The sequence below is a fragment of the Pinus tabuliformis genome, chromosome 3_2 (assembly GCF_031772625.1).
Source record: "Pinus tabuliformis cultivar Carrire ecotype Pingquan chromosome 3_2, CPIR1, whole genome shotgun sequence".
NCBI lineage: Eukaryota > Viridiplantae > Streptophyta > Pinopsida > Pinales > Pinaceae > Pinus > Pinus tabuliformis.
The window spans coordinates 457,988,423-458,276,780 of NC_142302.1; the positions used below are offsets into that span (position 1 = coordinate 457,988,423).

At 37.6% G+C, this 288,358-nt stretch overlaps 1 pseudogene; it reads left to right on the forward strand.

Annotated features, from left to right (window-relative positions):
- The first annotated feature begins 146,567 nt into the window (after nt 1-146,567).
- LOC149181272 (importin subunit beta-1 pseudogene) lies at nt 146,568-148,298 on the forward strand (annotated as a pseudogene).
- The last annotated feature ends 140,060 nt before the right edge of the window (nt 148,299-288,358 follow it).

Below are 288,358 nucleotides of genomic sequence, written 5' to 3' on the forward strand. Positions count from 1 at the left end.
ACAGGCAAAGAATCCCTTCGACCTGCTAAATCCTGCAACACAAATGTTGATGGGCCTATGACTTCTACAATCTGAAAAGGACCAAGCCACATCTTCTGAAATTTTGTATGTTTGCCCTTTTCTTCATGAGCCTTATCCCATTTCAAAACTAAATCTCCCATCTGAAAATTCTTTTTGGTCATTATGCTTGAGTCAAAAGAGGATTTTATCAGCGCTTGGTGATGAGCATGGGTTTTCTTAGCTTGTTCTCGTCGTTCTTCTAATTTAATTATTTCCATTTGTCTTAGTTGTATGAAGTAGATACCTCATCGATGTGTTGTACTAAAGACAAAGAGGGGATGACTAAGTGAGTTGGAAGAACCACTTCTTTCCCATAAACTAAATTAAAGGGAGAAGTGCCGATTGAAGCTTTCTTCGTTATTCTATCTGCCCATAAAGCATTTACCAACGCTTTGTGCCAATTTTTTTGGTTCTGGTCAACTATTCTTTTAATAATCCTGATCAGGTTTTTATTTGTCGATTCAGCCAATCCATTACCTTGCGGATAGTAGTTGGCCGAATATTTCAGCTTGAACCTTCTTTTAAGTGCAAACTCAGTCATTGTATTTCCAGAAAAGTATGAGGCATTATCAAACATTAAAGTCGTTGGCAATCCAAACCTAGTGATTATAAATTGATCTATGAATTCAATAATGTTTTCAGAATTAGCTGTCTTGAGAGGAACTGCTTCTACCCATTTAGTAAAATAATTTGTTGCTGTGAGGATGTACCTATGCTGCTTAGAAGAGTGAGGAACGATCTCACCTATTATGTCCAAGCCCCACTGACTGAATGGTTGCTCGATGTTTACTGGCTGTAGTGGCATGGACGGTTTCTTTTGTCTCCCTGCAGCAGTCTGGCAGACTTGGAATTTCCTCACGTAACTGTGTGAGTCTTTGAACAGCGTGGGCCAATAATTTCCTACACGTAAGATTTTATGTGCAGTAGCATCTCCAGCATAGTGTCCGCCTGCTGGTCCATCGTGGAGTTCCTGCAAAACCTTTTCGGCTTCAGTTTTCTCAAGACACCTAAGAAGCATAGAATCGTAATTCCTTTTAAACAGAACATCATTTATGAGCTGGTATTGTTTAGATTTCAGTCTCAGTGCTCTTTTCTTGGTGTGATCCAGGCGTGATGGAGCATACCCGTTCTTAAGATAATAAATGGTGTCAACATATAATGATTCTGCATCGTTTAGGCTTACCTCACACGTCTGTACCTCTTCAGATGAATTCTCAGGAATTTGCGATGCTCCAGCCAACATTTTGCAGAAGCCTTGACCTCTTACAATGCTTGCTAGTTTGATCTCAAGATCGTATTCTTGTAAAGCGGTGATCCAATTTGCTCTTTTTTCACCCACATCCTTCTGTATTAGAAGATTTCTTACCGCTGGAAACGGTACTATGACCTTAGTATGGGCTTTAAGTAAGAAAGGTCTGAAAAATTTGATTGCTTTGAAAACAACATATGCCTGTTTCTCCACATCTGAATAGTTGAGTTCAGCACCTTGTAAATTCGAGCTAAAAAATGAGATTGGAGCTTTCGCTTTCTCTTGATTTGCTTGAGTTAGAATCGCAGCATATGATTTCTCTGAGGCAAATGTGTATAAGATAAAAGATTCTGAAAAATTTGGGGTTGCTAAAGATGGAGCGTTAATGATAGCTTGTTTGATCAGGTTGAATGCTTCATGCTCATCTTGACCCCATTTAAAATTTGAACTCTTTTTAATCATGTTTTGCAAAGGAGAAACAATCCGTGAAAAATCTGGGACAAATCTCTTCACAAAATTGATTTGACCAAGGAAAGATTGCATGGCTTTTTTGTTATGAGGTATGGATATTTTAGAAATTTCTTTGATTCTATCAGGCTCAATGTGAATACCAGATTTTGACACTATGAATCCTAGAAGTTTTCCTTCACTTATGCGAAAAAATATTTCTTTGGGTTAAGTGAAATCCCATACCTTAAACATCGTTGAAAGATTTGTTTCAAGTCTTTGAGATGGTCGCTTCGCTTCTTGGAGTACACTGTTATATCATCCAGGTAAATCACTACAGATTTATTGACTAAACCCTTGAATGCGATGTCCATGGCTCTCTGAAATGTAGCGCTGGCATTGATCAAACCAAATGGCATCTTCCGATATGCGTATGTGCCCCATTTAGTTCGGAATGTGGTTTTTAACTGATCATCGGGATGTACCAGCACTTGATTGTATCCTGAAAATCCATCCAAAAAAGACATTAATTCTGAGCCTGCTACTGCCTGTAATATCTGCTCCATAGGTGGGAGGGGAAAATTGTCCTTTTGGCAGGCTTTGTTGAGATTCCGAAAATCGATACAGATTCTAATATCTCCGTTTTTCTTTCTAACGAGTACCATATTGGAGACCCATTTGGAATGTCTGACGGGGAAAATTATTCTGGCTCTTAATAACTTATTTAGCTCAGTTTTTATCTGATTTTCTAAATTGGGGTGGGATTTTCTGAGTTTCTGTTGGACAGGTTTTTCATTGTCAATCATAGGGATAGTATGTTGAATGATAGAAGTGTCGTATGTCTTCATCTCATCGTAATTCTAGGAAAAAACATTTTTGTATTGTCTCAAAAGATGGATATATGCTAATTTTTCTTCAGGGACTAGGCCGTGGCCTAGATTAACGTTTTGTGGTTTATCATCAGTTCCTAGGTTTACTAATTCGTAGTTCAGAGTTGAACTGTAGAGCTTAGAATTGGTAGACCTTTTAAACCGACTTTTCAAATCATATAAGTCTTCTAACTTAACCACCGATTTAGGTATAGCATTATTAGTGCTATTTTGTTGTATTTTTCGATCATGATGGTCTTCGTCAATTATTTGATTGGAGTAGGATCCTTCAGAAGTGAGGAAATTTACAATGTCAGGATCGTCATTGAATACTCTCCAGTTTGTAATGTTGTCAGGGATGGACGGTCTAAAGATTAATTCTATTGAGAATCTATCTGGACTAAAGCCTTCGGAGGGAATAAGTCTAGAGGCTACGTTAGCTAACAGGTCTGCGCTCGCATTTTGGAGTCTTGGGATTGACGAAATATTGAATGCTATGAAATGTGCAGTCAGATCTTGTACTAAAGATTGATAGTGTTTCAAATGACCTGATAGGCAATGTATGGTGTTACGTACCTGTTTGACGACAATCTCAGAGTCTCCGAAGACTTGAAGGTACTTAACGTTCAACCCGATTGCTTTGTATAGGCCTTGCACCAAGGCCTCGTATTCCGCTGTATTGTTTGTGCAATCGAATTCAAGTCTTCACGTAAGCATGGTCTTATTTCCTTTTGGGCTAATCAGAACACATCCTGCTCCTGATCCTTCATTAGATTTAGAGCCATCAAAATATAATTTCCAAAACAAAGATGTATTTACAGGTTTATATAAAAAATTAACACACTTTGAATTATCAGTTTGGGAAAAATTTTCGACTTGGGAAAAAATTGAATTTTCTAAGTAAGGTGAGGTATGAGCATTGAAATTGCCGAGGAAAGAATCTACTGAGTAATTGCCTATGATGTTGCTGTTGTATGCTATTGCTTCATTTTCTCACTCCAATTCCGTTACTATGTACTTCTGGTGTAACTCTCGTTCAACCTTTATTTGATTCGGTTTACCATTGTAGGGTAACCACATGTGCGACCAGTCGGTTGAGAAGTATCCATGGAGTTTTTCAGATCAATCGCTGCTAAGAATCAAGCCATAGAATTATGGGATATCAGCTACTAGAATGTCGATAACCTGACATACCTTCAGGTTAGACGACAATCTTATGGTCACTTGATTAAGTTCACCAATCACTTCGACTTGAGATCAATCAAGCTGAACTATGTGTACTGCGGATTTTTGTGGTTGAACATTCAACTTGGCACATATTGATCTGGGTAAAATATTCGTTGAAGCACCAGAATCTACCAAACAATTGTGCACATTTTTATTGAAAATTTCATAAGTGAGAAGAAAAGGGGGAGTGTGAGACCTTGATCTTCCTCCAATCAAGGCGATGTCATTTGGATCAACCTTATTGATCGTGTTGGTTGGAGGTCTTCCCATGTTGTGGGAAGCTACAGCTGTAGGCAAAGATATAGTAGGCATGGCATGTAATTCTTTCATCATTATCTTCTGTTGATGTTTCAATTTGCTCAATTCATAAAGAGTGATATTAGCCGTAGTATTTTTCATGTCATCAATAATATTGTACTCCATTTCATCCGACACAATCAGTGTTCTTGATGGAGGTGTTTGGTCTGATTGGACTGGGCTAGATTGAGTCGCTTTAGCGGTCGTTTTCTTTGTTGCGACTTTATCTTTTGCTGCAGGGCTTGCACCCTTCTGCTTAAGGGTAGTTTGGGGAGGATCAAGTTGATTTTTGCTTCGTGTGCTAACCGGAAATGATTCTTGATCTTCTTCTTGCGGGAGGATGAAATCCCACATTCCTTGTAGTTCCACAACTTCTTCTCATCGGTCTACCCCTCAGTGGTATTCTCTTCTTCTTCCTCTTCTTCGGATTCGACGTTTGAGATAGCGTTGGGTGGTTTCACATCCATTGAAGGACTTCTTTTAAAATCTCTGTAGTGCTTTTTTGAAGAAGTTTCTGCTACTTGTTTTTTTATGTCAATCATCTCATTGGACATGGTTTTTAACACTTTTTGTAATCCTTCCAAATCGAAAGGGTCTTTCGTTTGTTTCTTCTTGGGGTCTTCCTTGAAGGAGCCTTTCTTAGATTTGCGTTCCTCTATCGCAGATCTTTTTTCCAGGGCTACTACGCGTTTCTCTACTGCTATCGCCTTTGTCAAGTTTTCAACTAAGGTTGTCTTATTTGCCCTATCCATGAAGATTGCCAAGTTTGATGGTAAGGCCGTAATATACCATTCACATCTTACTTCTTCGCTGGGTTGGGAAGCAGCGGGAATTTTGTTGAGGATTTTATTGAACCGTAAATTGAAATCTTTGATGGGTTCTCTAGCCTCGGCTTTAATATTGGATAGGTCATTAATTAACGTCGCTGTTGATCTGTCATCACCAAACTTGGTAAGGAATTGACTTTGAAAAATGTCCCAACTTGTGATAAACCCGGAAGGTAATGAAAAGTACCATGACCTCGCTGTTCCTTGCATTGTATAGGGAAAAAGCCGGACAACAGCATCCTCGTTGGTAACTCTGTTGAGATTGATAGAAAGCATGAAATTATTAATATGCTCTTCAGCTAGCATGCCTGCTTCTGGATTGAATTTGGGTAGCCATTTCTCAGGATGGGTCGGTATTTGGCTCAGGGGTGGAGGCATTAAAACTGCCCCAGGATTGTTCCATGGAGACTGGGCCATCGTTGAGCTGCTAGTAAATGAAAGTGCAGAGGATGATCCCTGAGGCTGGGAAGATGAAGATATTATGATCTTTGATGATTGAAGAGGAGAGGTTGTGGAAGATGGATGAGTGGTTTGGAATGAAGATTTGGGTGGCTGACTTCGCAGTGAGGGAGTTGAAATGGACGATCTAGATGAAAGAGTCTCACTGTCAGACTCTGGTGATGTTTTCCTTGCTCTTTTCCTAGTGGGGAGAGGGAATTCAGTTGGCTGGATGCCAAATTTTTCACTCTTTAATCTGGTCAGGGGATGAGCAGGATTGTACTGCGAAGTCATGCTGTTTTGAGATTTATCAGACCTCTGTGTAAAAATAGAAAATCCCTGGAGTTTGCGAATCAGAGTTTGAACTTCAGGGGGTTCAATGGTAAATTGGTCTGAAATATTAGGGTATGTAGCAGCGGTTGATACTCGAGCGACTTCTAACTCTGGATTTAAATGTACTGGGGAAGTCGGGGGAGTTGATGAGGGCGATTTACTCTTAGAATGGTATTTAGATTTTGATTTAGGTGCCATTCATAGTTCGGTCCCTCCATCTAGCGCCAAATATGTTGAAGCCCCGAAAATCGGGTCGACAACAAGGGGGATACCCACCCGGTCCAGACCTTGGTTGGCAGCTCCTTATCCGTTTGGTATAGTGGGTCCGACTGGGGATAATGGGACCAGTTTCCCAATCTAAGGTGTGTGTGTGTGTGTAGAGTTGGATGATGCTGATCTAGGAGTACTTAAAGCTAATTTAATTCAAACTTCTAAACTAACTCTATGCTATTGTAATCTAATGAGAAACAACACATCTAATCTACGCTAACTCAGGGTGTATTTCTTCTATTATCGATCTAAAGAGATTTCGAACAATAACTGGTAATAAAGATCATTCAGCTATCATAATAATAGAAATCAATTAAGATAAACCACTTTGCATAAAAAGTTAAGCAAAACAGTTGTGAACAACATATCGCATAATAAGTTATTCATATATCAAACACAAATAAATGACTCCACCGTACAGAAGTGCCAAATGGTAACCCACACATTCATGCATTAACATATAAACAACTGAAAATTGTATATCACTTTAAGAATATAAGCAGAAATGGTCAAGAGATAAAAGTACCATTTATGACTGGTTCCACTCATAAGCTTCAAGCAACAACGATTTATCTCTACTTGTTCTAACATCTACTAAGAGTACAAAAGTGCAACATCAGTAGCAGATATCAAATGCAAACATTGATAAATCTCGATCCAAACATTCATCAAAAACCCCCTCCGAGGGTGCAAAAGTGCATGTTCTGAGGACAAGTTTTTTGACAAATTTCTGGACCCTTCTCCAAATGCCTGAGAAGGGTTTAAATACTGCTAACTAATTAATCTTAATTACATAAATTTAGGACACGGTTTTAAATGACCGCCCTTCTACTAAAGCAAAATTATTTCTAAAAATTGAATCTAATTCCTAACCGTTTCTGTATTTGCTCCTTAGTGCTGTAAGCATGCAACATTCGCTTGGGAAGAGTCGGTTGGTCGTCTTCTCCTTTCGTTTGAGCTACGAAAATAGAAATAAAAAGCGTTGGCACCACTTTCTAGTAAACTAGAAGATATTTTCGAAAATCTTCCTCTGGCTTGGTGTATTCACTGTGTGTATACTTGGTAATAACCCAAATTTCTCTCAAACTGATTCTGCTTTTGCTATTTCGGTTTCCAGCATTGTGAATGACTTAATAAGTTAGGGAATTTGCTCTCTGAACAATTTTCTGTATTGAAAATTGCCTCCGTTCTTTGTTCTGGGCTTTTCTGGTGTGTTTTCCCTCCTTAGCGCTTTTTTTCTTTTTGCTTTACCATGCATAAGCTTCAGGATCTTTTGCAAACATGCTGCTTTTGTGTGCCTTTGATTCTGAGTTTTGGATGGCCTATTGACATCAGTATCTGTTGAGTGATACTCTGGAATCTGTGGTCCTGTTGCATGCGGCATCCGTTTGTGAAGGCATCTCTTCTCTGTTCTCCGAGCATTGACGCTTTCCCCTTTTCCTTAGATGTTTCCTGCACATTGCTTTATGTTATTTGCTGTCTTACAGTTTACGCAAAGGAAAAGAGTAAATGATGAAAAGATTGACATGAAAGCTTTAAGCTATAATGAATGCATAATCATGACACCCATAATGAACTGACTCTTCGAAAAACACAACACAATCCTTCTTGGATACTTTGGCGTACAATCATTAATTTCTTTTAAGGCGCGCGCCCAATTTTGGTCTACAGACAGCTTTCCTTGAATACTGTGCCGAGGAAATCATGCGATGGGTGATTTCTGCAACTTGCATCGCAGTATCGAGGATCGCATCGTCAATATGTGTCATCGCAGGAATTGATGATCGCATTCATCGCAGATCACAACATCGCAGATCGCAATATCGCAGATCGCAATATCGCAGATCGCAAATCGCAAATCGCGCTTAGTCATCCAATTATTGTGTGCTGCTTATGCGATGTTGCGATATGCGACGTCGCATATCAGCCGTCGGAGATTCCTTAAGTTTTTTCATTTAAGAGTGCTTCATAATATATGCGATGCGATGAATTTCGCGTCGCTTCTTCGCAGCTTATTATGCGCATAGGAAAACGTTTCACTCTCTTCTCGCGATGCGATACAGCCTTAGGGAGTTAAAATACAAAAATTTTGATAAAATGTTTTTTGGATTTTTATTAAGGGTCCCCATTTGCTTGGTGTTATCGCTAATACCAAACAAACAGGGGGGTTGTTGGTGGCCACAACAGGTCTCTAACAGAACTGACATGCAACATTTATCCATGAGTGAATTCTCAGTTATCTAAAATAATAGTTGTCACATGCATGCAAGCATTAACAAACTATATTTTATTATTTTAACAACTTGTTAAAATAATCTAACTCAACTTGACTAAGTTAAACTAGGTCAATTGATTCTCTCATTATAGAACTCATACTTATTCCCTCAATCAGTGGAGGAAATTAAGGATAAATTCCTTAATCAGTGGGACAACTCATGTGCATGCTCACAAAGACTTCAAATTCGAATTTCCTTAACTAATTAACTCAAATGAATTAATTAATTAATATTTCCAACTGCTGTTAAGACCAAAATTAATTTTACTTCCTATAGATAGACTAGGGACTGCTATAAATAAGAAGGGACCCAGAAATGCTATTTTTAGAACTTTCTATTTTTAGCAGTTTCACCTCTCACCCAATGTGGCCAATGACCTCACTGGCCAAACTGCTATTTTTAGACATGTTATTTTTAGCAGGTCTATTTTTAGCACATTCTAAATTTAACATTTCTTGTTGCACATTTTTCAACACATTTTTCTTGACAACTAGATGACTGGAAACTAGGAGAGGGACTTCAATTCTCCTACCAATGGTAGGAAAACCACACTATTTTTCTTTCTTATAGTCAGCCACCCTTGAGCCAGATTCAAAGTTTGTGAAAATGGGAGTGGTCAAGGGCTTTCAAATCCATTCATATGCACATTCACATGGGAATCCATAGTCCATCATGCTTCTACGTAGTCTCTAAGCTTCTAAATCTCCACCCCACAATAGGTTCTAGGAATCCAAAGATCCAAACATCTCCATCCACTTGCACTTCAGGAATCCAGAACCATAGTGCCTCCACCCTCCTCTTGTAGGAATCCAAAGCACACAATGTGTTCCACCTGATAGCCTCCATGGGAATATAGAGATTTGGGTCTCCACTTTTTAACCTAAAACCAGGTGTCTAGAGGTCCAAGCCTCCACCTAATCAATAACATAGGGATCCAAAGTGCATCACTCCATGTTTTTTTCATCTCTTCTCAACATGTTATCTATTTTTTTCAGTTCTTTTCTTTGCCTATATATGTTCTCCTCATCATCTCTATGCCTCCATCCATAATGTGTGTCTTTTTTTCATCCTTGTTAACTCCCTCCTTGCTTCCTTTTACATGGGCACATCTCATCTTGCCATTAGAATGTTCCATGACATGTTGACCAAAGCAACCTCTTCCTTGGTAGTGGGATGGCTTGTCCTTTTCCTCAGCATCCATACACTATCTTAATTGGATGTAATTTCTATTTTGTCAACAAAAACCCATACATAGGCTCAAATTCCTATCTTGATGCTCTGTCACATTGATCGGGAATGTTGGTGTTCAATTTAAATGAAAGCTAGAAACTTATCCATTTGCCCAAGCTAGCTTCTTACAAAGTTTTCTTCCATAGGAGGCCCATTCTCCCAATTAAATTTATGCACATCAGTTCCACCTCACCAACAGGGAAAATATGTGAACAAATAAATGCAAGGGTTGGGTTTACAAGCAACTCCCCACACTTCCTCTCCACAACTCATGAATCCATGGCCCTCTCCATCCTACCATGGTTTTAATATTTATATTGGTTTACATTAGTTTAATGTACAAAGAAATATTTACAAGAGTGGGACAAAGGGGCTATTAAAATATGATTGGATTTGGTGGAGGTTAATAATGTTGATGTATTATCACATGGGCTGTAGTTAGTGGTTATTTGCTAATTTGTGGGTCATCTCTCATTCAACCAAGCTCATGTTTCCTGGTCAATATAACATGCATAAAAAAGGTTTTGAAAAATCATTTACTTTAATAGGTCCCCTTTGTCATTTCAAATCCATTTCATTGTTTTAAGTGAATTTAACAAATTTTTTATAGCCCATAAATATAACTCTCTTAATGAAATTATTCTAGTATTGGGTAAAAGGCACTCTAGTTTTAATATAAGTAATGTTTGGTTTCAATTTGCATCTAATCAATACACAAGTTTTCTCTATCATGTGTTGTGTTCATTAGATAGGTAGAAATGGATAGGGTGGATCCGAAGGAAGTTTGTGAGGTCCTAATAGATAGAAAGAGACAAACCATTCCAACAAAAAATATTAATGGACATTACAACTAAAGTAATATATCTAGAGAAAGTCAATGTAGCTCACAATGCAAATGTGATGAGTATATGAAAAAATATAATATTCTTAGGTAGAAAAATTTGATCTTGTAGACAAGACAATATCTCCCTAAACTTAATCACTGAATCTAGTAACAAGCAAACAAACTAGTAAATCTTTCTCTAGGTTCATCTTTATTGAATCATAAATAAGAGTAATGGAGTATAGAATCTATACCATTTAATCGAAATTCCAATTGAAGATCCTTGATATGGTTTGATAGAACCTTTTAATGCTCATAATCTAGACCTCCAAACACACTAACAAACAAAGGATCAAAGGAATATGATATATAAATGATCCAATACAAACTATACTAGTGATCCAGGAGACTAGTACCTAATATTATAACCAATGGAAAATGAAAGTAAGAATATAATATATCAGATCCAATGGAAAATATAGAGAGAAAGAAATACTCTTTTGCATTATTATCAAATGAAAAGGAAAGACACAACTCAACCTTGACATTGGCAAATATCCTTCCAATAGTCTCCAATCCTCTGTTAAGGGACAAGCTTCCAGCCTCAAATTGATAACATAATTTTACATCAAAAGTCAACCCCTTCCCCTTTGCTGTGTAGTGAATTTATAAGACAAGATGAGAGGGTTAGAGATCCTATTTATAAGGATCATATCCACAAATATGGGGATTAGGGTTCCTTAATGAGAGGGAGTAGATTCATGAACCATGGGATGAGGACCAAATAAATAGGGGATTGATTCCTTCTTGTTGGTATAATATTCCCTAATAAGGCTTCTATAAATTTCTTTTTATTTTTACTTACGCTAAAAGGTTGTCACACTTTTAATGGAAAACATAGCGACAAATTATGCAAGCTGCAATGATTGGAACTGCATTTGCACAAATAGTTTCTAAGAAAAGTGTGACATTGCTTGAAAATGGGGTTTTTAGCAATGTAATCTAGGATACTTTCTTCTTTTTCTTCTTCTCTCTTTTTATTTTTTATTTTATTTTATTTATTTATTATTTTATTTATTTATTTATTTTTATTTTTATTTTTTATTACAAATTATGCAAGCTACAATGATTGGAACTGCATTTGCACAAATAGTTTCTAAGAAAAGCGTGACATTGCTTGAAAATAGGGTTTTTAACAATGTAATCTAGGATACTTTCTTCTTCTTCTTCTTCTTCTTCTCTCTCTCTCTCTCTCTCTCTCTCTCTCTCTCTCTCTCTCTCTCTCTCTCTTTTAATTTTATTTATTGATTTATTTTTTAATTTTATTGATTTATTTTATTTTTATTTTTTTTAATTTTTATTTTTATTTTTTCAAAATGGCTTTACTTCCAACATTGTAAGGGATTACTTGAAAGAGTTCATTGGATAATGAGAGATCCATATTTGTGGGCATTTCCCTAATGGCGACAAAATGACATGTAATAGATTGCCCCCTAAAGTGCAAAGTTAGAAAGGGTGTTTGAGGACTTAAGCACTTTATCATGCAAAAGTTCAAATTAGAGACCAACTGGTTGGAGACCTAAAAAAAACAATCAATGATTACAATATAATATCTTCATATAATCATTACTAAAGTAGACATACCCATACTCACAACACAAGTATATCAAAGAACAAGTATGGAAATGTATGAATATCCATGTCAACAATAGACTGAGTATGGACACAACCATCAAATACAAATCTATATTTACAATCATGAATATTTAAAAACTCCATGCAACTTGAATGGATGAAACTAGATCTAGGGCCTTGGTCTTCATCTCTATTGATCCTTAGTATGAATCTAACCATGTGAGTGAATGTCTTGAAGTCGAACATGTTATAAACCACCTGATTACTAGTCAATGATGTGAGTCGTTAATAGGTGCGAGAGAAACCACCAATATTGACAATGGTTCTCAAGGTACTCGAGTACAATCTGTGATGTGTGAATAAATGTACTGGAGTTGAACACCCAGAAAATCGTTTGATCAAAGGTCAATAATGAAAATTTGTCATCGAAGGTGAGAAACCTTCCATTAAGGCATGCAATCTCTAAGGTACTAAAGGATGTTTCTAGATTATATTCCTAGATAATGAGTTGAAGTCAATATGAAGCGATCTATTACAGCAGGGCCTATGACAAAAAACTCATGTCAAGTTTTGAGGAACAAATTTGGAGTGATTCAAGACTGATTCGGGGATGGCCAACACAATTGAAGGATATGATTTGCAAGGTAATTTTGACTAAGGTTGGACTTATCTTGAACATATTGGTGACACAACATTTTGACTTGGAAACATTTGACTTAAAAAATAAGATCAAGAGCCATTATGAAGACGTTCGATGAGGTATGATAAACTGAGAGGTAAATGGATTTCCCAACCCAGACACAAAAGTGATGGAATTTCATGTTCAAGAGCGACATATTTCCTTTTCACAATATAAAAATAAATGATTTTTTCCCTTTTTCCCCTAGCATTACTGGAAAATACCTCTTTATTTTTACACAATCTTGAGGAGGATAACATATGCTTGTCATATAAGCTCATCTTTCGGATGAGTCCTTTGGAGTATTTTTTAACAAACCCTAGGAAGGAGTGGTTGGATATCATCATGATTGATGAGTCCTATATTGTTTAATTTTATGAGTTCAATATAGGGGTAGCTCGACTCTTCATATTTTAAGATTTCAAAAATAGGAAAAAAGAAAAATCATGCAACTCTTTCAATGTAAAGTTTTAACAAGGCTAGAGAAAGTGAAGCTCGATGTTTTTCATGTTTAGGTAGTTAGGAGAAAAACTTAAGTAAACTCAAAAATGTCCATTTTCATATATTTAGGCTCTCAAGCCCATGAAAGGGTGAAATAATGCAGAAGAGAACTCTTTTAGACATGGTTGACTAAATTATACCTTTTTCGTAACTAGTCTACTTGGTCCATAAAAGGGGTAAACTTATACCAGGTAGATATCCTTTCATTTACTTTTATGAGTTTGAAAGAAACAAGTGTACTCGAAAACCTTTTCATGTTTTTAGAGTCGGAAACGAGCTTAAATGGAACTCAAATATTTTACATTTTTGTAATCCTAAAGAGTCCATAAAAGTGACAAAAGTGTACTTCATAGCTTATTCTCATGTATTTATGAGCATAAGAAGGAACACAGACAAAGTGTGAGATAAGTTTCAATTTTTACACAAGCTTGAAACAAAGAAAAATTTGTGCTTGAGATAGATTTCATTTTTACACAAGCTTGAAACAGAGATAAATGTTCTTGATATATGTTTCATTTTTACAAAAGCTTGAAACAAATAAAAATTGTTCCTGAGATAGGTTTCATTTTTACACAACCTTGAAACAAAGAAAAACTATGCTTGAGATAGATTTCTTTTTACACAAACTTGAAACAGAGAAAAATTGTGCTTGAGATAGGTTTTAATGCTCCACAAGAATAACTTGAGGCACAAGCCCCCAAAGCTTCATTTGATCTTCCTAAGTAGACCAATGGTTACAAATAGGGAGATGAAATGAAGGTTCAGTTACGATAAGATGAAAGACATGACTCAACATTTACGAGATCTAGTCAAAGACTCAAATCGATTAGAGGGGGATCTGTTGCATTGTTTAATGAGCTTAAAAAAGGAAAAGAACTACTCTCATAGGTCTCATAGGTTGGTTTCATTTTTATGCGAGCTTGAAAAGAAAAAGGGCTATGCTTGGACCTTGTTTCATTTTTTGACGAGCTTAACACAAGAAAATAATTATGCTCATGGAACCTTGTCATGGATTCCATGCCAAGGAACATTCCTCAACCATGGGTTCTAATAGGTATTAATCAAATGGAATATCAATACTCTGGAAGGAATATATGTCAAGGGACTCAATAGGGGTAGGAAGATAAAGCTCCAAAGTCCCCATTGAAGGGTTCATCATGTCACTTACCAGATTTAAGTCAAAACAAGTGGAGCATACAACCAAAGGATCATTTTCATCGTTAAGTGAAGGCATGGGACAAATTTCCACATAATTAACCCGTGGTGTGGTGGATACCACTTGTGTATAGGGAACATTCAAGGATGTTGGATGGTTTGAATTCATATTAGGGAAACCAAATGAAAGTTGGTCAATAGTCACAATGTTTTCATTATGAGGGAAATACATCACATGGAAGAGTGTGGACACAATAGCTTTCATGGCACAGATGTAGTCTCACCCAAGGAGAAAATTGAAATCCAAGGGGCCTTGGACTACGATAACATCAATGTAGTTAATTTTCCCTTCCAAGGTAATGGGAGGCTAAGGAGGGATCCCTAAAGTTTCATCAGATCTTCTGTTAAAAGCCAACAAATTCTTAGTAATAGAAATAAGCTAAGGGGAACCCAAAGCTTGCCACGTAGTTGAGGATATAATGGTAATAGAAGCACCTTAATCTACAATATTATGATGCACGTTCTTATCAAAATATTTCATAATGATTTGGAAAGGGATGTGAGAAAGGAGATGAGGTTCTGTAAGTCTATTGCAGTAAAAGGAATTGACCTCAGTACTTGGAGGGGGTTCCATGGAAATAGGTGAAATTCCCCCTTGTTTGGTGGAATCTGAAGTAAGAAGAAGAACAGGAGTGGTATTAACTTCACTCTCCAAGGGGAGAGTCGCATCAACCGAGGATAGAATCAAGTTGACCTTTTCATCAACCAATGGTTCATCAACTTGCGTGATATGGGTTTCACTCTCCAAGGGAAGAGTGGGATTAACTAAACTTGAAATGGGATCAATCACTTCATCAACTGAAAATAGGTTGGACGAAATATTACAGTAACCAGTTGGAAGTTGCTGCTGATAAACAATAAGGTTTTTCAACAATTTAAAGGCTTCATCCACATGAGGGAAAAGGTGTGTTTGATGTCTCCCTTCGCATAACCTATAAGGAAACCTAACTTTACCCTTTTTCCCTGGAACCTTAGAATCACTAGTTGATGAATCAATTGTAAGTTGATAAGATTTTTTCAGACCATACATCCAAATCCTTAGGAATACCAACACAATTGATAAGGAAGTGGTCACCCTTAGAAAGCTTGCAAGGGTATTTGGGCTTGCGATGCATGTTAGAGGGTTCCTTAACATTATCAACTGTCACAACCATAGATGGTTGATTTACTTCTTTCTTATCTCACTTCTTCTTCTTCTTAGCCTCCTGGTTACTAGCATTAATACTTTCACGAAGTGAAGAAGAAGAAAGTGTAGAAGACATGATGGGCAAAGAAGGTAATGGGTCAAAACGAGGTAAAATATCTAGTTGAGGTTGAGTAGAAGTATCTCGTTGAGGTGAAGCAACTTGGGTATTTGAAGTCAACGAGGTTTAAAAAAACCATACTAGTAAACCTATCGTTAATCCAAGAAGAGACAACATAGCCATATAAGGAGGACCAACATTTCCAAAGGAAAATGACTAGAATCCCCATTAAGAAGGCTTCCTTGGTTGGTAAATTCTATAACTGTTGACTTTATATTCAAACCTAGGTCTACTAGAAGTAAATTTTAATTAAGAATTTTAATAATTTATGATAGTTAAATTCACATTTGGTATCAATGAAAAGAAACAAAAGCAGTAAAAATGAGATACTAGGTATAAAAGGTTACCAAGATGTTGTGAACTACAATATAACATTAAGTACATGCAGAAAATCTCCCCAAATGTTATGTTTGGTGTATCACAAATGACAAGGCGGTTGACTTAGTTACCTATGGAAGGTTTGCAACCTAGAGGGGGCCTTTCGATATACCTGAGAGTACGTGGAAGCTCAGTCTATGTTTGTGTTGTATAGTGCATCCTGTACGATAGGAAGCATTCTGATATACTTATTATACATGGAGTGCCATCTGATATATCCAAGGGTATATGGAGAACAATCCTATATACTTACATACATGGAATAATGACTACCCATAGAATGTAACCCAGACAATTAACGACAACTCCTATGTTTGTAGACACCAGAACAAATCTTCTAACCTAGATCCACTAAACATGATGTGATTAATTAACGCCTTGGTAAATTTTAATTGATTTTATTGCTTTTCTTTTTATTAAAGTAGCCAGATGTGTATGGTAACCAACTGATATAGTAACTGAACTTCAAATGCAACTAAGATGAAATGTAATCTTTTCACTTTGATGAATCCTATCTACGAAAGAAAAAATACTTCATTCACTTTTCAATAATGCAAGAATCAATGAATCATTTCCAAAATGAAAATCAAAGAGAATGCAAGATACACAATTCTCAGGATTTTTATTTTGAAAAATGTAACCTAAGTTCCTTAAAATCCAAGAAAACAACAAGCCAAACAAGCTCAAATTAATCTATCTTTTTGTGAAAATATTCCAAAATTATTTACTGTATAGACAATGAATTCTTCATCAGATCAATGAAAGAAGACATATTCATACAATCAATTTCCAGAAGTAAGAAATTGCCTTTTGATAGATCAAGGAAACTAATCAATTCCAAAATCTTAAATATGTAAAGATAAACAAATTTAAAAAAAAATACATTTAAACATGAAAATATAAGCTAAGGTTTACTTTTCTTAGGTGAACATAGACCCAAAAAATCATAACAAGCAAAATTTTCCATACCCAAATGGCAAAAACCCTATTTTTTTTCCAATTTTCTAAGTGTTTCACATATAAGCTTAACACAAATGTTGTTTCACTATGTTGCTAATAGTAAACTATGAAACTATCGCTCTACTGCTAAACAAAATAGTGCGACACTTGAGAAAAAAAATAAATAGAAAACAAAGCCACAAATCCAAAAAATTAACTTTTCAAGCATCTAAATAAAGTCAAACAAAGTAGTGGAAGACAATCAGAGAACACAATAAGGCATATAAAAGAAAAAAAAATATTCCACAGTATGGCCTCTAATTTGTTAGGTAGACAAATATCGTCTTGCGGACAAGACACGATCTCCCTAGTCTGAATGACTGAATCTAGTATCAAGAAAACAAACCAACAAATCTTTCTCTAGGTTCATCTTTATTAAATAATAAATAAGAGTAATTGAGTATAGAATCCATATCTTTTAATTAAAATTATTGTTGAATATCCTTGTTATGGTTTGACACAACCTTTCAATGCTCAGAATATAGACCTGCAAAAACGCTAACAAACAAAGGATCAAAATTCATATGCTATATAAATGATCCAATACAACCTATACTAGTGATCAAGGAGACTAGTACCTAATATCATAATCAATGGATAATGAAAGTAAGCATATAATATATCAGATCCAATGGACAATATAGTGAGAAAGAAATACTCAACTTTATTATTATTGAATTAAAAAGAGAGATACACCCTAGCCTTGATGTTGGAAAATCTCCTTCCAATAGTCTCAAATCCTCCCTTAAGTGACAAGCTTCCAGCTTGAAATTGATAACTTAAGTTTACATCAAAAGTCAACCCCTTCCCTTATGGTCTGTAGTGAATCTATAAGACAGGAGGAGAGGGTTAGAGATCCTCTTTCTAAGGATCAGATCCAAAAACATGGGGATTAGGGTTCCATAATGAGAGGGACTTGATTCATGAACCATGGGATGAGGCCCAAATAGATAGGGGCTCAATACCTTCTTGTTGGTATAATATTCCCCAACAAGGCTTATAGAACTTGCTTTTCATTTTTACTTATGCTAAAAGGTTGTCACACTTTTTAATGGAAAATAGAGCAACAGATTGCACAGACTACAATGATTGGAATTGTGTTTGCACAAATAGTTGCTTGGAAAAGTGTGATATTGCTTGAAAATACTTTTTTAGCAATGTAATCGAGTGTTCTTGTTGTTTTCATAATGGTTTTTCTTCCAACATTATAGGGGATTGCTTGCAAGAGTTCATTAGATAGCAAGAGACCCAAATTTTGTAGTGATTTGCCTAATGGTGACAAAATGACATGTAACAAATATGTAGTACCAAGCTTTGTGCGAATGAGATATATGTATTCGTCATCCTTCATGTCAATTTTATAATATTTAAGTAAAATTCGAAATGTTTTGAACTTAGACAAATAATTTTCAACGCAAGGGAATTCATTTGGACCTAAATATATTATCTAATTTTCAAGATGATGGGAATGAACAATGTTGTGTTTTTCAATATCTTATTCAACTAATCCTAAACTTTATCTAGACCATCAATTCCTTGAATATGAAACTATAAATCAAGGGAAATGGACATTATCATTAATCCACATGTTTCATCATTCTTAATATCCCATTGATTTTTTTTATCAGTATTAGTGGTTGCTTTTTATTTTCCTGAGGTAATCTAGTACAAACCTTTACTTCTTAGAACACCTTCCATATGGAATTTCCATGAGAAGTAGTTGATATTGGTAAACAAAAGATCACTTAGAGTAATCATATTAACATATTTAGGTAATATAATTCATAATCTAAAACTATCTTGATAGAAAGATCTCAAAAAAAATTAGATGCTTAAAAAAAAGTCACTAAAACTAACTTTGGATGTGAAAGTTATACCATTTTAAAAAAATGCATAAAAAGTGACAAAAACACCAAATGGTAAGTAGAAAATGGTCGACATAGTAATATATGTACAATGAACTTACTGAATTAAAAATATTCCCTTTCTCTATTAACTTTGTTAATAATCTCACTTTTACAAATAAGCTCCATATAAAATGGCACAATTATATTAAATATGGGAGAACTGTTTTACAATAAAGTTATTTTATAAAATAAAATTGCAATCAAAAAATAACTCAAACAAATATATATTAAAATTAATTTATAGTAATTCACTTCTGTAACTTAAATAAAATTATAGGAACTTTGATGCTGTTACATCCGATTGATGCTGTCTGACGCAGCTACATATGCGCCCTTCCAACGCCATTCTATATCAACACTGATGCACAGGGCTTTTTATATGAACACACTTTTCCTATGGCGGTTACAGTTTTGATCTCATCTGTTTATCCTCTCACTATACAGGTTTTCCTCATATGTATATGCCTTGAATATTTACACATGCTGCCGATCTTACATACAAAATTATGAATCATATCTTAGATGCTGATTATATCTGATTGATGCTGTCTGATGCATCTCCTCTTGCGTCCTCTCGACGCCATATATCCATATTTCCAGGACTGCGGTCTCAATGTAAACATGATATATTTCTCAATATATAATATGATGATTTTTTCCTACTGAAAAAAAAACTTAAATAAAATTATGAGACAACCCAATATTTGCATGCACTTTCTAGAAAAGTACCTTGAAAAAAAGGCTTGAAATGAAGACCACTTAAGAAACAAAATAGCTTCTAAGTCTCTTAGACCACTTAATAAACAAAATAGCTTCTCACCAAGAGAGTTAATGCAAAATATACGGAATGTTGTTTTATTTTTTAGTTTCTTCCAAATGTGTGCATGTCTTGAAAACCCTTCGTTTTGCCGTAAAAAAAAAATCAACACAAAAATAAATGAAATTTTGGAAAAAAATTCTTAGAATAAAAAAAAAAGGTGTTATATTGTAGTTAGCCTTTTTGGAAAATGTAAGTTCTTTTTTTTTTTCATTTATTATACGTCAAGATTGCATAGAAGGCAAAAACAAAGAGAATATGCTTAATGCTTTCTACTTTATTTCTGATTTGTCACATCACATAAAATGCAAAAACATATACATATAAAAAAATAGTAATTTAGGAATAAGTATAGAAAATTGAAATACTAATTCTATAAAATATATAAAAGTTCCTATTTAGAATTTATGCCTATAGAGAAAGTTAAGTATAAATTACTATAAATAGTAATTAAGTATAAATTAAAAGGAATGTTTTTATCTAGAATTTTTATATTAATTGTAAATGTAATTTTAATTAATTTATATTAAAAAAAATATTTTTATTTTCTTTTTGAGAGAAATGAAAGGTGTTTTAATTGAAAGTAGTGTTTCAAAGATAATGGAATATTTTTTCTAGTGTAAAATTGTATATAAACATTATAAATTAATTATTTTTTGTATGTGGTAATATAAGTTTAAGATTTTGATCTATAATAACAATAACTCTTCTAATACACTATGATATTAAGCTTGGGAAAACATAGTATGCCATATAGACAAATACCTTAAGTAATTGTTCACAAAAACAAGATCAAAGATAATAACACCAATGTTTTTATGTGGTTAAAACCATCTAAGAGGGAAGCAACCTATAACTTTATCCAATATGGTCACTTAATGCCAATGAAAATAAAAAATGTATATAAGAAAGATATTCACAGTTAATCGATAGAAAATTCTAGTCCATGCTCTTTAAATATAGACGATGCATTAACTAGATGTTAAACCATAAATTAATAGCCAATAGCATCAAAGAGAATATGAACTCTTAGATCAGTCTATGTCTAGAACATATCATGACTATGATATTATACAGTTACAAATACATACTAGAGAAACACAATAAGAATCACATTTTTACCTAAAGACACAATAGACCAAGCTAATGTTAACTAACTCGTATGTTTTTAAATATCCTTACAAAATTACACTTGTAACTTAATGCATTTATCAAAAGTTATCGATTTGTTTTTTGGGCTTGTTAAACATGAAAAAAAAATTGAACTTGAGCCTCATGAATGTTGTTTTGTGCTTTTATAGGTAACTTAAATATTGACAATATTATCATTCTTTATCACTACCTATTAGGCCTACTTATGCACTCTTATAATTTTGTGTTAGGCCAAATAAAATTTAGCCTTAAATGTAAAGATTGAACCAGAGTTCATCTCATGTTTTCTTACTTTTTAGGTAGTTACATCTTGCAATTTCTTTTGAACACTATAAAACAAAGGATCATGGAAGCTTGATTCAAAACATGTTGTTATCGAATTTTACTTTCTAGTTGAAAACCAACAATTAATTTTCTTACTCTAGCTCAAGTGCCAATATGACTTTTGTGTCTATGATACTGGAATGGTATTTTTGGGCCTATGAATCTATAATACAAACTAAACCGACCAATTAATATTCATACACAACAATTGATGATATTTCAAATGTATGTAAATTTTGTGTCCTCGCATTACCTTAAAATATTTGAGATTTCTTAGTTAAGATATTAGATTTATAATTGAATGTAAAACAATTAATATGGATCAATATCAATGTTGAAAACTACTGAATACCATGCACATGATGAGAGTATGGCCAATGGGGAGAATTTGGAGAGATATTCATGTCCATGTAAATGTTAAATTGTTGGAAAGTTGAAAAATGAATTATGATTTATCAATGTATGATATGATATGGACATTGTGGTATAAGCCCTTAGGTAGAAAAATAATTATCTAGATATGATAGAATTTCATAGCATGAGAGATGAAGAGGCACCAAATAGAGTATTAAATATGTGAAAAGGAATCAGACAGAGAAGAAGAGGAAATCATCTTAGATGAAGGTTTTGAAGTTGATATATTATTAGATAAACATCTCAATTATGACTAGAATAAGTTGATGGAGAATCCCATAGTATTGTATTATAAGGTTTGATAACTTAAGAATCCCATATTATTGTATTATAAGGTTCGATTTGGCTCTAGATGATGTGAATCCATTATAGATAAAAGTACTAAATGGTGAATTTGGATCATCTCAAAGAGAATAAATTCCACCAACCTATGATCTCATTAAATCTGGGGCTTTGTTTAAAATTTGGAAGAAAATAAATGACGATCTAGATTTAATCAAGTTCAAACCATCTATCTTTTCATGTGCATTGTTAGTTTTTAAGTTGTGCCAACATCTATATGAAAATTAATCTAGGTGTATAAGGTGGAATTAGATATGCACACCTAAACCAATTCTTTTAGTATTGGGGTTCTCCTTGCATTATGTATAGGGGTCCTCCTAATGACTCTTTAACATTTTCGTCCCAATATAGGAAACCCCAATGTTTTGATGGAGGACCAAAGAAATGTGTTGGCCAAGCTCTTTGAGAAAGAAGAGTGTGTCTCCATAGCTAGTCATTCATCCATCCTCTAAGGCCTTAATTCCAACTTTCTCAATTCCTCCCTTACTTTCTTAGAGTAGGAGAAGTTGTACAAGGATACTAGTCCAACTAATGATAGTTGGGTTCCCATAATCCTAGGATTTGGGCACACTTAATAGGTGATGGACACGTGTAAATCTAGTGGAGAAAATCTAGTTGATAGAAAATTTAGTGGATGGGGTGACATGGCACTAAATTACATAAGTTTCCCTATGTAAGCCTACAAAATTCCTTGTTACATAAACTACTAGAATCTATGAATTTGAACTTAGAGATAATATGAAATGATGGATTGTTGGGAAACAAATCAAATGTTGCTTCTTATTAATAGATGATGTGTTGCAATGTTGACCCTATAAATTAAGCAAATTGAAAAATTTCTAAGCACATTTGTGTTGATCAACCTTCCTAGAAACATTGTTTCTTCAATAAACATGCTTTGCAACTAAGATTTTACATTATGCCATAAATGTTGAGATGAGGTATAAATAATGAGCGTATTGATAACTTTGGAGGCCAGAATTTTCTATAAGGTCTGTAATCTAACATTTACCTAGGTGACTAGAATCTAAAACTACACCATTTATGCTAGTAAGCAAGCACATGTCTCATTCAATGTGTAATTTTCCTAGGCATAGGCATCAATAATTGAGTTCAATTGATTATTCATGATGGTTAGTGTGAATTGACAATAGGCCACCTTGGGGTGGTAGGTGAGGATAGGATCATCCATGATCTTAAAGGAATAAAAGTGGTTCAATTTTCTTTGGAACTAGACAAGATATCTAATAACCTTGTTGAAGCTTAATTGATCTAGTCCAATCCAAGATTGTTTGAGACTCGTTCTTGCTAGTTAAAGAATTAAATGAAAATTCCTCATAGTTGGTAACCATATTCATTCCTTGATTCAAAAAATTAGCCATCCCTCTACTCAAATTGAAAACATCACATATTTCCACATCAAAAGGGAGTAGAATATGGAGGACAATTATTGGGCTAAAGTTGTTGGCATCCTTGACCCTAAGGTTTTGATAAAAAATTAGGTTCTATGATCATATAAAACTCCTTAACATTAGTAAAAAAACACCAAATCAAACTTGAGGCCCAAGATGCATGCCACTCTAGAAAATATCTAGCCACATTATGTGAATAAATAAGGGGTATTGGTTTCTCACTCCCCTCACTCATTCCAAGTGGCTCCACGCATGGTTATTCAACATAGTGGAGGCAAATCACACAACCTATCTAGGATTATGGATGTTTTTGAATACATATGGATATGTGTAACACACCCTCCCACCCCCTTGGAGCTTCCAAGCTGAATGAGAGGTGTTAATTTGTCCTAACTCAACCTCGTGTATCTCATTATGGAGATGGGATTACAAAATTTCCTCTCTTTCCAAAATGATTAGAATTAAATTTGGACCACACCATCACATTCATATCGTTGAGATATTTCCAATAATATACAATTTATCGAAACTAAAACTACGAATAAAAAATTATGATCATTTAAAGTTCGTCCAATAAACCCTTGCCACATTATCATGTACTAACACAAGAAACTAGATTGGTATACGTGGGTTTCCACGTCACCCACAACCCCCACTATGGCCTCTACCACATTACCACACCCTTGACCTCCATGCCTTCAATTAAAACATTTTCATAGCAAGGGAACTCTGTTGGGGCACAAAAACCTTTCTCATGTCCACTATTGGGGGTATTCCTATCCCCCAACCTTTGTTACCTCGACCTCCTCCATAGAAAAACTTCTTAATCTTCCTGGGGTCCACAACGAGAAACAAAAACTTTCACATCAAGTGCCGAGGAGGTTTCGTGTCCCCAAATCCTTCAATCAAGACTCAACTTTGTAATGAACCTATTAATCCTCCTGATGTAACACCATAGGGAAATCCCCTTAAGGGTATGCAATGTGACTGGAATAACTATCTATTTCATTCCCTACCCCCTCTCATTGGAACATAAAAAGGGATAACACCCACAAGGGCTTGCGACTGTCGTCTCTCGGGGTTCCATTGAAGTGGAACACTTTGTAAAATTACGAGGCTAGAATACAAAATAATGTAGTTAAGTGATTGGAAGAGACTCTCTATCCACACCATTCGACACTTAGATAGTTTTGGGTCTACCCATCCTAAATATGGATAAAAAATAAGTTGCAAGCCCACTGTTGTAATACTTAGATACTACGACTTTGTGGCCTCCTGCTCACGAGATTTATACTCGACCTATACTATGAGGAACACTAATGGGATTTTCCCATGTTAACACAAGTCCTTTTCACCCTTGCACGGGTCGATTAAAAATTCATACCACTTATAAATAAAAATACATATATAACTAGCCTAATGGATTGTTCAACAATATTATGAGCATGATATTACATAGTCGATCATGAACATTGGTAAACAACCAGACAAGAGCATCTCAATTTAGAGGGCTTATCTTGCCCTCACAATTATGGTAAATATCCCACAATACATTGAATTATAACACATAGAAATGTGTGTTTCCTTTTGAAAGGCCAGTCGACCAATGCATAACATCACACATAGCTACCCAGTTCTCTCAATACACCAACACCTTAATATAACATAAGAACTATATATGTCACATGTATAAGCATAAAACTATGGATAAATCACTTATCTTGAGAACTAAATGACTAAAAATTGGAAGAGCGACTTTGAATCTTCTTCGAAACATAGGCCAACCTCACTACTATTATTTCTTGCAGTCGGTCACCCTCGAGCCAGATTCAAAGACTATGAAAGGGGGAGTGCTCAAGGGTTATCAAATCTAGTCATATGAATATTCACATGGAAATCCGGAATCCACCATGTCGACACCTAGTTTCCAAGGATCTAGAGTTAGAGTGTCTTCACCCAATACAATCATGTCAGGGAATCTAGAGCATCAAAACTTCCACCCCATAATAGGTTTAGGGAATCCATAGCTGCTGCAGCGCCACCCCACAACAAGTTTATGGAATCCATAACTTATAGTGCTCCACCCTAAACAAAACTACAATTCCAAACATCTCCACCCACTTGCACTTTAGGAATCTAGAACCACAATGCCTCCACTTGTCTCATGTACAAATAAAGAGCACACTATGTGTTCACCTGATAGTCTCCATGGAAATCCAAAGAGTTGGGTCTCCACCTATTAACCGAAAACCAAGACTCCATACAGCCAATCCTCCACCTAATCAAGAACACAAGTATTAGATCACATCACTCCACTTGTTGTTCATCTCTTCTCAACACCTCATCTCCCTTTTTCCAAGTTCTCTTCTATGCCTCTATCCTTGTCATCATCATGCCTCCATCCAAAATGTGTCTTTTTTCCTCCTCCTTAACTCTCTTCCGGCTACCTTTCACATGAATGCATCTCCTCTTGCCATCAGAGTGTTTCATGGCATGTTGACTATTAGTGTCAGTGTCTTCACACTTCCATCAGTGATCAAATTACTCTTTTGCACGCATATTAGATGTCTCATTCGATCAGCTACATTCCATTAGGTCATGGATCAACTGATGGTGGTGGTTTCATTTCAGTTTCCCTCATTTCATATACCTGTTGGTTCATTCAAAACCTATTTTCAGTCATTTATAGTCATTTCAGTTCATTTCATTTAGTTTTAGGGTTTAGTTTCACTAGGTCTAGGGTTTATCATCATGGTCATACAAAATTGAATAAAAAGGTTAGTAGGCACATGAGGAGGATAAATGAGTTCATAAAAATCATAAATTTACTTCTGATATTCTCAATAAATATTTTTTACCTCAAAACTCTTTATTGAGGTGAAAACAGAGTTTCTCTATTTTTTGTAAAAATTTCATGTAATTTAAGTGTTTCATAAGCTCAGCCGCTATTCCTGGTCACCTTGCCAACTCCTGCCACTACAAAAACAAAAGCACAAGGGCATCAATCCATCTAATTGTCAAGAAAAAGTCAAACTTCAAATGAAAAACATAGTTTTTGAGAAAAAGTGACTAAGACTTTATAAAAGTGGGTTTGCAATGAGGAAAAATTAAAGTGCATCATTTATAAAGTAAATTCATGCTAGCTATTCATTTCATTGTGCAAAACATCAAGTGGAGAGCCAAAATCGTGATTTGAAGGGAAATTGAGCAAAGGAGGAAGAAAACCTGAAATTTGTAGCAAGTTTGCCTGGCGCTGCGCATCAGAGGGTCGGCGCTACACATCAGATAGTTTTTGCTAGTGTTAAATTACATAGGCGCTGCACATCAGGTACGTGCTGCGCATTGGGCTCAGTGCACTACACATTGGCCAGGGAGGTTCCAAAATCACTCAAATTCATCCCAAATTCTCTCAAATGCTGCATTTCACTCCTACAAGTAAGTGCTCATCCATCTTGAGCTAAAATTAGTCTTCTTCATGTTTTGTTCATGAGTTTGGCTTCTTAAAATCAAAACCCTAGCTTGCCTTCATACACTTTCACCTCATTGCAAAATTTTCACTTCATTACAAAACCAACATCCTTTGTCCCTTTTCCCAAACTTCATTGCCCTAAAACTACCCATTAATTCCATTTTCCCTTTCCCTATTACCCTAAGAAACTAATTCCCTTCATTGAACCCTAAGTCCCTCATAAGTCAAACCCTAGTTTCCTAAATCTTTCCCTTCATTCCCCTACTCCACTTCACATCTACAAAATCTCTTCATACTCATCTTCTTTGTCCCCACCCATTATCATTGTTCAACATACCATCATCACATTACATCATTAAGACAAGCATGGAAAGAAGCAGCGAATCAAGTTTTGAAGAAGATACACTTAGTGATAGCTCAAGGGAAAGAAATGTGCAATCCAGGAAGCCTCACAAGGGTGGAGAAATCATTAGGGAGGAGCCTATTAGCATGAGTGAACTCCTTGCTTGCCCTCTAGCCACCACATGTTTCAGATATCAGTCCTATTTTGAGTTTTGTGAAATGGTTGGGAGGGTCAAATATCACCATGAGTTAGCAAGGTAGTTTGTGATAAACATGGATAATAATTTGGTGCATCTTGCTGGGGTCAATTTCATTCTTTCACCAAATATCATTGCAGAGGCCACAAGAATTCCAGATGTAGGGGAAAAGTGGAACAAAAGGCAAAATATTAGTAAGCAGCATTATGAACCTTATATCAAGGCCAAGTACCATGGTAAACTTAGTAGGGTGTTTCCTTTCAAATTCTTGGAGGACCAGTATGTTGCACTCATGAAGCTTATCATCAAATACTTTACATGTGAGGGTAGGTTCTCCAGACTTTATGCCTACCACATCAGATTGCTTATGCACTTCACCAGGGTCAGAATAATGAGCATCCGTTATTTCATATGCAAAAACATAGAGAGGATGGCAGTGATTGCAAAAATAAAACCATATCCACAGCAGCTCAATAGTATTTATCATTTTTCTATTATCAAAATTATTGTTTTGCATTAGCTCACTTAGTTGGGAGTGCCATGGGAAAATTTCATTGCCCATGAGTGCTTCAAGGGGCCTCAAATATTTTCAGATCCTCAAGAAGAAGGTGAAACTTCTGGGCAACAAAAGGAGCCTGAAAATAAAACAGAGGAGGTTCATGTTCCTGTGTTTGTCACTTATGAAAGAGGCACTAGGATGCTCTTTGCAGCTGCCAAGCGAGTACTATCTCCACTAGGGGTGGAAGGGGTCTCGTTCTCTTCACTGGACCACAGGAAAATGCTATCTTCACCAGGGGTGAAAGGGGCTTTGCCTTCTTCTCCAGCTAAACAGGTACAGGGTAGAGACAAAGGAAAGCAAAAGATGCATGAGGAGGGCCCTACTGAAGGGCAAGACAGGGATTTTGTTTTGATTGAGGAGGATGTCACTGATTTGGGCTCTCAAAGCTCAAGACTCAAGGAAATGATTATCAAAGAGAAGGAGGCTAAAATACAAGCCTTATCACTTAATCTTGAGAGGGAAAAATGGATCATTAATTTTCTTAAGCAGGAAAACAAGCAACTGGAAGATAAGCAAGATATTATGGAGCTGCAAATGATTAGACAAAATAGGCAAGCGACAAAGAAAAGAAAGATCAAGATGACCTCCCTTGAGCAAGAAATTGAGGCTGACCAAGAATCATGGTTGGAGAGGGCAAACATTCACCTTGAGAAGATGCTTGATAAAGCCAACAAAGGGAAGAAAATGTTGCACCTTATGGCCTATCACTACCTAACCCAGAACAAGATTTGCAAAACAAGGGTAAACAGGCTAAAAGCTAAGTTAAGAAGAGCATTGAGGGTCAAGAAAGAGCATGATAAACTCAAAATTTTGGTTGAAGCTTCATTAGCTCAGCAAAGCACTTAATATGGTTTCTTCTTGCTAAATTTGAAATTTTTTGGGAACTTTTTGTCATTTTGCAATTTTGTACATAAAAACATAGGAAATTTCAGCTGATGCGCAGCACCACCGGCACTGCACATTGCATTGGCTCACTCTTTTGCCAAATAGCTTGTAGTTTTGGATTCCTCATGAAAAAACAATGAAACCTAGAAAGTTTCATAAATTTTGGATATCTGGGTCACTTAAAGGGCAAAAAACTCCTAAAAAATGCCCTCTCTGCCACTTTTGGGACCCACAGGAAGCAGTCTTGGGAGAAATGATTTTTGAACTGGAAAATCAACTCCAAATCAGAAAATTCAAAGTGTTCCATAAACTAGATAGGAAGAGCTTTCCAACAAGAAATATTGGGCCTGAATTGGTGAAGAGTAGGGCCTCCAAAAATATTCATGAAGCAGCGCTACGCATCAGGCTCACGGCACTGTGCATCAAGCAAATTTTTGCCAATTTTGCCTAAAACTCAGAATTTCACCCAGTTTGACTACCAGTTGACTTTTCTCTTCTACTTGGTAAATTTGTGATGGTCAATGATGTAATATGATGTAAATTTGATGAAAAATGACTTGAGGGGGTAGATACATCAGTTAGAGGTGGTTTGAGGTTGAATGAATCAGTTTCCATGGTTTTAGAGGCAAGCCGTTCCATTGCCTATATTCCTATTCTTAGTTTAGATATGGTTGAAACCACCCCTCTTCTCATGGATTCGACCCCTGATGGCTAGCATAGGTGGTTTGATGACTATATTATGTACTTTCTTAGTCATTTGTAAAGGTTGGACTCTTGTGGATGCTTTGAGCTTCATTGTAAATCACTTTTGCAGTTTGGCAAGGAAATGAACCAGGGTTTTGCAGCATTTTGTGGGATTCTTGTGGTAATGTGTCTTGGCATTGTTTCTTCCTTTGTTATTAAATTTCTCTTATGTGTTTTTTTTTTCCGGGGAAAATAGAGTTCGTAATTTCTATTAAAAAGAAGATAATAGAGATTACATGTTGTAGATGCCAAAGCATATGCAGTAGTGTGGTAAAAAACCACTTACAATAACCAATACTTCTGGGAAGTATGCAGATACAGCCCTCAAACAGGGCCTCCAGAAACAGGGTATGTAAACCCGAACAGGAGTGTACACCGACCCTTACAAACTAAGAAAACAGGGTATGTATCCCCAACAGGAGTATACGCCTACCCAATATAGCTAATAAAAACAGTAAATAAACAAAAGCTCCGAAACTGGGTATGTACACCCCAACAGGAGTATACACCTACCCAAACAAGCTAATACAAAACAGTAAATAAACGATAGCTCCAGTGGGATGCGCAGAAATGATGCAGCCAGAGGGAAGAGGCACGAAATGGAGCCATACCCCCATCCCCTCAACTCTCCACCAATACCCCGCAGAAATCCACACATCTATCCAGTGAAGCCAGAAAAGAAACCAACCATAGGCAGCCATAGAAGAGCGGCACGAATCTATGCCAGATCCCTCGACATTCTCCAAAGCTGCAATGGTAGGCTAGCAGAGGACCCAAAAAATGAACCCAGCAACAACAATGGAGCCCGAACAGGTCCATTAAGAGCAGAGGCGGGTCGGAACGGGGGCAGAGGCGGCTAGGGCAGCCACCTCGCCCCCATGAAGGAAGTCAGGCCCGAAGCCCCAGTCCCCACACAGCAACGCAGCACAAAAGTTCAGAGGCCGAAACCCCCCGCGAGAACCGCCAAGTCGGAGGGCTGTTGAAGCGCAGAGAAGCTCAAAGAATCAGATGGAAAATGACGCCGCCGCCGCTCAACACCAAACCCGAGTCACCGTAGAGGAGGTCACCGCAGGTAGCAGGTCCACAAAACCTCGGATCCGCCGAAACCACCAGCTGCAGCAAACCCCGACGAAGATCAGGTGATGGTAGCCAGGAGGGCGACCAGATCCCCCACCCGCGGAAGGTCCTGCCGCCGCAGGCTCAGGTAGCAGCCAGAGCCAAGAGAAACCCTAGGTTCGCCGTGCTCCCGTCGCTCCGCCTCCGTTCTTCTCTTATGTGTTATATGTGCGAACATCTATTTCTTTCTTCATAACTAAATGAATCAAGATAGATAGGTGGAATCCATTGATATTCAGTGCTCTGCCTTGGGAATACATTTAGTTTTTAATGTTTTCTACTGTTTGAAGAGGACTCATGAACTTTTCATGCCCTCCCCAACTCCTCACTGGTCTTAGACTTACCATCACACTCAATTCAAAGTGCCAAAACACCTACCTACCTCGCCCCACAGAACATCCTGCAAATCTGAGTTGATTTCCCGGACCCAAAGCTGCCTTCTTCATTTGATCTAGCAACCAACCATCAAAATCAAACAAAATCCTTTGACCTAATATACCTAGCCTAAAATTAGCATTCATTTCAGTCATCTCAAGCCCTAGTTGCCAATATTCTAATTGAGATTGATAAGGAGAGAGCCCTTTCCTGACCTGGTAGGGCTAGCTACTAGGTTAAGCGTGGTTTGATGTTACCCTAGACCTGCCTTCCTTCAGCCTGAGGTAGATTTAGGTGCTAACATAGTGGTGAATCCATTGGGGAAGAACTGAAAAATATCACCCCAGTACTTTAAAAGTACATTCTAGCCTTTTTGGATGATATGGTTAGAGTTCATTAGGCTGAAAAGATTGTAATGTCCATTTGAATTTTGGGGAACAACTAAACACACTGGCTTCAAGAAGATACACCAGGGCCAATCCTGATCCTGATCCTCCTCCCGTTTTTGAAAATCCTAATCTCATTCCAAGAATACTCAGGCAAGAAAGTTCATTGAGTCCAAGACCGGTTTTTAGATCTCATTCATGCCCAGTCGAATTTCAATATCTTGGAGATCTCCCGTTTGATGAACACTTTGATCTATCTTTGTTTGAAACTAAATCTGAAAGTGCGATTGGTGATACTGCTTTAAATACATAATTTGTTCAAGACCTTGAAACTGAAAGAGCGAATAGATCAATTGATGCTTATATTTTGAATTCTCTTCAATCATCTATTATGGCTACCAATATTCCTGAGCTCCTAGAGTCAGCATCTGCTACTCTTGGTTCATCTGTTGTCTTGTCTAGTTCTGAAGTCCATTCTCAACCTCAGTTTATCCCCACCCTTCCCATGCAACCTAGCATACCTGATCAAAGATCTGTAATCTCTTCTCCTCCTTCAACACCCCAAACACCCATCACATCTTCTCCTCCTTCGACACCTCATACACCCATCACATCGACAGTCGTTGTTGTTATAAATCCTCCTGCTTCTCCAAGGCTAGTTTCCAATCCACCTCGAGTAATGGCTGCCAGATATGAACCTCTCATTTTTCCATAGAACTTGGATGCTATGCCTGCTAATTACAAAAGTAAGAGACCATTGTTTGATGCTACTCAAGGTATCACAGTGCAACATCATGTTGACAGGATGAAAAACTTCTTTGATCTTCATGAGATAGATGAAGAGAATGTGACCATGTGATTATTTGTGCAAATTTTTGGAGGCGAGGTTCGAAAGTGGTTCAGAGCACTACCTGTGGGGACTATCAATACATTTCCAGTTCTTCACAGACAATTTCTGGATCGTTGGGAGGTAAAGAAAAATCTACTCCAAATTCTTTACGAGTATGAAAATATAAAGAGGAATGCTGGTGAAAGTGTTCAGGATTACTGTGTAAGATTCAATACTATCTATAATGTTATTCTAGTTGATATCAAGCCACCGATGGGGCTTGCTTTGATAAAATTCCCCGATGGTTTTGACCCTGACATGGCATACCAGTTGAGAGAACAAGATCCTGCTACATTGGAGGATATGCAAAAAATTGCAGTGAGAGTGGAGGCAAATCTGCTAGCTAAGAGAGCTAGGACAAGGATTGAGAAGAAAGTGACCATAAAGGAAGAAGCTTCTTCCTTGGATCATTTGCTTCGTAAAATTGAGAAATTTTTTGATATATTCACAATTATAGAGAAGCCCAAGACACCAATCAAAAATTCAAATTTCCGTGGTCAGCAACAACCACAGTTCAGGATCAAATAGCAGGAGCAAAGAGCACAAGATCAATAAGCACAGCAACAAGTCAAAACACCTCTACAGCAGAATTATGTGCATGGCCCAGAGTCAGAGGATGATAAAAATCCAATAGGAGAGGGAAATCACTTTTTTACAGCAGATGGTTTGCCTATCTATATCACGGAGGATGTGGAATATTCAGAAAGCTCGGATGTACAGAAAGATGAGGATTTTATACTAGCTAATGAAACAACCTTCGAAGAAGAATCAGATGAATATTAGAGGGGATATATGAATGCACTGACATCACAACAAAGATAGTATTCACTCAGGAGCAGGGATGTACCAATCAATCCGATCCAAAAGCTAAAGGAAGCATCACAGCCTAGGAATGATTCTCCAAATGTTCATAAAAAAGGAAAGGAGCCAGCAGATACTACCTCCAGAAAAGTACAATCTGCAAATGAGAAGTCAAATCAACCAAGTACAACAAAGGAAAAGTCTGAAAAGAAGGATTCTCCAGTCAAAGAGGTAAATAAATTTACAGCCTTTAGCTTAGAGAATGAGATTGCTAAGTTAAAAGTGTGGATACCTCTGACTGAATTAATGAAGAATAACAGTTATAAGAGTCAAGTGTCAAAGATTTTGAATGTAGATCGCTTGTCTGATATGGTTATTGTGCAAGATGACCAACCCGAGCTTATTTTTGGTCCGACATTAGAAGGCCAATCTGAGGATAGTGAAGTAGCCCCGTTTTACATCAGCCTTAAATTTCATGAGTATGTCTTGCACAACGCCATGTTTGATTCACGAGCATCTCACAACCTGATGTCAAAGGCAATTATGGAAAAATTGGGTCTCGAATTCACTTGTAAATATCATGATCTTTATTCTTTTGATTCCAATCAGGTCAAATGTATTGGTCTCATTAAATATTTGGTTGTGACTCTAGATCAAATTCCAACAAAGAATGTTCTCATGGATGTAGTTGTGGCTGACATTCCCCCTAGATTTGGCATGATTTTATCTAGGTCGTGTGGTGTAAAACTGAAAGGAACATTGCAATTAGATTTCTCCTATGCCACTATTCCCGTGTTTGGTTAGCTGAGAAAATTATATGAGAGAAGAAGATGAAGCATATGATCACAAGCAAGGAGAAACCTTTGAATCATCCAATTAACTCTGTACATATAGATTTAGAATCTTTTGTTCTTTATTCAGATAGTGGTTTTAATGATGTAAATAGCCAGCTAGTTGAAGTGGAAGATGTTCCAGAGATAACAGAAAATTTCAGGGCAGTACTTGATCAAGAGAGACAAAAGCTTGCAAGTACTACTGAGCAGTCTATGTTCCGGCAACAACAGAAAATTGATGGGCAATAGCCAAAGGTAGAAGAGGAGGCAGAATTCCAGCACTTGGAAGAAGAAGTCGGTTTATGGAGTATGGATTTCAATGGAGCAGTAGGTAAGGATGGTGTAGGAATTGGGATTTGGATATGCAGCCCTATTTTCCTACCAAATAAAGTCCCAAGTAATGTAAGAATTTGTTCATATAAATTGGCTTTCGATTGTTCTAACAATGAAGCTAAGTATGAGGCATTGATTGCAGGGTTGAAGATACTCAAGAAGTTGAATGCAAGGAGGATTTCAGTTTATGGCGACTCAAAATTAGTAATCAAACAAGTCAAGGGTGAATTCCAAGCCAAACATCCGCGATTGAGGGCTTACTGTAATGCAGTTTTGGATATTTTGAGGTTGTTTCTAGATCATACTTTGACATGTGTCCCTCATACACAAAATGTCATTGCAGATTCTCTTGCTACAACTGCAAGTAATTTAAATATCCCAATGAATTCAAAGAATAAGTTTGAAATTCATGTGAAGCATCACCCAGCTGTCCCTGATAATCTAAGATATTGGTAGGTGTTTCAGGATGACAAAGAAATTAATGATTTTCTACAAAATGAAGGAAAATATAAAGACACTTCTATAGATGGTGAGCAAGATGATGGTGAACCAAAGATAGAGGTAAATCAGATGGAAGTCTTGCAGTTGAAAGATAACGTCATCCCTAAAGATCTTATACCTTTAGAGGAATTATTTGATCAAGATGATGTAGCCCAAAAGCCAAGCTTAGTGCTGACCGAGAAGGGTGTTGCAGATGTCAATATTGGAACAGCCAAGAATCCAAAGATGGTGAAGTTGTCAAAGGCATAACCTCCTCAAGTAAAAGCTAAATACATTAGTTTATTGTCTTCATTTTCTAATGTATTTTCTTGGGACTATACAAATTTAAAGGAGTATGATAAAATTATAATTCAGCATATAATTCCTATTAAGTCAAATCATAAGTCATTTCGCCAAAAGCTGAGAAGGATAAATCCAAAGTTGCTGCCATCAATAGAAAAAGAGGTAAATCAATTGTACAAGGCTGGTATAATCGTTCCGATCAGATTTTCAGATTGGATCTCCAATTTGGTTCCTGTGAGGAAGAAGACAGGTGAGATCAGATTGTGCATAGATTTCAAAAATTTGAATAAAGTGTCATTGAAAGATAACTACCCGCTGCCGAAAATGGACCACATTCTCTAGAGAGTAGTTGGAGCATCTCGTATGTCACTGCTCGATGGATATTCTGGCTACAATCAAATTTTGGTTCATGAAGATGATAGGGACAAGACATCATTCACCACTCCTTGGGGGACATTCCACTATGCCAAGATGTCGTTCGGTTTAAAGAATGCTGGAGAAACATTTCAGCGTGCCATGGACATTACCTTCGCAAATGAAAAAAATGTGTTTTTAGTAGTGTATCTTGATGATTTGACTGTCTTTTCAAATTCAGATGAAAAGCATCTTTACCATCTAAAAATTGTTTTTCAGCGTTGTAGAAAATATGGAATATCACTCAATCCCAAAAAGAGCTTGTTTGCTATGGATGAAGGGAAGCTTCTCGGTCACATAATATTAAAGGAAGGAATCTGCATCGATCCTGATAGGGTGGAAGCTATACAGAAGATAGATTTTCCTCATAATAAGAAAGAGATCCAAGCATTTAATGGTAAGATGAACTTCTTATGTCGTTTTGTGCCTAATCTAGCTGAACACTTGAGGGAAATTACTAATATGTTGAAGAAGGATAGTGTGGTCAAGTGAACTGAGGAAGCTATGAAGTCTTTCAACCTGGCAAAGTTAGATCTTTCTTCAGCCTCGATTTTGATCAGTCCAGATTATTCACAGGATTTCATATTATTTTCATTTGCTTCTGAACATACTATGGCAGCAGTTCTAATGCAGAAAAGAGATCAGCTAGAAAAACCAATTGCCTTTTTCAGTAGGACAATAAGAGATGCAGCCTTGAAATATAACATCATTGAGAAGCAAGCTCTTGCCTTAGTTAAAGCTTTGAAAGATTTCCAGGTATATATTCTACACTCTCATATCCTTGCTTACGTCCCTAACACAACAGTTAAAGATGTTTTGGTACAAACAGATCCGGAAGGTAGGCAAGGCAAATGGATCACAACATTTCTAGAATATGACTTGGAGATAAAGCCAACAAAGTTAATCAAGGGGCAGGGTCTAGCAAAGTTAATGGCCGAGTCCAATCTACATGCATTGGACATTAATCTGATTGCAGCCATGTCTGAGGAAGAAGAAGATAGTTTGCTGATTCAGGTATCTGAAATTTTTCTCCAATCTCCTTGGTATTAAGATATTGTGTACGTGCTTCAACACCTTTCACCACCATCGGGGATGGCTAAAAATAAAGGTAGAACTCTAAAACTTAAGGCTGCTAGATTTTGTATTCTGAACAATGCACTTTATTGGAAGGATCCCAGAGGCATTTTGCTGAATTGCTTAACTGAAGATGAAGCCCAATAGGTCATGAGTGATTTTCATAAGGGAGACTATGGAGGTCACTTATTTTGGAAGACGACGACTAAAAAAAATTTGAGAGCAGGGTACTATTGGCCTACCTTATTTGTTGATGTTTATAAAACTGTCACAAGCTGTCATGAATGCCAGATTTTTTAGGGAAGAAGAAAGTCGTAGCCTCTACCTCTCAAGCCAGTCGAAGTTAGTGCACCATTTCAACAATGGGGCCTATATTTTATTGTAGAGATTCATCCCACATCTTCAACTTAGCACAATTGGATCTTGACAGTGACAGATTATTTCAAAAAGTGGATTGAGGCAATCCCCACTTGGCAAACCACAAACTCGGTAATAATTCAGTTTCTTGAAACAAATATTTTGTCACGTTTTGGATGTCCTAACAAACTTATTACAGATAACGTAGCCACTTTCAAGTCCAAAAAGATGATTGATTTTTGCAGAAAATACAAAATTACCTTAGGACATTCTACTGCATATTAACCACAAGGTAACAGATTGGCGGAATCCTCAAACAAGTCATTGTTCAACATCATTAAGAAGCTGCTGGAAACCAATAAGAAGATATGGCATAAAAAATTGGTTAATGCACTATGGGCTAATAGAGTGAGCCAAAATAAGTCAATTGGAATGTATCTGTTCGAGATTGTATACGGTATTGACACGGTGTTCCCGACATCTCTTGTAGTCCCGATTGTTAAACTTCTGCAGGAAGCTGGTAGTGGGGAAGATCATTTTCTGATCCGATCGAATCCATAAAAAACTGTCAAGGAACCATGACTAAATCAGGTCGAACAAATCTCAAATGAAATCCAAAACAACAATCGAAAATGCCTTAAACCAGTGGCAATCGCCGCCAACGTAGAACGACGAGGACCTCGGTCAAAGCGCGCTGACCGAGGCCCATGGAGACAGCGCAGGAGGTCAAAAAAGCCCCTAGTGTCACTGGGCAAACAGGGTCGAAATGGAGGGGCCTTAAGCCCTCGGTCACATTGGGAGCCAGAGGACCGCGGGAAGAAAAAGGAAAAAAGGGCTAAAGTATGAAGGCAGGACCCCGCCCTGGAAACCAGCGGTTTTGATCGGGGTGCCCCTGAATGGTAAGAGGTTTTGGAGAAAGCAGAGTGATCACAGTCAGCGATCGACGTGTGGTAGTGGAGGTGAGAGAAAAAAAGCCGTGATCACACGTTATCAGTCGAGCAAGTCAACTGCGCTTGACATGCGTATGACGTTGGATCTGGAGGAGCCCAGATCGGACGACTAAGATTGCGCCCGATAGAAAGAGGTGGAATTGACACTGAATTAAAATGCGTTCTAAAGGGATTTGGAGTATGTTTGACCTCCACGGTGGAGAAAGAACGCATACCCGATGTAATGGAGGAAACGAATCGACGAAGCATGCTGGCACTAGTTATATGGAGACACGTGGCTACTTCTCGAGCGTTCATGCTGATGCCGAACAGGGAACTCCAAGCACGCAGGCGGTAGGTGAATCGACATAGGTGGGAGAGGAACCGAATAGTCATGGAGATCAAATGGCTAAAGCCATGAATAGAGACAGTCAAATGGGGATTCAGAGAGGAGGAATAGAGAGAAGTCCAAGCGACCAAGAAAGACAGTGAACAGTGAACCTTGAGAGGAGGACTGAACACGGAGAACAGTAAAGCCAAGCAGAGGAGATAGAGGGCCGAGCTGATCGCAGGCAGCATCGAGCACTAGAGAGCTTGAAGATTCAAGCCTTCCCACAGAGGGATCTATCCGGATTGAGCATCATAGTTGGCTCTTTCCACTGTAGACTGAGGGTCATAGAGTTGGTAGGAAGAAAAAGAGTCCATGAACTCTGAGTGGCATGGGGAATCCAAGAACCACCCTGCCAAGAAAACCTGCTCCAAGAGAACTCACATTGAGTCCCTGTATTTGTAAGTCTCTACTTAAAGACACAATAAAACAAGGCCACCACTGAAACTGGACTGGAGACGTAGCGCTGGAGAATAGGGTGAACTCCTTATTAAAAAATGTTTGTGTCTTTGTGTTGCTTACTGTGTTTCTCTGCTATTTTTCCACTTATTTTCTGTGTATTGGCAATCTGATCGATCGGTTTCTTAAATAACATAGAACACACACACCATCACATGAGTCTGTAATACCTTTTGTTTAATAAATCTTTAACTGAGGTCACTCATAGGGTGATTATCAGTTCAAGTGGTATCAGAGCTCTAGGCTGTAAGGTTAGACAAGCTTGTGTTGGTTTAGCTGTGAATTCTCACTAGATCAAAGCTCAAATTAGGAGAAGGAGAGTTGGTGGAAACTAATCCTGAAATTGGGAGAGTCTATTCTCGGAAGACAATGTGAGAAGAAGGTTCTATGGGGCCAGACCCTCAATTCATAAAAAGTTTCCTAGCTATAAAGTCTATGGTAGAAGAAATGTATAGGGACTTTAGAAAGCATAAGGGTGAAGATTCATTAGGCTCTAAGAAAGATAAAGAAGAAGATGAATCTCATTCCCATGACCACTCCAAAGGAAAGGGGAAAGATGAAAACTTTCTCACACCTCCTAATAGCCCTGTGCATAACAAGAAAGCATCTTTGAATAAACTAGATGTTAAATTTGATTTGCCTATATATGATGGAGAGCTAAATGCTGAAAAGTTGGACAATTGGATTAGACAAATTGATGTGTATTGCAGAGTACATAACATAGACGCAGACAAGAGTAAGATTCAGCTGGCAAGCCTATGCCTAGGAGGCACTGCCTTGGTTTGGTGGGAAGGGAAAACCCAAGCTGATATGAAGAAGCATAGTAAGACCATCTCTATCTGGAGTGACTTTGTTTCTGCAATCAAAAAGCAGTTCTATCCATTGGCCTACATGCAACAAGCCATGATGAGTTGGCAAACTCTTCGGCAGTTGAAAGGGCAAATTGTACAAGGGTATACTCAAGAATTCAGAAAGAGGGCATTGATGTTGGGTATCTCATTAGACTCACCAGAGACTCTTTTGAAGTACATTGGTCGTCTACATAGCTACATGAGGCATACCATCCTCATGTTTAATCCCACCAGTATAGATGAGGTATCTGTACAAGCTACTCATCTAGAAGCTAGAGGAAAGAATGGAAATCCAGAAGTTGGGGGACCATCCCAACCCACTGTAAGCAAGAGCAAGGAGAAAAGAAAATAGAAGTGGACAGCAAGGAAGGCTAACACTGCACAAAATGTCAAAGCTTCATGCACTCACTGTAAAAAGGAGGGGCATGATGATGAGCATTGTTGGATTCTGCATCCAGAGCTGAGACCTAAGAAGTCCAAGGGCAAGAAGAAGAATACTGCTGCAGCTATTCAGAAAGATTTGGGGCCAGACTCAAGAGATGAAACAATCATTGCAGCCACAGGTATAAAAGGTAAGAACTCTGAAGCATCTACTAGTAATTCTGCTCAATCTATTATTAATGAAGAACATGAGAGAAAAAGACATGAGCTTTTCCATATTCAAGTTATTTCCAAAAATCAAAAGATTGATACTCTATTTGATAGTGGCTCACAAGTAAATCTGATTTCTGAGGCAATTGTAAAGAAATTGGGATTAGCAACTACACCTCATAAGAATCCATACCCATTAGGATGGTTGAATGATAAAGCGCAACTACAAGTGACTAGACAGTGCAAACTCAAGTTTTCTTTTGGGTCAACATTTGTAGATGAGGTTGAGTTAGACGTAATTCCTTTAGATATATGTGGAATTGTTTTAGGAAGTCCCTACTTGTATGATAGAAAAGCTATTTTCTATAGAGCTGAGAACAAGTATCTACTTGTTAAAGAGGGAATCGAATACTTTGTAAGAGTTCATAAGCTCAAGAATAATTATACTCTCATAAACTCAGGACAGATGAAAAGAATGATAAATTCATGCAAACAGTTCTTACTAATGGTTGTAAAGGAAAGGAAAACTGATAAAACCAATGTATTTGAGGGCTGTAATTCTGATCAACAAGCTGATATAGAAAATATTGTTTCAGAGTATGATGTCTTGTTTCAAGAACCTAAAGGTCTGCCACTCAAAAAGGGAATAGTACATGATATTATTTTGCAGCAAGATGTTCCTTTGCCTAACATTGGGATGTATAGGTTTTCTGCTTTAGAGAATGCTGAAATCAAGAAGCAGGTGTAGGAGTTGCTCGAGAAAGGGTTCATCAGGCCTAGCACATCACCATGTGGGTCACCAATCATTCTGGTGAGAAAGAAAGATGGCTCGTGGAGAATGTGCATTGACTACTGAGCACTAAATAAGATAACAATAAAAAATCGTTATCCCCTTCCTCGCATAGATGATCTTTTAGATCAATTGAAGGAATTTGTTTATTTCACCAAGTTGGATTTGCACAGTGGATACCATTAGGTCAGAGTTGTAGAGTAAGATGCATGGAAGACTGCTTTCAAAACAAAGTAGGGATTGTATGAATGGCTGGTTATGCCTTTTGGCTTGACCAATGCCCTTGCTACTTTCATGAGATTAATGAATGATGTACTCAGACCTTTTCTTGATGATTTTGTTATTGTGTATCTGGATGACATTCTGGTTTTTAGTAAAACGTGGGAAGAACATTTAAAGCATGTTAAGCAGACATTAGATGTTTTGAAAGGAGAAAAACTTTATGTTAAACTCTCCAAATGTGAATTTGACAAAACCTCTCTAAATTATTTGGGTCATATAGTAGGGGGAGGTGAATTGAAAATAGATCCCTCTAAAGTGGCAGTCATCATAAACTGGCCTAAACCCAAGTCTACTATAGAAGTGAGAAGCTTCTTAGGAGTAGCACAGTATTGGAGGAAGTTCATTTCAAATTTTTCCTGAATTGCAGCTCCCTTACATGCTTTGACAGGATTGAACAAGGTGTTTCAGTGGGGAGGCAAACAGCAGAAAGCCTTCGACACCTTGAAACAAAAGATTAGTATAGCACCTGTACTAGCACTGCCAGATCTACAAAGACCATTTGAGATCCAAACTGATGCCAGTGACTATGCCATGGGAGTAGTGTTGACACAGCACATTAAACCCATATGTTATCATTATGAGACTTTTAATCCTGCTGTTGTTAACTATCCTACATATGATAAGGAATTGTATGCATTAGTTCAAAGTGTGAAAAAATGGAAACATTACTTAATGGGCAAAGAAACAGTAATACATACTGATCATTAGCCACTTCAATACCTAGACTCTCAAACTAAATTGCAGCAATGAAGACATTATATATGGATGGGTTTTCTACAACAGTTTCATCTAGTCATCAGATATAAAAAGGGCATACATAACAAGGTTGCAGACATGTTATCTAGACCCATTATAAATGCATCTACCATACTTAAGCATAATTATGTGCTGCATGAAAGCTACATAGAATAGTATGCTCAGGACATGGACTTTAAAGATGTATATGCAACTTTGAGTCAAGGCAAAAGAGTAGAAGAATTGGACTATCATGTGAAGGACCGACTCTTATATCATTGTGGGAAACTCTGCATTCCACAAACTGAGAGAGTAAAGATAATTAGGGAAGCCCACACTTCTCTGATATCAGGTCACTTTGGGGTAAGTAAAACAGTTGCACAGCTGCAAAGGTTCTGCTATTGGCCGAAAATGAATGAGACGGTTTCTAGATATGTAAAGGGGTGTGCTATGTGTGCTAAAAGAAAGCCCAACAACAAAAAACTAGGCTTATACACTCCATTACCTGTTCCTTCTCACCCTTGGGAAAGCATTTCCATGGATTTTTTTGGAGGACTGCCCAAATTTAGGAAAAGTCATGATTATCTGTATGTTGTTGTGGATAGGTTCAACAAAATGTGTATTTTGATACCCTGTAGTAAACAGATTACAGCTGAACAAACTGCAAAATTATTCTTTGAACATGTATGGGTTCATTTTGGATTACCCACTTCTATTATATTTGATCGAGACACCCGATTTGTGGGAAAGTTTTCGTCAAGTTTGTGGGAACTAATGGACACCAAATTAAAGAAAAGCACAGCTTTTCATTCACAAACAGATGGCTAGACAGAAGTAGTTAACAGGACGGTGATCCAGTTACTGAGAGGATATTGCAGCAAACATCCTAAGCTTTGGGATGAACACTTTTGTTATGTGCAGTATGCTTACAATAGAGCCAAACACTCTTCTACACAGAGATCTCCTTTTGAGACTTGTTTTGATTTCATACCAAGGTCTTCTTTGGATTTTGTCTTTAGTAAAGATACCATGGTTGATAGACATAGTGATGTGGACAAGGAAACTAGGTTCATTGAACAGATCCAGGAGATCCACCAGGCAGTACAGGAACAGCTGGAAAAGAGCCAGGCCAAGTACAAGGCTAGGCATGATAAGCATCAGATGGAGCATAGTTTTCAAGTTGGAGACCAAGTCTGGCTGTATATTAGCAAGGATAGGATGCAAGGTGAAGGTAAAAAGCTAAAACCTATCAGGTATGGACCCTTCAGGATACTTGAGAAGATTGGTGAAAATGCTTTTTGCCTTGATCTACCAGCTTACATGCACATCTACTCAGTCGTAAATGCAGACTGTTTGAGGTTGTTTGAACCTTCAATGATTGAGGACCCTGAAGAGCAGAGTCAATTACCTTCTGTTGATGACCTGCTACTTGAATATCTTAATGAGCTACAGGAAGACATAGTGCTGGACAGGAAGATAAGGACGATGCGCAGTGGACAAGTGGAGTACCTCAGGATTGGGCTTAAAGGTTCGAAGCCGAGCAGTGTGAAGTGGATTGAGATTGGATAAGTGAGACAACAGTTTCCTCACTTAGTTGATGCTTAAAGAAAACCAACTTTTGGTGGTCCAAAAGCTTTTTCAGTAGGGAGGCTGTGATCTGAATCGGATCCATAAACGACTGCAAAGAACCGTGACTAAATCAGGTCGAATAAATCTCGAATGAAATCCAAAATAGCAATCGAAAATGCCATGAACCAGTGGCAATGGCTACCAATGTAGAACGACGAGGACCTCAGTCAAAGCGCGCTGGCCGAGGCCCATGGAGACTGCGCAGGAGGTCAAAACAGCCCCTGGGAGCCCCGGATTGGGAAAAGGAGGCGATTTTGATGCGCGCATCGCTGGGAAAACAGGGTCGAAATGGAGGGGCCTTAAGCCCTTGGTCATGTTGGGAGCCAGAGGACCGCGGGCGGAAAAAGGAAAAAGGGCTAACGTATGAAAGTGGGACCCGCGCCCTGGAAACCGACGGTTTTGATCGGGGTGCCCCTGAACGGTAAGAGGTTTTGGAGAGAGCAGAGCGATCACACTTAGCGATCGACACGTGGCAGCGGAGGTGAGAGAAAAACCACCGTGATCGCGCGTTATCGCTCAAGAAATTCAACCGCGCTCGACGTGCATATGACGTTGGATCTGGAGGAGCCCAGATCGGACGACTGAGATTACTCTCGATAGAAAGAGGTGGAATTGACACAGAATTAAGCCACGTTCTAAAGGGATTTGGAGTTCGTTTGACCGCCACGATGGAGAAAGAACGCATACCTGGCGTAATGGAGGAAACGAATCGACGAAGTATGCTGGCACTAGTTAGATGGAGACATGTGGCTACTTCCCGAGAGTTCATGCTGACACCGAATAAGGAACTCCAAGCACGTAGGTGGTAGGCGAATTGACGTAGGTGGGAGAGGAACCGAACAGGCATGGAGATTGAATGGCTAAAGCCATGAACAAAGATAATCGAATGGGGATACAGAGAGGAGGAATAGAGAGGAGTCCAAGCAACCAAAAAAGACAGTGAACAGTGAACCCTGAGAGGAGGATTGAACATAGAGAACAGTAAAGCCAAGTAGAGGAGATAGAGGGCCGAGCTGACCACAGTGAAAATCGAGCACCAGAGAGCTTGAAGATTCAAGCCTTCCCACAGAGGAATCTATCCAGATTAAGCATCACAGTTGGCTCTTTCCACTGTAGACCGAGGGTCACAGAGCTGGTAGGAAGAAAAAGAGTTTGTGAACTCTGAGTGGCTTAGGGAATCCAAAAACCACCCTGCTAAGCAAACTTGCTTTAGGAGAACTCGCATTGAGTCCTTGTATTTGTAATTCTCTGCTTAAAGAGACAATAAAACAAGGCCACCACTGAAGCTGGACCAGAGACGTAGCCTTGGAGAATAGGGTGAACTCATTAAAAACTGCTTGTGTCTTTGTGTTGTTTACTGTGTTTCTCTGCTGTCTTTCCACTTATTTTTTGTGTATTGGCAATCTGATCGATCATTGCTTAAATAACACAGAACACACACATCATCACATGAGTCTGTAATACCTTTTGTTTAATAAATCTTTAACTGAGGTCACTCACAGGGTGATTATCAGATCATTTTCAATGGAGGATAAGTCAAATGATCCATTTATAGCAGACTAGAGAGGAAGTTTTTCAGAATACCTTCAGGCTGCAGGAGAAAATTAAAAAGATTTATGATCGGAAGGCAAAGGCGGACAAATTTCAGATTGAAGACATAGTGTTACGGTGGGATGATAGAAACGAGGATAAAGGCAACCACAACAAGTTTGAAAACCTATGGAGGGGACCATACAGAATTGCTGCATATAGAGGTCAAAATGATTTTCTACTCAAAGAAATGAACGACGAAGATTGTCCAGGAGGGCCAATAAATGGTTGGCTTCTGAAACGGTACTATCTCTAAGGAGTTTTCTGCTATCAAATTTTGTCATTGTACATACCATTTTATTTCTTTCATTGTAGAGTTTGCACTATCACCATTCATTTAGCTTGGGGCCCGAAGTGAAGGCTATAAAGCTGAATGTCTGGCTTCAGTTTTTTATTATTTAGTGTCAGTTGTTTGAGTCTTAGTTGAGTTGGTTTAGCTATGAGTCTTAAGTCAAGGTATTTGTTTTGGTGTTTTGAAGTTATTGACTCCATATTGCCCAATGGATGAAAGTACTAGTCTACTTTTCCAAAGATCTATGGTTCTTGGCACCTCCCAAGAGCTACCATACCCATTGGAGCCAATGTTAGTGTCAGTGTCTTCACACTTCCGTCAGTGATCAAATTTCTCTTTTGCACGCATATTAGGTGTCTCATTCGATCAGCTGCATTCCATTAGGTCATGGATCAACTGATGGTAGTGGTTTCATTTCAGTTTCCCTCATGTCATATACCTGCTGGCTCATTCAAAACCTATTTTTAGTCATTTATAGTCATTTCAGTTCATTTCATTCAGTTTTAGGGTTTAGTTTCACTAGGTCTCGGGTTTGTCATCATGGTCATCCAAAATTGAATAAAAAGGTCAGTAAGCACATGAGGAGGATAAATGATTACTTCTGATATGGTCAATAAATCTTTTTTACCTCAAAACTCTGTTTTGAGGTGAAAACAAAGTTTTTCTATTTTTTGTAAAAATTTCAAGTAATTTAAATGTTTCTATATGTAATAAGCTTAGCAGTTGTTCCTAGTTACCTTGCCAACTCCTGCCACTGCAAAAGCAAAAGCACTAGGGAATCAGTGCATCTAATTGTTAAGAAAATGTCAAACTTCAAATGAAAAACAAAGTTTTTGATAAAAAGTGACTAAGACTTTATAAAAGTGGGTTTGAAATGAGGAAAAATTAGATTGCATCATTTATAAAAAAAATTCATGCTAGCTATTCATTTCACTATGCAAAACATCAAGTGGAGAGCCAAAGTCACGATTTGAACGGAAATTGAGTAAAGGAGGAAGAAAAACCAAAATTTGCAGCAAGTTTGCTTGGCGTTGTGCATCAGAGGGTCGGCGTTGCACATTAGAGGAGCGTTGCGCATCAGACAGTTTTTTCCAGTGTTAAATTACACAGGCGCTGCGCATCAGGCCTGCACTGCACATTGGGCTGAATGCACTACACATTGGCCAGGGAGGTTCCAAATTTTCTCAAATGCTGCATTTCACTCCTACAAGTAAGTTTTCATCCATCTTGGGCTGAAATTAGTCTTCTTCATGTTTTGTTCATGAGTTTGGCTTCTTAAAATCAAAACCCTAGCTTGCCTTCATACAATTTCACCTCATTGCAAAATTTTCACTTCATTACAAAACCAACATCCTTTGTCCCTTTTCCCAAACTTCATTGCCCTAAAACTACCCATTAATTCCATTTTCCCTTTCCCTATTCCCCTAAGAAACTAATTCCCTTCATTGAACCCTAAGTCCTCATAAGTCAAAACCCTAGTTTCCTAAATCTTTCCCTTCATTCCCCTACTCCACTTCACATTTGCAAAATCTCTTCATACTCATCTTCTTTGTCCCCACCCATTATCATTGTGCACCATACCATCATCACATTACATCATTAAGGCAAGCATGGAAGGAAGCAATGAATCAAGTTTTGAAGACGATACACTTAGTGATAGCTCAAGGGAAAGAAATGTGTAGTCCAGGAAGCCTCACAAGGGTGGAAAAATCATTAGGGAGGAACGTATTAGCATGAGTGAACTCCTTGCTTTCCCTCTAGCCACCCCATGTTTCAGATATCAGTCCTGTTTTGAGTTTTGTGAAATGGTTGAGAGGGTCAAATATCACGATGAGTTAGCAAGGCAGTTTGTGATAAACATGGATAATAATATGGTGTAGATTGTTTGGGTCAATTTCACTCTTTCACCAACTATCATTGCAGAGGCCACAAGAATTCCAGATGTAGGGGAAAAGTGGAACAAAAGGAAAAATATTAGTAAGCAGCATTATGAGCCTTATATCAAGGCCAGGTACCATGGTAAACTTAGTAGGGTGTTTCCTTTCAAATTCTTAGAGGACCAGTATGTTCCACTCATGAAGCTTATCATCAAATACTTTACATGTGAGGGTAGGTTCTCCAGACTTTATGCCTACCACATCAGATTGCTTATGCACTTCACCAGGGTCAGAATGATGAGCATCGCTTATTTAATATGCAAAAACATAGAGAGGATGATAGTGATTGCAAAAAGAAAACCATATCCACAACAACTCAATAGTATTTATCATTTTTCTGTTATCAAAATTGTTGTTTTGCATCAGCTCACTTAGTTGGGAGTGCCATGGGAAAATTTCATTGCCCATGAGTGCTTCAAGGGGCCTCAAATATTTTCAGATCCTCAAGAAGAAGGTGAAACTTCTGGGCAACAAAAGGAGCCTGAATATAAAATAGAGGAGGTTCATGTTCCTGTGTTTTTAACTTATGAAAGAGGCACTAGGATTCTCTTTGCAGCTGCCAAGCGAGTACTATCTCCACTAGGGGTGGAAGGGGTCTTGTTCTCTTCACTAGACCACAGGAAAGTTCTATCTTCACCACAGGTGAAAGGGGCTTTGCCTTCTTCTCTAGCTAAACAGGTATAGGGTAGAGACAAAGGAAAGCAAAACATGCATGAGGAGGGCCCTACTGAAGGGAAAGATAGGGATTTTGTTTTCATTGAGGAGGATGTCACTGATTTGGGCTCTCAAAGCTCAAGACTCAGGGACATGATTATCAAAGAGGAGGAGGCTGAAATACAAGCCTTATCACCTAATCTTGAGAGGGCCAAATGGATCATCAACTTTTTTGAGAAGGAAAACAAGCAACTGGAAGATAAGCAAGCTATTATGGAGCTACAAATGATTAGAGAAAATAGGCAAGTGGTAAAGAAAAGAAAGATCAAGATGACCTCCCTTGAGCAAGAAATTGAGGCTGACTAAGAATCATGGTTGGAGAGGGAAAAAATTCACCTTGAGAAGATGCTTGAGAAAGCCAACAAAGAGAAGAAAATGTTGCACCATATGGCCTATCACTACCTAACCCGGAACAAGATTTGCAAAACAAGGGTAAAGAGGCTAAAAGCTAAGTTAGGGAAAGCCTTGAGGGTCAAGAGAGAGCATGTTAAACTCAAAATTTTGGTTGAAGCTTCATTAGCTCAGCAAAGCACTTAATATGATTGCTTCTTGCTAAATTTGAAAAAAATTTGGGAACTTTTTGTCATTTTTCAATTTTATACATAAAAACACAGGGAATTTCCGCTGATGCGCATCGCCACCAGCACTGCTCATTGCATTGGCTCACTCTTTTGCCAAATGGCTTGTAGTTTTGGATTCCTCATGAAAAAAAATGAAGCCCAAGAAGTTTCATAAATTTTGGAGGATATCTGGGTCACTTAAAGGGCAAAAAACACCTAAAAAATGCCCTCTTTGCCACTTTTTGGACCCACAGGAAGCAGTCTTGGGAGAAATGACTTTTGAAGGGGAAAATCAACTCCAAATCAGAAAATTCAAAGTGTTTCAGAAACTAGACAGGAAGATCTTTCTAACAAGCTATCTTGGGCCTGAATTGGTGAAGTGAAAGGCCTCCAAAAGTATTCATGAAGTTGTGTTATGCATCAGGCTCAAGGCGTTGCGCATCAGGCAAATTTTTGCCAATTTTACCTACAACTCAGAATTTCACCTAGTTTGACTACCAATTGACTTTTCTCTTCTCCTTGGTAAATTTGAGATGGTAAATGATGTAATATGATGTAAATTTGATGAAAAATGACTTGAGGGGGTAGATACATCAGTTAGAGGTGGTTTGAGGTTGAATGAATCAGTTTCCATGGTTTTAGAGGCAAGCTGTTCCACTACCTATATTCATGTTCTTAGTTTAGATATGGTTGAAACCACCCATCTTCTCATGGATTCGACCCCTGATGGCTAGCATAGGTGGTTTGATGCCAATATTATGTACTTTCTTAGTCATTTTTAAATGTTTGACTCTTGTGGATGCTTTGAGCTTCATTGTAAATCACTTCTGTAGTTTGGCAAGGAAATGAACCAGGGTTTTGCAGCATTTTGTGGGATTCTTGTGGTAATGTGTCTTGGAATTGTTTATTCCTTTGTTATTTAGTTTCTCTTATGTGTTATATGTGCCAACATATATATTTATTCATAACTAAATGAATCAAGATAGATAGGTGGAATCCATTGATATTCAGTGCTCTGCCCTCAGAATACATAGTTTTTAATGTTTTCGACCATTTGAAGAGGACTCATGAAATTTTCATGCCCTCCCCAACTCCTCACTGGTCTTAGACTTACCATCACACTTAATTCAAAGTGCCAAAACACCTACCTATCTCGCCACACAAAACATCCTACAAATCTGAGTTGATTTCCTGGACCCAAAGCTGCCTTCTTCATTTGATCCAGCAACCAACCATCAAAATCAAACAAAATCCTCTGACCTAATGTACCTAGCCTAAAATCAGCATTCATTTCAGTCATCTCAAGCCCTAGTTTCCAATAGTCTAATTGATATTGACAAGGAGAGAGCCCTCTCCTGACCTGGTAGGGCTAGCTACCAGGTTAAGCATGGTTTGATGTTACCCTAGACCTGCCTTCCTTCAGCCTGAGGTAGATTTAGGCGCTAAAATTGACTAGAGCCACATCTACCTTTTTTTTCTCAATTAGTCTACTCCTATATTGATACAAAATGATATTACAGAGAGGCCGAGGCCACAAAAGTTCTAGCCATGGAGTTGGCATTCTTACAAAAGACTCTTAACATGCCAAACAGAGAACCTACATAATGACTTGCATCAGGAATTGCTGTCTCGGAGAGCATGAGATTCCAGAACTTGACAATGACCTTACCAAAATTGATCCAGACTGCAACTAGAAACTGACCCATACAGTAACCAGGATAGACTTGCGCGCATCTAGTACTTGGACAAGTTCCACCATAAGCATAAACGTTAACAGACACCAGCATATAAGAAAAACACTGCCTCCTAGTAGAGACCAACAGGTAAAAATGACTGAGACCAGAATCAGCGAAATTACAAGCATCTTTCTTTGCCAACTGACCAAAAATAAGACCGTAGGTGCAGGCAAGATCAATCATCTTCCGAGGTTGATGGCTGTTCTTCAACAATTCTGCACCCAAAATGATCTGAATCTTTTGAATCAGAATGATGAGCAGCAGAGCTTGAAGGGTCACCTCCCGCGGGCGCGCTGGGGCCAGCATCTGCATTTATCTGCATAGTGTGCAAACCACCTGAGTCTTGGCACTGGTTGACGTCCTGATTAACCATTCTCTGCTGCAGGGGAGCCTCAGGATTAACCTCCCTCGAGCTGACCGCTGCCTCACACATTTCGACAGAGACTGAAACAATAAAAGATGAATTTCCCAGTGAGCAAGGAATGCGAAAACGGGCAGTGTGTGTATGAGAGTGATGCGAGCAAACTTCAGCTGTTGTTTGCCCCCTTCCTCTGCCTCTGCCGCTTCTGGTAGCCGGGTATCTGTAGCAACAGAACTCCGAAGCATCCGAGGAAGGTTCCGAGGTGGTCGAAGATGACTGGCGGGAGCCACGACCGTGATAACTGCCCCGTCTGCAACCCATTCTGGGTCGTTCCCTTGGCATTTTGCAATGAGCTGGACCGGAAAGCACAGAGGGAATGACAGGTGAGCGCTTGAGGAGCAAGCCCACCGCATAAGGTGGAGACTGAGCCCACTGATTCAGAGCTGACGGCCGGCGGAGGTGGGAGTTGGCGGAAGAGGTGCAGCAGGGAGCTGCAACCTTGCTAAGTCTGAAGACGCGCGGAGGAGATGCCTGGTGGGTGAATAACCCAAGTGCCATTGCAAATAACGTTAACTCTGGGAGGGGCAGCATTAACACTGCCATTAATTGGTATGTGCGAGACCATGTTGCCCACCTACTACCGTAACATTTGGCGCTTGTGGAAGGCCACGCGCCCACCCTCCACGCCGGATTCGTACCTCTGAGCCAGCTATTCACCCGCATCCGGGGGAGAATAGTCCTGTTGCGCCAAAGAAGTGCATTCATGTTGGAGTTGTGCATCATCTGAGTCGCTTAGAGGGCCTGAGAAGAATGGGAGTTGCTGGTCGACTCCCTGATTGGCTAGTCTGTCTGCTACTTTGTTGGCAGTGCGCCTTATATGCTTGAAGGTGATGCTCCAGGGGATCCTGAGCCATTCCTCAATTTGTTCCATTCTACTGAGCAGCCTCCAGCTTGAGGCAATCTTAGCTGCCGAGGTACCTGTTTGAATCTTTGTGACTGCTGATATTAGGATAAGAGAGTCCCCTTCTACCTCAAGAGGGAAAAAGTTGTTTTGTTCTGCTATACAAATACCTTTCCATAATCCTTCCAGTTCAGCAGCGTTGTTGGTGTCATTGCCAATTGTTCCATGATAAATGTGTAAAACTATGCCCATTTCATTCCTAAAGACACCGCCATAACCAGCCGGCCCAGGATTGCCTTTGGCTGCCCCATCAAAATTCAATTTATATGAGTTGGAGGCTGGAGGGGACCAGATGATGGGAGAGGCGGAATTCGATGGGGGTCTGGATTTGGCTAGAGCCATAAAGGTGAGGTCCAGGTTCCATGCGTTCATAATGAGGCGTTCCTGAGGGGAGTCTGGCAGGTCCGAGTCTTGCCATTGTCTAGTTGCCAGAGTTTCTTGGATATTTTGCTTGAGAAGAAGCCATAGAGCGTCTATTGGCCTGCTGATGTTGTTGAAAACTCTGTTATTTCTTTCCTTCCAAAGAATCCAATAGATAAAGCCCGGCGTGAGGTTCCACAGAGAGTTGAGGAGGGGACTTTGGAAAGGTTGCTTTGGCCATTTTCTGATGGTATCTGTGATATCTCCCGGTCGTTTGCCCGATCTTCTGTTGCATTGGTCAGTTCTTTCCCACAATTGAGTAGCTAAAGGACAGGTTTCCATGAGATGCAAGATGGATTCAGAGTTGCGATTACAGTTGGGGCATCTCGAGGGTCCAATGAATCCTCATTTTTGCAAGTTGTCCCAGGTCAGGATTCACCGTTTACTCAAGAGCCATAAAAAGGTGGACACCTTGGGCCAATTTCCTGGTTGCCAGACCTGGTCCCAGAGCTGATCCTTATCTGCTTGCGTGGGTGGATAGCGTAGTTGATATGCTTCCTTAGTGGTAAACATTCCTTTAGGCATGTGTCCCCATCGTAGCTTGTCCTGTTGAACCGAGTGTTTGATTCTTCTATGATTTAGCTCCTGATCGATCTCTGTGTAGGTTTCCCCTTGCCAGTTTGCCTGCCAGGTACTAGCTGATTTCCATTGTCGAAAACCTTGGGTTGTTTGCTGCTGCCAGAATTGATGGACATGGATAAGAGCATTTTGCTGCAAAGAAGTTTGCCAAATGGGCTTGTGAAAGAGTGAGGCTAGTTTTGGAAGTTGTTGCCAGGAGTCCTCCCAGAATCTAGCTGAGGTGCCTGAATGAATTTCCCAGAAATAGTGCTCTTGGATGAAGGTGCTATGTAGCTTGGCGGCATTCCATATCAAAGAGCCTGGAGTGGTGGTGCTGATTCTGATAAGGTCGTCCCATTGACTGCCTAGCGCATATTTTGCTTGCCATAGCCGAGCCCAAGGTATATGAGGTTTGGAGATCCAGTTCCACCAGATTCGGGCTCCCATAGTGTTGTTGCTTTGAAGGGGATCCCTTAAGCCTAACCCACCTGCAAATTTTGGCTGACAGACCTCTTTCCAGTTAACAAGAGCCCATTTCCTGTTAAGACCAGAGGATCCCCAAAGAAAATTTCTCTGAAGATTGCGAATGGTTTTGAGAACCCATTTGGGCACGGCCAGAATAGAAAAGAGATAAAGAGGCATAGCTTGAAGAACTGATTTGATCAGGATGAGCCTGCTAGCAATATTGAGTGAGCGGAAAGTCCAAGAGGAGAGTCTGGTTTCCAGTTTGTCTAGAAGGGTTCTCCAGGAAGCGTGTTTTAAAGCAGAGTCAATCAAAGGAGCTCCCAGGTATTTCGAGGGAAGCACAGCTATAGAGAACCCGAGAATCCTGGAAATGTTCCTTTGAGTGGAGGAGGGGGTGTTAAAAAAGAAAAGCTGGGATTTGGAGGCATTGATGGAGGTCCCGGAGGCTTCAGAGAAGAGAGAGAGCAGGGACTTAAAGGCAGTAGCTTCTTGAGTAGACGGGTGGCCAAAAAGCATAGTGTCGTCTACAAACTGCTGGTGGGATAAGGGCTGGAGACCATGGAGAGGGATGCCCTTTAGGGAGTGAGAAGAGATAGCCGAGTGAAGCAGACGACTGAGACCCTCAGCCATGAGAACAAAAAGGAAGGGGGAAAGGGGATCCCCTTGTCAGATACCTCGGGAAGGGCGGAAGGGCGCGGAGGGTGAACCATTGAGCAGGATCGAAAAACAGGGAGAGGAGATGAGATTCATGATCCACCTTGTCCAAGTTGCATTGAAACCAAAAGCCAATAACATCTGATGTATATAGGTCCAACTTAGTTTATCAAAAGCTTTGGAGAGATCTAGCTTAAGAATCATACCTGGCTTTTTGAGAAGCTTCAGTGAGTGGATTACCTCATTTGAAAGAATGATTCCGTCCATTATCTGGCGCCCTTCTACGTATCCAGTTTGCTCTGGCGAGATAAGAAGAGGGAGAAGAGGTTTGAGCCTGTTCGCCAGTATTTTGGATATGAGTTTGTAGATGACATTACACAATGCAATTGGCCTGTATTTGTCTGGCGTATTTGGCTCATCCCCTTTCGGAATAAGCGCTAGAAAAGTAGCGTTTAGGGATGGTAGAATCCAGTGCATAGATCTGGATTCCTCCACTAATTCCCAAACCTCTGTATTGATAAGCTCCCAGAACTCGTGAAAGAAGTTGGCGGTGAAACTATCGGGACCAGGTGCCTTGCCATCCTTGAGTTGGGCCATGGCCTCTTCCACTTCCTGCTTAGAGATGGGTTGGAGCAGCTTGTTGTTGTGGTCCTCCGTTATAATTTTTGGGATGTGCTGCGTAATTGATCGTATGGCTTGTTCTCTACTCCCTGGTGGTTCCCTGAGAATTTCCTGAAAGTGCTCTTTGAATTCCTTTTCCATATCTTCATGCGCTTCTAATCTTTCCCCTTGTCGATTATTGATGAAGGCTATATTATTGTGCATTCTTCTTTGGATGGTCGATCTGTGGAAAAATTTAGTATTTTTCTCCCCTTCCTTAAGCCACCGGATTCTGGACTTTTGTCTCCACAGGATTTCTTCTTGCCGCCTGCGTTCTTCAATGGCTATCAAGAGGGTCTGCTCCTGTTGTGCATGCTCGTCTGTCCTTCCCTCCAAGATTATGTTCTGTTGAAGTGAGCACATTTGCTGCTCCAGCTGTTTTCGATGCTCAAGGATGTTGCCAAACTGAGTCCGATTCCAGACTTTTAGAACTTGTTTGAGGTTCTTTAATTTTTGTTGAAACTGGAACATCTTTGCTCCCTCAGGTGGAATATAGGATTTCCAAGCCTCATTGACCACTGTTTTGAAGTTGGGATTTGAGAACCAAAAGGCTTCAAATCGAAAGGGTCTGTTACACTTTGTGCCTAGGCGCGTCCATTGTAACATGATGGGCCAGTGGTCGGATCCTGCTTGAGGCATGATGGACGCATGAAAGTCCCCACCCAGGTGTATGGCATTATCCGAGATGAGGAAGCGATCCAGCCTGGAGGCAATATGCTGAGGTCCTCTCCGTTTGTTTGTCCAAGTGTATATACCATTTGAGGTTTGCATGTCCATTAATTGGTTGCTTTGAATGAAATCTTTGAAACCAATACTGTCGCTTTCTAGCTTCGATCTGCCACCTATTTTCTCCTCCAAGGCTGTAATAATGTTGAAGTCGCCGCCGCCAATCCATAGGGGAAACTGCCTGTTAGAATTGAGAGCTGTGAGTGTATCCAGAAGATCCAATTTTTGTTGTATATTTTGCAGAAAATAAACATTGGAGAGATGACCATGAATGTTTGTCCCTATGAGATGGAAGGTAGCCTGAATGAGGAAATGAGAGGCATGGAAGTCCTGAAGGTTGAGTACTTGCGGGTTCCATAAAATTTCCAGCCCACCTGATGCATCTACTGAGACTGAACAACTTCCGAACCAGACTTTATTAAGAATCCTTTCTATAACAGTGCTATTACTTTTTGTTTCTTGAAGAAAAACTAGTGTGGGTTTTTCTTGCTGGATCAAGTTTTTTAGCATTCTATGCTTTGAGGGGCTATTTAGCCCTCTCACGTTCCATGAAATGAGCTTCATGAGGAACAGTGGGGTTTGGTTTTGTAGAACCTTGTCAGCTTGGGGAATCTCCCGGATTCCACAAGCATTTCTCCTAGAATAATGGTTCTTTGCAGATCCGTTTTGCGCCCTCTTTTCTTTGTTTCTTTCAAGATCTTCTTTCCATCCCATGGACTTCCGACTTGGATACCTAAACACTTATTATGTTGAGCCCTGGTTAGAACTCCTTCCAGTCTTTCAATTTCCCAGGGGGGATTGTATTGTATTCTTTTTGTTTGCATGTTGTTTCCAGTTTGAGGATGTCCAAGCCTTCCAAGCTTATGCTCTCTGGATCCTCATCCATCTTTGTCGAAGTGTTCTGGTCTTCTTCTATAGTGTTATCTTGCAAACTGAGGGCTAAAGCTGCATCCAGCTCCATTGCAGAAGATTGCTGGGCGATCTTTGGACTAGTTTTCCCCGATGATGTCGGGTTGGGAGATCTGGAGAGGGCATTAGATGAGGAAGGCAGAGAGGCATTTGGAATCAGGGAAGAAACGGAGGGAGGAGGGTTCTCTGGAGGATCAGCGTGGTTATCCTCTGTATTTTCTTGAGAAGAAAGAAGGATGAATCTGTTCTTGGTATCAGGAGTGTTAGAGCTTTCTAGGCCTGCTGGATTTTTCTTTGCATGCCTTCGATGGGTGGGGACTTTGGTAAATCCTTCAGAGTCTTTGCTGGGATCGGCGGCTGGGGTTTTGGGTTGAAGGTTTAAAGGACAGTCCCTGAACAGATGGCCATGTTCATGGCATTTTCGGCAACGAAAAGGAATGTGCTCATAATCTATTGTTTGGATCCATTCATAGTCATCATGAAAAAGACTTATCGAGTCTGCAAGAGCTTTGGTCAGGTGCATTTGAACACAGATCCTGGCGTATGAGGTGTATCTTCGATTTTTGGTTTCCTCAGCAACTTTGATGAAGGCTCCCAGACTGTTGCCTATGTCCATTAGCGTCTCCTCGTTCCAGTATTCCAGAGGCAGGGAGTACAAGCGTATCCATACCGGAGCCCAGCTGAAATCTTCTTTATCAGGGTTGAATCTTTCTTTCCATTCTCGAAGGTACAGACCTGAAGAGTTAAAGAAATACGGGCCTCCCTCAAATACGCGAGTTTTGTCCTCCAGACAGTTGAAAGTTGCAGTAAAGAAGCCTTTGGGGCCTAGCTGCAAAGTGACTTGTCCTTTAGGCTTCCATTTAGAAGCAATCCAACCATGCAAGGCCTTTTCCGTTGGCCAGAATCCGAGGAACTTGCCTATTAATGCATGATCCTTCATGAATTGGATCTCATTGTTGATTCTTTGACTAGGGAGGTCGATTTTGATTCTTTCTGCAGTTTTTGGAATGCAGGTTGCCGAAGACGCCTTTGGCTGTGACGTTGGGGACTTTTGATTTACGTTTTTGTCATTGGCAGTCGCATCACATGCCTCTGTGTTCCCATCTTCACCGTTATCAGGTCCTGAGCCCTGATCTTTCCCTGGGAGATCCTCTGATATGGACAGAGAATGTGCGGATTGAGTATTGTCAGAAGAAGTACCTGAGTGAGGAGGGGGGGCTGATCCCGCCCCTCCCAGGGGCGCATCCATGGTTGAGAGCTCAACACGAGTCCTGTAGTGAAGCAGTTGGAGATCGAAGGGAGGCAGGGGTTAGGGTTAGCACTTGCAGAGCAATGCAAGTCTCATTGCAGCGGAGTTCTCTCCACTTATTTGGTACTTTTGCAACTAACTCATTAGTATGCTTGTAGAATTTGTAATCGAGCCACCTCTACCTTGATATTGGGACAACTTGTCCTTTTCCTCAGTGCTCATACACTTTCTTAATTGGTTGTACTTGGTCTTTTGTAAACAACAGACCATACACAGTGTTACCGAGAAAAGTGTGTATTTAGAACTGCTCTATCCCACTAAGGTGTGACAGCTGCCTTAGAAACAAACAGAGAAAACTACTTTTGTATTTCCTTTATAAACTATAGACAGAGAGGAATAGAAAGAACCAACCTGTGTCTTGCGATAATCCTTTGATCCAATCCCTCTCTTCTTTGACAGCTTCCAGCTACTTGCTCTCTTACTTGCCCAACTTCACCAAGTACCTGTAAGATCACGGAAGAAGAAAACTATACAAAGACATGGATCTATATTCATAAATAACTTAGGATCAGATTTAAGTTAACCATACAAATGTAACAAGCATCAATGATACACAAGCATGGAGGAAAAACTCAAATAGTTTTTATTGATATAACAAGAAGATCCAGGAGGAGTTACAACCGATGGTTCTTGACCCAGCATCAACCTCCCAGCAAAGAAGCCCCTCTTCACCTCCAACAAAGCATAAATCACCCAATACTCTGATCTTTGTCTCAAAACCAACAACAATTCCTTACAATGTGCAAAACTCCAGCCTCTGGATCTCTGGGATGAGGGATCCATATATAGATGTATGCAAGGAGGATGAGTCAGCTTGTGATTTGACTAGTGTCTTCTCTCTGTCAGTTCTTGCTTCCACTTGGAGACTGAAAGCCTCTTACTCATCCTTGGTCGAATTCAGTGAGGCAAGTGTCATAGGAGAAGATTCTGGAAGCTTCCATTGTCTTTCCACCTCGCGGAATGGCACTGCCATTTGTCATTTCCCGCTCAACGCACCATCATAGTGCATTTAGGTGCGTTGCAACGCACCTAGCTAGTGTGTTTAGGTGCTATGCAATGCAGCTAGCCAGTGGAGCAGCTGAAATGATCCTGTTTTGACTTATTCTGAGCAGTTTTTGGTGGAGAACTTCTGGGAGAAGCTGTAATTTGTTGACCTTGTTCCTTTAGGGGTTAGAACAACACTTTTAGGGACTTAGGAGCCCTTGGTTTATGGAAATTTCATGCTTGGAGCTGCAAGGCACAAAAATGCCTATAACAGTTGCCCCCTAAAGTATGAGGCCGTTAATCAGGTGAAATGCTTTATTATGAGGATCCAAAGTTCTTTCAATGCTGGGAGGAGACCTGTAATAAGATACAATACAATACATTATCTTCATACTATTTTTCATGATCTAGCTGAGGCGAGCATTCCCATGCTCAGTTTTATAAATTCATTTTCATGTACATAGGACAGACAATCGTCTGATTGTAGACTGATGATTTTGATAGAGCCATCATCCTTTTGGTAGGATGATTATCTGTGCTGCAATGCTTTACATTTAATGTCTTTATTTCCCTGAATATATATCGCAGCTTGGATGGATGAAACTAGATCCAGGGTCTTCAATCTCGTCCGATCTTCAGTCGAATTACAAGTCGATCCATGTGAGAAATGTTTTGAAGTCGAACATGGAAAGACATCGCTTGATTACCTGTCAATGATGTAAATTGTTAACAAATGCGAGAGGAATCACCGATAATGATAATGATCCTCAAGGTACTACAGTACAATTCACGTGGTGTGAATAAAGGACTTGGCGTCGAACACCACCCAAAATCTTTTGGTCGAAGGCCATTGATGTAAACCTGTCGCCGGAAGTGAGAAACTCGCCATTGAGGCATGCAAGCTTCAAAGTACTGAATGGGGTGTTCCTAGACCAACTTCTTGGATAATGAGCTGATGTCGACAAGAAGTGATCTGTCACAGGAGGGCCTTAATGAATCCCACATCAATGACACGGAACGGAGCAAATGATTTTGATGGAGGTGAAAACAATCTGATGATATACGGTTCAGGGTGGCGGTCATGAAAGAATGGAGTATAATGTATGGTAGTGGGTGGGACATAGGTGACTTCTCTGGATGACTTCTCTTGAACATGTCGGCGACACTGATGTGATGGATTGGTAGCATTAACCCCAAATATGGATGGTATGATGTGACCATGGCGATGTGACCGGTGAATGAAACAACCCAACCCGACTCGGACACGGAGTGGAAGTGTCATGTTCAAGAGCGACTTGCTACCAATAAAGATTCTTTGAGTTTTCTTCCCAATTTTTCCCCAGTCATTGCTGACCAGTACCTCTTTATTTTTGTCAAGCTTGAGGAGGATAACATATGCTTGTTCTATAATTTGCCCTTCGGGCAAACCCATCGCTATGTTTTAACGAGCCTAGCGATAGTGAAACTCATTCTCGTCTAAAGACATGTTTGTCGCTATTAATCTTTTTAACGAGTTTAACGACAAAGATAACTCGGTCCTTTTCATTTTTACAGAGTCTGAAAAGGTACGTAAAGTTAACTCCAAAATTCCTTTTTTGCCATCTAATCCCTTAAGTCTGAAAAAGTATAAAACAATACAGAAGGGATGAATTTTTGATAGTTTTAACGAGCCGAACAAAACAAGCGCTCGATCTTTTTGTGCAATAATCCCTCAGGTCCAAAAAGATTAAAATCTAGATGAGGGATAGCACTTCCTGTCCCTTTAACGAGTTGGAGAGGCCAATGGCTCGGCAATCTTTTCATATTTTACGAGTCAATTGAAAAGAGCTTAAAGGAGACTCGTCTTTTGAGGAATGAGTGATAAAATGGGTAGCAGTTGATTCCAGGTAATGTTTGGAATTTTCCAATCACGGCAGTGTCACAAGGATGGCTAGTGAAATCACTCTTCGCAGTTGTTCCTCAAAATTGGTAAACAATCAAATGGAGGTGAATGATCGGCCAATGTAAAAGTGGAGGTGACGGTGCAAACACGACCAAGGCTTTAATGGCTGAAGTACTACATTCACGGTGGTTATTTACCGGGGAATAGTTCATTTTTTAACGAGCTTAAACGCAGGTGGAAACATTTGCTCGGTGCGGGTTTATTTTTTAACGAGCTTGAACCTTGCGGTAACACTGCTCGATTAATCCAGTCGTATGATGAGAATGTCTCATATAAAACGACAATTTTTAGAGTTTTGCCCCACATCCTTTCGTTATGCAAGTTAGGAAACGACTAATACAAAAAACAGATAAATAATCGCTCTTTTCTTGCACTCCAAAAGGTTTGCATGCCCCGAGGTATAAAATAGAATTTCAAGGTTACCCCTTCTTTAGTCTGTTAAAACATTTGTTTTACCGAGAGAGGCCTACCTCTTACAGGTTACCCAAAGATTGTTCTATTCGCGGCGCAAACAAAACACTTCTTCGGCGATGTCTACCGAGATAAACAAAGGTGAGTGGCGGTGCTTGCCAACTTACATAACTTTGACAAGAGAATCCTGTACTAGAATAACCCCCTCTTCCATTCACGGACGGGGGTACAGACTAGGCATATTCTCCTGCGGAAACCTACTCTATACCCGAAGTTTTCCTGCCGAAGCAGACCAGGATGCATACCCCCTGGGTTTCAGTCATATCCCTTCGAATTACTCGCGCTCATCGGGAGGACGGACTGGAGATTGAGACATTTCTTGTATGAAAAGACCATTCAGGGATGGTATATGACTATTTGCTTTGTATGATCCGGGAAATGAAAGCTGGTCCACGAGCTTGACCATTCTTCCTTCGTGTGGAAAACACATTACTCGAAAGAGTGAGGAGACAATGGCTCCCATGCAATAAATATAGTCTCGTCCAAGGAGTAGATTGTAATCTAGGGGTCCTTGAACTACCATTGCGTTCAGGTGAACGGTTTTCCCTCTCAATGCTATGGGCACATCGGGAAGGATCCCTAAAGGTCGACTGGTTCCTTTATTAAAGCCTGTCAGATTTATCATCTCAGGAAAAAGCGATGGCAAACCAAGCGCTTTCCAAGCAGTTGAGGAAAGGATACTCACAGAAGCTCCCTCATCTATGATGGTACCAGCCATAACCATTCTATATATTTGGACGATAATTTGGAATGGTATGCTTGCTGGTAAACGGGGTCTGCCTAGTTGATTCCAGTCAAAGGAGACAACTAGGTTGCTTGGAGGTGGGACCAAATAGACGGCCGGGTACGACTCTGATGAACTTCCTTCCTGCTGTAAAGGAACGGGTAAATTGCCCCCATGTTCGTTGGAGTCTGTGCTTATGAAAATAATTTGGACGGTGTCATCCTTGTTCTCTTCAGTGATTGTATCATCTGAAGATGAAACCTCTGGAGGCAAGACCGGGTCAACTGCCGTCTCGACCTTTTGACTTTTGTCTCGTATGGATCCAGATCTTCAATGATAGGTGCTTCAGCCGACCACCTGAGCGGGCCAGCCGAATTTTCAACTAGTGACGGACTCGGCAAGAGTTTTTTATATCCAGGAGGAAGTGGTAACGGTGAAACCGGACGATCATCCAAAACTTTTTTAGCTTCGTCTAAGAAGGGACAACGGTGGACGGCATGATCGCCTTCACACAGTTTACAAGGAAATCTATATTTTCCATTTTGTCCTGGGGCTTCACTTTCACTAGTCGACGGTGTACTTTCAACATGGTCATCAGAGGTTGACGACACCGGGTTGTGCAAACGAGGAGACCAGTCCCTTAATATCCGAGGGATGCAAGGACAATCTCTGTGAAAGTGGTCTCCTTTGAAAATGACACATGGTGATTTAGGCCTGGTCGGTGCAGTGTGTGGATTTTCGTTAGACGACGCTCGTTTTCCCCCATTCGCCTTTGGCTCCTTCTTCTTCTTCTCTTTCTTCTTCTTTTCCTTCTTCTCCTTAGGAACTTGACTTTTGGCTTTACCAGCCCCATCAAGCGAAGAGGAAGGAGGAAAAGAAGAATTAGAGGAAGTAGAAGGCTGGTGGGCAGCTCTGGACTCGTCTAATTGCTAATTCGATTGTTCAGGAATAGTGGTGTTCTGAACGACAGAGGTTGAGAAGAGCCATACAGGCAAACCAATTGTCAGTCCTGGAAGCGACAATGTGGCCATATGGGGTGCACCAACATCTCCCCAAGAGGAGAAGGGACTAGGATTTCCTCCAAGGGGAATTCCTTGGTTGGTAGACTCCATTTTCTCAACCCAAGATCAACGTAGGAAAGAGCCAATGAATATTCCGTTTAAAATAAATTTTAAGACGCTTTGACACAACTTGTTTTTTTTCAGTTTTTAAGGGTAGAGAAAAAACAAAAGATGACTCTAGTCGCCTTCGATTTTTAATGAGCCTGAAGTGACAAGTGCTCAGATGGACCTTTTCTGTTAAGGAGTCTGAAAAGGAATGAAAGGGACTGCTCTGGAGATCTAGGTAGAGGGAGTACCAAACCAATCGCAAAACTGCAGAATACTTTTTACGGTACGACATTCAATCTTCCCGAATGCTGTGTTCAGTGCATTGCGATCGATAGGGCGGCAGACACGGCTTCCTATGGATAAAGGATTTAAGCCTATAGGGGTCTCCCAAAATATACTCGACGGTACGTGGGAGCACAAGTCCGTACTGGCACTTATCGTCTCAAAGTGGAGGAATCGCCCAACCATCAATGAGGACAACAGTTACCAGGCTTTACGATGCCGGAATACGTCTCTAGCCTAGACCTCTAAATGTTGTGCATTAAGTTCCAAAGCGTTGTTAGATTCATTGAATTTATTTTAAGTTGATCTTTCTTATGAAGTTTGCCTTTTGGGTTCACCACGAGATGTAGATGTAATTCCTAAAATGCAATCTAAAGATGATAAACAAACTTTTATCTCTTTTGTGCAATGAAAATCCTAGCTACTAGAGGAAAAGAAAGACACAATCTTTTCACAAAGAGCAAAGAGCACACTGTAAATGCACTTTCCTAAATCAAGCCAAACAGACTGTCAATATGCAAATGCACATGCACGTATTTGTTTTCGACTTTCTTAATATTGATGATAAAAAGAAAGTTGATGTACAAATCTGAATTTGCTTTCTAGCGACAAACACAAACAAGCTTCTTTTCGAAATCAAAAGATAAAGATGATTACGACACTTTAAGATTTTGAAATAAATACTCGTTTTTGACACTAGAAAGTCACAAATTCAGACCAAAGGCAAAATTAAAGTATAATCGACTATCAACAGTAATCAAAATTTCTCCTATGATCGAAATCGACACTTGCGAGAGATCTAAATCAAAGGACGACAGTACGACTATTCTACTTTTGCAATGGAAAACTGCAAACGACTCAACAAACACACAAAAAACATCTACAATTCTTTTGTACAAAGGAGGCGGAATAACAGCAAGGAAAAGGGGTTTTTAAACAGACATATACTGATCACAGGCTGCAAAAGTCAAAGACAAAACTGGAAAGAATGAAGCACAAGAACCTCAGCTGCACAGGGCTAGTCTGATCAGCGCACCTGTAACACAGAGAAACTGGATTGCAGCGCAGGTTGCCCTTTTGGGAAGTGCGCTGAAATGCAGGATCTCTTAACAGTACCTGCGCTGGGCCAGAAATGAGAATTTGTTCGGGTTCTGGGTCACGGTTTGCAGTTCAGTCTTTGGTTTTTGGCCGAGTAAAAGCAATCAGTAATGCACAATCAGGGGGTAGATCTAAGGAGGGTCTAAGAGCTATCACAAAGGGCAATCAGATCGTTTGTGAATCAGCTGTTCAAATCACAAACAGATCCAATGAATGGATTGAAGCAGCAGATGTATACTTTGCATTTGTTATGGCAAATGCAGTTCGAATGCTACTTATAAGTTTATGAAACAAATAGCAAAAGGTACACAAACAAACTAATTAGACAATCGTCCCCAGAGGAGTCGCCATTTTGTTACCGGGAAAAGTGTCTATTTAGAACTGCTCTATCCCACTAAGGTGTGACAGCTGCCTTAGAAACAAACAGAGAAAACTACTTTTGTATTTCCTTTATAAACTATAGACAGAGAGGAATAGAAAGAACCAACCTGTGTCTTGCGCTAATCCTTTGATCCAATCCCTCTCTTCTTTAACAACTTCCAGCTACTTGCTCTCTTACTTTCCCAGCTTCACCAAGTACCTATAAAATCATGGAAGAAGAAAACTATACAAAGACATGGATCTATATTCATAAATAACTTAGGATCAGATTTAAGTTAACCATACAAATGTAACAAGCATCAATGATACACAAGCATGGAGGAAAAACTCAAATAGTTTTTATTGATATAACAAGAAGATCCAGGAGGAGTTACAACCGATGGTTCTTGACCCAGCATCAACCTCCCAGCAAAGAAGCCCCTCTTCACCTCCAACAAAGCATAAATCACCCAATACTCTGATCTTTGTCTCAAAACCAACAGCAATTCTTTACAATGTGCAAAATTCCAGCCTCTGGATCTCTGGGATGAGGGATCCATATATATATGTATGCAAGGAGGATGAGTCAGCTTGTGATTTGACTAGTGTCTTCTCTCTGTCAGTTCTTGCTTCCACTTGGAGACTGAAAGCCTCTTACTCATCCTTGGTCGAATTCAGTGAGGCAAGTGTCATAGGAGAATATTTTGGAAGCTTCCATTGTCCTTCCACCTCGCGGAATGGCACTGCCATTTGTCATTTCCCGCTCAACGCACCCTCATAGTGCATTTAGGTGCGTTGCAACGCACATAGCTAGTGTGTTTAGGTGCTATGCAACGCAGCTAGCTAGTGGAGCAGCTGAAATGATCCTGTTTTGACTTATTCTGAGCAGTTTCTGGTGGAGAAATTCTGGGAGAAGCTGTAATTTGTTGACCTTGTTCCTTTAGGGGTTAGAACAACAGTTTTAGGGACTTCGGAGCACTTGGTTTATGGACATTTCATGCTTGGAGCTGCAAGGCACAAAAATCTCTATAACACACAGGCTTAAATTCCTACCTCACTACTATGTTACATTGATTAGGAATGTTGGTGGCGAATTTAAATGTAGGATAGAAACTTAGGCATTCCCATAAGTAAGCTTCCAACAAATTTATCTTGCATATGGGGCCCATTATCACAATTAAATGTCCTCACATCAATGCCATTTCATCAACATGGAAACCAGGTGATGAAATAAATGTAAGGCTTGGGTTTACAAGCAACTCTGCACACTTACCCTCCACAACTCATGAATATGTGTCCCTCTCAATCCAATTATTCTTTTAATATTTATAAAGGTTTACATCAGCGTTATCACCCAAAAACTAATCACCTATCCATTTTCTACTAGGAGGATCAAAATACACCATGTAGTATGGGTTTTACAGATTAAAACCAACTTTCACCTTAGGAAAGAATTTAGAAAACCACTTTTCCTAAATTACTTCTTTTTAATTAATTTACCCACTTGAAAGTAACCAGAAATTTATATAATTAACTTCATGTTATTTCATATTTACCGATTTTGTGAAAATAATAAAAAGTATGTTCACCCATTCATATGAATGATTAAATAAACCATTATTTATTTATTATTCCTTAATCATTTCATTTTTCTCCCTTGAAATAATTATTTAATAATTATTTCTACCTAATTTTGACCATATCACCAATGAATAATGAAATAAATCATTTTTTATTTTAATATTTTTTTTTTGCTAATGCAAGAGCCGGACCTTCCAATTCATAATTAAAGAGTAAAGTACATAGAATACAAAAAGGAACTTTTAAGGACGATGATAGAGGGTAAAAACTAAGCAAAACCTTTCCTTGCATCTTGCCATTAAACTAAACCTTTCTCCAAAAAGAAAAATTAATGAGTTTGGGCATGGCAACTAAAAAACAAAGAGTGGTCGACACAAAAGAAAGTTACAAAAGCACGAGTTCTAAAACAATGTATGTCTCCTCGTGAAAGACTTTACCGCCACCCCTGACCAACCAAATTAATTTCAATCCATAGACCTTTCTTTATTAACCATGGGCTGCTGACCAAATCGTACTGATGCGCTACTATTCTGTACCACCCGGGACCACCAACTTGTGCGATTGATCTGAACCGTTGAGTCACAAAGAGCCATCCGACGGTGGATATTAATATCGGACCGGCCAACATTCATGGAGGATAACTCGCGATGGGGGCAGTTTTCCTCCCGACCCCACTGCCACGTGGAGCTCCGCGAATGTGATCACTCCCAAATAGGCAAAACCACATTCCACCTTTTGGAGCCGCGATCACCTGAAAACCACTCGGGTTGCGGTAAAGGGAGCAGAAGGGAAATAACATTGGTTTTGTGAGCGCTGGAAATCCTCAGCTCCCGACCATACACAGAATCAACCCTATTCTTCCCGATGCGCCAAGCCATCGCCACCCTCCTCTCTGTAGCCCCTGAACCTCTATCAATTTTAACAGTGCCACTGACATTTGCATTGAACCAGCAAATCTAGGGATCACCGGTAGATCTATCCAACCCTTTACCCAAAGACTCCATTGTGAAAATACCTCTGATCCGCCATCTGCTAAGAAACTGTACCCGCCTCCGTGGTTCACTTAAGGAACCAGTAAGGAAGAGGAGAACTCCCTTGAAGAAGGAAAAGAGATGACTATTAATCATTTCTTGCCCCTCGAGCCCAGTGATCATAAATTTCCTTGTCCTCTGCGGCTTGAGCATCACAAATAGCTTTTAGCCTACTTGGAGGCATCTCCTGCCATTTCATTTCTATTCTGCAATCAGAATTAATCACTCCTTGGTTGGCCAGTAGATCTGCCAGTTTATTGGCTTTCCGTCGAACATGATTGAAGCTAACCATTCGAAGGCCCTGTAGATGGTTTTGGATTCTTTGGTACACTTGAATGAGCCTCCAATGTTTTGAGACCCTTTCTGGCGTTGTACCATAGCTGATTTTCTTCACTGCATTTATAGAGATCTCTGAGTCTGCTTCGATGAGAACATTTGAGTTGTGATTGAGTTTAAGTAGCTCCAGACATAGTTCCAAAGCCATTACTACAACCATGTTATTGGTGGCCTTGCCTAGGTGGCAGTGGAAAGTGAATTTTTTTTTTCCTTCTTCATCTCTTAACACTCCTCCATAACCTGCAGTCCCCGAGTTGCTCTTTGAAGCCCCATCAATGTTGCATTTCAGATACCCTTTTGGTGGAGGATGCCAGAATTCCTTTTCCCTCTCCAACACTCTTTCTTTTTTACTAATACCTTTGAGGATGATTTCATGCATACCCAGCTGCTTGAGAGTTCTCAATTCAAGCGCAGTGGGAGGATTCAGGGGATAGCTGTGCACAGTGGTGGAAACAGTTTCCTTAATTTGCTTTAAGATTAATTCCATTAGGCCAAGGGGAGTAGTTTTTTTATCCTTGAAAATTCTTTTATTTCTTTCCTTCCAGACATTCCAGATAATGAAGCTTGGTGTCAAGGTCTAGGCCATATTAAGGATCTCATTCTCTGAAAAGTTTTCTCTCCACTTTTTAAGGGTATTAATGATGCTACCTTTGTCTCTGTCTATTTGTTGAAAAATGATGTTGAAAGCATCCCATAACAAGTTGCTGTAGGTACATTTGTTGAGAATATGCTCCATTGTCTCCTCTTGAGCCTCACATAATAGGAATTTCGAGGGCCCCATGACCCCCCTTTTTTGAATGTTTTCCCAAGTTAGTATTTTCTTGTGATGAACTAGCAACATAAACAGTTTGATCTTCATCCATCCTTGGTGGCTCCAAAGTTTTTGCCAAGACTTTGCCAAAACATAGGGTTCTAGATTAACGATGATTCTCTTTGCTTCTTGGATATTAAAGATGCCTTCTTTGTTTAGTCCCCATATTAACTGATCCTACCCATCTGCAACCAAGATCTTCCTTTGTTCTAAAATTTTCATGAGTTATTCTGTTTTTGCTTTTATGGGGCCGTCCCCTCTGCTTTCTATTTTCCTCCAGCTTCTCCATTTCGTAGTGTCCTAAGGAAGATTCCAGAAATATCTGACTCTAATTAGTCCTTGGGAATCAGTTTCCTGCTTGATGCTCATAAAGTCCTCCCTCAGCAACATCGGTTCTTGCTGCCATTTATCTTCCCAAAAAAGAGCTTGTTCTCTGTTACACAAAAATATTGTCGCCATGATTATTTGCAGTCAGTATGGGTCTATCATCACTTGTACTATCCTCCTAAGCAAGTCTCAGACCTCAGCTCTTCAAGTCAAGCTTTGAAAATGAGAGAAAGACATTGAAAATCAATGAAACTCTGGTTCCGCACTTTCTCTCACTATTACCTGCAGTCCCGCACCTTATGTTTACAAAAACTGCGGACTTTCCCGCTTTGTTCCTAAAGGTGTGGGTGCGGACCCCTGTGAAAGTCAAAAAGGCGGGAGTTTATTCTAAAAAACTCACTTTGGGTTAATTCTAGATGATTCTAGAAGGAATTTTGACGTGGATTTGACGTTCTTAGGTGGTTCATGCATCCCAAAAGAGAAGAAGCTAATCCCTTGATGAGAGGAGCTATCCCTTTGAAGGAGGGCTTTATCCCTTTGAAGGAGGACCTAGTAACTTCTCTCCATTGCACTATAAATTCAGGCATTGGGCTGGTTGCTAGGGAGGTTAGAAGCTGAACATTTTTGAGGGTAAATGTTGGTGAAATTAAGACTTCCTAGTTGAGCTTAAGAGGAGAGATCACATACCTTTTTGGCTTATTGGGTAGTGAGTGAAACTTGTCAAAGTAGAGGAGACTTCTTGCTGGACCCTGGGAGGAGCTTGTACAGCGTCAAGTCGCAGGTTGTAAAGTTCTTCTTCTTTTGAATTAATACAATTAAACTCATTTTCTCAACAAGTATCTCATGTTATTTGTTTCATGAACTCCTTGACTTTCATGTTAAATATGTTTTATGATATTGGCTTTTCAGGTGCTATTTAATTTGTTTGCTTGTTTGTGTTTGCAGATTCGCGACAAAGGAGCTCATTTGGATCGAAGGAGTGAGGGCATCCACAAACTTGCGTTGGACCTAAGGTAGGCCCTAAAAACACTTGTTTGCCTTTGTTTATTAAAGAATATTTAGAGAAAGATAGTGTCTGGTTGGTTTTCTTGTCATTAGGTCTTCTTTAGATTCTAGGAAGGTCTATCTTGTTTGCAAGATCGACTTATTCCGTGCGACAAAATGGCGACTCCGCTGGGGACTTGACTTTTTCCTTGTTTTTACTTTGACCTGAGAAACTGTGTTTTTGTTTTTATTTTTCGCTTGTTGTGTGTGGAATTGGGTAGACTTAGTAGATCCAGGGTTATTTTTTGTTTCTCATAACTTTGGGAGAGGACCACACCCTAGGCTTTTGACACAGTGCGGACCTATCCGCACTTTTGCTTTTAGCACAAAGTGGTATCGCACTTGTGTTAACTGTGGGCCTGCGGACCCTGTCAAAATTTTGAAAAACCTAAGATTTTCTCTGTTAGTTAGCTTAGTTTTTGTTTAGATGTTATTATCCCCTGCCCAGACCTGCGTATAACCTGTCAGAAGCTTTCCTTAGGTTAATTCCATTGGCATACCTATTTTAAGCTTTTATCAATTGGGTGTTTTGAGTCTCTTTTTTGAGAAATTCTTAATTTGATTTCCTTTGGTCATTACTTGGAGGTTTGTCTCAGTCTTTTCACAATTTTGCATCTTTTTGCTTTTGTTTTTGCAAAAAAAATTACCCCCTCATTCGCCGGGGGGGCTAAATTGTGTATGAGTGTTAATCACCTTTAAGTGTTTTATTTTTTGATCTTTGGAACTCTCACCCAATTTTATTGACTTGCACTTGATTGGTTCTTAGATTACATTAGAATCATCTTGTGTTTGAGAATTCTCTTGCATAGATCACATTTGCATAATTAGAATTCTCATTTTCAGAATATGAATGAAAAATGTGCATAGATTACATTTGCATACTTTTCAAGTGAATTATGCATAGATTCCAATTGCATAGTTTACATTCTGAAAAATCAATCGTAGATTTAGATCAGCTTTCTTTGATTTGAATTTACATACTTTTATTCTTGTTTTAAACACATAAAAAAAAAAAAAACTGTTTGGGAATTGATTTGCATTAATTTTTCTTGATGAAATTAGTGCATTAGAGAATTTGTTATATTTTCTCTTAGTGATCAATTTTTTGCATTGTTGGAAGTGAATGGAAACTCTCTCCTTACTTTAGTTAGGATTCATCGAATTGAAAGTATTACATTATCATATTCGATTGCATTCATTTTTGAGTTGGGTCATAACACCATTGGTTTCGTATCCATTTACCCCTTTGAGTAATAACAGCCTAAATAACACAACGCTTAATTAAAATTCATCTAGTAATTTTTACATTTTTAGGGCTCTTTCCACCAATCTAGCTTAGGCTAGTGTCTTGGAATAGGTTTTAGTTAACTCTCCAAGATAGTAAAACAAACAAGTAGTCGATCTTGCGGTAGGAAAGAAATTCCAATTGCTACATCTATGCTCTGGGAAAGCTCCTCTTAAAGGAGAAGAACGAGATCATATCTGAACCAGTGAGGTAATCAATCCTTCCTCATTGGGAACGATAGAAGATATTCACGTATTAAAAACGGTAAACCTCGGATTGACCATTGTCGAGGAGCCTGGGGTCACTTGTTGGTAAACCTTGGATTATGTCAAGGAGCCTTCAAGGGGATTGAGCTTGTTACTCTGCCCTTGCGTGCGTATCGGATCGTAGACTGTTCCCCCAGGTATATTTGTTTCAGTTGGTAACCTTAGTGGCCATAATCCATAGGATTCTTTCCTAAGGTGACGGTGGAGGGAAGATCCCACTGTACCTGGAGCAGACGTCGACTAGACTCACTTGGATTTTCTGGGGGGTTCTCTTCACTCGAGACGGTTTAGTGGAGAAACTTGTGCCAGTCTATTCATTAAGCAGGTTGTCGGGGTAACTGTTCCAACCGCTATTTCTGTATTGAATTCTGCGACGTTGGATTTCATCACCAACTAGTGTTTTCGGTACGGAAAGTTACTGTTTGTGTGTGGTTTGACTCCTAGATTTGATAGTGCATGTTAATTTGTTTGTTTTTACTTTTAGAGACCATAGGTGTGAATTGTGAATTTTAATTGTTAGGTGTGAATTGTGAATTGTTAATTTTAGTTTTAAATTCACTGAAGTTGAATATAATGGCAAGTGTTCCGAAATTTACCGACCAAGGAACCCCTCTTAACGAGAATCCTAGTACTTTTCCTTATTTTGGAAATGTTGGTCCTCCTTATATGGCTACTTTGTCATTGCCTGGATTTACAATAGGTTTACCAATATGGTTATTTTCAACTTCGTTGGCCCCAAATACTCCAATTGTTCCACCTCAACAAAGTTCACCATATCAACATCACCAACCTTCTGTTGACCCTTTACCTTCTTCACCTAATTTTTCTTCCTCCATTTCTTCCTCTTCGCTTGGTAAAAGCCTTGACACTGGTAACCAGGTGTCTAAGAAGAAGAAGCAAGGGAAGAAGAAGAAGAAGAAGAAGAAGAAGAAGCAATATAAGAAAGAAGTCAACCAACCAACCATGGCTGTAAGTGTTAGTTGTGTTGAGGAAACCTCCAACATGCATCATAAACCCAAATACCCTTGCAAGCTTTGTAAGGGTGACCACTTCCTTATCAATTGTCCTGGTATTCCAAAGGTCTTGGAAGTATGGTCAGAAAAATCTCATCAACTTTCCATTGATCCATCAACCAGTGATAGTCAGGTTCCTGCGAAAAAGGGTAAAGTTAGGTTTCCTTGTAAGTTATGCAAAGGGAGTCATCAAACTCACAATTGCCCTCACATGGATGAAGCCTCAAAATTGTTGGAAAACCTTACTGTTCCACAACAAGAATTTCCAACTGGTTACCGTAAACTTTCTCCCAACCTACCGTCAACTGACGGAGTGATTGATCTAATTCCAAGTACAGTCGATCACACTCTTCCATTGGAGAGTGAAACTCATGTCACTCAGGTTGATGATCCATTATTTGATCAAGTGGTTGATTCAATTTCACATTCAGTCGATCCCACTTTCCCTTTAGAGAGTGAACTTAATACGGCTCGGGTTCTTTTTATTACATCAGATTCTTCTACGTCGGGGGGCATTTCACCTATTTCTATGGAACCCCCTCCAAGTACTGAGGTCTTTTCCTTTGATTGGAATAGACTGACAGAACCTCGTCTTCCTTCCTCCATCCCTTTCCAAATCATTGTCAAGGTTGGTGGTAGGGACATGCACCGCACACAGGTAGATGAAGGTGCTTCTATTAGTATTTTATCCTCAACTGCTTGGAAAGCTTTGGGTTCCCCTCATCTTGCGCCTATTACGCAGAATCTGAAAGCTTTTAACATAACCATTAGTGAACCTTTAGGGATCCTTCCTAAGTTTTCTATTACCTTGGAAGGTAAAACTGTCTGTATTGATCTTATAGTAGTTCGAGGTCCCTTGGATTTCAATTTACTCCTTGGGCGAGACTCTGTTTATGCAATGAAAGCTGTCGTATCGACACTCTTTCGCGTGATGTCTTTCCCTCACAATGGAAATATTGTGACTGTAGACCAGCTTTCGTTCCCTAGTCTTGTTTCAACTACCAATAATATGACACCCCTAAATGTTCTTGATTCTAAAGTGGTATCTACCCCGCCACGGGTTAATTATGTGGCAACTAGTCCCATGTTTTCAGTTACCGATGCAAGTGAGCCTCTCACTGTTTGCTCATCTTCCTTTGATTTAGATCCAGTAATTGACATGGAAAACTCTATGGGATTATTTGAACACGATGTTCTTATCCCTTTGGAGTCCCTTGAAATGTGTTCCTTCCAGAGAACTATTCTTCCTTCTGATGAAGACCTCTTGGAAGCCATGATCAAGGTGTGTCCATTGACATGTCTTTCTTCCAGTTGGAAGCCATGATCAGTGAGTCGGGAGGATAGTTTTTTTCTTGTTTCAACCTCGTTAAAAAATGAAATAGGCTGCGAGGATAGTTTTTTCCTGTATCAACCTCGTTAAAAAATGAAACAAGTTGCCGTGAGGATAGTTCTTTTCCTGTGTCAACCTCGTTAAAAAATGAATCAGTTGGTCAGAGGATAGTTCCTGTTACTGAGTCAACCTCGTTAAAAAATGAATCAGGTATGAGGATAGTTCTTTTCTTGTGTCAACCTCCTTAAAAAATGAAACAACTCCCTTTTCAAGTTAAATCTTGAAAGTAAACCTTCATTCCATCCACCTGGTTGAATGCAATGAAGCTTGGGGGGCATGTACCTCGCTTTGCATCATTATGCTGGGGGCATGCGAACTTCTAGAGCATAGTTCCTTGTCTTGTGTCAAGCTCATTAAAAAATGAAACAAGGAGTCTTGAGCATAGTTCCTTGTCTTGTGTCAAGATCTTTAAAAAATTAAACAAGGGTAGGTTATATAAGTATATTGTAGAGAGTAGAAGCGAGGATAGTTTTGTTCCTGTGTCAACCTCGTTAAAAAATGATATAGGGTGTCAGAGGATAGTTCCTGTTACTGAGTCAACCTCATTAAAAAATGAATCAGGTAGATTGTAGATTATATAGGTAGATTGTAGAGAGTAGTTATGAGCATAGTTCCTTATCTTGTGTCAAGCTCGTTTAAAAAATGAAACAAGGGTTTTGAGGATAGTTCTTTTCCTGTGTCATCCTCACTAAAAAATGAAACAACTCCCATGAGTCTTTCCAAGATTTCGAAAGTAAACCTTCATTTCATCCACCTGGTTGAATGCAATGAAGCTTGGGGGGCATGTACCTTGATTTGCGTCATTATGTTGGGGGCATGTGAACTTATAACAAGCATAGTTTTTTGTTTCAAGCTTGTGCAAACATTAAACTGAATCCGAGCATAGTTCTTTTCCTGTGTCAAGCTCGTTTAAAAAATGAAACAAATCCTCCCCTAATTGAGTCGAGAGTTTGACTAGATCTCATAAATGTTAAGTTGTATATTTAGGTTAGTTATTTCAGTTTTTAGCATAATTTTCTTACAGTTTTAGGTCGAGTCTTTCAAATGATCTCGTAACTGAACCTTCATTCCATCCAATGTACTTAGTTGAATGAAATGAAGTTGGGGGGCATGCACTCTAGCAGTTATTCTTAGGGGGCATCAAGCACAGTTTTCTCTCTGTTTCAAGCTTGTGTAAAAATGAAACTACTTTGAAGCATAGTTTTTCTTTGTTTCAAGATTTTGTAAAAATGAAACCTATCTCGAGTCAATTTCAGTTATTTTCAAGACTCGTTAAACTCATGAAAATCCCGAGATTATTTTGCTATCTTTCATTCTCGTAAAACAAATGAAAATGCCAAGTTCTTTCCGTATTTTCCTGCTCGTAAATTAAATTGAAAGTCAGCCATATGAGTACATTTTTATCCCTTTTTCGAACTCATTAAAACTTACGAAAAAGTGAAAACCATGAGTACATTTTTATCATTTTTTTGAACTCGTTAAAATTTACGAAAAAGTGAAACCTTAGAGTCATCTTTAAGCTCTTTTCTGACTCCTGAAACATGAAAAGGTTGCCGAGTTTTTCTTTTAAACTCATTAAAACGGAACTAAAAGACGGTCCACTTACAGCTCTTTTCTGACCGTAAAAACATGAAAAGATTTCCGGATTTTTGTCGTTTCAAATTCGATATTGGTTATAAAACGACGTGTCGTTGATCGCTTTTTTTACTTTTTCGGATCAGGGACACTAATTACGAAAAGTAATCCTTGGTCATAAAAGGTCAAGCGGTTCTCTCAAGTATTATTTTATACTTTTTCGGGCTTGGGAGACACAAACTTATGAAAAAGGTCAACCCTGAGTTTTCTTAAGTTTTTTCACACTCTCTAAAATTGAAAAACGCCAAGTTTCTCCTATACTAGACTCGTTAAAATTTCACAGTAAAGGACCTGTTCAATTACAAACTAGGAACGAACCACTCCTTCTTAGGGTTCGAATTTAAACTAAGTTGGACTCATCCGAAGGATGAGCTTATAATCAAGCAAATGTTATCCTCCTCAAGCTTGTCAAAAATAAAGAGGTACTTGCCAGAAATGGTGGGGGAAAAGAGAAAAAAATGAGCCTATTTGTCATACTTTGTAACCGCTCTTGAACACAACACTTTTATTCACCTGGGTTGGGAAATCCTTTGCCTAACAGTTGATCAAACCACATTGAAAGTCTTCAGCCAGTTTCTGGGTATTAACTTTGGGTCAATTGTCACCAAACCATCTGTCGTGTCGTTATGTGTTCAAGAGGTCATTGCCAATAAGCCATTCATCTACAAAATATCTGTCATCCATCTTGACCATCCCTGAGTCAGTCCTTGCAACTAAATTTCTTCGACTTGATCTATGATTTCGTGTTGTGGGCTTGCGTATGATGGATCGCTTTCTATCGACTTCAGCTCATTATCTAGAAAGATGATCTAGAAATCGTCAGTACCTTGAGATCTGCATGCCTCAATGGCAGGTTTCTCGCCTTTGACGACAGGTTGCATCACTGACCTTCGATCAAAGGATTCCGTGACATGTTCGACATCAACACATTTATTCGCATCTCATGGATTGTACTGGGTACTTTGAGAGCCATTGACATCACTGGTGCTTTCTCTCACACTTGTTAACAGTTTACATCATTGACTGGTAATCAAGTGGTTTCTACCATGTTATACATCAACACATTCATTCGAATAGATAGAATCGTACTGTTTCGGGAAGTAGAAATGAAGACCTTGGATCTAGTTTCCACAATCCAGGCTGCGAGGAATTTTGTATTCATTATATAACGGACTATTCATAAACAGATGGCTCCATCCATACTGTGTCCACATGAGTCTATACTTGTGATGTTTTACAAGATCATTCCTGTATTAGAGCAGTAGTTAGTTTTCTAAGTCAGTTTTGATCTGAGTATGGGAATGCCTACCTCAGCGATGATATGATCTCATATATATATCTTGCATTGAATGTTTTTACAGGTTCCAACTGGGCTCTCCACAAGATGATACTCGAAATGATAAAGTACTTCACTCTTCCTAAATGATAAATGAAATCCTCATCTACTATAGACTTCGCACTTTAGGGGGCAATCTGTTACACAAAAATATCATCGCCATGATTATTTGCAGTCAGTATGAGTCTATCATCACTTGTACTGTCCTCCTAAGCAAGTCTCAGATCTCAGCTCTTCAAGTCAAGCTTTGAAAATGAGAGAAAGACATTGAAAATCAATGAAACTCTGGTTCCGCACTTTCTCTCACTGTTACCTGCGGTCCCGCACCTTCTGTTTACAAAAACTATGGACCTGCCCGCTCTGTCCCTAAAGATGTGGGTGCGGACCCCTGTGAAAGTAAAAAAGGCGCAAGTTTATTCTAAAAAACTCACTTTGGGTTAATTCTAGATGATTCTAGAAGGAATTTTGACATGGATTTGCCGCTCTTAGGTGGTTCATGCATCCCAAAAGAGAAGGAGCTAATCCCTTGATGAGAGGAGCTATCCCTTTGAAGGAGGGCTTTATTCCTTTGAAGGAGGACCTAGTAACTTCCCTCCATTGCACTATAAATTCAGGCATTGGGCTGGTTGCTAGGGAGGTTAGAAGCTGAACATTTTTGAGGGTAAATGCTGGTGAAATTAAGACTTCCTAGTTGAGCTTAAGAGGATAGATCACATACCTTTTTGGCTTCATTTGGGAGTGAGTGAAACTTGTCAAAGTAGAGGAGACTTCTTGCTAGACCCTGGGAGGAGCTTGTACAGTGTCAAGGCACAGGTTGTAAAGTTCTTCTTCTTTTGAATTAATACAATCAAACTAATTTTTCTCAACAAGTATCTCATGTTATTTGTTTCATGAACTCCTTGACTTTCATGTTAAATATGTTTTATGATATTGGATTTTCAGGTGCTATTTAATTTGTTTGCTTGTTTGTGTTTGCAGATTCGCGACAGAGGAGCTCATCTGGATCGAAGGAGCGAGGGCATCCACAAACTTGCGTTGGACCTAAGGTAGGCCCTAAAAACACTTGTTTTCCTTTGTTTATTAAAGCATATTTAGAGAAAGATAGTGTCTAGTTGGTTTGCTTGTCATTAGGTCTTCTTTAGATTCTAGGAAGGTCTATCTTATCCACAAGATCGACTTATTCCGTGTGACATTCTCCTTCTCTAATTTCCCAGGAGTTGTTGTTATGAACTAGGATTCTGTTGTCCCATGCTTTATTCCAGATGTGCGAGCCTTTTATGTTCCCAAAAATTCTGATGAGATCACTCGTTTTCAAGGAGCTTGCATACTTTTCCTTCCAGGTTTTAGCCCATTGCGCCCCTGGTTCTTTGACCCATCTCCGCCAGAGTTTAGCTCCTAAAACATTACTTAGAACCTCCTGATCGTCTAAGCCTAGGCCTCCATGACTTTTGGGTTTACATACTTTATCCCAAGACACAAGGGCCCATTTCTTTCTTTTTTCCTCCTTGCCCAAGAGAAAGTCTCTTTGAATGTTCCTGAGTTGCTGCAAGACCCGTTTGGGAGCTGGCAGGGCTGATAAAAAGAAAATAGGGATGGATTGAAGAACAACCTTCGTCAAAATCAATCTGCCAGCTAGGTTCAGTGCTCTAAAAGTCCAACTTTTGATCTTGTCTTGCATCTTCTTGAGTACCGGCTCCCAGATACTCTTGCGCATTGGCTTATCCGTGAGGGGGATACCCAAATACTTTGAAGGGAGGGCCTCCCTTTGGAAGCCCAGAATTCTGGAGATGTTTCTTTGAATAGCAATGTTAGTATTAAAGAAAAAAAAAATTGTTTTGGAGAGATTGACTTCCATACCTGAAGCCGAGGCAAAGTCATTTAAGATTTTTTTGTACGCTGTAGCTTCCTTGACCGTGGGGATCCCCTGCAACATGGTGTCATCCACAAATTTTTGATGAGTTAAGGCTTGGCCATTCTCTGATAATTGAAGGCCCTTGATCTCTCCTAAAACCTTAGCATTTTTTATGGTTCGGCCCAATCCTTCCATCACGAGGATGAAAAGAAAGGGAGAGAGTGGGTCTCCCTGCCTGAGGCCTCTGGAAGGAGTGAAGATCTCCAAGGGCGAGCCATTCACTAGAATTGAAAAGCTGGGTGAAGTAACCAAAGCCATAACCCATCTGATCCAATCATGGTCAAACCCAAAAGTGGCAAGGACCTTTTTGATGTAAATCCAGCTCACCTTATCATACGCTTTTGCTATGTCTAATTGCATGATCATACCTACCTACTTTTTTCTGGTGAGAGAGTGAACCACCTCGTGGGCCTGAATGATATTATCCAGGATTTACCTTCCTTCCACATAACCCGACTGTTCCCTAGAAATTAAAGAAGGCAGAAGGGGTTTGAGTCTGTTGGCCAAGATCTTAGAAATGATTTTGTAAACAACATTGCATAAAGAAATGGGTCTAAACTTATCCGGGGTTAGGGCAGAGTCCTGTTTGGGGATCAGGGATATGAAGGAGGTGTTGAGGGCTTTTAGAATGGATCTGCTTCTTCTGGAGTCCTCAACCACATCCAAAATATCATGTTTGACAATATTCTAGCAGGCTTTGAAAAAGTCCACATTAAAACCATCTGGACCTGGAGCTTTGCCATTCTGCATCTCTTTAATCACTGTATTAACCTCTGCTTCAGTTACTGGTTTGTTTAGGTTAAAGTTATCTTCTCTAGACACCATCATGGGGATATTATTTATTATTTCCTTGATGTAATGGTCTCTATCTAGGTTATTTTCATTGGTGATGCCTTTGAAATGATGTACCATCATAGCTTCGATGTTCTTGTGAGTGGTCTGAAGCTCCCCATCTTCATTCAATATAGAGGAGATTCTATTGTGCATTCTATTGGCTATGGTGGACCGGTGGAAAAACCTAGTATTCCGTTCCCCTTCTCTGAGCCATTGGATTCTGGACTTTTGTCTCCAAAAAATTTCCTCCTGATTGCATAAATTCTCCCAATCAAGGTTGAGTTTTTTTGCTTGCTCATTTTTGGATTTATCAAAACCTTCAATGATCATTGCTTGGTTTAGTTCCTACATTTTGATCTCGACAGATTTTTTATTAGCAAAAATGTTACCAAAATCCTTCTTGTTCCATTCTTTGAGTTTGTTTTTTATGTGCTTTAGCCTTTTGTGGAGGATAAACATTTTGGAGCCCTGCACCTGTAGATCTTCGGACCACCATTCTTCAATGTTGCTGATGAAGTCTGGGTGTGAGAGCCAGATATTTTCAAATATGAAGGGTCTGTTCTTGGGAGCATCAATTCCCTTGATTTCTAATTGAATCGGCCAGTGATCAGAGCCTCCAAATGGGAGAACACTTGCAGCTATTTCAGAATTTGTGAGCATCAGATTCTCAGAGATCAAAAATCTATCTAACTTGGAGGCAACCTAAGCATTACCTCCTCTTTTGTTGTTCCAAGTGAAAAGACCATTTTCCAGTTCTGATTCAACCATTTTCATGTCTTCTGTGAAAGAATGGAATCCTACTGAATCTTTATTGAGGATTCGGGTGCCTCCTTTTTTCTCCGAAAGAGATTTAATCATATTAAAGTCTCCTCCAAGGACCCAAGGGATCTCTTTGTGTCTGCTTCTGAGATCAACCAGGGAGTTCAGAAAACTAAGCTTCTCATCTATTCTCTGAGGACCATAGACATTCGTAACCAGGAAGGTCTCCGACATTCCAATAGGCTGAATTATAGCTGATAAGTAATTTCTCGTTCCCTTTGCATCTACGATAATGATTTTTTGGGGGTTCCAAAGAGTAAGAATGCCCCCCGCTGTGTTTTCTGCTTTCACTTCTAGAAACTCAAATTTACTGAGCCACTTGTTATGGATTTGTTTTATTTTCTGAATGGAGCATTTTGTTTCTTGAATGAAAATTATGTCCGACATTGCTATTTTCATTCTGTTGCTTAGCATTCTTTGTTTTCTTTTACTGCCTAGACCTCTGATATTCCATGAAACAAACTTCATAATTAAAGATTTGTAAAGGAGTAACTGGTTAGATCTTTCATCTTACCTGAATCTATCATTAGCTTTCCACACTCCATCAAGAGCTCATTTTTCTTTTTTTTGCCTCTCTTCTTTCCTGGATTTCTGGTGGCTAATCCTGGAATTAATTTCATTGTTTTCACTCCTCTGTGCTCCTATTTATGGATATTTTTACCGGTCTCCAGTCCTTGTTCCTGAGTTTTCCATAAAAACAACTGCTGTATTTGTCTTGAGGTAGAGATTCTATTCCTCCTTTGGTTCCTTGCATAAGAAATCCTTCCAGATCCAAATTTTCCTTGTCAAGGATTTCTTGTAGTTCTTGTTCTTCCAGATCTGTTTCACTTTGAATCATTTCCTAGTCCATTTCCATGTCGGTTTCACTTCTCGTGGCTTTTTTTGGAGAGTCAAAGTCTAGAGAGTGATTTATGTTCTCATTCTTTTCTTTTTCTTCAGCATCTTCCTCTTGATCTTGGTTTTCTCTTGTGATTTCTTCAGGCTCTTCTAGTACTTTAAACTTGTTCTGACTTCCCTTTTGCCCTTCAGTCTGTGGTTTTTTTGCTCCCTTTTCCCCCCTTCCTCTACTCACCACTCTCTGAAAGTTTTCGGTGTCCTTCATTGTATTGAGTTTTTCTTTGTGATCTTCTTTGTTGAGAGGGAAGTCTCTTAACAAATGCCCATGTTCATGGCATCTACAACATCTGAAGGGTATATGCTCGTAGTCTACCACCTGCACCCATTCCTCATCCAAAACTTCCAGGATAAATTCATCCGGAAGAGCTCCTGATAGATCCATTTCTACACAGATTCTAGCAAAGGAGGTATACTTTTTCCTTCTTGTGGCTTCATAAGCTTTGATATAGCGTCCTAGTTTATTTCCAATAGTAGCCAACGATTCAGTTTGCCAATAATCAAGAGGTAGAGAGTAGAGCCTTACCCACACAGGAACCGAAGAGAAAGTCTCCCTTTCTGGGACAAAGTTCATTTTCCAAGGTCTCATATAGAGGTCTGCTGCAGCAAAAAAATAGGGTCCTCCTTCGAATATTCTGTCTTTATCTTCGATGGTGGAGAACACTGCTGTGAAGAATCCTTTTGACCCAAGGTGTAGGTCAATGCTCCCTTTGGGCTTCCAATGATACTTGATCCATGTTTGTAAATCCTTTTCAGTGGGCCATAGTCCCATGAATTTACAGATAATGGCGTAGGTTCCCATATGTTCCCTATGCTCTTGTAGAGCAGGATCATTTAATATTACTCGAGGAGTGATTTTTTCTTTTGTTTTGCAGCGTCCTTTTTGTTTTTTGTCTCTTGGACCCAGACTTTTGTCTTCTTCCTCTTTGTCCTTTGTGTTGTTATTTTCTTTTGTTCTAGACCTGTCTGTTTCCTTTTCCTTGTCCCAGTTTCTGTAGTTCATATCATTTTTACTGTTTCCAGTTGGAGGTTTACTTTTTATAGCTATTGCATCTTTGTAGGAGGGAGCTGAGCTCCCTCCCTTGCCATTCTCCATTTGAATCGTCCTTTGTTCGCTGAGAAACCCTATCCGCTACGCAGCTCCTGCTATGCTCCATTTTTTATTTTAATCATTACACTTCTCTCCTATGAAATAATTATTAAATAACTATTTAGTAATTATTTCTAATTTATTTTGACCTCATCTCTTAGAAATAATTAATAAATCATTTTCATTTATTAAATATTTCACTTACTTTTCTTAATTAAGTCAATTAATCATTATTTTTTGAGTTAGTTAACTAAATAAATATTATTGACCATTTCTCTAATATTTTCTTCTCCCAAAAATAATAAAATACTCATAATGGTTAGATCTTGATCTTGTCAACCAAATATTTAATTATTTGACTAGATCTAGTCTAATCTAGAATTTTAGTATTAACAGAGAGGTTTTTTCCTCATCACACACACATGATCAATATCATCGTCATCATTATGATCTTGCCACATTCAAGCTCTCCACCTTGAATTCTACCATATTCTGACACTGCCCATTTGCAAACAAAGGATATAGAAGCAACAAATTACAACATAAGCACACAAAAGAACCCTCCAATAAAGGACTTTACAGACCCACGTCAGTAAATCATTATCCACATGTGTAATATTAATTAATAAAACTACAAATTTATTTTATTTCTATTGTGTTATACTTCTATAATTTTTAGCAGATATTTTCAGTTTCTTTGAGTTTTCAGTAGGTGTTCCACTAATATTGTATGCCTATTTGAAGATAATTATTCAAGACTGCATGGTTTGAAGTTTTTCTTTCTTTCTTTTTTCCTTTGGTTGTTGGGTTGTTTCATCAGTTGAAATAAAAGGGAGGTTTTGGTACACTCATCCAGAATACCCCCCTAACAATTAGTTTAATCTACAAAGTAATATTTATCAGAGGGTGACAAAGTGGTTGTTACAAACCCACCCCCTTAGAGGAACATTTTACTCGGTGTTATACATCCGAACACATAATTTACAACAAGCTTTATATATAACTAGCTCTATCAAAAATTACATTTACATTCATATTTACATTTGTTCAGCCAATAAACAAAAATTGGCAATACCCTTATCTACTCAGCCATATCCTATTTGGCTTCATTTAGTCCAAATGTCTCCACGACACCTTGACCTACCTGATTACTTGATTCTGGAGCATGATTTGCTATGGTATAAGATGCATAGAGGTTCTAGTTGGAACTATCCCTATGGTTCTACCTATAGCATAAACCAATCAATCACATTATTGGTATCTTGTACATATCTTTAAGAAACATGGAAAACATCATGAGCCTTTACTATAGGTGGTAAAGATAATCTATATGCCATTGGCCCCACTTTCTAGAACTTGAAATGACCACAAAATCTAAAAAGCTAGTATGGCACAAGAGCCAAATTTCAATGAGCTTTTCCTAGGTTTGATATGCAAATAAACATGTTTTCCACTTCAAATTCTTTATGCACTCTATGCTAGTTTGCATAACTCTTCTTCTTGTCTTAAGCTATATTTAAATTTTTTCCTGATGGTTTTCACTTCCTATTCCATCACTTTTAGCATATTAGGCACAAGATGAATCTTATTCACTAGATCACTCGAACTGGCATAAATGTTGCATTCTCTTCCATAAAGAGCCTCAAATGGACCCATTTTTAATGACTCTTGGTATCCATTGTTATAAGAAGACTCTACAAAAGGTAGATACTCTCCCACTTCCTTGGTTGGTGCATGACATACATTCTCAACATGTCCTCCAACACTCTATTTATTCTTTTCGTGTTCCCATCTATCTAAGGATAGTGTGTTGCACTAAAATCCAATTCTCTCCCCAGACCAACAAATAATTCCTTCAAAAGTTTAGAGGTAAACTTTGCATCTCTATCAGAGATAATTTTCTTAGGAATTTCATGTAACCTCATTATCTCCTTCATGAAAACTTGGGCAATATCTCTTTCTGTATGAGTAGACTTGAAAGCCACAAAGTATGTTGTCTTGCTCAAATTTTCCACCAAAACCATGATGGAATAATGTTTCCTAGTTTTATTTCGCAACCCCATAATAAAATATGTGGAAATAAATTCCCACTTCCACTCTAGAATGGGGATTGACTATTGTAATCCCATTGGGTGATTACATTACACCTTTAATTGATGGAATTCTAAGCACCTGGCTATGTATTATGCCACCTCCTTTTTCATGCTTGGTCAATAGTATGTCCTTTTTATAGTTGTTATAATCTTTTGATAATAGGGATGACCATAATATGGTATTTTGTGATTCTCATCCATAATGAACTTCTTCAAGTGGCCCATTCTAGGCATATACCATCTTCCTTTAAAATTTAACATTCCACCTTCTGTAATAGTGTAGTTCTTTCTCAATGTCCACTCAGGTTCTTGTTGTAAGGGCCACCCCTTTATGTGTCGATACTGATAATATTACTACTTAGCCTCTTTAACATTTTCTTGACTATTAAATTCACAAGAACGCATAGCGACTACATGAGCCAATTGTATCCTTCTATTGAGTGGATTTGCTACCTTATTCTCCTCACATTTGATGTACTTGATTTCAAAATAAAATTTTCTAATCAAGGCTAATGACCTAGCCTACTTGGCATTCAACTTAGGATGATCAAACAAGTACTTCAGTCCTTTGTAATTTGTCATCATTGTAAATTTTTTCCCAAGGAGGTAATACCTCCACATATTTTGTGCATGAAATATTGCTTCCAATTATAAATGATGAGTCACAGTTTGTTCATGCTCATTCAACCTCTTGTACTCATAGAAAACTACTTGTACCTCTTGCATGAGGACTTCACCTGGCCCTTTTTGCAAGTGTCTATGCACAACAAAAATTCCTTATCTGGGTAATAAATATTGGTACTGGCGCATGTGTAAGTAATTGTTTCAACTACTCAAAGCTCGCAATACATTCGACTATTCATTGAAACTTAACCCCTTTTCTTTGCAATGAAGTGATTTTATAACAAAACTTAGAGAAGTTTTAGATAAACCTTTGATAACAACTGACTAATCCCATGAAAGATCCTACTTTAGGTACATTTTGAGGAGTAGGCCACTCCATGATCGCATTAATATTTTCTAGGTCTGCTAAAACAAGCTCCTTTGAGACTATGTGCCCCAAGTACAAAATTTGGGACTAAAAGAGCTCACATTTGTTGAGTTTTGCATAGAACTTATCATCTCTTAGTAGTTGTAGCACTACCATTAAATTTTCTTCATGTTATTCATTGGTTTTAGGATAAACCATGATGTCATAAACAAACATAACATAAAATTATCCAAATATGGACTTAATACATTCTTCACCAAACACATGAAGTTAGCAGAAGCATTTGTGAGCACAAGTGGCACAAAGACGAATTCATGGTGCCCATACCTGGCTATAAATCATGTTTTGTGGATATCTTTGTCCTTGATTCATACTTAATGGTACCCATATCTCGGATCAATTTTTGAAAATATCGCTACTCCCTTTAACTGATCAAATAGGTTACCAATACGCAACAACAATATCTATTCTTAAGAATGAATTTATTGAGTTGTCTATAGTCCACACGTAGCCTCAACATCCCATATTTCTTTCTCACAAAGAAGACTGGCACACCCCATGGTGCCAAACTTAACCTAATGTGACCTTTTTCCAATATCTCTCTTAGTTATAACTTCAACTCTATCAGTTCCAACATTGAATCTCATTTGGTAAGGGGATTTAGATGTTAGTGCTTCTCTAGGTAACAACTCAATGGAGAAACCAACCTCTGTGTGAGGTGGCAATCCTAGAAAATCCCCGAGGAATAAATCCTTAAACTTTTTAAAAATTGGGTGTTCCCTCATATTGTCAATATTGTCTTCATATTTGCTGATGATGTGGATGGAAAATATCCTACAACATTTTTTACCATAATGCTTTAGGTGCATCATTATCACTAATCTGACTAATATCGGTGTCACCCTCCCCTGCAACATTCTCTTTTCCCCATTATCACTAAGGCACTCGATTTATTGCTATAATAGTCGACCTTGGTCCAATGCTTTGCTAACTACTCCATCCTAGTGAAGACATCATATGAACACAAGGGAAATAAATTTAGATCTACCATGGTAAGCATGCTACTTAGAGAGATTGGGAATGACTAGACCACAAGCTCCACTCGTTTATTGGTTCCAGTTTCCCAGTAGACCAACTAGGGATCCTTGTGCGTTGTTCATCATAAAGAATAATTCTTGGCAACCTTAGGGCTTGCATAACTAAAATTTGAACTTGTGTTTATTAAAATTGAAATAGTTTGATTATTAATCATACCTTCCATTTCAATTATGGAGGCCGGATAGTCATCCTTCTTGTTATCCATAGCTACATAGATGTATAGCATACTTCGAGCCATGTTGTTTTTAATTTCATCTTCCTACACATTGTATGCCCTTGGGCCATTCTACTGTCGTTGCAGGAAATTTCTTTATTGGTGGTTCTCTCCCCACAACAAACACTACATGGGTCCTTCTTTGAACCTCTTGGTCTCCACTCTAGTGGGCTTTTTGAACCAGTCTTTATTTGTAGGGATATACTTCTATTGATGTTCTCCCTTAGCATGCATAACCGACCTAGTGTTTCTTGTTGCAAGCTTATGTACCTTTCCCTTAAAGTTAATCTTGCCCTCATTAGAGGAAATTTTAGCCTAAAAGTGGCCTCCTAAGGGAAAATAATAAAATAAGACAATAAGAGTTATGAATTTTGAAGGGAAAATAAGAAAACTACTTTTCTTTATTTTATTTTTGGCTTATCTCCTTATAGGTTTACTCAAATTTCAAGTGTAGATACTCGTTGGATGTACAATTAAATTCCACATCCAATGACTGTTTACAATTGAAATTTGAGTAAACATATAATGAAATAAGACAAACATACAACTAAAGAAAGGTAGTTTTATTCTTTTCCCCCCAAAATATTTACATGTACCTCTTTTTAAATTTAAAGGATTTTGATTGGTTTATATATTATGACATGGAAATTACATTAAAATTTCATGGGAACTTTTAGGCTGAAATTTCCTCCAATGTTTCCTTCCAATCAGTTATGAACTCTAACTTCTGTTTTAATTGTTCATAATAGTGTTTCATTTTCTTGATGGCCTCTTCCAATATTTGGTTCAATTAACTCTATTCTGTCCCTAAACTCCTGAGGTAGTACACTAGCATATATCTGAATCTTTTCCTTATCCTCCTTGATCTAAGGTACGAATCTTAACAACTCCAAAATTTAGTAGTATATTCTTCATCTATCAATTGCTTGAGTTTGGTCTCATAGAACTCTTTGGCATTCTCATCATAATAATCACTGGAAAGATTCTTCTTCTTGAATTATCTCTCAAAGCTTTCCCAATACAACTCCTTGTCTCTAATGTCCTTCACGTTCCTTAAATATTCCTACCAAATATCAACTTTCCCTTCAAAATGAAGGTGGTCACTCTTTTCCTCATGTTCTCAGTGTAATTATGAACTCTAAAGTACTTATTCATCCCTAGCAGCCATTCCTTTGCTTCGTCATCCTTATTAACCTCTCCATCAAATGTAAGAGGCTTTACCTTCTTAAACTCTTATGGTGACGATTCCTTTCCCTCCCTTCTTTCCCAGTCATGCATTTTTATTTCATAACTAGATGGTTACTCATACCTATCCATCCACCTCTCTGGAGTACTTATAGGATTTCCACCCCTCACTATTTCTTTGCTTGCCTTCCTATGTATTTTCTAAAGCCTGTTTCCTTTTGTGCCATCAACCTTCAATTCCTGCCTTTCATGTTCTAATGAACTTTGCTTAAAATTTTAACTAGCTCCTAGCTCATGTTGTTTCTATCTCTGTAAATCTAGCAGGCTTTGTAGTAAAACTACATTCACTTCTTCTTGATTCCCTTGGGCCTTGAAAATCCTCTCATTTTCAGCCTTGTATCTTCTCAATTCATCTCTTATAATTCTAAGAGTATCCATCCAATCAAAGGAACCTTCTTCTCTTCCTCTATCTACTAACTCATCTTCATGAATGTGTTAGGATCTATTGGTGCTATACTGCACCATTATGTTTCTCATCCCTTGTTCTTTTCTATCCTTGGAATCTTCTTATGTGTTGTCATACACGCAAATTGTTAGACAATCCAATTTATGGATGCATATTCTTAATCATTACCTTGGATTACTATTATAAGTGTGCTGGTGCAAAGCTATTTGAAACATCACATTTCAAGTTATCATGTCTATTAGAAACAATAATCCTACTAAAATCAATACGCACATGATATATCTATATCTATCTATCTATCTATATATATATATATATATATATATATATATATATATATATATATCACAATAAAATGCTACAAGCATCGCATGTCATTAATCAATATGACTACCATACTTTGTAATAGGCCCTAACACTATATCACACTGTATTAGAGCCCCAACTTATCTCCATTGGTCCAATATTGAACCTAATCCTATGAAACCACTCTATAACACTCCCTCCCACCCTCTTGGAGCTTCCAAGCTGAATGGGATGTTTTACTTTGTCTTAACCCAACCTCCAAAGTTAGTATAATTAACTTTGGACCACACCATCACATTCAACTCATTGATAGCTTTCCGAAAATATAAAATTTATCAAAACCTCACTTACACATCAGAAGTTATGACCATTTAAAGTTCGACCAATAAAATCTTGCCACATTAGCATGTGTTCAAACAAGGGACTTTGACTCTCCTCCCAACTGTAGGTCAATCACACTATTATTATTTCTTACGGTCAACCACCCCTGAGCTAGATTTAGAGCCTATGGAAAGGGGAGTGATCAAGGGTTATCAACTTTAGTCATATGCACATTCACATGGGAATCTAGAGTCAATCATGTCTCCACCTGGTCTCTAGGGATAGTAGAGCACACTATTTCCACCCAATGGAATCAAGTTAAGGAATCCAGAGCATCTAAAGCTCCACCCGACAATAGGTTTAGGGAATCCTGAGTTTCTGTAGCTCCACCCGAAAATAGGTTTATGGAATCCAGAGTTTCTGTAGCTCCACCCCATAACCATTTCAGGGAATCCATAACTTATATTTCTCCACCCACAACAACACTATAGGAATCTAGATATACAAATATCTCCACCCACTTACACTTCAAGAATCTAGAACTATAATGGCTCCACCTATCTCCTGTAGGAATCTAAATCACATTATGTGTTCCACTTGATAGCCTCCATGATAATCTAGAGAGTTGGGTCTCTACCTGTTAACCAAAAACTAGGAGTCTAGAGGACCAAGCTTCCACCCGATCAAGAACATAGGGCTCTAGAGTGCACCACACCAAATGTTATTCGTCTCTTCTTAGCATGTTGTCTTCCTTTTTATAAGTTCTCTTCTCTTCCTTTATGTGTTCTCCTCATATTATTTATGCCTCAATCTATAATATGTGTGTTTTCTTTTTTTTTCTCCTTGTTAACTCTCTCCTTGTTGTTTTTCACATGTATGCATCTCCTCTTGCCATGAGAATGTTTCATCGTGTGTTGACTAAAGCCATCTCTTACTCAACAATGGGACAACTCATCCTTTTCCTTAACACCCATACATTGTCTTAATTATATGTACTTTCTCTTTTGTCAGCAACAACCCATACAAAGGCTTAAATTTATATCTCATTGCTCTGTTACGTTGATCAAGAATGTTGGTGGCCAATTTAAATGTAGGATAACAACTTCTCCATTCCCCCAAGCTAGCTTTCCACAAATTTTTCTTCCACAAGAGGCCCATTCTCCTGATTAAATGTCTACACATCAATTCCATTTCACCAACAAGGAAAACAGGTGATGAAATAGATGCAAGGATTGGGTTTACGAGAAATTCCCCACAGTTATCCTCCACAACTCATGAACCCATGTCCCTCTCATTACATTCATGCTTTTAATATTTATATTGGTTTAAATCAATTTAATGTAAAAAGAAATAATTACAAGTGTGACAAGAGGGTTGCTACAATATGTCTAGATTTGGTGGACGTCAAGGAGTGATGATGTATTATCCCATGGGATACAAGAAATGGTCATTTGTTAGTTTTTGGGGCATCTCTCCTCCAGCCAAGCTCATGGTTCCTGGCCGAGATAATACCCATACAAAAGGTTATGGAAAATCAGTTATATAGGCCCCCTTTTTCATTTCATGTCCCTTTCATGGTTTAGTGAATTGAATGATTTCGTTATATCCCATAAATATAACCCTCTTAATGAAATTATTCTAATCTTTGTTAAAAGAAACTCCAGTTTTAACATCAATAATGTTTGGTTTCAATATAGCTCTTATCACTACATTAGTTTTCTCTATCATGGATTATGTTCATTATACATGGTAGAAATGGATAGGGTTGATCTAAAGGAGGTTTGTAAGGTCCTGTATAGATAGAAACAGAGAAACTATTCAATCAAGAAAACTTTGATGGCCATTACTACTAAATTAATATAACGGGAGAAAGCCAGTGTAGCTCATAATGAAAATGTGATGGTATATGAAAAAATATAATATGTAGTACCAAGCTTTGCAATAATAAGATATATGGATTGGCCATCCTTCATATCAATTTTATAATATTTATGTAAAATTTGAAGTGTTTTGAACTTAGATAAATAATTGTCAATGCAAGGGAAATCATTTGGACATAAAAGTATTATCTAATTTTCAGGGTAATGGGAATGAATAATGTTGTGTTTTCTAATATCTTGTTCAATTAATCCTAAGCTTCATCTAGGCCATCAATTCGTTGAATATGAAACCGTAACTCAAGAGAAATGGATTATGTAACTAATCCTCATGCTTCATCATTTTTAATATACCATTGACTTTATTTTCAGTATCAATGATTTCTTTGTATTTTCTAGAGGTAACCAAGTACAAACCTTTACTTCTTAGTACATCTTCCACACAGAATTTTCATGAGAATTATTTGATATTGGTAAGCAAAATATCACTTGGAGTATTCATATTGAAATCCTTAGGTGATATAATTGAAAATCTAAAACTAAATGTTTAGATGGAAATCTCTCAAAAAAAATTGGTTGCTTAAAAAAAGGTTATTAAAAACAAACTTTGGATGTGAAAGTTATGCCCTTCTTAAAAATGCATAACAAATGACAAAAACAACACATGGTAGGTAGAAGATGATCCACATGGTAATGTATGCACATTGAGGTTGTCGAGTTCCTTTCCTTTTGTAACTTTGTTCATAATATCACTTTTACAAATAAGCTGCATATCAAGTGACACGATTATATTAAATAAGTGAGAACCATTTTTAGAGTAAAGTTATTTTATAAAATAAATTTGCATGCAAAATAACTTTAAATATATATATATTAAATTTAATTAATAGCGATTAACTTCTATAAATTAAATGAAATACACTTTATAATAAAGCTATGAGATAACTCAAAGTTGCATGCACCCTGTAAGAAAGTAACTTGAAAAAAGGCTTGAAATGAAGACATCTTAATAAATAAACTTATAACCAAGTGAGTTAATAAAAAATATAGAGAATCTTTGGTTAGGGAAGAGAGGGGGGGGGGGGGGGGGGATTCAAGGAAAATTTTAGGGGCTAATATTTGCAAGTGGGCTAATTTTCCATGATTTTTCCAAAGAAAAGATTCACGGATTTCTATTTTTTGTAAAAGTCATTCACTCAAATTTTATAGTATAAAATTAGTTTATCTTAATAATCACATAAATTTTATAAGACTATATATATATAATCTTTAAAATTTTGAATATTTTTATAAATATTTCATCAAACATTTTATCATTTTTATTTTTGTACTACTGAGATTTGCAAAGGTTTCTAAACATAAAAATAAATTTCCATCCTTAAAATTTGCCCTAGGGATTTTTTTTGTTCTTAATTTTTTCTTCAAAATGTGTGCATGCTCGAAAATCATTTTTCCTGAAGCAAAAATCAACACAAACACATACAAAAAAGAAATGAAATTTTGGAAAAAAATTCTTGAATATAAACAACAATGAGGTTATATTTCAATTAGCTTATTTGGAAAATGTTAAGTTTTTTCTCTATTTCTTATATGTAAATATTACATAGAAGGCACAACAAAGAGTATGCAAAAAATAAAACACTTTCCACTCTATTTCTAATTTGTCTAGATCAGATAAAGTGCACAACAAAGAGCATATACAAATAGGAAAATGTAGTAATCTAGGAACACATATAGAAAACTGAATTACTAACTCTATAAAATATCTAAAAGTGCATATTCATAATTTATGCCTTTAGATGTAACAAAAAGGGTTGTATCTTATCCAAACAACAACCTTTTTGGGTGAAATGAAAATTGTTTCTGTTGACAATGTTAATCCTCTCTGTAGACAGAGACGATCCCTCTAGCCCAATGAGTGGGTCTAGCAACTGAAGGGACAATCAACTAGACATATTCCTATATTATAATTGAAAAGTAGAATGAGAGGGATGACCTACCTCACTCTGATGCTATTCTGATTTCCTTTTTTGAGATCCTCGAATCTCTTGTGTCACAAACTTGTTCCCGCTTCTTTCAATGCTTATGTACATGCACAAGTGATCAAGAGAAAACAAAGCATGCCAAAACCAATAGAAAATCCAATAATAATCTACTTAGCAAATCAAGGAATTCCAAGCTAATACGTACATGAAAATATATATTTTGGGAAGATGAACCAACAATTGTATATTATTTAAAGAATAAATGGAAGCATACAACCATAGCCTTGATGTTGAAAGGATCTCCTTGGGTGGTAATCCAAGTCCAAGCCAAGAAACTCTCCAACACTCCTCCAAGTCTAATGAATAGCCTCTAAGCACAAGCTCAACATAGGGGTGGAAATGGACATAGATCAACCATTTGGGAATGGGAGAAGAGGAATTTATAGGTTGGGAGAGGGAGTTAAGACTCCTCCAAAGATAGGATTAGGCCCACATCTCAAGGAGGTAGCTCATACAGATAAGACAAAGAGGTCAAGTTAGAAGGATTTGACCTCATCTATATGAAACCACCTCCAGCTCAACGCTTTGGAAGCTTCTAGATCACGAAGCTTCTCATCCTCATTGGGAAAATTACCTTTTAGGGATCATCGTGGGTATGCAAGGGAACAGAGCGATGCCATCGCGAGTTAAACATGGTGCAATAGGTGACCATCACAATTTTTAGATTCATAAGAGCGATGACCCTCATTTTAGGGTTTTAAGAGCTATTTATTCAGGGAAAGCTCAAGACATTTTCTAAGCAAAGTTAAAGGAGGGATCTGAGCTGTATACATGGATGAGTATACTATATAATGGTCATGTTTCAGGCACTTCGGGGTATGTCATCGGGAAGTGTAGGAGTCGTGACAAAATAATGTGTAATAGATGCGCCCTAAAGCATGAAGGCAGAATGATGAGTGATGGCTGAGATGATTTACGAGCTTTTGGTAGGGACGAGGACACACACTATTAGGAGACAAACGAATCAAGGACACATATACATATACATATTTGAGATCAAGACATGAATCCACGACATGGATGCAACCATCTGGATGATGAAGACTATATGAAAATATCCATGGTATGGGCACAATGATCCAGATAACAAAGATCATATGTAATCTAAGATCCAAGGCATGGACATAGCCATTTGATTTAGAAGGATCATCATAAATGTAAAGTCCCACGGTATGGCCATAGTGACCCACCTAAAAGAAACATGTGTAAAATCATGAATAACATATAAATCCATGCAACCAGAGTCATATCGGATAAGACTCAGGGTCTTGTGCTCCACCCCAACCTGATCAAAGTACGAATTCTAACATGTGAATGAATCTGTCGCAGTCGAACATGCTAGAAAACAACCTGATTACCAGCCATTGATGTAGACTATTAACAGGCACAAGAGGAACCACCTATAATGAAAATGGCTCTCAAGGTACAATAGTACAATCCGTGAATGTGATAACGAAGCGGAAGTCGAACACTCATGGAATCATCCGATCAAAGGCCAATGATAATAACTTTTTGTCAGATGTGAAGAACTTGCCATTAGGGCATGCCAGCTCTAAGGTACTGAAAGGGAGTTTCTAGGTCATCTTCTTGGATAATGAGCTGAATTCGATAGGAAGCGACTTGTCGAAGGAGGGAAATGATGAATCCCCCATCATCGACACGAAATAAGGAATAAAGTGGAATAAGTTTCAAGACTATAACAATGACTCAAATGGTGTATAGGTAAATAACTGCAGATTGGATTTCTCTTGAACATATTGGTGGCACGACTTTGGAGTGTGGCAACATTAGACTCAACATAGGACCAAGGGTCATAATGATGAAGTGGAATAGTCAAATGAGAGGCAAAATGGATCACCCAAACCAGGAAAGACAAGTGACTAAGTGAAGATATCCCAAACCTGACATGAGATGTAAAAGAGTGTCATGTTCAAGAGCGACATGCTGTCTATACAAAGGATGTTTCATATTCATTCCCCCCTCTATTTCTAGCGAGTACCCCAATTATTTTTATCACAAACTTGAAGGGGATAGCATATGCTTGTCACGTAAGTTTATACTTCGAATGAATCCATCCTAGTAAGTTTTACGAGCCCTAGGAAGGAGAAGCTTAGTCTCATCATGGTGATGAGTCTTTCGTCATTCAAGTTTTATGAGTCTGATGGAAGAGTAACTCGGTGTCTTTTTCATATTTAGAGTGTTTGAAAAAGAGACAAAAAAGAAAACTCCATCAAGTCCCTTTTCGTAATTCGTTTCTCGAACCCAAAAAGGTAGAAAACAATATTCGAGAGAACCTCCTAGCCATGTTCAACTAAAGTGTTCCTTTTTTGTAAATAGTCAATCTCAACGCAAAAAATGGGTAAACGTACACTGAGATGACGTCAATTAATTTAATTTAACGATTTCGAAAATACAAGTACTCGACAATCTTTAATATATTCGAGAGTAAGAAAAGAGCTTATAGATGACTCCACTTGGAAGAACGAGTGGTATAGAAGGATAACAATTGGTTCCAGTTATGATGGAATTGCTAAAAAAATGTAAAGGTCAAGAGGTTGGCTAATAGAACCACTCATCACAGATGTTCCTTAGGCAAAGGTAAAACCACCAAATGAAAGCGTATGATAGGCCAAAGAGATGGTCATGATGGAAAAGGAAAAACCAAGGCTCATCTGGAAAAAAAACAGGCTGATAAAAAGGAAATAACAAGATGTAAAGTGGGAATGGTTTAATTTTTCACAAGCTTGAAATATGGGAAAAAACTATGCTTGGATTTGGTTTCATTTTTACTCAATCTTGAAACAAATATAAACTATACTTGAGATAAGTTTTGCATGCATCCAACATAATGAATCAATTCGAGTTACATGCCCCCCAAGCTTCATTTCATTCACCTAAGTGGATGGAAATAAGGTTCACTTACGAGATCAAGTGAAAGAATCGACTGAGATTTTATGAGATCTAATCAAAGACACGAATTGGAAGGGGGTTTGTTTCATTTTTAAATGAGCTTGACACAGGAAAAGAACCATGCTCATGACACCTTGTTTCATCTTTTAACAAGGTTGACACAGTAAAAGAACTATCCTCATGGTCCTTGTTTCATTTTTTAACGAGCTTGACACGAGACAAGGAACTCTGTTCCATGGTCCTTGTTTCATTTTTTAACAACTTTGACACGAGACGAGGAAATTTTCTCCATAGGAACCTATTTCATTTTTTAACGAGGTTGAAATAGTAAAAGAACTATCCTCATGGCACCTTGTTTCATTTTTAAAGGATCTTGGCACAAGTAAAGGAACCATGCTCATGAAGACTTAATTCATTTTTTAACGAGGTTGACATAGTAAATAACTATCCTCATGGGGATCTATTTCATTTTTTAACGAGGTTGACATAGTAAAAGAACTATCCTCATGATCCTTTGTTTCATTTTTAAATGAGCTTGACACAAGGCAAGGAACTCTGCTCCTATCCCTTGTTTCATTTTTTAAGGAGCTTGACACAAGACAAGGAACTCCACTCCAAAACCTTTCATCACAACCCAAAAGAGGCCATGGATTTCAAGAGGTTCTCATTAGGTAGGAGAACAAAACTCTGGAAGGGATACATGTCCAAGGATCCAAATGAAAAATCAGGTTCTAATGCCCCCAGTACATGGTGTACTATATCACCTACTAGATCATCAGTAGATATGGGCATGGAACAGGTGGCCACATAATTAACCTGTGGCGGGGGTGATACCGCTTGCACATAAGAACCATTTAGGGATGATGGTTGAGTGGGAGTTTATTAAGGACCAATGAATGTAAGTTGATCATTGATCATAAATTTCTTTCATGCGGGAAACACAACACTCAAAACATGGAAGAAAAAAGAGCTCCCATGATGTAAAGATAGTCATGGCCAAGGAGTAGATTAAAATCCAACGGGCCTTGGAAAACTAGCACATCTATATACACAATCTTTCCTCCCAATGTAATAGTCAACTTAGGAAGGATCCTTAACAGTTGATTGGTTCCTCTATTAAAAGCTAATAGATTCTGGGTGACAACGACAAGTTGAGGCGAACTTAGAGTTGGCTAAGCAGTGAGGACAGAATCCTAACAAATGCCCCTCATCTATGACTGTGCTAGGTACGACCATATGGTAAGCTTGTACTGTAATCTAGAAAGGCACATAAGACGAAGGGTGATATCTTGCCAGTCAACTCCAACCAAAAGAAGTGACTAAACTACTCAGAGGGAGTGTCGTAGCAACGTGAGAGATACCCTCTTGCTCGATGGGAACAAGAGAAATGCTCTCATGCACCTTGATAACAGGAGGATTTCCCTCCAGTTCATTTGAAACTGAATAAACTAGAAGAACCTGAGTAGTATGAGGTTCACTCCCTATCGGAAATGTATGGTTAACTAAAGGTGGGGTCAATTCTACCAGTTTCTCAATCAATGGTTGGTTGAGAACGGACTCATGAGACTCACTTTCAGAGAGAGCAGGGTTGACCAAAGATGGCTTTTGATCAATCACTTGATCAACTAGCAAAAGATGAGGGGAAAGCTTTCGATACCTAGTACGAATACGAGGTTGAGAAGCTGTAAGGTTTTCCAACTCTTTGGAAGCTTCATCCATTAAAGGACAAAGGTGAATGGGATGATTACCTTCGCACAACTTACAGGGAAATTTGACTTTTCCCTTTTTTCCTTGGGATTTATTAGTTGAAGTTTTATCACTAGCATGATCGCCAAAGGCTAATGACAAAGGTCGACGTGAACCTGTGGAACACACTTCTAAGACCTTGGGAATACCAGGACAATTCCAAAGAAGGTGGTTACCCTTACATAACATGTAAGGGAATTTTACTTTCTAGGGCTCGTTGGAAGATTTTTCTTCATTAGTTTCATCCATAACAATGGCTACTTAGTTTCCCCCTTTCTTATTTTACTTCTTCTTCTTTGTCCTCTTCTTCTTCTTCTTCTTAGCTTCCTGGTTACTAGAATCTAGAATTTCACTAGGCGAAGAGGAAGAATGAGGTGAATAAATAGGCGGAGAAGGCAAGGGGTCAACTTTAGGATCAACATGAGGTTGATGTTGTTTAAGTGGAGGAGAACTTGGTTGAAAATATGTTTGGACACTCGGAACCACATAGGTCGAAAATAACTAAATCGACAAACCAATGGTCAATCCAAGAAGGGACAGCGTTGCGATATAGGGAGCACTAGTATTTCCAAAAGAAGGAAAAGGAATAGGATTCCTATTAGAGGGGTTTTCTTGACTGGTAAACTCAGGAAATGTTGCCATTGGTATCAACCTAAGATCTACTAAGGAGTATTTCCACAGGAAGGATGTTGTTGTGTAGGAAGTTAATTTTAGAATTTGAAACAAAAAATTTGCCTTTTGATGTTTTAACAGTCGAGAAAAGGACGAAAAGGTGAATCTAGTTGCTTTCGATGGTTTAACGAGCTTGAAAGGAAAAGTTGCTTGATGATATTTTCAAATTTAATGAGTTAGAAAAGATCGAAATGACAACTCAGGTGACTCTAGGAAAAAGGAGTACTAAGTAACTGTGAACTACAATATACACCTCAACAAATAAATTTACCAAGGACTTGACATACATGCAGGCAATCTCCCTAAATGTTGGGTTCGGTGTATGGTGTTTATAGGGTGGTAGACTCGGCTTCCTATGGATGAAGGTTTGCAACTTATGAGGGTCTCCCTTTATATACTTGAGGGTATGGGGAGCACAAGTCCGTGCTAGCGTTGTCTATTATAAAAACAAACAACAGCCGCTAAGTTTTATAGACGTTGGAACACGTCTCTAGCCTAGACCACTAAGTATGAACATTAATGTTTCAAATGCTCGTTAGATTAATTGACCGATTAAAATTGATCTTGAAATTATGTTTTGATTTCAAGGCCTTAACAATGTTACCTAAACACCTATGATGCAGCTATATGAGAAAAAGAAAACTTTTTATTTCAATGAAAGCTAAACTAATCAAGGGAAGAAATTTCAATCAATAATGAACCATGCAAAATTCCTTCCACTAACTTTCACTTTTGTCTTCCAAATGCAATGCCAGAAGTAAAAAATGATTTCTAGTTTCCTCTATCCTAAATGCAACTTTTTCGAAAGAAAAATGATTTTGAGTTCACTAAGATGCATTTATATGAATTATTCTTTTCTTTTCTTTTTGAATGATTTGATGCACCTAATATAGTTTTTTAGCTTTCAATCATTGAAAAATGTGATCTATTTTCAATGATGAATCTCAAAAAATAACTTTTCAATGCAACTAATCTAATCTAATATAAAACAAATACAAAACGATGTTTTTAATGATTTCAACAGAAAACAACACTCAATCAATCAACAAAACAAACATCTCAATGACACCAACAAGCAGAAAACGATGACTAATTGACTAGAAACCCTAGAACGCAGTCAGATTTCACTTCGAAGCCAACGAGACAAATTTTGCAAATTAATCAAGGAAATCAATCAAAACATTGACAAATCCAAGCATACTGGACAGGAAAATACCTTAGGGGCCAAGACACATTGAATTCTTAGGAAGAAACCTAAAAAATTCTCATATTCAAGGATCATCGCTACTTTACATACCCATACCCGCGATTATCGCTACTTTACATAGGAAAACCTGTTAGAAAATTATATATTAAAGAGAAATGGGACACATAAAGTATATTGCAGAAATATAAACACAGAAAACACATAAAACAAGAGAGACATAGATAACGCTGTTCACACAATTTAGGCTACGTCCACGAAGAAATAGCTAGTCCTTCCTTTTATATTATCCAGTAAAATGAAGAGATACAACCTACAATAGATTCGATGTAATTCCCTCTTCTCTCTCACACAATCTCCTCTCTCTTTCTCACAAAGAATACAAATCTACATAGATGCAATACAATTCCCTCATATATAGTGAGGGGTTGCCTTCTAGGGCAAAAAACCCTAAATTAGACATAACTTCTACCGTCAGATCTCTGCCTAATGAACATCCCAGATTGACTATGAAATTACAACATTCTACAAGGAAATTATACATCTATTTTTAGCTTTGGGGGTGTTTCCCCCGATCCCTTGCCAGGGGGGGTTCCTAAAGATTGTTGTCACCCCCCCTGGACCCCCTTTGTAGCAAAAACATTACAAGCGGTGTTGCCGCCACATTACGAACTGTGGTATGAAGCGATTATACCTATGAATAAAGAAGATAATTAGGTTCCACATCCAAAAAAACCCATGATGGCCTCACCACTTTGTATAGCAAAAGTAGTGATGATTTCAGCACGACCAAAAAATGAAGATTTTTTTTCCATCATGACTGTAAAGGTAAAAATCATGATTTCGTCGCGCCTGTAAAGGGTAAACACACAATGGGCGAGGAATATGGGGAAAAATTAAAAATATTCCAAGAAACAATCTAGAATTAGCACTCTAAGGCAATAATCAGTGATGGTATACACCCAAATTGATGCAGACAAGCCGAAAAATTGACGGTTGGTCAAACTAGTCAAAAGATCAGGGTGAATGAATGGAAGGAAAGGGTCATAGGTTCCCCAATGGAGTCACCATTTTGTTGACACGGCTAATCCTCTCTGCAGACAGAAAAGATCCCTCTAGCCCAGTGAGTGGGTCTAGCAATTGAAGGGACAGTCGACGAGACATCTTCCTAAATTATAATTGAAAAGTAGAACGAGAGAGGTGACCTAACTCACTCTGATGCTATTCCGATTTCCTCTGTTGAGATTCTTGAACCACTTGTGTCATAGACTTTTTCCTGCTTCTTTAAAAATTTAATTTACCTGCATAAGTGATCAAGACAAAAAAAGCATCCAAAAACAATTAGAAAAACCAATAATAATCTACTTAGCTGATCAAGGAATGCCAAGCTAATACATACATGAACATATATATTTTGGGAAGATGAACCAGTAGTTGTATATTATTTAAAGAATAAAGGGAAGCTTACAACCATAGACTTGATGTTGAAAGGCTCTCTTTGAGTGGTAATCTAAGTCCAACCTAAGAAACTCTCCAACACTCCTTCTCCATGTCTAATGAATAGCCTCTAAGCACAAGCTCAACATAGGGGTGAAAATGGACATAGATCAACCATTTGGGAATGGGAGAAGAGGAATTTATAGGTTGGGAGAGGGATTTAAGACTCCTCTAAAGATAGGATTAGGCCCACATCTCAAGGAGGTAGCTCATATGGATAAGACAAAGAGGTCAATTTAGGAGGATTTGACCTCATCTATACGAAACCATCTCCAGCTCGTTGCCCTGGAAGCTTCTAGATCACGAATCTTCTCATCCTCTTTGGTAAAATTACCTTTTAGGGATCAGCGCAGGTATGCAAGGGAACAGAGGGATGCCATCATAGGTCAAACATGGTGCAATACGCGACCATCATGGTTTATAGCTTTATAAGAGTGATGACCCTCATTTTAGGGTTTAAGAGCTATTTCTTCAGGGAAAGCTCAAGACATTTTCCAAGAAAATTTAAAGGAGGGATCTGAGCTGTATACATGGATGAGTATACTATATAATGGTCATGTTTCAGACACTTTAGGGTATGTCACAGGGAGGTGCAGGAAGCGTGACAAAATACTGTGTAACAATTTCCAATTGAAAGTAGTGTTCCAAATGTAATGGAATGGTCCACTCAACTTAAAAATGCATAGAAACATTAGAAATTAAACATTTTTTTGCATGTGGAAACATAAGTTCAAGATCTCGATCCATAATAAGAGCAACTATTTAAATGGATTGTGATACCAATCTTACAAAAACATAGTATTCCACATAGGACAAACACCTTAAGTAATTGCTCACAAAAACAAGATAAAAGATAATAACACCAATGTTTTTATGTGGTTAAAATTATCTAAGAGGGAAGTAGATTATGACCTTAGCCAATGTGGTCACTTGATGCCAATGCAAAAGAAAAAATTGTATATAAGAAATATTTTCAAAATTAATCAATATCAAATATTTGTCCATGCTCTTTAAATAGAACCATGCATTTTTTTTTGTGTAAGTCAACTTGTTATATTAAAAAATAGGAAAATATAGTACAAAAAGTCTACACTTGCAGACAGAGGGCTGCCAGACTGCAGGCCTATCTTCATAATTGACCAAGAGAGATAACCACACTATCATGAGGACACCGCGCAAGGTGGCATAGTCATAGAGCTTAACAAAAAGACAAATAACTAAACATCTGCCTAACTGAGGTAGCAGAAAGTCTACAGAAGCAATGGACCAACTAACCAGCATAACATAAAGGAACATAAAAGACCAGCCGAAAGAACTCAGATACCAGCCGCGGTAGAAACAGCCCCTTTACATCTTGAGCACAACATAATTCCTGGATGTCTCCGGAGCTGGTTCAGACATTGAGATGCCTGCCTGCGCAGGCTTGGGATGATTGCCTTGATAATCTCCCGCCGGTTCTTCCTTTTGGTTTTCGGCCTGCCTAGTATCCTGTCCAATAGTTTGCCTTAAGAGTTTGATTAGCACCGTGAGCTTCTTTGTAATGATATCGACCTATTGTTCCAGCGCACTAACCTTGAACTCCAGGCTCTCTAAGATCGCTATGTGTTCCTCAGTCTTAGCCTCTGAGATGTGCTGGACCTTCCGCAATTGCTCCGCGTAATTGCCCTGCATGCTTAAGGCTTGAGCTAGTAGTGTTTTCATTCTCCAGCTTTCTGCTTGTGTCCTCACAAACTGGGTGGCCCGCGTGGTGACAGTTCCTGGATCCTGAAGCCAATCCACTTCCTCTTCTATTTCTTGCTCCGTCAGCTTCTTTTCTTCCTCAGTGACCATGGCTTCCAGGTCAATGATCTTTCGCTTATTCTTTTGTGAAGTGCGAGTTTCATACATTTCTCTAGCCACCTTGAGATCTTTGTTAGCAGAGGCGTTACGACTTCCTTCCCCTGCCATGATCGTGCTTACACTCATGGTATAGTTCTGGGTGCTTTCAGCAGAATAGATGGGTTCTGGCCTACTACACGATAAAACAATGCTTTTTCCCTTGCCTTTGGTGGATGTTAAATAGAGGTTGCCTGGGATGTTACCGGCTGAAGACCGCCTGTCTCTTTGCAACTTGCATGTCATATCATAATTACTTCTGCGTGATGGCGAATTGTTTGGGTAGTGGCTCATATTCTTTCCCTTACGGTCACCTTTTCTCTCCTGCTTCAGTACCTGCCAAGTGTCCCCCTCCTTGACCTGGCCTCGGCGGTGCATATCCTTATTCATCATATCTGATAATATATCATCTTTCTCCTGCTCGCGCCATAACTGCGCCGAACTCGCGTGTCCTTCTTTCCCCTGCCAATCTTTAATGGTGCCTGCAGTGCCAGCATGTCTCATCATAATATGACGTTGTTATAGCCTTCCCACCAATCAATCTCAATTTTCGTCACCCAGATCTTGCTTGCAGAGCTTGGTGCACTTTGCCTTTAATTCCGGGCAGTCTAAATTCTGCCAACAGTTGTCCCACGTAGTGTTTGAGTGCTTGATTCCATAGTTCACCATGTGATCTGCAACCATATTAGCTTTTCGTCGCACAACTTGAAAAATCAGACCTTTCATTTCTCCCAGCTTTCCTGCGATGTTGTTTGTAACCTTGGCAAGTCTCCAATGTTCAGTAACCTTACTTGCTTTCGCTCCCCCGTAGAGCTTCCTTGCCGCTATGATTGCCAACTCTGAGTCTCCCTCAACCACCACGGTGCCAACCTGTGCATCTCTGAGAATTTTGAGTCCTTGTTCCAAGGCAGCAAACTCCATCTCGTTATTAGTTCCTTCCCCCAAGGCTTTACTGTAGATGTGAAGAATTTCCCCTGCATTGTCCCTTATGATGTCTCCGATGCCCACCAAGCCTGGATTGCCTATGGAGGCTCCGTCGAAATTCAGCTTGAGGAAGCCTGCAGGAGGACGCCTCTAGCCAATTGACGCGGTACTTGGTTTCTGCTGGTAGTTCGTGGTGCCCATACTTCTGCCGTCATCAAATTTGAAGGCTTTTAGAATGTGTAAGTCTCTAACCGAAGCTTGGTTATCTGGTTCTGCTCTACACTTTACCAAGATTAATTGTCTTATATTTTGGGTAATTGTATCTAGCGAATGCTCTATGTCTCTATATTCATTCTGAAAGATTCTTCTATTCCGTTCCTTCCAGATGGTCCAGGTTATAAATCCTGGCAAGGTTTTCCATATGTTATTAATTCTTATATTATTTGAATACCTGCTCTACCAATTCATGATGGTGTCCTAGATAGAGTCCCTGGTTCTATCTGTCTTTTGCATAATATTTTCCGCCCAGTTCCACAGGTGACAAGCCCAGTCGCAAGTGCTGAAGAGATGGTTCATTGTTTCTTCAGCCAAATTGCACATGGGGCATCTAGATGGGCCATTAAACCCTTTCTTGCGAAGATTCTCCAAAGTGAGAGTTTTCCTTCACATCAGGAGCAAGAGGAAGGTTTTAATCTTAGGCCAAAATAGAGTATCCCAGACCTTATTGCTCCATTGAATCACCTCCATTTGCTCTGTATTTTCGAGATGCTCCCTGGCTTCCTTGAGCTTGAAATTACCACTCCCTTTCATGCCCCATCTTAACTGGCCTTTTTCTTTAGCTTTCCTTATCTTCCTTTTGTTTAGTTGGTTGAGAAGATCTCTTATATTGTTGTTTTCCTCATTCGATCTTTCTGTGTCGTTGAACAACCAATCTCTCCATTCCTGGTCCCTGCTGCTGTGATTCTAGTATTGATGGACAGTGTATCTTCCCCTTTCCTGACACTGTCTCTGAAGGCCTGCTAACTTTGGTCTTTCAAGCTTCGGGAGTTGCTGCCAAGAATCTTCCCAAAATAAAGCTGTTTCCCCATTTCGGATTTCCCAAAAGCTGTGATCCTACACAATGTCGTGATTCCTTCTTGCTAAATTCCAAATGGGAGACCCTTCAGGAACCTCCTGCAGTCTTATTAGTTCCTGAATGTTGCACTCTGGGGTATATTTTTCCTTCCAGTGTCTGGCCCATGGGAGATTGGGTTCCTTCAACCATCTCCACCAGAGCTTGGCTCCACAGGTCATGTTGATAGTGGAAGGATCCACTAGATTTAAGCCCCCTAATTCTTTCGATTTGCAAAGTTTGTTCCAGGCAACAAGTGCCCATTTTTTTTTCCGCATTGCCAGTCCAGACAAAGGATCTCTGGATTGCCCTTATCTGTTGTAGGACTCCTTTTGGGGCAGGGATAATAGAGAGCAGGTACTGCGGAATGGCTTGCAATACTGCTTTGGTGAGGACTAATCTTCCAGCGAAATTGAGGGTCCTATGGGTCCAGTGCTGACATCTCTTCTCCATTTTAGCCAGGATTTTCTCCCAATGTATCTTTTGCCAGGGTTTGTCCGTCAGAGGGGCCCCCAGATACTTAGAGGGTAGGCTACCTCTTCGAAAGCCTAGAATACTAGATAGATGCTTCTGAATAGCCAAATGAGTATTGAAGAAAAAAATAGTGGACTTTGAAAGATTAATTTCCATACCTGAGGCCTTACTGAAGAGATTTAGTATTTTTTTGAATGCCATGGCTTCTTTCACAGTTGGCGTCCCATGCAGCATTGTGTCATCCACAAATTGCTGGTGAGTTGTCGCTGGTATGGAATGAAGGGGCTGTAGTCCTTTGATTTTTCCTTCATTCTTTGCTTTGCGGATGAGTCTACTCAGACCTTCCATAAGGATTACAAAAAGGAAAGGAGACAGAGGGTCTCCTTGCCTGATGCCTCGGGAGGGGGAGAAAGGGTCAGAGAGGGAGCCGTTGACAAGGATAGAAAATTTAGTGGATTTAATCAGGGTGAGAATCCATTTAGTCCACTGTTTATCAAAGCCAAAAGCATTCAGTATGGCTTCAAGGTAGTTCCAGTTGACCTTATCATAGGCTTTAGAAAGATCTAGCTGCATCAACATTCCTGCTATTTTCCTAGTCTGAAGAGTATGAACCATTTCCTGGGCTAGTAGAATATTATCCAAAATTTGTCTTCCTTCAACATACCCCGACTGCTCTTCCGAGATGAGGCCAGGAAGAATGGGTTTCAATCTATTGGCTATAACTTTAGATATGATTTTATATATCACATTACATAAGGCTATAGGTCTAAATTTCTCTGGGGAGTTGGCCTCTTCTTCCTTTGGAATTAGAGCGAGGAAGGTAGAATTTAGCGATTTAAGGATAGAGCAGGAGCGTCTGGAATCTTCTACTACTTCCCATATTTCAGTCTTAACAAAGCTCCAGCAGGCTTTATAAAAATTGATGGTAAAACCATCAGGCCCAGGTGCCTTATCATTCGGCATGCTTCTAACCGCTTCTTCCACCTCATCCAATGAGATTTCCCTAATAAGAGCTAGGTTTTGCTCATTGGTAATAATTTTAGGAATGGCCTGAGTTAGTTCCTCAATTGCTTCAGTTCTGTCTACTTGCGGCTCCTGGGCTATATGATTAAAGTGCTTTGTGAGCAGTGTTGTTATTTCTTGGTGACTTTGTAGAGTTTCCCCTTTTTCATTGTTGAGACAAAGTATTTTATTTGCCCCTCTGTAATCTAGCGCAGACCTGTGGAAGAACTTGGTGTTCTGTTCCCCTTCCTTTAGCCATTGTATCCGGGATTTTTGTTTCCATAAGGTCTCTTCCTGTTGACAGCGTAGTTGCCACTGTTGCATCAGGACTTTTTCCTGTTCTGCTGAGTCCTCGTTGTTGTGCCCATTAGCCCATTCTTTGTGAATCTGTTCTAACTTTTCCTCTATGATGGTTTTCTCCTTGAATATGTTCCCAAACTCAGTTGCATTCCATTCTTTAATTTTGTTTTTGATGTTTCTTAATTTGCTTTGAAGTTTATACATTCTGGTTCCTCTGATGTCCATTGGTTCGTGCCACCATTTCTCCACCAGTTGAATGAAATTAGGGTGATTCAACCAAAACTTCTCAAATCTAAAAGGCTTGTTTCTGGGGGTTCCTTGGATGGCGGCTACCAAAGAGATTGGCCATTGATCCGATCCTCCACTAGGAAGGATGTCGGATTCCACTATTATTCCTTCAAGTAGTATGCTTTCAGAAATAAGAAATCTATCTAAACGAGAGGCTATCTGCTTCTCACCTCCTCTCCTATTATTCCATGTGAAAGTTCCACTTTTTGGCTGGATGTCCACTAGTTTGGCAGAATCAATGAATTCAGCGAAGAGCTCAACATCCTTATTGAGTTTTCTGATCCCTCCTTTCTTTTCCAAAAGAGAGGTTATCATATTAAAATCTCCACCCATGATGATTTTCGAGCTGGGATATCTGAGCTTTAGACTTAAAAGAGAGCGGAGAAAAGAGAATTTATCTTCTAGCTTTTGAGGTCCATAAACATTTGTGCATAAGTTTCAGAGTTACCTATCATTTGAGTTTCCATGGCTATGAACGATCTTGTAGCTTCTGTCGAGAGGATATTTATCACCCGGGAGTCCCAAAGAGTTACTAAACCTCCCTCCCAACCTTGACTGGCGACTTCCATAAATTCTATGTATTTACCAAGCCTTTTGCTGATATTCACCATGTTGTTGTTAGCACACTTGGTTTCCTGTATGAACATGATATCCGGTTTCTCTTTTTGGAATTTTCTCTTTAGGAGTCTTTGTTTCGCTTGGCTATTAAGCCCTCTTGCATTCCACGATATAACTTTCATTTTTAACTAGACAGATTATTGGTAAGAAGGGAAAGCATTCAGAGCCTTCATCTTACTAGAGTTTAACATTAAAATACCCAGTTCCTGCAATACTTCACTATTTTTTCTTTGGCCTCTCTTCCTTCTCTGTTTCGAGCTGGTTTAATTTCATAAAAGTCTCTTTGAATGGCTGCCTATTCCCTTCGCTATGCCTAATTTCCTATTTTTCCTGTCCAACTCCGCCTTCTGCCTTGCAATGAATATATCATTGATCTTTCTAATCTCTTCTTCCGGAATGTTTTCTATTCCTTGAGTTTTCCGGTTTTCTGCCATGATTGGTAAGTTCACTCCTTCCTGCTCTAGAACCTCATTTAGCTCCATCTCCTCACTACCACCATCGCTGGTTAGCATATCTACATCTTCATCTGGCTCTCCTATTGGCTCCTGCATTTGGACTACTTCTCTGAGGGGATGTTCCTCCCCTTCTTTGGTTTTATGGCCTGTCATTATTTGTTCCCTTCATTAGTATTTGATTCCTTATTTTGTTCTTCTGAATTCTTATCTGTCTCTAAGATTTCAAAGGCATTACTGGTGTTTCCTTGCGCTGCCCCTATTCTGTTCGTTCTTTTTCTGTTAGCCCTTTGTCTTGCTTTTGGCTTTATGAAGGCATCCCTGTTCTTTACTGCTTGCTCTTGGTTAGGTTCTTCCCCCGTTTTGTTTAATGGACATTCTCTTACTAAATGTCCATGTTCGTGACATTTTCTGCAGTGGAAGGGGATTTGCTCATAGTCAATGGCTTGAAAATAGTCTTCATCCCTATACTCCAGCCACAATCCTTAGTGTAAAGGTCCTGATACATCCATCTCCACACAAATTCTCGCACAGGAAGTGTATCTTCTTTGCATCGTTGCTTCCGAGGCTTTGATGAAAGTTCCTAGTCGATCCCCTATTTGCTTTAGAGCCGACAAGCCCCAGTAGTCTATTGGAAGGGAGAAAAGACGGATCCACACTGGGACCTGTGTGAAGGTCTCTCTTTCTAGCACGAAGTTGGGTTTCCAGGGTCTCATGTAGAGACCAGCTGAAGCGAAGAAGTAAGGACCCCCATCAAATACTCTATCCTTGTCCTCTAAATTCGTAAAAACAATAGTAAAAAAACCTTTCGCTCCTAGATGTAGTTTAACATCACCTTTGGGTTTCCATTGCTGCTTGATCCACTGACATAGCGCTCTTTCTGTTGGCCACAGTCCCATGAACTTGCAGATTACTGCATGTTCTGACATATGTTCTCTATAGGCTTGTATCTCCGGATCTGTGATCACCACTCTTAGGGCTTCTGCTTTTTTTGGTTTGCATGCTCCTCGTGCTGCTTTGTCATTGCTGGGGCTTGGTACGGTTTCTTTCTCCTCTTCATCTCTTGATTGATTCCCTTCCTCTCGTTCCCCCTCTCCCTCTGTTTGTTTATCTTTGTGGGCTATGTGTCTTTGCCCTGTATCTTCCTTCCTTCCGCTGTCCTCCTTTCCATTGCTCTCTTTTCCTTTCATTTTTGGGTTACTGGTTGTCTCTCTGTGCTCCCTTTGTTTCTTCTCCTTGCCTGTTCCGTTATCTTGCTGAAGCTTTCCATATCCTGTTATCTTTACTCCCTCCTGCGCTGCTTGTTTTTGCATGACTATTTGTTTGAAGGATGGGGTCCCAATGGACCCCCCGTTTACCATTTGTCGGGTCAATCCTTGTCCTCTTCTGAGCAGTTCCACTATTTTAACCCTGTGCGCGTCCAGATCCAATCCTGGTTCTGCAGGTTTGAAGCGCTAAACCCTAAACCTCAAGCCAGTAGCTGCTCTTGTTGCTCGCATCTTGATTCATAAATAGAACCATGCATTAATTGGACATTAAACTATAAATTAATAGTCATTAGCATCAAATAGAATATGAACTCTTAGATCACTCATGTCTAGGACATATCATGACTATGAGATTATATAGTTAAAAATGCATACTAAAGAAACACAATAAGAATTACATTTTTACTTAAATATGCAGTAGACCAAGCTTATCTTATCTAACTCTTATGTGTCTAATATCCTTATAAAATTACACTTGTGGCTTAATGCATTACCAAGTGTTTTCACTTTCCTTTTTGGGCTTTATTAAAAATGAACAAAATTTTGAGCTTGAACCTAATGAATGTTGTTTTTGTGCTTATAGAGGTGACTTAAATGCTGACAATATTATCATCTCTATCACCACCTCTTGGGCCTACATATGCACTCTTCTAATTTTGTGTTAAGCCAAACAATATTTTAACCTTAAATTTAAAGTTCATCTAGCGAGAGTTCATCTCATGTTTTCTTACTTTTTATTTAGTTACATCTTGCAATTACTTTTGAACACTATAAAAAAACGATCATGCCAGCTTGATTCAAAACATGTTCTTATTGAGTTTTACTTTCTAGTTGAAGACCAACAATTATTTTTCTTCCTCTAGCTCAAGTGCCAATGACTTTTGGGGCTATGATACTGGAATGGTGATTTTGGGCCTATCAATCTATAATTCAAACTAAACCAAACAACGAATATTCATACACATTAATTGGTGATATTTCAAATGTATTTATATTTTATGTCCTTGTACTACCTTAAATTATTTAATATTTTTTAATTAAAATATTATATTTATAATAGAATGTACAATATTGAAGACAAGCAAAATTTTAAGGATGAAAGTTTTATCTTACAGTTTAGACACCTTTGTGAATCTTACTAGTCCTTAATTGTAATGTTTGGCAATGTTTTTGTAAAAATATTTAGATTTCTAATGAATTTATATTAGTCTATATAAAATTTTGGATATTTTTCGGTAAAATAATTTTATACTATAAAATGTGGGCGAACCATTTTTAGAAAAAATGGAAACTGGTGAATCATTTTTTTTGGAATAAACATGGAAAATTAGCCCATCTGAAAATACTAGCCCCTAAAATTTTCCCTAATTGAAGATGAGTCAATATCAAATGTTGACAACTAATAAATACCGTGCATAGGATGAGAGAACAACCAATGGGAAAAGCTTCGAGAGATATTCATGTCCATGTAAATTTTGTATTGCTAGAAAGTTGAAAAAGGAAGTATGATTTATCAATGTATGATTAGATATGAGCACTGTGGTATAAGCCCTTGGGGAGAAAATAAGTATCTAGATATGGTAGAATTGCATAGCATGATATATCAAGAGGCACCAAGTAGAGTATTTAATATATATAAGGAGGAATCAAACATAGAAGAAAAGGAAACCATCATAGATGAAGGTTTTGAAATTGATATATTATTGAATAAGCATCTCAATTAAGAGTAAAACAAGTTGATGGAGAATGCTTTCAAACCCATGTGGATAATTGTGGAAAGTAGTTGAAGCAATTGAATTTTTAAAAGATGGTTATTTAATCAAAGAACTTCCTTGTTTACAATTCACAACCTTTTTGCATGTGAGGCATTGGATTGTGTCCATGTTCATTGAGTGCCTCATTGATTTTGTGACCAATCAAGTAATTTTTATAAATGTATTTATGATGGCATTCCTATCCTAAAAAAAAGTTATATTTCAGTAGTTAGAAAGAGAATCATAGAGCATCATCGCCCATAATAAGTCAATATGTTATTGAGAATGAAAAAATATAAATGTTGTAATTTATTGAAATAATGACAATTTGTGGTGTAAAATGACTATACATGCCCCAGACGTTACCATACTAGTCATTAGACATATTATTGACTTTATATATATTAATAAAAAAATAACTTATATTATTATATAATCTTTTTTTTTATATATATATTTAAATTAAATTAATTATTTTATATTTTATTTTAATGTAAAGGAAATTGAATTAATTATTTTATATTTTATTTGAATGTAAAGGAAATTGATGATTATATAAATAGTGTAATGCAAATAAATATGAATTCAATGAAGTTATTAATGTTGCACCTTTATACCAACCAACATTATTGAATAGGAATATAGATAAAGTAAGGACTTACATTATGAAATGTTTTAAACTATACCAAATCTCTATATATTTAAAGTGAGAAAATTTCTAAATAACAGAAACTCATTATATATTTGCTCATATGTTTGTGTGGTAAAATATACTAAAATATTTAAACACATGTAACAATTATGTAATGGTTTGATATGTGTTTGGAGGGTAAATTAGCAATGGCACCATATGTAGCAAAGGAAACACCCTGAGGCGGTAGCATAGGAAAGAGTAGTATAGAAGAAAGAAGTAAAATTTGTATGTAATTTTATTTTTGTACATGCATTTCTTTTTATCATATGTTATGTTTCTTTTTGAGCAATATTGACATAGTCCTTTCATGCAAAAATACCTTTTCAAGTTCTAAACGATGGTAGATGGGCATCTGCCAAAGCTAGGAACACATTTTCTCCCCTTCTTGTTTATCCTTTTATTGTGTTAGTAAATTCTCCCGATTTTATTAATTGATGGTACATTTTGAAATGATGAATCCATTTCGATTGTTGTGTGCAATGTATTGTGAAACTTTGTTTTGCATGAGTGAAAATTGCTCTTTTTATCAAATATTTTGGATTTTTATTAGTGTTGATTTGAATTTGATTGGAGAATTTTGAAATATTTTGGAATTTAATAACAATAATTAAGCTAATTATTCTATCTAAATTTAAAATATTCCTGAAACGTAATGCAAAAATAATGATAACCCTTTATTGCTGAAAATTTATGTTATTCAATTGCACTAGAGTACAATGAAAGTGAATAAGAAAACTGAATAATTGAAATATAATTGAACTTCAATTACAAAATTTCAAACCCAATAATTGAAATATAATTGGACTTCAATTACAATATTTTCCTCAAGGAAACATGATGTTAGAACTTAGTCTACAGAAATCTGCTACCTCCATTGTTTAAATTTGAATTGTACTCAAATGAGGTAGCCTCAAAACTCAGATATGCAACAAAGCATCCAAAATCATAATCAACCAAACAACAAACACAACCCAAAAAAATCTAATCTAATCTATAATCACTCATGTATGGTGGCAGGTGGCTTAATTTATACACAACTAAATCTTCTACTTGAAAACTTAGCATAAAGACTTGGTAATGTGCTCTTTGAACTTTTGTGGAAATTGGCCATCAAATGGGCACATTCCTTGAAAATTGAAAACAAACATAGGTAAGTAATAAAAATAGGTTTCCAAAGCCCTATTTCCAAAGAAATGCATCACCATATGAAATTAATTACTTGAGTTTCTCTTCATTATGACCTGAAATTGAATATTTTTGTTCCATTGTGCACACTTCTAGATGCCACATTGAGAGTAGTAGATTGTAGTAGCAACCAACTTAGATGGTGGAGACTTGAGCATCTCGTACTGAGCGAGGGATAATTGGCTTAAGAAGTATGCCAAATGTCTTATCTAATCAACCAATAGGTTTTAATTTAGCTATTTTCTCAAGGTTTTTCATAAGAAAAGTTCCACCTGATAAGAAATAAGAATAATAATATCAAGGTTTAATCAAATTCAATTAGAGACCAGAACATTAAGTGTGTGTATTATTACCAATTTTTCTACACCAGACACCTTTAGAAATAAATTTAGGAAATTAAATTGAGTTGGGAAACCAAAAGTATGTTGCAAAACATTTGTTTCTTCTTGCAATTGTTCAACCATCAGGTCAATAAAACTGAAATATAGATATAGCATTCCATAACCTAAGAAAATTAGTCCATACCATGGATATTATCTGATTTTCTTCATATCACTCCCCAATGAGAAGCATAAATTTTTCAACTTGATAGAGGTTAATTACTTTTGTTATCTAATGTTATTAATGATATTAGAAAAACTATTTGATACTATGTAATAAAATTATATCTGTATGTACTTACTGGTGGAAAGAACATTTCCTCATACTTTCCAACCATGAAGAGTGCACACAGAGCCACTAGCTTTAAATTGTGGCTCTGGATCAGTTCAAGTGTCAGATATATATCTATGGCATTAACAAAGAGAGACACAGTCTCTTGCATTAAATCATACTATTGATGTATCTTAAAACAAAACTGAGTTTAGTTCCTATCCATAAACAAAAACCATAAAAACCTTTATTTCTAGGCACATACCATTATTATCTAGTCCACAACATCTTGTCTCATTTTGACAGATATCAGTTCAAGTTGTACAATAGTTAAGTAAGATGGTTGTATGTACATTGAGAACTGCAGAAAATTTACAAGCATGGATTCAAAAGAACACAGAAAAACTCTTAACAACAAAAATATTAGAGGTTCCATCATCGGATATGCTTACTCCTCTTGTCAATGTTTCCCTCAATTTTATTCTTAATGCTATGAAGGATTAGAATAGTTATGTTGAGGACACAACTGCATGGAACCTTGGGAGATTATTTGAAGTTTTACATGGTTCAACTATGGAGACACCCATAATCACATAATACAATTTACAACATATCCTATCAATGCTACTTAAAAGCTTGAAGGATGCACCGAATATCGCTGAAAAAAGTTTTTGGTGCATTGTATTTCCTGGCCCAACGTTATGAAGATGCAGGGGGGAATTCCTCTCTACTATCTTTGTCTTTTAAGAACATTGTTGAGGCTCTTCTTGATGCAACACATAGGAAAGATGCAAGTAAATCTAGGTTGTGGATTGTAGCATGTGAGACTTTGAATGAGGTTTTTCAATGTTCAACTAAATACACAACTACTATTATTATGCAACTTGTTCCTGTCATCATGCTTAAGCTTAATGAAACTTTGGAGATGCAGAAACTATCATAAGAAGGCAAAGAAAAACAAAATTATTTGCAATCACTTCTATGTGGTTGCTTGCAAGTGATCATTAAAAAATTGTGTGCTTCTGAGTTAACTAAGTATGGTATTCTACAATATACCCTTACTAGGGTAGATTGTTGCACCACTGAAGTGACAAATTTATGTCCCGCACATGCCAGAGAGAGATGGAAGAAATAAAAGTATGAGATGAACAAGCTATCTATGAGAGAAGAGTTAAAAATTGTGAAGAAAATCAGATATTTAGAAAGAGATCTACTCTTCCTTGATGAAAAAGTCCAAGTTTAAATTGTGATGCCATAATTAAAAAAGGAGTAGTTTTCTCTACCTTACCACTGAGTTACCTAGAACCTTGCACTAAGGAGGAGTTTGATCTACTCTTCCTTGATGAAAAAGTCCCAAGTTTGAATTGTGATGCCATATTCCATAAGGCATTTAATATAAATAAACAAAAGTTATACTGGCTAAATAAATATTATCATGATATTCATTCAATTGACTCACTCCCTACCACAAGGATGCAACACATACAATTTCATGTTATCTAACTATTTTAGTGACTATAACCACCCTCCAAAATTTTTCCTTAGTTTCGTTTTGGAGCCTCCCTACCAACCTTTCACAACAGCATGTCTTTCCTTGTCAAGTACACAAGCTTCAATGATTTTCTTGCATAATGCCAGCCTGTGCATCAGAGCTTGTTGCATCCCCCTCACACATAGTTTCTTCGGACTTGGTCCAGCTGGAGGCTGAGCAGCTCCCTCAAGAAATTGCACAATTCTAGAGGGCAACCAACCTTCCCTCTAGAAATTGTGCAATTATGTTTAGCAGCCTACTGGGCTCCAGAATTGTGTAAATATGCCTGTCATTGTTCACAAAGAAAATTGCGCAATTCCTCCATTAGGGCTGCTCAACCCAGAAAATGCGCAATTCTAGGTAGTAGTCAGCTGCTTTGCCCAGAAATTGTGCAATCCCTTTGGGCAGCCAGCCCAACTCCCTCTCAGAAATGCACATTTTTTTGCCTCAACTGAGTAGACTATTGCATGTGTAGTTGGGGTAACCAGTTCCACCCAGGACCAAGAAAAATTTACTTGCATACATGAACTATTTTTTCCTGGAATAAGAAAAAGAAACATGCAAAAAGCATCCCTATATTTTAGGGAGCTATTTTTAGCAACTAGAGGTTACATGCAAAGATCATTTTAGCATCTTTCCTCCAAGTGTTGCTTTTTCCTAGATTTGTGGCATGTGCGTCATGAGTCTCGACTTATTTATTTAGCGGTTTAGAGCTCACTTATTCACATTGATCTTGGAAATCTGACATCCCACAATAAATCCAGGAGTCTTTGACACATCTAGCTCAGTTATTCATGGGTAAGTTGTCTTAACTTGTCTTTTGCAACATTTCTGTCACTTTTTGTGTTTTCGCTTGTGTGAGTGTTGTTTGCTGATTTCTGTGAATGATTTTTATTTTTTACATGCATACTAGCTTGTACTAGCACAGTTTCAGTTTTTGTTAGCATCTCACTGTTGTCGCATGCATGAAATTGTTTTCCATGAACGGTCGCCAATTCGGCGACTCGCTTTACCCACATGCATGTTGTTCCATTTTCTGAATATTTCATTCATTATTTGCATGCACAATCATTCACTCCTCCTTACATTAAGTATCATCATACCTTCACTTCCACATTTTCTTTCAGTTGTCTGTTGGCGGGTCTGGGGCAGCCTTTGCTCAGACACTACCTCATTAAGACAACATTGCAAAGTCCTGAGAGGGAAGGCTTTATCTTCCTCTCAGGAAATGCACATTTATGTCTAGTGACTATCCTCCAGTGTTGCATTGTGCAATTCTGAGGGATATTGGTTGCTGGCCCAACAAATTGTGCATTGCAATCACTGGGCCTGCAACCACTACTAGCTGAAATTGCACATTCCGTAGTTCGAGCAGCCAGTAGGCTAGACTGGATTGTGAATTGTGCAATTCCAGTAGCCAGCGAGCCTCCCCAGACAACCCAGACTTCCTTTTCCACAGTTTTGGTAGCGAGTCTGCCAGCCTCCTAGGAAAAATTACACAATACTTACCAGTCAATCCCCAGGTATGTCACATGTCGTTCCTAAAGTTTTCTTTGGTTTTTGCTGACAGATTTCTTACCATGCATGTTGCTTTGTCTCTAGATCTAGTGGGTGTCTGTCTGCTTCTTAGTAGTTCAGGATCAATGGCCTCCAAGAGAGAAAGATTAAATGACACTGATGGAAGTGCAACTTGAGCAACAGTTGAGCGAGTGTCTATAATTTTGCTGATCTATGAAGATAACAAGCTAATTGTAGACAAGGACATGAAGCTGAAATGGAAAGAGGTCAATGACGCATTTTCAGGCACATTTGGGGAAGACCTCGAAGACCACCAAGTCTAGTGAACATCCACAAGTCTGGCTTGTACCAGATTACATGTAGGTATCTCGTGCTCCCATGCGCGGACATGATACATTGGATCGTCTCGCACACTGATCTTGAGATGAAGACATTGAGTAGTGTCAGCAAGACAGAGATTGCTACCTTAAGGGCACATGATTATGATGAGATGTATCAGATGTTGAAGTCCATAGTCATCAGGGAGACTCCCTTCAACATACCTAACAACAATGCCAACTCCAGAGAAATTTTAAAGAACTGAGTGAAGGAGTCAGCCAAATTGAGGATGACACCCAACCAGGTCTACAAGATGAAAATACTGTAGGAGGCGTATCAATACTTGGTCATCATTGCACGTCGACTATATGGCCAAGAAATCACATAAAGCCTCCAATAGAGTTGGGTGATCATGTTGGACCAAATGGTCAAAGAAGGCAAAGAATGGAACTGGTTTGACATGTTGGTTCATCAGATGAAGGAATAGGAAACAAGGGCTCGATATCTGCCCAAAGGTATGAAAGAAGAAATATACATGTCTTCCTACATATTGGATGCAATCGGTGAGGGTGAGGAGTTCCTGTGCTTCAAGTGGGCATGGACACCGGCGGAGACTACTGTGAACACTTATTGTAAGATGTTGTCCAAATGCAGCTTCAAAGGAGTTATCACACAACTGTCCGATCATTTTATCACCCCAGTTTACAAGATGACATTCGAACAGGATCCACCCTGCATGTCGAAGGCAACAATGGAGGAACTGATTGACATAGCTAATTGGTATGCCTCACGATCTAGAACCTTGGCCTACTCTTCCATTGTGGATTGGGTTATACAAGATATGGAGTTTCAAGCATGCAGATGTCGAAGAAGAGTAGATGAAGAAGTATCCATTCGACCTCTAAAGTTACAATCCATATGACCCACATTGTTTTGTGAAATATCACTGACATGAAGTTGAAATGGAAAGAGGTTAATGACTCATTTTCGGGCACATTTGGGGAATACCTCGAAGATCGCCAAGTCTATGTGAACATCCACAAGTCTGGCTTGTACTAGATTACATGTAGGTATCTCGTGCTCCCATGCGTGGACATGATACATTGGATCATCTCACACACTGATCTTTAGATGACGACATTGAGCAGTGTCAGCGAGACATAGATTGATACCTTAAGGGCACATGATTATGATGAGATGTATCAGATGTCGAAGTCCACGATCATCATGGAGACTCCCTTCAGCATACTCAACAACAATGCCAACTCCAGAGACATTTTAAAGAACTGAGTGAAGGAGTCAGCCAAATTGAGGATGACACCCAACTAGGTCTACAAGATGAAGATACTATAGAAGGCGTATCAATACTTGGTCATCATTGCATGTCAACTATATGTCCAAGAAAGCACAGAAAGCCTCCAATAGAGTTGGGTGATCACGTTGGACCAACTAGTCAAAGAAGGAAAAGGATGGAAATGGTCCGACATGTTGGCTCATCAGATGAAGGAATAGGTAACAAGGGCTCGACATCTGCCCAAAGGTATGCAAGAAGAAATCTACATGTCTGCATACATATTGGATGCAATCGATGCCCGTGAGGAGTTCCTGGGCTTCAACTGGGCATGGACACCAACGAACACTGCTGTGAACACTTATTGTAAGATGTTGTCCGAATGGAGCTTCAAAGGAGTTATCACGCAACTATCTAATCATTTTATCACCCCGGTTTACAAGATGATATTCGAACAGGATCCTCCCTACATGTCGAAGGCAACAATGAAGGAACTGATTGACGTAGCTAATTGGTATGCCTCACCATTCGGAACCTTCATACAGATGTATATCGCAGAGAAGCCTCTGCATGTTTTATCAAAGTTTTCCTTGGGAAAGCTCGTCATGTAGGAAGTCTAATATCACATCTCAGTACGATTGACAGCTAGGATGCACTAGAAGAAGAATTAACCTTTGCTCGTTCTTGCATTGTGGGTCGGGTTATACGAGATATGGAGTTTCAAGCATGCAGATGTCAAAGAAGAGTAGATGAAGAAGTATCCATTCGACCTCTAAAGTTACAATCCATATGACCCGCATTGTCTTGTGAAATATCACTGCGTGAGAGTACAGTTCAACTGGATCCACGAGGCATGTCATTGGGCGGAGCAAAAACCATGGAGATATTGTTACAACTCCTCCAGACTCAATGAATCGGTCAGCCTCATTGTGGAATGGATAGCAAAGTAGCATCTTAGAGAGCACCAGAAGCAGCAGTAGTAGGAGAGGTGGACATACCAGTGTGCAACAAGGGAAATAGGAAGATTGTCGTCCGCATGGAGGAAGAGAAAAGCAACAAGTTCTGCGCAGACCCACTTGTGTAGAAACCAGATTTGGCCATAGAGGTGAAGAGGCAACAATTTGACAAGAGAAACACGCAAAGGTAGAGAGAGAAATGGAGAATGGAGGAAACAGAGAAGGAGTTGCATGAGTTGAAGGAGAAACTCCAGAAGGAACAGGAGTTGTGCACACAAGAGAAGGAAACATAGTAGGAACAGGTACAACAGGTTCCAAAACTTGTACATACAGATGAAACTATGCCTGTATAGGTAGTAGACTCATCAGGATAGCTACCATCAGGCAGACAGGGTGAACCATTATAGGAGGAGGACTTTGCTCGGGATATACAGCAAGCACTTGAATAGATAAATAAAAATATGGAGCAACAGGAGTTAGAACAAGACATCGACCTCATCCCTCATCACCAAGAGGTCGATCCATCAGGTTCACCGTGTCCAAAAGAGGAGCAAGTTCCAAGCAAGCAAGGAGACACAAAAATCCTTGGATAAAATTTAGAGGAGGAGATGCACAATATCTCATTCGACGAGTCTCAACATAGAGTTGTGAAATCTTGCAGAGTGTCGACTCCGCATGATCATACATCTCCTGTGCAGTTCAGGGAAGGATTGATCATGTTTGATGTGATAAAACATCCAGCTGAATTGGCCGATGCTACCAGAGCATATTCCGAAGCCACTAGCTTGAGTATTCGCTTCCTGATAGCTGAGAACGAGCAAACGGAAAAGGAGCTACAAACGGCCAAGAAGGGAGGAGAATTGGTTACATAATATACCCCAGTAGAACTGAAGAAGGCAATACTGGAGGAGGCATTGTCCCTTGAAATACTCATGTGGGCGTTTTATTCCAAGTTTGGTACTGTGCATAAGGTAGTCATCCATCTCAACGGATGGCAACAATAATGTGCTAAAAGAGCATTTATCTTATCGAACGTGTATGTTGTTGTTGATTACATGCAAAAATAAATGATGAGATATAAGGGAGCCCCGCTTCACTTTCCTAAGATGATGAAGTCCAGAGTGGTCGAGCTAAAGGCACGCATCCAGAGTCAGATTCAGAAATATGAAGAGCTCTCACAACTCATCACTAGTTTATAGGCTTCCCATGCATGTGTATTCAAGAGTATGGATGTTTTTGTGCACACACATGCGATCCCATCTATTGGGACAATCACCTAGGCAAAGACAAAGGCACAGGTTCGACTAGAGCTTGTCTCGTACTTTGATGACTCGATGTGCATATCCACCAACCCCAACTTTTCAATCAGTGCAGGCACCATGCACAAGTATGTTGCTGGTCTGACTGCACTCTAGACAATGATGCGTATGCTATCAAATGAGTTCGAAAGAGGAGCCCAAGCAATGTACTCAAATTATATGGAGGCAAGAGTCAGGTTGCAGAAAGATGCCACCTTAGAGTACACAGAAACCATTGCAGACTACCGATCTTGGCATCAATTCGCTACTGTCGACCACCGTGAGGATATCAAAGAACTAGTCTTCCGACAGTTTTCCGAGTAATAGTGACTTATTACATGGCTTGGTCAAGCCATTTTGTCTCACATGGGTACATGTGCATTGTAATGTAACGTCTTGTCAAGTGTAAGTTCAAGTGTCGATAGTTGGACGTAACAATCATAAAGTAGATGAAGAGTCATGAGGGTAGATGAACTATCACAAAGGGGAATGTCAAGGGCCACCCCACCCTTTGCTATAAATAATCCCTCATAACTCATTCTATAGGGTTTTGGTTAGCCAAGCTTCCGATAAGACTATCTTAGAGAGAGCTTGGAAGTATTGTAACATGCCTTGGCTTCTCTATTGCAAAGAGATAGTATATATCTTTGGAGGAGTAGGCGGTTGTGGTTGTAACATTCTGGTGTTGGAAAAAGTGGTTGAACATGGATGTATTGTATGAATGGAACTTACACTTCTTAATATAACAAAGCCAACATGTTTGATGCATATGTTTTATTGTATTCCAACTATCTTGAGTACTCTAAATGATATATGTATATGTTTGCATACACATGCATGTGTAGCTTTCTGTATATGTATGTATGTATCTTTATGAAATATACTGTTGGTTTAACCATCACTTTGGATTGATATCTAACTTTACTTCCATGTTGTGATGCATCATTGCTCGTGTGTTCCATTCTTAACTCCGTGCTATCACAGGTTTCCAAGGGGTGCACAAACCTCACCCTCCGTGTGTTAGAACTGATCATGCACCTTCCTTGACTCACTCCAACTATCACACCCTTGCTACCAACAGGGACATATTACTTGCCTTTGTGCAAAACCGTGGTCAAGGCATTACCGTATGACCCACTACTGGGAATCCTACACCAAACAGTCTAAGGTCTAATTGGGACTTCTTACCAGGGAGATCCTCTGACATGTTGGTGGGTCCAACACTGTCAACATTTCTGGTGCTAGAAGGAGGGCTAGATGACAAGCTGTGCCCTCTCATCCTATTTTGAACATTTTCATAACTATCGTGGAGTCTTGCACTCTCCTCCCTCCATGATGTTTTTTGCATGCCGAATCTGTCACCATCACGAGGGAGTTCTTTGATCTCTTGTGTACATTCACGTATGATGGTGAACGTGAAGTGGCCTAGCTTGACTTCTTACATCACTTTCTTGCCTTGCTTCACAAGGAGGATGGATGTTCTAACGAATAGGCCAGTCCGCTGCTTACATACATACTTCGCGAATCTCCACATCGGTGGATGTGCAACTTACCGGCTGACAACGTGCACTCACTTGAGCACCTCTGTGATATCATTAAAGACACTTTCTATCATTTTGATATAGAACATCTTGACCAAAAACTTTTACAACAATGGAAGGCTCCGCATGAATCACATATGGATTTTTGGCAACGCTTCCGTGATTTGCAGTTTCAAGCTTCAAAGGGCCAGATGAAATTTTTCTATCTTTGGGATGGATTTGAAAATTGTCTTAAGAAATCTGCCCATCCCAAGAAGAAGTTTGAACTCAAGCCTCGCTCAACATTATTTAGTGATGGAGCTATGCAATCACAAATGAATACGATTACTGTGATAAGCGACTGTCCATTTTACCCTCATCAAACAACTCCTCCACTGCAGAGTGATGTGGGAGATCATGCTCACACATCTATTCAGCTGTCACATCCTCCCAACATCACTCCGCTTAATTTTCGCACAGATTTGGTTGTGAATCCATTGAGCTGTCATATGAATTTTGTACCACAACCTCCATCTTCGTATTCAATTGTTCCTATGGATGATAATGTCTTGTGTTCTTCCATTCTGGACTCTACACTTGTTGTGAACAAGGATCAAGTCATCGACGGAGTTGGTGTTGCAAAACCAACATGCGATGTCATTCATGAAGAGTATGAATGGGATCTTGAGCATCAAAACTCGATGAAGGATGACTCCCTTCTATCCAAGCCCCCTCTGTTCTTTCCTGACACTTTTGTTTAACTTTCCATCCATGATTCCGCATGTGTATCTTTAGCTACAGATGCACCCATTGTTAATCACTCGAAGGACACACCAGATTTCATTCCATCATCTGACAATGGAGAAGATAAACTATTCATTGAAAATCCATTTGATCTTTCATCTACTTTTTCCAGAACACAGAGGATGATTCGTTCACTTCTCATCTACATCTCCGTTTGATTTATCAGATGATGAGGATGCCGATGAAATCATTGATTTTTTTGACTGTGGCTTTCGTGATCCATTTACTCCCATACTCGATCAAAATCATGATTTTGTCATAGTTTATCTTTCGAAGCCACCTTTTTATGATGACCTACCTAATGATGAAGTCGAAACACCCCAGACTATCAGGGAACTTCAGCCCGAGCTGATGGTTATGTTAGGCACTCGTTGTCCTGAGGTTGGTTTCACTTCTGATCAGGATATTGTTCAATCACTGGAGTCTCCTCATCACTCGTATGTATGCATTGAAGATCAACCTCACACAGAAATCATGCTTCCTCCACTCGAACTGCACGATCCCATCACTCATGCAATGGAGGAATCTTACATTTCAAGCACACGTGCATGACACAAGTTGTCTTTGTTTCTTTCATTTCCTTGCATGTCATAGTCAAGAGCATGCATATGCTTCAAAGCTACACACAGTGTCACACAACACTGTGACAAGTCCATGGACCACATGTCATGTACTTGCACTCACTTATGTCCTTCGGGCACTTTGAAACATGAAGTGTGTTTGTCTTCATTGTTATATCTTTCTTGTTTGCTGGTTTGCACAACCAGCTTGCTTGCAGACCAAGCCTTCACCAACATGGGTCAACCAATGCACTGGTGGCTGCTTTGGAAGTATCACTTTATGTGATCAGGCCCATGCACCGTTAGCTTAGGGGTAGGAGCAGTGTTTTCTTTTAGTTTTTTTTCTTGCACGCTTGTTTGCTTAGTTGCTTTGATTATTTGTTTGTTTGTTGCTTGTTTTCTTACTCGTTTTTCTTTTACTTCCACTTCTTCTTTTCTTTGTTATTTTTTTTCTTATTCTTTTCGTAGGTTAGTTTCGCATGAAATTGTGTGTGACTCTTGAAACAAGCTGGGTAAAGTACAAGAGGCCTTGTGCATATATCACTACTTGGTTATCTGTCATCCTACCTATGTATGAAGAACTTGTTACTTTTGGTCCATGATACATCGATGTAAAATACGTACCATTCGAAGTGAACCTTGGTGAAAACACAATGTTTGCGTGCTAACTAGTGTCGCCTACTCTAGTCAGTTGTTTTTGGGTTAACCCTTGGCAACTCATTCAAGTAGAGTAAGGTGAGGGGGAAAACCTTAACAAGCACGTCAGAAGTATATAATAAACTACTTCTCTGAAGGAACAACCTCTTCTTCTCTTAATAAGTTGGGATCCCTCTTCCGTCTCTGAAATGAATAAGTGCTATGCACAATTATGAAAAAATGAAAAAATGAAATGTGAAAAATTTCAAAAATGAAAAATAAATAAGGAAAAAGAAGAGAAAGCCTTCCTGCGCAGAGAGGTGATGCAAATAACTCCGCTGGGGTATTGTCCAATCTTGCTAGCAGTGGAGTGATGCTTGTATTCCTGCGTGACTCTATCGGGGTACTATCCAGGCCTGCTGGCAGCATAGCAACACCATAGATGAAACTAAGACTCTAATGACTATACTGCTTGTGCACCAATATACCCCAACCCCAATCGAAACAATTGTGCCTTGGCTTGGAATGTGTTATCACCTAGATTGGACCTCAGGCTGAAGGAAGGCAATGCCAAGGTAACCACAAACCACACTTAGCCAAGTAGCTAGCCCTACTAGGCTAGGAGAGGGCTCTTTTTGTAAGGATCTCAACCAAGATGACTGGATTAGGTAAATGATATTAGGCTAGGTATAGTATCTCAAAGTTTTGATTAGATTTTGAATGGCTTTTGCTGGATCAGGAGGAGCTGAATAGTTTAGGTCTAAGGAATTAGGTTAGAATTGCAGGGTGTTCAATGGGGCAAGGTAGGAATAGGCTTTAACACTCAAGGGCTTGATGGGGTGAGATGTTTTAGACTTGTGAGAAGCTAAGAAGAGCATGTGAAAACCATGGATCCTTCCTAGATTGCAGAAAGCATGAAATGGTGAATGGTTTCCCAAGGCAGAGCACTGATGTAATGAATTCTACCTATCAACTTGAAAACATTCAACTAGAATAAAAAAAATGATTAACGGAATACATAAAACACATTAACACTTGATCATAGAAGAATAAACTGTACTAAAACTCATACCACATGGATCCCATAAAAATAGCTGGAATTCTTATTAGTCTCCTACCAAACTGCTTAAAAAAGGTGTACAATCAAGGTCTAAGCATCTAGCTGAGTCCAATCCTTTACAATGAGAAAGAAGAAGAAGATATAGACATGAATTCAACCTCCTCCCATCCTCAGGGGTCAAATTCCTAAGATGAGGAGCTAATCTAACTAATAATGAACAAGAAACAGGGACGTAGGCATCTAAACAACTTGCTTATAAAAGTGAAAAACTGATTCATTTGAGCTCAAAATGACTTCTAAAGCAATGGATCTACCCCATGTTACTATTTATCTATCATAATAATATGCCAAGTCATCATTTACAAAGGTTAATCATCATCCATGAGAGAGAATCCAAGAACATTGTCAAAAACTAGAAAAATAGGCATCGTGAGCAAAATCTTCCGTACGCGTAGCGCCACTTTCAGGTCCCTTTTGGGGGCCTTCCCAACATCCAAATTGAACTCGTCATAGCTCATTTGAAAGGTCTGCAAGTATACTTTCCAAAACACATGGAATTTTTTCATTTTAAGCTCATTTGACCACTCAAAACGTGAGTCTCCCAAGACTACTTTTGTGTGTCCAAAAAGTGGCAGAAAGGTCATTTTTAGGGTGGTTTTTGACCTTTTGGTGGACCAATTCTACCCGAAAAACTTTTAAAATAGCTAGGGTTCATGTCCTCATTGATTGGAATCCAAAAATGTAAACCATTTCTTCATTGGGTGCGCCTAGGAAAAGCTGTGTAGAATTTCAAAAATTGGCAAATGAAAAAATTTCCTCCAAATTGGTGAGAAGCACCCTCATCAAGTGTCCTGATGAGCCAAGGAAGCTTCGGAAAGCATCCTAAGCCTATCCTCCTCCCTTTTTCCTTTCAAATCCTGCCTTAGCCTAGTTTTCATTTTCTTGACCCTCATGTTGCAAATCTTGTTTTGGGTCCTGTAATGATAGGCCATGTGTCTAATCCTATGATTGTCTCTATTGGCCTTTTGTAGCAGCCTCTAAAGGTGCAAGTTGACTCTCTCAAGCCAAGTATTCCTATCATCTTCAATCTCTTTCTCAATAGAAGTCAAAGTGACAGGTGCCTCTTTGCCACTTTGTCATTTTACCTTGAGCATTTCCAGCTCCATGAGGACTTGTTTGTCACTCAACTGCTTGTTTTCTTGCTCCAAATATGTGATAACATATTGGGCCCTCTCCAAACTGTCCCCTAAAGCTTGTACTTGAGCCTCTCTTTGTTGTATGATGATGTCTTTTATGGTTTCTTCGTCCTGAGCCTCTAAGTCAATGATTTCAACTCCATGATGAGTATAATGCTGCTCCAGCTCATCATGCTCAATCAAGTCAAAGTCCCTTTCCTCCTCATCATCAAGACTCTCCTCTGACATCTTTTCCTTCCCTTTGTGCAGCTACTACAACTGTACCTGCTGTGTCAATGAAGAAGGAAAAGCCCCTTCCACATCCTGTGGAGTTAGCATTTGCCTACGAGTTGATGAAGAAGGAAAAGTCCCTTCCACATCCTGTGGAGAAAACACTTGCCTATTGGTAGCAAACAATCTCCTTCTGCCCCTCTGATATGTCATGTAAATTGGCACCTCAGTAGTTCTAGTCTCCTTGGCTTCCTCATCTATTTTCACTTAGGCACTGCTAGAAGGTCCCCTTTCTTCTTGAGACACTGGTGGAGGAATTTGAGGACCCCTTAAGATGTCATGAGAAATAAAGGTCTCCCAAGAGATGTTGAGGAGACTGAGATGATGAAGCACAATCATCTTGATCAGGGAATAATGATAGAGGCTGCTCATCTGCTGAGGTTATGGCTTCTTCTGGACAAAATGAGCCATCTTCTCAATATTCCTAAACAAGAATTAAGGGAGGTTTAACATCCTCATCCTGGTAAAATGCATGAGGAGCCTGATGTGATAAGTGTATAACCTAGAAAACCTGCCCTCACAAGTGAAATACTTCATGATGATTTTCATCGTGGGGACATACTTGTCTTTGAGAAATATGAAAGGAAAAAGACTCTTCACCTCATTTCTGTACTGGGGTTCGATAAAAGGCTCATAATAGTGTTCATCCAGGTCTTGGGCCTTGTAGCACTTCTCCCCTACATTTGGAATCCTGGTGGCATCTGAAATGATGGAGTGTGAAACTGTGAAAGTTACCCCAGCAAGAGTCACCCTATTGTCCTGAAGATGAGCTACAAAAAGTTAGTGAACTCAGGGTGGTGTTGAACTCTCTCTACCTGCTCACAGAACTTATAGCAGCCAAGATATCTTAAACATGTGATAGCCAACTGAGAGGCCTATAATTCCCTAAGATTTGATGGCTCTTCTATGATAATCCCGCCTCCCTTGTGTGGTTTTCTCCGCTGCCTAGCTCTGTCTGTTGAGGTGTGACTTCCTGTGTTTTTCTCCTCCTCATAGTCTTGGTCCTCTCTGTCCATGTTTGCAAGGTTGAGGTTGTATGAATGGAATGAGTGAAAGTATTTTAGAAGTGAGGGGATGGGAAATGACTTTATGGGATAAAAATGAATGAGGGAGCAAAATGAGAGGGAGGGCTTGTTTTTTTGGAGAGATTTCCCTTGGGGAAGAGGGATAAAGGGATGGAAATGATATGGAATAGGGGTAAAGGGATAAATTTTAGAGTTGTAGTGATAGGATGAACAATGAGGGTTTAGGGTTTTAGGCACCACTAGGGAGATTTTTAGGGTTTTATATTTATAATGGAGAATGATGCTTATGATGTTGATATGCAAACCAAAACTACAGAAAAGGAGGTCAACTTACTTGTATGCAGGTGAGAGAGAGAAAATTTGATGTTTGTATGAATTTTTGAGGCTTTTCTAGCCTTCTTGCTCAATGCGCAGCGCTGGTGCACAGATGTGCAGCACTGCTCTAGAAGTGCAGTGCTAGTGTAAAATAACATTATGGAAATTTTCCAGATGCGTAGCGCCAACCTCAATGGGCAGCGCCAAGCTCTGAACGCGTAGCGCCAACTTGCCTGCCTCAAAAGCAGAGCGCCGCTCTACCAATGCGCAGTGCCACTCAACCACTGCTCTAGAAGAGTAGTGCCACTCTCCAGAAGTGCAGAGCCAACTTTCCTTTGCCAAAAAATGTTCAAGCTTGCCTCTTCTTCTCACTTTTTGACTCTTTGCTTTCCAAATGAGAACACTGAACTTGAAAATGAAATGTGGGAGCTTAAATAGGAGTAGATTTTGATTTTTCACTTGAAACCCACTTTCTAATGTTTCTCGTCCTTCTTCAAAACTCTGTTTTTAATGCCTTTTCTTCTTTGTCTCTTTCAAGTGGATAATGTTCGATTTGAACTGATTTTTGCAATGTTTCTTTGTCATGCAACAAGGATAGGTGCTCTGGTGCAGCTAGGATCATTTATTACATATAGTGACTTAAAATTACATAAGGAATACAATTAAATTGAAAATACTCTTTTTTCACCTCAAAAGCATGTTTTTGAGGTGAAAATGACATTAGGTTAAAAGATAATTATTTAGTGGCTATGACCTACAAGCCATCATGCTTGACTTATTTATCATCCTCCTACCCTTGCTAACCTTTATTTACACTTTAAAATCAGGCATCTTGACCTTGGAAATGAAACCCTAACACCTAATGAAACATGCCCTATGACCTAATGAAAGCATGATTGCAAATTGACCATGAAACCATAACTGAAGACAACCTGAAGAAGGTTCAGCAAGTATACTCTACGAGGGAAAAATTTGATTTTCTGAAGAGAAAACAACCATCAATGGATTAGTTTGGCATGACCTAATGAAATGATGCAAAATTATATCTACTTATTCTATATGATATCGGCATCAAGACGTTGAACTTGAACTCGTATAAGATCTAGCTGAGATAACTAAACTAGCTTATAGTATGGGACCCCTAAAATGAAAATGCAAAGAGAAAATTTTGATCGCTGATGGAAGTATGCAGATACTGACACTAACATTGACCTTATTGGGGTTGGCAGCTCCTTGGAGGTGTCAAGAACACCATAGACCAAGTGCCTCATCCATTGGGAAATACAGTCAAAACAAAAAAAAATGAAAAATGACTCAATACAAACTGAAAACTGACTCACAACCAAACCAACTCTAAACTTGATCATAAACCAAATCAACCAAACTTGACACTAATCATTCAAACTTTATAGCCTTCACTTCGGGCCCCAAGCTCATATGATAATTTACTTGAAACCTTGCAATGAAAATCAAAATGGTATATACAATGAAGGTGAAATAACTTCAAGGAACAACCTCAAAAGTAGTAGTGCTTCAGGGGTCTACCATTCACTGGCCCTCCTCAACAATCCTGACCATCCATTTCCTTCAAAAAAAATGCATTATGTCCCCGATAAGCTAAGGTTTTATATGGTCCTTTCCATAAATTGTCAAACTTACCATGCTTTCCCTTGTCCTCATTCCGAGCATCCCACCGCAACACTACATCTTCCAACTGAAACTTTTTTTATTTGGTTTTGCAGTCATAAATCTTCTTTATCTTCTCTTGCAACCAGAAGTGTTTTGGGAAACCTCTTCCCTTGTTTGCTGAAGGTGAATCATTTGATTAATTCTATGCTGAATGTCATCCTCTTCGCTACCAACTTCCTGTAATAATCTCATGACCAGGACTACAAGTGATGAAGGAAACACTGTATCAGTACCATAAACCAACTCAAAAGGTGACATACCAATGGATTTCTTGCTACTCACTCTGCTGGCCCACAAGGAATTAACAAGCTTTCAATGCCAATTCTTCTTGTTTGCCTCCAAAATTTTCTTGATAACGTTCACCAAGGATTTATTTGATGACTCAGCCAACCCATTACCTTGAGGGTAGTATGCCGTGGAATGACCCAATGTAATATTGTACTTGTTTCAAAACTCAACCATCTTCTTGGAATTAAATTCTTCTGAATTATTTGTTATAACCTTGTGAGGGAAATCAAAACGAGACAAGATATTAGATTCTAAAAATTGGATAATTACTGTGTCCGTGGCTTGCCTTGTTAGAATGGCCTCAATCCACTTGGTGAAGTAATCGGTAGTTGTCAAAATCCATTTGTGTTGTGTTGATGATGTAGGATGGATTTCCCCTATGAAATCAAGTCCCCACTGTTGGAAAGGTGCATTTACTTCAACTGGCTTCAAAGGAAGAAGAAGAAACTTCCTTTTTCCTTGAAAAACTTTGCATTCATGGCAGCCCATCACTGTCTTATATAAATCTGAAAACAAAGTCGGCCAATAATATCTTGCTCTCAACACTTTGTTAGCTGTTGTTTTCCAAAACAAATGACTGCCACAATCACCTCTATGAAAATAATTCATTACCTGTTGAGCTTCATCTTCAACCAAAAAATTAAGAAGAACTCCTCCCGGATCTTTCCAATAGAGAGAACTATTTAAAATGCAAAATTTTGCAAGCTTGAGTTTAAGTGATCTACCTTTACTTCTTGACATTCCAGGAGGTGGTGAAAGATGTTAAAGAACATAAACTATATCAGAATACCAAGGTGATTTGAGAAACATTTCTGATACTTGAATGAATGAGCCACCATCTTCATCCTCTAAGATTGCTGCAATAAGATTTATGTCTAGAGCATGCAGATTTGATTCAACCATTAGCTTTTCCAAGCCTTGTCCTTTGATTAGTTTGGTAGGCTTAATCTGAAGATCATATTCCAACATTGTTTCTATCCACTTGCCTCTTCTTCCCTCCGGATCAGTTTGCATCAGAACATCCTTGACTATTGCATTAGGAACATATGTTATAGTATGTGAATGCAAAATGTATACTCTAAAATCATTCAATGCTTTTATAAGAGTCAGCACTTGTTTTTCAATGATATTGTACCATAAGGCAACATCTCGAATAGTCCTACTGAAAAAAGAAATGGGTTTCTCCACTTGATCCCTCTTTTGCATCAACACCGCAACCATTGTGTGCTCGGATGCAAATGAAAATATAATAAAATCATGAGTATAATCAGGACTAATAAAGACTGGGTCTGTAGTCAAAGCAAACTTTACCAAGTTGAATGACTTCATGGCATCCTTGGTCCATTTCACATTGTTGTCCTTTTTCAACATATTAGTTATTTCACGTAAATGCTTAGCCAAATTTGGTATAAATCTACGTAAGAAATTCATCTTACCATTGAAAGCTTGAATCTCCTTTTTGTTGAGTGGGAAGTCTATATGCTGCATTTCCTCCACCCTTGAAGGATCAATGCGAATACCATCTTTAGAAATGATATGACCAAGGAGTTTACCCTCGTCCATGGCAAAAATACTTTTCTTCGAGTTTAGAGAAATCTCGAACTTCCTACATTTCTGAAAGACAATCCTCAAGTGGTGCAAATGCTCATCATCAGAACCAAAAAATACCTTCAAATCATCTAAATAAACAACCAAGAAAAAATCCTTCTCATTAACAAAATCTATGTCCATTGCCCACTGAAAAGTGGCTCCGACATTCTTCAATACAAATGGCGTTTTGGCATACTGAAAAGTTTCCCAATGTCTTGTGAATACAGTTTTGTGTTGGTCATTTTCATGCACCAAGATCTGATTATAGCCTGAGTAACCATCAAGTAGTGACATACATGATGCTCAAACTACTCTTTACAGAATATGGTCCATCTTAGGAAGTGGGTAATTATCCTTTAAGGACACTTTGTTGAGGTTCTGGAAATCTATGCACAACCTTATTTCTTCGGTCTTCTTTTGTACCGGGACCAAATTTGAAATCCAATCAGAAAATCTAATTGGAACAATGATGCCAACTTTAAACAATCTATTTACCTCTTTCTCGATGGATGGCAGTAGCTTTGGATTGATTCCTTTTAACTTCTTTCTAAAAGGTTTTTGATCTAGCTTGATAGGAATAGTATGCTGAATGATATCCTTGTCATACACCTTCAAATCTGAATAATCCCAAGCAAAAACATCAGAAAATTCAGAAATTAATCTAACATACTTAGCCTTTACTTCTAGATACAACTCTTTTGATAACTTTACAGGCTTGGGCTTGTCAGTTGTTCCAAGATTTACATCTTCAACTCCTTTGTCCGTAGGAACCAAGCTCGGTTTTCTTGCCACATCATCCTGATCGAAAAGCTCCTCTAAAGGTATGAGACCTCTAGGAATGATATTATCCTTCAACTGTAAAACCTCCATCTAATTTACCTCAATCTCTTGTTCATCAGAATCACAATCATCATCAATGGAAGCATTCTTAAACTTTCCTTCATTCTGAAAAAAGGCATTAATTTCATTATCACCCCAAAACACTTGCCAATACCTCCAATTATCAAGAACAGTAGGCCTATGTTTGACATGAATTTCAAATTTGTTGCTAGAATTCATTGGAATCTTTAAATTACTAGCCGCAATGGTGAGTAAATCTACAACGATGTTTTGAGTCGGGGTACTGCTGTCAAGGTATATTTAGGAAACATCCTCAAAATATCCAGAACTACATTTCTGTAGGTTCTCATCTGCGGATGCTTCGCTTGATATTCTCCTTTTACTTGTTTAATCACCAGCTTTGAATCACCATAAACAAAAATCCTTTTCGCATTGGGCTTCTTCAAGATTTTAAGACCTATAATCAAAGCCTCATACTCTGCTTCATTATTAGAGCAATCGAAAGCTAACTTGTAGGAACATACTCTAACATTACTTGGGACTTTGGCAGGCTAGAAAGTAGGGCTTCAAATCCAAATTCCAATACCAGCACCGTCCTTACCCACAACGCCATCGAAGTCCATGCTCCAAAGGTCGGCTTCATCTTCTAGATGCTGAAATTTTGTTTCCTTCTCTACCTTACCTTGGTTGATTACTTCATTTTTCTGCTCTTCACTGACCTTTTGCTGCTATGTAGGTTGCTCAGAAGAACTTGCTATTTTTCCTTTTTCTTGTTTGAGAACTGCTATAAAATTCTCAGAAATTTCTCGTACATCATCTACTTCTACAAGCTAAATATCTACATCATTCAATCCACTATCTGAGTACAAAACAAAGGACTCTAAATCAGTATGTACATCATTTCTTGGATGATTCACAAGATTCTCTTTACTAGTGATCATATACTTCATTTTCTTTTCGCGGTACAACTTCCTCACTTGACCGAAAACAAGGATGGTAGCATAAGAGAAGTCAAGTTGTAAAGTGCCTTTGAGCTTAGCACCCCACGATCTGGATAAAAGCATACCAAATCAAGGTGGTATATCAGCAACTACCACATCCATCAAGACATTTTTGGCTGTGATTTGATCTAAAGAAACCACCAAATCTTTGATGAGACCAATGCAACGAACTCTAACGGAGTCAAAGGAGTAAAAATCATGATATTTCCGAGTGATATCCAGGCCCAAATTTTCCATAATGGCTTTAGGAATCAAATTATGAGAAGCTCTGAAATCTAACATAGCATTATGGAGAATGTACTCATGCAATCTAAGGCTCAGATAAAAGGGAGGGACTTCACTATCTTCAGGCTGACCTTCTATGGCTGGATCAAAAATGAGTTTAGGATGATCATATTCGACATTCACCATGTCTGACAAAGGATCCATTTGCAATATTATAGTTACATGGTGTTTATAATTGCTATTCTTAACTAGCTCAATCAAAGGAATGGACACTTTTAATTTAGCAATTTCACTTTCTAAATTAAAGGATGAAACTTTTTCTACCTCTTTAACACCAATGTCTTTCCTATCTACTTGCTCTTTTGCTGCACTATCTTTTTTCTGATTGTTCTTCTCATTTGCAATGATACTTGTTGATGGTACCTTGCTGGGACTCAGATCAACAAGCTCTTTCCCTTTCTTCTGAGTGTCTGAGGAATCATTCTTGGATCGCACATGTTTTCTTTTCTGAAGGGGATTGATCGGTACATCTCTACTCCTTAAAGAATACTGCCTCTGCTGTGCAGTCAAATCATTCATATAACCACGCTGATAATCATCAGATTCAGCTTCCAAAACCACATCATTTGCTAATATGTAATCTTCATCCCTTTGAATGTCTAGAACTTCTGCATATTCTTCATCTTCAGTTATAAATATAGGCATACCATCAGCAGTGAAAAAGTGATTTGTTTCAATTACCCAATCTTCGTCATCTTCTTCTTCCATTCCTTGAACATAATTCTGCTGTAAGGGAGTTTTGATTTGCTGTTGTTGCGCTGGTTTCTCTGGTGCCTTTTGTTCTCTCTGCTTGATTTGGAATTGGGGCTATTGTTGTCCTCTAAAATTTGGATTATGAATTGGTGGTTCAGGTCTATTAGTGATGGTTAACTGGTCAACCATCCTTTCCACTGTTCGAATCAATGTATCCATCTTTACATCTAAGGTAGATGCTTCTTCTTTTATGGTCACTCTTTTCTCTGATCTCATTCTTTCTCTTTTGGCTAGCAAGTTTGCTTCTACACTCACAACATTCTTTTGCATATCTTCTAGTGTGGTAGGATCTCGTTCCCACAATTGATATGCCATATCAGCATCGAAACCGTCTAGAAAATTGAGCATAGCCAATCCTTCCGGTGGTTTAATGTTAGCAGGAATAACATTGTATACTACATTAAACCTCACACAATAGTCTTGCACCCTCTCACTGACATTTATTTTGATATTCTCATATTCGGACAAAATCTGAAGTGGATTCTTCTTCACCTCCCATCGATCCAGGAATTGCCTATGAAGGATTGGTAAGGTGGTGATAGAAGCTGCTAGTAAAGCTCTGAACCATTTTCGAACTTCACCTCCAAAGCTTTGTACAAACAATCTCATCGACACATCTTCAATTTCTACTTCATGGAGGTCAAAGAAATCATTCATCCTATCAACATGTTGCTGAGCTGTAATGGTTTGAGTGGCATCAAAGAAAGGTATCTTGGTTTGATAATTAGCGGGCATGGCACCAATACTCTGAGGTAAAACAAGGGGTGCATACCGGGCAACCATAACTCGTGGTGGATTTAAAACAAGGATTGGGCTACTAGGAGTTGATGGAGAACTGGGAGGAATAGGTAATTGATGGGGAATGGTAGGTTGATGGGGAAGTGCAGGTATGAATGGGGGTTGGGAATGAATTTCAGAGGTTGAAGGGAATAATGATGAACTAGGGTTAGTGGACACCGGTTCAGAAAGTTTTGGGATCTTAGTAGTAGTGAGGGATGATTGAGGGGAATTTAGGATATACTCCTCAATTGATCGATTTGCCTTTTGGACTTCGAGATATGTAATAAAATCTGGATCTAGAACTATATCATCAACTGCACTTTCAGACCTGGTTCTGAATAGGGAAAGGTCAAATGACAAATCAAAGGGGAGATCTTCTAAAAACAACCACTCATTAGGGCAAGAATCTACTTTTATTGAAGGTGTGGGACTGACTGAAGTTTCTTGTCTTTTGAGTCTTCTTGAAATAAAGTTAGGATTATCCACTATTGGGGCAGGACTTGGATCTAGATTGGCCCTAGTGTACTTTCTCGAAGCCAGTGTGCTCAAATTTTGAAGTTTTATATATTGCTTTACAAATTTCCAATTCAGCCTAGTAAATTCTAAAACTCATCATCCATAAGCTTAAGAATTCAAATGAAAGATATTACTAGGGTGATTAGTCTTTCATTCCCCAGTATGGTTGCCACTATGTTATCACCTGGATTGAACCTCAGGCTGAAGGAAGGCAATGCTAGGGTAACCACAAACCATGCTTAGCCAAGTACCTAGCCCTACTATGTCAGGAGACGTCTCTCTCCGTAAGGATCTCAGCCAAGATGACTGGATCAGGTAAAGGATATTAGGCTAGATATTGTCACTAAAAGTTTGGATTGGATTTTTAAGGGGTTTTTCCAGATTAGGAGGAGCTGGACAGTTTAGGTCTAGGGAATTAGGTCAAAATTACAAGGTGTTCAATGGGACAAGGTAGGCATAGGCTTTAACATGTAAGGGCTTGATGGGATGAGATGTTTTAGACTGGTGAGAATCTAAGAAGAGCATGTGAAAACCATGGATCCTTCCTAGACTACAGAAAACATGAAATGGTGAATGGTTTCCCAAGGCAGAGCACTGATGTAATGAATTCTACCTATCAACTTGAAAACATTCAACTAGAAGCAATGAAATGATTAACGGAATACATAAAACACATTAACACATGATCATAGAAGAAGAAACTATACTAAAACTCATACCACATGGATCCGATAAAAATAGCTGCAATTCTTATTAATCTCCTGCCAAACTGCTTACAAAAGGTGTATAATCAAGGTCTGAGCATCCAGCTAAGTCCAACCCTTTATAATGAGAAAGAAGAAGAAGATATAGAAATGAATTCAACCTCTTCCCATCCTCAGGGATTGAATCCGTAAGATGAGGACCTAATCTAACTAATACTAAACAAGAAACAGGAATATAGGCATCTCAACAACTTGCCTCTACAAGTGAAAAACTGATTCATTTGAGCTCAAACTGACTTCTAAAGCAATGAATATACCCCCTATTACTATTTATCTATCATAATTACATGAAACATTATCATTTACAAAAGGTGAATCCTCAGCCATGAGAGAGAATCCAAGAATATAGTCAAAAACTAGAAAAATAGGCATCTTGAGCAAAATTTGCCCTATGCGCAGTACCACTGGCCCAATGCACATCGCCAATTTCAAGTCCCTTTTGGAGGCCTTCTTGGAATCTAAATTGAGCCCATGATAGCTCATTGGAAAGGTCTTCAAGTCTAATTTCCAAAACATCTAGAATTTCTATATTTGAAGCTCATTTGACCTCTCAAAGCTTGATTCGCCCAAGACTACTTCTGTGTGTCCAAAAAGTGGCAGAAAGGTCATTTTTAGGGTGTTTTTTGACCTTTTGGTGGACTAGTTTTGCCCCAAAGACTTTGAAAATCGCTAGGGTACATGTCCTCATTTCTCTGAATCCAAAAATGTGAACCATTTATTCATTTGGCGTCCCTAGGAAAAGCGCAGCGCCACGTCTACGAAGTTTTCCTGTGTGCAGAATTTTGAAAATTGGCAAATGACAAAATTTCCTCCAAAGTTGCCCAAAATTGGTGAGAAGCACCCTCATCAAGTGTCCTGATGAGACAAGGAAGCTTCAGAAAGCATCCTTAGCCTATCCTCTTCCTTTTTTCCTTTCAAAGCCCGCCTTAGCCTAGTTTTCATTTTCTTGACCCTCATGTTGCAAATCTTGTTTCGGGTCCTTTAATGATAGGCCATGTGTCTGATCATCTGATTTTTTTCTATTGACCTTCTATAGTAGCTTCTCAAGGTGCAAGTTGACTCTCTCAAGCCAAGTCTCTCTATCATCTTCAATCTCTTTCTCAATAGGAGTCAAAGTGATAGGTGCCCCTTTGCCACTTTTTCGTTTTACCTTGAGCATTTCTAGCTCCATGAGGACCTATTTGTCACTCAACTACTTGTTTTCTTGCTCCAAATATGTGATAACATATTTGGCCCTCTGCAAATTTTCCACCAAATCTTGTACTTGAGCCTCCCTTTCTTGTATGATGATGTCTTTTATGGTTTCTTTGTCCTGAACCTCTAAGTTAATGATTTCAACTCCATGATGAGTATAATGCTACTCCAGCTCATCATGCTCAGTTAAGTCAAAGTCCATTTCCTCGTCATCATCAAGACTCTCCTCCAACATCTTTTCGTTCCCTTTGTGCAGCTGCTGCACCTGTACCTTTTGTGTCGATGAAGAAGGCAAAGCCCCTTCCACATCCTATGGAGTTAGCATTTGCCTATGAGCTAATGAAGAAGGCAAGGTCCCTTCCACATCCCATGGAAAAAACACTTGCCTATCGGTAGCAAACAATCTCCTTGTGCCCCTCTGATATGTCATGTAAATGGGCACCTCAGTAGTTCTAGTCTCCTTGGCTTCATCATTGTTTTCACTTGGGCAATGCTAGAAGGTTCCCCTGCTTCTTGAGACACTGGTGGAGGAATTTGAGGACCCCTTAAGCACAATCATGATGATCAGGGAATAATGATAGAGGTTGCTCATCTGCTAAGGGTATGGCTTCTTCTGGACAAAATGAGCCATCTTATTAATATTCCTGAACAAGAAGTAAGGGAGGTTTAACATCCTCACCCTGGTAAAATGCATGAGGAGCCTAATGTGATAAGTGTATAACCTAAAAAACCTGCCCTCACAAGTGAAATACTTCATGATTATTTTCATCATTTCGACATGCTTGTATTCAAGAATTATGAAAGGAAAAAGTCTGTTCACCTCATTTCTATACTGGGGTTTGATATAAGGCTCATAATAGTGTTCATCCAGGTCCTGGACCTTGTACCACTTTTCCCATACATTTGGAATCCTGGTGGAATCTGAAATGATGGAGGGTGAAACTATGAAAGTTATGCCAGCAAGAGTCACTCTGTTGTCCTGAATATGAGCTACAAAAAGTCTAGTGAGCTCATGGTGGTGTTGAAATCTCTCTATCTGCTCACAGAACTCATAGCAGCCAAGATAGTTGAAACATGTGACAACCAACTGAGAGGCCTGCAATTCCCTAAGGTTTGATGGCTCTTCTCTGATAATCCTACCTACTTTGTGTGGTTTTCTCTGCTGCCTAGCTCTATCTGCTAAGGTGTCACTGGCTGTGTTTTCCTCCTCCTCATAGTCCTAGTCCTCTCTGTCCATGTTTGCAAGTTTTAGTTTGTATGAAGGGAATGAGTGAAAGTGTTTTAGGAGTGAGGGGATGGGAAATGACTTTATGGGCTAAAAACGAATGAGGGAGAAAAATGAGAGGGAGGGCTTGTTTTGTTGGAGAGATTTCCCTTGGGGAAGAGGGATAAAGGGATGGAAATGATATGGAATAGGGGTAAAGGGATAACGGGATAGAGTATAGAGCTATAGGGACAGGTGATAGGATGAACAATGAGGGTTTAGGGTTTTAGGCATCACTATGGAGTTTTTTAGGGTTTTATATTTATCATGGAGAATGATGCTTATGATGTTCATATGCAAACCAAAGTTGCAGCAAAGGAGGTCAACTTACTTGTATGCAGGTGAGAGAGAGCAAATTTGAGGTTTGTATGAATTTTTGAGGCTTTTCTGGCCTTCCTACTCAACGTGCAGCGCCGGTGCACAGACGTGCAACGCCACCCTAGAAGCGCAACGTTGGTGTAAAATAACACTGCGGAAATTTTCTAGATGTGCATCGTCGGCCTCAACGCGTAGCGCCAAGCTCTTAACACGCACCACCAACCTTGCCTACCTTAGAATCATAACACCGCTCTGCCAACGCGCAACGCCACTCAACCACAGCTCCAGAAGCGTAGCGCCACTCTCCAGAAGTGCATCGCTAGCCTTCCTTTGGCCAAAACTCACTCAATCTTGCCTCTTCTTCTCACTTTTTAACTCTTTGCTTTCCAAATGAGAACAATGAACTTGAAAATGAAATGTGGGAGCTTAAATAGGAGTAGATTTTGATTTTTCACTTGAAAAATCCACTTTCTAATGTTTTTGTCCTTCTTCAAAACTCTATTTTTAATGCCTTTTCTTCTTTGTCTCTTTCAGGTGGATAATGCTCGATTTGAACTGATTTTTGCAGTGTTTCTTTGTCATGCAGCAAGGAGAGATGCTCTAGTGCAACTGGGATAATTATTACATATAGTGACTTAAAGTTACATAAAAAATACAAATAAACTCAAAATACTCTGTTTTCACCTCAAAAATATGTTTTTGAGGTGAAAATTACATTAGGTTAAAAGATAATTATTTAGTGGCTATGACCTACAAGCCATCATGTTTGACTTATTTATCATCCTCATACCCTTGCTGACCTTTATTTACACTTTAAAAGTAGGCATCTTGACCTTGGAAATGAAACCTTAAGACCTAATGAAACATGCCCTATGACCTAATGAAAGCATGATTGAAAATCGACCATGAAACCATAACTGAAGACAACCTAAAGAAGGGACAACAAGTATACTCTATGAGGGAAAATTTTGATTTTCTGAAGAGAAAACAACCATCAATGGATCAGTTTGGCATGACCTAATGAAATGATGCAAAATGTTCAGCATGGGACCCCTAAAATGAAAATGCAAAGAGCAAATTTTGATCCCTGATGGAAGTATGCAGATACTAACACTAACAGAATGTGTGTCAATCGACGAAGAGCTTGGCAGATGCTACATCTTACAATCAAGCTAGTGTGGAAACCAAGATGAATTGAGAATTGAACAATGGTTCCAGAGGTGTTATACTTTCATTTCACGAACAATGTTAATTTAGAGGCTGGATTTCTACTAGTGTGTCGCCAAGTGTTGTGGTGGCTACAACCACCGTCCAAAATTTTTCCTTAGCCTCAATTTGGAGCCTCCCTACCAACATTTCATAGCAGCATGTCTTGCCATGTCAAGTAAACAAGCTTCAGTGGTTTTCTTGTAGAATGCAAGCCTGTGCATTAGAGCATGTTGCATCCCCCTCATAGGTTATTTATCCAGACTTGGTCTAGCTGTCGGCTAAGTAGCCGCCCCAAGAAATTGCACAATTCTGGAGGAAACTAGCCTTCCCTCCAGAAATTGTGCAATTCTATCTGGTAGATTGTTGGGCTCCAGAATTGTGCAAATCTAGCTGTCACTATTCACTAAGAAAATTGCGCAATTCCTCACAGCAGGGCTGCTCAACCCAGAAGTTGTGAAATTCTGGGCAGCAGTCAGCTCCTCTACCTAGAAATTGCACAATCCCTCTGAGTAGCCAACCCAAATCCCTCCCAGAAATGCACATTTTTTCCCCTCAGTTGAGCAGACCCTTGCATGTGCAGAGTTGGGTTGACCGGTTCCACCTGGGACCAAGAAAAATTGACTTGCATGCATGAGTTGCTTTTTCCTGGAATAACAAAAAGAAACATGCAAAAAGCATCCTTAGATTTCAAGGAGCTATTTTTAGTAGCTGGGGGTTACATGCGAAGATCATTTTAGAATCTTCCCTCCAAGTGTCACTTTTTCCTAGATTTGTGGCATGCACATCATGAGCCTCAACTTATTTATTTGATGCTTCAGAGCTCACTTATTCACATCGATCTTGGAGCTCTGACATCCTAGTACACATCCATGAGTCTTCGACACATCCATCTCATCTGTTCACACGTAAGTTGTCTTAACTTGTCTTTTGCAGCATTTCTATCGCTTTTTGTGTTTTCTCTTGTGTGAGTGTTGTTTGCTTGATTTCTGTGAACACTTGTTTTCGTTTACATGCATACTAGCTTGTACTAGCACCATTTTGGTTTTTGTTACCATCTCACTGCTATCGCATGCATGAAATTGTTTTGCACGAATGGTCACCAATTCGGCGACTCGCTTCACCCACATGCATGTTGTTCCATTTTTTGAATCTTTCATTCATTGTTTGCATGCACAATCATTCACTCCTTCTTACACTAAGTATCGCCATGCATTCACTTCCACATTTGCTTTCAGTTTCCCGTTGGCGAGTGTGGGAAACCTTCGCCCAGACTCTGCCTCACCAAGACAACATTGCGCAGTCCTGAGTGGGAAGGCTCTGTGTTACTCTCAGGAAATGTGCATTTCTGCCCAGTGACTGTCCTATAGTCTTGCATTATGCAATTCTGAGGGACAGTGACCGTTGGCCTAGAAAATTGTGCAATGCAGTCACTAGGCCTGCAACCACTACCAATTGAAATTATGCATTGCAGAGTTCCAGTAGCTAGAAGACCATCTTGGATTTCTCATTGTGCAATTCTAGTAGCCAGCTAGCCTCCACAGACAACCCAGAATGCCTTTTGAATAGTTCTAGAGGCCAGTCTCCTAGCTTCCCAAGAAAAATTGCATAATCCTTGCCAGTCAATCCCCAGGTATGTCACATGTCGTTCCTCAATTTTTCTTTGGTTTTCGCTGACATATTTCTTGCCATGCATGTCACTTTGTCTCCATATCTATTAGGTGTCTGTTCTCCTCTTAGCAGCTCAGGATCAAAGAACATAGACGAGAGTGCAACATGAGAAGAAGTTGATCGAGTGTTTGCAAGTCTGCTGATCTATGAAGATACTAAGTTGATTGTAGACAAGCAGATCAAGATGAAATGGAAAGAGGTCAATGACGCATTTGCAGGCACATTTGGGGAATAACTAGAAGACCGCCAAGTCTATGTGAACATCCGCAAGTCCTGCTTGTACCAGATTGCATGCAAGTATCTCATGCTCCCATGCGCAGACATGATACATTGGATCATATTGCACACTGATCTTGAGACGATGACATTGAGTAGTGTCAGCGGGATGAATATTGCTACCTTTAGGGCACAGGATTATGATGAGATGTATCAGATGTCGAAGCCTGCAAACATCATGGAAACTCCCTTCAGCATATCCAGCAACAGTGCCAACTCCAGAGACATTTTGAAGAACTAGGTTAAGGAGCCAACTAAATTCCGGATGACACCCGACCAGGTCTACAAGACTAAGATACTGTGGAATGCGTAGCAATACTTGGTCATCTTTTCATGTCGACTATATGGCCAAGAAAGCATAGAAACCTTCCCATAGAGTTGGGTGATCACGTTGGAACAACTGGTCAGAGAAGGTAATGCATGCAACTGGTCCGACATGTTGGCTCGTCAGCTGAAGAAATAAGTAACAAGGGCTCGACAACCACCCAAAGGTATGCAAGTAGAAATCTACATGTTCGCCTACATGTTGTATGCAATCTGTGCTCATCGGGAGTTCCTGCGATTAAAGTGGGCATGAACACTAGTGGAGACTATTGTGAACACTTATTGTAAGATTTTGTTTGATTATAGCTTCAGAGGGGTTATCACACAGTTGTTCGATCATTTTGTCACTCTGGTTTAGAAGGTGATATTCGAACAGGATCCACCCTGCATGTCGAAGGCAATAATCGAGGCACTGATTGACATAGCTGAATGGTATGCCTCACCATACGGAACCTTCATACGGTTGTACAACATGGAGAAGCCTCCACATGTTCTACCAAAGTTTTCCTTCAACATGCTTATCATGCAGGAAGTAACATATCACATCTCGACAGGATTGACAGCTAGGCTGCACCAGAAGAAGAAGTCACCTTAGCCCTCTCTTCTATTGCAGATCAGGTTATATGAGATATGGAGTTCCAAGCATGCAGATATCAAAGCAGAGAAGATCAAGAAGTATCCATTTTCCCTCCAAAGTTACAATCTGTATGACCTGCATTGTCTTGTGAAAGATCAACGTGTGAGAGCACAATTCAACTAGATCCACAGGGCATGTCATTGGGCGGAGGAAGACCCATGCAGATATTGTTACAACTCCTCTAGACACAATGAACCAATTGGCCTCACTGTGGAATGGATAGGAAAGCAGTGTGAAGTAGTGTCTCAGAAAGCACCAGAAGCAGCAACAACAGCAGATGTGGACATACCAGTGTGCGACAAAGGAAAGAGGAAGATTGTCAACGTCATGGAGGAAGAGAAAAACAACAAGTTCTGAGTAGACCCACTTGTGTAGAAACCATATTTGGCCATAAAGGAGAAGAGGAAACAATGCGACAAGAGAAATGAGCAAAGGAAGAGAGAGAAACAGAGAATGGAGGAAACATAGAAGTAGTTTCATGAGTTCAAGGATCAACTCCGGAAGGAACATGAGCTACGTAGACAGGAGAAGGAAGCACATCAGGAACAAGTACAGTAGGTTCCAAAACTTGTACATATAGAAGAAACTACACCAGTACAGGTAGTAGACTCATTAGAACAACTGACATCAGGCAGATAGGGTGAACCATCGCAGGAGCAGGACTTTGCTCCGGAGATAAAGTAAGCAATTAAACAGATGGATACAGATATGGAGAAACAGGAGTTAGAACAAGACATCGACCTCATGCCTCATCACCAAGAGGTTGATCCACTAGCTTCACCATGTCTATAAGAGGAGCAAGTCCCAAGCGAACAAGGAGACACATAAATCCTTGGAGACAATCTAGAGGAGGAGATGCACAATATCTCATTCGATGAGTCTCAACATAGAGTTATGTAATCTTGCAGAGTGTCGACTCTAGATGATCATACATCTCCTGCACAGTTTGAGGAAGGAGTGATCATGTCTGATGTGAGAAACCATCCAACAGAATTTGCTGATGCTACCAGAGCATATGTCAAAGCCACTAGCTCAAGTGTTCACTTCCTGATAGTTGAGAACGAGCGAATGGCGAAGGAGCTACAGATGGCCAAGAAAGGAGGAAAATTGGTTACAGCATTCGCCTGAGTAGAATTGAGGAAGGAAATGCTGGATGAGGTATTGTCCCTTGACACAGTCATGCGGGCATTGTATTCCAAGTTTGGTACCGTGTATAAGGTAGTCATTCATCTCAATGGATAGCAGCAATGATGTGCTAGAAGAGTGTGTATCTTGTCGAACATGCATGCTACTGTTGATTACATGCAAACATGGATGATGAGATACAAGGGAGCCCCACTTCACTTGCCTAAGATGATGAAGCCCGGAGCGGTTGAGCTGAAGGCACACATTTGGAGTTAGATTCAGAACTATGAAGAGCTCCCGCAGCTCATCGCTAGTCTACAAGCTTCCCATGCATGTGTATTCAAGAGTATGGATGTTGTTGTGCGTGTACATGTGATCCCATATATTGGGACACTCACTCAGGTGAAGACAAAGGTATAGGTCCGACTAGAGCTTGACTCATACTTTGATGAGTTGATGCACATAGCCACCATCCCAAACTTGTCAATCAATGCAGACAACATGCACAAGTATGTTGCTGGTCCAGTCGCACTCAAGACAATGATGTGTATGCTATCAGATGAGTTGGACAGAGGAGCCCGAGCAGTGTACCCAGATGCTATGGAGGCAAGAGTTAGGTTCCAGAAAGATGTCACCTTAGAGTACATGGATCTTGGCATCAGTTCGCTACTGTCAACCACCATGAGGATGTCAAAGTGTTGGTCTTCCAACAGTTGTCTGAGTCATAGTGATGTCTTGCATGGCTTGCTCAAGCCATTTTGTTTCACATGGGTACATGTGCATTGTAATGTAACATATTTTCAAGTGTAAGTTCAAGTGTCGATAGTTGGATGTAACAGTCATAGAGTAGATAAAGAGTCTTGAGGGTAGATGAAATGTCACAAAGGGGAATGTGAAGGGCCACCCCACCCTTCACTATAAATAGTCCCTCATAACTAATTGTATAGGATTTTGGTCAGCGAAACTTCCAATAAGACTATCTTAGAGAGAGCTTGGATAGTATTGTAACACGCCTTGGCTTCTCCACTGTGCAGAGCTAGTATATCTCTCTGGAGGAGCAGGCGGTTGTGGATGTAACATTCCGCTCTTGGAACTAGTGGTTGGACATGGATGTATTGTATGACAGGAACTTACACTTCGTAATATAACAGAGCCAACACGTTTCATGCATGTGTTGTATTGTATTCCAACTATCTTGAGTACTCTGAATGATATATGTATCTATTTTCTTACGCATACATGTGTAGCTTTTTATATATGTATGTATGTATCTTTTTGAAATGTGTTGTTGGTTTAACCATAACTTTGGATTGCTAGCTAACTTGCCTTCCATGTTGTGATCCATCGTTGCTCATGCGTTCCCTTCTTAACTACATGTTATCACATGTTTCCAAGCGGCACACTCACCTGACCCTCCATGTGTTAGAACTCATCATGCACCTTCCTTGACTCACTATAACTATCACACCCTTGCTACCAACAGGGACATCTTAATTGCCTCTGTGCAAAACCACGGTCAAGGCATTACCGTATGACTCACTGTTGGGACTCCTACACCAAATGGTCTAAGGTCTAATTGGGACTTCTTACCGTGGATATCCCCTGACATGTTGGTAGGTCCAGCACCATCAACACTAACCAACACAATAATCAAAGTCTAATTTGTTGCTTAAATTATGTCACTTAAGAGTTGCACAAGATGTCCCATACAATAACATAAGAAAATTCAAACAAACTAATAACCATATAGTGTTCTATTACACATGAAAAAACATGGTTATGGATAAATATACAGACTTTCAATCTACCAAAACACATGGGTTAAAGAAAATTTGTAAACAACCAATTCAAAAAAATTCCATAGGTATCAAATTATCAATAGACAACATTTGTCTCTTCAGAAAAGCTAAACTCAATTGTATTTGAATAATCTTGCTGATAATTTATATTTATAGGGAATTTGCGTGTATAGGCTAGTCTTAGAGGGAATTCTTTTGTTCAAAACCCTCTTGAGGTAGAAGGATCAATGTCGAAATGTTAGACCAATCATTTTTTTCAGAAGAGCAATAAACTTGTAATTTTTCACTGTTAATATAAACTGTTATGAAAATCATTTCAGCTAAAAAGGGAGGTCTGCTAATTGACTAGCACCAAGGGATAAGAATACAAAGATTGTCAAACTCTCATGGAAATCATTTCAGCTAAAAGAGGAGGTCTGGTAATTGGCCTGCAGTGAGAGAAGTCTACAAAGTTTTGTCATGAAGCAATCTTTTTTGGGAAATACAGTATTGTAAAGCATACATGATTGAAACTTGTGAATAATAATAGGAAATCATGAAACAAAAGGTCTCAGCAAAAAAAATATATATATCAGAATCAAGAGAAGATTGTATGTCTTAACCAAGAACCATCCCTCGATACAACTAAACAAATTGTATGACTAAATCACCCTCACCATTTACATGATGAGCTTGCATAACTTGGCCATCATTCTTGTTTTGTCATTTGTAGAAAAAAACATACCAAATCTAGATTGGAGATGTCAAAGAGGCAACTACTTATGCCTTTGGATCAATTTTGGAGGGTCCATCACCTGATAATATTACTCATCTTGTCAATGTTGCTCTCAACTTTATTCTCAATGCTATGAACAATGAGAATAGTCATGTTAAGGACACAACTACATGGACCCTAGGGAGAATATTTGAATTTTTACATGGCTCAACAATGGAGACACCCATAATCACACAGTTAAATTTCCCACATATCCTATCAGTGCTACTTGAAAGCTTGAAGGATGCACTGAATGTTGCTGAAAATGTTTGTGGTGCATTGTATTTCCTGGCCCAAGGCTATGAAGATGCAGGGGAAAATCTTCTCCACTATCTCTGTTTTATAAGAACATTGTTGAGGCTCTCCTTGATGCAACACTTAGGGAGGCCACAAGTGAATATAGGTTGTGGATTGCATCATATGAGACATTGAATGAGGTTGTTCGATGTTCAACTAAATATGCAACAACTATTTTTATGCAAATTGTTCCTGTCATCATGCTTAAGCTTAATGAAACTTTGGATATGTGGAAACTATCATCAAGAGAAGAATAAAAACAAAATGATTTGCAAGCACTTCTATGTGGTCGCTAGCAAGTGTTCATTCAAAAATTGTGTGCTTCCGAGTCAACTAAGTATGGTATTCTAAAATATGTTCATTAAATGATGAATCTTTTCTTGAGGGTATTTTCCTATTGGAGTGCCACTATTCATGAGGAAGTAATGTTGGCAATAGGAGCTCTTGCATACACAATAGGTGTATAATTTAGAAAATACATTCCATAATTCTACTGCTATTTAGAGAAGCGTCTCCAAAAATTTGAAGAATACCAGGTTTGTGTTATTACTATTGGTGTGGTTAGTGATATATGTGGAGCATTGGATGACAATGTTCTACCTTTCTGTGATGGTATTATAACATAGATTCTTAAAGATCATTCAGTCAACCAGTTGCACCGATCCATTAAGCCTCCAATATTCTCATGCTTTAGAGGTATTGCATTGGTTCACGGACCCAAATTTGAGAAATTCTTAATATATGTGATGCATATGCTTCAGAGTGTAGTAGAGATGATGAAATAATTGAATACAATAATCAACTACATAATGGAATTCTAGAAGCTTATTCAGGGATTTTCCAAGGTTTCAAAAATTCACAGAAGGTTGAGTTGTTGATGCCTTATGCAGGTCACATTTTGCAATTCCTCAAGAGTATTTATCAAGAAAAAGACATGTAAGAATCAAGTTCTGTTTCAACTAGATGATTTTTGTATTTAGTAGTTTTTGATGAGCTGTCATTTTTGTAATTATCATTGGTTTAAGTTTTTTCAATATCTTAATTTGTATCAAAATTACAGATAAGGTCTTCAGTGCTAGTTATGTTTACCTAAGCTTCATTCTCATAATTTTGATAGACATTTATATTTTCATACATGTTAATGCAGGGATGAGCAAGTAACAAAGGCTGCAGTTAGGTTCCTAGGTGACTTGGCTGATACATTGGGTTCAAATTTTGCACCGTTGCTGCGACAGTATGCCTTTTACAATGATTTTATTGATGAATGCTTGTCATGTGATGATCAAATGATTAAGGAGACTACAAAATGGGTTTATATGACTGTGCATCAAGTTGTTTCAAGTTGATTGTGTCCAGAAAGTTTGGAAATGCATGTAGTTGTTTGGGTGCATCGAGTTAAAGGAGTTTGAGATTTCATACTTATCATTGTGTCAATGATGATTCCAGAATCCACAAGAAGCTTACCAACATATTTATAGGTCCTCAAGGATTTTAAGGTGCTACCTTGAGAGTTTGGGTTCTGGTTGAGAATATTCATGAATTTGATTCTTGCCTCTGTTAGCTTTTCATCTCTTCCATTTCTTGGTAGCAATATTATGAAAGTATTTCCCAAGTCCTGCTTGTTAGCAAGCCTCAAAGAGATCTTTAAATGCATTCATGGAAGTTATTTCAACTAAAAGAAGAGGTCTAGTAATTGGCCCGCACTGAGAGAATTCTACAATGTTTTTTCATGAAGAAATTTTTTTCTGGGCAATACAGTGTTGTAAAGCATACTTGATTGAAACTTGTCAATAATATAGGAAATCATGAAACAAAAGGTCTCAGCAAAAGAAAAGTATCAGAATTAAGAGAAGATTGTATGTCTTAACGAAGAAACATCCTTGGATACATCTAAATAAATTGTACGACTAAATCACCCTCACCATTTACGGGAACACGTACTTGGGAGATTGGGTTTCAAATCCACAGTCAACTGCACTACTGAAAATGAATTGTCTTGAACTCTAATACCCATAACTGCTCTCGAGTCTCTAACATTACCAATTACCAAGTCTTCTCCCTGCTCGATAATGTGAAAAAAGGTAATAAAATAGCCCACAAATATACTTCTTGGTTTTTTTAATTTATGTCCCGCTTCATGAAAGTTATTAAAGTAGCTCCACTACAAAATCAGTCAATTGAAGGATGCAACCACAAATCCTTATCCATCACTTTGAAGGCTTTCAGAAATGACATAATGAACATGAGACCCGAGCCCAAACCAGTCAGGGAAACTCAGTTTTGACCGGTAGGAAATAATAAGAAACGATTTAGATGGAACCTGGAACCCCATCCGCGCCATAAAATTGTAATATTTAGGAAAGCCAAATCCAAAGAGAACAATAAGGCAATCTAGCATCCATAACTGAAACCTGTTTAGATTTGTGTTTCTTAGAGTAAGGAAGGAAAACCCACTTAGAGGTTAAATAATTTTGAAACTCTTAAAATTACCTCTGCAGCTGCAAACTTGTATGTTGTTCTCCATTCATGCCTATTTAAACCCGCAAAAGAAAATAAGGGATTAGTGTTAAAGCACAAGGAAGGAAAAAAAGAAATAAACATATGTGGAAAAACAATAGGAAGTTACCTCTAGTTTTGGGAGCAAAAGATTGATAACAGAACGAGTATTCTTTGGAAGATTCTGCAACTGATAAAGCATTGCTATTTTCTGTCACACAATCCATTCTAAATTTTCTCGACCTCGACCTGCATAGAAATCAGAAATTGAGGAGAGTATCCAGAGCAACATTTTCTAGGTAAACTGTACTATGAAAAATATTTAACAGTCAAGGCATTTAATATTTTCAAATTGCATACACATGTTGGAGGAATTTATCTTTGTATCGACCAAAATCATTATGGTAATGTTTAAATGTAATAATATTCCCCTCATGGTTTTACTACAATCTTAAAAGGGATGTTTCAATGAGCCAAACTAGTCCTGACGAACTATATTTACTCTTAAGTTGGACCGACAACAAAATTTCTAGTTACTCCTTCAATATTATATAGTGAAGATTAAACCCACTATTCTATTATGTTTTCATCTGTGGCTTGGAAAGGCACAAATGGATATATAGGATAAACTTAATAATACATCATGTTTATAGAGATTGATTCTATTACTTTTACTGTATGAATACATGGAGATTGATTGGATCACTTTTACAGTATGAATAAGCTGTGTTGGTAGGTATAAGTTGTGGTGGAAGGTACAATATTTTTCATTGGTTATTCTTTAGGAGTATGCATTACTAGTTTTTGCTTTGGAAGAAGTACCTAGTTGTGAAAAAACTTTGATGGGCATGTATCTAATTCTACATCACCTGTAGGAATTTACAGGGTAAGTTCCTCAGAAAGAACACCAAAAGGACACTGCTCACAACCAGATCACAGATCAATACACCAGTATTTTTGACGTGGTTAAAACCCTCAAAGAGGGAAACAGTCCACGGCCTGCGCCAACGTGGCTACTACAGGCAATTTATTAATCAAAGAATGAAAATTTACATAAGCTTCTCTCATGCACGGATTACCCGAACAATGACCCTCCATGCGCTTTAAATAGAACTCATGGACCAATCGGGTGTCAAGCCATGGATCAAGTGTCGGTAATACCGAGGAGAGAGTGAACCGTCAGATCACAACATATCGTGACCGTCGGATTGTAAGTTACAAAATGTACAACGGTAAAGAAACACACTTTACCTAACTCTATACCTAACTCTACACTAGACCAAGTTGAACTTAACTATATCCTATGTGTCGGAATATCCTAACATCCCCCCTTAAGAAAAACTTGGGATAGGATTGAAGGATTTACAAATATGACACAATAGGAGAAGGAAGGAGGCACTAGAGCCTATCCCCCCTTAGTGACAACTTCCTGAACTCCAAGCATATATCGAAGTTTAGTGAACTTCGCCTCTGTGAGAGCCTTTGTGAAGATGTCTGCAACCTGATCATCTGTTGAACAATATTGCACTTCAAGAACATGGTCATGAATGAGCTTTCTGATGAAGTGCATGTGTAGTTCAATGTGTTTGCTGCACTGATGCTGGACTAGATCTTTGCATAGCTGAATGGCACTTTGATTATCACACCAAAGTGTGGTTGGATGCTGCTGCTCAAAGCCAAACTCTGATAGGATCTGATGAAGCCACAAGGCTTCCTTACTAGCTTCCACGGCACCACGATACTCTGCTTCTGCTGACGAAAGAGAAATGGAAGCCTGTTTCTTACAAGCCCATGTAATAGGTCCTGAACCAAGAGTGAAGACATAACCGGCAGTAGACTTCCGATCATCAGGGTCACCAGCCCAATCAGAATCAATGAAACCAACTAATAGAGGAGCTGCTTTGGCACTGTAATGAATCCCAAACTGTACTGTACCTCGAACATAACGAAGTATTCTTTTGGCTGCTTTCCAATGACTTTCACGGGGGTTTTGCATAAAACGAGCAACAAGGCCAACAACAAAGGAAAGATCAGGACGAGTATGGGTTAAATACAAGAGTTTTCCTACAAGTTGACGGTATAAGGTAGCATCAACTTCAGGAAAAGTACAAGAGACTGAAAGTTTGACTCCAGACTGAAAGGGAGAAGGGGCTGGCTTACAATCTTCCATGTGAAAATGACGAAGAATATCACAAGCATACTTGGACTGGGAAAGGGAAATACCCTCCTTGGATTGCAAGACTTGAAGACCGAGAAAATAGTGTAAGTGTCCTAAGTTTGTCATTTCAAATTTCTTTTAAAGGCTGGACTTCACATGGTTGATAAGGTTGGGATCACTACCAGTAAGAATAAGATCATCAACATAAAGAACAAGGATGATAAGAGAGTTGTCCACTTTCTTGGTGTAGACAGTATTGTCAGAATAACACCGAGAAAAGCCAGATTCTAAAAGAAAGCTATCCATTTTGGCATACCAAGCCCGAGGAGCTTGATTGAGACCATAGAGAGATTTCTTAAGTTGACATACAAGGCTGGAGTCTGTTTGGATGAAGCCAATGGGTTGTTCCATATAGATTTCTTCATGCAAGTCCCCATGCAAGAAGGCAGATTTAACATCCATCTGATGGACTTCCCATTTTAAAGAGGCAACAAGGGAAAGAACAAGGCGGATAGAGTTCATTTTGGCAACAGGGGAGAAGGTTTCAGTGTAGTCAATGCCTTCAACCTGTGAAAAACCCTTAGCAACAAGACGAGCTTTATGTTTGTCAACTTTCCCATCTGGTCCATACTTGGTTCTGTAAACCCATTTACATCTAACAAGTTTGCATCCCTTTGGTAGAGGAACAAGATCCCATGTATCATTTGTCAACAATGAATGCTATTCTTCATTCATAGCTGCTTCCCAATGTGGATGGCCTGAAGCTTCTGTAAAAGTGTCAGGATCATGATTTACTGGAGCTTGAGCCAGTAAAGAAGAGGCTCTTTCAAACTGAGAACGTGTACATCACTGATCTGTAGGATCACTGGCAAGATCACCTGCTGCATCCCGAGTAGCACGGACCCATCTTAGAAGTTGAGGATCCTGAGAAGGTGGGGGAGGATTATCATCCTCACTTTCATCATCTGAAGAAGAAATGCTTTCAAAAGTAGAAGAGATAGGAAGAGGTGGCACATCCGCCGGACTAGGCTCGCAGGCCGATTTATTTTCATCAAATTTTACATCTCTTCTAATGATAACATTTTTGGACTTAAATGGAATAAGTCTATAACCTTTTACATCTTCAGAATATCCAACAAAAGTACATTTCTCACTCTTAGGTTCTAAAGCTTTATGCTTTTCATCTGGAATATGGGCCCATGCTTCACTTCCAAAAACACGAAAGTGACTTACATCTGGTTTAATGGAACTCCAAGCTTCTTCTGGAGTGATATTCTTTAGAACCTTAATAGGAGTGCGATTGATTATATAATTTTCACAATTAATTGCTTCGGCCCAAAAACTAAGACTGATTCCTCTAGATTGCAGCATACAATTAGCCATTTCCTTTAAGGTGTGATTTTTCCTTTCAGCTACACCATTTTGTTGTGGAGTGTATGGAACAATATGTTGCATTTGAATTCCATTTTCGGTGCAAAAGTTGATGAAGGTGTTTTTAACATATTCTCCACCATTATCAGTTCTTAGCTTAAGAATTTGATGTCCAGATTGTTTTTCAACAAAGGCTTTGAAGGCCAAAAATGTGTTAAATACTTCGCTCTTGAGTTTTAAGAAGTATACCCAAGTGCGTCTGGAGAAATCATCAATGAAAGTTAAGAAACACTTGCAGCCAGAGAATGAAGCAATAGGAAGTGGACCACATAAATCACTGTGCACAAGCTGTAAGGGGGCTGAGGCGTGCCAAGAGGCACGTTTTTCAAAACTGTCCCGATGATGTTTTCCAAGTACACATCCGGAACAAACACCATCTCTACAAGATACCATAGGAAGACCTGTCACCATATTTTCTTTACATAGATGCTGAAGGGAGCGATAGTTTAAGTGACCAAATCGCTCATGCCAAAGTTTGCTCACTTCATCATTATGAGCAACAAATACTGAGGGAAGATTTGATGACCCAAAGTTGTGAAACTTATACAACCTTGTGGAATCATCAGCAATACCAGTAGCTAGAATCTGTTTAGGATCTCTCAGATCCTTGATTACAACATCATGAGGTGAAAATTCAACAATTTTACCTTCACCTGAATGAGTTATCTGATATACAGATAGAAGGTTGCAGGATAAGGTTGGAACACATAATACATCATTAAACTGACCATTGTCTAGATGAACAGTTCCAGTCCCTACAACATTAAGAGATCTATCATCACCAACATATATATTTTTGGTGTTACAATCATTTAAAGAAGAGAACATGGCTTGGTTTTTGGCCATGTGATAAGAGGCTCCAAAATCAATGAGCCACTCATGAGAATGAGAAGAAGAAGATACATTTAATGCATAACCAGACTGAGATGATTGACAGCGACATGCAGAAAGTGCCATTCCTGAAGATGAAGTTGAAGTTGAAGTTGAAGAATGCTCCACATGGATGTTATGTTTCTTCATTGCGGCTTCCAAGGCTTCCATCTTCTTAAAGCATTTAGATTCTAAGTGGCCATCTCGATTACAAAAGTTACAATGTCTATCAGTCTTCTTCCATTTGTTTTTATTGGTCTTATCATTTTGCTGAAATGATCTTTCATTTTGAGGTTGAGTTTGCTTAGGACCCTTGTTTGGTTTAGGACCATTCTTTTTAGGATATGACTTCTTAGGATTCTTTGAATTTGGTTGCTGCTGGGTGGCTAACACTTTCTTGGAAGAGTTTCCAAGATTAAGAAGACCAAGGTGTAAGAGTTTTTCTTGTTCTCTTATTAAAGAATCACAAAAGGAGTCAAAGGAAGGGGCCTTGTAGTCTTTTCCTTGACAAATGAAAGCTTCCCTTGTAGAATGGAAAGTGGAAAGAAATACAGAGTAGGCTGGTCCCAACTTAGTAAGGATGGAATAAATAAGGTTACTATCTTCTTTCTTAACCTTAACACCTTCCAAGAGATATCTAAGGGTCTTGAATTTGGACAAGAAATCTTCAATGCAAGAAAAAATATTAGGATCCAATGTAAGCAACTCATTTTCAAGTTGATGGGCTCTAATTTCATTTTTAATCCCAAAAACTTTAGTGAGTTGTTCCAATGCTTCATGAGGAGTCTCAAGTTCTGCAATATGGAATCTAAGACCAGGAGAAATAGACATCCCTATCAAACCACGTGTTTGATCTTGTCTATTTTCCCATTTTGCAGCCTTGTCTTCATCTTTTGGTTTCTTCTCTTGGTCTGTGGCTATTTTGTAGAGACCTTTACTTCTAAGTAAATCTTCGATGTAGGCTATCCATTGGAAGTAGTTAGTGCTGTCAAGAATGACTTGGCATGGACTTTCCATTTTAAAAAAAAACTGAAGCTGGAGATGCTGAAAGTAAGTGTTCCAATGGATAGATCTCGAAAAATTAGGCAGTTTTAAAAAAAACAGCTTTGAAAAAGGCTTCCGGATGAAGAAGTTATGGCTTTTTGAAAAAAAATTGTTGAAGTTGCCGGCAAAGTACGCGAATGTGCGGGAATGAAAAAATCTGCCCCCACAAAATGGAGACTTGAACCCAAGACCTCTACTCTCTTAAAATAGCTTTGAACCAATTGATCTATACAAAAAATTTGAGAGAGAGAGAGAGAGAGAGAGAGAGGGGGGGGGGGGCCTTGGTTTGCATGCTTGCCTTGAGAAAGCTCTTTTTCCCTACAAAACACAAAACACAAAACCCAACACGGACATGCAAAGAAAACAAACCTTATGGCTCGAAGTTAGCTTTAGCCAAAAAACTAGATATTTTAAAAAATGAACCTTGCGGCTCAAAGTTAGCTTTAGCCGAAAAACTAAATATTTTTCTCAATGTTTTTGATTTTCCGAGATCACACTAAGGTGCAGGGAAAAGAGCATACGCATGAGAAAAATCCTTCCTTTCTGTTTATGATTTGCCCAGATCGCATAGAGTCACAGGGCAAAGAGCATACGCAGAAATGAAAGGTATAGATCTGGTTAAAAAAAAACTAAATAAACCGAAACCGAAATAAGCAGAGAGAAAATAACAGTAAACTGCAAATAAAGACTGTATACCTCCAGATCTTAAAAATGACGCAGCTAGGGCTACCGGAAACCTTTTCGCATGAAACGAAAGGGGTTCCTCACTGGAACAGATGCTCTGAACACAACAGAGCAGTCCTCTTGACCCGAAAGCAGTCAGAAACAACAGATCTAGGAAACGGCAGTCGGATGCAGTTCTACCGGCTTCAGATTTGGATCACCAACGGACGCAGCCCTCAAATAGCTCTGATACCATGTAGGAATTTACAGGGTAAGTTCCTCAGAAAGAACACCAAAAGGACACCGCTCACAACCAGATCACAGATCAATACACCGGTATTTTTGACGTGGTTAAAACCCTCAAAGAGGGAAACAATCCACGGCCTGCGGCAACGTGGCTACTACAGGAAATTTATTAATCAAAGAATGAAAATTTACATAAGCTTCTCTCATGCACGGATTACCCGAACAATGACCCTCCATGCGCTTTAAATAGAACTCATGGACCAATCGGGTGTCAAGCCACGGATCAAGTGTCGGTAATACTGAGGAGAGAGTGAATCGTCGAATCACTACATATCGTGACCGTCGGATTGTAAGTTACAAAATGTACAACGGTAAAGAAACACACTTTACCTAACTCTATACCTAACTCTACACTAGACCAAGTTGAACTTAACTATATCCTATGTGTCGGAATATCCTAACACCATCTACCCCAAAATGATGCAAGACTTAAACCCATGATAGCCATAGCCACAACAGATCAAGATGCCAGAACTTACGGGATAAAAATAATAATACAACATGCTTAATTTACAGTGATGGATTCTATTAATTTTACTATATGAATACACGGAGATTGATTGCATCACTTTTACAGTATGAATAAGCTGTGTTGGTAGGTATAAGTTGTGGTGAAAGGTACAATATTTTTCATTGGTTCATTAGGAGTATGCTTCACTAATTTTTTCTTTGAAAGAAATGTCTATTTGTGACAAATTTATGGTGGGCATGTCACTGATTCTACATCCTCTACCCCAAAATGATGCAAGACTTAAACCCATGATAGCCATAGCCACAATAGAGCAAGATGCCAGAACTACGTTATTACTGCTAAGGAATTGTACATCTAATAGTCCAACAAGGGTAGAGCTCTACATTCCAGTACAAAGTGAAATAGTTCTACTAACATTCTCTTATTGCCTATTGAGCAATAAGAAACAATCAGACAATCGTGTTCCACCAAGACAATACAAAACTCGTTAACTTTTCATCTCAAACTGTATTGATCTCTCTAAGAAATGCAGGCTTTAATGGTATGAGTATTAAACAATAAACAAACAATGTATAGCATATGAACCACCCTTATCCATGGTTTCTCTAGTAGATCATACACCTAGCATATGAAATCGCATAAAAGAAGCAAATGAAAGAATAATGCATCAATTTATTCAAAGAAGACTGCATGTCGCAAAGAAAAAATATGAATGAAATAAATTAAATCAAATTCAAATGAATTGGGAATCACCTTAGTAGGGGTAATTTGTCCAGCCGATAGCCAATAAAAAATACAAAAGTATGGAATACGATTACTTGAAGCACTAGTTGGGGGCCTTCCATGGATATAATATGACTCTGATTTAGTGCAAGTAGGCTTCCAATGCAGAGTGATGTTAAGACGTTGACAATCAATGGCATGAATGGACGAATAACATTTACAAAAGGTTTGGCATGGGTATTCAGGGCCAGACCCATGGTCACAGGAATCAAAACAACCTAGAACACATGAACACTGGTAAGAGAGACTATGTATCTAGTAAAATCTGTAGATAAGGGGAAGAATGGATGAAGGGGCTTAGATGGGGAAGCAAAATATGTGAGAGTAAGGATTACAACTACTCGTCGACACTTAGAAATGTCATAAATAAATTAGCCTACTAAACTGTGATAAGAATTGGTTTCTTCATGAATGCCAGAGAGAAACAATTAAGGAGAAATTCCCTGTCACATCAATGCCCTAGGGTTGGCTGCAAGCATTCCATAAAAAATTAATGAAGGATCGAATCACCAAATCCAAGCTTTGTTGGATGTGCTGCGAATGTGACCGGGGTGGGTGAGTGTAGCTGAGGAAGGGTTTCTTATGAAAATAACCAATCTTAGTTGATTATGGCTGTTGGATCCATGCCCTAGGAAGTAATGTCGAATTTGTTGCCACCTCGCCAAGGTAGTACATAAGTCAAATCAACCAGTGAGAAAAATCCAATTGTCTAATGAAAGATAAAATTACACAGATGAAGGAAAAGAGTAAGGTAGGGGAGTTGTTCTCAAAGAGTAACGCCTTAGGACATAATTATGATTTTAGAAAACTTAGACCAAAAATACTCCCAAAAAATCACACTAAAAACAATTGATATATATATATATATATATATATATATATATATATATCTATTATCATTAAATATTTTTTATATATTTAAATTACACCTTGTTATATCTTCAATTTATCTATTGGTTGAAAAATAATTAGGGTAGTCACTTATTAAGAGGAGTTCAATTAAGAAAGATGACAATAGAATTTCCAGAATTGTTATCTTACCGTACTGTAACATCCCTAAATAACTCGGTGTAAAACTATATAGTTGAGTAAATAGTAATTCTTTTAAAAGATTACGAATTAGTTTAAAAACTAATTCTTGTTATTCGTAAAAACTAATTGAGGGGAATATTTTGGCTAATGGTGCGTGGAGCCCATTGGTCCTCTACACCTGTAATAACTGATTCTTGATATTGGAAACGGGATGAGAAACGAATGGTTCCAGGTTCTTGTGTTCAAAATCTTTCTCTGGTTTTTATGCGGAGAAGGTTTTAGTATTTGCATTTTTCGAGGTGTTTAGTATGTTTGTGCAGCTGTGACTCTTATTCGTGATTCCTTTCTAGCTAAGCTTTCATTGCTTTTGAAGGGAGCTGTTGTAGCTCCTCCTGAACGATTTGAAGAGACCCTACAAGATGAGTGAGTTCATGAAGGAGCAACTGTGGCGTCCTTAAAAATGGGCCAGAGTGGCTTCCTTGAAAATAGGCAAGAGCATGCAACAACAATCTGGTGGCTCATCCTTCCGTTTTCAAGGTGGATCTGAAGGTGAATATGAAGAGATCAACAGTTCTTAATACTCATGCCGAGATCTGACAGGAATTTCATTATATATCCATGTCGATGTCGATTTCTACATGACTGTGACTATCTACCATTTGACCAAGAGGATCAGCGAGAAGATCCTCGAGTGACTATATGCCGTTCGACCAAGAGGGAAGATCCCCCAGAAAGGATGCCTGGACGAATGAAAGTCGAGGTCATGAAGGGATGTATTTATAGGGGAGACAGTGATATTTGTTACAACCATGACACGAACCGCCGAGGGGAGAGGCCTTTGAAGGCATAGTTCTGATAGGTGAAGGAGGCAAGGAGGCTGCCAAGGATAAGATAAGTAACTGCATTCTTTATAGAGAAAGAATTTTAGTGCATGCATTAAAAGAATGATTATTTTATATGTTTTCTTGGTAAGAAAATATGTTCATGCATGCAGTAAAAGAATGATTATTTTATATGTTTTCTTGGTAAGAAAATATGTTATTGCATGCAGTAAAATATGATTATTTTATATGTTTCTCGGTAAATAAAATATGTTAATGCATGCAGTTAAAGATTGATTATGTTTTGTTGGTAAAGAAAATAGGTAGTTCTTCTTAGAAATACTACATGCAAGTCTTGTGTGAGAAATGCTTGTCTCTTGTCATTTTCTTGGAAATAAATCCTTCCTAAATATAGCCCAAATATCTTCTTGAGAAAAGAAGGTGAAGCATATAAACGTCCTGAGGACATAGTGTGAAAAGTGGCCAAGTTTTCCTTGAATTAAGATATGTATTTTTATTTAATAAAGGTTTCTTGAAAAGGGATATATGCTATTGCATGGTGATACTAGCTAATCTTTAAGTTTCTTGTGAAATGATTATGCATTACATGCATGAAAGAAATAGCTAATGATGTGTTTCTAGGCACATAGATATTCATTTCTATAGTTTCTTTTCGGAAAAAGAGTGCATACTTCATGTATGAAGATGAAGGCTTTTATGAGAGTCTTCTTGGAAACAAAATAGAGGTTCTTTCCTTAAAAGACATATGAATAGTGTTCATATTATAGTGAGAATCCATACTTGTTTCATGAAAAGATTATGTGCATTGAAGTAAAAGTAATTGTGTTAGGAAAAACACATGTTGCATGCACATAAGGGTAGCTATTGTGACTGTGGAAGTATGATTTTGTGTGTACGTAGAGAAAGTGATTATGTTAACTTTCTTGGAAATATTAACCTCTTGAAAAGAATGTCTTGCTAGATGAGTTGGGTCGATTTCTAGTCTGGTGCATAAAAAGGGTAAGTTAACCGTGTTATTGTTTCTTGGTTTTATGCATAAAGATGGGTATTCCCAATATTTTCTTGAAAGAGAAAGCATGAGGATCTTACTTATAGGAAGATAAAGAAATGGAGTTATAATGACTTCCTTTAAGAAAGAAGTATGAGATTTGTTACATGAAATGATGGTAGTAATCTAGTGAAGGGAATATGTGTTGCATATATTAAAGAAGGGCTATACATTAGTAAGCTAATTTATGCACAAGGAATAGTCATTGTGATATAAGAGTTATGTTCTTTGTATGATAGAGAAACTATGTTGAGTTCTCGTAAAATAACTATATTGAAAGAACATATGTGCTTAAGCATAGAAATATTAGTTTATTACATGTATGAAGATATAACGATTTTGTTATACATGTTAGTAGAACCAATGAGTTAGATCTCTTAAAGGGAATTATGCATTAGTGGTAATAAACATTGTGGAGGTCAAACAATATTTACTTGGGTGTATGTACTAGTTAAATAGTATGTCATTCTTGCTCATGCATATGAGTAGATGTTAAAAGATCTCTTTTAGAGGTTGATTATTGATTGATTAATATGGTATCTAATCTTGTTGCCAAAGCTGCTTGATGATAACATTGACAGGAAGCGATGGCGGTTGGAGCCAAACAAAAGTGATGTTTAATGTTGTGGCAGGAAGAGGATTAACGATCCATGGAGATGAGTACAAGTTGCGGAATCGTACATTGCTAGAACAATCATGCCACAAAGAGTGTTGTATGTGGTGATATGTAAGTAAAAGATTACATGAAAACTGTATTAGCTTTTAGCTAGTTATGTGACAACTTAATAATAATTCATTGTAATGATTTTATAACAATGGCTAAGGGATGGAATCCCTTATAGTCCATTAAGTGAGGGGTGAAATCCCTCACGAGCGTTTAATAATAAGATTAAACGTTTGCTGGTTTTCACCCTACAGGGTTTCCAGGGTAAATTGGTGTTCAATGGTGTGATTGCCTTTTGTGTCAGTTTGATGATGATGAATCCTTGATGTTGATGGTTCTTTATTTGATGGCATAACCATAATGTCCAAGTATGAGATTAATTAATATGGTTAGGGAAGTCATGAAATGGATACAAAGATTCATGTGACAGTTTATGTTATTACACTACCAGTGTGGTGGTTAATGGTTATGCATCTTACTGCCTTTTATTGCAATTTAAGTGATGTACTAATGAACATTATATCTAATGGTTAATGAATAATTGTGGAGTTGTGAATTGGATAATTACTTGTGGGTAATTTGTACAAAAAAATTCTAACTCCCTACTTTTACACGCGAGATTACCGGGGTATGTGACACGTACCGTGTAATTGGCCAATTAGCTTACAATTATTATGTATAATACTTTTAAACTTTTAGTTATCGTACTGTGTAATTGGCCAATTAGCATACTAAGTGAGACTAACGCTCGATCAATAATTAATGACTGCAAGAAATTATACTTTCTAATTATCATTAAAAAAATAAATTAGATTAATTTGGAATCAATATGTTGAAACACCGGAATGGATTTTACGTGGATCAATAGTTGAAACACCAAGTATATTTCATGGATTTTAAGTTATATTACTCGTGGTCGATTAATAATTAATAAAAGGAATAAATTTTATTTTTAATTACAATTTAAAAATATCTAGCAAGTCTAAAATCTTGAAATTTAACAACTATAATTGGATTTACAAAATTCTTTGCCAAATATTTTTTAAATATGACTGGAATTTCCATAACTTTCCAAAAAGAAAAATATGACTGAAAGTTTCATAACTTTCCAAAAAAAAATTTAAATTAGATTAATTTGAAATTGCATTGAATCTCCACTAATACATACATGAGTTCACTAAAAAGAAAATAAGAATTCAAAGTTTTACAATCCCTCGTATACCAATAATAATAAATAAATTGAGTCTTATGTATAACCCATGTTTGAATGATAACAAATCATATAATAATAATAAATAAATTGAGTTTTATGTATAACCCCGTGAGTAATCTAACTATTTCGTGCCGTTGTTGGAGCCGACTACTATTGTGTGGATCAACTACCACATTTGAGAGTCAAGAAGAGCTGTGAAGGGTTTCATTTGTAGCTATCTAATCTTTTGTTGTAGAGCTGATCATCTGCATGCAAGCATGGGGCGAGCATGGTGATGGAGATTATTGACATAATGATGACGGTTGGCTATTGATGGTGGGATATTGGGATATTAGTATAGAATTTGATATTGGGATATTAGTATAGACTTTTTTTTTTTTTTTAATTACGTTTATAGGCATATTTCTTATTATTGGAGTTGGTTAATAATAAAAAATATTAATGGGATAGTTTGTACAAATGTTGGTTAATAAAAATGTTAGTGTATTCTCGTTGTTGTCACAATATCCATGGATTGAATTCACACCACTAACTTTTGTGCATATCTAAATCTGATGATTAAACTTTCTTTAAATTATTTTTTACGAAGCTCTATTAATAATTTACCATGCCATTTGTTAATTGACACTTATGAGGATTAACCATAATGGGAAGACTACAAAATGTAACACACACCTTACACATACACTTGGCATAGTAGTGGAAAGGTGTATTTCCTAATAAGATGATAACTTGTGTCCAATTCTAAATAACATGTGTCTCTAAGTTAAAAACTAATTTAGGAAGATAAAGGGTGTTTTCTCTTAATAACATGTTTAACATTTTTTTAGGGTGAAAATTTACAATGCCAATTAATTTGTATTTTTCTTAAGGAGGATTATTTCTACTATGTATAAGTTTTTTGGCATTCACTCATTTTATGAATCTCTTTATTTTAATTGACATTTAATAATTTCTTTTCACATGACTTATATTTTTCATTGTAGCAACTACTATAAGCTATCTTATTGTATACTTTTGTACCTATCTTGAAAACATTCTTTCTTTATCCATATCAAAAGATTTCATAAAATTGCATATATTTACACTTAGTAAATTTCACTATTTTTCCATAATTTACTTTATATATAATGTTTAGTAAGGAAAAATTTAACATTAAAAGAAATTTGAAAAACTTCTTCCTAATTATTAAATTTACCATTTAATTAAATATTCTATTCTATTATTTTCCAACAAATATAATCACTTTATACTATATACAAATAGTCCAAAATCTCTTTTTACTAAATTCACTATTTAATTAAATTTCTTTCTTATGAAAATAATTTGTAGATTTGGAGCATATAAATTATGTAATTATAAAAATACTCCAAATATAATATAAAATATAACTAGATATTGATATATAATAAGATGTTTATATATAATAATTTAATGATTATGAAGTTTTTAAGTTCTTAGAAAATTTAATTTAAAGGAAGGACAAATTAATTTTTGAGTTTATGGTGAACTAATATATTAATAAATAATGATAAGGGATTTTTATTTAGAGTAAGATTAAAATAAAATAAAGGTTAAAGTTAATAGTGTGTATATTTCAATTATTTAAGAAATTTTAGTGATAAGAGGGATAGTATGTATATTATTAATTATTTAAAATTTTGGAGTGATAAGAGGGATAGTGATAATGATAGTGATAGTGATAGTGATCAAAGATTTTTCTACCAATTTAAAATTTAGATATGAGTATAGTATATTTTTTTTTTGGATTTAATTATCTTGGAATAATATGATCATCTGTTTCAAACCATTGGTGCCCTATCCAATTCGAAATAACAATTGATGCTATTAATAATAAATCCAAAAAACAGGTGTCTCTATAACTCCAAAAAATAGGTGTCCATCAATTTCACCATTCATGCTCTTAATAATAACTCAGTCATTCCATATCGATTGTAACCTTGAGGAATAATAGAATAACAAGGCCACTCCATATTGAGCTTTTCAAATTCTGATTAAATATTTATTGTACTTATTATTCATTACCAATCCATCTATTATAATCAAAGACTTCGTGAATGCATGCATTTCTTTGGAATTGTTCAAGGATTAATGGAAGGATTGCTGGAAGGATTACTTGAAAGATTTGAAGGGCTTTTCTGGGCAAGGTGAAAAATCTTTCATAGCCTTCCTTTTCTCTACCTACTGTTTTTTCAAGTTTACTTCAAGATGCATTGGAGGAACTCTTTCTTAGTTATTGGGTTGTTGGAATTGTTGAAGGATCACCGGAAGGATTGGTGCAAGGATTACTCAAATGATTTGAAGGGGCTTCTCTCAGCTTCTATCTGCTAAGAAAGGTGCACAATTTGTTACTTAGATTTGTTTTCAATGGCCACTCTTAACTAATTTGTCATTACTCTAATGTGAAATGGTATTGTTCATATTTGCTGAAGTCGGGTTAAAATTAAATTTAAATTGTAAATGAAATAAACACTTCCATAATGCTAATATTAGTTCTTATTTTTAAATTCTTGTAAGCCCACAATTAAATTTTTATTATTATATAATCAGATATGCGATTGTTTTTTTACAATATTATTTTTTATAAAAAAAATGATATGATAAAGATTCTCTATCTATCTATCAAATACAATTATTTGTCTCTAATATTATTTTTATAAAAATAATGATATGATAGGTTTCTCTATCTATCAGGATCGATTGGGTTTGGTGAGAGGGAAATTATACCCTAACAGTCTCTGATTTAACATAGGGAAATTATGTAGATATAGATTTAACATTACGAAGCATTAGGAATTACAGGGCGTAAGGGGAACTGAATATCATAGGGTTATAGGTTGGCGAATCCACGTGAAAGATATACCAGAGATGGAGTATTTCCTGAGTTAGGGAAAGCAGAGAAAGAAATGAATGTAGGCGGCAAAGGTACGGTCACAATGGAGATCCCAAACAAATCCTAAAACAGTGGGAACCCCGAAAATAGGCAACTAGAAATCCCTGAATTGGAGATTGACCTCTATAATTTATTTGAGCTTGCCATTTAGGGTTGACAGAAAACCCTAAAGCGTGAAGCTACATAAATTTTATAATAGATGGAACCAAAATAGTGATTCTAGGTATCAGAATAGTGTCTTTGTTAGCCCGAACTCTGTTTGCGGATATACGAAACTGATGGTGGCAAGAAAAATGACTCTATCGAGATGGACAAGTCTCCAGTCATAGAAAACCTCCTTGGTAAGACCTCCCACAAAAATGGACATATTGCCACACCGCTGATTAACTTATCACATAAGTCATTACGTATGTAACAAAGATAGATGCATTGAGAAAACCTTTAGATTATTGTGCGTACTGGATTTTTGGTGCTTACGGGATTTCTATTCACGGTTTGTGTTGCAGAATGACAGTCCATACACGATATATATATATATATATAGCTCATACATCTGATTCGATTTTGAAATATTTAAGTTTATTGGGTTCATGAAGTATAGTAGCTGCAATATTACTGCTAATCAATATTTATCCTCATTACTGTGTAACCCAAATCTAAATTGTGCTAAGTCTAATGGCAAGTATAAACTAATGGTCAGCCGAGTTGTTGAATAGAGCTTTTCAAATATATCGCAAAAAAAATGTGGTCAGAATCACATTTTGTAGATTTACATATATTTTTTCATTTACTTTATCAGTATTTATAGGAATTATTACATGGAGTATGATAGAGGGGCAGTCCAAATTCGATCGATGACTTTATCCCATCCATAAATAATAGGCATGCATATTTATTTGCCTTTATGGTTGGCTCCATTATGATATCACGAGTAGCGGATTGTTTTTATTTAACCATAAGTATTTTGTCACCCATCTATATTCATATATTAAATTTATTTTCATATATATTTAATTGACTTGAAAAGGTCATTTTACAACCCAATATGATGTGTAACGTATAGGTCATCAAACTTGAAATTTTGTTCATCTCTATAAAAAAAAATAAAAAATAATTATATAAAACATTTAAATAAGGTAAATTTATACAAAAAATTATAGCTCAAGAAATTGAATTCTTCTCAAGAAATTGAATCCTTTTGGGTTAGTTTGATAGGTATTTAAGATAAATCTATGCTCATTAAAAATTCATTAAATCTAAAAAATTACAAAAAAATCATCTTTGTAATACTAGGTCTCATTTATTTATACTAATTTTAATGAAATTAATTAAGCTTTGTAATAATAGTTAAAAAAATATTTATTAAATGAGAAATTGTTTAAATTCTAAATAATTAATAAATATTTACATCAAAATTATTTATTAAATCAGAAATTGTTTATTCACATACCTAAATTAGTATAAATTACTCATAAACCTGAAAACTAAAACATAAAATTAGTCAATTATTCATAAGCTAAATAACTCATAGTTAATGATAATTAGTCATAAATCTAAGTTACTTATAATTCATGATTTTTTGAAATATAAAATTACTTATGTAGCATTCATTATTCATGATTTAATTTGACAATGATCTTAATGTTTATACTAATGAAATCAGATAAGTTTTGCAATAATGATTAAAACAATATTTATTAAATGAGAAATTGTTTAAATCAAAATTAATTAATAAATATTTAAATCATGACTATTTATTAAATAGCCTGTTTACGCATACTAGAAACATAGAATTACTAGAAACATAGAATTAGTCAATTAATCATAAACCTAAATAAAGCATAGTTACTTATAATTAATCATAATTAATCATGAATCTAAATTACTCATAATTAACCTAAATTAATTGTTGACTATAAATTATTGAAACATAAAATTAACTATGTGCCACTATAAATTAACTTTGGCACCCAAGCAAGTGGAATCTGGCTTCTAAAATTTACAAAAACTCAATATATGAATCATTGAATTGCGATTTCTACTACCTTTTCAGTGTAAAGAATGCCACACCTTTTTCTACTTGTTTAAAAGCCTTGTAAAATATTTTTTTGAAAAAATTAGATATAGCTCTTAAATACTATTCTATTCAATTGGATCCATGTCTTACTAATTATCACATTGCATCTATTAGCAAGCCATCAATATATTTCAATTCTCTTTCTGATTCTATTAGAAAATTGCATTGACATCATCATCAAAGGCATATCCATTTCTATTAGCAAGCTATCAATATATTTCAATTCAATTTTTTGATTTGTTGAGATAGATAGCCCTTTTAAAATTTCTCAAAGTATCTATTTCTATTAGCCAATTATCAATGTATTTAAATTCTCTTTTTGATTTGATTTGTTGAGATAGATAGCCCTTTTAAAATTACTCAAAGTATTTAGATCTATATGGAATAGGAATTCAAGGTTGAATTTAAACATTTGATTTTGATATTACAAGAGAAAATCTAGAGAGAGATATAGACATTTCCTCCTTGAAGAAGGCCTTGTTAGGTGTGGAGTTCTTAGTTGTATCCACTTATTTTACTCAAATCCTTCCCCAAATCACACTAAAATGTATGGGAATCTAGAATGTGCATGTACTCACTTTTTTTCTTCAACAAAGCAAATGTTAGATCAATGATGGTTGAAGATTCATCAAGTTATTTGGGATAAATATTACTTCATTGTCACAATAATATCTAATTTTCCAACTTTCACATATGCTATCCATATTTCAATGCACTAAGGCGTGAGGATTATAATGGATTTCAGGAAATTTATGTATTCCTTTTTGTACTTAAAGTGAATTTGGTTACTGTGGTCCATTAGCATAAGGTAAATTGGTACATAGATTTATAAATGCATATACCATGAATGTTTTAAACAAATAACTTTTCAATTCTACAATATAATAGAGAACATTTTATTTTTAAATATTATTAAATATCCAATTGAAATTCAATAAAAACTACAATAACATTATTTAAATATATTATAAAAAAATCATTAGATATCAAATTCAATGGTGCATTTACTTTTTTCCTAAAATATCTAATGAAATAAAAAATAATAGATAATTATCTAAAAGATGTTGAAATTTTGGATAACTAGGAAAGTATTTCAGAAGAAACCCATTTTTTATTATTTAAATTTCCTAATATTTTTTAATTTAACCTCCATATACCACGTAATCATAATCATATAGATATTAATGTAGTCCATTGCAATGATTAAATTGTGGTATTAATGTAGTAAATTACAAGGATTATCTTATGATATAACAATCTATTATTTTATTAATAAATAAGTAAAATGATTTTAGATTAATTTTAAATATGAAGAAAATTAATATATAACAATGTGTTGTTTTAACCCGGATGCGGGTGTTTATGATGCGTGAGAGGCAGGTGGCTCGTCACATGGGCAGGTGTCAGCCCGGACGAGCCACGACATACCAGTACGCAGGTGTAATAACTCTGCCGGAAGGTGAAGCAATCGGGATGTTAAGTCTGGTTCAGGCGCCATTTTTCGCGGAGGGTGAAGTCATTGGAATGTCAATTCTGGTCCAGGCGCCATTCAATGCGCAGCAGCAGACGAGGAGAATGGAACTCGTTAAGTTTGAACCCTAAGCCGCTTTCCCGCATTCTTTCAAGCAGACCGAGCAGGTGCTGGCAGAGACAGAACATTCTCTGGCCCAGTGCAAGATTTCTCAGGGGAATTCTGCAACGAGAGGCAATTGTCGGATGCCAAGAGAGAGGCTCAGGATGAGCAGTCGTAGAGGAGGTTCTAGGGGCCGTTCTACCACTCAGAGGCCTGACATTTCGCCTTCCTCCTCAGTGGAAATTACCTCCAAGCAGAACAGATTTCCGAGCAGGCTTGCCGGACGCAGCAATGTAAGAGGCAGAGGTGAAATTCTGGAATGCGGTCATGTGGAGCACCCGGGTGTTCGATATCGGATCCTCTGCACGCTAGAGAACAATACCCTCATCGTCTCAGTCACCGTGGAGCACTGCAGCAATCTCAGGGGGCAACTGGAAGACCTGACGGTGCCAAGGGTCGACATGCAAGTTCCCAGAGTTGACATGAGGTGACCAACTCAAGCTGATGATGCTGGCCCCAGTGAGCCGGTTCAGAGGTTGCTGCGCTCGAACACGAAGGATTCAAAGAAGCTTAAAGGTCCAGTGACGGACGAGCCTCACACAACTGATGAAGATTAACTCAGAAGCTGCTCTGTATTCGCGGCCAGGAATGCAACTCTCTGTCCAACTCTTTCTGCTCACTTTGTCTGTCTGTTACTGGGTTTATGTCCACCGTGACGGTTTATATGTCCACAGTGTCAGTTTACGTGTCATCCATGTTAGCTTATGCATCCACCGTGTCATTTTATGTGTCCACCGTGTCGGCTCATATGTCTACTGTGTCAATTTAGATGTTGGTTATGTCGGAAGGAAGAAAAACTGGTCTCTTTTTGCGCCAGTGTTGCTCTGAATGGTCAATCATGGGGAAATTCTCTCTGGAGATGCAGGGCCACGGCCCTGATGTAAATTTATGCTGTAATTTTGGTTTTTTTGTAATATAAATAGCTTAGTTTTATGGAGAAAAAAAAAAAACAATGTGTTGTTTTAGAAATTTAATAATATAATTTTTAATGAAATTATTCACTATGATTGACTCAACAAAAAATTGTCAAATTCCAACCAAAACTTCCAATACATCTAGGTTTTAGACAACCCATTAAAAATATCTATAAATATATAAAATAAAGATAATAATACAGTTTTAAGATTAAGATCAACCTATATATCATTATTTTTTTAAAACAATGAAGACATATAGACTTAATTGTTTTAGAAACACATTTTCTTAATGGTTAAGAACATTTAAATTATAATTATTATGATTATTGTATGATTAAAAATTATATCTTAATAAATATTATGAAATTCAAATAATTTTTTTTTTTTATAAATATATAAAATTATGTTGAAAAATATCACAAACTTAAAACATACTACATTTTTTATTATTCAAATTTCCCAATATTTATGAATTTAACCTCCATATACCCCATAATCATAATGAAGTGGATAAAGAAATCCAAGTTTCCTCAAATCTTATGTGTGTGTGGTTGCTTGACTGAGGAAATTTTGTTGGATTCAATAAAAGGGTGTGAGGTATAATTATGAATATTTACATGTGTATTGTTGAATAAAAATTTCATTGACTAATAAACAAATATGGATTTTAAATGTAATTGGTTGTCATTAATATTATAGGAATTTGGATAATGTATATGTGTAATATGGGTAATGTAATTGGTTGTTATTAATATTATAGGAATTTCTATAATGTATATGTGTTTAGCTGGAATGTATTAATTTAAATAATTAAATGTATTTAATATGTTATTGAGAATTGTTTAAACATTTTTTTTAAACATTTTTTTGAAAGAAATAGAATTATATAATTATATAAGACAATAATGAAAAAACTCTTCTCATTATATTACAGACATATTATAATATGTTAGCAAAATAAGATATGGATTTTATAGCCCATGGGCCTTTGGATTGATGGTGAATGGGTGTATTATTAAGGCACTCCTTGTGATAGGTCACCGGTTCAAATCCCCCATGGGTGCTTAGGTAGTATTATATAGAAAAAGAAAGATATGGATTTTATAAAATTATATTATAAAAAGTTATAATAAATCTTTTAGTGTGACTTTTTTTTTTCATAAATTATAATTACAAAAAAACATTTTATAATAAAAATATGTATAAGAATTGATTAATTCAATAAAAAAAATATTTTCAATTCTTTTTCAAAGAAACTTTAAACACCTTACTTAATATATGTTTAAATTCATATGTTGTTATATTTTCTATTGTTTATAATTTGGCAAAGATTTTTTGGAATTACAAGTAAATTTGATTCAACAAAAAAAATTAAAAATTGCAAGTAAATTTGAGTAAAGATTGTTTGGAATTATAAGTAAATTTAGCAAAGATTGTTTGGAATTACAAGTAAATTTGAGTAAACAATAAAAATTAAGATTGAGTCAACAAAAAATGTAGTTAGTTCCAACCAAAAATTCCTAAACATCTAGGTGTTAGACAACCCATTAAAAATATTTATAAACACATAAAATAAAAATAATAATTCAGTTTTAAGATTAAGATCAAGTTATATATCATTATTTTTTTAAAACAATGGAGACATATAGAATTAATTGTTTTAGAAACACATTTTCTTAATGGTTAAGAACATTTAAATTATAATTATTATGATTAGTGTATGATTAAAAATTACATTATTAAATAAGAAATACTATTTTAATAAATATTAAGAAATTCAAATAATTAAAAAAAGTTATAAATATATAAAATTATGTTGAAAAATCTCACAAACTTAAAACATACTACATTTTTTATTATTTAAATTTCCTAATATTTATTAATTTAACCTCCATATACCACATAATCATAATCATGTAGATATTAATGTAGTTCATTAGAATGATTAAGTTGTGATATTAATGCAGTCCATTACAAGGATTATCTTATGATATTAACAATCTATTGTTTTATTAATAAATAAGTAAAATGATTTTAGATTAAATCTAAAAATGAAAAAAATTAATATACAAGAATGTGTTGTTTTAGAAATTTAGTAATATAATTTTAATTTAATATTTTTGGATTCATTATGATTGAGTCAATTTTTGTTTGTCAAATTCCAACGCCAAATTATTTAGGTGGCTATTACACCTTAAAGACTACTCTTTATTTAGGTGATTATTACACCTAATCAAAATTGACAATAGTTAATTATGATTCACATTACATACACAATTAAAACATATAACTAAAATAAATTCACTACTATAAAAAACAAGTAGCCATGTGATCTTGAATCTAGAAAAAAAACCAAGTTGTTCCCCAACTATTTTTTATTAGTTAAAATTTCACTCTTACACAACCATTAACATTTTTTATCCTTAACAAAATGGAAAATTGTGTATGGTAAATTATGTATGTATGTTACTTTTAATTTTATTCAACATTAAATTGTTTTGTTGATATCAAATGTGTGGGTTTTTTTTTTTTTTTTTACTGTTAGGTGATTTCATTGTTTGATCATGGATCCAGCTATTTGGAGTTGTCTTCCATTCAAAGTTCTTGAAATTGTCTTCATATGGCTCCCTTTATGGGTTGTGATAAAGTTTAGCACTGTTTGTAAAAAATGGAAGAATGCTTTGCAAAACCCTTATTTTCTGTTACATTGCAAGAATGTCTCTATGAAAAAATTTGGATTTCTCGTTCCTTTCTTCAATAGTGAAGACAATTATTTTGCTGCTCAGTACCTTAATCAGAATGGACACATATCTCAATTTCATTTGCGATTCATAGATTCAAGATACAGAGTAGAGTGTATTGTTGGATCAATGGTGGTTTTATCCTTACCAACAAAATTCTCCCAAACACACAACTATTTTGTAATGAATCCATTTACAAAGGAATTTAAAAACATAGGGCCATAAGAATTGGAGACTGGGGATTCTTTTCATTATTGGAAAATGTAAGCAGTAGAAAATATGACTAGGTTGTTATGAGATTCCACCATTGGATATGGATATGGATTCTCGATGTTATGCATTTTTCTTTGTTTGTATAATTATAATTTCTACGAGTTATGTTATACATATTATTTGTATTGGTTTTTGTCATTGATTCTCAAACAACGTTATATGTCTAATCACATTTTAATATTTGCATTTATATTTTGATAGTATATAGTTCCAAATTTTTAGATATACTTCCAATTCATATAATTCTTAGAGTATTGTGTCCCAATAGTATGGGTTTCGTTTTGATTCTAATATGATACATGGAAATTTAAACTTTTTTGTTTAAGCCATTTGGAAGAATTCATTTCTGCTTTTTTCCATTTTGTTTTTTTTTTGTTTTTAGCCATTTGGAGAAAGCCTTATACATTTTGATAAGTTTATATGGTTGGAAAAAAATAACATATACACTTTTTATGTTTTTTTACGATTTTCAAAAAAAAACTTGTGCCTTTTTCATTCTTTTTTGTTTGTTTATATTAGATATTTGTTATGTTCCATGTTTATGATTCCATAATGAATATTTTATTGTTCATTGCAGACATGTCATCTAAAGGCACAAGCAAGCATACAAGAAAACAAATTTTTTTCACCAGAATCACGTGAGAGGTTTAGTGAAAGTCATCGTTTACAGTATCAACAAAATAAGGATGTCGTAAATGAGCACAGGATAGCTACATATAATAGAAAAACGAGTGAAGCCACTCTTGAAAATGATTTTATAATTCCTCGTAAGTATCGTACTATGGATGATATAATGGAAAGAACATTTCCTGTTGATAGTTCATTATCAGGATATGCTTCTTGTCAGAATAATCTAGTTGTTCAATGCTCTCCTGAAAATGTTCATAACATTGGGAAAACATCTTGCAATCGGTAAGAATGCCATATTGATAATGTGGATGCAAATGTCCACCCTAACCCTTCCATGTGTCCAATTGCATGTTTTGATGGCCAAAGGTGGCAAAACATTCATGGTGGAGGTAATGATGGCATTTTGTATGATGATTTGGATGATAGTTTACTTGGCCATTTGTTTGATAATTTGGAGCCAGTTGCTCAAAACATCAGATCTTCAAATCCCGCTTCTCAAAGTAATGTGGTCCACCAAGATAATCAGTCATCACTGATAGCATTTCATGTGGAACAATAGAGGTAACACAATAATATTTTGATTTTTGCTGCAATAGTGGTTGTTTCATTACATTCCTATATTTACAAAGTTTTGTTTAATAAAATTATGTTATTTCATTCTCTTGGAATATGATACAACTTGTTTTAATAGAGGTCTAGAAATTAACTCCTAGTGTTCCATCTACTAATCTGAGAAGTGAATATGAAGCATGTCATAACCTTCCTGTGTGTTCTCCTTGACGATCAAATTGCTCGACTAATGTAAATTTTCAATGTTTTTTATTTGCTTTTCATTTTTTAAATTTCTAGTTGCTTGGACATTGAATTTTATGGCGTATTTTATTTTCTTTGAACATGACACAAGTCATTTCAATAGAGGCATACAAATTAACTTCATAGATGTTCCATCTACTAATGTTAGAAGTGAAGAGGAACCATCTCATAGCGTTCATCCACATCGCCAAGCAAATGTAAATGTTGAGTGCATTTGATATTTTTCTCATTTTTTCATTTAGAGTTGCCTAAACATTGTATTTTGTAACCTTTTATGGAGAAACCATGATCTCATCTCATTAGGTTGGAGAATTGGAATCCAAAACATCAAATTGTAAAACTAATGTAGATGTTCAATGTATTTGATTTCTTTTCCATTTTTGAATCTTTCTTTGTTGGACATTTAGTTTTATAACGTATTTTATTTTTTTGAAACAAAAAACAACTCATTTGAATAGAGGCATCGAAACTAAATCCCAAAATGTTCCATCCACTGATGTTAGAATCCAAGAGCAACCATCTCATAACCCTCATCCACGTGAAGACACAAATGTAAATTTTGAATGCATTTCATTCTTTTTCATTTTTTTCATTTATAATTAATTGGAAATTAAATTTTAAAGTATTTGGTGACAAAGAGGCCTTTACATCCTCTCAGGTTTGTGAAATTCACACCATAAATTTGTAAATACATTCTCATAGATCCATTCCACGTGCTTCAAATTTGCGAAGGGAATCTCATGTTCCTGAAGATGAAGTAAATGTTAGAAGAAATTTTACTCTTCCAAATGGTTTTCAACATGGTTTGGCCATTAGAGATCATATACATTTTGATGAAAACATGATTGCAGTGCATAAAAGATTTCGAGCAAAGATAGATATCTTGTCAGTTGTCTAAATGTGTCACATTTGCCAAGAATCATATCCCATAATCCATGTTGTGAGACATTCTGAAGGACCTGTTTGTAGATGATGTAAGAGTGAAAGAGGAGCCCATCATTTTTGTCGATATAATAACATGGATCCTTGTGAGAAACCTCATATTTTAAGAGTTCTTACTCAAGTTGAAGAAATGATAATAACATGTGTGAACCCTATTTTGCAAGTGACACATGCTCCAGGTGGGAAATATAAGTATAGTGGTCATACAATTAGCTTTCCTCAAGATATTTCTATAATTGTATAAAGTCTTCCCCGACATGTTGAAGATATTGACTTTCTAATTGTGAGGAGACATGCCTCTCAGTCTAAATATTATGAATGTTATGTCAAAATATCTCGAGTGATGGTTGCATTTCCTTTCAAAATCTAACATGACAAATATTATCGAGATGTTGTAATTGATTATGATTCAGTGAATTCTCTACTCGAAAGATCAACAGATATCTCCTCCAGGCTTAAATTTGTTGATTGTGATATTGAAGAATCTGAGATCAATGAAAATAATAATGAATGGTTTCCTGCTGAGCATTTTCCTTCTCATTCTTCTTCTTTTATTGCTTTCCTACCAATCGAACAAAGAGAAGTGGAAGAAATTAGAGAATTTCTTGATAATGTTGATTCTTCACATGTTCAAGACAAGGATTGGCCCAGTATTGGAACCTCTCCAGTGAATGAATATAAGAGAGAGGGGTTATTAGATATGGAATTCCGAACATTGTTCCCCACTGGTGATGTTGATTGGTTGCAACCATGTATTTGTAGAGTTGAACTTCATGAGTATGCATTGCGTCTTCTTAGCTACTATGATCAGAGATTTGGAAGCCATCCTTGATTTCGATATTACCTATTAAACATGATAATGCAGCATCGGAGCCAAGCAACTACTGCAACTTTTGCAAAGAAACATTTACATGATAACTCACCTACAACAATTGAAGAGTTGCATCACCAACTATCTAATTTACCAGATAATAAGTTGGTTGAGCATCTTATGCAGTTTGGTTCTTCTCTGAGAGGTACAAGGGCACATTGGACTAAGTATCAATCTGAATTGATGGATGTGATTACTCATTTATGATGTCCATCTTTAGTTTTTACTTTGAGTGCAGTTGACACAAAGTGGTCAAAGTTGCGTAACCTCATGCCCATACATTAACATTCTCATCCTTCAAATGAGCATCGTATGAAAAATGAGAATGTTATGTAGTACTGTCATATTGTTGCGACATTTATGCACCACAGATTCAATATTTTTCGAGGGGAAGTTATCCAAAAATATCTTAAAGCTAAATACTTATAATACAGGTTTGTGTTGTTGAATTTTTTTCTATACTTTTTCAACTTGTATTATGATTCTATTTGTATTGTTTGTAGTAACTATATCTTCATCTTTTTTAGATATGAGTAGAAACATAGAGGTTCAACACATATCCATGGTTTCGTATGGTTAGAAGGAACTCCTAACATGGAAATACTTGATTTTTCAAATAGTTTTGATGTACAACTTGCAAAGATATTCTTCGACAAATATGAAACTGCATGGAATCCACGTGACATACATCGTCAAAACATAATGGTTCCACAAAGCCTCAATGATGACCCTTGCCTATTGAATACTGGCCATATTTTCTCTTATAATCCTTATAATGATTACGAAGAATTGTTAAACTGTGTCCAAAGGCACATAAAGTGTACTGTAGGTTCTTGTTTGTGCAAAAAGGGCACTATTCTAACATTTCATTGCAATACTCCATGGGATCTTTGTGATGAATCAAGATTGTTCATAGATGATCAAGGAAGAAAAAAATATGAGCCAACAAGAAATGATGATAGGCTTAATGTACATAACATTGTCCTTATAACAATGTGGCATGCAAATTTTGATTGCAAGCCAGTGCTTTATCGCTATGTTGTCTTGAAATATATTGTTAAGTACGCATAAAAAGTAGAAAAAATGTCTGAAAGTTATCATCATATGTTAACTAGAATTTCAAATTCTATTGGCTCTGAGGATCATGCTTTATGTTCATATAGAAAGTTTCTCGTAGAAACGATTGTTGACCGTGAAAATGGAGCACAAGAAACATGCCTTATGTTTCTTAAGCTACCTCTTGTTGTTTGTAGTTGGAAATTTGTTTCCTTAATTGTTGGAGGAAAGGTTTTTAGGAAAATCTCAAGGGATGGCTTGTAATGTTCATCTGAGAATATTTTTGTTCAACATTATCAGAAGAGACCTTTTTTCCTTGAACATCTATCTTTGATAGGAACAACAAGATCTTGGACATTTGATAACAAGCGTAAACAAGATCCATGGAAGCATAGAGATGTTCATGCTATTGTTCGGGTTTAACCACAGTTTTATTCTATTCTTGGTGAGGCTTCAGAGGAATTTGAAACCTTTTGCTGGACATAATTGCTCTTGTACAAGCCACTTCATGAAATTCCTGTAGAAATTGGCCTTTCAGCTGAAATTATTATTGATATTTGGAGGAATTTTTGATATGGAGTATGGCATGTTGATCGAAATCCATCAATTATAGACAATATTGAAGATGAATAAGATGGTGATTTTTCTAACCAGGAAATGAATCTTGAAGATGATTTTCAAGAATGGTAGATTTTCTCTCGCTTGGTGTCACACGGAATCAGTCAAAAGTGCGGACACCAATGACCTTCCTAGAAGTCTAAGACATTCTAATGACAAACAAGACAAACTAGAACTATCCTTCTCTAAACATGCATTGTGATATGAGAAATCAAGTGTTTCGTTCTTACCTTTGTCCAAACGCTGTTGTAGAAGTCCAAGCTTTGTTGATCTGGATGAGTTCCTCCTTTTCTCCAAAACCTGCAATCACCAACAGTAAAACAATTAAATAGCACCTGATTATAACATAAAACAAAGCATATTCAACATATAGACCAAGGAGTACATGAAATAACCCATAAACAACAAGTTATTGAGAAGAATGGACCAATTTGCATTAAAGGTAATCAAAAGGAACCATTACAACCTGAGCCTTGGTGTTGTGCAAGCTCCTTCCAGGGTCCACAAGAGTCTTCCTTTACTTTGACAAAGCTCACCCACTTCCAAATAGAACAAGCAAAGATGGCAATCTCTCCTCACAAGCTTCTAAATGGGAGTCCTAATTCCTGCAGCATTTACCCTTAGAAATGTATAGCTTTCAACCTCTCTCCTTCTGGCCCAATGCCTGTATTTATAGTGCTCAAGAGGAAGTTAATCAGGTCCACCATCAATGGGATAGTCCCCTCTTTGGATGGGATCACTCCCTTATTGATGGGATAAGTTCCTCTTTGGTAGGGGTGCATGAACCATCTGGAGGCGCTCAATACATGTCGAACAACCTTCTAGAATGCTCTAGAAATGACCACAAGTAAGTTTTTGAAGATAAAACTTGCGCATTTTAACCTTTTCAGAGGGACGCACCTGCCCCTTTAGATACAGAGCGTCCTTGGACGCAGATCTCATGAACAATAGGTGCGTACCCGCAGGCAAGGTTTGAGAGAACCTGCGTACCCAGAGATAAACATATTTATAAAGACTTTCTCTCTTTCTTGGAGTTTGACATGGATAGCAGAGGCATAAGACTTGCTTAAGAGGGTAGTATGACTGTTGATAGAGCCATACCAACTGTAAATAGCCATGGTGACATTTTTTAGTGTAACAGATTGCCCCCTAAAGTGCGAAGCCTGGAATAGATTAGGTTTTTGTATTATCTAGGAAGGGTGAAGCGCTTTATCATTTCAAGGATTATCTCGTGGAGAGCCTGGTCAGAACTTGCAATTTTCAACACAAAATACATGTATAAGATTATATCATCACTGAGGTAGGCATTCCCATACTCAGATTAAAACTTTAACTAATAGACTAACTACTGTGATATAGGAATGATTTTGCAGTACATCATAATCATAGAATTTTGTAGACACAGTATGGACGCAGCCATCTGTTTATGATTAGTCTACTTAGATAATGAATACAAAACTCCTCGCAGCCTGGATGGTAAAGATTTGATCCAGGGTCTTCATTCCTACTTCTCGAATTGGTACGATTCTAGCCATGCGAATAAATGAGTCGATGTCGAACATGGTAGAAACCACTTGATTACCAGTCGATGATGTGAACTGTTAAGAAGCGTGAGAGAGACCACCAGTAATGTCAATGGTTCTCAAAGTACCCAGTACAATCCATGAGATGTGAATGAATGAGTTGATGTCGAAAATTTCACGGAATCCTTCGATCGAAAGTCAATGATGTAAACTGATGTCAAAGGCGAGAAACCTGCCATTGATGCATGCAGATTTCAAGGTACTGACGATTTCTAAGTCATCTCTCTAGATAATGTGCTGATGTCGATAGAAAGCGACCCGTTGTAGGCAAGCCCACAACACGAAATCATTGTTCAAGTTGAAGAAATGTTGCTGTAAGGACTGACTCAGGGATGGTCAAATGGATGACAAGTATTTTGCAGATGAAAGTTTTGTTTGCAGACCTCTTGAACACATAACGACACGACAGATGTTTTGGTGCTAAATAACTCAAAGTTAATCCCCGGAACCCGGCTGAAGACTTTCAAAGTGGTTTGATCAACTGTGAGATAAAGAATTTCCTAACCCAGGTGAATGAAAAGTGTCGTGTTCAAGAGTGGTAGTAAAGCTTCTTCTGAGACAAAAGGTAACAAATAGGCTCATTCTTCTCTCTTTTCCCCCACCATTTCTGGCAAGTACCTTTTTATTTTTAACAAGCTTGAGGAGGATAACATATGCTTGATTATAAGCTCATCCTTCGGATGAGTCCAACCTAGTTTTGATTCGAACCCTAGGAAGGAGTGGTTCGTTCCTGTTTGTAATTGAACAGGTCCTTTACTGTGAAATGTTTAACGAGCCCAGTATAGGAGAAACTCGGCGTTTTTCAATTTTAGAGAGTTTGAAAAACTTAAGAAGACTCCAAGTTGAACTTTTTCGTAGATTTGTGTCCCTCAAGCCCGAAAAAGTATAAAATAATACCTGGGGGAACCGCTTGATCTTGCGACCAAGGAGTACTTTCATAATTAGTGCCACTGATCTGAAAAGTAAAAAGCGATCAAGGACACGTCGTTTTATTTCCTTATCGAGTTTGAAACGACAAAAACCTGGCAATCTTTTCCTGATTTTACGGTCAGAAAAGAGCTATAAGGGGACCGTCTTTTAATTCCGTTTTAACGAGTGTAAAAGAGACGCTCGGCAATCTTTTCATTTTTTAGGAGTCAGAAAAGGGCTTAAAAGATGACTCTGAGGTTTCACTTTTTCGTAAGTTTTAACGAGTTCGAAAAAGGGATAAAAATGTACTCATGGTTTTCACTTTTTCGTAAATTTTAATGAGTTCAAAAAAGGGATAAAAATGTACTCATATGGCTGACTTTCAATTTAATGTACGAGCAGGAAAAGACGGAAAGAACTCGGCATTTTCATTTGTTTTACGAGAATGAAAGATAGCAAAAATAATCTCGGGATTTTCATGAGTTTAACGAGTCTTGAAAATAACTGAAATTGACTCGAGATAGGTTTCATTTTTACAAAAGCTTGAAACAGACAAAAACTATGCTTCAAAGTAGTTTCATTTTTACACAAGCTTGAAACAGAGAAAAAACTGTGCTTGATGCCCCCTAAGCATAACGGCTAGAGTGCATGCCCCCCAGCTTCATTTCATTCAACCAGTTGGATGAAATGAAGGTTCAGTGACGAGATCATTTGAAAGACTCGACCTGAAACTGTAAGAAAATTATGCAAAAAACTGAAATAACTAACCTAAATATACAACTTAACATTTACGAGATCTAGTCAATCTCTCGACTCAAGTAGAGGAGGATTTGTTTCATTTTCTAACGAGCTTGACACAGGAAAAGAACTATGCTCGGATTCGGTTTCATGTTTACGCAAGCTTGAAACGAAAAACTATGCTTGTTATAAGTTCACATGCCCCCAGCATAATGACGCAAAATGAGGTACATGCCCCCCAAGCTTCATTGCATTCAATGAGGTGGATGGAATGAAGCTTTACTTTCAAGATCTTGGAAAGACTTGTGGGAGTTGTTTCATTTTTTAGTGAGGTTGACACAGGAAAAGAACTATCCTCAAAAACCCTTGTTTCATTTTTTAAACGAGCTTGACACAAGATAAGGAACTATGCTCGTAACTACTCTCTACAATCTACCTAACAAAAAACTTTACTCTAAAAACCTTGATTCATTTTTTAACGAGCTTGACACAAGACAAGGAACTATGCTCTAAAATCCTTGTTTCATTTTTTAATGAGCTTGACACAAGACAAGGAACTATGCTCATGACTACTCTCTACAATCTACCTACTTAACCTACCCTTGTTTCATTTTTTAACGAGCTTGACACAAGACAAGGAACTATGCTCAAGACTCCTTGTTTCATTTTTTAACGAGCTTGACACAAGATAAGGAACTATGCTCCAGAAGTTCGCATGCCCCCAGCATAACGATGCAAAGTGAGGTACGTGCCCCCCAGGCTTCATTGCATTCAACCAGATGGATGGAATGAAGGTTTACTTTCAATATTTAACTTGAAAAGAGAGTTGTTTCATTTTTAAGGAGGTTGACACAAGAAAAGAACTATCCTCATACCTGATTCATTTTTTAACGAGGTTGACTCAGTAACAGGAACTATCCTCAAAACCCTACTTTCTACAATCCTACATATCCTAAAATCTACCTGATTTATTTTTTAATGAGGTTGACTCAGTAACAGGAATTTTCCTCACACACACTGATTCATTTTTTAACGAGGTTGACACAGTAAAAGGAACTTTCCTCACACACACTGATTCATTTTTTAACGAGGTTGACACAGTAAAAGGAACTTTCCTCACACACACTGATTCATTTTTTAATGAGGTTGACACAGTAAAAGGAAGTTTCCTCGGACACACTGATTCATTTTTTAACGAGGTTGACACAGTAAAAGGAACTTTCCTCGGTACTTCCAATTTCATTTTTTAACGAGGTTGAGAGAGGAACAAACTATCCTCAGACTCACTGATTCATTTTTTAACGAGGTTGACACAGTAAAAGGAACTTTCCTCGGCTAGCCTGTTTCATTTTTTAACGAGGTTGATACAGGAAAAGAACTATCCTCATACCTGGTTCATTTTTTAACGAGGTTGACACAGGAAAAGAACTGTCCTCATAACACTGATCATGGCTTCCAACTGGAAGGAAGACATGTCAGTGGACACACCTTGATCATGGCTTCCAAAAGGTCTTCATCAGAAGGAAGAATAGTTCTCTGGAAGGAACACATGTCAAGGGACTCAAAAGGGATAAGAACATCGTGTTCAAGTAATCCCATAGAGTTTTCCATGTCAATTACCGGATCTAAATCAAATGAAGATGAGCAAACAGTGAGAGGCTCACTTACATCGGTAACTGAAAACATGGGACCAGTTGCCACATAATTAACCCGTGGCGGGGTAGATACCACTTTAGAATCAGGAACATTTAGGGGTGTCATATTATTGGTAGTCGAGACAAGACTAGGGAACGAAAGCTGGTCTACAGTCACAATACTGCCATTGTGAGGGAAAGACATCATGCGAAAGAGTGTCGAGACGACAGCTTTCATTGCATAAACATAGTCTCGCCCAAGGAGTAAATTGAAATCCAAGGGACCTCGAACTACCATAAGATCAATACAGACAGTTTTACCTTCCAAGGTAATGGAAAAATTAGGAAGGATCCCTAAAGGTTCACTAATGGTTCTGTTAAAAGCTTTCAGATTCTGCGTAATAGGCGCCAGCTGAGGGGAACCCAAAGCTCTCCAAACATTTGAGGATAAAATACTAACAGAAGCACCTTCGTCTACCTGTGTACGATGTATGTCCCTACCACCAGCCTTGACAATGATTTGGAAAGGGATGGAGGAAGGAAGACGAGGTTCTGTCAATCTATTCCAATCAAAGGAAAAGACCTCAGTACTTGGAGGGGGTTCTGTAGAAACAGGTGAAATGCCCCCTGGCATAGAAGAATCCGATGTAATAAGAAGAACATCAGCGGTATGAAATTTACTCTCGAAAGGGAGAGTGTGATCGACCGAATGTGAAATTGAATCGACCACTTGATCAACTAATGGATCATCAACCTGAGTGACATGAGTTTCACTCTCCAATGTAAGAGTGTGATCGACTGTACTTGAATTTATATCAATCACTCCGTCAGTTGACGGAAGGTTGGGAGAAAGTTTACGGTAACCAGTTGGAAATTCTTGCTGTGGAACAGTAAGGTTTTCTAACAATTTTGAGGCTTCATCCATGTGAGGGCAAATGTGAGTTTGATGACTCCCTTTGCATAACTTACAAGGAAACTTAACTTTACCCTTTTTCCCAGGAACCTGACTATCACTGGTTGATGGATCAATGGAAAGTTGATGAGATTTTTCTGACCATACTTCCAGGACCTTTGGAATACCAGGACAATTGACAAGGAAGTGGTCACCCTTACAAAGCCTGCAAGGGTATTTTGGTTTACGATGCATGTCGGAATTTTCCTCAACACAACTAACACTTACAGCCATGGTTGGTTGGTTGACTTCTTTCTTATCTTGCTTCTTCTTCTTCTTCTTCTTCTTCCCTTTCTTCTTCTTCTTAACCTCCTGGTTACTAGCATCAAGACTTTTACCAGGCGAAGAGGAAGAAATGGAGGAAGAAAAATTAGGCGAAGAAGGTAAAGGGTCAACAGAAAGTTGGTTATGTTGAGATGGTGAACTCTGTGAAGGTGAAGCATCCGGTTGAGGTGGAACAATTGGAGTACTTTTGGCCAACGAAGTTGAAAATAACCATATCGGTAAACCTATTGTAAATCTAGGTAATGACAAAGTAGCCATATAAGGAGGACCAACATTTCCAAAGTAAGGAAAAGTACTAGGATTCTCGTTAGGAGGGGTTCCTAGGTTGATAAATTCCGGAGCATTTTCCATTATATTCAACTTCAGTGAATTTTATTAACAATTTATAACTAAAATTAACAATTCACAATTCACACCTAACAATTAAAATTCACAAATCACACCTATGGTCTCTAAAAGTAAAAACAAACAAATTAACACGCACTATCAAATCTAGGAGTCAAACCATACACAAGCAGTAAGCTCTCCGGAACGAAAACACTAGTTGGTGATGAAGCCCAACCTCGTAGAATTCAGTACAGAGATGGCGGGTGGAACAGTTACCCCGGCAACCTGCTTAATGAATAGACCGGCACAAGTTCCTCCACTTTAACCGTCTCGAGTGAAGTGAACCCCCCGGAAAATCCAAGTGAGTATAACTGACGTCTGCTCCAGGTACAGTGGGATCTTCCCTCCACCGTCACCTTGGGTAGAATCCTAAGATTATGGCCACTAAGGTTACCAATAGCAACAAATGCACCTGGGGGAACAGTCTACACTCTGACAGCACGCAAGGGCAGAGTATCAAGTTCAATCCCCTTGTCGGCTCCTTGACAATAATCCAAGGTTTACCGACAAGTGACCCCTGGCTCCTCGACAATGGTTAATCTGAGGTTTACCGTTTGTAATACGTGCGTGTCTGGCGTCGTTCCCAATGAGGGAGGATTGATCCCCTCACTGGTTCGGACACGAGCTCGTGCTTCTCCTTTAAGAGGAGCTTTCCCAGAGTATAAATGCAACAGTTGGATTTATTCTACCACAAGATGAGCTACTTGTTTGGTTTTGCTGTCTTGGAGAGTTAATTACTCTCCTACTCCAAGACACTAGCCTAAGCTATGTTGGTGTTTCAGAGCCCTAGAAATGTAAAAATTACTAGATGAATTTTAATTAAGCGTTGTGTTATTAAGGCTGTTATTACTCAAATGGGTAAATGGAGATGAAACCAATGGTGTTATGACCCGACTCAACTGAATGCAATCGAATATGATAATGTAATCTTTTCAATTCGATGAATCCTAACTAAAGTAAGGAGAGAGTTTCCATTCACGTCCAACAATGCAAAAAATTGATCACTAAGAGAAAATATAACAAATTCTCTAATGCACTAATTTCATCAAGAAAAACTAATGCAAATCAATTCCAAACCATTTTTATTTTTATATTTATTTTGTAAATTCAAATCAAAGAAAGCTGATCTAAATCTACGATTTATTTTTCAGAATGTAAACTATGCAATGGTAATCTAAGCACAATTCACTTGAAAAGTATGCAAATGTAATCTATGCACATTTTTCATTCATATTCTGAAAATGAGAATTCTAATTACGCAAATGTGATCTATGCAAAAGAATTCTCAAACACAAGATGATCCTAATGTAATCTAAGAACCAATCAAGTGCAAGTTGAGAAAATTGGGTGAGAGTTCCAAAGATCAAAACATAAAAACACTCAAAGGCGATTAACACTCATACACAAAAGATGCAAAATTGTGAAAGGACTGAGAGAAACCTCCAAGTAATGACCAAAGGAAATCAAATCAAGAATTTCTCAAAAAAGAGACTCAAAACACCCAATTGATGAAAGCTTAAAGTAGGAATGCCAATGAAACAAGCTTAGATGAAGATCTCTGACAGGTAACTAGTGGATCTGGGCAGTAAAAACTAAGAAAAAGCAAAATCTAAGAGAAAAAATGCAAAAAATGGAATTTTCTCAAATTTTAGCAGGGGACGCAGGCAACCTGTTAAGACAGGTGCGGGCCCGCTCTGTGCACACAGCGACAGTGCGTCCAGGGACGCACTGTGCAATACTCAGAGGGTGCGTCCTACTGGAAAACTCAAGAAAAACTAAATCTAATTTAATCCTAAGCTAATCCACCCAAATACAAGTTCACACAGCCAAAAACCAGAAAAATAAACCAATTTTCTCAGAGCAAAGTTCATTCAAAGGAAAAGACTTTCCTCATCAATGGAATCCCCAGTGGAGTCGCCAATTTGTCACACGGAATCAGTCAAAAGTGCGGACACCAACGACCTTCCTAGAAGTCTAAGACATTCTAATGACAAACAAGACAAACTAGAACTATCCTTCTCTAAACATGCATTGTGATATGAGAAATCAAGTGTTTCGTTCTTACCTTTGTCCAAACGCTGTTGTAGAAGTCCAAGCTTTGTTGATCTGGATGAGTTCCTCCTTTTCTCCAAAACCTGCAATCACCAACAGTTAAACAATTAAATAGCACCTGATTATAACATAAAACAAAGCATATTCAACATATAGACCAAGGAGTACATGAAATAACCCATAAACAACAAGTTATTGAGAAGAATGGACCAATTTGCATTAAAGGTAATCAAAAGGAACCATTACAACCTGAGCCTTGGTGTTGTGCAAGCTCCTTCCAGGGTCCACAAGAGTCTTCCTTTACTTTGACAAAGCTCACCCACTTCCAAATAGAACAAGCAAAGATGGCAATCTCTCCTCACAAGCTTCTAAATGGGAGTCCTAATTCCTGCAACATTTACCCTTAGAAATGTATAGCTTTCAACCTCTCTCCTTCTGGCCCAATGCCTGTATTTATAGTGCTCAAGAGGAAGTTAATCAGGTCCACCATCAATGGGATAGTCCCCTCTTTGGATGGGATCACTTCCTTATTGATGGGATAAGTTCCTCTTTGGTAGGGGTGCATGAACCATCTGGAGGCGCTCAATACACGTCGAACAACCTTCTAGAATGCTCTATAAATGACCACAAGTAAGTTTTTGAAGATAAAACTTGCGCATTTTAACCTTTTCATAGGGACGCACCTGCCCCTTTAGATACAGAGCGTCCTTGGACGCAGACCTCATGAACAATAGGTGCGTACCCGCAGGCAAGGTTTGAGAGAACCTGTGTACCCAGAGATAAACATATTTATAAAGACTTTCTCTCTTTCTTGGAGTTTGACATGGATAGCAGAGGCATAAGACTTGCTTAAGAGGGTAGTATGACTGTTGATAGAGCCATACCAACTGTAAATAGCCATGGTGACATTTTTTAGTGTAACACTTGGTTCCACCAAATGATGTGAATGCTTTTGATCTTCATACTCTTGGTTAAAGGGACTTTGATATATCCTTTGATTGGGAAAGTAAAACTATTTTTGAAGATGTTGTAGAAGAAGCTATTAATTTTATAAGGAATGAAAAATCAAGGGGTGATAATATTGACCTTTCAAACATAACATTTTTATCTCCAGACTCTCTGTCAGAAAAACAACAACTTTATTTTGAAATTGTCTTAAGGCACTTTGCTGAATATGGGATTCATGAAGCTCTTCTTATGATTATTCAGGGCACTGCGGGCACTAGAAGTCTTCCCTTATCCATTGTATTTTTGAAGCTCTTTCTAATTCGTCAAGTAATGGAAGAAGCCCTTTGCTTCTTCTTCCCCAACAGGAATAGCTGCTTTTAATATACATGCAAAAATAATACACTCAGCTCTAAAAATTCTAATTAAAGATATGTGGCCACTACGGGGGTAGTCACTTGCAGTATTCCAAGATATATATTGATTGATGAAATGAGCTTTCTAGGATCAAGGTTGTTTATGCAAATAGATGCTCGAATACGAGAAGCATTTCCAAAGAAAAAGAATTTTCCTTTTGGTGGTAGATCCATCATCCTTGTGGGTGACCTTGGCCAACTGCTTCTTGTGAGATATAAGCCTTTGTATGTAGGTAATACAATAGGGAAAGTCTTGTGGAACAAATTCAATATTGTTGTCACTCTTGACACAATATTTCACCAACAAGGGAATAATGAGAAACAATCTTATTTTTGTAGAGTCCTCAATAACATAAGAAATGTAGAACCTGTTCTTGAAGATTGGGAGTTTTTTATGTCACGGCTAATATGAGGTTGCATCCTAGAGAAAGAGATTTATTTAATCCATAAATTCACATGTTTCCAACAAATAATTTGGTCTCCTTCCATAATAGGCATATGTTAAAGTCATTAAATTCTCCAATTGAACGATGTCTTGGTGAACATTCAAGGCGTTCAAAAATTAGTGGTGTTGATGATGATAAATTGGACCATGAAGTTTTGTTGTGTCATGGTCAACATGTTATGTTGACATGTAATTTATGGGTTGAATCTGGCTTGGTGAATGGTGCACTCGGTTATGTTAAGGATATATTTTATCTGCCTACCTATAAGCCACCTCAACTTCCAATGTTCACAACTGTATTTTTTTTTTTAAGTATGTTTGTGTTCCATTTGATGCAAGCAATCCAAACATTGTCCCTATCACACTAGTGATAAGAGGAAATAAAAAAAAATTCCTTTGAAGATGGCATGGGCTCTTACAATCCACAAGTTAAAGGGATTGACTTTTGAATGAGCATTAGTGGATATCGAGAATAAAGAGCAGCAAGGCCTTACCTTCATAACCATATCAAGAGTGAAATCATAGATGGTTTAAGCATTGCATCACCTTTTTCTTTTCAACATTATGCCAAGATGAAATATAGCACATATGTTACAATTAGCAAGAAGTAGGAGGAGCGATTGAAGTCCATATCACTATGACATACAACTAATAACATTGTGACCTTCTTTATAGTATGCTTTTTGAATTGCTTTTATTGTCCTCTTGATTTACTTTTAATATAATAATCATTTTCATATATTATTAGATTAATAAATTCATCATATTCATAGTAATATTTGAGAAATTGTTTACAACATTTTTCATTTTGTTCAATGCACTTATTTTTTTTTAAGTGCCTATTTCTCTTTTCTTTGGAACATACCACTCAATCATAAACAATGAGTTATATGAGCCAATCATTCAAAATCATTTTTATAACCGGTTCATATTGATATTAATATTGTGGATTCGTACTACATCATGAAATGAGAAAATCGAGGTTCTGAATATTGGCCACAGTTTTATTCTATTTCCATGGTTTTTTCTATTGTATTGTGAAATGAGGCTTATATTTGTAGAAATTTTTATATCATTTGGTTCATGTAACACTAGATTTTTTTTCATGTAACACTATAACATTAAGTTTTTTGACATAAATACAAATGGGGTGGTATGTTTTATGTTTATACATATATATATATATATATGTGTGTGTGTGTGTGTGTGTGTGTATGCTTATCTATTTGTGCATGTATTTATTGATTTTTCTTTTGTTTTTGTGTTTTTAAAATGCAGATATGGACAATAATGATGTCATCTATTATTCCAGAACAATATGTGATATTACTGGAGCTATAAGCTTTCTTTCCTATCTTCGGAACAAGTTTGATAAAAAACATGGGTTCCATCCTGCTTTTATTGATGATCATATTCGTGAGCTAGATCAAATGAAAACACATGTAAAATACTTGAAACATGTGCACCAGAGGGAGTCTAGGAGGAGAACAAGAAGGAATTAGTTGGAAAGTGTTAAGTATCGTGATCATTATCTTGTTGATTTGAATTGGTGCTGCTTTTTTCATCGGTTTGGTTTTGTTTTGGAAGAGGCCGCTCCATAGATGACTTTTGATGGAGTGTTTCAAGTTCAATTTTGTAGTGGAATTATTTGATGTAAAGAAAATATATATATGTATGTTAAGACTCAATGTTCTTTCTATGGTTGCAATGTTGGTTAAATTGAATTTTTTTTCTCGTTGTTGTTTTTATGTACATAATTTTATATCTCTCTTAAAATGTCCTATTATGTTGTTCTTCCTTAAATCCAGTGTGTGCAATTTAGATTTGTTTTTTTCATTTATCTTGCTTTGCTCCAATGCCAGTGTTACTATTTTATATATTTCTCTTACATTTGTGATTGTTGTGGTCTTTTGTGTGGATCCCTTGACTTTGTTCACGTCTTTCATAAATGAAAATATTGTTTACATTTACAATATTATTGTTGGGATTTCATGTTCTGGGTGTTTATATCAATATTCTTGAGATTTATACTATTAATAAATTCATGTATTGATATCAATGTATTTATGGCTTAAAAATTATTTATTGTTTATAATGTAGTGATATAAATGTGCTATTATTAATGTAATGATGATTTATCATGTTTTAATTCTTTATGGTTTGCAATGTGGTTCTTATATTGGTTTTGGTATATGTCTTTTTATTATTGTTTTGTGTTATAACATTATTTATGTTTACAATATTGATGTCATGGATTTAGGGCTTAGGTTAGGTTTACTATTTCCTTGGGTTTATAATATTAAATGATTAGGTTTATTTGTTCTTTAAGTTTGTAATATTAATAATTCCTTTAGCTTATCATTTATTCCCTTTGGTTTATTAATCCCCAATATTAAGGTTTAAATAATAGTCCTAAGGTTTAATATTAATCCCTTAGATTTACAATGTTTATCCCTTCAATTTATTAACGTGTTGCTTTCATAATATTAACAATGCCTAGTGTTTATTGATCCCTTATGTTTATAATATTCATAGTCATGTGGGTTGATCGATCCGTTGGGTTTAAAAAATTAATTCCTATTAATCCCTTCTATTTTTAATATTGATCCCTTGGCATTTTTGATCCCTTTGGTTTCTAATATTTTTCCCTTGGGTTTATTAATTCCTTAGCTTTATAATATCAAATTCTTGGGTTCCTTCGTTCTTCAAATTTTTAATATTAATAATTCCTTGGGTTCATAATCCCTTGAGGTTTTAGTGTTAATCCCTTGGGTTTATACTATTAGTCCCTTTTGTTTAATAGTATTCTCTTAGGTTCATAATCCCTTGGGGTTTTAGTATTAATCCCTTGGGTTTATAATATCAATCACTTAGGTTTATTATTCCCGAGTCAAACATGGTTTATTATGATGTCGACCATGATCCAACATGGAATTGTGATAAGGATTGTCTCAATATGAAAATCAATGATGGTCGATCATGTTTATTTTAATGTTTATAATATTTTCCTTAGGGTTTATATACGTTGGGTTAATAATATTAGTCCCTTGGGTTCATAATCCCTTGGGGTTTTAGTATTAATCGTTCGTTTTATTATTCCTTTGGGTTTCTCATATTAATCCCTTAGGTTTATTATTCCCCTAGGTTTATAATATTGATCATGGTAAACCATTGTCAATCATAGCCAACCATGGTCAACCATGCTTGAATGTCATATTCTGACAAGGATTGTCTCACCATGAAAATAAATAATAATCCCTTGGGTTTATTATTCCTTTGGGTTTATTATATCAATCCCTTGGGTTTATATTATTAGTCCCTTTTGTTTAATAGTATTCCCTTTGGTTCATAATCCCTTGGGGTTTTAGTATTAATCCCTTGGGTTTATAATATCAATCACTTGGGTTTATTATTCCCGAGTCAAACATGGTTTATTATGATGTTGACCATGGTCCAACATGGAATTGTGATAAGGATTGTCTCAATATGAAAATCAATGATGGTCGATCATGTTTATTTTAATGTTTATAATATTTTTCTTAGGAATTATTTACGTTGAGTTAATAATATTAGTCCATTGGGCTTAATATTATTCCCTTGGGGTTTTAGTATTAATCCCTTTGTTTTATTATTCCTTTGGGTTTCTCATATTAATCCCTTGGGTTCATTATTCCCTTAGGTTTATAATATCGATCATGGTAAACCATTGTCAATCATAGCCAACCATGGTCAACCATGATTGAATGTCACATTGTGACAAGGATTGTCTCACCATGAAAATAAATCATGTTTATTTTAGTGTTTGTAATATTTATATTTGGGTTTACGAATGTTCGGTTTATAATATTAGTCCCTGGGGTTTAATATTATTCCCTTGGGTTCATATCCCTTGGTGTTTTAGTATTAATCCATTGGGTTTATTATTCATTTAGGTTTATAATATCAATCCCTCGGGTTTATTATTCCTTCAGGTTTATAATATCAATCATGGTTAACCATGGTTGAATGTCACATTGTCACAAGGATTGTCTCACCATGAATAAATCATGTTTATTTTAGTCTTTGTAATATTTATATTTTGGTTTACAAATGTTGGGTTTATAAAATTATTCCCTTGGGTGTAATATTATTACCTTGGGTTCATAATCCCTTTGGGTTTTAGTATTAATCCCTTTGGTTTATTATTCATTTGGGTTTATAATGTAAATAACTCAGGTTTATTATTCCCTTAGGTTTATAATATCAAACATGGTAAACCATTGTCAATCATAGCCAAGCATGGTCAACCATGCTTGAATGTCACATTGTGACAAGGATTGTCTCACCATGAAAATAAATCATCTTTATTTTAGTCTTTGTAATATTTATATTTGGGTTTACCAATGTTGGGTTTATAATATTAGTCCCTTGGATTTAATATTATTCCCTTGGTTTCACAATCCCTTGGGGTTTTAGTATTAATCCCTTGGGTTTATTATTCATTTGGGTTTATATTATGAATCCCTTGGGTTTATTATTGCCTGAGGTTTATAATATCAATCATGGTCAACCATGGTTGAATGTAACATTGTGACAAGGATTGTCTCACCATCAAAATAAATCATGTTTATTTTAGTGTTTGTAGTATTTATATTTGGGTTTGGGTTTATAATGTTAGTCCCATGGTTGAATGTCGCATTTTGACAAAGATTGTCTCACCATGAAAATAAACTATGTTTATTTTAGTGTTTGTAATATTTATATTTGGGTTTAGCATATTAGTCCCATGGTTGAATGTCCCATTTTGACAAATATTGTCTCACCATTAAAATAAATCATGTTTATTTTGGTCTTTGTAATATTTACATTTGGGTTTACGAACATTGGGTCTATAATATTAGTCCCTTGGGTTTAATATTGTTCCCTTGGGTTCATAATCCCTTGGGGTTTTAGTATTAATCCCTTGGGTTTATTATTCATTTGGCTTTTAATATCGATTATTCGGGTTTATTATTCCCTTAGGTTTATAATATCAAACATGGTCAACCATTGTCAATCATAGCCAAGCATGGTCAAACATGCTTGAATGTCACATTGTGACAAGGATTGTCTCACCATGAAAATAAATCATCTTTATTTTAGTCTTTGTAATATTTATATTTGGGTTTACCACTGTTGGGTTTATAATATTAGTCCCTTGGGTTTAATATTATTCCCTTGGTTTCACAATCCCTTGGGGTTTTAGTATTAATCCCTTGGGTTTATTATTCATTTGGGTTAAAATTATCAATCCCTTGGGTTTATTATTCCCTTAGGTTTATAATATCAATCATGGTCAACCATGGTTGAATGTCACATTGTGACAAAGATTGTCTCACCATCAAAATAAATCATGTTTATTTTAGTGTTTGTAGTGTTTACCAATGTTGGGTTTATAATATTAGTCCCATGGTTGAATTTCGCATTTTGACAAAGATTGTCTCACCATGAAACTAAACCATGTCTTTTTTAGTGTTTGTAATATTTATATTTGGGTTTAGCATATTAGTCCCATGGTTGAATGTCCCATTTTGACAAATATTTTTTCACCATTAAAATAAATCATGCTTATTTTGGTCTTTGTAATATTTACATTTGGGTTTACGAACGTTGGGTCTATAGTATTAGTCCCTTGGGTTTAATATTGTTCCCTTGGGTTCATAATCCCTTGGGGTTTTAGTATTAATCCCTTGCGTTTGTTATTCATTTGGCTTTTAATATCAATCCTTTGGGTTTATTATTCTCTTACGTTTATAATATCAAACATGGTCAACCATTGTCAATCATAGCCAAGCATGGTCAACCATGGTTGAATGTCACATTGTGGCAAGCATTGTCTCACCATGAAAATAAATCATGTTTATCTTAGTCTTTGTAATATTTATATTTGGGTTTACTAATGTTGGGTTTATAATATTAGTCCCTTGGGTTTAATATTATTCCCTTGGTTTCACAATCCCTTGGGGTTTTAGTATTAATCGCTTGGGTTTATTATTCATTTGGGTTTATATTATCAATCCCTTGGTTTATTATTCCCTTAGGTTTATAATATCAATCATGGTCAACCATGGTTGAATGTCACATTGTGACAAGGATTGTCTCACCATGAAAATAAATCATGTTTATTTTAGTGTTTGTAGTATTTATATTTGGGTTTACCAATGTTGGGTTTATAATATTAATCCCATGGTTGAATGTCACATTTGACAAAGATTGTCTCACCATGAAAACAAACCATGGTTATTTTAGTGTTTGTAATATTTATATTTGGGTTTAGCACTTTAGTCCGATTGTTGAATGTCCCATTTTGACAAATATTGTCTCCCCATTAAAATAAATCATGTTTATTTTGGTCTTTGTAATATTTACATTTGGGTTTATGAATGTTGGGTCTATAATATTAGTCCCATGGGTTTAATATTGTTCCCTTGGGTTCATAATCCCTTGGGATTTTAGTATTAATCCCTTGGGTTTATTATTCATTTGGTTTTTAATATCAATCCTATGGGTTTATTATTCCCTTAGATTTATAATATCAATCATGGCCAACCATGGTCAACTGTGGTTGAATGTAACATTGTGACAAGGATTGTCTCACCATGAAAATAAATCATGTTTATTTTAGTGTTTGTAATATTTATATTTGGGTTTACAAATGTTGGGTTTATAATGTTAGTCCCATGGTTGAATGTCGCATTTTGACAAAGATTGTCTCACCATGAAAATAAACTATGTTTATTTTAGTGTTTGTAATATTTATATTTGGGTTTAGCATATTAGTCCCATGGTTGAATGTCCCATTTTGACAAATATTGTCTCACCATTAAAATAAATCATGTTTATTTTGGTCTTTGTAATATTTACATTTGGGTCTACAAATGTTGGGTCTATAATATTAGTCCCTTGGGTTTAATATTGTTACCTTGGGTTCATAATCCCTTGGGGTTTTAGTATTAATCCCTTGGGTTTATTATTCATTTGGCTTTTAATATCAATTATTTGGGTTTATTATTCCCTTAGGTTTATAATATCAAACATGGTCAACCATTGTCAATCATAGCCAAGCATGGTCAACCATGGTTGAATGTCACATTGTGACAAGGATTATCTCACCATGAAAATAAATCATGTTTATTTTAGTCTTTGTAATATTTATATTTGGGTTTACCAATGTTGGGTTTATAATATTAGTCCCTTGGGTTTAATATTATTCCCTTGGTTTCACAATCCCTCGGGGTTTTAGTATTAATCCCTTGGGTTTATTATTCATTTGGGTTAAAATTATCAATAACTTGGGTTTATTATTCCCTTAGGTTTATAATATCAATCATGGTCAACCATGGTTGAATGTCACATTGTGACAAAGATTGTCTCACCATCAAAATAAATCATGTTTATTTTAGTGTTTGTAGTATTTATATTTGGGTTTACCAATGTTGGGTTTATAATATTAGTCCCATGGTTGAATTTCGCATTTTGACAAAGATTGTCTCACCATGAAACTAAACCATGTCTTTTTTACTGTTTTTAATATTTCTATTTGGGTTTACCATATTAGTCCCATGGTTGAATGTTCCATTTTGACAAATATATTTTCACCATTAAAATAAATCATGCTTATTTTGGTCTTTGTAATATTTACATTTGGGTTTACGAACGTTGGGTCTATAGTATTAGTCCCTTGGGTTTAATATTGTTCCCTTGGGTTCGTAATCCCTTGGGGTTTTAGTATTAATCCCTTGCGTTTGTTATTCATTTGACTTTTAGTATCAATCCTTTGGGTTTATTATTCTCTTAGGTTTATAATATCAAACATGGTCAACCATTGTCAATCATAGCCAAGCATGGTCAACCATGGTTGAATGTCACATTGTGGCAAGGATTGTCTCACCATGAAAGTAAATCATGTTTATCTTAGTCTTTGTAATATTTATATTTGGGTTTACTAATGTTGGGTTTATAATATTAGTCCCTTGGGTTTAATATTATTCCCTTGGTTTCACAATCCCTTGGGGTTTTAGTATTAATCGCTTGGGTTTATTATTCATTTGGGTTTATATTATCAATCCCTTGGTTTATTATTCCCTTAGGTTTATAATATCAATCATGGTCAACCATGGTTGAATGTCACATTGTGACAAGGATTGTCTCACCATGAAAATAAATCATGTTTATTTTAGTGTTTGTAGTATTTATATTTGGGTTTACCAATGTTGGGTTTATAATATTAATCCCATGGTTGAATGTCACATTTGACAAAGATTGACTCACCATGAAAATAAACCATGGTTATTTTAGTGTTTGTAATATTTATATTTGGGTTTAGCACTTTAGTCCCATTGTTGAATGTCCCATTTTGACAAATATTGTCTCCCCATTAAAATAAATCATGTTTATTTTGGTCTTTGTAATATTTACATTTGGGTTTATGAATGTTGGGTCTATAATATTAGTCCCATGGGTTTAATATTGTTCCCTTGGTTTCATAATCCCTTGGGGTTTTAGTTTTAATCTCTTGGGTTTATTATTCATTTGGTTTTTAATATCAATCCTTTGGGTTTATTATTCCCTTAGATTTATAATATCAATCATGGCCAACCATGGTCAACTGTGGTTGAATGTCACATTGTGACAAGGATCGTCTCACCATGAAAATAATTCATGTTTATTTTAGTCTTTGTAATATTTATATTTGGGTCTACAAATGTTGGGTCTATAATATTAGTCCCTTGGGTTTAATATTATTCCCTTGGGTTCATAATCCCTTGGGGTTTTAGTATTAATCCCTGTTTATTATTCATTTGGGTTTTAATATCAATCCTTTATGTTTATTATTCCCTTAGGTTATAATATCAATCATGGTAAACCATTGTAAATCATATCCAAACATGGTCAACCATGGTTGAATGTCGCATTGTGACAAGAATTGTATCACCATCAAAATAAACCATGTTTATTTTAGTGTTTGTAGTATTTATATTTGGGTTTACTAATTTTGGGTTTATAATATTAGTCCCATGGTTGAATGTCGCATTTTGACAAGGATTATCGCACCATGAAAATAAACCATGTTTATTTTAGTGTTTGTAATATTTATATTTGGGTTTAGGAATGTTGGGTTTATAATATTATTCCCTTGGGCTTAATATTATTCCCTTGGGTTCATATCCCTTGCGGTTTTAGTATTAAACCCTTGAGTTTATTATTAATTTAGGGTTATAATATCAATCCTTTGGGTTTTTCATTCCCTTAGATTTATAATTTAAATCACAGCCAAAAATAGTCAACCATGTTTGAATGTCGCATTGTGACAAGGATTGTCTCACCATCAAAATAAACTATGTTTTTTTTAGTGTTTATAGTATTTCTATTTGGGTTTACCAAAGTTGGGTTTATAATTTTTTTTTTCTCGGTAAAGACTAATTCTATTAAAGGTAAATAAAAATAAAATTACAAGGAGGTCGAAACCTCAGAGGAGAGTAGTTACTAGCCTTCAGCTCATCAAAACTATCCCAAGGTTGGGAGAACCAGTTACAGAATGCACAAAAACCATACATAGAGAGCTGAATATATCGATAAACCCAAAAAAGGACATGTGGTAGCCCTTAGCAAAGCTGTCGATACTAACCAGAGACAGAGAAGCAATCGACATCTGCTAAACCATAGACCCATAGCAAAAAGACACTACCAAAACCATAGAAACAAAACGAAGTAACCTGGTGAGCCAAAATAAAATGCTGGGGGAGCATGCAGGGTCCAGGAGGCATCAAACGACCGCGTCTTGGTCTGGACATTCCTCCACAACCAGGCATGCATTGCCAACCCATAACTCGCCCGCCTTTGCCTCGTCATCCATACCGCTGCCACCTGGGTGAACCGACGAACGACGGTTGCCACAAGAACTATCAGCAAGGTCAACTGAGCCAGAGGCTCCGTGAAAGTTGCCAACTGGTGGTTGGGTGTCAGCAGGAACATTCCCCTCGACATGAAATTCACCATGATTGATCATATTGCCTTTGTCTTCCATTTACTACTCGCTACCCAGGCTGCCCTAAGAATGCTCCGCTGAGGTGTGCACTGAAACATTAGGCTGAGCCTCTTCCTCCGCGAAGATGATGGTAATGCTGGCCGAGATAATAGGCTTGTTGAGGCTGCTTTGAAACTTGAAATGGGTGGTCTGGAAGGTATTATGCGGGAAAGGCTTGTAGACAGAACTAGGCTGAGGCAAAATTTCTTGAGATGAAGGAGGGGACGCAGGAGCTAGAGGGATATTAGTCGAAGGAGCAGGCTGAGAACACCCACGACCACCGCGACTACCACCATAACGACTTCGCATGCAGTGGCGCACCATGGTCAGGCTGCGAAGGGAGAACGAAGCAGAGCAGGTAATGGAGGAAGGGATACAAGACAGCTTGAAGGGAAACCGCCCAGAATTCAGATAGCAGAGCTGGGTCTTTGAAAGGGGAAGCTTAACTTCAGCAGCAAAAGCCCCCCCAAACCAAACACTGATGGTTGCAGTCGTTCTACTGCAAAAATTATTAATCTGACGCGGGCGATAGCAGGAGGGCAAGGAGCAGATAATGGATGGGATAGCCGATAACACCATGAATAAAACCTGAGGAGTATTGTCTCAACCCGAGTGAACATTTAATTCGAAATGCAGGCTGATCAGCTGATGCCTTGTGTGAGCCTGCATTAACCATAAATAAGCGTGGAGGAATGTGCAAACCTACCGCTTGCAGGTCTTAACGCCGGCACTGATGAACCTCTCCATTAATAATCCATTAATTCACCCGCATCTAGGTGCTCTTCTTCTACCTGTTGCATTTCATTCTTCACAATATTGTGGTAATCCATTAATTGGGAGGCAGAGGCTAGGCCGGAAAATGATCCTGTATGAAGGTCCAACCCACATTCCACTCCAAGATTAGCTAAAAAGTCTGCCACTTTATTTCCTTCTCGACGCGTATGCTTGATGATGATAGCCCTGTGGTGGGAGAGCCAGACATCAATGAGCTCAAGCCTCTTCGCCATTCTCCAGTTGTTGCTTACCTTGCTCGAGGGAGTGCCTTGCATGATTTTGGAAACCATATTTATGATGATCTGAGAATCACCCTCTATGATAAGCGGAAAGAATCCCTTGTTTTGAGCTAGGATAAGACCTTGCCACAAACCTTCCAATTCCGCCGAGTTATTGGTATCCCATCCCTTTGAGCTGAAAAAGGTTAGAAGAGGAGCCCCTTTATAGTTTCTGAAAATCCCTCCAAAGCCTGAATTTCCTGGATTACCTTTCGAGGCTCCATCGAAGTTTAGCTTGAACATATCATTGGGAGGAGGAAGCCACTTCTCATGCGAATGGCCCAACGACGGCGTTGTTCCTTTGGAATTATGCTCTTGATTCCACTGAAGATTCCAATTTTCCCAGATGGATTGTTCTTGCGGTAGAGAAGGAAGATCTTCCTGATACCAAGTATGGAGCGATAAGGATTCTTTGATATTTTGGCATATGATGATCCAGAGATTCTCCATAGGCATAGAGTGATCCTTGAATATCCTGCGATTCCTCTCCTTCCAAATGTTCCACATGAGGAATCCTGGAATAAGCTTCCATAAGAAATTTAAAATTTTGCATTGATATGGTGTCTGTTCCCAATTGCGAACTGTGGCTATGATATCTCCATGAACTCTGCCCTCCTTTTGACATCGAAAGCTGACTTTTTCCCAAAGCTTGCGCGCAATATGACAAGAATGCATAAGATGCTTTATGGATTCCTCTTCTTGTCTACAGTTGGGGCATATGGAGGGCCCATGATAATTCCTTTTTCTAATATTATCCCATGTGAGGATCTTGTTTTGACACAAGAGCCAGAGAAAGGTAGAGACTTTCGTCCAGTTGGAGTGGTCCCAAACTTTTCTCCATAGAAGGTCTTTGACCACATGTTGCTTGATGATGATATTGTAAGCCTCCCTTGTGGTAAAGGTGCCTTTTTCTTCATATCCCCATCTGAGGATATCCCTTTCATCTGAAAGCTGTATTTTCCTTTTCATTAATTCTATTTTGAGAGTTTGTTGAGTTTGTTCTGTTCCATGTCTTAAGATTTGATCTGCTTTAATCCATTGCCTATAATCCTGTGTAGAAGAGTGAGTCCAAAATTTTTTGACCTTGTCATACTTTTGCAGATCCTGCTCTGGAAGTTGCAGATGAGAAAGAAGGTCCTTTATCTTGGGCAACTACTGCCAAGAATCCTCCCAGAACCTTGCTGTGTTTCCATCCTTAACTTCCCAAAAACTATGCTGCTGAATTAGATTTCTATGTTGCTTGGCCGAATTCCAGATTAGGGAGCCCATGCTGACTTCTGACAATCGTATTCATTCTTCTATTGGGCAATTGCTTGCATATTTTGCGGTCCATAGAGTAGCCCAGGGTGTGAATGGTGTAGTAAGCCATTTCCACCATATTCTAGCCCCCATGACCTCGTTGCTGTGAGACGGATCCCTCAAACCAGTGCCACCGGCGCACTTCGGAAGGCAAACTTTATCCCATTTGACAAGAGCCCATTTGCGAGTTTGTCCTGAGCTTCCCCACAAGAAGGATCGTTGGAGTTGCTTGATTTCTTTGAGAACCCATTTGGGAGCAGCAAGGATAGAGAAGAGATAGAGCGGCATGGAGTGAAGAACGGCTTTTATTAGGACTAATCTACTCGCCATGTTGAGAGCCCTGTGAGTCCAGAGGGAGAGGCGAGCCTCCAGTTTTTCTAAGAGGATTTTCCAAGAAGAGTGCTTAAGGGCCGAGGCTGTCAAAGGCGCTCCTAAATAATTGGAGGGGAGAGCTGCAATGGAAAATCTAAGGATGCGGGCTATAGCTGCTTGGGTATTAACATGAGTGTTGAAAAAGAAGATTTGAGACTTGGCTTTATTGATATTGGCACCCGAGGCATCCGAGAAATCTATCAGTAATGATTTGAGTTGACAGGCTTCCTGGACAGAAGGATGAACGAAAAGCATATTGTCATCCACAAATTGCTGGTGAGAAAATGTAGGGGTGTTATGAAAAGACAAGCCTTTAAGGAGCTGAGATTGCTGGGCTTTTTTAATACTGCGACCCAATCCTTCTACCATGATAACGAAAAGGAAGGGAGAAAGGGGATCTCCCTGCCTTATTCCCCGAGAGGGGTGAAAGGTGGACGAGGGGATACCATTGATTAGCACAGAAAAGAAGGAAGACGATAAAAGATTCATAACCCAACTTACCCAAGGAGGAGCAAAACCGAAAGCAGTTAGAATTTTCCTGATGTACATCCAACTTAATCAATCAAAAGCATTGGAAAGATCTATTTTAAGGAGCATACCTAGCCTCTTGGATTGCTTTAAATAATGGAGTATTTAATGAGTTAGGATGATGCCATCCATTATCTGCCGACCTTTAACATAGCCAGATTGCTCCGGTGAGATGATGAGAGGGAGCAGCAATTTGAGTCTAGGGGCGATGATTTTGGAGACAATTTTGTATATTATATTGCACAAAGCGATAGGCATGTACTTGTCAGGAGTGCTGGGCTAAGCCTCCTTGGGAATAAGAGCAATGAAAGTGGCATTCAATCCAGGGAACATCCATCTCAATGTTCTTGATTCCTCAACGACCTGCCACACCTCCATTTTGATCAGTTCCCAGAAATTGTGAAAAAGGTTGGATGTAAATCCATACGGGCCCAGTGCCTTCCCAGCCTTCAATTGAAAAACTGCCTCTTCAACCTCCTGTAAGTCTACAGGTCTGAGAAGGAGTTGATTATGCTCTTCTGAGATTAATTTTGGAATATTCTTCGTAATTTTTTCAATAGCTAGCAATCTATCAATATTTGGCTCTTGATGCGCTTGCTTGAAATAATTTAGGAATTCACTTTCAATTTCTTCATGAGTTTCGACCCTTGCCCCCTGCTCATTTTGAATGTGGGTTATGTTATTATTCATTCTGCGCTGAATGGTGGTTCTGTGAAAATTTTTTGTGTTTTTTCCCCATCCTTAAGCCATTTTATTCTTGATTTTTGCCTCTATAGTGTTTCTTCTTGTTTTTCCCTTTCTAAGATTTGTGATTCAAGAATTTCTTCCTGTTTTGACAGGTCATCTGATCGGTCTTCAATTATAATCCTCTGCTGCAGATTTTTCATGTCTTGATTGAGGGCATTCTGAGCCTAGAAAATATTACCAAAAGAAGTGTAATTCCAATGTTTGATCTTACCTTTGAGATGCTTGAGCTTCTGCTGAAATTGAAACATCTTGGAGCCATTTGGAGGACAGAAGTTGTTCAATTCTAAGTTGATTAAGTTATTGAAATCCGGATGAGACATCCAGAAGGCCTCAAAGTGAAAAGGTCTTCAGATATTTTGTCTAGGGTGAGTCCATTGAAGGGAAATTGGCCAATGATCTGATCCCGAGATCGGCAATATAGAAGCAGTAAATTCTCCACCTAGATGAGTTGCGTTGTCTGATAGAAGAAATCTGTCCAGACGAGAAGCAATCTGATGCGGCCCTGCTCTTCTGTTATTCCAGGTAAAAAGACCATCATTGGAAGGAATGTCAATAAGCCAATTGTTCTGATTAAAGTATTTTAGGTGACTCCCTTCCTTGTTTCCTCTGTTCCTGCCTCCCCTTTTTTCTTCCAACCTGGCAATCATGTTGAAATCGCCCCAGAAATCTAAAGAGGGTGCAACCTATTTTTATTGATTTCTGAAAGGGTGATCAGGATTCCTATCTTGTACACACTTTCCCGAGGAAAATACACATTAGATAGATGTCCATATATGTTGGTCCCTGTGATGTGAAAGATTGCTTGGATGAAGTTCTTATTAGCATGTATGTTGTTGAGCATAATAGTGCGTGCGTCCCATATAATTGCAAGGCCGCCAGACGCCCCATCAGCATCCACGGCAGCGACCAGACCTCCTGGCCAGGCTTTTGCTGCAATTCTTTCCAGAGCATTTGAATTGCATTTGGTTTCTTGCAAGAATAGGATTTGAGGCTTTTCTTGCATGATCATGTTCTTAAGTAGTCTACCTTTCCCTGGGCTATTGAGCCCTCTGATGTTCCATGAAATCAACTTCATTGAGAAGTATTGTGGGTGGTGTTAAAGTACTTTGTTAGCTTGGAGTATCTGCCTGACTCCACTAACATTTCTCCTATTCTGATTGTTCGTTGGAGATCTGTTTTCCTCCCACATTTTTTGTTATCTTTGGTAATGAATTTTCCATCCCAGGGGCTTCCAATCTGAACACCTAGAGAGTGATGCTTTTGAGCCCGAGATAGGACCTCCTCTAGGTTCTCTACTTGACGATCTGGAATTTTGTCAAAGTTATTTGTTTTACATGCTTGCTCTAGGCCTAGGATATCTAGTTCTCCAATATCTATGCTTTCTGGTTCCTCCTCCATGTGCTGGGATTCGTTTAACTCTTTAGAGGTTTCTGCTGCTATTCTGGAATCAAATAGTATATTTTCTACCTCCATTCCTTGAGAGCTCCAAGCTGGGATCTTTTGCTTGGTAGGGGAGAAGGTATCTTTGGGCATAGGATCTTCTAGGAGCGATTTGGGATCATTTTGCGCTAAATGATTGTCTTTCTTTGTCTCCCGCTCTGGGGGAGTGGGATTGTCAGAGACGAGATCATTTTCTTGGGCTAAAGCTTCAAAGTTGTTGTTGGTTGAAGGTTTGGAAGAGCTAGTTGGAGGCATTTTGGGATTTGTTGCAAATTTCTTGTGATCTCTCCTGCGACTGGCCACTTTGGTAAATCCATCGGACTCAGGCTTATCTGAGGTCGCTGGGGAAGAGGGTTTTTTATTTAAAGGACAATCCCTAAATAAGTGGCCCAAATCGTGACATCTTCTACATCTAAAAGGCACATGTTCATAATCAATCAACTGAACCCATTCAATATCATCATGGAATAAGCTTACCGCATCCGGAAGTGCCTTATTGAGGTGCATGTAGACACAGATTCATGCGTATGAGGTGTATCTATTGATTTTTGTTTCCTCTGCCACTTTGATAAACTCGCCCAAAACATTTCCGATCTCTTGTAAAGAGTCTTCCTCCCAGTATTCCATGGGGAGTGAATAAAGTCTTATCCAGACTGGAGCCTAGCCGAGATCCTCTCTGTCAGGGTTGAAACGCTCTACCCATCCTCTAAGATACAAACCAGCTGCATTAAAGAAGTACGGTCCTCCATCCAGGACCCTGTTCCAGTCCTCTAAGTAGTTAAAAATGCCTATAAAGAACCCTTTAGGCCCTAGCTAAAGGGTAATGTGGCCTTTTGGGTTCCATTTTGCTGCTATCCAGCCACGCAATGCCTTCTCGGTTGGCCAAAGTCCTATGAACTTGCCTATTAGCGCATGATCCCTCATAAAATATATCCGAGCATTGATTCAATGACTTGGAAATTCCACTTTTGGACGCTTGGTGGCTACTGGCTCGCATGTGGTCAAGCTAACTTTGGGCTGATCCTGATTATCCTTTACTTTTCCCTGTTGTGAGCTCAGATCCATGCTATCGTCATTCTGAGCCTCTGTTTTGTCGCCTTCTTTATCTCTATGCTGCTCGCCATCGTCCTTTGGTGGAGGCATAGCATCCTCCCCCTAAGGGGGACTCATGGAACTCGAAACTGCCCTGCAAGAAATGAAAAACCGTGAAGCGGTTGATACTATCAGAACTGCAAAAGTCTAGAGGGCTCTCCCGTAGCAGAAGTTACAGAAACCCTAGAGAGTTGAATCGCCACCAAGTTGGGTTTATAATATTAGTCACATTGTTATAGACATTTTTGTGCCTCACAGCATGGAGCATGAAATGTCAATAATTACAGGGATCCTCAGTCCCTAAACATGTTGTTCTTACCCCTAGAGGAACAAGGTCAGCAAACCACAGCACTTCCTATCAGTTCTCCACCTGAAAACACTCAAAAACAGGCTATTTTTGGATCATGTCAGCTGCTCCACTGAGCATCTGCGCTGAATGTCAACTGATCCTCCTTGTACCTGTGCTGAAAGTCAAAACCAATGAAGGCTACCTGCGCTGGGCGAGATTGGCCAAGTGGCACAGTCATTCTGCAAGGTGTCAACTGCCCAGGAAGCTTCCAAACTGACACTTGGTTCAAGGAATTCGCCTTGAATGAGTAAGAGGTACTTGATCTCCATGTGGAAGCAAGGATCTCCAAGTGGACTCAAGAACTGAAGTTTAACTGAAGAGGGAGAGGACACAAGGCAGCTTTATGTTAGTCTCAAGCTGACTCATCCTTTCTCCTTCTACCCTATATATAGAGCTCTCTCATGAGGTCTAAGGAGGCTGGAATTTTGTGCAAAGCAAGGAAGTGCTGTTGGTTTACAGTTAGAGCTATTGGGTGATTGCTTTTATAGAGGGGAAGAGGAGATTTCTTGCTGCTGGGGAGGTGCTGCTGGATTGGAGCCATTTATGGTTGTAACCTTCTCAGAACCTTTTTCTTCTATCAATAAAGCTTTTGATGTTCTCCTATATACTTGTATTGCAATGATGTATTGTTTTTATCTGTATATTTGATTCATTCTAATCCATGCATCAGTTATGAGTACATGTTTCTTGTAGTTTCCCTCTCTTGTTTTTGCAGGATCTTTGTGTAGCTGGGCCAGCAAAGGGAGCAAGGAGGTGGGAACAAGAGGCAAAGAGAGAAGACAGGATCGACAAAAGCGAAAGACATCGGTTGGTCAATCTTTTCTTCCTTCTCTGTACTTTCATAAAGGAAAAATATCAAAGCTTTACTTTTAGTTGTTGCTAAGGAACTATCACCCTTAGAATAGGGATAGGGTCATTCCGAGTCGGATACTTTTCCCCACAACAAACTGGCGACTCCGCTGGGGACCTAGTATCTTGTTGGTTTATTGTGTTTCTTGCTATTCATCTCATAAACAAGGAGAGCACCAAATCGAACTGCAATTGAGTCCTTCAATTGCAAAGTAGAGGGCAGCTGCTCTGGCTCAGTTTCTGAGCAAGTTTATGATTTGAAGAGCTGATCCACAAGGACTCTTGTGCTCTTTGTGATAGCTTTTCACCCTCTTGATCATCCCTTAGCTTGTACTTGACCTATAGCTTTTTATTTCAGCAAAAACAGTGAATTTTTGAGCTTTTTATGACCCGGAAACCCTTGTAAACGCAACTCTCGTGTCTCAGTGCAGGCTGTCCAAAGGCAGTCTGCATTTCAGCGCAGGTACTCCCTTCGGGAACTACGCTGAGAGTCAGTTTGACAGACCAGAGCCTGCGCTGAACCAGTTAGGCTATGTCTTCCTGAGGTTTCCCACTGAGTCTTGGCCCTGTTTTCACTGTTGTTTTGCTGCTGATTGCTTGTCATTTGTACTTGCTGTAAACCAACTTTCCTTGACATTATTCCGCCTCAGTTGTGTGATGAAACTGTGATTGTTCTTTTAGTATTTCTTGTTTCAGTTACAGTTTCCCATTGTGAAAAGCAAACCAGTATAGCTGTGGCCTCTTAGATCTTGAACTGTAAAAGTGTCGTCGTGATCTTAAGAGCTAGTTTTATTACTGTTCATGGTTGTTTGAGTTTGTTTGTTTTTCATTTTATGGTTTGAATTCATACATTTTTAGTGTCGAAACAAGTACCTGTAAGGCGTCTTTTGATTTTAGACAAAACTTGTTTGTTTACGCTTCAAATTGAATTCGAAAATTATACGACAGTTTCCTTTTGTCTACATCAACATTAAGGGAAAAGAAAAGAAATACATGCATCTTGCATTTGCATTTTTTGATAAGTTTGCGTGATTGATCTAGGGGAAAGTGCATTAGTTTGTGCTTTGTGCTCTGTGTGGAAAGATAATGTTTTTCTCTCCCCTCAGTAGTTAGGATTTTCAAAGCTAAAAAGATTGTAAAGCTTGCTTATCATTTTAGCTGCATTTAGGAATTTGTACCAATACATCTCGTGGTGATCCTGAAAGACAAACTGCTAAACAAGATCAACTTAAAATATATTGAATGAATCTAAAAACGCTTTGTAACATAACGCTCACAATAGAGGTCTAGGTAGAGACGTGTTCCGGCGTCGTTAAACGTAGTGACTGTCGATCTCTACGAAGGTGGGTGATTCCTCCTGAGGGACGATAGCACTAATACGGACTTGTGCTCCCGCGTACCGTCGCGTATATTGGGAGACCCCTATAGGCATTTATCCTTTATCCTTAGGAAGCCGTGTCGGCCGCCCTACTGATCGCGATGCAGTGAACACAGCATTCACGAAGATCGACCACCCGTACCGTAAAACGTATTCTGTGGTTTCGCGAAAGGTTTGGCACACCCTCTGCCTAGATCTCCAGAGTAGTTTCTTTTGGCCTTTTTCAAACTCTATAACTGAAAAAGTCCAACCGAGCATTTGTCACTTCGGGCTCGTTAATACATCGAAGGCAACTAGAGTCATCTTTAGCTTTTTCTCGACTCTTAAAACATGAAAAAGCAAAGTTGTGTCTAAAAGCGTCTAATAAAATTCATTCAATACGGAAACATAATTCCCCTTTTTGTATTTTAGTTGATCAAGTAATCCGCAACCGTGGAGGAAAGTCAATTAAAACTCCGTCGTTCGAGGAGACTCGCGAGTCAACCGTCTTTGTCTCCGGAATCGAGAGTAGTACGGACGAAGCGAACTCGCTTGACCGGATCAAAATCTCCCATTAAAGTTAGAACAACAGTTCCGACAACATCTGAGATTCTGGTCACTCCTAATATTTCTGGAATCCCTGCCTCTATTGAAGAAGTTCAACAGCAACAGAGGGACAGTTGTACTGATCCTAGTCTGAGGACAAGTACTTGCATAACTGAACCAGTTCCATCTGAAACCGGTCCACAGAGTCTTGTTGCTCAAACAACTGTCGCTGTCGAAGCAACCCCTTCTTCGGCACCAGAAATCTTTTACGGACCTGACGGTCTTCCTCTTCCTCCTGGTCTGATTGCAATAGAGGAAATCGTAGAGGACCAGCAAGCAAATACTCCAACTCATTTTGGAGTAGGCGCCACTCTTTTTCCTTCTGCATCAGAAGTTTGTCCATCGCCACTGGAAGTTCCTGTAGAATCGTTAGGCAGTTTATTGGATAGACTTAAAATGTCTGAGCAACCGTCGACATCTAGGACTGTGCCAAATGACACAGCGACAGCAAAAACTCCTGCTGTCACTCCAACGATGTTTGCCGGCATACCAGCTGTCCCGACTAGCTCTCATCAGCTAGAAGGAGTCCACCCAAGGACTATTACGACAACTTGGTCTGTTCCAGTTTGTTCTTCCGGTATAATACCCGGTAATTATTATGTTGAAACTAGACAAATTGATCCCTTTGGAAATCAGTTTGGGCCATCCAGTCCTCAAAGGCAATCTATACCCTTGAGTTCCGGATTGTTACCATATGGGGGGCAATATGCCCTTTCACTTCCCCTTCCGGGGGGATACCCATACGGTAGTTTTCAACAACATTCAGGTTTGACTGAAGTAACGACGAGTGGTTGGGTACCTATGTTACCCCAACAACCAAGAGTTGTATATTCCATGCAACAGTGTGTACCTATGTCTAGTATCCCGACGACGCCAGCAATTGTAACCGTGTCGCAAGTTCAATCGATGCCTGTTGTGTGTCAACCCCAAGTTGTAATGCAACAGCCCATTGAACCTGCAACACAACCACAATCGCCAACTGCCGGGATGACACAAACACAAACGGGAACCATAACCCCGCATCTTGGTCCGTCAGTTAGTATCGCACAGCAAAACATGGCTTCGCAACCATGGATGGTGCAATACCAACAACCTCAGTTTCAACAGGTGTACCAGGGATCTGAACAACAGATCTTTGCGAATAGTGGGCAACCCTATATTCAGAACGGGTTAAATCAACCACTTTACAGTGGCCAAGCCCACCAGCCATATCAGTCATATCAACATCAGTTGCATTATGCTGGTATGCAAAGGCCTACTGCTCAGGCGATTCCATCGTATCCTGGGTACGCCTCGCCAAACCTGAATCAGCAGTTGCCATTCGTGGCAACTCTAGAATTACCAGATTTACATCGATTGACGAATGATCCAATCGCCTATGCCCATTGGTGGCCAGCGATTCCTCACAAACTTCCTTCGGACATTCCTAAATTCAATGGAAATCCTGGCGAAGACCCGTCGAATCATGTGATGACATTCCATCTGTGGTGTTTTTCGAATACCTTGAATGATGATTCGATAAGGCTTCGCCTTTTCCAGAGGACATTGACTGGTCCGACGGCTAAATGGTATATTGAATTACCTAGAGCCTCTTTCGACAATTTTAGTTCCCTAGCCACGACTTTCTTAACACACTTTCAGTTACCTATAAGGTACGAAACTGGAACAGAGATCTTGACCAATTTCAAGCAGACAACGGCCACACATATATCAGATCATATACATGAGTGGCGTCGTCGTCGCAGAATGGTAAAGACCTATGTTCCAGATCAGCTATTAGCTGAGTGGTTTATAAAGTCGCTTCTTCCTGCTATAACAGAAGATGTGGCCAAGGGAGGCGTCGTAACAGAGGAGCAAGTTATTTCTCGTGCTCAATATTTGGACTTAGTATATACTCAGTCGGGCACGCTCTATGATAAGATACCTGACGCCCCCAGACCGGAATTTTCAATCCCTCCTCCTCCCGGATCGAATAGTGACTCTCATGCTGGTGATGGCGTGATTGGAACTGCAAATGCTAAGTCGACAAAGGATTCAAATAAGAAAGCCCGTAAGACTTCGAATCAAAAAGAAAATCAAGAGATTCTTGCTTCGGAGGTAAATGCTGTATCTACGGATAAAGGCAAAAACTCCAATCAACCAGGAAGCAAGAAGAAACAAAACAAAGGGAAGAAGAAGAAACAGGGTGAGTCATCCCCTCAAAAAACTCCTTCAAACCCTCCTGGGCAAGGGAAACAAATTTATCCATGTCAGATATGCGATGAAAAGGATCATTCGACAAAGAACTGTCCGTTCAAAGCTGAGTTAAAGAGGTTCTTTAAAAGTACCCAAACTTCAGCTGTGTTGACTGATCCATTTCCCACCCCAGGTCAAAATATGGTTGATAGTGGAAATGCTTCCCCGTCACAAGTGCTTATGTTGTCGGTTTCTAAGCAAAATGATGCTTTGATCTCGACCAGGAATAAAGATTATGGGAATCCGCCGGTGTCGAACGACAAAGGGAAAGATCAACCCAGTAGTTCGACAACAACTTCGGCAGAAGCTGTACCCCCCCTCACGCATGAATTAACAATAAAGCCACCTAAGGGAGTAGTACACAAGTCGACATTTAATCCTCGCGCCAGAGCGGCGCAGCATTATAACATAGTGGAAGATTTGGCCCAATCGCCATCTGCTATGTCGACTCTTGAGGTACTGCAAAATTGTCCATCCCAAAGGCAGGCATTGTTATCAGCAATTGGTGGAGTGGATCCTAAAGATTCCAATCTTGTATCCTTTGATCACAGAGGATATGATCCTCAGTTACCAGCGCAACTAGCTTTCCTTATTCAAGTGAAAGCACTCAACAAAACTGTTCATAGAACGATTATTGATGAGGGAGCATCGACATGTATCATGTCGATGAGTTGCTGGAAAACTCTTGGATCTCCAACCTTGTCGCGATCTTCGACGACATTGAAAGCATTTGACAGTAGGACGTACACTCCGTACGGTATCCTAAATAACTTTAAGGTTGAACTAGGAGGAAAAACAGTGGAAATTGATGTTGAAGTCATTGATGGAAATCTTGACTATAACATCCTACTGGGAAGACCATGGATATATGCCATGGCAGCTGTAGTGTCGACATATTTTAGGAAGATCGCATTCCCGTTTGAAGGAGGGATTACGATCGTCGACCAACAGAATTTCCTCCCTAATGGTTCACAAGTTACTGGAAGCATTCCCATGATCCATGGGAGCGACCATTCAGTGCAAGATATCGGAGTAGGCTTGCTAAAAGATCCCACAATGATGGGAACTTTCGCGTTGCCACCTCCTTTCCATGTAGGGGATATCCCGTTTGTAGCAACATGCAACATGGTATCTTCTTCGAAGGTCGCAGGAGACAAAGTCGTCATGGATTATCAAGTGGTTTTGCCACCTAGCCCTATAGAAATATTGTAGCAATCAATGTTTCAGGCATGGGAGGCGAGCCCAAATCAACGCTCGTCAAGCGTTTGGGTAGGTAGGTCTGGAGAATATGGTACCCCATTAGATCCATGGTCAAAAGTTCATGGGACTGACGAAGGAATCTTACAATCAATGATGATTGAGGGGGCACCATGGAATGATCACCACCATCGTTCCCTTCTTCCAGAGTGTGAAGAAGAAACTCAACACGACCTATATCACCATTCAGTGTTTGAATTCCTAACAAATACTGTAAATATGGTGGATTCAGAGCGAAACCTATCCAATATTGAAGAGACCGTAGCCATAAACATCTCGACAAAACCTGATGTTGTAGAGAATATTCATGTCGGCAAAAGTTGTTCCCCTTCAGAACTGGAAATATATGGTGCTCTCTTTCGCGAATTTAGAGATGTCTTTGCATGGTCATATGATGAAATGCCAGGCATTGACTCGAGCATAGTTGAACATGAGATTAAAATGTATCCTGATGTCAAACCAGTAAGACAACGGCTTCGGCAGGTGCACCCCAAGAAAGCCGCTGCCATTAAGGCAGAAGTTGAAAAACTTCTCCATGCTGGATTCATCTACCCGGTTCCTCTAACCGATTGGGTATCGAATATTGTCCCTGTTATGAAAAAACAAGGGACGATAAGAGTGTGCGTCGACTATAGGGATGTAAACCAAGCTTGTCCAAAGGACAACTACCCTACACCCTTCATCGACCAGATAATTGATGAATGCGCCGGATGTGAAATCTTTTCCTTTATGGATGGATTTTCCGGGTATAATCAAATAAATATCCGCCCACAGGACCAGTCTAAGACTGCATTGATTTGTCCGTGGGGCACATTCGCTTATCGAAAATTACCCTTTGGTTTAAAGAACGCAGGGGCGACGTTTCAGAGGGCAATGAATTATGCCTTCCATGACATCAAGAACATCGTTCAACCTTACCTCGACGATCTTCCGGCTCATTCGCGGAAGCGGAATGATCATCCACGGCATTTGAGAGCAATATTTCTACGTTGCCGACACTACAAGATAAGACTCAATCCGCACAAGTGTGTGTTTTGCGTCGGTTCTGGTCGTTTACTTGGCTTTGTAGTCTCTAAGGATGGGATTCGTCTCGACCCCTGTAAGGTTCAGGCAATCATTAATTTGCCTCCACCTTCAAATTTGCTTCAGATTCAGAAACTCCAAGGGAAAGCAAACTTTCTGAGGAGGTTCATTCCAAATTACGCAGAACTTGCCAAAGGTTATACTCGTCTTTTGAAAAAAGATGTACCTTTTGTCTGGGACCAGGTTGCGTAAGCTTCCTTTGACGCTCTGAAAGATTCCCTAGTAAGAGCGTCATTAATGTACGCCCCGGACTATCAAAGAGATTTTAACCTGTATCTAGCTGCAGCAGATACGACCATTGCGATGGTCTTAGTGCAAGAAGTCGATGGAATTAACATCCTATTTATTATTTAAGTAAAAACTTAAAAGACACAGAAAGTAAATATTCCTATGTTGAAAAACTAGCGCTTGTTGCTGTTCAAGCGATTCAAAGGTTTCGACATTATGTCCTCTTTAGGAAAACTACCATTCTGTCAGATTGCAACCCCATGACGTATATACTGTCGCGACAATTGCTTGGGGGCAAATATTCAAAATGGATAGCGATCCTTCAAGAGTTTGATTTGGATTTTGTAAAATCCAAATCAAAGAAAGCTCTAGTTTTCGTGGAATTATTATGCGATCTCCCATCGTCGTCCAACGATGAAACATCAGAAGAGTCAATCGTGGATGAAAATTTGTTTCTGATATCAGTAAGCGATGAGTGGTATGGAGACATCATTGTTTATCTCCAAACCCAAAAATTTAGGCCTAATACCTCACACTCGGAACAGAAGCGTATACGATACCAATCTAAAGACTACATGATCGTCGGTGATACACTTTACCGTCGTGGTGTCGATACGGTTCTGAGGAGGTGCCTTACCCATGAGGAGGCCGAGAAAGCCCTGAATGATTGTCATTCAGGCGCGTGCGGGGGGCATCAATCTGGATATGCAACAACACAAAGAATCTTACGAGCAGGATATTTCTGGCCAACTATGTTTAAAGATTGCATAATAGCTGTCAGAAGTTGCCATGCGTGTCAGATCTTTGATAGCAAAACCAGGAGACCGCCCGCACCTTTGCAGCCTATAGTTGCTGTTGGGCCTTTCGCCAAGTGGGGCATCAATTTCATGCAATGTAACCCCACCTCGACCGGGGGGCATGGGTATATTATAGTCGTTGTTGACTATTTTACCAAATGGGCCGAGGCGATGCCTACATTGGATAACACTAGTGAAACAGCTGCCCTTTTCTTTTTTAATCATGTAGTCGCCAGGTTCGGCGTTCCGCAGGCTATAGTGACAGATCATGGATCGCATTTTCGCAATCACATGATGGTTGAATTAGCTGCCAAACTAGGGCTATCTCACGACAGCTCTACCCCATATTATCCACAAGCCAACGGACAAGTTGAGGCAATCAACAAGGTCCTGAAGCGTATGTTGCAAAGGATGATCGGGGTTCACAAAAGAAGATGGCACCTACTCCTGTACTCAGCATTGTGGGCTTACCGAACCTCGGTAAAGAACGCCACTGGGTTCACACCATTTCAATTGGTGTATGGCCTGGAGGCAGTCTTACCGATCCAGTGCGAAATTTCGTCTCTTAAACTCGCAATTGACCTCCTCCCCGGAACCTCAGAAGAAGAGGCTCGTTTCTTGGAATTGATCCAGTTGGATGAAAACCGTCGTGACGCCGCTTTGGCGAACGAAGCCCATAAGAAACGAGTCAAGGCACAGTTCGACAAGAATGTCAAACCTCGTATCTTCTCTGAGGGTGACTTGGTTTTGCTTTACGACCAAGAATCCGACAAATTAGGAGCAGGAAAATTTAAGTCCTTATGGATGGGTCCCTATATTGTTAAAAGGGTGTTAGCAAAAGGAGCCTACGAGTTAATGGATTATGACGGGATACCACTGGCGCAACCCCGCAACGGGTTGTACCTCAAGCGTTACTATGCCTGAATAGTAACCTGAGTGCTTTTGTTGTATTTTGTTTTCGCTAAAGTGTTTGTTTCGGTTTAGTAATCCACCCTTCTCGTTTGTTGCAGATGTCGAATTTTTCTGAGACATATGTAGGATATGCCGACGGAGCAAGTCGTAGTACGCGGAATTTGTCCTCCGCAGCCTGGGCCATTTTTGATCCAAGCGGCGAGTTAGTGAGTTTCAGAGGTGTGTGTATTGGGCAGTCAATGAACAACATCGCTGAGTATAGCGCGTTGATTGAACTCCTCTCTGATACCATCGCTCATGGTATACGCCGACTAATTGTTAGGCTAGACTCATAGCTTGTGATACTACAACTCACTGGTATATATTCAGTCCGCAATCCAGCTATTTATCGAATGTTTCTAAGGGTTAAGATTTTGGAAAGAGAGTTTGATTCAATTCAATACCAACATATTTCCAGAAACTTGAACACATTAACAGATTCATTAGCAAACTATGTATTAGATAGACATTTACGACATATATAAAAAGAGATGCATCGGTGCTATGCAAGTGGATCACAAATAAACGAGAATAAACCCCGAAAATCAAAATATATAAAGCTGTTTATAGTTTGTACACGATGTGCTGTAATCAAAACAAAATTGGTCATATGACCTAGAACTCAAAAAGATGCTAGGGGGCACCCTAGCCTAGTGGTGCTCATGATAGTACGTCACGGTCTGTGCAATCATGCGCAAGAGACGAGTCCATCGTCTAGGCACGCCAATAGTGTGCCGCTGCAACTGTAAAGGTAACTCGTCAATCTGTACATCCGGAAGACCACGAGTAAGGCTCTCAACCTGCTCCTGCACAGCTGTAAGTGTCTCAGTATCACCAAGGTCGCGAATAACAACTCTCCTAGCAGGCTCTGCTGCTGGGGCAGCAGCTGGCGATCGTGGACGGGCTGCTGGACGAACAGGACCAACATCTGCATGCACCCAAGAGTTTGATTAGTTTTGCATAGTAACATCATCAGTAAAAACAATAAACAGTGATATGGTCAGAGATTTTACCAATAGCGCCCCATTGCTCGCCATCCGGTAGCACCAAGTCCGGATCACCTCGGTAGTCCATACCCACATATGGATACTCAGAAAACACCATCTCCTAACGCTCGAACCACCTAAAGAAGGCCTCAGTGAAAGTAATCTGAGGTTGACCAGCATGTCGGGACATGTGGTCAACCCACCTCTGCATGCGTGGCTCGGTCGGAGAAGGCAAGTCAAGTATGATGTACTGAGGCTGCATCAATGGGATTTTCTCCAAGGCGAAGGCAGTCAGAATAGAACCAAATCCAAAGTTCTTCAGCCTCCCGTCCTTTACCTTGGTCAATTGACTTTTCATCTGAACAAGTACTGCATCACACCAGTTAAACACTTTCGGTTGGAGACACTCCAAGGCGTGCTGCATGTAAGATCTGTTGGCAACATGTAAAGCTGCGCTACCGGCCATCCTACCAATGGTAAACAGAATGGACCTAAGAGACCTGTCAATGATGTCACGGATATTGATCTTGCCGTCTTTGCTCGGCTGTGAACCTTCCCGGCAATACTGACGGATATAGTCTCTGGTGGAATTAGTCCCTCGAGCCGTACCTGACAAAGAAATGGGGGCACCCCGCCTTGACAACCCAGTCAAGAAGTACATGTCCTCTATGGTCAAGGGGATGGTTTTCCCCCTAATCTGGAATACTTGGTTAACAGGATCCCAAGCATCAAGCATATACTGCAGTAAAGAAATCTGTGCTCTCATGCTAGAGATACGGAAGAACTTCAGTAGGCCACAGTTCCGAAGCGCGTTCACCGTGACCGGGTCATGGAGTGCAACCATGTCCTCTGCTTCATGTTCTCGTTCTCGCCATGTAAGGGACATTTTGTTCAAAGTTCCCTACAAGCAAACAAGAGAAGGAGTAAGTTCCTAATTTTGATGAAAAACTGGCGAAAAATCATCGAAAATCACATGCAGGATCAGTTTTTCTAGGCCCAGCGCAGGCAGAGAGTCTCTCCCTTGCGCTGAGGCGCAGTCTGCCTTAAGACAACCTGACATGCAGCGCAGGTTTCGAAAGGAGAACCTGCGCTGATGCCAGGGCGCCTTGATGAAACCCCTGAGGCTCAGAAACCCTGAAAAATGTGCATGAAACTGAAAAAGGAAACCATGAAAGTGAAGGGCTAAGGTTTAGCTCCTACCTGGTCCAAACAGCGCCGAAAATTGTCCACAGAATCTCCCGGAATCAGCTGGTGAAAATCAAGGAAGAAGAGGCACCTCCAGAGCTCCAACAAGCAAAATGCAAATGAAATGGTAAATGAGAGGTAAAAACACCTTTTTATGACTTTTTACACAGTTTAAAGTTAAATATTAGGGTTATAATCTCATTTTCATGCAAATATTGTCCATTTCTAACAAAGTTTGTTGCAGCAATTGAAGGTGAAGTACTACATTTGAAAAGAGAAAAGCTAGTAAAAGTAAAAAATCAAATTTGACCATGAATCGAGCAGTTTTACCGCGGAATTTATGCTCGTTAAAAAATAGAAAAGCGTGAGCAAAAGTTTCCACCAGAGTTCAAGCTCATTAAAAAATGAACCTATCCCGGTAAATAACCATTGCGATCGTAAATTTATCAGCCTTAAAAGCCTTGGTCGTGTTTTCATCCATCACCTCCACCGTCATTTGGCCGGTTGTTCACCCCCATATGATTGTTTACCCATTTTGAGGAACAGCTGCAAAGAGTGATTTCACCTAGCCATCCTTGTGACACTACCGTGATTGGAAAATTCCAATTTGTACCTGGAATCAGTTGCTATCCCTGTTTATCACTCGTTCCTCAAAAAACGAGTCATCTTTGAGCTCTTTTCTGACTCGTAAAATATGAAAAGTTTTCCGAGTTCTGGCCTTCCAGCTCGTTAAAGGGACCGGAAGAGCTATCCCTCTTTTAGACTTTAATCTTTTTGGACCTGAGGGATTATTACACAAAAAGATCGAGCGCTTGTCTTGTTCGGCTCGTTAAAAGTACCGAACACCCATCCCTTCTGTATTGTTTTATAGTTTTTCGGACTTAAGGGATTAGATGACGAAAAAGGAATTATGGAGTTAACTTTCTGTACCTTTTCAGACTCTCTAAAAATGAAAAGGACCGAGTTTTCCTTGTCGTTAGACTCGTTAAAATGATTAAATAGCGACAAACTTGTCTTTAGACGAGAACGAGTTTCCCTATCGCTAAGCTCGTTAAATCATAGCGATGGGCTTGCCCGAAGGGCAGGTTATAGAACAAGCATATGTTATCCTCCTCAAGCTTGACAAAAATAAAGAGGTACTGGTCAGAAATGACTGGGGAAAAATTGGGAGAACATCAAAGCTTAATGGTAGCAAGTCGCTCTTGAATATGACACTTTTCTTCCGTACCACATCGGGTTGGGTTGTTTCATTCACCGGTCTCATCACCATGGTCTTCGCCAAACCATCCACATTTTGGGGTAATGCTACCGATCCATCGTATCAGTGTCGTTATATGTTCAAGAGAGGTCATTCTGAAAGTGTCAACCGTGTCCCATCCATTGCCATTCAAGAATGGACCAATTTGCATTAAAGGTAATCAAAAGGAACCATTACAACCTGAGCCTTGGTGTTGTGCAAGCTCCTTCCAGGGTCCACAAGAGTCTTCCTTTACTTTGACAAAGCTCACCCACTTCCAAATAGAACAAGCAAAGATGGCAATCTCTCCTCACAAGCTTCTAAATGGGAGTCCTAATTCCTGCAGCATTTACCCTTAGAAATGTATAGCTTTCAACCTCTCTCCTTCTGGCCCAATGCCTGTATTTATAGTGCTCAAGAGGAAGTTAATCAGGTCCACCATCAATGGGATAGTCCCCTATTTGGATGGGATCACTCCCTTATTGATGGGATAAGTTCCTCTTTGGTAGGGGTGCATGAACCATCTGGAGGCGCTCAATACACGTCGAACAACCTTCTAGAATGCTCTAGAAATGACCACAAGTAAGTTTTTGAAGATAAAACTTGCGCATTTTAACCTTTTCAGAGGGACGCACCTGCCCCTTTAGATACAGAGCGTCCTTGGATGCAGATCTCATGAACAATAGGTGCGTACCCGCAGGCAAGGTTTGAGAGAACCTGCGTACCCAGAGATAAACATATTTATAAAGACTTTCTCTCTTTCTTGGAGTTTGACATGGATAGCAGAGGCATAAGACTTGCTTAAGAGGGTAGTATGACTGTTGATAGAGCCATACCAACTATAAATAGCCATGGTGACATTTTTTAGTGTAACAGATTGCCCCCTAAAGTGCGAAGCCTGGAATAGATTAGGTTTTTGTATTATCTAGGAAGGGTGAAGCGCTTTATCATTTCAAGGATTATCTCGTGGAGAGCCTGGTCAGAACTTGCAATTTTCAACACAAAATACATGTATAAGATTATATCATCACTGAGGTAGGCATTCCCATACTCATATTAAAACTTTAACTAATAGACTAACTACTCTGATATAGGAATGATTTTGCAGTACATCATAATCATAGAATTTTGTAGACACAGTATGGACGCAGCCATCTGTTTATGATTAGTCTACTTAGATAATGAATACAAAACTCCTCGCAGCCTGGATGGTAAAGATTTGATCCAGGGTCTTCATTCCTACTTCTCGAATTGGTACGATTCTAGCCATGCGAATAAATGAGTCGATGTCGAACATGGTAGAAACCACTTGATTACCAGTCGATGATGTGAACTGTTAAGAAGCGTGAGAGAGACCACCAGTAATGTCAATGGTTCTCAAAGTACCCAGTACAATCCATGAGATGTGAATGAATGAGTTGATGTCGAACATTTCACGGAATCCTTCGATCGAAAGTCAATGATGTAAACTGACGTCAAAGGCGAGAAACCTGCCATTGATGCATGCAGATTTCAAGGTACTGACGATTTCTAAGTCATCTCTCTAGATAATGTGCTGATGTCGATAGAAAGCGACCCGTTGTAGGCAAGCCCACAACACGAAATCATTGTTCAAGTTGAAGAAATGTTGCTGTAAGGACTGACTCAGGGATGGTCAAATGGATGACAAGTATTTTGCAGATGAAAGTTTTGTTTGCAGACCTCTTGAACACATAACGACACGACAGATGTTTTGGTGCTAAATAACTCAAAGTTAATCCCCGGAACCCGGCTGAAGACTTTCAAAGTGGTTTGATCAACTGTGAGATAAAGAATTTCCTAACCCAGGTGAATGAAAAGTGTCGTGTTCAAGAGTGGTAGTAAAGCTTCTTCTGAGACAAAAGGTAACAAATAGGCTCATTCTTCTCTCTTTTCCCCCACCATTTCTGGCAAGTACCTCTTTATTTTTAACAAGCTTGAGGAGGATAACATATGCTTGATTATAAGCTCATCCTTCGGATGAGTCCAACCTAGTTTTGATTCGAACCCTAGGAAGGAGTGGTTCGTTCCTGTTTGTAATTGAACAGGTCCTTTACTGTGAAATGTTTAACGAGCCCAGTATAGGAGAAACTCGGCGTTTTTCAATTTTAGAGAGTTTGAAAAACTTAAGAAGACTCCAAGTTGAACTTTTTCGTAGATTTGTGTCCCTCAAGCCCGAAAAAGTATAAAATAATACCTGGGGGAACCGCTTGATCTTGCGACCAAGGAGTACTTTCATAATTAGTGCCACTGACCTGAAAAGTAAAAAGCGATCAAGGACACGTCGTTTTATTTCCTTATCGAGTTTGAAACGACAAAAACCTGGCAATCTTTTCCTGATTTTACGGTCAGAAAAGAGCTATAAGGGGACCGTCTTTTAATTCCGTTTTAACGAGTGTAAAAGAGATGCTCGGCAATCTTTTCATTTTTTAGGAGTCAGAAAAGGGCTTAAAAGATGACTCTGAGGTTTCACTTTTTCGTAAGTTTTAACGAGTTCGAAAAAGGGATAAAAATGTACTCATGGTTTTCACTTTTTCGTAAATTTTAATGAGTTCAAAAAAGGGATAAAAATGTACTCATATGGCTGACTTTCAATTTAATGTACGAGCAGGAAAAGACGGAAAGAACTCGGCATTTTCATTTGTTTTACGAGAATGAAAGATAGCAAAAATAATCTCGGGATTTTCATGAGTTTAACGAGTCTTGAAAATAACTGAAATTGACTCGAGATAGGTTTCATTTTTACAAAAGCTTGAAACAGACAAAAACTATGCTTCAAAGTAGTTTCATTTTTACACAAGCTTGAAACAGAGAAAAAACTGTGCTTGATGCCCCCTAAGCATAACGGCTAGAGTGCATGCCCCCCAGCTTCATTTCATTCAACCAGTTGGATGAAATGAAGGTTCAGTGACGAGATCATTTGAAAGACTCGACCTGAAACTGTAAGAAAATTATGCAAAAAACTGAAATAACTAACCTAAATATACAACTTAACATTTACGAGATCTAGTCAATCTCTCGACTCAAGTAGAGGAGGATTTGTTTCATTTTCTAACAAGCTTGACACAGGAAAAGAACTATGCTCGGATTCGGTTTCATGTTTACGCAAGCTTGAAACGAAAAACTATGCTTGTTATAAGTTCACATGCCCCCAGCATAATGACGCAAAATGAGGTACATGCCCCCCAAGCTTCATTGCATTCAATGAGGTGGATGGAATGAAGCTTTACTTTCAAGATCTTGGAAAGACTTGTGGGAGTTGTTTCATTTTTTAGTGAGGTTGACACAGGAAAAGAACTATCCTCAAAAACCCTTGTTTCATTTTTTAAACGAGCTTGACACAAGATAAGGAACTATGCTCGTAACTACTCTCTACAATCTACCTAACAAAAAACATTACTCTAAAAACCTTGATTCATTTTTTAACGAGCTTGACACAAGACAAGGAACTATGCTCTAAAATCCTTGTTTCATTTTTTAATGAGCTTGACACAAGACAAGGAACTATGCTCATGACTACTCTCTACAATCTACCTACTTAACCTACCCTTGTTTCATTTTTTAACGAGCTTGACACAAGACAAGGAACTATGCTCAAGACTCCTTGTTTCATTTTTTAACGAGCTTGACACAAGATAAGGAACTATGCTCCAGAAGTTCGCATGCCCCCAGCATAACGATGCAAAGTGAGGTACGTGCCCCCCAGGCTTCATTGCATTCAACCAGATGGATGGAATGAAGGTTTACTTTCAATATTTAACTTGAAAAGAGAGTTGTTTCATTTTTAAGGAGGTTGACACAATAAAAGAACTATCCTCATACCTGATTCATTTTTTAACGAGGTTGACTCAGTAACAGGAACTATCCTCAAAACCCTACTTTCTACAATCCTACATATCCTAAAATCTACCTGATTCATTTTTTAATGAGGTTGACTCAGTAACAGGAATTTTCCTCACACACACTGATTCATTTTTTAACGAGGTTGACACAGTAAAAGGAACTTTCCTCACACACACTGATTCATTTTTTAACGAGGTTGACACAGTAAAAGGAACTTTCCTCACACACACTGATTCATTTTTTAATGAGGTTGACACAGTAAAAGGAAGTTTCCTCGGACACACTGATTCATTTTTTAACGAGGTTGACACAGTAAAAGGAACTTTCCTCGGTACTTCCAATTTCATTTTTTAACGAGGTTGAGAGAGGAACAAACTATCCTCGGACTCACTGATTCATTTTTTAACGAGGTTGACACAGTAAAAGGAACTTTCCTCGGCTAGCCTGTTTCATTTTTTAACGAGGTTGATACAGGAAAAGAACTATCCTCATACCTGGTTCATTTTTTAACGAGGTTGACACAGGAAAAGAACTGTCCTCATAACACTGATCATGGCTTCCAACTGGAAGGAAGACATGTCAGTGGACACACCTTGATCATGGCTTCCAAAAGGTCTTCATCAGAAGGAAGAATAGTTCTCTGGAAGGAACACATGTCAAGGGACTCAAAAGGGATAAGAACATCGTGTTCAAGTAATCCCATAGAGTTTTCCATGTCAATTACCGGATCTAAATCAAATGAAGATGAGCAAACAGTGAGAGGCTCACTTACATCAGTAACTGAAAACATGGGACCAGTTGCCACATAATTAACCCGTGGCGGGGTAGATACCACTTTAGAATCAGGAACATTTAGGGGTGTCATATTATTGGTAGTCGAGACAAGACTAGGGAACGAAAGCTGGTCTACAGTCACAATACTGCCATTGTGAGGGAAAGACATCACGCGAAAGAGTGTCGATACGACAGCTTTCATTGCATAAACATAGTCTCGCCCAAGGAGTAAATTGAAATCCAAGGGACCTCGAACTACCATAAGATCAATACAGACAGTTTTACCTTCCAAGGTAATGGAAAAATTAGGAAGGATCCCTAAAGGTTCACTAATGGTTCTGTTAAAAGCTTTCAGATTCTGCGTAATAGGCGCCAGCTGAGGGGAACCCAAAGCTCTCCAAACATTTGAGGATAAAATACTAACAGAAGCACCTTCGTCTACCTGTGTACGATGTATGTCCCTACCACCAGCCTTGACAATGATTTGGAAAGGGATGGAGGAAGGAAGACGAGGTTCTGTCAATCTATTCCAATCAAAGGAAAAGACCTCAGTACTTGGAGGGGGTTCTGTAGAAACAGGTGAAATGCCCCCCGGCATAGAAGAATCCGATGTAATAAGAAGAACATCAGCGGTATGAAATTTACTCTCGAAAGGGAGAGTGTGATCGACCGAATGTGAAATTGAATCGACCACTTGATCAACTAATGGATCATCAACCTGAGTGACATGAGTTTCACTCTCCAATGTAAGAGTGTGATCGACTGTACTTGAATTTATATCAATCACTCCGTCAGTTGACGGAAGGTTGGGAGAAAGTTTACGGTAACCAGTTGGAAATTCTTGCTGTGGAACAGTAAGGTTTTCTAACAATTTTGAGGCTTCATCCATGTGAGGGCAAATGTGAGTTTGATGACTCCCTTTGCATAACTTACAAGGAAACTTAACTTTACCCTTTTTCCCAGGAACCTGACTATCACTGGTTGATGGATCAATGGAAAGTTGATGAGATTTTTCTGACCATACTTCCAGGACCTTTGGAATACCAGGACAATTGACAAGGAAGTGGTCACCCTTACAAAGCCTGCAAGGGTATTTTGGTTTACGATGCATGTCGGAATTTTCCTCAACACAACTAACACTTACAGCCATGGTTGGTTGGTTGACTTCTTTCTTATCTTGCTTCTTCTTCTTCTTCTTCTTCTTCCCTTTCTTCTTCTTCTTAACCTCCTGGTTACTAGCATCAAGACTTTTACTAGGCGAAGAGGAAGAAATGGAGGAAGAAAAATTAGGCGAAGAAGGTAAAGGGTCAACAGAAAGTTGGTTATGTTGAGATGGTGAACTCTGTGAAGGTGAAGCATCCGGTTGAGGTGGAACAATTGGAGTACTTTTGGCCAACGAAGTTGAAAATAACCATATCGGTAAACCTATTGTAAATCTAGGTAATGACAAAGTAGCCATATAAGGAGGACCAACATTTCCAAAGTAAGGAAAAGTACTAGGATTCTCGTTAGGAGGGGTTCCTAGGTTGATAAATTCCGGAGCATTTTCCATTATATTCAACTTCAGTGAATTTTATTAACAATTTATAACTAAAATTAACAATTCACAATTCACACCTAACAATTAAAATTCACAAATCACACCTATGGTCTCTAAAAGTAAAAACAAACAAATTAACACGCGCTATCAAATCTAGGAGTCAAACCATACACAAGCAGTAAGCTCTCCGGAACGAAAACACTAGTTGGTGATGAAGCCCAACCTCGTAGAATTCAGTACAGAGATGGCGGGTGGAACAGTTACCCCAGCAACCTGCTTAATGAATAGACCGGCACAAGTTCCTCCACTTTAACCGTCTCGAGTGAAGTGAACCCCCCGGAAAATCCAAGTGAGTATAACCAACGTCTGCTCCAGGTACAGTGGGATCTTCCCTCCACCGTCACCTTGGGTAGAATCCTAAGATTATGGCCACTAAGGTTACCAATAGCAACAAATGCACCTGGGGGAACAGTCTACACTCTGACAGCACGCAAGGGCAGAGTATCAAGTTCAATCCCCTTGTCGGCTCCTTGACAATAATCCAAGGTTTACCGACAAGTGACCCCTGGCTCCTCGACAATGGTTAATCCGAGGTTTACCGTTTGTAATACGTGCGTGTCTGGCGTTGTTCCCAACGAGGGAGGATTGATCCCCTCACTGGTTCGGACACGAGCTCGTGCTTCTCCTTTAAGAGGAGCTTTCCCAGAGTATAAATGCAACAGTTGGATTTATCCTACCACAAGATGAGCTACTTGTTTGGTTTTGCTGTCTTGGAGAGTTAATTACTCTCCTACTCCAAGACACTAGCCTAAGCTATGTTGGTGTTTCAGAGCCCTAGAAATGTAAAAATTACTAGATGAATTTTAATTAAGCGTTGTGTTATTAAGGCTGTTATTACTCAAATGGGTAAATGGAGATGAAACCAATGGTGTTATGACCCGACTCAACTGAATGCAATCGAATATGATAATGTAATCTTTTCAATTCGATGAATCCTAACTAAAGTAAGGAGAGAGTTTCCATTCACGTCCAACAATGCAAAAAATTGATCACTAAGAGAAAATATAACAAATTCTCTAATGCACTAATTTCATCAAGAAAAACTAATGCAAATCAATTCCAAACCATTTTTATTTTTATATTTATTTTGTAAATTCAAATCAAAGAAAGCTGATCTAAATCTACGATTTATTTTTCAGAATGTAAACTATGCAATGGTAATCTAAGCACAATTCACTTGAAAAGTATGCAAATGTAATCTATGCACATTTTTCATTCATATTCTGAAAATGAGAATTCTAATTACGCAAATGTGATCTATGCAAAAGAATTCTCAAACACAAGATGATCCTAATGTAATCTAAGAACCAATCAAGTGCAAGTTGAGAAAATTGGGTGAGAGTTCCAAAGATCAAAACATAAAAACACTCAAAGGCGATTAACACTCATACACAAAAGATGCAAAATTGTGAAAGGACTGAGAGAAACCTCCAAGTAATGACCAAAGGAAATCAAATCAAGAATTTCTCAAAAAAGAGACTCAAAACACCCAATTGATGAAAGCTTAAAGTAGGAATGCCAATGAAACAAGCTTAGATGAAGATCTCTGACAGGTAACTAGTGGATCTGGGCAGTAAAAACTAAGAAAAAGCAAAATCTAAGAGAAAAAATGCAAAAAATGGAATTTTCTCAAATTTTAGCAGGGGACGCAGGCAACCTGTTAAGACAGGTGCGGGCCCGCTCTGTGCACACAGCGACAGTGCGTCCAGGGACGCACTGTGCAATACTCAGAGGGTGCGTCCTACTGGAAAACTCAAGAAAAACTAAATCTAATTTAATCCTAAGCTAATCCACCCAAATACAAGTTCACACAGCCAAAAACCAGAAAAATAAACCAATTTTCTCAGAGCAAAGTTCATTCAAAGGAAAAGACTTTCCTCATCAATGGAATCCCCAGTGGAGTCGCCAATTTGTCACACGGAATCAGTCAAAAGTGCGGACACCAACGACCTTCCTAGAAGTCTAAGACATTCTAATGACAAACAAGACAAACTAGAACTATCCTTCTCTAAACATGCATTGTGATATGAGAAATCAAGTGTTTCGTTCTTACCTTTGTCCAAACGCTGTTGTAGAAGTCCAAGCTTTGTTGATCTGGATGAGTTCCTCCTTTTCTCCAAAACCTGCAATCACCAACAGTCAAACAATTAAATAGCACCTGATTATAACATAAAACAAAGCATATTCAACATATAGACCAAGGAGTACATGAAATAACCCATAAACAACAAGTTATTGAGAAGAATGGACCAATTTGCATTAAAGGTAATCAAAAGGAACCATTACAACCTGAGCCTTGGTGTTGTGCAAGCTCCTTCCAGGGTCCACAAGAGTCTTCCTTTACTTTGACAAAGCTCACCCACTTCCAAATAGAACAAGCAAAGATGGCAATCTCTCCTCACAAGCTTCTAAATGGGAGTCCTAATTCCTGCAGCATTTACCCTTAGAAATGTATAGCTTTCAACCTCTCTCCTTCTGGCCCAATGCCTGTATTTATAGTGCTCAAGAGGAAGTTAATCAGGTCCACCATCAATGGGATAGTCCCCTCTTTGGATGGGATCACTTCCTTATTGATGGGATAAGTTCCTCTTTGGTAGGGGTGCATGAACCATCTGGAGGCGCTCAATACACGTCGAACAACCTTCTAGAATGCTCTATAAATGACCACAAGTAAGTTTTTGAAGATAAAACTTGCGCATTTTAACCTTTTCATAGGGACGCACCTGCCCCTTTAGATACAGAGCGTCCTTGGACGCAGACCTCATGAACAATAGGTGCGTACCCGCAGGCAAGGTTTGAGAGAACCTGCGTACCCAGAGATAAACATATTTATAAAGACTTTCTCTCTTTCTTGGAGTTTGACATGGATAGCAGAGGCATAAGACTTGCTTAAGAGGGTAGTATGACTGTTGATAGAGCCATACCAACTGTAAATAGCCATGGTGACATTTTTTAGTGTAACACTTGGTTCCACCAAATGATGTGAATGCTTTTGATCTTCATACTCTTGGTTAAAGGGACTTTGATATATCCTTTGATTGGGAAAGTAAAACTATTTTTGAAGATGTTGTAGAAGAAGCTATTAATTTTATAAGGAATGAAAAATCAAGGGGTGATAATATTGACCTTTCAAACATTTATTTTGAAATTGTCTTACTTTGGGCACTGCGGGCACTAGAAGTCTTCCCTTATCCATTGTATTTTTGAAGCTCTTTGTAATTCGTCAAGTAATGGAAGAAGCCCTTTGCTTCTTCTTCCCCAACAGGAATAGCTGCTTTTAATATACATGCAAAAATAATACACTCAGCTCTAAAAATTCTAATTAAAGATATGTGGCCACTACGGGGGTAGTCACTTGCAGTATTCCAAGATATATATTGATTGATGAAATGAGCTTTCTAGGATCAAGGTTGTTTATGCAAATAGATGCTCGAATACGAGAAGCATTTCCAAAGAAAAAGAATTTTCCTTTTGGTGGTAGATCCATCATCCTTGTGGGTGACCTTGGCCAACTGCTTCTTGTGAGATATAAGCCTTTGTATGTAGGTAATACAATAGGGAAAGTCTTGTGGAACAAATTCAATATTGTTGTCACTCTTGACACAATATTTCACCAACAAGGGAATAATGAGAAACAATCTTATTTTTGTAGAGTCCTCAATAACATAAGAAATGTAGAACCTGTTCTTGAAGATTGGGAGTTTTTTATGTCACGGCTAATATGAGGTTGCATCCTAGAGAAAGAGATTTATTTAATCCATAAATTCACATGTTTCCAACAAATAATTTGGTCTCCTTCCATAATAGGCATATGTTAAAGTCATTAAATTCTCCAATTGAACGATGTCTTGGTGAACATTCAAGGCGTTCAAAAATTAGTGGTGTTGATGATGATAAATTGGACCATGAAGTTTTGTTGTGTCATGGTCAACATGTTATGTTGACATGTAATTTATGGGTTGAATTTGGCTTGGTGAATGGTGCACTCGGTTATGTTAAGGATATATTTTATCTGCCTACCTATAAGCCACCTCAACTTCCAATGTTCACAACTGTATTTTTTTTTTTAAGTATGTTTGTGTTCCATTTGATGCAAGCAATCCAAACATTGTCCCTATCACACTAGTGATAAGAGGAAATAAAAAAAAATTCCTTTGAAGATGGCATGGGCTCTTACAATCCACAAGTTAAAGGGATTGACTTTTGAATGAGCATTAGTGGATATCGAGAATAAAGAGCAGCAAGGCCTTACCTTCATAACCATATCAAGAGTGAAATCATAGATGGTTTAAGCATTGCATCACCTTTTTCTTTTCAACATTATGCCAAGATGAAATATAGCACATATGTTACAATTAGCAAGAAGTAGGAGGAGCGATTGAAGTCCATATCACTATGACATACAACTAATAACATTGTGACCTTCTTTATAGTATGCTTTTTGAATTGCTTTTATTGTCCTCTTGATTTACTTTTAATATAATAATCATTTTCATATATTATTAGATTAATAAATTCATCATATTCATAGTAATATTTGAGAAATTGTTTACAACATTTTTCATTTTGTTCAATGCACTTATTTTTTTTTAAGTGCCTATTTCTCTTTTCTTTGGAACATACCACTCAATCATAAACAATGAGTTATATGAGCCAATCATTCAAAATCATTTTTATAACCGGTTCATATTGATATTAATATTGTGGATTCGTACTACATCATGAAATGAGAAAATCGAGGTTCTGAATATTGGCCACAGTTTTATTCTATTTCCATGGTTTTTTCTATTGTATTGTGAAATGAGGCTTATATTTGTAGAAATTTTTATATCATTTGGTTCATGTAACACTAGATTTTTTTTCATGTAACACTATAACATTAAGTTTTTTGACATAAATACAAATGGGGTGGTATGTTTTATGTTTATACATATATATATATATGTGTGTGTGTGTGTGTGTGTGTGTGTATGCTTATCTATTTGTGCATGTATTTATTGATTTTTCTTTTGTTTTTGTGTTTTTAAAATGCAGATATGGACAATAATGATGTCATCTATTATTCCAGAACAATACGTGATATTGCTGGAGCTATAAGCTTTCTTTCCTATCTTTGGAACAAGTTTGATAGAAAACATGGGTTCCATCCTGCTTTTATTGATGATCATATTCGTGAGCTAGATCAAATGAAAACACATGTAAAATACTTGAAACATGTGCACCAGAGGGAGTCTAGGAGGAGAACAAGAAGGAATTGGTTGGAAAGTGTTAAGTATCATGATCATTATCCTGTTGATTTGAATTGGTGCTGCTTTTTTCATCGGTTTGGTTTTGTTTTGGAAGAGGCCGCTCCATAGATGACTTTTGATGGAGTGTTTCAAGTTCAATTTTGTAGTGGAATTATTTGATGTAAAGAAAATATATATATGTATGTTAAGACTCAATGTTCTTTCTATGGTTGCAATGTTGGTTAAATTGAATTTTTTTTCTCGTTGTTGTTTTTATGTACATAATTGTATATCTCTCTTAAAATGTCCTATTATGTTGTTCTTCCTTAAATCCAATGTGTGCAATTTAGATGTGTTTTTTTCATTTATCTTGCTTTGCTCCAATGCCAGTGTTACTATTTTATATCTTTCTCTTGCATTTGTGATTGTTGTGGTATTTTGTGTGGATCCCTTGACTTTGTTCATGTCTTTCATAAATGAAAATATTGTTTACATTTACAATATTATTGTTGGGATTTCATGTTCTAGGTGTTTATATCAATATTCTTGAGATTTATACTATTAATAAATTCATGTATTGATATCAATGTATTTATGGCTTAAAAATTATTTATTGTTTATAATGTAGTGATATAAATGTGCTATTATTAATGTAATGATGATTTATCATGTTTTAATTCTTTATGGTTTGCAATGTGGTTCTTATATTGGTTTTGGTATATGTCTTTTTATTATTGTTTTGTGTTATAACATTATTTATGTTTACAATATTGATGTCATGGATTTAGGGCTTAGGTTAGGTTTACTATTTCCTTGGGTTTATAATATTAAATGATTAGGTTTATTTGTTCTTTAAGTTTGTAATATTAATAATTCCTTTAGCTTATCATTTATTCCCTTTGGTTTATTAATCCCCAATATTAAGGTTTAAATAATAGTCCTAAGGTTTAATATTAATCCCTTAGATTTACAATGTTTATCCCTTCAATTTATTAACGTGTTGCTTTCATAATATTAACAATGCCTAGTGTTTATTGATCCCTTATGTTTATAATATTCATAGTCATGTGGGTTGATCGATCCGTTGGGTTTAAAAAATTAATTCCTATTAATCCCTTCTATTTTTAATATTGATCCCTTGGCATTTTTGATCCCTTTGGTTTCTAATATTTTTCCCTTGGGTTTATTAATTCCTTAGCTTTATAATATCAAATTCTTGGGTTCCTTCGTTCTTCAAATTTTTAATATTAATAATTCCTTGGGTTCATAATCCCTTGAGGTTTTAGTGTTAATCCCTTGGGTTTATACTATTAGTCCCTTTTGTTTAATAGTATTCTCTTAGGTTCATAATCCCTTGGGGTTTTAGTATTAATCCCTTGGGTTTATAATATCAATCACTTAGGTTTATTATTCCCGAGTCAAACATGGTTTATTATGATGTCGACCATGATCCAACATGGAATTGTGATAAGGATTGTCTCAATATGAAAATCAATGATGGTCGATCATGTTTATTTTAATGTTTATAGTATTTTCCTTAGGGTTTATATACGTTGGGTTAATAATATTAGTCCCTTGGGGTTTTAGTATTAATCGTTCGTTTTATTATTCCTTTGGGTTTCTCATATTAATCCCTTAGGTTTATTATTCCCCTAGGTTTATAATATTGATCATGGTAAACCATTGTCAATCATAGCCAACCATGGTCAACCATGCTTGAATGTCATAATTATGACAAGGATTGTCTCACCATGACAATAAATAATAATCCCTTGAGTTTATTATTCCTTTGGGTTTATTATATCAATCCCTTGGGTTTATATCATTAGTCCCTTTGGTTTAATAGTATTCCCTTTGGTTCATAATCCCTTGGGGTTTTAGTATTAATCCCTTGGGTTTATAATATCAATCACTTGGGTTTATTATTCCCGAGTCAAACATGGTTTATTATGATGTTGACCATGGTCCAACATGGAATTGTGATAAGGATTGTCTCAATATGAAAATCAATGATGGTCGATCATTTTTATTTTAACGTTTACAATATTTTTCTTAGGAATTATTTACGTTGAGTTAATAATATTAGTCCATTGGGCTTAATATTATTCCCTTGGGGTTTTAGTATTAATCCCTTTGTTTTATTATTCCTTTGGGTTTCTCATATTAATCCCTTGGGTTCATTATTCCCTTAGGTTTATAATATCGATCATGGTAAACCATTGTCAATCATAGCCAACCATGGTCAACAATGTTTGAATGTCACATTGTGACAAGGATTGTCTTACCATGAAAATAAATCATGTTTATTTTAGTGTTTGTAATATTTATATTTGGGTTTACGAATGTTCGGTTTATAATATTAGTCCCTGGGGTTTAATATTATTCCCTTGGGTTCATATCCCTTGGTGTTTTAGTATTAATCCATTGGGTTTATTATTCATTTAGGTTTATAATATCAATCCCTCGGGTTTATTATTCCTTCAGGTTTATAATATCAATCATGGTTAACCATGGTTGAATGTCACATTGTCACAAGGATTGTCTCACCATGAATAAATCATGTTTATTTTAGTCTTTGTAATATTTATATTTTGGTTTACAAATGTTGGGTTTATAAAATTATTCCCTTGGGTGTAATATTATTACCTTGGGTTCATAATCCCTTTGGGTTTTAGTATTAATCCCTTTGGTTTATTATTCATTTGGGTTTATAATGTAAATAACTCAGGTTTATTATTCCCTTAGGTTTATAATATCAAACATGGTAAACCATTGTCAATCATAGCCAAGCATGGTCAACCATGCTTGAATGTCACATTGTGACAAGGATTGTCTCACCATGAAAATAAATCATCTTTATTTTAGTCTTTGTAATATTTATATTTGGGTTTACCAATGTTGGGTTTATAATATTAGTCCCTTGGATTTAATATTATTCCCTTGGTTTCACAATCCCTTGGGGTTTTAGTATTAATCCCTTGGGTTTATTATTCATTTGGGTTTATATTATGAATCCCTTGGGTTTATTATTGCCTGAGGTTTATAATATCAATCATGGTCAACCATGGTTGAATGTAACATTGTGACAAGGATTGTCTCACCATCAAAATAAATCATGTTTATTTTAGTGTTTGTAGTATTTATATTTGGGTTTGGGTTTATAATGTTAGTCCCATGGTTGAATGTCGCATTTTGACAAAGATTGTCTCACCATGAAAATAAACTATGTTTATTTTAGTGTTTGTAATATTTATATTTGGGTTTAGCATATTAGTCCCATGGTTGAATGTCCCATTTTGACAAATATTGTCTCACCATTAAAATAAATCATGTTTATTTTGGTCTTTGTAATATTTACATTTGGGTTTACGAACATTGGGTCTATAATATTAGTCCCTTGGGTTTAATATTGTTCCCTTGGGTTCATAATCCCTTGGGGTTTTAGTATTAATCCCTTGGGTTTATTATTCATTTGGCTTTTAATATCGATTATTCGGGTTTATTATTCCCTTAGGTTTATAATATCAAACATGGTCAACCATTGTCAATCATAGCCAAGCATGGTCAAACATGCTTGAATGTCACATTGTGACAAGGATTGTCTCACCATGAAAATAAATCATCTTTATTTTAGTCTTTGTAATATTTATATTTGGGTTTACCACTGTTGGGTTTATAATATTAGTCCCTTGGGTTTAATATTATTCCCTTGGTTTCACAATCCCTTGGGGTTTTAGTATTAATCCCTTGGGTTTATTATTCATTTGGGTTAAAATTATCAATCCCTTGGGTTTATTATTCCCTTAGGTTTATAATATCAATCATGGTCAACCATGGTTGAATGTCACATTGTGACAAAGATTGTCTCACCATCAAAATAAATCATGTTTATTTTAGTGTTTGTAGTGTTTACCAATGTTGGGTTTATAATATTAGTCCCATGGTTGAATTTCGCATTTTGACAAAGATTGTCTCACCATGAAACTAAACCATGTCTTTTTTAGTGTTTGTAATATTTATATTTGGGTTTAGCATATTAGTCCCATGGTTGAATGTCCCATTTTGACAAATATTTTTTCACCATTAAAATAAATCATGCTTATTTTGGTCTTTGTAATATTTACATTTGGGTTTACGAACGTTGGGTCTATAGTATTAGTCCCTTGGGTTTAATATTGTTCCCTTGGGTTCATAATCCCTTGGGGTTTTAGTATTAATCCCTTGCGTTTGTTATTCATTTGGCTTTTAATATCAATCCTTTGGGTTTATTATTCTCTTACGTTTATAATATCAAACATGGTCAACCATTGTCAATCATAGCCAAGCATGGTCAACCATGGTTGAATGTCACATTGTGGCAAGCATTGTCTCACCATGAAAATAAATCATGTTTATCTTAGTCTTTGTAATATTTATATTTGGGTTTACTAATGTTGGGTTTATAATATTAGTCCCTTGGGTTTAATATTATTCCCTTGGTTTCACAATCCCTTGGGGTTTTAGTATTAATCGCTTGGGTTTATTATTCATTTGGGTTTATATTATCAATCCCTTGGTTTATTATTCCCTTAGGTTTATAATATCAATCATGGTCAACCATGGTTGAATGTCACATTGTGACAAGGATTGTCTCACCATGAAAATAAATCATGTTTATTTTAGTGTTTGTAGTATTTATATTTGGGTTTACCAATGTTGGGTTTATAATATTAATCCCATGGTTGAATGTCACATTTGACAAAGATTGTCTCACCATGAAAACAAACCATGGTTATTTTAGTGTTTGTAATATTTATATTTGGGTTTAGCACTTTAGTCCGATTGTTGAATGTCCCATTTTGACAAATATTGTCTCCCCATTAAAATAAATCATGTTTATTTTGGTCTTTGTAATATTTACATTTGGGTTTATGAATGTTGGGTCTATAATATTAGTCCCATGGGTTTAATATTGTTCCCTTGGGTTCATAATCCCTTGGGATTTTAGTATTAATCCCTTGGGTTTATTATTCATTTGGTTTTTAATATCAATCCTATGGGTTTATTATTCCCTTAGATTTATAATATCAATCATGGCCAACCATGGTCAACTGTGGTTGAATGTAACATTGTGACAAGGATTGTCTCACCATGAAAATAAATCATGTTTATTTTAGTGTTTGTAATATTTATATTTGGGTTTACAAATGTTGGGTTTATAATGTTAGTCCCATGGTTGAATGTCGCATTTTGACAAAGATTGTCTCACCATGAAAATAAACTATGTTTATTTTAGTGTTTGTAATATTTATATTTGGGTTTAGCATATTAGTCCCATGGTTGAATGTCCCATTTTGACAAATATTGTCTCACCATTAAAATAAATCATGTTTATTTTGGTCTTTGTAATATTTACATTTGGGTTTACGAACATTTGGTCTATAATATTAGTCCCTTGGGTTTAATATTGTTCCGTTGGGTTCATAATCCCTTGGGGTTTTAGTATTAATCCCTTGGGTTTATTATTCATTTGGCTTTTAATATCAATTATTTGGGTTTATTATTCCCTTAGGTTTATAATATCAAACATGGTCAACCATTGTCAATCATAGCCAAGCATGGTCAACCATGGTTGAATGTCACATTGTGACAAGGATTATCTCACCATGAAAATAAATCATCTTTATTTTAGTCTTTGTAATATTTATATTTGGGTTTACCACTGTTGGGTTTATAATATTAGTCCCTTGGGTTTAATATTATTCCCTTGGTTTCACAATCCCTCGGGGTTTTAGTATTAATCCCTTGGGTTTATTATTCATTTGGGTTAAAATTATCAATAACTTGGGTTTATTATTCCCTTAGGTTTATAATATCAATCATGGTCAACCATGGTTGAATGTCACATTGTGACAAAGATTGTCTCACCATCAAAATAAATCATGTTTATTTTAGTGTTTGTAGTGTTTACCAATGTTGGGTTTATAATATTAGTCCCATGGTTGAATTTCGCATTTTGACAAAGATTGTCTCACCATGAAACTAAACCATGTCTTTTTTACTGTTTTTAATATTTCTATTTGGGTTTACCATATTAGTCCCATGGTTGAATGTTCCATTTTGACAAATATTTTTTCACCATTAAAATAAATCATGCTTATTTTGGTCTTTGTAATATTTACATTTGGGTTTACGAACGTTGGGTCTATAGTATTAGTCCCTTGGGTTTAATATTGTTCCCTTGGGTTCGTAATCCCTTGGGGTTTTAGTATTAATCCCTTGCGTTTGTTATTCATTTGACTTTTAGTATCAATCCTTTGGGTTTATTATTCTCTTAGGTTTATAATATCAAACATGGTCAACCATTGTCAATCATAGCCAAGCATGGTCAACCATGGTTGAATGTCACATTGTGGCAAGGATTGTCTCACCATGAAAGTAAATCATGTTTATCTTAGTCTTTGTAATATTTATATTTGGGTTTACTAATGTTGGATTTATAATATTAGTCCCTTGGGTTTAATATTATTCCCTTGGTTTCACAATCCCTTGGGGTTTTAGTATTAATCGCTTGGGTTTATTATTCATTTGGGTTTATATTATCAATCCCTTGGTTTATTATTCCCTTAGGTTTATAATATCAATCATGGTCAACCATGGTTGAATGTCACATTGTGACAAGGATTGTCTCACCATGAAAATAAATCATGTTTATTTTAGTGTTTGTAGTATTTATATTTGGGTTTACCAATGTTGGGTTTATAATATTAATCCCATGGTTGAATGTCACATTTGACAAAGATTGACTCACCATGAAAATAAACCATGGTTATTTTAGTGTTTGTAATATTTATATTTGGGTTTAGCACTTTAGTCCCATTGTTGAATGTCCCATTTTGACAAATATTGTCTCCCCATTAAAATAAATCATGTTTATTTTGGTCTTTGTAATATTTACATTTGGGTTTATGAATGTTGGGTCTATAATATTAGTCCCATGGGTTTAATATTGTTCCCTTGGTTTCATAATCCCTTGGGGTTTTAGTTTTAATCTCTTGGGTTTATTATTCATTTGGTTTTTAATATCAATCCTTTGGGTTTATTATTCCCTTAGATTTATAATATCAATCATGGCCAACCATGGTCAACTGTGGTTGAATGTCACATTGTGACAAGGATCGTCTCACCATGAAAATAATTCATGTTTATTTTAGTCTTTGTAATATTTATATTTGGGTCTACAAATGTTGGGTCTATAATATTAGTCCCTTGGGTTTAATATTATTCCCTTGGGTTCATAATCCCTTGGGGTTTTAGTATTAATCCCTGTTTATTATTCATTTGGGTTTTAATATCAATCCTTTATGTTTATTATTCCCTTAGGTTATAATATCAATCATGGTAAACCATTGTAAATCATATACAAACATGGTCAACCATGGTTGAATGTCGCATTGTGACAAGAATTGTCTCACCATCAAAATAAACCATGTTTATTTTAGTGTTTGTAGTATTTATATTTGGGTTTACTAATTTTGGGTTTATAATATTAGTCCCATGGTTGAATGTCGCATTTTGACAAGGATTATCGCACCATGAAAATAAACCATGTTTATTTTAGTGTTTGTAATATTTATATTTGGGTTTAGGAATGTTGGGTTTATAATATTATTCCCTTGGGCTTAATATTATTCCCTTGGGTTCATATCCCTTGCGGTTTTAGTATTAAACCCTTGAGTTTATTATTAATTTAGGGTTATAATATCAATCCTTTGGGTTTTTCATTCCCTTAGATTTATAATTTAAATCACAGCCAAAAATAGTCAACCATGTTTGAATGTCGCATTGTGACAAGGATTGTCTCACCATCAAAATAAACTATGTTTTTTTTAGTGTTTATAGTATTTCTATTTGGGTTTACCAAAGTTGGGTTTATAATTTTTTTTTTCTCGGTAAAGACTAATTCTATTAAAGGTAAATAAAAATAAAATTACAAGGAGGTCGAAACCTCAGAGGAGAGTAGTTACTAGCCTTCAGCTCATCAAAACTATCCCAAGGTTGGGAGAACCAGTTACAGAATGCCCAAAAACCATACATAGAGAGCTGAATATATCGATAAACCCGAAAAAGGACATGTGGTAGCCCTTAGCGAAGCTGTCGATACTAACCAGAGACAGAGAAGCAATCGACATCTGCTAAACCATAGACCCATAGCAAAAAGACACTACCAAAACCATAGAAACAAAACGAAGTAACCTGGTGAGCCAAAATAAAATGCTGGGGGAGCATGCAGGGTCCAGGAGGCATCAAACAACTATGTTTTGGTCTGGACATTCCTCCACAACTAGGAATGCATTGCCAATCCATAACTCGCCCGCCTTTGCCTCGTCATCCATACTGCTGCCACCTGGGTGAAACGACGAATAACGGTTGCCACAAGAACTATCAGCAAGGTCAACTGAGCCAGAGGCTCCGTGAAAGTTGCCAACTGGTGGTTGGGTGTCAGCAGGAACATTCCCCTCGACATGCAATTCACCATGATTGATCATATTGCCTTCGTCTTCCATCTGCTGCTCGCTACCGAGGCTGCCCTGAGAATGCTCCGCCGAGGTGTGCACTGAAACGTTAGGCTGAGCCTCTTCCTCCGCGAAGATGATGGTAATGCTGGCCGAGATAATAGGCTTGTTGAGGCTGCTTTGAAACTTGAAATGGGTGGTCTGGAAGGTATTATGCGGGAAAGGCTTGCAGACAGAACTGGGCTGAGGCAGAATTTCTGGAGATGATGGAGGGGACGCAGGAGCCAGAGGGATATCAGTCGAAGGAGCAGGCTGAGAACACCCACGACCACCGCGACTACCACCATAACAACTTTGCATGTAGTGGCGCACCATGGTCAGGTTGGGAAGGGAGAATGAAGTAGAGCAGGTAATGGGGGAAGGGATACAAGATAGCTTGAAGGGAAACCACCCAGAATTCAAATAGCAGAGCTTGTCTTTGAAAGGGGAAGCTTAACTTTAGCAGCAAAAGCCCCCGCAAGCCAAACACTGATGGTTACAGTCGTTCTACTACAAAAGTTATTAATCTGATGCGGGCGATAGCAGGAGGGCAAGGAGCAGATAATGGATGGGATAGCCAATAACAACATGAATAAAACCTGAGGAGTATTGTCTCAACCCGAGTGAACATTTAATTCGAAATTCAGGCTGATCAGCTAATGCCTTGTGTGAGCCTGCATTAACCATAAATAAGCGTGGAGGAAAGTGCAAACCTACCGCTTGTAGGTCTGAACGTCGGCACTGATGAACCTCTCCATTAATGATCCATTAATTCACCCGCATCCAGGTGCTCTTCTTCTACCTGTTGCATTTCATTCTTCACAATATTGTGGTAGTCCATAAATTGGGAGGCAGAGGCTAAGCCGGAAAATGATCCTGTATGAAGGTCCAACCCATATTCCACTCCAAGATTAGCTAAAAAGTCTGCCACTTTATTTTCTTCTCGGTGCGTATGCTTGATGATGATAGCCCTGTGGTGGGAGAGCCAGACATCAATGAGCTCAAGCCTCTTTGCCATTCTCCAGTTGTTGCTTACCTTTCTCGAGGGAGTGCCTTGCAAGATTTTGGAAACCATATTTATGATGACCTGAGAATCACCCTCTATGATAAGCGGAAAGAAACCCTTGTTTTGAGCTAGGATAAGACCTTGCCAAAAACCTTCCAATTCCGACGAGTTATTGGTATCCCATCCCTTTGAGCTGAAAAAGGTTAGAAAAGGAGCCCCTTTATAGTTTCTGAAAATCCCTCCAAATCCTAAATTTCCTGGATTACCTTTTGAGGCTCCATCGAAGTTTAGCTTGAACATATCATTGGGAGGAGGAAGCTACTTCTCATGCGAATGGCCCGACGACGACATTGTTTCTTTTGAATTATGCTCTTGATTCCACTGAAGATTCCAATTTTCCCAGATGGATTTTTCTTACGACAGAGAAGGAAGATCTTCCTGATACCAAGTATGGAGCGATAAGGATTCTTTGATATTTTGGCATATGATGATCCAGAGATTCTCCATAGGCATAGAGTGATCCTTGAATATCCTGCGATTCCTCTCCTTCCAAATGTTCCACATGAGGAATCCTGGAATAAGCTTCCATAAGAAATTTAAAATTTTGCATTGATATGGTGTCTGTTCCCAATTCCGAACTATGGCTATGATATCTCCATGAACTCTGCCCTCCTTTTGACATCGAAAGCTGACTTTTTCCCAAAGCTTGCGCGCAATATGACAAGAATACATAAGATGCTTTATGGATTCCTCTTCTTGTCTACAGTTGGGGCATATGGAGGGCCCATGATAATTCCTTTTTCTAAGATTATCCCATGTGAGGATCTTGTTTTGACACAGGAGCCAGAGAAAGGTAGAGACTTTCGGCCAGTTGGAGTGGTCCCAAACTTTGCTCCATAGAAGGTCTTTGACCACATGTTGCTTGATGATGATATTGTAAGCCTCCCTTGTGGTAAAGGTGCCTTTTTCTTCATATCCCCATCTGAGGATATCCCTTTCATCTGAAAGCTGTATTTTCCTTTTCATTAATTCTATTTTGAGAGTTTGTTGAGTTTGTTCTGTTCCATGTCTTAAGATTTGATCTGCTTTAATCCATTGCCTATAATCCTGTGTAGAAGAGTGAGTCCAAAAATTTCTGACCTTGTCATACTTTTGCAGATCCTGCTCTGGAAGTTGCAGATGAGAAAGAAGGTCCTTTAACTTGGGCAACTGCTGCCAAGAATCCTCCCAGAACCTCGCTGTGTTTCCATCCTTAACTTCCCAAAAACTATGCTGCTGAATTAGATTTCTATGTTGCTTGGGCGAATTCAAGATTAAGGAGCCCATGCTAACTTCTGACAATCGTATTCATTCTTCTATTGGGCAATTGCTTGCATATTTTGCGGTCCATAGAGTAGCCCAGGGTGTGAATGGCGTAGTAAGCCATTTCCACCATATTCTAGCCCCCATGACCTCGTTGATGTGAGACGGATCCCTCAAACCAGTGCCACCGGTGCACTTCGGAAGGCAAACTTTATCCCATTTGACAAGAGCCCATTTGCTAGTTTCTTCTGAGCTTCCCCACAAGAAGGATCTTTGGAGCTGCTTGATTTTTATGAGAACCCATTTGGGACTAGCAAGGATAAAGAAGAGATAGAGAAGCATGGAGTGATGAACAACTTTTATTAGGACTAATCTACTCGCCATGTTGAGAGCCCTGTGAGTCCATAGGGAGAGGCGAGCCTCTAGTTTTTCTAGGAGGATTTTCCAAGAAGTGTGCTTAAGGGCCGAGGCTGTCAAAGGCACTCCTAAATAGTTGGAGGGGAGAGATACATTGGAAAATCTAAGGATGCGGGCTATAGCTGCTTGGGTATTAACAGGAGTGTTGAAAAAGAAGATTTGAGACTTGGCTTTATTGATATTGGCACCTGAGGCATCCGAGAAATCCGTCAGTAATGATTTGAGTTGACGAGCTTCCTGGACAGAAGGATGACCGAAAAGCATATTGTCATCCACAAATTGCTGGTGAGAAAATGTAGGGGTGTTATGAAAAGACAGGCCTTTAAGGAGCTGAGATTGCTGGGCTTTTTTAATACTGCGACCCAATCCTTCTGCCATGATAACGAAAAGGAAGGGAGAAAGGGGATCTCCCTGCCTTATTCCCCGAGAGGGGTGAAAGGTGGAAGAGGGGATACCATTGATTAGCACAGAAAAGAAGGAAGACGATAAAAGACTCATAACCCACCTTACCCAAGGAGGAGCAAAACCGAAAGCAGTTAGAATTTTCCTGATGTACATCCAACTTAAGCTATCAAAAGCCTTGGAAAGATCTATTTTAAGGAGCATACCTGGCCTCTTGGATTGCTTCAAAGAATGGATTATTTCATGAGTTAGGATGATGCCATCCATTATCTGCCGACCTTCAACATAGCCAGATTGCTCCGGCGAGATGATGAGAGGGAGCAACAATTTGAGTCTGGAGGCGATGATTTTGGAGACAATTTTGTATATTATATTGCACAAAGCGATAGGCCTGTACTTGTCAGGAGTGCTGGGCTGAGCCTCCTTGGGAATAAGAGCAATGAAAGTGGCATTCAATCCAGGGAACATCCATCTCAATGTTCTTGATTCCTCAACAACCTGCCACACCTCCATTTTGATCAGTTCCCAGAAATTGTGAAAAAAGTTGGATGTAAATCCATCCGGGCCCAGCGCCTTCCCAGCCTTCAATTGACAAACTGCCTCTTCAACCTCCTGTAAGTCTACAGGTCTGAGAAGGAGTTGATTATGCTCTTCTGAGATTAATTTTGGAATATTCTTCGTAATTTTTTCAATAGCTAGCAATCTATCAATATTTGGCTCTTGATGCGCTTGCTTGAAATAATTTAGGAATTCGCTTTCAATTTCTTCATGAGTTTCGACCCTTGCCCCCTGCTCATTTTGAATGTGGGTTATGTTATTATTCATTCTGCGCTGAATGGTGGTTCTGTGAAAATTTTTTGTGTTTTTTCCCCATCCTTAAGCCATTTTATTCTTGATTTTTGCCTCCATAGTGTTTCTTCTTGTTTTGCCCTTTCTAAGATTTGTGATTCAAGAATTTTTTCCTGTTTTGACAGGTCATCTGATCGGCCTTCAATTATAATCCTCTGCTGCAGATTTTTCATGTCTTGATTGAGGGCATTCTGAGCCTGGAAAATATTACCAAAAGAAGTGTAATTCCAATGTTTGATCTTGCCTTTGAGATGCTTGAGCTTCTGCTGAAATTGAAACATCTTGGAGCCATTTGGAGGAGAGAAGTTGTTCCATTCTGAGTTGATTAAGTTATTGAAGTCCGGATGAGACATCCAGAAGGCCTCAAAGCGAAAAGGTCTTCAGATATTTTGTCTAGGGTGAGTCCATTGAAGGGAAATTGGCCAATGATCTGATCCCGAGATCGGCAATATAGAAGCAGTAAATTCTCCACCTAGATGAGTTGCGTTGTCTGATAGAAGAAATCTGTCCAGACGAGAAGCAATCTGATGAGGCCCTGCTCTTCTGTTATTCCAGGTAAAAAGACCATCATTGGAAGGAATGTCAATAAGCTAATTGTTCTGATTAAAGTATTTTAGGTGACTCCCTTCCTTGTTTCCTCTGTTCCTGCCTCCCCCTTTTTCTTCCAACCTGGCAATCATGTTGAAATCGCCCCAGAAATCTAAAGAGGGTGCAACCTATTTTATTGATTTCTGAAAGGGTGATCAGGATTCCTATCTTGTACACACTTTCCCGAGGAAAATACACATTAGATAGATGTCCATATATGTTGGTCCCTATGATGTGAAAGATTGCTTGGATGAAGTTTTTATTAGCATGCACGTTGTTGAGCATAATAGTGCATGCGTCCCATATAATTGCAAGGCCGCTAGACGCCCCATTAGCATCCACGGTAGCGACCAGACCTCCTAGCCATGCTTTTGCTGCAATTCTTTCCAGAGAATTTGAATTGCATTTGGTTTCTTGCAAGAATAGGATTTGAGGCTTTTCTTGCATGATCATGTTCTTAAGTAGTCTACCTTTCCCTGGGCTATTGAGCCCTCTAATGTTCCATGAAATCAGCTTCATTGAGAAGTATCGTAGGTGGTGTTTAATTACTTTGTTAGCTTGGAGTATCTGGCTGACTCCACTAACATTTCTCCTATTCTGATTGTTCGTTGGAGATCTGTTTTCCTCCCACATTTTTTGTTATCTTTGGTAATGAATTTTCCATCCCAGGGGCTTCCAATCTGAACACCTAGAGAGTGATGCTTTTGAGCCCGAGATAGGACCTCCTCCAGGTTCTCTACTTGACGATCTGGAATTTTGTCAAAGTTCTTTGTTTTACATGCTTGCTCTAGGCCTAGGATATCTAGTTCTCCAATATCTATGCTTTCTGGTTCCTCCTCCATGTGCTGGGATTCGTTTAACTCTTCAGAGGTTTCTGCTGCTATTCTGGAATCAAATAGTATATTTTCTACCTCCATTCCTTGAGAGCTCCAAGCTGGGATCTTTTGCTTGGTAGGGGAGAAGGTATCTTTGGGCATAGGATCTTCTAGGAGCGATTTGGGATCGTTTTGCGCTAAATGATTGTCTTTCTTTGTCTCCCGCTCTGGGGGAGTGGGATTGTCAGAGACGAGATCATTTTCTTGGGCTAAAGCTTCAAAGTTGTTGTTGGTTGAAGGTTTGGAAGAGCTAGTTGGAGGCATTTTGGGATTTGTTGCCAATTTCTTGTGATCTCTCCTGCGACTGGCCACTTTGGTAAATCCATCGGACTCAGGCTTATCTGAGGTCACTGGGGAAGAGGGTTTTTTATTTAAAGGACAATCCCTAAATAAGTGGCCCAAATCGTGACATCTTCTACATCTAAAAGGCACATGTTCATAATCAATCAACTGAACCCATTCAATATCATCATGGAATAAGCTTACCGCATCCGGAAGTGCCTTATTGAGGTGCATGTAGACACAGATTCATGCGTATGAGGTGTATCTGTTGATTTTTGTTTCCTCTGCCACTTTGATAAACTCGCCCAGAACATTTCCGATCTCTTGTAAAGAGTCTTCCTCCCAGTATTCCATGGGGAGCGAATAAAGTCTTATCCAGACTGGAGCCCAGCTGAGATCCTCTTTGTCAGGGTTGAAACGCTCTACCCATCCTCTAAGATACAGACCAACTGCATTAAAGAAGTACGGTCCTCCATCCAGGACCCTGTTCCGGTCCTCTAAGCAGTTAAAAATGGCTGTGAAGAACCCTTTAGGCCCTAGCTACAAGGTGATGTGGCCTTTTGGGTTCCATTTTGCTGCTATCCAGCCACGCAACGCCTTCTCAGTTGGCCAAAGTCCTATGAACTTGCCTATTAGCGCATGATCCCTCATAAACTGTATCCGAGCATTGATTCAATGACTTGGAAATTCCACTTTTGGACGCTTAGTGGCTACTGGCTTGCATGTGGTCGAGCTGACTTTGGGCTGATCCTGATTATCCTTTGCTTTTCCCTGTTGTGAGCTCAGATCCATGCTATCATCATTCTGAGCCTCTGTTTTGTCGCCTTCTTTATCTCTATGCTGCTCGCCATCGTCCTTTGGTGGAGGCATAGCATCCTCCCCCTAAGGGGGACTCATGGAACTCGAAACTGCCCTGCAGGAAATGAAAAACCGTGAAGCGGTTGATACTATCAGAACTGCAAAAGCCTAGAGGGCTCTCCCGTAGCAGAAGTTACAGAAACCCTAGAGAGTTGAATCGCCACCAAGTTGGGTTTATAATATTAGTCACATTGTTATAGACATTTTTGTGCCTCGCAGCATGGAGCATGAAATGTCAATAATTACAGGGATCCTCAGTCCCTAAACATGTTGTTCTTACCCCTAGAGGAACAAGGTCAGCAAACCACAGCACTTCCTATCAGTTCTCCACCTGAAAACACTCAAAAACAGGCTATTTTTGGATCATGTCAGCTGCTCCACTGAGCATCTGCGCTGAATGTCAACTGCTCCTCCTTGTACCTGTGATGAAAGTCAAAACCAATTAAGGCTACCTGCGCTGGGCGAGATTGGCCAAGTGGCACAGTCATTCTGCAAGGTGTCAACTGCCCAGGAAGCTTCCAAACTGACACTTGGTTCAAGGAATTCGCCCTGTAATGAGTAAGAGGTACTTGATCTCCATGTGGAAGCAAGGATCTCCAAGTGGACTCAAGAACTGAAGTTTAACTGAAGAGGGAGAGGACACAAGGCAGCTTTATGTTAGTCTCAAGCTGACTCATCCTTTCTCCTTCTACCCTATATATAGAGCTCTCTCATGAGGTCTAAGGAGGCTGGAATTTTGTGCAAAGCAAGGAAGTGCTGTTGGTTTACAGTTAGAGCTATTGGGTGATTGCTTTTATAGAGGGGAAGAGGAGATTTCTTGCTGCTGGGGAGGTGCTGCTGGATTGGAGCCATTTATGGTTGTAACCTTCTCAGAACCTTTTTCTTCTATCAATAAAGCTTTTGATGTTCTCCTATATACTTGTATTGCAATGATGTATTGTTTTTATCTGTATATTTGATTCATTCTAATCCATGCATCAGTTATGAGTACATGTTTCTTGTAGTTTCCCTCTCTTGTTTTTGCAGGATCTTTGTGTAGCTGGGCCGGCAAAGGGAGCAAGGAGCTGGGAACAAGAGGCAAAGAGAGAAGACAGGATCGACAAAAGCGAAAGACATCGGTTGGTCAATCTTTTCTTCCTTCTCTGTACTTTCATAAAGGAAAAATATCAAAGCTTTACTTTCAGTTGTTGCTAAGGAACTATCACCCTTAGAATAGGGATAGGGTCATTCCGAGTCGGATACTTTTCCCCACAACAAACTGGCGACTCCGCTGGGGACCTAGTATCTTGTTGGTTTATTGTGTTTCTTGCTATTCATCTCATAAACAAGGAGAGCACCAAATCGAACTGCAATTGAGTCCTTCAATTGCAAAGTAGAGGGCAGCTGCTCTGGCTCAGTTTCTGAGCAAGTTTATGATTTGAAGAGCTGATCCACAAGGACTCTTGTGCTCTTTGTGATAGCTTTTCACCCTCTTGATCATCCCTTAGCTTGTACTTGACCTATAGCTTTTTATTTCAGCAAAAACAGTGAATTTTTGAGCTTTTTATGACCCGGAAACCCTTGTAAACGCAACTCTCGTGTCTCAGTGCAGGCTGTCCAAAGGCAGTCTGCATTTCAGCGCAGGTACTCCCTTCAGGAACTACGCTGAGAGTCAGTTTGACAGACCAGAGCCTGCACTGAACCAGTTAGGCTATGTCTTCCTGAGGTTTCCCACTGAGTCTTGGCCCTGTTTTCACTGTTGTTTTGCTGCTGATTGCTTGTCATTTGTACTTGCTGTAAACCAACTTTCCTTGACATTATTCCGCCTCAGTTGTGTGATGAAACTGTGATTTTTCTTTTAGTATTTCTTGTTTCAGTTACAGTTTCCCATTGTGAAAAGCAAACCAGTATAGCTGTGGCCTCTTAGATCTTGAACTGTAAAAGTGTCGTCGTGATCTTAAGAGCTAGTTTTATTACTGTTCATGGTTGTTTGAGTTTGTTTGTTTTTCATTTTATGGTTTGAATTCATACATTTTTAGTGTCGAAACAAGTACCTGTAAGGCGTCTTTTGATTTTAGACAAAACTTGTTTGTTTACGCTTCAAATTGAATTCGAAAATTATACGACAGTTTCCTTTTGTCTACATCAACATTAAGGGAAAAGAAAAGAAATACATGCATCTTGCATTTGCATTTTTTGATAAGTTTGCGTGATTGATCTAGGGGAAAGTGCATTAGTTTGTGCTTTGTGCTCTGTGTGGAAAGATAATGTTTTTCTCTCCCCTCAGTAGTTAGGATTTTCAAAGCTAAAAAGATTGTAAAGCTTGCTTATCATTTTAGCTGCATTTAGGAATTTGTACCAATACATCTCGTGGTGATCCTGAAAGACAAACTGCTAAACAAGATCAACTTAAAATATATTGAATGAATCTAAAAACGCTTTGTAACATAACGCTCACAATAGAGGTCTAGGTAGAGACGTGTTCCGGCGTCGTTAAACGTAGTGACTGTCGATCTCTACGAAGGTGGGTGATTCCTCCTGAGGGACGATAGCACTAATACGGACTTGTGCTCCCGCGTACCGTCGCGTATATTGGGAGACCCCTATAGGCATTTATCCTTTATCCTTAGGAAGCCGTGTCGGCCGCCCTACTGATCGCGATGCAGTGAACACAGCATTCACGAAGATCGACCACCCGTACCGTAAAACGTATTCTGTGGTTTCGCGAAAGGTTTGGCACACCCTCTGCCTAGATCTCCAGAGTAGTTTCTTTTGGCCTTTTTCAAACTCTATAACTGAAAAAGTCCAACCGAGCATTTGTCACTTCGGGCTCGTTAATACATCGAAGGCAACTAGAGTCATCTTTAGCTTTTTCTCGACTCTTAAAACATGAAAAAGCAAAGTTGTGTCTAAAAGCGTCTAATAAAATTCATTCAATACGAAAACATAATTCCCCTTTTTGTATTTTAGTTGATCAAGTAATCCGCAACCGTGGAGGAAAGTCAATTAAAACTCCGTCGTTCGAGGAGACTCGCGAGTCAACCGTCTTTGTCTCCGGAATCGAGAGTAGTACGGACGAAGCGAACTCGCTTGACCGGATCAAAATCTCCCATTAAAGTTAGAACAACAGTTCCGACAACATCTGAGATTCTGGTCACTCCTAATATTTCTGGAATCCCTGCCTCTATTGAAGAAGTTCAACAGCAACAGAGGGACAGTTGTACTGATCCTAGTCTGAGGACAAGTACTTGCATAACTGAACCAGTTCCATCTGAAACCGGTCCACAGAGTCTTGTTGCTCAAACAACTGTCGCTGTCGAAGCAACCCCTTCTTCGGCACCAGAAATCTTTTACGGACCTGACGGTCTTCCTCTTCCTCCTGGTCTGATTGCAATAGAGGAAATCGTAGAGGACCAGCAAGCAAATACTCCAACTCATTTTGGAGTAGGCGCCACTCTTTTTCCTTCTGCATCAGAAGTTTGTCCATCGCCACTGGAAGTTCCTGTAGAATCGTTAGGCAGTTTATTGGATAGACTTAAAATGTCTGAGCAACCGTCGACATCTAGGACTGTGCCAAATGACACAGCGACAGCAGAAACTCCTGCTGTCACTCCAACGATGTTTGCCGGCATACCAGCTGTCCCGACTAGCTCTCATCAGCTAGAAGGAGTCCACCCAAGGACTATTACGACAACTTGGTCTGTTCCAGTTTGTTCTTCCGGTATAATACCCGGTAATTATTATGTTGAAACTAGACAAATTGATCCCTTTGGAAATCAGTTTGGGCCATCCAGTCCTCAAAGGCAATCTATACCCTTGAGTTCCGGATTGTTACCATATGGGGGGCAATATGCCCTTTCACTTCCCCTTCCGGGGGGATACCCATACGGTAGTTTTCAACAACATTCAGGTTTGACTGAAGTAACGACGAGTGGTTGGGTACCTATGTTACCCCAACAACCAAGAGTTGTATATTCCATGCAACAGTGTGTACCTATGTCTAGTATCCCGACGACGCCAGCAATTGTAACCGTGTCGCAAGTTCAAACGATGCCTGTTGTGTGTCAACCCCAAGTTGTAATGCAACAGCCCATTGAACCTGCAACACAACCACAATCGCCAACTGCCGGGATGACACAAACACAAATGGGAACCATAACCCCGCATCTTGGTCCGTCAGTTAGTATCGCACAGCAAAACATGGCTTCGCAACCATGGATGGTGCAATACCAACAACCTCAGTTTCAACAGGTGTACCAGGGATCTGAACAACAGATCTTTGCGAATAGTGGGCAACCCTATATTCAGAACGGGTTAAATCAACCACTTTACAGTGGCCAAGCCCACCAGCCATATCAGTCATATCAACATCAGTTGCATTATGCTGGTATGCAAAGGCCTACTGCTCAGGCGATTCCATCGTATCCTGGGTACGCCTCGCCAAACCTGAATCAGCAGTTGCCATTCGTGGCAACTCTAGAATTACCAGATTTACATCGATTGACGAATGATCCAATCGCCTATGCCCATTGGTGGCCAGCGATTCCTCACAAACTTCCTTCGGACATTCCTAAATTCAATGGAAATCCTGGCGAAGACCCGTCGAATCATGTGATGACATTCCATCTGTGGTGTTTTTCGAATACCTTGAATGATGATTCGATAAGGCTTCGCCTTTTCCAGAGGACATTGACTGGTCCGACGGCTAAATGGTATATTGAATTACCTAGAGCCTCTTTCGACAATTTTAGTTCCCTAGCCACGACTTTCTTAACACACTTTCAGTTACCTATAAGGTACGAAACTGGAACAGAGATCTTGACCAATTTCAAGCAGACAACGGCCACACATATATCAGATCATATACATGAGTGGCGTCGTCGTCGCAGAATGGTAAAGACCTATGTTCCAGATCAGCTATTAGCTGAGTGGTTTATAAAGTCGCTTCTTCCTGCTATAACAGAAGATGTGGCCAAGGGAGGCGTCGTAACAGAGGAGCAAGTTATTTCTCGTGCTCAATATTTGGACTTAGTATATACTCAGTCGGGCACGCTCTATGATAAGATACCTGACGCCCCCAGACTGGAATTTTCAATCCCTCCTCCTCCCGGATCGAATAGTGACTCTCATGCTGGTGATGGCGTGATTGGAACTGCAAATGCTAAGTCGACAAAGGATTCAAATAAGAAAGCCCGTAAGACTTCGAATCAAAAAGCAAATCAAGAGATTCTTGCTTCGGAGGTAAATGCTGTATCTACGGATAAAGGCAAAAACTCCAATCAACCAGGAAGCAAGAAGAAACAAAACAAAGGGAAGAAGAAGAAACAGGGTGAGTCATCCCCTCAAAAAACTCCTTCAAACCCTCCTGGGCAAGGGAAACAAATTTATCCATGTCAGATATGCGATGAAAAGGATCATTCGACAAAGAACTGTCCGTTCAAAGCTGAGTTAAAGAGGTTCTTTAAAAGTACCCAAACTTCAGCTGTGTTGACTGATCCATTTCCCACCCCAGGTCAAAATATGGTTGATAGTGGAAATGCTTCCCCGTCACAAGTGCTTATGTTGTCGGTTTCTAAGCAAAATGATGCTTTGATCTCGACCAGGAATAAAGATTATGGGAATCCGCCGGTGTCGAACGACAAAGGGAAAGATCAACCCAGTAGTTCGACAACAACTTCGGCAGAAGCTGTACCCCCCCTCACGCATGAATTAACAATAAAGCCACCTAAGGGAGTAGTACACAAGTCGACATTTAATCCTCGCGCCAGAGCGGCGCAGCATTATAACATAGTGGAAGATTTGGCCCAATCGCCATCTGCTATGTCGACTCTTGAGGTACTGCAAAATTGTCCATCCCAAAGGCAGGCATTGTTATCAGCAATTGGTGGAGTGGATCCTAAAGATTCCAATCTTGTATCCTTTGATCACAGAGGATATGATCCTCAGTTACCAGCGCAACTAGCTTTCCTTATTCAAGTGAAAGCACTCAACAAAACTGTTCATAGAACGATTATTGATGAGGGAGCATCGACATGTATCATGTCGATGAGTTGCTGGAAAACTCTTGGATCTCCAACCTTGTCGCGATCTTCGACGACATTGAAAGCATTTGACAGTAGGACGTACACTCCGTACGGTATCCTAAATAACTTTAAGGTTGAACTAGGAGGAAAAACAGTGGAAATTGATGTTGAAGTCATTGATGGAAATCTTGACTATAACATCCTACTGGGAAGACCATGGATATATGCCATGGCAGCTGTAGTGTCGACATATTTTAGGAAGATCGCATTCCCGTTTGAAGGAGGGATTACGATCGTCGACCAACAGAATTTCCTCCCTAATGGTTCACAAGTTACTGGAAGCATTCCCATGATCCATGGGAGCGACCATTCAGTGCAAGATATCGGAGTAGGCTTGCTAAAAGATCCCACAATGATGGGAACTTTCGCGTTGCCACCTCCTTTCCATGTAGGGGATATCCCGTTTGTAGCAACATGCAACATGGTATCTTCTTCGAAGGTCGCAGGAGACAAAGTCGTCATGGATTATCAAGTGGTTTTGCCACCTAGCCCTATAGAAATATTGTAGCAATCAATGTTTCAGGCATGGGAGGCGAGCCCAAATCAACGCTCGTCAAGCGTTTGGGTAGGTAGGTCTGGAGAATATGGTACCCCATTAGATCCATGGTCAAAAGTTCATGGGACTGACGAAGGAATCTTACAATCAATGATGATTGAGGGGGCACCATGGAATGATCACCACCATCGTTCCCTTCTTCCAGAGTGTGAAGAAGAAACTCAACACGACCTATATCACCATTCAGTGTTTGAATTCCTAACAAATACTGTAAATATGGTGGATTCAGAGCGAAACCTATCCAATATTGAAGAGACCGTAGCCATAAACATCTCGACAAAACCTGATGTTGTAGAGAATATTCATGTCGGCAAAAGTTGTTCCCCTTCAGAACTGGAAATATATGGTGCTCTCTTTCGCGAATTTAGAGATGTCTTTGCATGGTCATATGATGAAATGCCAGGCATTGACTCGAGCATAGTTGAACATGAGATTAAAATGTATCCTGATGTCAAACCAGTAAGACAACGGCTTTGGCAGGTGCACCCCAAGAAATCCGCTGCCATTAAGGCAGAAGTTGAAAAACTTCTCCATGCTGGATTCATCTACCCGGTTCCTCTAACCGATTGGGTATCGAATATTGTCCCTGTTATGAAAAAACAAGGGACGATAAGAGTGTGCGTCGACTATAGGGATGTAAACCAAGCTTGTCCAAAGGACAACTACCCTACACCCTTCATCGACCAGATAATTGATGAATGCGCCGGATGTGAAATCTTTTCCTTTATGGATGGATTTTCCGGGTATAATCAAATAAATATCCGCCCACAGGACCAGTCTAAGACTGCATTTATTTGTCCGTGGGGCACATTCGCTTATCGAAAATTACCCTTTGGTTTAAAGAACGCAGGGGCGACGTTTCAGAGGGCAATGAATTATGCCTTCCATGACATCAAGAACATCGTTCAACCTTACCTCGACGATCTTCCGGCTCATTCGCGGAAGCGGACTGATCATCCACGGCATTTGAGAGCAATATTTCTACGTTGCTGACACTACAAGATAAGACTCAATCCGCACAAGTGTGTGTTTTGCGTCGGTTCTGGTCGTTTACTTGGCTTTGTAGTCTCTAAGGATGGGATTCGTCTCGACCCCTGTAAGGTTCAGGCAATCATTAATTTGCCTCCACCTTCAAATTTGCTTCAGATTCAGAAACTCCAAGGGAAAGCAAACTTTCTGAGGAGGTTCATTCCAAATTACGCAGAACTTGCCAAAGGTTATACTCCTCTTTTGAAAAAAGATGTACCTTTTGTCTGGGACCAGGTTGCGTAAGCTTCCTTTGACGCTCTGAAAGATTCCCTAGTAAGAGCGTCATTAATGTACGCCCCAGACTATCAAAGAGATTTTAACCTGTATCTAGCTGCAGCAGATACGACCATTGCGATGGTCTTAGTGCAAGAAGTCGATGGAATTGAACATCCTATTTATTATTTAAGTAAAAACTTAAAAGACACAGAAAGTAAATATTCCTATGTTGAAAAACTAGCGCTTGCTGCTGTTCAAGCGATTCAAAGGTTTCGACATTATGTCCTCTTTAGGAAAACTACCATTCTGTCAGATTGCAACCCCATGACGTATATACTGTCGCGACAATTGCTTGGGGGCAAATATTCAAAATGGATAGCGATCCTTCAAGAGTTTGATTTGGATTTTGTAAAATCCAAATCAAAGAAAGCTCTAGTTTTCGTGGAATTATTATGCGATCTCCCATCGTCGTCCAACGATGAAACATCAGAAGAGTCAATCGTGGATGAAAATTTGTTTCTGATATCAGTAAGCGATGAGTGGTATGGAGACATCATTGTTTATCTCCAAACCCAAAAATTTAGGCCTAATACCTCACACTCGGAACAGAAGCGTATACGATACCAATCTAAAGACTACATGATCGTCGGTGATACACTTTACCGTCGTGGTGTCGATACGGTTCTGAGGAGGTGCCTTACCCATGAGGAGGCCGAGAAAGCCCTGAATGATTGTCATTCAGGCGCGTGCGGGGGGCATCAATCTGGATATGCAACAACACAAAGAATCTTACGAGCAGGATATTTCTGGCCAACTATGTTTAAAGATTGCATAATAGCTGTCAGAAGTTGCCATGCGTGTCAGATCTTTGATAGCAAAACCAGGAGACCGCCCGCACCTTTGCAGCCTATAGTTGCTGTTGGGCCTTTCGCCAAGTGGGGCATCAATTTCATGCAATGTAACCCCACCTCGACCGGGGGGCATGGGTATATTATAGTCGCTGTTGACTATTTTACCAAATGGGCTGAGGCGATGCCTACATTGGATAACACTAGTGAAACAGTTGCCCTTTTCTTTTTTAATCATGTAGTCGCCAGGTTCGGCGTTCCGCAGGCTATAGTGACAGATCATGGATCGCATTTTCGCAATCACATGATGGTTGAATTAGCTGCCAAACTAGGGCTATCTCACGACAGCTCTACCCCATATTATCCACAAGCCAACGGACAAGTTGAGGCAATCAACAAGGTCCTGAAGCGTATGTTGCAAAGGATGATCGGGGTTCACAAAAGAAGATGGCACCTACTCCTGTACTCAGCATTGTGGGCTTACCGAACCTCGGTAAAGAACGCCACTGGGTTCACACCATTTCAATTGGTGTATGGCCTGGAGGCAGTCTTACCGATCCAGTGCGAAATTTCGTCTCTTAAACTCGCAATTGACCTCCTCCCCGGAACCTCAGAAGAAGAGGCTCGTTTCCTGGAATTGATCCAGTTGGATGAAAACCGTCGTGACGCCGCTTTGGCGAATGAAGCCCATAAGAAACGAGTCAAGGCACAGTTCGACAAGAATGTCAAACCTCGTATCTTCTCTGAGGGTGACTTGGTTTTGCTTTACGACCAAGAATCCGACAAATTAGGAGCAGGAAAATTTAAGTCCTTATGGATGGGTCCCTATATTGTTAAAAGGGTGTTAGCAAAAGGAGCCTACGAGTTAATGGATTATGACGGGATACCACTGGCGCAACCCCGCAACGGGTTGTACCTCAAGCGTTACTATGCCTGAATAGTAACCTGAGTGCTTTTGTTGTATTTTGTTTTCGCTAAAGTGTTTGTTTCGGTTTAGTAATCCACCCTTCTCGTTTGTTGCAGATGTCGAATTTTTCTGAGACATATGTAGGATATGCCGACGGAGCAAGTCGTAGTACGCGGAATTTGTCCTCCGCAGCCTGGGCCATTTTTGATCCAAGCGGCGAGTTAGTGAGTTTCAGAGGTGTGTGTATTGGGCAGTCAATGAACAACATCGCTGAGTATAGCGCGTTGATTGAACTCCTCTCTGATACCATCGCTCATGGTATACGCCGACTAATTGTTAGGCTAGACTCATAGCTTGTGATACTACAACTCACTGGTATATATTCAGTCCGCAATCCAGCTATTTATCGAATGTTTCTAAGGGTTAAGATTTTGGAAAGAGAGTTTGATTCAATTCAATACCAACATATTTCCAGAAACTTGAACACATTAACAGATTCATTAGCAAACTATGTATTAGATAGACATTTACGACATATATAAAAAGAGATGCATCGGTGCTATGCAAGTGGATCACAAATAAACGAGAATAAACCCCGAAAATCAAAATATATAAAGCTGTTTATAGTTTGTACACGATGTGCTGTAATCAAAACAAAATTGGTCATATGACCTAGAACTCAAAAAGATGCTAGGGGGCACCCTAGCCTAGTGGTCCTCATGATAGTACGTCACGGTCTGTGCAATCATGCGCAAGAGACGAGTCCATCGTCTAGGCACGCCAATAGTGTGCCGCTGCAACTGTAAAGGTAACTCGTCAATCTGTACATCCGGAAGACCACGAGTAAGGCTCTCAACCTGCTCCTGCACAGCTGTAAGTGTCTCAGTATCACCAAGGTCGCGAATAACAACTCTCCTAGCAGGCTCTGCTGCTGGGGCAGCAGCTGGCGATCGTGGACGGGCTGCTGGACGAACAGGACCAACATCTGCATGCACCCAAGAGTTTGATTAGTTTTGCATAGTAACATCATCAGTAAAAACAATAAACAGTGATATGGTCAGAGATTTTACCAATAGCGCCCCATTGCTCGCCATCCGGTAGCACCAAGTCCGGATCACCTCGGTAGTCCATACCCACATATGGATACTCAGAAAACACCATCTCCTGACGCTCGAACCACCTAAAGAAGGCCTCAGTGAAAGTAATCTGAGGTTGACCAGCATGTCGGGACATGTGGTCAACCCACCTCTACATGCGTGGCTCGGTCGTAGAAGGCAAGTCAAGTATGATGTACTGAGGCTGCATCAATGGGATTTTCTCCTAGGCGAAGGCAGTCAGAATAGAACCAAATCCAAAGTTCTTCAGCCTCCCGTCCTTTACCTTGGTCAATTGACTTTTCATCTGAACAAGTACTGCATCACACCAGTTAAACACTTTCGGTTGGAGACACTCCAAGGCGTGCTGCATGTAAGATCTGTTGGCAACATGTAAAGCTGCGCTACCGACCATCCTACCAATGGTAAACAGAATGGACCTAAGAGACATGTCAGTGATGTCACGGATATTGATCTTGCCGTCTTTGCTCGGCTGTGAACCTTCCCGGCAATACTGACGGATATAGTCTCTGGTGGAATTAGTCCCTCGAGCCGTACCTGACAAAGAAATGGGGGCACCCCGCCTTGACAACCCAGTCAAGAAGTACATGTCCTCTATGGTCAAGGGGATGGTTTTCCCCCTAATCTGGAATACTTGGTTAACAGGATCCCAAGCATCAAGCATATACTGCAGTAACGAAATCTGTGCTCTCATGCTAGAGATACGGAAGAACTTCAGTAGGCCACAGTTCCGAAGCGCGTTCACCGTGACCGGGTCATGGAGTGCAACCATGTCCTCTGCTTCATGTTCTCGTTCTCGCCATGTAAGGGACATTTTGTTCAAAGTTCCCTGCAAGCAAACAAGAGAAGGAGTAAGTTCCTAATTTTGATGAAAAACTGGCGAAAAATCATCGAAAATCACATGCAGGATCAGTTTTTCTAGGCCCAGCGCAGGCAGAGAGTCTCTCCCTTGCGCTGAGGCGCAGTCTGCCTTAAGACAACCTGACATGCAGCACAGGTTTCGAAAGGAGAACCTGCGCTGATGCCAGGGCGCCTTGATGAAACCCCTGAGGCTCAGAAACCCTGAAAAATGTGCATGAAACTGAAAAAGGAAACCATGAAAGTGAAGGGCTAAGGTTTAGCTCCTACCTGGTCCAAACAGCGCCGAAAATCGTCCACAGAATCTCCCGGAATCAGCTGGTGAAAATCAAGGAAGAAGAGGCACCTCCAGAGCTCCAACAAGCAAAATGCAAATGAAATGGTAAATGAGAGGTAAAAACACCTTTTTATGACTTTTTACACAGTTTAAAGTTAAATATTAGGGTTATAATCTCATTTTCATGCAAATATTGTCCATTTCTAACAAAGTTTGTTGCAGCAATTGAAGGTGAAGTACTACATTTGAAAAGAGAAAAGCTAGTAAAAGTAAAAAATCAAATTTGACCATGAATCGAGCAGTTTTACCGTGGAATTTATGCTCGTTAAAAAATAGAAAAGCGTGAGCAAAAGTTTCCACCAGAGTTCAAGCTCATTAAAAAATGAACCTATCCCGGTAAATAACCATTGCGATCGTAAATTTATCAGCCTTAAAAGCCTTGGTCGTGTTTTCATCCATCACCTCCACCGTCATTTGGCCGGTCGTTCACCCCCATATGATTGTTTACCCATTTTGAGGAACAGCTGCAAAGAGTGATTTCACCTAGCCATCCTTGTGACACTACCGTGATTGGAAAATTCCAATTTGTACCTGGAATCAGTTGCTATCCCTGTTTATCACTCGTTCCTCAAAAAACGAGTCATCTTTGAGCTCTTTTCTGACTCGTAAAATATGAAAAGTTTGCCGAGTTCTGGCCTTCCAGCTCGTTAAAGGGACCGGAAGAGCTATCCCTCTTTTAGACTTTAATCTTTTTGGACCTGAGGGATTATTACACAAAAAGATCGAGCGCTTGTCTTGTTCGGCTCGTTAAAAGTACCGAACACCCATCCCTTCTGTATTGTTTTATAGTTTTTCGGACTTAAGGGATTAGATGACGAAAAAGGAATTATGGAGTTAACTTTCTGTACCTTTTCAGACTCTCTAAAAATGAAAAGGACCGAGTTTTCCTTGTCGTTAGACTCGTTAAAATGATTAAATAGCGACAAACTTGTCTTTAGACGAGAACGAGTTTCCCTATCGCTAAGCTCGTTAAATCATAGCGATGGGCTTGCCCGAAGGGCAGGTTATAGAACAAGCATATGTTATCCTCCTCAAGCTTGACAAAAATAAAGAGGTACTGGTCAGAAATGACTGGGGAAAAATTGGGAGAACATCAAAGCTTAATGGTAGCAAGTCGCTCTTGAATATGACACTTTTCTTCCGTACCACATCGGGTTGGGTTGTTTCATTCACCGGTCTCATCACCATGGTCTTCGCCAAACCATCCACATTTTGGGGTAATGCTACCGATCCATCGCATCAGTGTCGTTATATGTTCAAGAGAGGTCATTCTGAAAGTGTCAACCGTGTCCCATCCACTGCCATACATTATCCTTCATCCATTCATGATCGCCACCTTGAATCATATGTCACAGTTTGTTTTCACCTCCACTAAAATCATTAGCTCCGTTCCGTGTCATTGATGTGGGATTCATTAAGGCCCTCCTTTGACGGATCGCTTCTTGTCGACTTCAGCTCATTATCCAACAAGTTGATCTAGGAACAACCCCATCAGTACTTTGAAGCTTGCATGCCTCAATGGCAAGTTTCTCACTTCCGGCGACAGGTATACATCAATGACCTTCGACCAGAAGATTTTGCGTGGCGTTCGACGCCAAGTCCTTTATTCAAGCCACGTGAATTGTACTGCAGTACCTTGAGGGTCATTATCATTATCGGTGATTCCTCTCGCGCTTGTTAACGGGTTTTCATCATTGACCGGTAATCAAGCGATGTCTTTCCATGTTCGACTTCAGCGAAATTCTCACATGGATCGACTTGTACTTAGAGTGAAGATCGAACGAGTTTGAAGACCCCGGATCTAGTTTCATCCATCCGGGCTGCGATACATATTCAGGAAATATAAAAGCATTTGTCATGTACATCATTGCAGCAGATGATCATCCTATTCAAAGGATGATAATTTCAGCAGAAAATTATCAGTCTACCATCAGACGATCGTCTGTTCTATGTACCAAAATGTATTTATAAAGCTGAGCATGGGAATGCCCGCCTCAGCTAGATCATGAAAACAGAATGAAAAATAATATATTGTATTGTATTGTATTACAGGGCACCTCTCAGCACTTGAATGAACTTCGGACCCTCTGGATAAAGCATTTCACCCGATAAACGACCTCATACTTTACGGGGCAACTGTTATAGACATTTTTGTGCCTCGCAGCATGGAGCATGAAATGTCAATAATTACAGGGATCCTCAGTCCCTAAACATGTTGTTCTTACCCCTAGAGGAACAAGGTCAGCAAACCACAGCACTTCCTATCAGTTCTCCACCTGAAAACACTCAAAAACAGGCTATTTTTGGATCATGTCAGCTGCTCCACTGAGCATCTGCGCTGAATGTCAACTGCTCCTCCTTGTACCTGCGCTGAAAGTCAAAACCAATGAAGGCTACCTACGATGGGCGAGATTGGCCAAGTGGCACAGTCATTCTGCAAGGTGTCAACTGCCCAGGAAGCTTCCAAACTGACACTTGGTTCAAGGAATTCGCCCTGTAATGAGTAAGAGGTACTTGATCTCCATGTGGAAGCAAGGATCTCCAAGTGGACTCAAGAACTGAAGTTTAACTGAAGAGGGAGAGAACACAAGGCAGCTTTATGTCAGTCTCAAGCTGACTCATCCTTTCTCCTTCTACCCTATATATAGAGCTCTCTCATGAGGTCTAAGGAGGCTGGAATTTTGTGCAAAGCAAGGAAGTGTTGTTGGTTTACAGTTAGAGCTATTGGGTGATTGCTTTTATAGAGGGGAAGAGGAGATTTCTTGCTGCTGGGGAGGTGCTGCTGGATTGGAGCCATTTATGGTTGTAACCTTCTCAGAACCTTTTTCTTCTATCAATAAAGCTTTTGATGTTCTCCTATATACTTGTATTGCAATGATGTATTGTTTTTATCTGTATATTTGATTCATTCTAATCCATGCATCAGTTATGAGTACATGTTTCTTGTAGTTTCCCTCTCTTGTTTTTGCAGGATCTTTGTGTAGCTGGGCCGACAAAGGGAGCAAGGAGCTGGGAACAAGAGGCAAAGAGAGAAGACAGGATCGACAAAAGCGAAAGACATCGGTTGGTCAATCTTTTCTTCCTTCTCTGTACTTTCATAAAGGAAAAATATCAAAGCTTTACTTTCAGTTGTTGCTAAGGAACTATCACCCTTAGAGTAGGGATAGGGTCATTCCGAGTCGGATACTTTTCCCCACAACACACATGTGTTTAATATTATTCCCTTTAGTTCACAATCCCTTGGTGTTTTAGTATTAATCCTTTATTTTATTATTCCTTTGGGTTAAGAATATCAATCACGGTCAACCATCGTCAATCATAGAAAACCATGGTCAACCATTTTTTAATGTCGCATTGTGACATCGATTGTCTCACCATAAAAATAAACCATGTTTATTTTAGTGTTTGTAGTGTTTATATTTGGGTTTAACAATGTTGGGTTTATAATATTAGTCCCATGGGTTTAATATTATTCCCTTGGGTTCATAATACTTTGGGGTTTTAGTATTAATCCCTTAGAATTATTATTCCTTTAGGTTTATAATATCAATCCCTTGGGTTTATTATTCCCTTAGGTTCATAATATAGATCATGGTCAACCATTGTCAATCATAGACAACCATGATCAACCATGGTTGAATGTCACATTGTGACAAGGATTGTCTCACCATGAAAATAAACCATGCTTATTTTAGTCTTTCTATTATTTATATTAGGGTTTACTAATGTTGGGTTTATAATATTAGTCCCTTAGGTTTGATATTATTTCCTTGGGTTCATAATCCCTTGGGTTTTAGTATTAACCCATTGGGTTTATTATTAACTTGGGTTTATAATATCAATCATGGTCATCTTTATTAATATGTTGTGTTTGTAATATCAATTCCTTGCGCTTCTTGATCCCTTAGGTTTTTAATATTTATCCGTTGGGTTCACTAATTCTTTGGGTTTATAATATTAAATGGTTGCATTTATTAGTTCCTTGGGATTATAATGTTAGTCCCTTTTGTTTAATATTATTCCCATTGGTTCATAATCCCTTGGAATTTTAGTATTAATCCCTTGGGCAATAATAAAGAAAAGGGACTAATATTATAAACCCAATGTATACAAACATTTGGTTTATAATATCAATCATGGTCAATCATTGTCAATCATAGCCAACCATGGCTAACCATGGCTAAATGTCACATTGTGACAAGGATTTTCTCACCATGAGAATAAATCATGTTTATTTTAGTCCTTGTAATATTTATATATAGGTTTACGAATATTGGCTTTATAATATTAGTCCCTTGGGTTTAATATTATTCCCTTAGGTTCATAATCCCTTGGGGTTTTAATCCCATGGGTTTATTATTCATTTGGGTATATAATATCAATCCCTTGGGTTTATTATTCCCTTAGGTTTATAATATCAATCATGGTCAACCATGGTTGAATGTTGCATTGTGACAAGGATTGTCTCACCATCAAAATAAAACATTTTTATATTAGTGTTTGTAGTATTTATATTTGGGCTTACTAATGTTGGGTTTATAATATTAGTCCCATGGTTGATTGTCGCATTTTGACAAAGATTGTCTCACCATGAAAATAAACCATGTTTATTTTAGTGTTTTTAATATTTCTATTTGGGTTTACCATATTAGTCCCATGGTTGAATGTTCCATTTCAACAAATATTGTCTCACCACGAAAATAAATCATGTTTATTTTTGTCTTTGTAATATTTACATTTGGGTTTACGAATGTTGGGTCTATAATATTAGTCCCTTGGGTTTAATATTATTCCCTTGGTTTCATAATCCCTTGGGGTTTCAGTATTAATCACTTCGGTTTATTACTAATTTGGTTTTTAATATCAATCCATTGGATTTATTATTCCCTTAGGTTTATAATATAAGTCGTGGTCAACCATTGTCAACCATGGTTGAATGTCACATTGTGACAAGGCTTGTCTCACCATGAAAATAAATCATGTTTATTTTAGTCTTTGTAATATTTATATTTGGGTTTACGAATGTTGGGTTTATAATATTAGTCACTTGGGTTTAATATTATTCCCTTGGGTTTTAGTATTAATCCCTTGGGTTTATTATTCATTTGGGTTTGTAATATCACTCCCTTGGGTTTATTATTCCCTTAGTTTTATAATATCAATCATGGTAAACCATTGTCAATCATAGCCAAACATGGTGATCCATGGTTGAGTGTCACATTGTGACAAGAATTCTGTCACCATCAAAATAAACCATGTTTATTTTAGTGTTTGTAGTATTTATATTTGGGTTTATCAATGTTGAGTTTATAATATTAGTCCCATGGTTGAATGTCACGTTTTGACAAAGATTGTCTCACCATGAAAATAAACCATGTTTATTTTAGTCTTTGCAATATTTATATTTGGGTTTACGAATGTTGGGTTTATAATATTAGTCCTTTGGGCTTAATATTATTCCCTTGGGTTCATAATCCCTTGGGTTTTTAGTATTACTCCCTTGGGTTTACATTCATTTGCTTTTATCATATCAATTCTTTGGGTTTTTTATTCCTTTGGGTTTTTTATTCACTTAGGTTTATAATATAAATCATAGCCAAGCATGGTAAACCATGTTTGAATGTCGCATTGTGACAAGGATTGTCTCACCATCAAAAAAAACTATGTTTATTTTAGTGTTTGTAGTATTTATATTTGGGTTTACTAATGTTGGGTATAAAATATTAGTCACATGGGTTTAATATTATTCCCTTCGGTTCATAATCCCTTGGGGTTTTAGTGTTAATCCCTTCGTTTTATTATTCCTTTGGATTTAGAATATCAATCATGGTCAACCATTGTCAATCATAGCAAACCATGGTCAACCAGTTTGAATGTCGCAATGTGACAACGATTGTGTCACCATCAAAATAAACCATGTTTATTTTAGTGTTTGTAGTGTTTATATTTGGGTTTAACAATGTTGGGTTTATAATATTAGTCCCATGGGTTTAATATAATTCGCTTAGTTCATAATCCCTTGGGGTTTTAGTATTAATCCCCTAGTTTTGTTATTCCTTTAGGTTTATAATACCAATCCCTTGGGTTTATTATTCCCTTAGATTTATAATATCGATCATGGTCAAGCATTGTCAATCATAGGCAACCAAGGTCAACCATTGTTGAATGTCACATTGTGACAAGGATTGTCTCATCATCAAAATAAACCATGTTTATTTTAGTCTTTCTAATATTTATATTAGGGTTTACCAATGTTGGGTTTATAATATTAGTCCCTTGGGTTTAATATTATTTCCTTGGGTTCATAATCCCTTGGGGTTTTGGTATTAATCCTTTGGGTTTATGATCAACTTGGGTTTATAATATCAATCATGGTCATATTTTTAATCTCTTGTGTTTGTAATATCAATTCCTTGTGCTTCTTGATCCCTTAGGCTTTTAATGTTTATCTATGGGGTTCACTAATTCCTTGGGTTTATAATATTCAACGGTTGCGTTTATTAGTTCCTTGGGTTTATAATATTAGTTCCTATTGTTAAATATTATTCCCGTTGGTTCATAATCCCTTGGGATTTTAGTATTAATCCCTTGGGTAATAATAAACAAAAGGGACTAATATTATAAACCCAATGTATACGAACCTTTGGTTTATAATACCAATCATGGTCAACCATTGTCAATCATAGCCAACCATGGAAAACCATAGCTGAATGTCACATTGTGACAAGGATTGTCTCACCATGAAAATAAATCATGTTTATTTTAGTATTTGTAATATTTATTTCTGGGTTTACGAATGTTGGGTTTATAATGTTAGTCCCTTGGGTTTAATATTATTCCCTTGGGTTCAAAATCCCTTGGGGTTTTAGTATTAATCTCTTGGGTTTATAATATCAATCCCTTGGGTTTATTATTCCCTTAGGTTTATAATATCAATCATGGGCAACCATGGTTGAATGTCGCATTGTGACAAGGATTGTCTCACCATTAAAATAAATCATGTTTATTTTAGAGTTTGTAGTATTTATATTTGGGTTTACCAATGTTGGGTTTATGATATTAGTCCCATGGTTGAATGTCGCATTTTCACAAAGATTGTCTCAACATGAAAATAAACAATGTTTATTTTAGTGTTAGTAATATTTATATTTGGGTTTACCATATTAGTCTCATGGTTAAATTTCCCATTTCGACAAATATTGTCTCACCATGAAAATAAATCATGTTTATTTTGGTCTTTGTAATATTTACATTTGGGTTTATGAATGTTGGGTCTATAATATTAATCCCTTGGTTTTATTATTCATTTGGGTTTTAATATCAATCCCTTGGGTTTATTATTCACTTAGGTTTATAATATCAATCATGGTCAACCATGGTCAATCGTGGTTGAATGTCACATTGTGACAAGGATTTTCTCACCATGAAAATAAATCATGTTTATTTTAGTCTTTGTAATATTTATATTTGGGTTTATGAATGTTCGGTTTATAATATTAGTCTCTTGGGTTTAATATTATTCTTTTGGGTTCATATTCCCTTGGGTTTTAGTATTAATCCCTTGGGTTTATAATATCAGTCCCTTGGGTTTATTATTCCTTTATGTTTATAATATCAATCATGGTAAACCATTGTCAGTAATAGCCAAACATGGTCAACCATGTTTGAATGTCGCATTATGACAAGAATTGTCTCACCGTCAAAATAAACCATGTTTATTTTAATGTTTGTAGTATTTGTATTTTGGTTTACTAATGTTGCATTTATAATATTAGTCCCATGGTTGAATGTCACATTTTGACAAAGATTGTCTCACCATGAAAATAAACCATGTTTACTTTAGTGTTTGTAATATTTATATTTGGGTTTACGAATGTTGGGGTTATAATATTAGTCCCTTGGGCTTAATATTATTCCCTTGGGTTCATAATCCATTGGGGTTTTAGTATTAATCCCTTGGGTTTATTATTAATTTGGGTTTATAATATCAATCGTTTGTGTTTTGTATTCCCTTAGGTTTATAATATAAATCATAGCCAAACATGGTCAACCATGTTTGAATGTTGCATTGTGACAAGGATTGTCTCACCATCAAAATAAACATAGTTTATTTTAGTGTTTGTAGTATTTATATTTGGGTTTACCAATGCTAGGTTTATAATATTAGTCCCATGGGTTTAATATTATTCCCTTCAGTCCATAATACCTTGGGGTTTTAGTATTAATCCCTTTGTTTTATTATTATTTTGGGTTTAGAATATTCATCATGGTCAACCATTGTCAATCATAGCAAACCATGGTCAACCATGTTTAAATGTCACATTGCGACAATGATTGTCTCACCATCAAAACAAACCATGTTTATTTCAATGTTTGTAGTGTTTATATTTGGGTTTAACAATGTTGGGTTTATAATATTAGTCCCATGGGTTTAATATGATTTCCTTGGTGTTTTATTATTAATCCCTTAGTTTTATTATTCCCTTAGGTTTATAATATCAATCCCTTGGGTTTATTATTCCCTTAGGTTTATAATATTGATCATGGTCAACCATTGTCAATCATAGACAACCATGGTCAACCATGGTTGAATGTCACATTGTGACAAGGATTGTCTCACCATGAAAATAAACCATGTTTATTTTAGTCTTTCTAATATATATATTATGGTTTACCAATGTTGGGTTTATAATATTAGTCCCTTGGGTTTAATATTATTTCCTTGGGTTCATAATCCCTTGGGGTTTTAGTATTATTCCTTTGCGTTTATTATTAACATGGGTTTATACTATCAATCATGGTCACCTTTGTTAATCTCTTGTGTTTGTAATATCAATTCCTTGTGCTTCTTAATCCCTTAGGTTTTTAATATTTATCCATTGGGTTAACTAATTCCTTGGGTTTATAATATTAAACAGTTGGGTTTATTAGTTCCCTGGGTTTATAATATTAGGCCCTTTTGTTTAAGATTACTCCTGCTAGTTCATAATCCCTTTGAGATTTTATTATTAATCCCTTGGGTAATAATAAACAAAACGGACTAATATTATAAACCCAATGTATACAAGACTTAGGTTTATAATATCAATCATGATCAATCATGGTCAATCATTGTCAATCATAGCCAACCATGGTCAACCATGGCTAAATGTCACATTGTGACAAGGATTGTATCACCATGAAAATAAATCATGTTTATTTTAGTCTCTGTAATATTTATATTTGGGTTTATAACTGTTGGGTTTATAATATTAGTCCCTTGGGTTTAATATTATTCCCTTAGGGTCACAATCCCCTGGGGTTTTAGTATTAATCCCTTGGGTTTATTATTTGTTTCGGTTTATAGTATCAACCCCTTGGGTTTATTATTCCCTTAGGTTTATAATAGAAATCATGGTCAACCATGGTTGAATGTCGATTGTCTAACCATCAAAATAAATCATGTTTATTTTAGTGTTTGTATTATTTATATTTGGGTTTACCAATGTTGGGTTTATAATATTAGTCCCATGGTTGAATGTCCCTTTTTGACAAATATTCTCTCACCATGAAAATAAATCATGTTTATTTTGGTCTTTTTAATATTTAGATTTGGGTTTACTAATGTTGGGTCTATAATATTAGTCCCTTGGGTTCAATATTATTCCCTTTGATTCATAATCCCCTCGGGTTTTAGAATTCATCCCTTGGGTTTATTATTCATTTGGGCTTTAATATCAATCCCTTGGTTTTATTATTCCCTTAGGTTTATATTATCAATCATGGTCAACCATGGCCAACCGTGGTTGAATGTCACATTGTGACAAGGATTGTCTCACCATGAAATAAATCATGTTTATTTTAGCCTTTGTAATATTTGTGTTTGGGATTACGAATGTTGGGCTTATAATATTAGTCCCTTGGGTTTAATATTATTCCCTTGGGTTCATAATCCCTTGGGTTTTAGTATTAATCCCTTGGGTTTATTATTGATTTGGGTTTATAATATCAATCCCTTGGGTTTATTATTCCCTTAGGTTTATAATATCAATCATGGTAAACCATTGTCAATCATAACCAAACATGGTCAACCATGGTTGAATGTCGCATTATGACAAGAATTGTCTCACCATAAAAAAAGACCATGTTTATTTTAGTGTTTGTAGTATTTATATTTGGGTTTACTAATGTTGGGTTTATAATATTAGTCCCATGGTTCAATGTTGCATTTTGACAAAGATTGTCTTACCATAATAATAAACCATGTTTATTTTAGTGTTTTTAATATTTATATTTGGGTTTACAAATGTTGGGTCTATAATATTAGTCCCTTGGGCTTAATATTATTCCCTCGGGTTCATAAGCCCTTGAGGTTTTAGTATTAATCCCTTGGGTTTATTATTCATTTGGATTTATAATATCAATCCTTTTGGTTTTTTATTCCCTTAGGTTTATAATATAAATCGTAGCCAAACATGGTGTTTGAATGTCGCATTGTGACAAGGATTGTCTCACCATCAAAATAAACTATGTTTATTTTAGCGTTTGTAGTATTTATATTTGGGTTTACCAATGTTGTGTTTATAATATTAGTCCCATGGGTTTAATATTATTCCCTTCGGTTCATAATCCCTTGAGGTTTTAGTATTAATCCCTTCGTTTTATTTTTCCTTTAGGTTTAGAATATTAATCATGGTCAACCATTATCAATCATAGGAAACCATGGTCAACCATGTTTGAATGTTGCATTGTGACAACGATTGTCTCACCATCAAAATATACCATGTTTATTTTAGTGTTTGTAGCATTTATATTTGGGTTTAACAATGTTGGCTTTATAATATTAGTCCCATGGGTTTAATATTATTCCCTTGGGTTCATAATCCCTTGGGTTCATAATCCCTTAGTTTTATTATTCCTTTAGGTTTATAATATCAATCCCTTGGGTTTATTTTTCCCTTAGGTTTATAATATTGATCATGGTCAACCATGGTTGAATGTCACACTGTGACAAGGATTGTCTCACCATGAAAATAAACCATGTTTATTTTAGTCTTTATAATATTTATATTAGGGTTTACCAATGTTGGGTTTATAATATTAGTCCCTTGGGTTTAATATTATTTCCATGGGTTCATAATCCCTTGGGGTTTTACTATTAACCCTTTGGGTTTATTATTAACTTGGGTTCATAATATCAATCATGGTCATCTTTATTAATCTCGTGTTTGTAATATCAATTCCTTGTGCTTCTTGATCCCTTAGGTTTTTAATAATTATCCGTTGGGTTCACTATTTCCTTGGGTTTATAATGTTAAACGGTTGGGTTTATTAGTTCCTTGGGCTTATAATATTAGTCCCTTTTGTTTAATATTATTTCCATTGGTTCATAATCCCTTGTGATTTTAGTATTAGTCCCTTGGGTAATAATAAACAAAAAGGGACTAATATTATAAACCCAATGTATACAGTCCCTAAGAAAAATATTAAAAATACTAAAATAAACATGGTTAAATTAATAAAGCCTAATAATAATAATAATAATAATTATTATTATTATTATTAATTAATATTACTAATATTATATGAGTTTATATTATTATAATAATGTTAATATAATAATCATAAAAATATAAATATATAAGAATATCGTTATTATTATTTATATAGTCATTAATTACCATGATTAGTTGGTCTTTAAAAAATTACACATAATAATTCATTTATCACAATTCTAATTATTATTGGATCATTGTTGTTATTATGAGCTAGTATTATTATTATAATAATAATTCAATATAATTGTGATTATTATTATTATTATTTTATATTATTGTTATAATAATATAATAATAGTCATAATATTATTATAATAATAATATAATAGTAATTATTATTATTATTAATATAATAGCTATTATATTGTTATTATAATAATCATATATTATAATTATATTAATTATATTATTATTATAATAATAAAATATAATTGTTATTATTAAATTTATAATTTTATATTACTATTATAATAATATAATTATTTATATTACTATTATAATAATATAATAATAATTATATTATTATATTTTTTTAATAATATAATGATAATCAAATATTATTCTAGGCTATTTTTATTATTAATTAATATTACTAATATTATTCAGAGTTTATATTATTATTATAATATTAATATAATAGTTATATAATAAGATATATAAATAATCTCGTTGTTAGTATTTATATAGTTATTAATAATTCTAAATAGTTGGTGTTTAAAAAAATACCCATAATAATTATTAATGTGGTTGATATAAGGCTATAGGCATATATCAACCACATTGGAAAATGTGGTTGTATATATGTTTCATATACGCCTATAGGCGTTTATCAACCACATTGGTAAATGTGATTATGCTAGTTCGATATATATGTGGTAAATTTGATGTAGTAATGTGTGTGTGCGTTTTTTAATGAGGCTTCCAATTTTAGAATTATGTTCAATTTACCTATTATGAAAGCTTCACACACTTAGGAGGAGATAAATTGAGCTTCACTAGTGAACAACATTATTTGAAGCCGTTGAGAGAAACGTCAGAGCAAGAGGCAACGAGCTGTTGAATATTGGGGCTTCAGTCAAGATGACAAATCCCCTTGCAGAAACATATCTAAACGAGACCAATAAATTAAATGACACCAACTGTGCTAACTGTAAATATGCTAAATGTAAATTCAAGATGCAGATTTTGATGGAAGGTTATGATGTATGGATAATCACAAATGGAGAAGAAGAAAAACCAAGTGCGCTTGGAGGCATGATAGATACATTGATCCATGGTTGGGAGAAGCAAGATAATAAAACAAAGGTATTGTTTTGAATATGTGTGTAAGATAGACTATATAATTCCTCACATTCGTGACTGTAAGATTTCTAATGAAACCTGAACTACACTTAAGGATCTGTATGAGACCAAAAATACAAATTGGGTCCTGTTTTTGAAAATCAAGCTCCTTTACATTAAAATGGAGGAAAATGAATCTGTTAGTGCTTTTGTTTCAAGAATCAAAGATTTGAAAGATAATATGGGAGACATAGGGGAATCAATACCCAATATTGATCTTGTTACAATTATCTTAAATGGGATGTCAAAGGACTATCAAATGTTCATTTATGGTCTTGCAACAAGGGAGAAAACTCCCTCTTTTGATGATTTGACAAGGACACTGATGCAGGAAGAAGAGAGTCACAATAATTTGAAGCCTCAAAATCAAAACTTAACACTTATGGAAAATAAGAAATTCATGAAAGGAAAACAGGGAGAAGGAAATAAAGGTGGAAGTCCATTCTAGAGAAGGCCATCTCTAAACCCAAATTAAGGTATATTGTCTCCTATAAATTATTCTAGAATAAAATGTTTTTATTATAGTAGAAGTGGGCAACTTGCCAAAGACTGTTATAAGAATAAAAGTGATGAAGCGAGGCATAAACACAAAAGACATTCAAGACATTTTGCAGAAGAAGTCCTGAACTTGAATCTTAAGAATATCAAGTTGTTTGTGTCTAATGCTCTGTTGTCAATGAAAAATGATGACGTTGATTTGTGGTTTGTGTATTATGGAGCTTTAATCCACATGACATGCAATAAAATTTTGTATGAGAACTTGAAGCAAATAAGAAATGGTGGCAACATTTATCTTGGAGATGACCATGCACATCAGATCAAGGGATATGGTGATATTCCTGTGGCTTTACCAAATGGCAGTGCCAGGTGCGTTCATAATTTTATGTATGTGTCCGATATCAAGAAAAATATCATCTTTGTGTCCACAATCACATATTAGAATCTGAAGGTTGAATTCTTCAAAACATAATGCATAGTAAAGGACTTGCTGGATCACTGCAAACTTGTTCCTTCAAGAGTCAGAGTTGGAGGCCTATACAAACTTGATGTCACTAGCAAGAGTCATCAAGCACTGACTTCTACAACTATGTCAACGTAAAGTTTTTGGCACTAGGGGTATGGTCATATCAATTTTCCATGATTTGTTATTACTGCAGAAACAAAGAATGGTTGAAGGACTCCCTATGTTAAAGAATGAATATGTTGCTTGTGAGGGTTGTGCTTTAGGAAAAATGCACAAAGATTAATTCCCCTCTAATTCTGATAGGAGAAGAAGAGATTTATTAGAACTTGTTCATACTAATGTTTGTGGACCTATGCAGACCAACTCACAAGGAGGTGCTTATTATTTTCTGTTTTTTATTGATGATTTCACAAGGTACACTTGGGTATACTTCCTCAGGAGAAAGAGTGATGTTTTTGAGTTCTTTAAAGAATTCAAAAATGTGGTAGAGAAGAAGACAGGGAATTTCATAAAAATCCTTCATTCAGATCAAGGGGGAGAGTACAGGCTGGAGAATTTCATCAAGTACTGCAAGGATCATGGAATAGTGCAACAATTTATAGTACCCTACACTCCATGATAGAATAATGTTGCAGAAAGGAAAATCAGAACTTTGGTGGAGTGTGCATGGAGTATGATCAAAGGTAAGAATCTCTCAAATGCTTTTTGGGTAGAGGCCATTAGTACTTCAGTTTAATTAAAGAACATAAGTCCAACAAGGTATCTTGATCTCAAGACTCCATTCTAAGCCTTGTATGGGTTTAAACCAACAGTTAATCATTTGAGGGCATTTGGGTGCAAGGCCTTTGCCCATATTCCAAAGGAGAATAGAAAGAAGCTTGATGATAAATCCATCAAATGTATTTTTGTAGGATACTATTCAAAATTTAAATCTTACAAAATGTTTGATCCTTCTACTCATAAAGTATTTGCGAGCAGAGATGAAATTTTCCATGAGTAGCCATATGAAGGCAACAAATAAAGAAACTATGAAAGGTGGCATATATTTCCTAAAGTTGAAGACCCTACAGATGAAGTTGAATATAGATAGCAACAAAAGCTTGAGGAAGAATCAAGTGATATGGATACTACCTGCAGTTGGACTTCACCTAGAGGTGGATAAGGACCTTCAGAGAATAGGGATGAAGACAGCAAAATACCAAGGCGATCTACATGTCAGATTCACCTACCTGAAAGGCATAAGGACTATGACTTGATGAGTAGTGTTTTAAATGTCGTAGAACCCATGAATTTTAATGAAACTGATGAACATGAAGTGTGGAGAAAAGAGCAGAAGGAAGAATATGATTCAATAATGAAAAATAAAACCTCATAATAGACTGAAATACCTAAAGGTAAAGAACCCATAAGATATAAATGGTTGTACAAACCCAAGTTTAAAGAAGATGGCAATATAGATAAATACAAAGCTAGGTTGGTGGCAAAAGGGTACTCACAAAAATAAAGCATTGATTTTGCATAAACATTTGCACTTGTAGCTAAGCTAAACATTATTATATTTTTAATTTCATTAACTATAAAGTACCATTCGAATCTTCACCAATTAGATGTAAAATATGCTTTTCGTAATAGTGATTTAAAGGAGGAGGTGTATTTGACACAACCTAAAGGGTTTGTGAAAAAGGGGCAGGAACATTTAGTTTGTAGATTAAAGAAATATTTGTATGGGTTGAAGTAGGCACCCAGGTCATGGTATGAAAATATAGATTCCTTCTTTCTTCAACAAGGTTTTATGAGGAGCTAAAGTGATCCAAATTTGTATACCAAATTTGATGCAAAGGGGCATGTAGTACTGATTTCCTTGTATGTTGATGATTTAATTATTACAGGAAACTATGGTAAACTAATTAATGGAATTAAGGTGCAGATGTCACAAGTATTTGAGATGAAAGATCTTGGTGAGTTACATTATTGTCTAGGTCTTGAAGTTTGGAGAGATGCTGGTAAGAATTTTGTTTCTCAAGGTAAGTATGTCAGAGAATTTCTTAAGAAGCTTAAATTTGATCAATGTAAAACTTGTTTTGTTCCAATGCAACAAAAGGTGAAACTTCTTTTGTTCCAATGCAACAAAATGTGAAACTTCATATTGATGATGGCTCAAAGGAGGTTGATGGTACAATGCATAGACAACTAGTGGGAATATTGAATTATCTAAATACAACCAGACCTGATATAACACACTTTGTTAGCGTGTTAAGTCAATTTATGGCGAGACCTCTAGAAAACCATTGGATAGCAACGAAATATGTACTCATGTATCTTAAAGGAACAATTGATTTTGGTCTTAAGTATATTGATTCATTCGATGTTGAGCTTACAGGTTACTCAAATTCATATAGGTCTAGTAATCCGGATGATAGGATATCTACTATAGGTTATGGTTTTAGCATTGGGTCCAGGATTGTTTCATGGAGTAGAAGGAAGCAACCTACTATATCTTTGTCATCCACTGAGGTAGAGTATGAAGCTTTGTGTGCAACAACTTGTGAGTTTGTTTGGCTGAGGAGAATTCTTCAATATTTTGGAGAAGAACAAAAGAAGGCTATAGTGATCAAATATGATAACTAGAGCTCAATCAAGTTGGAAAATAATCCAATTTATCATGCAAGAATAAAGCATGTTGATGCAAAATTTCATTTTGTTAGAGAGAAGATACAACCTAAATAATTTTTTCTTGAATATTGTAATACTTGTGAAAATGCCACTGATATTTTCATTGAGGCTCTTGGGAAGATGAAATTTGAGTTGTTTAGGGAGATATTAGGTGTGGAAATAAATTCTTTCTCCATTAAGGTGGAGAATTGAAAACAATGTAGAAAAAAGTTGTTAGGTTGTTATGATTTTGTTTGTGTTTAGGGCTTACATCTTATTCTTTATGGGTTTGTTTGATCTCCCTATTTGAATGTATCTCTATAAGATATGTATTGATTGTTTGATTAATTAATGAAAAAGTGTAGTGTTGTTTGGCTGCCTCAAGTGCTCTCACTTGAGAGCTACGAGATTCACTCATTAATATTTTGTCTTCCTATTTGTCAAATATAATTAATTAGTGTAACTATATAACCTAAATGTTTGGTAAATTTTAATAGGCATGAATCTATAATAAACATCAAAACATTGTATAATACATCTTATACTTTATAATACATTTCACACTTCTAAAAATTTTTATTTTTATAAAACTAATTAATTTATAACCTTGTTTTATATTATTATTATTATTATTAATTATAAAAGAAATTAATATATAAGTTAAACATACATACATTTAAGAAAAAATGGAACAAGATTCCTAACCATCCATATTTTCCCCCACTTTATCTCGAAGATCCTTAATTTGTAGATAGGCTTCGTTAGAATACCATGGCTGAATACCATAGTTTATAAATACCAAATGCCTAAAAAACCATAACTCACTTCATATGACACTTCTTCATATAACCTTATATTTAATTAATCAATTTAATTAAAAGGGAAAGAAACGCATAACTACTTTGGAGATAAATCTCAACTTTCTATTTGTGTATACTACTAAGAATATTTTAAAATATCCCTTAGAGATTAAATCTCCACCATCCACATAATAAATGTTCATAATTAAATTAAAATTATGGAATTCTTGTTCCAAAGTAAATACATCTATCCATATAAAAAAAAAAGACTTAGAAAAATCCAAGCCCTTACCTTGAAGGCAAGAGGTGAACAATCCATGCGAACTCAAGTATTAAATATTACTAGTACTATTATGTTGTATAACTGGTAAATATAGCAAAATAAATTGTTGAAATGTATCCTGAATTCCAATGGTTAATGATTTAAATACTTGTATGTTTAGTAATGTCTATGCATAGAGGTATTGAGCAGTTAAATTTAAAATTAATCGTATGCTTCCATATATCAACTTCAAACTTGAATTGCTTATTAAACAATGGGCATTGTGGGGCAGCAAGTCCATGCCTTGAAATCTTATTCAAACCTGTAGTTACCGAAGTTGGTTGGAAAATAGATCAACTGGTTAACATGAAGTATTACACATATTGGTTAGACTTAGCTTCATTACCTGTAATCCCCACCCCTAGTAATATTCTCCGTAAAAGGTAGTGCATGAATGGAATAATCAGATTGAATAGAACCGATGGGAAAGGATTAGTAGAAATATGATATTGAAGGAAAATGAGAATCAAACAGTGACCTTAAATAATATAAATATGACCACATATGTCTATGGAAGTTATTGAATGGGATCTTATGCTTGAATTAAATCCCCTAACCTTAATCAATATTTAGTTTTACAAAATGTTAGTGCAAATATCAAAAGTTATCTGAAAATCCTACTAAGACCTGGAGAAGAAAACAAGAAAAGCCTGAGGAAGAAGAATATGACTTGATTTTGCATACTCATTGCACAAATTGATAAGCCACCTTCAAATATTGAGCACCCCAAGGCAAACACGACTTGGTTGTGCAAGAAGTACAAAAGCAAGAAAAATTCTTGTAAGGATTACTGAATTTTGAAGATAGGTACAAGAAGTAGAGAGTCCATCTCTCAAAGAGAATTATTATATTATCTCCAAGCTCACAAGAGAACATAACTAAAGAATTTCTCATTTCTACCTCTAGTGTTGAAAAAGTTTTTTGGACCATCGTTAATATAAAGTACATGATAACTAAAGAATTTCTCACATTTATCTCTAGTGTTGAAAACGTTTTTTGGACCCTAGTTAATACAAAGTACATGATAGAGCTTGCACCAAAGTTGGCCAAGAGGGTCTATTCATGATACTCCACCATTTTCAGAAAATTGGATTGCTACTATACAAGTTGTTGGTAAGGAATAACTTCTAGAAAAAATAAGACCCAAGCAAAACTCACCACCAAACAAAAATAATTTCGTAACTAAAGGGTTGTCCAAGAATTTATTGACAAGAAAATGTTGAGAATCTAACAAAGAGACATTTGATTTTAGAAGAGAAATTTATTGAGAAAATAAGCATAACAAAGGATAATTTTCGTCATGATAAATGTGGGAATTTAGTAGATGCACAATCATTGTTGACATCATACAAAAATGTGGAATGAAAAGTGCTTTCAAACCCTCAATCTGGAGCTCATAGGATTGAATATGGTACATGGAATCAAATCAATAAAGTGTGTAAGAGTACTATAGAGATGCCTTGCAAGCCAAATTTTTGCAAAAGCACCTGAATGTTCGACATAAACCTTTGAATTGTGTGAATATTCATATTTTAAAGTGGAAAAATTATGTTTTTGAGAAAGGAAATAATCCTTTGCAACAACATAGAGTTTGAAATGAGGTTAACGATAGAGAAGTTGTAGGTGATTCATAACATTTTCCTTTGGAAACAACTAAAGTTGATAATTGAAAGGAGGATTTCAAAAGTAGTATCAATGATAATGACTCTTCTTTGTAGCCCTTAAATCAGAGTAAATAAGATTACAACATGTGCCAAGGCCCTGCATTTTAGTCATTATTACATATTAATAGGTTGAATCCTGAAGAAAGTGAAATTCACTTAAAAAATACAAAAAAGATCAGTACCCAAACCTAGAATTGCATCTTTACCCTTCAAAGTGAAGGTTGAGAATGCTGAGCATGAGAAAGAAGCTCCATGTTTACCTCTCAAGACAGTTTTCCCAACGTTTCTTTACAAGCATTCAAGGTTAATATTGAAGCATTGGAAGACTATGAAAATGATGAGCTAGACCATATTTCACTTCAGTCAAGGATGAATCTCTATAAAACAATGAATGCTGACATGGAACTACCCAAGATATACATTTTGAAAGAATAATGTGATTATGGGAAATTCCGTAAGCCCAACATTTTTCCATCACACGAATTATCAATAAGAACAAAAACATGTTCTTAAAAAACTTCTCTTAACAAATATGCCCCAAGAATTTTACAAGTTTTACACATCAAGGGAAGATACCAATATGGAGTTAATGCCTCAAAATTTCTAGGGCACTATAAGGATGTTGCAGATGAAGTTTTTGAGGCTATGAGAAGCTCCTCTCAAGATTGTGTCGATACTTACAAGGCCAAATTGGACTGGAGATTATGTATGTCAACCACAATAGGATTCACAAAGTTAACAATGCCATAAATTTCAAGACACAAGGAAAATAAAATCATTGGCTTTTCACGAAGTAAATTTTTTGACATGTCATGCTAGAAGGGGTAGCTTGATGCACCTCTTATAACATGAAGATATTTTGAGCTAAAATTTGGTTGTTAAATAGACATGGAAGCAACCTTTATATATTTGGCCACACACACACAACTATACTTGAAGTATGGGTCAGTCAAGACAAGGAAAATAAGAAGTCGTTGTGATTAAACATCACTTCTTACTAAAGTTGATAGTTTGCCAAAAACTACGGGAGAAGCTCCATTAAATATCTTGGAATCAGTTTGTCCACCGAGGAGTGCTTACACCAAGAAGTGAATATGTTTAAGGATATGTCTGATTCGTCAAATCCTATTGTGGAACCATCATGGGACCAAAGACAACAGTACTACAAAACCTTAAAAGACCCTTAGTAGATTGGGAGCCCTCTGGTAATTCGGTAAAATTCAATGACATTTGGATGCATTTGTTATCATATATCTTTGGCTGCATTTGTTATCACTGATTTGTGTAGTCATTTGTTCTACACAACCTTCCCTTTCTATGCTTCCATTTTTTGTGCTTGCGACCTAGGTCTGGCCACTTACTAGACCTCATGATCCTCCCTGAAAGATGAATCTCTCCACTGCAATTGCATAGAAAACTATGGGGCATGAATAGAGAGAAAATATCGCAATTCTATGCATAAGGCTAGCCCACACATTCTCCAAACTGCATAGTAAAGACCTCCTTCTCTCTGTATACCCTTTTGTTGTTCTGTGATTAACTAATAACCACACAAAAATTTCCCAGTTCGTATCTCATCAAGCTCTTCGGCGGCTTTGTTTGTCTCCTGCTCATAGAACCACCCATACTTGGTGAATCATGTTGGATAAGATGGCCTCTGGGGTTTGCACTTCCATATTGTTTCTGTTGCATGTGCCACCAGAACCAGGGATAAGGTTTTCATCAACACTAGTTTACCCTATTCCAGTATTAGATCCCGTGTTTGCAAAAGCGATTCACAAATCATAGACCCTTGCTACGCATGCCATAAACCGTCAAGTTGGAGTGGATCAAGAAATCTTACTATGTCTTGGTGTGAGTTGGAGAGCAGTTCCATTTATGCAAACTTATTACAGGTATTCGTTATCAAAATGAAAGCTTGCTTCACCTGTTGGAAAAACATTGAGAGAAAATCATAAAGGTTGATTCAAACCATTTGCGATGTGTTCCCTAAATTCCAACTAGCGCGCATCCCTGCAACAAATATAAGCCCTCAGGTTATTCCTGATTCTTAATTCGAGTAGATTCAGTTAATGATGCATTTGACTAATCCAACACCATCAATAACATTAGAAAAATCATATCCTGCAACTCTGATTTAATATCCATGTCTAGTTCTAGAACCAATGCATTAAGAATCGTCTAAATCGGGGACAACGGTTTCATCAGCAACAGTTTACCTTATTCCAGTATCAGATACCACACCTGCACAAGTGATGGTGGCAATATCTAAATAGGCATGGTTGAAAGTTACCGTTTCACCATATGAACTGTAAGGACCAACCCAATAATTTTTTATATTTTTTAAATACAAAAAATACAACCATAAGAAAATAGCATTGGGAACTCAAAAACCATTAAGCATTATATAAAACTTTCCTGAATTTCACTTTATTGAACATATCATCTAGTTTACATGTTATTAGCTAAAACCATAATGAAGGCATACAAAATAATACTATAACAACATAGGTACCATTCACGAGGAGACGAGATTCAAACTTGACTTGCCGCTATTTTCCCTCTTTCGTTGTCAATCACCTCCAAGTGTGAATGTCGACGTGCTTAATCCGAATGCAATGACCCATCAGTTGACCTCCTAGCCTACTCCTTGGTTACTGTCCTTTCCCGCGGACCCCCGAGCTGCAATGGGGTTGTACAATGGAGGAAGGTAATTAGCTAGTAGAGGAGAGTACTCCTTAGCTCAAGAGTCCCCACTCTAAAATCCTCTACCTCACCAAACTAGCTATAGCTTGTAGTCACTACTCTGGCATAGTCTCCTCCATCCAACAATAGGGTAAAAAAAATTCCTTTCTCCCATGGCTTGCCATTCTTTTATAGGATTCCTCATAGGTGAAGTTGGGCAGTGGATCCCTCGTGTAACGGTTTTGGGGCTTAAAGCCCACAATTTTGGTTATTGGTATTGTAAACGCTCTATGAAGTGTGCAAAGCACGAATTATAAGGGGTCAAGTCTAAGGGTAGTCCGCCCTAAAATATTGTAAATTCATCTAGAATGTGTCGGCTTACCCATGGTCCACGGACCATGGGAATGTATAAATAAGAGCAAGGCTCTAAGTGTAAAAAGCAAATTTTTGTGATGTAAGAAGTAATATGGGTGTCTGAATGTGGTATTAGATCTGAGTCTGTAAGTCTGGGTTTTGGGTTGTAATTGGGGATAGAGGCTCTGCAGCTGTGTGCACGGAGGCCTCGTTAGAGTCCACAGCTGAGTGCGCGGACCCCTGTAGCTGTGTGCATAGGGCAAGAAGTGGATTGTAACTAGAAAAAGACATTAATAAAGATAAGTTGGTTTTGGAATATCGCATATCTATTCTATATTCTGGTTTATGCATCTATTTATGGTTTATGATTGTACATATGTCTGTTATGTTAAATGGTAACTGAAAGCATTGTGCCGTCTTAAGTAATTCAAGATCTATAATAATATTAAGCACAGAAAAGGTAAATTGCACTCGCACTCGTCTTCCAAACCATGCGAAGGTAGATACTCTGAACAAACGGTTGCGCGGGAGTAGCGCAATGCGTAGGATCGGTTTGCAAACTTCCAGACCTCATCAAGACATCCCTAGGGTGGGGAAACCTGGTTCCAACACCCTCCCATACTACTTTGAGTGAGACCTTAGTCCGCACTTCGCGGACTGTTACCGAAAGGGCCGGTAGTTTCAGGATTTGTTTGGCTAAACATTTCTGAACCTGGGTCAGGCCTCAATAAGCCAACAGGTGACACTTGTCATTTCATGCATAATTAATTATTTTTAATAATTCAATAGTTTGATTATTCACCCACACATGTGTCACTCTCTCATCAAGGATCTCCAAAATTATTTACTTTAATTTTAATTTAAAAATAATATTTTTCCTCACCTCAACAAGATTCCTATTTCTTCTCCTTGTTGTCTCTTGATTCCCTCTTTTTACTCCTTAATTTGTGTTCATTACTAATGTCAATTGATAAGTCAAGATTTGATCTCCTATCTATTCCCTAATTTAACTCAAGCTATCTCTTAGATAGATATTCTTATGTTGGTTGTTGCCACATGGAGGTTCTCTAAATATCTCTAAAATTTAATTTATTAATCTTATTTTAAATTCACCATTCTCTTCTCTTAACTAGGTTTAACTATTTTAGGATTAATATTTATCTTTACATTTATGTTCCTCTTCCCCCTTTTTACCTAATTAAATTACATTATCTACCTAATATTTTCCAACATGGGAAGGGTAGAGTTTTTAAGTAAAATATTTTATTTCTTCCTATGATCCTCTTAACCCAAGTTTTATTCTTGATTTAATTAGCTCAGTCTCTAACATCATTTAACCTTGATGTGAATTTACCTAGTTTTCATATCATGATTATATCTATAATTACTTTCAAGAACTTCCCTTGAAGTTCCAAGGGTATCACTTCTAATAGTTTCTTTGTGATGCCAAGGGTGCCAAGTTGGTCATGCCCTTCAAGAAATTCCCTTGAAGTTCCAACGGTGTCACACCTAACAGTTTATTTGTGATGCCAAGGGTGCCAAGTTGGTCATGCCCTTTAAGAAATTCCTTTGAAGTTCCAAGGGTGCCACACTGCTTGCCCTTCAAGCATTCAGTGGCTATGAGGGGAAAGTATAGGTGCAACGATAGAGACCACTATCATCTCTTATGTCGCCTGCTATAGTGAGAATAATGGTGTTGGGGATCAAGGAACCCGCCTTGATGCCCGCCCCTTGGTAAAATCCTCATGAGAAACCCAACCTTGGGACCTACCCTCATGACATCATGATCTTCAAGGCGAAGGTGTTTCAACCTTTCCAGCCCAAGTCACGATGGGAGTGCTAGTGGGTGAGATCAGAGACACTGTCCTACCCCTCCCATGCAGTTTCATCCAATTATACAACCCCATTGCAGCTTGAGGGTCCAAGGGGAAGGAGAGTACCCAAGGAGTAGGTTGGCAGGTCAACTGATGGGTCATTGCATTCGGATTAAGCACGTCAACATTCACACTTGGAGGCGACCGATAATGAAAGAGGGAAAATCGCAGCAAGTCAAGTTTGAATCTCATCTCCTGGTGAATAGTACCTATGTTATTAGCTAAAACCATAATGAAGGCACCCAACATTCTTGCCCTGCCTTTCATTGATTCACCACCTAGCAACTTCAACCACGTTAATAACATAGAACTTAACATTTCATAATAACATAGCACATAACATTTAATAACGGTAAATTAGTGTTAGCATTACTCTACAATTCCGAAATATGAAAAACATAAACTGAACATAATATATTTTTTGGCTTTTCTATTTTGGAAAGAAGCCAAATAATATGATGAAATCAATTGCAATATGATTAACATATGACATAGTACACAATAGGTTAAAAGCTCATTAAACTCCTAGACAAAATAATGTTAAAACCATAACTCCAATTACTATAGTCTCATACACGGTGAATTAAAAACTCATTAAACTTTAAGACAAAGCAATCCTAAAAACACAATTCCGATTACTATAGTACCATATTAAACGATAAATACTAAGAATTTTAATTTTATTAACTACTAATAGACTTGTAAAGGAATCTAAATAATAAGAATTTTAATCTTATTAACTATTAATACACTTATAAGGGAATCTAAACAGTAAGAATTTTAATCTTATTAACTACTAATACACTTGTAAGGGAATCTAAATACTAAGAATTTTAATCTTATTAACTGCTAATACACTTGTAAAGGAATCCCAATAAAAACCAAAACACATGTTGAATTTGGTTATTCATATGAATATGTTAAACCATACCATTTAAATGGCGTGCATTGTTAAATAAAAATGAAACAACAATCAAGTCATAATGGTTTCATGTTTTCAATGTTCCACATTCATGAAATAGCAAATTTGTGGAACATTACAATTTTACAATAGATTTTTAGGTTGTTTTCTTAATGTGAAATTTAATCGATTTCTAATGGGTTTTAAAAGAAAAATCCCGAGGTTAAAAAATTGTACATCATTCTTTATGGAAGACGATATCTCATGGCAGCGCCTAACGAGCCATATATCAAGTATTAAATGCACCCGGAGATGCACACGACATAACTCGTTAACACGCAAAATGCCTTTTTTTATTTAGTGACGAGTTTTGCATTTTGCGTGTTAACGAGTTATGTCGCGTGCATCTCTGGATGCATTTAATACTTGATATATGGCTCGTTAGGCGCTGTCATATCTCATGATCAATGTGAAGTAATTTTTATATTAAAAATATATAAATTATAAATAGCATTATATCATATTTATTAAGATTGAACAAAGTGTTATTTGTAAATTATATAAATTATAAATAACATTATATTATATTTATTAATATCGAACAAAGTGTTATCTGTAAATTGTTTTTTTGGGTGCGGTTTAAGTCGTACAATATAATTTACAGAAGCCTCTATATATTTAGAATGTTGAAGCTTGTCATTATCAATTCCCTTTAATTATTTTAAGTAACAATATTATATATTACAAGTTGGTATAAAAATATATTTAGGGATATTATAAGTTGTTATAAAAGTATATTTAGGGATATTTAAAATAGTTATTTGTTATATAATGTGTTGTAAAAATTAATTAATTTAATTTAATTATATTTGTTGTTAGGTGATTAATTTGTTTAGGTTATTTAGTATTTTTTTTTTAAGGTGATTAAAATTTAGATGTGCAATTTTTTTTATTTTTCTTATTTATTGATAAAATTTTGAAATAGAGTTATTGGAATCTGCTTTTTCTAGTAATTTTTGTTTTATTGGAGTAAAAGAATAAATACATGTGGAGAAGAAACTCAATTGTAATTGAAGAATAAAATAAGCAATAAAATTTGAATGTGTTAACAAAAAATAGAATAAGTGAATATGTACTTATTGTAGCTTTTTTTTCATTTAACTTTCCAATCTTTCTCTCCAATAGGGATCAATGTATATTGTAAGCCCATTTTCTTTACAAACTTGAAACGGGCAACAATGGTGCCAATTGCAAGTGTATTTATGTTGGCTGTAAATTGTCTTTTTATTATAGTTGGAAAAATCTATATTATTTACAAATTGGTGGAGTTGTTTTCAATATGCTTGCGTCATGTAAGACCAATATATAGTTACAATCTCCATTATCAATTTATAATGTTTTAGGAGAGATTAGCACAAGCTTGAACTAGTAAACAGATTCGTTTCATGTTGTATGAGATGAGGTTGTGTGTGTTATTTAAAAGAAATAAGAAAAATATGGCGAAGGAAAATTAATTAAAAATAGTTGTATACATAGTAACATCACACACAGTTTACCCTACAAAACTCAAGCTAAGGAAAAAGAAACCAACAATAGATCTATTTTTATCTTAAGATTTAAAATTAGTTAATATTTTTACTTAAATGCAACCAAGTAGCCCAACAACATCTCCCTACTATGTGAGTCTTTTGATCCACTATAGCACATTGGAATGAAAAATTCCAAAGCCTTTTAAAGGCCTTACAACATACAATATCACATTCGAATGGAAAATTTCAAAGCCTTTTAAAGGTCTTACAACACACAATATCAAATGTTAATACTACATGCCAACCTTGACTTCTTTTACTTGGTCAAGTTTACAAATGAAAAACCCTCATGCTCCTCTCCCTATCAACTAGGTTTACAAGACATTATCTATAGGAAAACACATGCTTAACAAGTCTAACACTAGTATGCTCATTTACATTAGCTTACAAATTTCTATCTCCAATGTAATTTTCCTTTTCATTTTTTTTCTCTTATTGTCGTAGCACTTATGCTACCATTTTCTAGCTTATGCACAACTACTAAGAACAAGTGTTCTTCGCCTCTCCTTATTAGACTTCTATACACAATGTGCCAATGTTAAGAATCACCACTTCTTACCACAATCCCTTGGCTCTATATTGATTGTTATAAAAAAATGTGAGAAGAAACATAATTAAAAATATTTATATGCATAGAAACAACATTCATAATTTACATTGGGAGAAATACCAACAAAGAATAGATCTATTATTATCTTATAGGTTAAAATAAATCATTCCTTGACTTAAATGTAGTCAGTCTTCCACTCCACTAGAGCACATTACAATGGGGAATCCTAAAGCCTTTTAAATGTTTTACATGTAATACCATGGGATCAATACAACAAGCCACCGATACTAGGGGACAAAACCACCATCATTGACCTACCAAGCTTGACCTTTTTATTTAATAATGTAGCATTATTAGAGTGATTGCCATCTCTCCTTTTGCATTAACCAAATCAATATGCAACACATCTAAGTGATATGCACGCTTATATGTAGTTATGGCACTACCATGGAAAACTCTCTCTACTGTGAATATTTTTAAATCTCAACTTGGTATGAGGTTGCAATTTTCCTGTTTTTACCTATTAATCAACATTTAGTGTGTTAAGAAAATTAAAAAATATTGCTTTAGTGAGTGTTTACCATTTTTCTTGTTCTCCTGTGATGTCTTCTCTCTTAGAGATTTCAAGTTTTGCAGGTTTAAAAAAAGCAGTGTACAAACATTTTGTATTTGGAGGAAAATGTGTCAGAATTTAATAGTTAATATCAATTCAAGTTCTAAATGAATAATGACATGAATTGTAAATGCGTAAAAACATATTATAATAGAATTGTATTGTGATTTAATAGTTAGTATATGTAGGAAATGTGAATGCATAAAATCATGAAAAGTGAATGAAGACAACAAAAAATCTAATGGACCATCAACTTAGTAATTATTAGTGCATGACACATGATTCTTACTCCTACCACTATAACCCCTAGGTGAACCCCTCTGCCCCTAACACATGCCACTCAACCTTTTACTCACTCTTTCACGGGCTTGCCAAGTGAGCTTCCCAAAGAGGCTATTACATTATTATTATTAACATAATATTAATAACTTAATTATAATTAATAAATAAATTGAATTTCCCACATTCAATTCCCACCAATAACATAATAAGCTTTGATGTAATCACCTTGAACATTATTGTTAAAAATAAATAATACCTTAAAAATCCAAATACATATATTTGTTATATAAAATATAAAAATATTTTCCAATTAAAATATTTATAAATTAAAATATTTATAATCGAGTTGTCTTTAGTTTGATTTTTTGGAAGTTTTTTTTGGGTTTTTTTAGTCTAATTTCTCTAAAATCCTACAATAATTTATTGAAATCACAAGTTTGATGGGTAACCCCCACACAATCGAAGTTCATTAAAGGTTTTTGAGAGTGCTCAATCCACATGTAGAGTAAAAAAACCAGTTTAAATAACACAAATCAAGATTTATTAAATTTTTCTGATAAATTCCAGCGCCAAAAAATCCAAAACATCGCACTAAAAATAACTCCATTTATATTTCCACTACAAATTAATATATTATTTTTTATATAATATTAAATTCTAATATTAAATTTTCAAACTTCGACAAACATGCAAACAGGCAAATAATAACTCCATTTATATTTACACTACAAATTAATATATTATTTTTTATATAATATTAAATTCTAATATTAAATTTTCAAACTTCGACAAACATGCAAACAGGCAAATACGTGATGACATTAATGTTAACATGGTACTACATAAATTTATTACCAACAAATTTGACCATAAGTTTTTAATAATTACAAATTATAACAACCGGTATTTGAAAACTAACTTTTAATAATTCCCATTATCATCTAGAACACATTATCCTTGGCAACCTGCCAATTCAGTTCGCTGAATATACGCGAATCTTAGAAAAACTATACATAAAACAACGACCTCTAATCATCATTGACGGCTTTGCTAATACAATTGAAATTTCAATGGCCACATATCTTTAACAGATTGCGTAATTCACACGCCCAGCGAATTAGTCATCTAGAGCTGTTGAGACTGAGCAGAGAATGACTTCATGGATTTGTGAATGACGACTGCATGGAAAAAAATTAATTTACAAGTAGCTCGTGCACGAGGAACTGGGGTAGTGATTTTCTTTTTAAGCATCTTGTCACGTTGTTGGTGGGAACAAGGTGCGCATTTTAAATTTGAAGTGTTTTTTAAATTTGATGCCTAGTTGTTGGTGTTGGGAATCACGGTTATTGTTAGATTAAAATTTGTAAGTGTTAGTCAACGATCACATCAGTAGAGATAAAGATCCACTCTAATGTTCAATAATCTCTCTCACACATGAGTCAAGTGGTTATCATTAGATTAAAATTTGTAGGTCTCAGTCAACGATCACCAAAGATAAAGATCCACTCCAATGTCCAACAATCTCTCAGGGGTGCATTTAGTCAACTATCGCATTGCCAGAGATCAAGATCCAGGAGAGACTGTTAGTGTATGTCCCTAAACACACGAAAAAGATTAATTTATCCAATGTCTAACCACTAAAAAATTTTAAACCTTCAACATCCAACCAAATTTGATAGTTTCTACATCTCTTATGTTTTCATCATATTAGCACATAATATTGACTAAGGGGAAATTTTTTTTCACTGTGAAATCACCTATAACAGACAATTTACCTGTCAAATTATATCACTTTCTGTGATTGAGGTCTTCTCCTATAGGTAACATTTTTTTCCAAAAAAGCTGCTCACACAATTCAAGGAGCATCTATTCCTATCCCTTGTGAAGTGATCTAATTATAAAAAAATCTGCTCACACAATTCCAGTATCGTTTCACACACAACTTTCACGGGCCGAAAATTTCATCCACCGCAGATCAGTTATTACCGACGTTTTTGGGCATCACCATTAGCTGGATCCGCCGAAACAGTAGCATAACTATATTGAGATGTGTGCAGCCTGCAAGTGGACAGCTGGAGAGAGTTGAAATTTATTTTAATTAAAATTTTCAAATTATAAATTAAGGTATAAGTAGTTTTGAAATTAATTTGAGTTATTAATTTGTGTATATCACTTATCCATATTCCTTATATATTGTGTGGAAGTCAATTTTTTATCATATATTTAAAATGTTCAGATAAATTAATAAATAATTTTGAAACTGAGTAGACGAAAACAATAAAAAATGAATGAAAATGTGCTCAATTGTTTTTCTTTGTAAAAGAGAAGTGGAGTAAAATATAAACCATGTTATCAATACATTAATATGCATTTCTTGCTTTTTTTTGTTTAGATGTATTTTTGTTCGATTTTAAAATAACAAAAAGGTTGGTTCAAGTGTGTTGTTATAATTTTGGAATGTTCCAAAGTATATGAGAGGTGTAGAAAAGTATAAATTAACATAAATTTATGTTAAATGGATTTACTCTGAGTTTAAAGAGATTTATTTGTAAATTTCTTTAGAGTGCAAAAGATAATGTGTAATTTTTCATTATTTAAATTGTATTTTTGAGTACATAAATATATGTAGGACCAAACAAATGTTTTAACCATCAAAACTTATTTTTCATGATAAATATATATATATTTTTAAAATAATATATCATAATTGTTTTAAAATGATATATTATATATATATATTTGACATTATAATATTTTACGTAACATAAACATGAGACATCTTATCAAAAGAAAATTAAAATGGTTGTTTTATTATTAATTTATTTTTAAGTATATGTCAATATTAATCCATACTAAACTATTTTATTGATAACCCACATTGAATATTTTATTATGTACAATATTAAAATCTTTTATTAAATTAGTTAACATAGATCTTCAAATAGTTTATTTAAATTTTCTATTGAAAGATTTTTTATAAGCATAAGGTTTGAACATGTTAATGACAGTTTTTCTTTTTTTTTAATACTTTTAATTATTTTATAGCATATTCATTTTTTATTATTATTTTTCTATTTAGACCATAAATTATTTTTATTTTAAAGGGGCTTTCAACTCCATGGACGAGCCAACTTACACATTCCCTCATACTGGGTTGTAGAATAAGCTTCTCGACTCAATTATGTCATGATAATATCAATGTTCTTTTGAATGAATAATTTTACAATATTCAATGTAATTTTTTTCTTCAAATACAATTTATTTAATTCTTAATTATGAACGAAACTTAAATTTTATTTGACGCTAGCTTTATATTTCCATATACTATATAATTTTTTTCTTTAAACAATATTTGACTGACTATCAATATTGAAAATATCAATATTGAAGTCATCAATAATTAGAAAAGCACAACCAATCTATTTAATTGGTAATTTTTGTTTTTTAATCATTTCCACTATTATAAATACTTCTTTAAATAGTATTGCATATATGTTTATTAATCAAATTAGCTTTTGAAATTATGTCAATGCAAGCGAATTTAATTTTATTATAGTAAAAGTTTTTTTTTTTTTAATTTGATTAGAATGTTTTTCCATAAACAAGTAATAATGCCATGCATGCAATGTGATAGAAAAGTCGAATGGTGTTAATGGCTTATTTTTGGATGGAATTTTCAAATAGATTTTCTCATAATATCGTACCATATTGTCTATGAAGTTTGCATCATGCAAAACATCATTATGTTTAGAGTTGCATCATTATGTTTAGAGTTGCAATTGAAGACATATGTGTTGTTAATAGATTTTTTCAAATTCTAGCTTCCATGCTGCAATTGTTTTTGGTCGTTCTATTTCATTTGATATTTTGTTTTTTATATAAAAAATTTTTTTGCATTAGTTCCTTAATAACATATAATGACTCAATAGTTTTCACATGTGATAGTTTAATATAGGCAAAGCCATGCTAGGTTACACAAGTGGGTAAAATGTAACCCTATATAGTGTTAGTCCTTGTACTCAATGTTTTGTTATTGCATATGTTAATTCTATTGGAAATTGTTTTTTATTATGATTTGTGATTTGTTACAAGATTGTAATTTCTTTTTTTTTTCTTAATTATGAGTTATTACTTTTAAGGCTTGGACTAATTTTAGATTTGATGGATAGGAAGTTATGTTAAATTTGGAATTGAAGTGAACAATAAAATTATTGTGATGCAATTAA